Source organism: Phyllobates terribilis, unplaced genomic scaffold (assembly GCF_046119375.1).
Source record: "Phyllobates terribilis strain yellow unplaced genomic scaffold, ASM4611937v1 Scaffold_1__5_contigs__length_1240528914, whole genome shotgun sequence".
NCBI lineage: Eukaryota > Metazoa > Chordata > Amphibia > Anura > Dendrobatidae > Phyllobates > Phyllobates terribilis.
The window spans coordinates 1,069,671,272-1,069,959,629 of record NW_027362761.1 but is presented as its reverse complement, the minus strand read 5'-3'; positions in this window follow the sequence as shown (position 1 = coordinate 1,069,959,629).

Below are 288,358 nucleotides of genomic sequence, written 5' to 3'. Positions count from 1 at the left end.
CAAGATGGCTATCCCCATAATCATATGCAGAAAATATAATAAAAATATTATCACGCAAGGTGAGGGAAAGACTAAGTGCACAACGACGGGAAGAGGGGGAGGAAGCCCAAACACTAGGGAAAGGAGAAGTGGAGACCCCTAGGCAGATCTGACAATCACCCTGCCTCCCCTAATGTCCCTCAATAGGTTCCGCACCTAACGCCGAGCAGGAAACCTAATCCCTGACTGCCCCTAGCGATACCCTGGATAGGGAGGGGACAGGGTGAGCACTAGTCAGCCCCCACTACAACTAAAGACAGACAGGTAAACAAACAAGGGGAAACACTTAGCTTGAGAAGACACCAGAGAGATCACACCAACTATCCTCCAAGGGAACTCCAAGAAGATTGCTAGTGCTTCAAGCCTGGACAGAGGAAAATAGAGCTGTCACCGGCGACTCTCTGGAGAGACTGAGGGTATTCAAACAACCAGCAAAGATGTGTCAATTAGCAGCAGAAGGGAAGGGTAACCGCTAGGTCCTAGAGAGAGAAGGATATCACTACACTACAGAGATGAAAAGATCAAGAAGGTGCCTGCAGAGCCAAGAGCAATGACCTTCTACAATTGGATCCTGAACAACTGTCTGTCACACCTGACACACCCTTGACAAATATATATATAAAAAAAACAGACAAGAAAAAAAGAATATGTTTCAGTATCTTGTTTCAATTAGCAAGGAAAAATAAGTAATACTGTGTAACCAGGCACTTAGATAGGACAATTTTTTTTTTTTTAAATTTGATGTACATTGGCCCTAAGGCTAAGTGCCCATGTAGCGTTTTTCAAGCGTATATGCTGCGGAATTTCCACAGCATAAACGCTTGTTAAACGCTAGGTAATCCGCCCCCATGGTCCCCAAGGGGATTCCGCAAGTTCTATGCCCATGCTGCGGATTTTTCCGCAGCGTTTATGCTGCGCTCAAAAATCCGCAGCATGTCCATTAATTTTGCGGAAGTGCCACTAATTTTGCGGAAGAGCGGCGTAATCGCCGCCAGTGACTTGCATTGAGACACACATAATCCGTGTCAGTACATTTGTACTCACGGATTATATGCGTTTCAATGTGCGGATGGTACCCAGTTCTGGAGGAGAGAAGACTCTCATCCAGACCTGGGTACCATTGTACCTGTAAAAAAAAGAATAAAATAAAAAATAAAGTTTATATTCACCTTCCGATGGCCCCCGGTCTCCTTCCCTTTGCTTGCGGGCAGGACTGAAGGACCTGCGGTGACGTCACAGTCATGTGACTGCAGGCCCTTCAGTGCAGTGTCCCGCGATCAGCTGGCAGACAGGAGCGAGCGCAACTACACACGCTGGGCCATCAGAGGGTAAGTATAGGTTTATTTTTTTATTTTTAAACATTCTTACGGTCACACTATATAAATCCATGCTATTTGCATGGATTTATATAGTGTGACCTAGTTGTCAAGCACTTTCCAAGTGATGCTAAAATCGCCTGGAAAGCGCTTGTCAATCCGCATGCAGAAACGCATGTGAAAACGCTTCAAATCCGCATGTATTTGGCAGGAAAAACGCATGTACAATCTGCATGCGTTTTTTCTGCCAGGGAGATGCAGAAATGATGCAGAAATTTTCTGCTTCATTTCTGCATCGTGGGCTCATAGCCTTACTATGCACATATGCAGCAGAAGGAGCCCAGCGGTAGCAAGTGAAACAAGAGATGTGCTGGGTTAAGCAGAAATTATAATAATTGATGGCCTTTTATATATGAAGGATTTAAACAGTCAAATTCAGCATAGAAGTGTTTCTAATAATAATATGTCACTATAAAAAAATCTAAATCAGTTCAAGAGTAAAACAAGAATAAAAATTAACCCTTAGGTATAAGAAATGAGAATATGAAGCAGCATGCATCCCCTCAGTGACCTTACTTAGCCAGAAAGAGATCAAGTGATGCTCTCTTTGATTTCATACTTCTTTGTACTCTTTGACTTTCTTTTTAGATGTCACTGACTGCATCACATGAGGTTAAATGGATGCAATTCCCCTTGTTATTGAGGATATAATAGGGAGATTTAGAGGACAGGCTTAACACATTGAAAGATTTGCTTTAATTGTTCTTTGGTACGCTGTTTAAAGGGAACGTGTCATCAGATTCATGCAGCTCAAACCACGGGATTCAGAGACAGGTTGTGCGATTGCAGTATGCTTTACTCTGTGTAATGCAGTTGCCGGAATGCAACGCACAGAGACACAAGGCGAGAACAGTAAGAGTTGAATATAAACAGTTTATATATATATTTAACAGGTACGCTGAACAAGGGATTGCAACAAGGGTAATAAACAGTAATTTGAAGTATTAGCAAAATGCGAAGTCTCTCAAGGTAATGTGGTGCCCTAGATCATGTGAGACACCACGTGAGTTCCTTAACTGTGCATATGGCTCTAGCGGGGGTCACCGGTTATTCCCGCTAGGCCGTGAGTCTTTTTCCGGATAAATTCAATTAGGTCACGTTGAGCTTCTTTAGCCCCAACCGTTCCCCTCCCAACCTGAGTACCTAAACTCAATTGTCCCCGGGTACCGTGAGTGAACAGTAGAAGTGACGGCCCTGTTCACGTATGCAGCTCCTCTGCTTTCGCTGGCATGACTTTCCTGGGGCAGCCGTCTCTCAAGTCCTCTCTGCTTGACCGTTGGAGGCAGTCTCTCAAGCCTTGGGTAGGGGGGTCCAGTCCTCGTCTGTCGGCGGGCGTCGTCGGGTTCCGCAAACTCACTCAGCACAGCAAGCAGGTTCCGAGTCTCCACAGCAGGCACAGCACTCGGGTCACATCTGTGAGGGATCCGGAGCTCTTCTACTGGTGCCTGGCTGTGGCACCTCACAGGCCTCTGGCTTAGGCCTGTCACGCGGGGCTTCTCAGCATGCAGGGAGCACGTCTGCTCCTTTCTGCTGCTTGGCGCCAAAGACCCCCTCAGGTTTGGCGCGCTGGCCTCTTATCTCACGGAACTCCTTCCTGGAAGTCACCTGATCGGGTCCAGCGTCTAAATCTGCTCTCCCTTCAACTTCCCTTGCATATCTTGGTTCCGCTTGACTGTGTCTGGCCAGCAGATGGCAGCCTCTCTCCATCTTTGAAACATCATGTAGGAATTCCCTTACAAGCTCTCTCGCCTTTGCTACATTCCTCCCTCCTTTTTGCTCGCCAGTGCTCGGGCGAGTGGACTTCTCACAGAATTGATGCCTCTTTCCAGGCAGTGCAAGTTCAGACAGGAGTTGGGCACACTCCTGCGTTTTCTGTTGGATTTGAGACCAGATAAACTCTTCTTGAGCATACCGGTTAGGAGGAATTCCGGCATTAGCCCGCTCAGTTCTGCGAGGCTCCTCTTGCGGAGGTGACTCTGGGAGATCCGATGAATCAACTACTGGGGATTGCAAGTCATTTCTTGACTCATTCTGGGTTCCACTCGGGGTTGGCCTCAACGGTTCTGACGGGCCCAACTGCATTGTGGCCCATCCTTCTTCATCCCCCAAGGTTCCTGCATGTGGCACTTCAGCATGTGGCACTTCAGCCAATACGTTTGAAGGCCCAACTTCGTTACAGACTTCTGCTTCAGAGGAGCAGGGTTGCAGCATATTGTGGTGCAACACCCTGGGTGTCGCGGCGTCATCCCCTTCGGGCCTAACCTCGTAGACGGGGTTGTTTGGGTAAACCTTCTTCACAACCCGATATGGTATCGCCTCCCAACGATGGTCCAGTTTACTCCCAAATCGTTTGGCCCTTACCAGTATTCGGTCTCCTGGCTGAAGTGACCCGCCTGCGGTTGGGGGACGATCTGCATGCTCTACTTCCTGAAACTTCTGAGCAACCAGTCTTCTCACTGTATGGAGCCGACGCTAGTGTTCTCGAATCCAGATACTTGGGCTACTGCCCGGGCCGGAGTCTTCTGAGTCTAGCTCCAGTTCAGTAATTTCTCGCCCACTTCTTCCAAACAGCAACATGTAAGGGGTGTAGCCGGTAGTTGCATGAACTCGATTATTATACACCCACACCAGCTCGGACACAAATTCGGGCCACTTCATCTTTTTGTCCGCTTCCAGAGTTCGCAACATTTGCAACAGGGTTCGGTTGAAGCGCTCGCATGCACCGTTCCCTTGAGGGTGGTAGGGTGTTGTTCGGGATCGGTCGATCCCATAGATGCGGTATAGCTCATCCATCACTCATCCTTGGAAGCAGGCCCCCTGGTCAGAATGTATTCGCTTCGGGCACCCATAAATCCGGATGAAATCCTGACAGATGGCCTTAGCTGCGGCTTCTGCTGTCTGGTCTTTAGTAAGTGTCACTACTGCGAACTTGGTGAAGTGATCAGTCATGACTAGTGTTGAGCCACCCCCGTAGTGTTCGGGTTCGGTTCGGTTCGTCGAACACCGGGATGTTCGAGGAACTGTTCGTCGAACTGTTCGTCGAACACCTTAGAACACCGTCGAACACCGTTAAAACCAATGGCAGGCAAACAAAAACACATAGAAACACATAGAAAACACCTGCAAAGGTGTCCAAAAGCTGACAAACTGCTCAGAAGACACTCTCTTTAAAAAAGCCGGCCGGCAAATTCAGCAGCGGCATACACCGGTACCCGACAATGTAGACAAGAAGGAATAGAGCATCACACATAGATTAGATAGATAGAAACATGTCAGTCACACATATAAGAAGCACAGTGACAGTGTTGGTTACTGCACTTGTCATTTAGTGTAAAGGATTTATTAAAAAAAATATTAGTGTTTTCATGCACTGTCTCTTTAAAAAAGCCGGCCGGCAATTCAGCAGTGGTACCCGACAATTTAGAACAGAAAGATAGAGCATCACACATAGATTAGATAGATAGAAACATGTCAGTCACATATATATGAAGTACAGTGATAGTGTTGGTTACTGTACTTGTCATTTAGTATTAAAATAAAGGATTTATTATTAAAAAAATTGGCGTGGGGTTCCCCTTAATTTTAGGCTCTAGCGGAGGTAAAGCAGACGGCTGGGGCAGATGTTTGAAGCCTGGGAAGGGGGTAATACCCACGGAGCTTCCCAGGCTACTAATATCAGCCCCCAGCTGAATACATAGCCTTTACTAGCTATTAAAATGGGGGACCCCCCAAAAAAAATGACGTGGGGTCCCCCCTAATTTAATAGCTAGCAAAGGCTAGGCAGACAGCTGGGGGCTGATATTAATAGCCCAGGAAGGGAGCCATGAATATTGGCCCCCTCCCAGGCTAGAAACACCAGCCGTCAGCCGCCCCAGAAATGGCGCATTCATAGGATGCGCCAATTCTGGCACTTAGCCTCGCTCTTCCACGCTGCCCTGGTGCGGTGGCAGGGGGTAATAGGGTTGGGTTGATGTCAGCTTATAATGCCAGCTGACATCAAGCCCAGGTTAGTAATGGAGAGGCGTCTATAAGACACCCCCATTACTAACCCCATAGTCAAAGTTAAAAAAAACACAAACACCCAGAATAAAGTCCTTTAATTGAAATAAAGACACAATCCTTTATTGTTCTAAATTAAACCATACTTACCATCACGCCCATTCCAGCTGAAGCCAACGATCTCCTGCAATAAAAGAAAAATAATAAAGCAACCTCATCCTTACCTTTCCATGGTTCCCACGACAGCTTCAGCTCTGCTACATCGAGATGACAGGCTGGACCGCAGCAGAACGCTGCCATCCAGCCTGTCATCCCGCAGACACTGAGAAGCGCAGGCTTGCTTGCGCTGCTCAGCGTCTCTCTGTGACGACATCCAGATGAGCCGAGTTCATGTCCAATGAACTCGGCTCACCTCATGCACGTCACTGACAGCGTGGGAAAATTCTCACGCTGAAGCGCTGATTGCAGGAGAATTTTCCCACGCTGTCAGTGACGTGCAGGAGGTGAGCTGAGTTCATTGGACATGAGCTCACCTCATGCACATCACTGACAGTGTGGGAGAATTCTCCTGCACTCAGCACTTCAGCGTGAGAATTTTCCCACGCTGTCAGTGACGTGCATGAGGTGAGCCGAGTTCATTGGACATGACCTCGGCTCATCTGGATGCCGTCACAGCGAGACAGTGAGGAGCGCAAGCATGCCTGCGCTTCTCAGTGTCTGCGGGATGACAGACTGGATGGCAGCGTTCTGCTGCGGTCCAGCCAGTCATCTCGATGTAGCAGAGCTGAAGCTGTCGTGGGAACCATGGAAAGGTAAGGATGAGGTTGGTTTATTATTTTTCTTTTATTGCAGGAGATCGTTGGCTTCAGCTGGAATGGGTGTGATGGTAAGTATGGTTTAATTTAGAACAATAAAGAATTGTGTCTTTATTTCAATTAAAGGACTTTATTCTGGGTGTTGTGTTTTTTTTAAATACTTTACTAGAAATTCATGGCGGTCATGTCTAATACTGGCGTGACCCCATGAATTTTGGGCTTGGGGCCAGCTGATAATACCAAGCTGGCCCTAACCCCTTTATTACCCAGTGAGCCACCGCACCAGGGCCCTGGATGAGTTGGGTACAGCGCCAGAAGATGGCGCTTCTATGAACGCGCCATTTTCCGGGGTGGCTGCGGACTGCAATTTGTAGCCGGGGGGGGCCCAGAAAGCTTGGGCCTCCCTGCGCTGCAGATTCCAGCCCCCAGCTGCCTAGTTGTACCTGGCTGGACACAAAAATAGGGCGAAGCCCCACGTACTTTTTTTTTAATTATTTCATGAAATTCATGAAATAATTAAGAAAAAAAGGCCTTCCCTATATTGTTGTGTCCGGCCAGGTACAAATAGGCAGCTGGTGGATGGGGGCAGCCCGTTCCTGCCTGCTGTACCTGGCTGGACACAAATATAGTGCGAAGCCCCACTTCAATTTTTTTAAATTATTTCAGGAAATTCATGAAATAATTTTAAAAAAATTGACGTGGGGCTTCGCACTATATTTGTGTCCAGCCAGGTACAGCAGGCAGGAACGGGCTGCCCCCAACCACCAGCTGCCTATTTGTACCTGGCCGGACACAACAATATAGGGAAGCCCTTTTTTTCTTAATTATTTCATGAAATAATTTAAAGAAAATTGACGTGGGGCTTCGCCCTGTTTTTGTGTCCAGCCAGGTACAACTAGGCAGCTGGGGGCTGGAATCCGCAGCGCAGGGAGGCCCAAGCTTTCTGGGCCACCCCCGCTGCAAATTGCAGTCCGCAGCCACCCCGGAAAATGGCGCGTTCATAGAAGCGCCATCTTCTGGCGCTGTACCCAACTCATCCAGGGCCCTGATGCGGTGGCTCACTGGGTAATAAAGGGGTTAGGGCCAGCTTGGCATTATCAGCTGGCCCTAAGCCCGAAATTCATGGGGTCACGCCAATATTAGACATGACCACCATGAATTTCTAGTAAAGTATTTAAAAAAAACACAACACCCAGAAAAAAGTCCTTTAATTGAAATAAACACACAATTCTTTATTGTTCTAAATTAAACCATACTTACCATCACGCCCATTCCAGCTGAAGCCAACGATCTCCTGAAATAAAAGAAAAATAATAAAGCAACATCATCCTTACCTTTCCATGGTTCCCATGACAGCTTCAGCTCTGCTACATCGAGATGACAGGCTGGACCGCAGCAGAACGCTGCCATCCAGCCTGTCATCCCGCAGACACTGAGAAGCGCAGGCTTGCTTGCGCTCCACAGTGTCTTTCTGTGAGGGCATCCAGATGAGCCGAGTTAATGTCCAATGAACTCGGCTCACCTCATGCACGTCACTGACAGCGTGGGAAAATTCTCCTGCACTCAGCGCTTCAGCGTGGGAGAATTCTCACACTGAAGCGCTGAGTGCAGGAGAATTCTCCCACGCTGTCAGTGACGTGCAGGAGGTGAGCTGAGTTCATTGGACATGAGCTCACCTTATGCACGTCACTGACAGCGTGGGAAAATTCTCCTGCACTCAGCGCTTCAGCGTGGGAGAATTCTCACGCTGAAGCGCTGAGTGCAGGAGAATTCTCCCACGCTGTCAGTGACGTGCAGGAGGTGAGCTGAGTTCATTGGACATGAGCTCACCTTATGCACGTCACTGACAGCGTGGGAGAATTCTCCTGCACTCACCGCTTCAGCGTGAGAATTTTCCCACGCTGTCAGTGACGTGCATGAGGTGAGCCGAGTTCATTGGACATGAACTCGGCTCATCTGGATGTCGTCACAGAGAGACGCTGAGCAGCGCAAGCAAGCCTGCGCTTCTCAGTGTCTGCGGGATGACAGGCTGGATGGCAGCGTTCTGCTGCGGTCCAGCCTGTCATCTCGATGTAGCAGAGCTGAAGCTGTCGTGGGAACCATGGAAAGGTAAGGATGAGGTTGCTTTATTATTTTTCTTTTATTGCAGGAGATCGTTGGCTTCAGCTGGAATGGGCGTGACGGTAAGTATGGTTTAATTTAGAACAATAAAGGATTGTGTCTTTATTTCAATTAAAGGACTTTATTCTGGGTGTTTGTGTTTTTTTTAACTTTGACTATGGGGTTAGTAATGGGGGTGTCTTATAGACGCCTCTCCATTACTAACCTGGGCTTGATGTCAGCTGGCATTATAAGCTGACATCAACCCCAACCCTATTACCCCCTGCCACCGCACCAGGGCAGCGTGGAAGAGCGAGGCTAAGTGCCAGAATTGGCGCATCCTATGAATGCGCCATTTCTGGGGCGGCTGACGGCTGGTGTTTCTAGCCTGGGAGGGGGCCAATATTCATGGCTCCCTTCCTGGGCTATTAATATCAGCCCCCAGCTGTCTGCCTAGCCTTTGCTAGCTATTAAATTAGGGGGGACCCCACGTCATTTTTTTTGGGGGGTCCCCCATTTTAATAGCTAGTAAAGGCTATGTATTCAGCTGGGGGCTGATATTAGTAGCCTGGGAAGCTCCGTGGATATTACCCCCTTCCCAGGCTTCAAACATCTGCCCCAGCCGTCTGCTTAACCTCCGCTAGAGCCTAAAATTAAGGGGAACCCCACGCCAATTTTTTTAATAATAAATCCTTTATTTTAATACTAAATGACAAGTACAGTAACCAACACTATCACTGTACTTCATATATATGTGACTGACATGTTTCTATCTATCTAATCTATGTGTGAAGCTCTATTCTGTCTGTTATAAATTGTCGGGTACCGCTGCTGAATTGCCGGCCGGCTTTTTTAAAGAGACGGTGCATGAAAACACTATTATTTTTTTTGATAAATCCTTTACACTAAATGACAAGTACAGTAAGCAACACTGTCACTGTACTTCGTATATATGTGGCTGACATGTTTCTATCTATCTAATCTATGTGTGAAGCTCTATTCTGTCTGTTATAAATTGTCGGGTACCGCTGCTGAATTGCCGGCCGGCTTTTTTAAAGAGACGGTGCATGAAAACACTATTATTTTTTTTGATAAATCCTTTACGCTAAATGACAAGTACAGTAAGCAACACTGTCACTGTACTTCGTATATATGTGGCTGACATGTTTCTATCTATCTAATCTATGTGTGAAGCTCTATTCTGTCTGTTATAAATTGTCGGGTACAGATGCTGAATTGCCGGCCGGCTTTTTTAAAGAGACGGTGCATGAAAACACTATTATTTTTTTTGATAAATCCTTTACGCTAAATGACAAGTACAGTAAGCAGCACTTTCACTGTACTTCGTATATATGTGGCTGACATGTTTCTATCTATCTAATCTATGTGTGATGCTCTATTCTTTCGGTTCTAAATTGTCGGGTACAGGTGTATGCCGGCTTTTCATGTTTCACTGTTGGCACTGTTCCCATCGATTTGGGCAATCACTGTAATGCCACAACCACCATGGCTGTGGCATTACAGTGAGTGGCAGACAATCCCTGCATGATTGGTGCTCTAAATAGCGCCAGACATGCAGGACACGCTTTTGGTGCACGAACAGTTATCGAACATAACCTCGAACAGCCGAATTTTTTGCAAATCGTTCGGGTTCGTCGAACAACTCGAACACCGCCCAAAACAGCTCGAATTTGAGATTGGCGAACAGTTCTAGTCGAACACCGCTCATCTCTAGTCATGACTAAACAGTGTCCATAACCATTGTATGAAGTTCCTATCATCAGGTAGTCAATCATCAAGACTTCCAAGGGGGCAGAAGTTCGGATGGTCTGAATGGGAGCTCTTTGTTCCGGGGGCTTGTTCAACTCACACTGACGACATGTTCGGCAGACCCCCTCGACTTCTTGCCACAGTTGAGGCCAATACACCAGCCGTTGCAACCACTGAAAGGTCTTTCCTACACCGAAGTGAGCACCTCTTCTATGAGCTTCTTGGGCTAGCTGCGTTACTAGCGCTCCTGGAACTACCACCTGCCAGGTAACATCAAACTCTCGAGGCAGCTGGATTCTTCGGCATAGCAAGCCGTCCTTCAGGAAGAGTCTCTCCCACTGGCCTAGAATTTGTAGGGTAGTTGGAAGTGAAGTGGCTCTGGCTTCCTGGTCGGGTCTTTGCCTAAGGGCGACCCATTCTCTCAGCTTTGCTAACTCTGGGTCGGATTGCTGCAGATGTATCCATTCGTCTCTTGAACGGCCCAGAATTTGAGTGGGCCTCGGCTCCTCTCTGGTTTCCTGGGCGTCGACCACAGCAGCGGCGAACTGGCTGAAATCCGGGATCTCATCGCCTTCGAGCTCCTCATCTCTGTCACTGTTCGGCCCCGCCTGAGTGACCCGGGACAGGGCATCTGCATGAGTGTTCAGGGCCTTGGACCGATAGGCGATTTTATATTGGTATTTGGACATCCTTGCGACCCACCGCTGTTCTAACGCGCCCAGTTTGGCGTTCTCCAAGTGGGCCAAAGGGTTGTTATCTGTCCGCATTTGCACTTTTGACCCTGACAGGTACTCAGCAAATTTCTCAGTCATGGCCCACACCAGTGCCAGTAGCTCCAGCTTAAACGAACTGTAGTTTTCCGGATTCTTCTCCGTGTCTCGGAGTGACCTGCTGCCATACGCGATCACTCGCTCTTTTCCTCCTTGTACTTGAGCCAGCACTGCTCCCAGTCCATGCAAGCTTCCATCAGTGTACAACATAAAAGGCTGCGAAAAGTCAGCGTAGGCAAGAATAGGGGCATCCGTTAGCGCCATTTTCAATGCTCAGAATGCCTCTTCTTGTCGTGGGCCCCACTGAATGGGCTGCCGCTTGGCTCCCCCAGCCATTCCTCTCAGCAATTCATTGAGCGGGATCGCAATCTTAGCGAAGTCTTTAATGAATCTGCGGTAGTATCCAGCAAGCCCCAGGAACGCACTCAGTTCCCTTAGATTGGCGGATGTGGGCCACTTCTGCACGGCAGCTACTTTCTCCGCAGTGGGGTGCACTCCTGCACTGGACACAGTGTGCCCCAGATATTCAATTTCTCGTTTGAAGAGACGACACTTACGAGGCTTAATTTTCAGGCCGTGCCTTTGATGCCGTTCTAACACTTGTTCCAATCGGCGGAGATGATCTTCAAACGTACCGGAATAGATAATTATATTGTCCAGATATATTAAAGTGGCTTCAAAGTTGAGGTCCCCCAAGCATCTCTCCATCAGTCTTTGGAAGGTTCCTGGCGCATTTGTTAGCCCGAACGGCATCCGATTGAACTCAAACAGGCCCATAGGAAGAACAAAAGCTGTCTTCGGACGATCCTTCTCAGCTACTGGGACCTGCCAATAGCCACCGGCCAGGTCGAGGGAAGAGAAGAACTTGGCGCTCCCTAGTGCAGATAGAGACTCTTCAATTCGGGGGAGTGGATAGGAGTCCCGTACTGTACAGGCATTCAGCTTTCGATAGTCTACGCAGAATCTCAGGGTACCATCCTTCTTCCGGACCAGCACGATCGGAGCCGCCCAAGGACTCTGACTTTCACGGATCACACCGTTCCGCAACATGTGGGCCAACAGCTCTTTCACCTCCTGGTACATTTGAGGCGGGATCTGCCGATATCTCTTTCTGATGGGAGCAGTATTTCCGGTGGGTATTTCGTGCTGAATGTCCCGAGCGCACCCGAAATCATCTTCATGCTGTGCAAACACTCCCTGATATCGCTGTAGAAGTTGTTTGATCTGCCTTACTTGTCCAGCAGAAAACTCAGTCAGATTAGCCTCCATTTCCTCCAAGAGGTGGCGCCCAGCCAAAGGTTCTCTTCCATTCTCTTTACTATTGAGGGACAGCTCCAGGGTCCATGGCTTTCCTTCCACAGGTGCCAGCCCTATAGCGTCAGCTCTAGTAAGGGCTTCTGGCATTATACACACTCGTGCCACCTCTTGTCGGGGCAACAACTATGAACTTGTGCCACTTAAATTGATGCAACGCACGGGTACTCGACCGTGTCACACGGTGGCCAGGGTTTGAGCAACCAGGAGTCCAGAGGGTGCTTCCTCTCCCTCCATTGGTTCAATTTGAATGTCCACGCCCTCTAAGGACACATGTGCCAGCACCGGTAGAGTAAGTACAGTCTGTCCCACTGGCAGTGTCATTGTGGATTCGGGTGGTATCGATACCTTACCAAGGTACTGAGAGGTAGCGGACAATTTTTGAATCTGACTGACCCGCACGAGATGCTGGAATACTCTCTTGTTAGCTGGATATCGAGCGGCACGGGTCCAGTTGTTTTTGTTACAGCCCTCAGCCAGGAACTGTCCGACCTCTTTCAGCACATTCATACCCAGGGTTACAATGGGTCCATCGCCTCCGGGCCCTGTGGTCAGTACGATCCCTTTCCGACAGAGGCCCTTTCCACATGCCCGAACGGACATCCATACTACTCCCGCTACTGGGATAGGTAGTTGATTAGCCGCCACCAGTTTGACAGTGGGTTCCCGGCAGGAACGAGCGACTTCAGGATAGTGACTTTGCAAATACGTCTCAGGCATAGTGGTCACTTGAGACCCGGTGTCCATTAAACAGCGGATCCGCTGCCCATTGAATTCAGCCCAGATAATGGGCCTCTCGGAGACAATGTCTTCAGAGCTCCCTCTTCCACTCTCTGAAGCTCGAGACCCCACGGTATGCTCCACAACCGTGGGGCATTTTAGTTTAACGGCTGTCCCCTCCTCCTCCTTTCTCGGTTGGGACAGTCTTTGGAGATATGCCCCCTACCTCCACGGGTCCAGCACTCTGGTCCTCGTTCTACCGATAGGTCGGATACATGCCGTGCTGGGGCCGGGTAGGAATGTCTTTCTCGCTCTGGTCTCCGTCCGCGTTGGGCAGTACGGTCCATCGGCAAGGGGGCAGTAGGGGTCTTTCTAATAGCATTCAACTCACCCCGAATGTCTCTAATTTCCTGACGTATTTCCCGTACCCAATCAGGCTCTTTGTTGGTGAATTCAGGGGCAATTGCCTCATGACTTCTAACTGTGGCTTTGAGAACAGGAACTTCTCTCTCCAGGACTCTAGCTTCAGCCTCTACCTCCAGGAAGCCCAGATCAGGGCTCAATCGCAGCCGCTCCTTCAGGATCTGCCTCAGGGAAGGGTCTTTCAAGCCAGCAATCAGTTGGTCATGCAACACTTCATCCAATGGTCCCAGTCCTCGGTTCCCATCTCGAGCTTTCTTGGTGATATGGGCCGTCACTTCCTGTAATGCATTAACATACTGATTCACTGTCTCATTTTCCCCTTGGACCCGCTGAAACAACCGTAAGCGCAAGTGTCCCAGATCTGTGCATGTCCTCTAGAATTTTTATCACTTTGTCCACGGTGTCACGGTCCCCAGGTGGGCGGTACATCACAGTCTGCCGGGCCTCTTCATCAAGGGTTAGGAGGGCCAGCTCCGCCTGGGCTAGAAGATCGAGGGGATACATACGTAGCATACTTCTCAGTCTTTCTATCCAGTCCCACAGTGACATGCCATCCCCTGTAAACTTGGGTAGGTGGCTGAGCATAGCCCCCAAAGGTATATGGCTCCGGCCGGACCCAGTCACAGGCTGCTCCGCCATCTATGCCGACTACGCCAAATGTAATGCAGGTGCCGGAATGCAACGCACAGAGACACAAGGCGAGAACAGTAAGAGTTGAATATAAACAGTTTATATATATATTTAACAGGTACGCTGAACAAGGGATTGCAACAAGGGTAATAAACAGTAATTTGAAGTATTAGCAAAATGCGAAGTCTCTCAAGGTAATGTGGTGCCCTAGATCATGGGAGACACCACGTGAGTTCCTTAACTGTGCATATGGCTCTATCGGGGGTCACCGGTTATTCCCGCTAGGCCGTGAGTCTTTTTCCGGATAAATTCAATTAGGTCACGTTGAGCTTCTTTAGCCCCAACCGTTCCCCTCCCAACCTGAGTACCTAAACCCAATTGTCCCCGGTACCGTGAGTGAACAATAGAAGTGACGGCCCTGTTACATAGTTACATAGTTTATAAGGCCGAAAAAAGACAAGCGTCCATCCAGTTCAGCCTATTTCTTGTGCACTGCAGCTATTCCGCAGCATTGATCCAGGGAAAGGCAACAAAAAAACATGCGGCATAGGCCAATTTACATCATTGAGGAAAAATTCACTTCCCGACACCAATCTGGCATTCAGATTAAATCCCTGGATTAATTAACTAAGCATAAGATGTAATTTTATTGTTCTCAAGAAAGGCGTCCAGGCCTCTCTTGAACTCTTTAAGTGAGTTGGACATCTGTTCACGTATGCAGCTCCTCTGCTTTCGCTGGCGTGACTTTCCTGGGGCAGCCGTCTCTCAAGTCCTCTCTGCTTGACCGTTGGAGACAGTCTCTCAAGCCTTGGGTAGGGGGGTCCAGTCCTCGTCTGTCGGCGGGCGGCGTCGGGTTCCGCAAACTCACTCAGCACCGCAAGCAGGTTCCGAGTCTCCTCAGCAGGCACGGTCACATCTGTGAGGGATCCGGAGCTCTTCTACTAGTGCCCGGCTGTGGCACCTCACAGGCCTCTGGCTTAGGCCTGTCACGCGGGGCTTCTAAGCATGCAGGGAACACGTCTGCTCCTTTCTGCTGCTTGGCGCCAAAGACCCCTCAGGTTTGGCGCGCTGGCCTCTTATCTCCCGGAACTCCTTCCTGGAAGTCACCTGATCGGGTCCAGCATCTAAATCTGCTCTCCCTTCAACTTCCCTTGCATATCTTGGTTCCGCTTGACTGTGTCTGGCCAGCAGATGGCAGCCTCTCTCCATCTTTGAAACATCATGTAGGAATTCCCTTACAAGCTCTCTCGCCTTTGCTACATCTGCACTGTTGTAAACCACATACATTGTCAGATGGACGCCGTTACACTGATTAAAGTGATACCTTGGTTGATGAAATCCATCCTGTGATTCTTGTGTAATCTTTATTTTCAGTTATGAGATAATGAGATTCTGGGGCTTTGGGGTGGGATTGTGGGCGGGGATTTATGTGGTGCTCTGCTTATATATTCAACTGGATGCCTTCTGACAGGTCACTGTGCCTTCAGCGACTTGCTTCCTATTTTCCATACTGCATATAGTATTGAAGGGTTCTAAAAAAAAAAATTTCATTCATCAAAATGGCGCCAACTCCCGCACATGCGCAATATCATCTATTGCTAGCCAATAGATGCTACTACTCAAGCGCCGCTGTCAGCGCCATTTTGCTGCAGCCATTTTTTTGCCTCAAGCAATATGGTGCCCACGAATGCACAATAGCATATATCGCTTGCCGGTAGATGCTATGGTGCAAACACTGCCGGTGGCGCCATTTTGCTGCAGCCAAGCGATAGATGCTACTACGCATGCGCGGGAACCTGCACCATTTTGATGGATGTATTTTTTTTTAGAAACACACAATACTATATGCCATATGTAAAATAGGAGGCATGTCACTGGAGGCACAGTGACCTGTCAGAAGGCATACAGTTGAATATATAAGCAGAGCACCACATAAAGCCCCGCCCAAAGGCCCGCCTCCAAAGCACGGGCATATCATTATCTCAAAACTGAAAATAAAGATTACACAAGAACCACAGGACAGATTTAATCAACCAAGGTATCATTTTAATCAGTATAATGGCGGCCCTGACAGTGTATGTAGTATACTTTTAAAAATCCTGCTGACAGGGTGCGCTTTGAAAAGTTGCTAAATTTTGTACATCAAGTCTGCCAAAAGCATGTGGGAAAATGTGTTATGTTCTGATGAGACCAAGTTTGAATGTTTTGGACATAAATACAAAGGTATGTTTGGAAAAAAAAGCCAACAGTGCAAATCACCAAAAGAACAGCATACCCCAGTGAAGCATGGTGGAAGTGTGGCGCTCCTGAGGGTTCGACCGCCACAGGGATGCTGCACTTCTCTAATGGAGTGTAGTGTTTCTCCTCTGAGGTAACAACAGTGTGATGGTCAGGACCCAGCCTCCACATCCAACACCACATTTCTCCACCAGAGGGGGCTAGAATGCATTAGGTGCTGCCCTCCTGGTTACAGGAAGACTGGGGAACCAAGAGTTAGGGGAACCATTTAGTGGGCGAGGGTGGAGGACTCACATTTTAGTGACACTTTAAATTTCATATTTAATAAAAAAAACATTTTGGTTTTGGTTCTCTGGCACTGTGATCTCCCACCCTGAACGTGGATCCTGTGTGGACCTGCAGCGGATGGAGACACAGCCCTCATACCTTGGCCTTGGGTCGAGGGGCAGGTTGCAGATAATGGCTGTCTCAACCCGGTCAAGGACCATGACCAAGAAGGCCCGGAGCTTAGGAGTGTAGCTCCACCGCAAATGGATCCCAGGGAGGATGCAGACGGAGCGGTATACGCCACCTGCCCTCGCCAACCTGATATATTCAGAGGGAGTCCAGCTGCAAGAGGGGCACCGGCCCCCGATACCCAACCTTGTTACTCCATGTTCTGGTCGGGAAAGCCCGGTAGGCCCTGAGGATCCCACCGGGTATCGGAAGGAGCAGAACTGCCACCCGTGCCCTTTTTCTGAGAGGAGTTCAGAGGGAGACCCGGCCTATCTACACACACACAGACAGGAAAGGATTCGGTCTGTAGTTCAGGAACACTGGTGTGGGGTCCTGATTGAACGCTGGACTTACTCGGAGGCTGTCGGACCCCCGTCTCTGGTGACCGCAGAACTCCGCGAGGAGCAGGGAGTCGCCTTCCTTCCGCCATCTCTCATATGAGTAAAGTCTTGGAAGTTCACCCCTATGGCCTCCGGACTCTTTATTCTGTGCTATACCACACCACGTAGACTTTCTAGACTACAACCCCCGCCATCCTGTCTCTCTGCCCTGAGGCCCTGCTCCGCCTGTGGGGAGAAGTAACATCGCCTGCTGCCATAACACCAGGCCTCAGCGGACTGCAGCAGCGCTGGTGGCCTTCACCAGGTGCCACAGGTGGCGTAGTCATAACCAGCCACTCAACCCGGATAAGCCCGTACCATCCTTTTAAATTGTGACGGCCCTGGGCACGGAGCGGGTCCGGGCCACGGCTGCACCCCATCTCTCCATCTTAGGACCTGACTCCGAGTCCCCCATCTCCCAGGGTAAACAAAGGGGCTTCCGAGAAGAGGCGTCACAAAACTTGGCGTAGTCGGCAGGATCGCGTGCCCGCAGCAAAGGAACGAATTACCCATTGCTACTGGGTACTGTGTGCCTTACACCTAGAACTGTCGTTTTCCACTTAAAATGGCGCCCGCCCAAGAAGAACAGGCGCCATAGTGCCATGAAAAGACGGTCTTCAAAACACCTCCCATCGTGGGCTGGGCTCCCGCTTGGCGCCAAAAGTGTGGACTGCCCCTTCCATTAGAGACTGTCCGCGGGGTAATGCCCGTCAAACCGGATGGGCTGAACGAAGGCGGGCCTGTCAGCATGGCACCCAGAAACTGCCCCGAAAGAGGAGGAAGAGGAAAAGTAACAAGCTGCGGCGATTGCAGTGGGAGGTTGGCAACTTCGGAGGCAGACATGGACGCTTCTGGAGCGCAACCTACCGAGCCTTCTGAACCCTGTTCAGGCCCTTCACCCGGCGGGGAGCAAGGCGGCAGCGTTCTAACAGCGGGAGATTTGGAGTTTCTCTGACAGGAAGCCCCGGGTCTCATGCATAGACAGAGAGAGGCCCAGGAGGCGGCAACGGCTGCGTGGCGGGAAGAAATGTTGCTGCGCGTCCGGGCCCGCCGCCAAGGAGTTGAAGCCCAAGGAGACACGGTGACAGAGGTCGCTAGCGGCCCATAGGCGGGTGAGTGTGCTACCCCTACCCTGGCTGCTGAGCCTACTGTTCCTATCCTGGACCTCATGGCCGAATATCTCTTGCCGGGCGCGGTCACCTGGGAGCAGGTCTTGGCTCCGGAGCTGCAAGCGGCAGCTATAGGTGGGGACCTGCGGTGCCGCCCTACTCCCGAACCCGAAGTGCCTGAAGCTGCAGAGGTGTCCACCGGCTCCAACCCGGACTGGTCCGCGCTGGCAGAGGACCCGCAGCAGCCCCTAATGACACCGCTAGCCGCACCAACAGTCACCTGGCCGGAGGCTGAGGAGTGGACCTGGGACCACTAGGGGGGGGACCTGATGGGCTTCCCCCGGGAGACCCGGGCTGAAGCGCAGAGGAGGAGTCAGCGGTGTAGTGAGCAGATACTCCAACTCGCTCAGGAGCAACGCCAAAGGGAGCTTCGCTGCGAGCGCCTCGAGGTACGGGCCAAAGCTGCTAAATCCCGGGCCCGACAGGAAGAGGCAACCCGTCCCAGTCCCCGTGTGGAAGGGCAAGTCGTCCGCTTCCACCATGAGGCGGGGTGGGGGTTCATCAGGAGTCCCCAGCACGAGGACGACGTGTTTGTCAGCAGGCAGGACGTCGAGCCGCGGTTAAAGAAGGGACACCCTGACTGGAACCTCTTCCCGGGCGATGTAGTGACGTACTCTCGCCACCAAGGGGTGCGGGGGTGGTACGCCCTGGATGTCCACAAAGTGTCCGGGAGTAACGCCCCCTCGCGCTCAGCCTCAGGGGACCGGTCAGCCTCCGTCGGGAGGAACGAGCCTTTTCCCAGGAGGGAACCCGAGATCTAAGCAGCCCCGACGGTTGTAATTTGTTGATAGTTAATATGTTGACATTTATATTTTGATTTATTACCCTGGTTTCTAGAGACATGTGTCCCTGCGGACTTGCAGCAGACAGACTCCTTTCTTGTATATAGTTTGCATCTCTTTAGGTGCTCCTTATTGGTTTTATGTAAAACCGCAGACATTTCTACTAGTGTTGAGCCACCCCCGTAGTGTTCGAGTTTGGTTCGGTTCGTCGAACACCCGTGTGTTCGCCGAACTGTTCGTCGAACTGTTCGTCGAACACCTTCGAACACCGTTAAAACCAATGGCAGGCAAACAAAAACACATAGAAACACATAGAAAACACCTTCAAAGGTGTCCAAAAGCTGACAAACTGCTCAGAAGACATAACTAACACATGGAAAAGTGACAAGTACATATAGTCATGCGAAAAGAAAAGAGGTGGAGGAGTAAAAGGAGGGGGAGACACAGATATAGGCATGTCATGCCCTTCTAAAATCCAAAAAGTGAGAAGCCGACACGGCCAGTCCGTTCAAGCCCGGGCCACCTCTGTGTCGCCGGGTTTGTGCCAGAGCCGCGGTGGACCCTGACGGCCAGCCCCCCTCTCCCAATACTGGTGCCTGTCCGCTGGTGGGTCGAGCGAGCCCCCCTGTGGTGGAGGCAGCTCTAAGCTTTTTAATTTAAATTGTCTCTCTAATTTGAATGAATACACTTTAAATCCTTTTACAAGGATCTATTGGAGGGCAAGTCTCATGCTAGCAGCCGCGTAATTCCAGCTCCAGTAGCGTCCACTAAAGCTGCTGCAGTTAAAAAGCTTTTATAAGGATCGAGCTCAGCTGTCCACCGCAAGGCGTCCTACCGCCAGTCCCAGCCCCTATGCCTTGGGGTGCCTCCTGATGCTCTTCACTGAGTATCCCATGGTCCCGAAGCATTTCCTTTGAAAAAATTAAGTGTCCAAACTATAGGTGGTGTAGCTTGCTTAACAGCCGGGATAATCCGCTGACTAGCAGACACTGCTACTAGGCACAAAGTATTTCCTGGGCTAGATGCAGTTAAAAATTTGTAATTAGATACTCTCGTTGGATGCTGAGAAAGCATTCCATAGAGTCTCCTGGCACGCCATATATTATTCTCTTAAAAAGCTTGGGGTAGGGGTCTAGGGGACCCTTTTATAGCCAAAATCACGGCCCTGTATCGCAATACGTCACCTAGGCTGAAGATAAATGGAACTGTAGCACCCTGAGGGCTCGGTTGCTACAGAGGTATTGCACTTCACCCAGAGGTGTGATATCTCACTCTCAGGTAAGGATGGAGTGTGGATCAGGACCCGACACCTGCATCCATTACACCACATTGCCGTGGGGCAGGGCGACCAATATGCTCCTGAGATGGGCACAACAGTCCCTGTCCCTGGCTGGAGTGGGGGGAGGGAACACTGAGGAAGGGGAACCCTGTAGTGTAGGAGCAGGGAGGAAGCAGTTCCTGGGTGCATTGAGAAGGGAGTATAAAAGGTGGGCACCATCTTAGTTCAGTGCAGAGAAGTCTGAGCAGAAGTGACAGGGAGCAGGGGCTCTGCATGAGCTCTGCTCCGGAGGCGGGCCTAGTAACAGAGGCCCAAGCCTGGAAGAGGGAGAAGGAAGGAAGAGGAGCGGAGAAGGCTCCAGGAACGAGGAACGAAGGGATCCCAGGGGTGCGGACGGGTGAGTCGCCACCGCACGCCCGAATCCACCTGCGTGGAGGGGTCAGGCCAAAGGGGGAGACCGGTCCCCGAAACTAGTGGAGGCGGGAAACGACCCTCAGCTAGAAACCGGAGGCTGTGACATTTTATGTGGCGCAGCCCCTCGATACACCCGCTAGGAAGGCACCACATAGGGTCAGGGAAACTGGCGCCAAGTTTACCAAGAGGAGGCCCGAGGCAGCCGGACAGAAGAGTTGGTAAGAAAGGCCAGACAAAGGACGCACAAAGGGGGTCCTGTGAAGCGCTCCAAAGTTATCTGGGAGTTGTCTGAGCCCCTCACCTGGTGAGCACAGTACGACGTGGGCAGCCGTTACCTGCAGAAGTGGTCTGGATAATAAGAACTGTGAGTAAAGGCCCTGGACTGCATCACTGACTCCGTGTCGTGACTCGTTACTGCTGCTGCCCTGCACCATCACCCCCATCCTCCGCATACACTGCCCTGAGGCTATACTCCTCCCGTGGGGAGTTATGCTATGCTCTGCTGCACCCACAACACCAGCCTCAGCGGTCTGCCCTGCAGCGGCGGTTCACTCTGACCGCAATCCACGGGTGGCGTAGTCGGACATTTAAACATCAAAACCACATAAATAGTTCCGCCACTGGTTTGACCGCCCTGAGCCACGGAACCAGGTCGCCGCCACGGAGACTACAACCACCAGCATCCACCAAAAAGTTTCCGGCTCCGGGTGTCCCAAGGCCCAGGGGGCGCGTCAGAACATTTTCATCACCTTTCATAATCACCAATGGGACAAGGCACGGATGTCCTCTGTCCCCTCTCTTATACATCCTAGTGACGGAGCACCTGCTCTCATCAATTCGCCATAACCCCAATATTAGGTGGATTGAGGTGGGAGGCACCGAGTACAAGTGCTCTCTATTTGCTGATGATGTCCTAGTATATATCACTCAATCACATATATCCATCCCTGCTGTTATGGCTGAAATAGATCACTTTGTTACATGGTCAAATTTTAAAATCAATGCAGCGAAGTCTGAGGCCCTCGATGTCTCCCTCCCCAAATCCATACAGGATTCCATCCAGTCCAACTTTCCCTTTGCCTGGCCCTCACAGAGTATCAAATACTTAGGAATTCCTATTCATAGAGACCTCTCCCGTCTATGTTATCTTAATTTTGGGCCCTTTATTGAACAACTCCATACAGACCACGGTTGGCAAGTTAGAACTGTAAGATTCACTACGTGAACCACTGGTGTTTTGTGGTGTTTTGTGGAAAAGCACATGTACACTGTGCTCCAAATTATTATGCAAAAAGTGTTTAGGAGTGATAAGGGAAGAATTTGTTTGTTTGTCAGTTAAAGTCATTGATGGTGATGTGTGTCAGGGCTCTTTATATCACTGTAAGCAATTGCAGACACCTGTGCTAATTAGTTTGGCAGGTGTGTCCAATGAAAGGCAAGACTACTTAAGAAGGCTGTCCCACATTATTAAGCAGCCTACATTTTCTGCCAAAATGGGAAAGAAAAAGGATGTGTCGGCTGTTGAGAAGCAACAAATTGTGGAGTGTTTAGGTCAAGGCATGACTACAATCAACATTGTTCGATGATCAGGATGAAGTGTCTTGGCAATCAAGAAGTATGTAGCTGATTCATAGTATACACGTGTGCGTGCTGATAAGGGCAAATTGAGGACTCTTTCCTACAGGCAATTACGTCAGGTTAAAAGAGCAGCGGCAAAAAAGCCTTGTCATAGCAGCAGACAAGTTTTTGAAGCTGCTGGTGCCTCCAACGTCCCCCGAACAACAAGATGCACGGTCCTTCAGAGGTTTGCAGCTGTGCGTACACCATCCTGTCGACCTCCTCTATCCACTGCACACAAGCAGAAACGGCTCCAGTGGGCCAAACATTACATGAAGACTGATTTCAAAACTGTTTTGTTCACGGATGAGTGCCGTGCAACGCTCGATGGTCCAGATGGATGGAGTGGAGGATGGCTGGTTGATGGACACCCCACGCAAACACGGCTACAGTGCCACAAGGAGGAGGTGGAGTAATGTTTTGGGCTGGAATCATGGGGAGAGAGATTGTCGGCCCCTTTAGGATCCCTGAAGGGGTAAAGATGAACTCCATAATGTATGTTGAGTTTCTCAAACAGCACTTCCTGCCATGGTTCAAGAAGAAGAACCGTGTATTCCACAGCAAGATCATTTTCATGCATGATAATCCACCGTCTCATGCTGCACATAACACATCTGCATCTCTGGCTGATATGGGCATAAAAGGGGACAAACTTATGGTGTGACCCCCATGCTCCCCTGACCTCTACCCCATTCAGAACCTCTGGAGCATCATCAAAAGGAGTGTCTATGATGGCGGAAGGCAGTTCACATCTAATCAACAGCTCTGGGAGGGTATTCTGTCCTCATGAAAAACAATTGAAGCAGAAACCATCCAAAACCTGACAAATTCAATGGACGAGAGAGTTCAGAAGCTCCTTTCGAACAAGGGGTCCTATGTGCAAATGTAACATCACCTAGAATAAAGTTTTGAGTTGAAAACTGTTTGATTTCAGTTTCTAATAACCTGCTAATGCTTATAATTTCAAAAATGACCATTTTTTTGGTCTTTATTAAAATGAAAAGGTTGATCGCAGAGTGTGGGGAATCTAAGAGTGTGGCAACCCAGTAGTCAGGATTACTTCGAATTCTGACAATCTGAGGGTCATGTTGCAGGTAGTGCAGCAAGAAGGCACTTATGTGTCTTGCACATCTCGGAACCCCAAAATTATTTTCCGGGCTAGATGCAGCTAAAAATTATTATTAATTTTAAATCTGGTGGAGCTTAGTATAGATGGCCTAATAGAATCAGTACTTCACACTGCTACAAAGCTCAAATTATTTTCCAGCCAAGATACAGATAAACATGATTAGTAATTTTAAATCTGGTGGAGCTTAGTATAGATGGCCTAATAGAATCAGTACTGCACACTGCTACAAAGCCAAATTATTTTCCAGCCAAGATACAGATAAACATGATTAGTAATTTTAAATCTGGTGGAGCTTAGTATAGATGGCCTAATAGAATCAGTACTGCACACTGCTACAAAGCCCAAATTATTTTCCAGCCAAGATACAGATAAACATGATTAGTAATTTGAAAGCTTAAAACGGTTGGTGAGGTGATTTTAACCAATCATCAAGCTTTTACTCTCCCCAGGATGACACAGGGGTAGAAAAGTCGTTTCGGATCCATGATTTGTTCATCTTTATGAACGTGAGTCTGTCTACATTATCAGTGGAGATCCGCGTGCGCTTATCTGTCAGCACACCACCAGCAGCGCTGAACACACGCTCAGACAGAACGCTGGCTGCGGGGCATGACAAGATCTCCAAGGCGTAAGTGGCTAGCTCCGGCCATTTATCCAGATTGGAAGCCCAAAAAGAGCAAGGGTCCAGTGACACTGTCATGGCTTCAATGTTTACTTGGAGATACTCCTGTACCATCGTCTCTAGGCGTTGACTATGTGTCAGACTTCTTGTCTCCTGTGGCCTTGCAAAGGATGGGCTAAAAAAGTGGTGAAATGATACCGCAAAAATTGATGTTACCAGCAGATACTGTGTTTCTGTTACGGTTTGAGTGCTGAACACTCGACGGTCCCATGGTTGGCAAGTTGGAACTGTGAGATTCACTACGTGCACCACTGGTGTTTTGTGGAAAAGTACATATAAGATTCTGCAACAGTCTCTGCTGATACTCATGCATGCGTGCATCCCTTTCTATGGCAGGAATAATTTCTGCAAATTTACTTTTGTACCGGGAATCTAACAGTGTGGCAACCCAGTAGTCAGGATTATTTCTAATTCTCACAATTTGAGGGTCATGTTGCAGGTAGTGCAGCAAGAAGGCACTCATGTGTGTTGCGCATCCAGGAGCACCAAGTCCCTGTTGTGTTGGTGGCGAGGTAAATAATCATGCTTCCTTCCTCTGTCCTCTCGCCCCAACCTAGCACAACAGAAATGTGATCAAGGTCTCCCTCATCTGATGAGTCTTCCATCAGTTCGTCCTCCACTTCTTCCTGGGCTCCTGCACCTTCCTCACTAGTTTGGCTGCTACCATGCGCCCTGGTAAAACCATCTCCCCCACCCTCACATGCCTGCCGCCTTGGTGCTGCCGACCGTCTGGACCTTGCAGATATTAGCCCTTCCGCATACAACACCTCCTCCTCTACTTCCTCCACCTCCTCTTGTGCCACCACCTGACTCCGAATTCTGTTTAACATGTGCTCCAGCATGTAAATCACCGGAATAGTCATGCTGATAATGGCATCGTCAGCACTAAACATCTTCGTCGCCATTTCAAAACTGTGCAGAAGGGTGCATAGGTCCCTGATCTGAGACCACTCCTCCAGCGTTATTTTCCCCACCTCTGGATCTCGTTGGCCCAGGCTATACGTCAGAACGTATTGCACCAGGGCTTGTCGGTGCTGCCACAATCGCTGCAACATGTGCAGAGTTGAATTCCACCGGGTAGGCACATCGCATTTTAGCCGGTGAAGTGGCAGGCCCAACGACTTCTGTAGAGATGTAAGTCGCTGAGCTGCGGGATGCGAACGGCGGAAGTGAGCACACAGCGACCGTGCCCTCTGCAGAAGGCCATCTAGTCCGGGATAGTGGGCTAAAAATTGCTGGACAACCAGGTTCAACACGTGAGCCATACAAGGCACGTGTGTGACATTGCCCCGGCGAAGGGCCGCACCCAGGTTTGCAGCATTGTCGCACATGGCCTTCCCTGGTTTCAGGTCCAGTGGAGACAACCATTCATGAAATTGGTTCTCCAGAGCTGACCACAACTCCTCAGCTGTGTGACTCACATTTCCCAGACATTTCAAAGTAAAAACCGCCTGATGACGTTGAGCCCTACTGCCAGCATAGTAAGGAGGTGTGCAGGATCCCTTCTGCGCATTTAGAAAGCTTGTGGCATGACCAGACAGGCTTTGGGTGCAGGTGGGGGACCGAGAGGAGGTTGAGGAGGCAGAAGCAGTGGAGGAACTTCTAGATAAAGAGGATTGACGCACAACTCGTGGGGACGGCAAGACTTGGACAGCAGCCCCTTGTCCTGCTGTCACCATAGTTACCCAGTGCCCAGTCAGCAACATGTAACGCCCCTGTCCATGCCTACTCGTCCAAGTGTCTGTGGTGAAATGCACCCTGTCACACACAGAGTTTCTCAAAGAAGCGGTGATGTTGTGTGCGACATGCTGGTGGAGCGCAGGCACACCTTTCTTTGAGAAGTAGTGCCGACTGGGCATCTGGTACTGGGGCACTGCGACGGACATAAGGTCTCGAAAATCCTCTGTGTCCACCAGGCGGAAAGGCAGCATTTCTGTAGCCAAGAGCTTGCAGATGGTGAAATTCAACCTCTTAGCTTTCTCATGGCTAGGAGGAAATGGTCTTTTACTTGTCCACATCTGAGGGACCGAGGGCTGGCTGTTGTGCTTAGACGGAGTTGATAAGGGTGTCCCTGGCAAACTGCCGGTCTGTGAGGAAGATGCAGGCGGACATGTTAGGTTGCCTTGATCCAAAGGTGGTGCTATCGATGTCGGACAGCGCTCAACACCAGCTGTTGTTACCACCTCCAAAGAAAATGATGACCTGCCAATCAAGATGGCTGTTGCGGGTAAAGAGGTGACAGGTCTGCATCCCAAAACAGGTGTGACTGCTGTCCCCCCAGTCACAGAGGATGAAGAGGCCGCGGATGCACAAGATGTGGCAGATGGTGGTTGGCCCGTCCGGCTAGGCCGCATTGTAGCACAGTGAGCTTCCCACTGCAACTTATGCTTCATGTCCATGTGCCGGTTCATGCATGAAGTACTCAAACTATGTGTTTTTTGGCCTCTACTTAGCTTTTGCTGACAAATGTTACAGATATTACGAGTTGGGTCATCTTTATCGATCTGAAAAAATGCCCAGGCTATGCAAGGCTTAGCACCCATGCGACCTGAAGAGCCACCACGACTTGTGGTGAGAGGCAGAGTTGTGTTTGAGGATGCAGTTGTTGACGTGCTTCCAGTACTACATCTCTGTCCAGGAAGGCGCAACCTGACCTCGTCGTCACTAGCATTCTCCTCCACCTCCTCTGCTGACCTCATCTCTTGGCTGACTGTGTGTTGACAGTAAGTGGGATCTCCAACCTCATCATCATCACCCTGTGTGTTATCACACCCGTCGTCCTTAGAGCCAACCTGTTCCTGCCCTGGCAAAAAACTAAAGTTGTCGCTCCAATCAGGTATTTGAGTCTCATCATCGTCTTCCTCATTGTCTCCACCAACAGGAGTTACAGTTTGGGAATGAGGGTCTACATTATGGTCAGAACCTTCAGCGTCTGGTCCTGGATCCGACTCATAAAGATTCTGGGCATCAGTGCAGATCATTTCCTCGTCTGGATTCACAGAAGCGCTGGAGCCGACCTCTGATTCCCAGGCTATAGTATGAGTAAACAGCTCTGCAGACTCAACCATCTGTTCTACCTCATACTCAGAAGGGTAGCTGGAGATTTGGGAGCTGTGAGGAAGCAAGTGCGATTGGGGTGACACCTCTGAGGGCTGGAGTATTTGTGATGTTGAAGTTGATGTGGAGGAGAGCCCACTTAAAGGAGCACTTGATATCCGTTGAAACACCTGCTGTTTTTGTGCCTCATCTGGAATTTGCAGCGATTGGCGTGGCTGTAAGAAAGGGATCTTATCACATTGTCCGCTAAAAGAAGTAGACATTTTAGTTTGGCTGGAAGATGGTCTTTCTTCTGCAGATGTTACTGTTGCTTTAACACCTACCTCACGGACACAACCTTTTTTCCCCTTCCCAACACGCCTATTCCCCTTTCCACCAGCAGCAGGCCTTTTTCCACTCATTTTGGTGGTTAACTAATTCACAACTCTGGAGTTGTTTGCACAAAAAAAAAATGGATGGGAACTGAGCAGAGCTGAGTGGCCAAACTGTGGTATTAGGCCAAAACTATTGGCTGGGTTAGATGCAGAAAAAAATTATATTCAATTTGCAACCTGATGGAGGTCAGTATAGATGGACTAATAGACCAAGTCCCACACACTGCTAGAAGCCCAAATATTTTTTCAGAGCTAGATGCAGAAAAAAATTATATTCAATTTGCAACCTGATGGAGGTCAGTATAGATGGACTAATAGAATGATGCTATGCCCAAAAAGTTTTACTTCACTAGGTGCAGTAAAAAAATTGGTATTCTATACACTCTGGAAAATGCTAGCACTTTTATAATTTTATACTTTTGTATTTTTGTACTGTATATTGTGTTTGCAACGTTTAAGAAGATGTGCCTCCCATAAAGGGAAGATAGTTTGCTATATATAAAAGAAACTTTCCTGGGTATTGCTCTTTTGCAGCCCGCGGAAGTGCTGTGTTTCACCAGGGGGGAATGTGGCGCCCCTGAGGGTTTGACCGCCACAGGGATGCTGCACTTCTCTAATGGAGTGTAGTGTTCCTCCTCTGAGGTAACAACAGTGTGATGGTCAGGACCCAACCTCCACATCCAACACCACATTTCTCCACCAGAGGGGGCTAGAATGCATTAGGTGCTGCCCTCCTTGTTACAGGGAGACTGGGGAACCAAGTGTTAGGGGAACCATTTAGTGGGCGAGGGTGGAGGACTCACATTTTAGTGACAGTTTAAATTTCATATATAATAAAAAAACATTTTGGTTTTGGTTCTCTGGCACTGTGATCTCCCACCCTGAACGTGGATCCTGTGTGGACCTGCAGCGGATGGAGACACAGCCCTCGTACCTTGGCCTTGGGTCGAGGGGCAGGTTGCAGATAATGGATGTCTCAACCCGGTCAAGGACCATGACCAAGATACCCCACCTTGTTACTCCACGTCCTGGTCGGGAAAGCCCGGTAGGCCCTGAGGATCCCACCGGGTATCGGAAGGAGCAGAGCTGCCACCCGTGCCCTTTTTCTGAGAGGAGTTCAGAGGGATACCCGGCCTATCTACACACACACAGGCAGGAAAGGATACAGTCTGTAGTTCAGGAACACTCTGGTGCGGGGTCCTGATTGAACGCTGGACTTACTCGGAGGTTGTCGGACCCCCGTCTCTGGTGACCGCAGAACTCCGCGAGGAGCAGGGAGTCGCCTTCCTTCCGCCATCTCTCATGTGAGTAAAGCCTTGGAAGTTCACCCCTATGGCCTCCGGACTCTTTATTCTGCGCTACACCGCACCACGTAGACTTTCTAGACTACAACCCCCGCCATCCTGTCTCTCTGCCCTGAGGCCCTGCTTCGCCTGTGGGGAGTAGTAACATCGCCGGCTGCCATAACACCAGGCCTCAGCGGACTGCAGCAGCGCTGGTGGCCTTCACCAGGTGCCACAGGTGGCGTAGTCGTAACAAGCCACTCAACCTGGATAAGCCCGTACCATCTTTTTAAATTGTGACGGCCCTGGGCACGGAGCGGGTCCGGGCCACGGCTGCACCCCATCTCTCCATCTTAGGACCCGACTCCGAGTCCCCCATCTCCCAGGGTAAACAAAGGGGCTTCCGAGAAGAGGCGTCACAGAAGCAGCTTTATCCTTTGGGGCTGTTGTTCAATAGGTGGGACTGAGGCTTTAGTCTAGATGAAGGGAATTATAAACAGTTTGAAATATTAGAAAAAAATTTGCATCAAAATCTTCAGGTCTTTGCTAAAAAGCTGAAGATGAATTTCACCTTTCAGCATGACAATCACCCTATGCATAACTCAAAGTCAACAAATGAATTGCTTCTCCAGAAGAGGATCAAAGTTTTGGAATGGACCAGCCAGAGCCCTGACCTGAATTCAATTGTAAATCTGTGGGTGACGTGAAGAGGGTGCTGTACACAGGAGATGCCCTTGCAATGTGACAGATTTGGAACTGTACTCCAAGGAAGAGTGGGCAAAGATTGCCAGTTCTAGAAGTGCCATGCTGATAGACTCCTACCCAAAAATACTGAATGCCGTCATAAATTCAAAGTGTACTTCAACAAAGTATAAGTTTAAGGGTGTACCTTTATATGAAACCACATTATTTAAATTTTCCATATGAAAATATTTCAGTTTATTTTTCAATTGAATTGTACAATTTTTGGGTGTCATTCAGGCTGTGTGCCCACTATGCGCTTTTTAAGCATTTCCGCAGGGCCAATTCCGCCACGGAAACGCTTAAAAAATGCTTGGTAGAAGGTCTGCAATGTTCCCCAATGATAATCCGCATGTGCTGTGCACATGCTGCGTAAATTTCCGCTACAGATTATCATTGCGGAAAAATCCGCAGCACTACCATTTATTTTGCGGAATCGCGGCGTTTTAGCCGCCGTTGACTTGCATTGGACCGCATGACATCCGCTTGACTACACGTGCACATGCGGATATCATGCGGTTCAATGCGCGGATGATACCCGGGTCTGGAGAAGAGGAGACTCCTCCAGACCCGGGTACCATATTACCTGTAGTTAAAAAATAATTAAAATAAAAAAAAAACTTATACTCACCTTTCCGGCGCCCCCTGGTCTCCTCTGAGCGGCGCTGCTGTCTCCTTGGCTTCCGGCGGTGGTCTGCAAGGACCATCCATGACGTCATTTAGTCATGTGACGGTCATGCGACTAAATGACATAATGGAAGGTCCTTTTTAGAGCATCGGGAGCCGCCGAAGATACTGGACGCATCGCTAAGGAGACCGGAGGCCATCTGAAGGTGAGTATAATGTTTTTTTTCATTTTTTTACTATTGATGCTGCATTTGCAGCATCGTAACTTGGTAACACACTATAAATCCATGCCGGTTGCATGGATTTATATAGTGTGACCAAGTTGTCAAGCACTTTTCCACTTGGAAAGCGATTGACAACCCGCATGCGAAATCGCATGTTAAAAACGCTTAACTTATGCTTCTACCTGGCAGAAAAAACGTATGTAAAATCCGCATGCGTTTTTTCTGCCAGGGAGATGCAGAAACGCTCAAGAAAAATCCAGAGCATTTCTGCATCGTGGGCACATAGCCTAAAGGTGGAAAAAGTTCTGAAATAATTCTTCTTGGTATGCGTTTTTTACATGACAAAAATGTGGCATTTTCACAGGGGTGACTTTTTATTTCCACTGTATGTATCAAAGGAACATTCTTATGAATGCGATGACCCAAGGTTTCCAGGTGGAAAATAATGCACATTGCTTCAACCAACTGTTTTTTCAACCCTTCCTCGAGTAAGTGACAACACATGCTTCCATGATCCAGTATGGATGTTTATAACACCAATGTAGATGCATTTGGAGATGGAGAGGAGTCAATGTGGGCATTGTTACCAGTCTGCAACTAGACAGCACCAAGCAGCGGTGCACTAGGAGTACTGGCAACTTTCTATCAATTCAGCATTAACTTTACTCCCTCGGTGCATCCAATCATCCATCCTATGATGACCCTGTCGCTGATTCACTAGTTGTCCTTTCTTGGACCATTTTTAATAGCCACTAATCACTGCATACCACAGTCGACTAGCCATTACAATTTGGCCCTTGTCAAAGTTGCTCAAACACTTCTGCTTTCCAATTTTCCTGCTTACCAGCATATCAATCATAAGTACTGACATTTGTCTAATATTTACTGTTTGTGCCAATGTCAAAAGATAATGTATTCAGTTTACCTGTCAGTGTTTTTAATGTTATGGCTGATTAGTATGTATTTATATAAAAATTTAATGCAGATAACATCATCAGATCACAAACAAGTATATGCAGATTCTTTTTTAATAAAGCCAGTACAAAAATAGCCTAGCCGCTAAATAATAGACTGGTTATTATTACTCATTCAAAATGTGCAACTTTAGTCAAGGATTAGACCGATAACATTATGAATATTAATGAATTCATTTGTACATGGACAGATAATTTTCTTACACATTCAGTCTAGACAAAATTGGAAAAGTTTTAATCTTATATGAATAAATTAGGATTCAGAGGAGGAAGTCGAAGATAATTTTTCCACTGCAATCATTGTAAGTATTGGTTTGTCACCAGGGCTAGAATTAAGTCTGAACGGAAAGTGACTACTAATCAACCCTCGCGTTTGTTAGAACATCTCACTTAGTTGGGTAGAGTTTTTCTAATTATTATTTATGATGCATGTCAGTGAGGTCAGAGTAAACTTTTTTATGTATTTTAATCATGCTTAACCATAGATCACTAGTTTTATCTTATTCATACTTAAAAACACTATACATAGAAATGAATGACAGCAATAAACAGAACCCATGCTCAAGATTCAAACAGTGTGAAAAATTTTGCAAAAAACACAGGAGTTGAAGGATCGCCAAACTTTTTCCTAACTAGCTAAAACAGTAAAATAACAAGCAAAGTACTCCTTTTTTTCTTCCATTATCCCTTGACCAATTCCCCACCTTATTTTTTGCTAATAGTGAGGGGTGCCCATAGCAGCTGCAAGATCGGCCTATATATATAGTATGTACAATCACATAGCTAGAAGAAAGTGGTGATCTGTAGTAGGGGACATGCCTCCAAACAATAGTGCAAAATACCACGGCACTCATTTAAGTATGCAATTTAAACATTTATTGTTAAGTCAGCTTGTGGAAATAGAAAGGATGGCCAACATTTTGTTCTAGGACAATAAATCTGTCCTAGATTTTGAGTTATATCAGCTACCGCATCTGCTATGAACCATAGGAAATATGCTTGGATTAAAGTCTGGGACAGACCAAAATGTTAACTGTTCTTTCTATCTCTACATGCACTAAAGAGGTGATGGGGAGACAAGGTGAAAGCATAGCCTATTTGCATGGCTATGCAGGTTGCAAAGAAAACAAGTTTAATTCTTCCTCGTTCTGTGCAGAAATAGCCTCAGAATCGGCCCTTGAAGTGCAGCATCCCGGGCTCTCGGCACAATTTTAAGCAATGGCATTTAGTCAAGAATGATCTTACAGTTGTGACACAAGGACAGCGGAGTGAGTTTGGGGTGTGTTCAGTGCAGATACAGTAGATGAGAGACAATGATCATGAAGGAACCACTACCTAGACACTGGCAATTACAGCTTGAAGAAGTTTTCAACTTCGATTCCTTAGTCATGCATTTTCCATGACCATGTAAATAGGTATGTTTCTGATATATACTTACCTAGCCCTGTTACTAGGATGTCTACCTCCACTGTCAGTTGTTGCAACTCAGTGATTGGCACCGGTTGCAGAAGGGGTGGTGCTGACGTGGTAGCTGGGCAGTGCATTTGCTCCCAGCCTCTCAGCTCCATAGTTATCTCCATCCTCCTGTCGGGCAGTGCGCTAACGGCCCGTCGGGTTATTCAAGGTTAATACTTCCTTAGTCTCCTATTTTAAAATATTACTCAAAAAAAATATTACTACATCATAATAACATAGTATTTTTTAAAATTATAGCCTTATAAAAAGTTGTATAAAGCAAATGCTTAGAAAGGTGGAAAACATTTTTTTGGGCAACTACAATGCTATCTTGTCAGAAAAACTAGATTGCCTATATAGTGTTGCATTAACGCATGTTGCATGGTCCACATGACCAATATTGAAGGACAAGTTACCCACTAACCTGACACCACATGGTGTCTGGCAGTGGGTTATTGCCAGTGTACTGTGGCATGAGACTGTAGCTGTGGGCAGGCCGCATGGTACCGATGACTTTGGTTGACCAGGACCAGATGTTGAACAGTTCAATGAGGGAGACCACCAGTCGAAAATAAACTATTTACTAAACGATACCTTGGTGAGGATTATATACAGTAGATAGTGAGTACACATCTTGACGTTTCCCTCCCAATACATAGCATTTCCACACACAATTTAAATTCCTTCCTCTTTACTTACCTGTCCTCTAGCTTCTTCGTTCCATACTAGTTCACCACAACCTAACTCGGTACAACAGTCCAGCTAGCAAGAATCCTTTACTCAACCCACGGTTTCGCGTCTCCTTTCCTCTTAAGGGAATTATATTGCCAGTATGGCCGGTACTTATCTTCTTTGTCCCTGACACTCTGGAACTTCCACCTGAGGCACTCTCTTCATTTCATGCTCTCTGTCCCGTCTTGGCCCTTTACCTTTCTGAATTTTAAACCCTGGGCCTTACTGCTAGGTGCTCTTCCCCTGGACCAATCTCCAGTAGATCAATCTTTTTTTCAGTCACTTCTCTCCTTTCTTCAACTAGGATCTTGCTATTCTCTGTCATGGTCTCCCCTCACATCAGGTATACCCAAATCATGCAGCACTGCTACTGTCTAGGCGGTCTACTTTCTATGCAAACTGCGCCCTATCTGATGTTCTGTCAGGAAACTACTTCTGTCCCTTCAGCTTAGCCCCTCCCACTCTGGGCTAGTGCCAACCATTAACTTACTTTCCCTACTGTCACACATCATTAACACTATTAAAGCATTGCACAATTCACATTACACAATATAACAATATACTTGTTCTTCAAGGGGGAATGTGAACAATATGTCTGTCTCCTTACACCAGCACTGTGACAGCACATAATTTAATCTTAATTAGGCCAGACGTATTTTTCTTCAGTTGATCAAGTGACATGAGCCATTGTTCACATGAGCCTGAAGCTTGACTCTTAAGTTGATGTTTGTTGTAACTTATTGCCTGCTATCTTTGGGGGGCAGGGACACAGGGTAATTGAACAATTGATGTTTGCTAATATGCTGATCACCCTTTGTATAAGTCCATGCAGCTTGTTGACCTGCAAGCAGGGAAGGACAAACTATGCAGATTGATTAAATACTCAAACAATGAGAGTTGACCACATCCCTCCTTCCCCTGACCTGTGGATGATGGCCTGAACTACAGATGCGGGTATAAAAAGGGGCCTTTATCCTTCTGCAAGGAACAGAACAGCAGCCAGGACATCATGGCTCTATTAAGTGGGACACTGATTTGACATTCTACAGGATGCCAGCCTAAGGGATCACCGCCCTAACATGAAGAATACAGATCTGCTCCATTGACCATCAATAAACCCATGAAGACATTTGGAGAAGTCAGGTTGGGACCTTCCGGTCACCCGGTTCCATGGAGATATTCGGAGAAGCCAGATTGGAACCCTCTGGTAACCGGGCCCCATGGAGACATTTGGAGAAGCCAGGTTGGGGCCCTCCGGTCACCTGCTTATGTACCTCAATGGACTGTCAGCTTCCTAAGCATGTCATTACCTCCTCTATGGGGGTGCCCACCAAAAGTGGGGTGCCATTGATGGGGGTAGTCAGCCCTGGAAGCCCCGAAGTCGCAGCTGCTCTATTCCCGACAAATCAGCTGAAGGGTGAGACTCTGTAATTTTGCACCATGTTGGGTATTTGCTGGGACTGTTCTATATGTTATTGTCTGTTGGTTGATCAATAAAGTATTGCCACACTGTTTCACCCTGTGTTATCTGAGCAGTATTATTAGAAAGGAGAGAGGGCGTTCAGTGGGATGAGCCCTGGTCTATGCTGTCTCCGACCAGAGCACTCACTGACTCCCATGTCTCTACAAGCACCATGTGCTAAACTCCCACACTCAGGTTTTGCCAGTGTCTCATCCAAATATAACACTTATGCAACATTGTGATCAGCCTTAAAGAAACTGCAAGGATGGTGATCAATTTAAATGAACCAGAGGTGTCCCTTTACTTAAATGTATACCAAAATCATCAGTCCTTTGCGAGCTATGATACAATCTGTAATGTTAGTGTAGGGCTGACCTGGTGAGATGCATTCTTTGAGCCATAGATCAGGGTGAGCAACATGGACTGGAGGCGTTAATGCAGCAAAATTGGATAGGCCAGACAGCAAGTGGAATATCAGAGCTATGTTAGGAAATTGACACCTGGAGTGATGTTTGACAATGGAACTGGATTTACTGGACAGCACATGGAACAGCAAGGATCAGTAGCCCTGGATATGTGAAAAAACACCATGGAACTGCAAAGTAATGTAGAAAGATGGGAATTTTGATGCAGTAGAGCTGAATATTAGGATAGTGATGCGCCCAGGGGATGGGGACGACTCGGCGCCCGGGCCTTGTTGCTGCCTGATCTTGGGGGATGTCGCGGTGGCCGGCTCCCGGGCCTGTACCCTGGGGTCACTCTTAAAAGAAGGGGGGAAGTTATATTGGATAGGGAATGTTCGTGACGCCACCTGTGGTGTCTGGTGAAGATCACCAGCGCTGCGACAGTCCTCTGAGGCCGGTGTTCAGGCAGCTTAGTTGGTGCGGCTCCCCACAGGTGGAGCGGGGCCTCAGGGCAGCGTAAGTGTAGGGATGCAGGACAGAGGGGACCCAGTCGGGTCAGAGGAAGAATAGAAGAACACACACGCACGCCAGAGTTCACTTCAGTACCTTTACTGGTGGTGTTTCTGGCATGGTCCAGGGTACTTCAGGGTGAAGAGTGCATATCAGGACTCTCCCCAGTGAGCGGGTGTGGGGCCTCCTGTTCCTTGCCTTTCCTTGATAAGTTTCTGACCTGCCTGGAGCTAGGCCTAACTTGGTCTCTGTCTTGCACCTGCTGACCTGGTGGTAGGGCCTTCTGTTGGAGTTCACACTCCCTGTTCTCTGGGGCCTCCGTGACCTGACCCTGGTACGTAATCAGCTTTTGGTGTTCCTGGGACATTTAGTTCGCCAGGGGTTCTGGTTGTTTCTGCTGGGTGTAAGGAATCCCTGCAGACGCGGACAAGGTGTCCGGTATATGTTCCTGGGGTGAGCGGGTAAAGCTCCTCTGCCCCCTATGTTACTCTCTTTCCACTCGCCTTCAGCCACGCTTGGGGCCCTCACTAGGCTTCACACGGGCAATAGGCCTCGCTACTCTTCGCCTCTCTTTTGGCGTCGGCACGCCCTAGGCTCACTAACTTGAGCTCTCTGAGTCTGGACTGAACTGACTGAGCTCCACTGCAGGCTAGCTTCTGACTGCCTAACTTCACCCTCCAGTATATATATCCCTATCCGGGCTCCCTCTGGAGGTCTGAGGTGGTTGGGTGGAGGTGTGTGAATGCTATGAGGGCCTCGTGTGGAGATGTCTGTCCATGCACCCCTCTGGGATCTGTGGCAGCAATGCGTAGCAGGGCGCCACAATAGCATCTTGGAATAGTGAAGTCGTGAGATAGACAAACTACTAAATGCAGCTGAGCCAAGTGTGCGGATAGCACCTTGGATCAGCAGAGTTGAGTAGATGAACAGATACCTTGATGCACAGTCGATTGTACAAACAGCACCTAGGAGCAAGAGAGCTTAGACAGCAGACAAACACCTTGAAGTTGCAGAGCCAAGTTTGCGGACGGACAGCACCCTGGAACAGCAAAGAAGATGATAACAGCAAGCACATACTGTATCGATACTTAGGTGGTGCAATTGTGCAAGACGGCCTTAAAAGGCCTGAGAGGATGACATCATAAATGCAATATTGCCCTGGTTACCCAACACGCACTAGTGTAAGCAGGTGACTGGATGCAACGCACAGACGAGCACAAGGCAACAAACAAGGAAACAAACAACAAAACTATTTATTGCTTCCGGTTTGGTGGGAATTTGTGGAACTGGGGAAACGGTTTAACAATAGAAAACAGCACAAACAAAAATGGGTTATACAATGCAAAACAATAAATAAGTCTTACAGTTCAATCAGAATAACTGGAGAAGTCTCTTAAAGTATTATACTACTGCTTCTCTGAGAGAGGGGTACACCCGTTCCTGGGAGAGTTGCTACTCTACCTCCTCTTGACACAATGGCCCTAGCGGGGGTCACCGGGTATTCCGCTAGGCCTGAAGTCCTCCTAGCAAAGTCTATTAAGGAACGCTGAACCTCCTTTGCCCCAGCCGACCCCCACCTGCTGTCCTTGCCCAGGCTGACCCCTGTACCGTACATTGGTGTAGGAAGTCTTACTCGTGTCTTGTTTGTATTACCATAGGCATCCTCCCCTGCTCGAAGTCTCCTCTTGGATGTTCAGTGCTTGACTGACGGCGGGTGTCTTCTCGGCCTGAGAGAAAGAGGTCTGGACTCCCGCTCCCGGCTGTTGTCATCTGTCCTCTGGACCTTGACAGCCGCAGATTGTGAATTCGGACCTTGACTGACACAGTCTGGGCTCTGGGTCTTGACTGGCGTAGAACTGGTTCTCAGGTCTTGACCGACGTAGTCAGCTTTTTGGATCTCACTGGATGTCGTCTGGGCTCCGCATGGCACCATCAAGCCAGTAGGTGGCAGCCTTTCTGTGCTAATGACACATTACGCAGGGGCTCTTCAGGGATACCATTGCCTCCTCTTACACTAGTGACGCGCCCCTGGGCCTGTGTCGCGCTGCGTTGCGCACGCGGGAGCTTACCCGGAGCCGGATCTGTTTAGGGTTGTAGTCTCGTGGCGGTGACCCGGTCCGTGCCCAGGGAGTCAAACTGGACGGCAGTCTGTTAGCGGTAGAAAATGGTTGATGACTACGCCACCCGTTGAATGCAGCCAGGGGGCTGCTGCTGCAGGGCAGACCGCTGAGGCCGGTGGAAGGGTGGTGCAGCGTGATAGTATAACCCCCAACGGGAGGGGTATGGCCTCAGGGCAGCCGACGTGGATGATGGGGGTAGCAGGAACCACTCAGAGACGGTATGGTAGCGTTCAGGGTCTTTACTGGTAACAACGATAGACCCTCCCGGAGTACTTGCTAGCGAACGGGGCCTGGTCAGTCCTTGAGCAGATGGGATCTCCCCTGGCCAGGCGTAGTTGTAGGCCTCCCAAGCTGACTGTACTCTTCTGGCTACCTTGCTAGAAGCTGATGTAAGTAGCCCACGTCCCTGAGTGTACCGTGTGGTGCTCACCCGTATGGCCGGTGACTCGGGGCCTTCTAATGGCTTCCGCTCCACGATGGCGGTGCTGGTCCCACGCGTGTGACCGTGCCTTCGGGCTTCTGGGCCAGGGGACCTGAAATCCCCTGCCTGACGGATTCTGCTGCTGGGTAGAAGTTAGTCCCCACAGCCTCGGACTCCGGGTCCGGTAAAGAATCTTCTTAGTCAGGGCGAGCTCTTTAGCTGCCAGCCCCTGACTCCTTGTGACTCTGCTGCTTCCTATGCTGCTCTTGTCTCTACTCTTCCTGGACTCACTAACCCTGCCTCAGCCCCGGGTTTATACAGGGGAAGTTCTTCCCCTCCCAAGGCTGGGCAGGAGGTGTGGCATGCACAGGATCCCTGACCAAAGGACCTCCCACCTGCTCTCAGACGTAATATCTCTATCACTGTGACAACCAGACCCCTGGGGTGTCACACTCCCCCCTAGTGAAATTTAGTACTCCGGGACTAAACACTTTTTAGAAAAATATAACAAGGTATATCAAAGAACAATAAAATACAATAAGGAAACACAATAAGATGGTCACGGATGTCCGCAACTGGGTGCAGTCTTTGAAGAAAAGCAAAGGTGTCCATTTCACCAACACAGGGAGACGTAACCAGGTAGGGGTCTGTCCTACCCCGAGTCCTTAACAGTCTCTAGTCCATCCTGGGTTACGCTCCAACTATATACAAAGGATTCCCGGTAAATCCACCGAAGACTCCTAAAAACAACTAGAAACACAAAATTACACACAAGCAACAATAAACAGGTAAACATTGTAAAACAACTTAAACATTTAGATCCTCCAACGTGCGGGTAACTGGCCTCTAGTGGCCCTAGTGGACCTACGGAGCTGACCGTCTGGCCCTGAACTACAGGGTGTAGGAGCTGTCAAGGGTAAACTGGGCAGCTGTCTACCGGCTCTTTGTCTCACTAGGGGTACGGCAGGCTCACTATAAGCAGAGGGTGGATTCTCCTGTTCCGCTTGGGTGGAGTCTTCTGCCTCCTGGACCGGCTGCTCTTCCAGCTCTACCCGTTGCTCCGTAGGTTCTTGGGATGATGGTTGGAGGAAGGTGAGTACGGGTACCACAACTGCACCATTGACTTGAGTCCAAGACCGAGGGAAGTCCCCGAGCACGGTACTAACCATATCTTCCCTTTCTTCCACGGGTCGATGGTCTTCCTGTTCCTCCTCAGGGTTCCTCAGTTGTTCGGGGCACTTCTTCAGGTGGTCCCGGGATACAATGGCTGTGGTTTCCCCTCCGTCTTTACTGATGGTACAGACCTTCGGGTTCTCGTGGCTTGAGGGCAGTACGGTGTACGGGTCCTTCTCCCACTGGTCGTCCAACTTGTGGAGCCGTCTCTTCCTCTTCAAGACCTGCTCTCCGGGTACCAGGGGAACAGCGGGAGCATACTGGTTGTAAGTCTTCTCTTGTCTTTCCCTAGCCTGACAGAGACTTCGCTCCACGCTCTCCTGTACTTTCCGGTACTGCTGCTGCCTCTCTGTGTCCCAGTCTGTTTCTGGTGAAGTGTCCTCGGGCGTCAGGACTCCCATTTCCAGGTCAACAGGTAACTTACCAGGTCTTGCCCTCATTAGGTAAGCCGGGGTACAGTTGGTGGAACCTACCGGGATGTGGTTGTATAGGTCCACCAGATCGGGCAACTTCTCAGGCCACAGACTGCGTTCTTCCAGGGGCAACGTTTTTAGAAGATCCATTACCACCTGGTTCATTTTCTCACAAAGTCCATTAGTTTGCGGATGGTAGGGTGTCGTCCTTATCTTCCGGCAGCCATACAGATTGCAGAATTCCTGGAAGACCTCCGCTTCAAAGGCAGGTCCCTGGTCCGTCAGCACTTGGTCCGGGTACCCGTGTGGACGGCAAAAGTGCTGCTGGAAGGCTCTAGCTGCTGTTCGAGCCGTTAAGTCCTTGACGGGGACGACAACCAGAAACCGGGAGTAATGATCCACGATGGTTAACGCGTAGACGTAGCCACTTCTGCTGGGGGTCAGTTTTACATGATCCAAGGCTACCAGTTCCAACGGTTGCCGGGTGACGATGGACTGCAGGGGAGTCTTCTGGCTGGCCCGGTCCTTCCTTCTCAGATTGCACGGGCCACAGTCTCTGCACCACTTCTCGATGGTTCCCCTCATGCCTACCCAGTGGAACCGCTCGCGCAGCAGGAACTCCAGCTTTTTCCACCCGAAGTGTCCAGCTCCGTCGTGGTATGCCTCCATCACCATGGCTGCGTCTCTTCGTGGCACCACTACTTGCCAGAGTAGTTCATGCGTCCTGGAGTTAACCATTCTGCGGCACAACTTCCCCTTGTAAAGGAACAGTCGACTCTTCTCTGCCCATAGTTGTTTGGCTTCCTCTGGAGCGTCTGATTCCAGGCTAGCCTCCGGGCGAGTCAGCATCTCCTTCACCAGTCGGACGGCAGGGTCGCTGTCTTGCGTTTCCGCCCAGTTGTAGTGAGGTAAGGGGTTCAACGTAGCAGCCTGCTTACTTCTTACCCGGTGGGAATACTGGATAGTCCCATGACGGTGGAACGCAGGGAGTTCAACTTCTTCCAGTCCCTCCGGATCTTCTCCTCCGTCCGGCAGGTTGGGCATCCTGGACAGGGCGTCCGCGTTGGTATTGGAGCGCCCTGCCCGGTATTTAATTGTGAACTCGTAGTTGGACAGACGGGCCATCCACCTCTGCTCCAGGGCACCGAGTCTTGCCGTGTCCAGGTGTGTCAGCGGGTTGTTATCCGTGTATACGGTGAACCGGGAAGAAGCGAGGTAATGCTTAAAGCGCTCGGTGACTGCCCATACCACGGCCAGGAACTCTAGCTTAAATGAGCTATAATTCTCGGGATTCCTTTCGGTGGGTCGCAGTTTTCGGCTGGCATAGGCGATTACTCGCTCTTTCCCCTGCTGAATCTGGGACAGTACGGCTCCTAGCCCGACGTTACTGGCGTCGGTGTAGAGGATGAAGGGCTGGCTATAGTCCGGATACGCCAAGATTTCATCCCCCGTGAGGGCCATCTTCAGCTGGCGGAAGGACTCTTCCTCTAGCTCTTCCCATTTGAAGGGCGGCTTCTGGTTCTTGGCCTTCCGGGACTGGCCTATCAGGAGGTCCTGCATAGGCGCCGCCTTTTTGGTGAAACCGGGAATAAACCTTCGGTAGTAGCCTACCAACCCTAGGAACTGCCGCACTTCTTTTACGCTGGAAGGGCTTGGCCATCCTTTGATTGCGGTGATCTTATCGGGGTCGGGAGCCACTCCGTCAGCGCTCACCACGTGTCCCAGGTATTGCACCTTTGGTTTCAGGAGGTGACACTTGGAGGGTTTCACCTTTAGGCCGTAACTCGCCAGAGCTTCGAACACCTCCGCCAGGTGTTTCAGGTGGTCCTCATAAGTTTTGGAGTATACGATGACATCGTCCAGGTACAACAGGACCGTCTCGAAGTTTCTGTGGCCCAGACAGCACTCCATTAATCGTTGGAAGGTTCCTGGGGCGTTGCAGAGTCCGAACGGCATGCAGGTGAACTCGCTAAGTCCCATCGGGGTGGTGAATGCGGTCTTCTCCCGGTCCGCCTCTGCTACAGGAACCTGCCAGTACCCGCTAGTGAGATCCAAGGTAGAGAAGAAGTTAGCAGATCTTAAAGCAGCCAATGACTCCTCTATCCTTGGTAAGGGGTACGCATCCTTGTGTGTGATACGGTTGATTTTCCGGTAATCTACACACATCCTCATGGTGTTGTCTTTCTTTTTGACTAAAACTAGTGGGGCTGCCCAGGGGCTACAGCTATCCCGTATTACCCCAGCCTCCTTCATGTCTCTAAGCATCCCCTTGGCGTGTTGGTAATGTGCAGGGGGTACGGGTCGATACCTCTCTTTTATGGGAGGATGATCTCCCGTGGGGATGCGGTGTTCTACCCCCTTGACTCGCCCGAAGTCTAACGGGTGTTTACTAAACACTCTCTCATACTCTTGAACCACCCGATAGACTCCTTGTTTCTGGTGTGAGGGAGTGGAGTCAGTACCCAGATGTAGTTGCTGACACCAGTCCTCCATGTCTTTCTTAGAGCCGTTACTTTCCTCCGGGTGAGATGGAGGCAAGGGTTCCACAGATTGTATAGAATTTTGATTAGTGGTATATAATTTGGCTAGCGTGGCATACCGGGGCAGGTACACTTCCCTCTCCCCGATATTTATTATGCGAACGGGCACCCTCCCATGGCGTACATTGACCACCCCCCGTGCTGTCAAAATGGTGGGCCTACTGTCTGAGTAAACTGGTTCTACCATTGCCTGGTAATCTCTACCTCTCAGACCAATAGCTGCCCGGCACCAAATCATCATTTCACTTTTTGGGGGCATGGCAATAGGAAAAGGGTCACACATTCTTACGCTACCAATCTCACCGCCGGAGAGTTCCACTTGTTGCCGTTGCATCAGTGCCCGGATCTCTTTCTGGAGCACCCGCTGCTCGCCGGAGCTGGCATTCTTGGCAACCTGCTGTAAAAGGAAAATCACCTCTGCAAGACAATTTTCAATTACATTAGTTCCTAGAGTTATTTTTGGGTGACTCTCATGTTTGTCAATATCTACAATGATCAGTCCCTGTGCGGCCAGTTCGACTCTACCAATTTTGATGGTCACCTCTTTAAATCCGATCTGTGGCACGGGCTGACCATTGCTGGCGATGATACTCAAGTCGTCGTCAGGGTAGCGGGTAATATCCGAGTCATTCCAGTACTGCTTGAAGAGCACGTACGGGATGGTGGTGACCTGTGACCCGGTGTCCAGTAGGGCACTCATGGGAATGCCATCCAGTACCACAGGCAAGACTGGACGTCCTCCCACATATCTGTCGCGCCAGTTCGATGGGCCTGGTGATCTTTTTCCTGGGGGTTGGCCCTCTACCCCAGGTTGTGCCCGTTTAAAGAACAGTACCTTTCCATATGTCCGGGTTGATTGCAGCGGCGGCAGATGGGTCGTCCGTCCTCGCTGTATCGGTCACTGGGTCTTCCTCTGGCCGGTGGGGTCCTCCTTGGTCGACGCCACGGGATGTCCTCCGGTCCGGATGCCAGCTGGATCTTCCCTGGAGTGGAAACCTGTAAAGACTGCACAGTTCGGGTTAGCGCAGCAACGCTTTTAGCTAGCTCTTGGACCTGATGGTGTAGGTCTGGAGCCGGGTCATTGTCCAAAGCCTGCGCATCAGCTCCCACAGGCCCTGCTGACAAGGGCGCCGCCTCCTGGTAGTAAGTGGTAGTGGGGCGTCTGTGGGTCACAATGCCACCTGGTGCCGGTTCTCGGAGCACCCGGATGGCTCTGTCCTTGAACTGTGCAAATTCTAGATGAGGGTCCTGTAAGGCCATTGCCCGCAACTGGGTGCGGTGGGCATTGCAATATAAACCCTCTATAAATTGTTCGGTCAACAGCCTGTCCTCGTTTCCCACTCCATTAGGGTCGGTCTGCTTAATGGCCCTCAGGGCCTCTTGTAGGTTGAGTGCATAGTCCCTTATACTCTCATGCGCTCGCTGCTTGCACCCGTAGAATCTAAGTTTAATCTCGGCTGAGGTGCGGGTATCAAAGGTGTCCTTCAGCCGGGTTAGTATCCCTGCGACAGTCTTCCTCCCAGGTGGCCAGGATTTTACTTCCCTTTTGGCTGCCCCAGTTAGTTGGGCCACCAGGATGCTCACTTTTTGCTCTTCTGTGAGGGGGTACACCTGGAAGAGGCTATCCAGCTTTTCTCTAAAGTCATGCAGGGTATGTGACTCCCCTGAGTACTGGGGTAGCCAAGCTGCTCCCGGGATATAGGGCATGGTGAAGGGCATAACTGCAACAGCGGTAGCGCTGGCGGGGGTTGAGGCAGTGGAGCTCTCCTCCGTATCCGACATCTTCCTCCCCCCTAGTGGACCGTGGCCTACCTTGCGATGATCCTGTTCCGTAGGCCGCGGCTCCGCAGTGGATCGTCAGGGTTGAGGACCTTCCGTCGCGCTCCTGTGACGTCGGCGTCTGCTGGGCTCCTTCCAGGACCTTACGCAACGTCCGGACGTGAGGCGGGGCTTCAGTTCTCGCGCGCTTTCGGAGTCCACGCCCCTCTTCTTCCCGCGCGGCGTCCTCAAGATGGCGTCCAATGGCGGGAAAACTCCACGGATGGCGGGAAGAAGGCTGAAGATGGCGCCGGATGGCGGGAAACTTCACCGATGGCGGGAAGAAGGCTGAAGATGGCGCCGGATGGCGGGAATCTTCACCGATGGCGGGAATCTTCACCACTGGTAAGTTTGAACAGTCTTTGCTTTTCAGGCACGCAGTACCCGGTGGTTGCGGGCACGTGATCCTGCCGACTACGCCAAAGTTGACGCGCCCCTGGGCCTGTGTCGCGCTGCGTTGCGCACGCGGGAGCTTACCCGGAGCCGGATCTGTTTAGGGTTGTAGTCTCGTGGCGGTGACCCGGTCCGTGCCCAGGGAGTCAAACTGGACGGCAGTCTGTTAGCGGTAGAAAATGGTTGATGACTACGCCACCCGTTGAATGCAGCCAGGGGGCTGCTGCTGCAGGGCAGACCGCTGAGGCCGGTGGAAGGGTGGTGCAGCGTGATAGTATAACCCCCAACGGGAGGGGTATGGCCTCAGGGCAGCCGACGTGGATGATGGGGGTAGCAGGAACCACTCAGAGACGGTATGGTAGCGTTCAGGGTCTTTACTGGTAACAACGATAGACCCTCCCGGAGTACTTGCTAGCGAACGGGGCCTGGTCAGTCCTTGAGCAGATGGGATCTCCCCTGGCCAGGCGTAGTTGTAGGCCTCCCAAGCTGACTGTACTCTTCTGGCTACCTTGCTAGAAGCTGATGTAAGTAGCCCACGTCCCTGAGTGTACCGTGTGGTGCTCACCCGTATGGCCGGTGACTCGGGGCCTTCTAATGGCTTCCGCTCCACGATGGCGGTGCTGGTCCCACGCGTGTGACCGTGCCTTCGGGCTTCTGGGCCAGGGGACCTGAAATCCCCTGCCTGACGGATTCTGCTGCTGGGTAGAAGTTAGTCCCCACAGCCTCGGACTCCGGGTCCGGTAAAGAATCTTCTTAGTCAGGGCGAGCTCTTTAGCTGCCAGCCCCTGACTCCTTGTGACTCTGCTGCTTCCTATGCTGCTCTTGTCTCTACTCTTCCTGGACTCACTAACCCTGCCTCAGCCCCGGGTTTATACAGGGGAAGTTCTTCCCCTCCCAAGGCTGGGCAGGAGGTGTGGCATGCACAGGATCCCTGACCAAAGGACCTCCCACCTGCTCTCAGACGTAATATCTCTATCACTGTGACAACCAGACCCCTGGGGTGTCACACTAGCACAGAGGGAGCTGGCTACTGTGGAAGGAGGATGCAGCGCCTGACGCTATAGGTGGGACATCAGAGTAACACACAGTCTTCTTCATCAATTTCAAGGCATGGGGTACAATTGTATAAATTAGTAGCAGGGATGTAGGAGTCTTCCTGACTGTACACCTGAGCTTAAAACCTTCATTTAATTGAGATAAAAGATATGCTTCAAGTAAAAATGGCCACCAGATTGCTAGGGGGATATAGTTTCAAGCTGTGATCAAGAGACATTCTTAATATTAACTATCATAGGAATGTTTATCCTGCCCTAAGGGAGCAGAGCTGCCGAACCATATCTCAGTACCTAATAATCCTGAACACATGCCTAGAGGAAGTAATATCTGGGATATAGGCGCTGTGAAGTCATCTACCCTGAATGTTCTGTTTCAATGTGAATTTACTATGTACATGTCACTTGACAGAAATCGTGATTACAACACAAATTGATATTCCCAAACTAATGCAAAATGGCAACACAACTACAAGTCTCAAAGTTATGAAAAAACATTATAATTCACTATATAGTATTTAAAAAATATATAATTTAAAAAATTTATGAGATTTACAGGAGACAGTAGGCAGATAAATTAGAATGACATGTGCATACTGGCCAGACATTTCCATACTGTACTATTATCTGCTGTGCATTTATATCTAGTGCTTATAGGCACCAATCTATACAGTGCGAAACATGCTTTATCTATAACATAAAGTAATAACAGGGGCTTAATTCAACATAACAAATATATACAGATCTGTACAAAGGTTTTAGGCAGGTGCATAAAAAATCCTGAAAAGTAAGAATCCTTTAAAATATAGAACTTTATTTTTATCAATTAACAAAATTCAAGATGAATAAACAAAAGATAAATCTAAATCTAATCAATATTTGGGGTGACTCACATGTACTTTACAAATACCATCAATTCTTCTAGGTATACTTGCACTCGGCAGGGAGGTTGTTCCAAACATCTTGAAGAGCTAACCACAGATTTTCTGTGGATGTAGGCTTGTGCAAATATTTCTGTTTCTTCATGTAGTTCCAGACACTCGATGATGTTGAGATCAGGGCTATGTTGGGGCCATATTATCACTTCCAAGATTCTTTGTTCTTCTTTACACTGAAGATAGTTCTTGATGACATTGGTTGTATGTTTGGGGTCATTGTCCTGCAGAATAAATTTGGAGCAAATTAGATGTCTCCTTAATAGTATTGCATGATGGATAAGTATTAGTTTTATGTCCTTTATATCCATTGATAACAAAGTTCTGGACTGGTTAAAGTGAGTAACATCTAAATTGATTATTTTACCCTTCCACTTGCCTATAGAGGGAACAAACCTATATGCGGGGCACCGTTTAAATAAAACACCCTAGTACTCAGTGATTGGCTTGAAAGGCAATTCCGAATGGTTTAGTTTTCTGTTAGAGCTTTATGGCTCCATTATTGTGTCAGAACATGGGCCTCAAGGTGGATCTTTTATTCTGTTCCCTCAGAAAAACACTGTAAAAATGATGGACAGCATGATGCAATCCCGATGAACCCCAATGTCGTTGGGGACCGTGGACAGTATCAGTTTACAATTTGCATTATAAACAGAAAGCATAACGCTAGTGTGAACAATGATCTAAGAGAAATGAACTATTTCGTATTATTTACAAAGCTTTGCCCAGTTACTCGGTGTGGTGTTAGAAATGGAAACCACAATGAAATGCCAAAACAGTCGAGTGACATATCTACAGTGCCCAATAGCCCGCATTCACTTACTGTAGGCTCCATCATGTTCTGTGATTGTTCCATTATTTACATTTTATTCTTTTTTGTCAAACCTACCAGGGCTGCTGAAGGAAATCCATTCAGAGCCTCTGATGGTTGTGGGAGCACTGTGAAAATATAGCCTAACAATATTAAATTGCTATATTGATGGTAGATGTTGTAATATTGGACCTCGTTTATTAAACACTATGGGGGAGATTTATGCAGTATAACACAGAGGAGTTGTAAAATTTACCGTAGTAAAACAGGCCATTATTTCTTGCAAAAGTTTAATTTAAGTCACCCATGATTTGGTTTATGTAAGAGAAACATGCCTGGCAACTTACACTAAATATATTATACAAAATAGGCCATTTTTATAAATTTGGAGTTGAGATATCAGTATTGAGAATTTTCTTGCTGGTATAATTTTTTTGTACAAAGATTTTGTGAAATCAGAGAAGGAGTGCTGCTCATATGGTGGTGGTGACGTTTAGTACATTAGTTCATAGAATTACATACTTCTGCTTTGGCTTTCTTTAAATAATGCACCTGTTAGAGATCATTCATAGGAATGTTCATCATCTTCCTCATCCTCTATACTTTTACATGGAAGACAATGCAACAGCTGACAGCATCTGATAATCTTTATTCACGTTCTGATCACCGTTTTAGGCCACGGTCCCACTATAATTATTTGGTCAGTATTCGGTCAGTATTTTTTCTCAGGAGTGGGAGCTAAAACCAGGAGTGGGTGATAAATGCAGAATTGGTGACTTGTTTCTATTATACATTTTCTCTGATTGTTCCTCACCTGGTTTTGGCTCCCACTCCTGAGAAAAAATACTGACCGAATACTGACCAAATAATGATAGTGGGGCCGTGGCCTTACTGTTATAATCAGCACCCATAGAAAGAAGAAAAAACACCAAACGTGTAAGAATGTTTAAAATAGAATATGGAGACATTTAATAGAGTACTACTAGTGGCACACATAACAGAAAGAGATTAAAAATACAAATGGGCCCTGCATAAAGTCTCACTCAGAAGTCAGAAGTGATTTTTTATTCCAATACTTTATATTTTCATATTTGTATATAGAAAGATGTCAGTGATATTTCACATATGGAAAACAAAAATGATCAATTTTATTCAGTGTTTTGATTCACATTTTACCATCAGAGTCCATCAGCTTTTTTGTGTACAAGAAGTTTTCTCAAACAAAGATGAAAATCGGACTGAGCACTGTCTGATTTTTTCACAGACCTTTAGACTTGCATTGGCAAGTATGATCTGCCACTCTGTTCAAATTCAGACATGTTTTGATGCAGATCATTTGGTCTGTAAAACTACACAGTCATGTGCACAGCCAAATATAGTCTACAATAGGAAAGAGTTCTAACAGTAAGGCCAAGTTCACATGTTCAGTATTTGGTCAGTATTTTACATCAGCATTTGTAAGCCAAAATCAGGAGAAGAACAACCAGAGGAAAAGTATAATAGAAACACGTCACCACTTCTGAATTATTCACCCATTCCTGATTTTGGCTTACAAATACTGATGTAAAATACCGACCAAATACTGAATGTGTGAACGTAGCCTAGGAAACTTTGATAGAACTTGTTAGTAAAATGCTGATGTGAGAACAAGACCTAAGGGTATGTGCACACGATCAGGAGCTGCTGCGGGTTTGACGCTGCGTGTCTATGCAGCGTCAAACCCGCAGCATCCGGATGTTACAGCATAGAGGTTTAGATTTCTAGAAATCCCATGTCCACTATGCGTCTCTGTACACCTGCGATCACCAGCAGAAACTGACATGCGGCGCGTCTTTCAGGACCACAAGCATGTCAATTTGTCTTGCAGGTCCGCTAGTGGACTTTCCCCATAGATTACCATCTATGAAGAAAGTATGCATGTAAAAAAAAATTGTGTAGCTCATTTGCATAAAATGAGGGCAGAAACCAAGTGGCTATTCCGCAGCGTCGGGGCCGCAGGCGGCTCCTGACTGTGGACACATATCACTAGAGTATGTGCACACTATGTTTTTTTCCAAGTGGAAAAAACCTCCAAGTTTTTCAAGAAGAAGATGCTTCAAGAAACAAGAGTATTTTTTTTCCTGAAGCATCTTTTTTAGCATGTTTTTAATAATTTCCTGAGTGTTTTTTAGACATTTTTTCAAGTATTTTTCAGGCATCTGTTTTGCTGTCATTTTTTCGTATTTTTTTTAACTCCATTCAACAATGAAGAAATCACTAGCATTGTTTATAAGCTAAATGCGCAAAAAAAAATGCCTGGCCATCTTCCGGGGCGGTTTTTGAGCCTTCCTGATGACTTGTGTTCCAAAGTATGGAACATCATCACAGTGTAAAACACCTGATGAAGTATCAGCTCACTTTTTTTTAACAACTCGATGTCTTTGGAAATGGTTAAACGATGCTCAAAATAAATAATGTGCACACATCTTGTTCAGGAGAGTGAACCCACTGTGTTTTTTAATAGGAAGAAACTTCAGGAAACGCCACAAATTTTTTTCTTGAACCATTTTTTGTAGCATTTTTTTTATAGTTTCCTGAGCAGTGTTTAGCTTTTTTTTGACTGCCGGCAGTTTTTTTTTCCCCATTTTCCAGCCTGTTTTATTGTGTCTTTTTTACTGGTGTCTTCTGGTGTTTTTTTAACTCCATTTAACAATAAAGAAACCACTAGTGACTTTTGAAGCAAAAACACTGGCAAAGCACTCAAAAAGATGCCTGGACATATACTGTACATTTATAGCTCCTGAAGAATTAAGAAGGACATACACATTAGAAAGAAGTAATGGTTGAACAACTGTTGAATGAACAATTGCACGTGAGCAATCATTATGCAAACATAGCCATATAAACCATATGTTATATTACGTATACCTATAACTGTATATATATATACTGTATACCTGACGCGCCCCCTGGGCCATGTTGTTAGGGATACCCGGAGCCGGATCAGATGGGGGTTGTAGTCTCCGAGTGGCTGTGACCCGGTCCGTGCCCAGGGTGTCAAACTCAGTGTGAGGCAGTCCTTGCAGATGTTCTTAGTGTCGACTACGCCACCCGTTGATTTGCGGTCAAAAGGCCGCCGCTGCAGGATGGTCCGCTGAGGCTGGTGGTGTGTGTGCAGCTGTGGTAGTATAACCCCCAATGGGAGGGGTATAGCCTCAGGGGGTCAGACGTGGAGGATGGTGGTTATGAAGGTGCAGCAAGGAGACTCAGAGGCATGAAATGCAGTTTCAGGGTTTTTACTCACTGGTGTTGCTCGGGTCACTCTGTACAGCAGTGACCACCCAAGCCGTGCTGCGTCCACCAGGTGCGGGACTCGGTCAACTCCCGGGCAATTCTGGAGCGTGGTCCTGAGCTCCTTTCTGACTCTCCCTTCCTCTGGCCGTTCCCACCAGGGATCCACTTATGTCCGGCTCCCTCGGGTCTCTTGTTGGTCAAGCCTCCTCTGGGCTCCCTGACCCTATGCTCGGTGTGCCTTTCTAGTGGATTTGGTGAGGGTCGTGGCAGATCCTGCCCACAACCTCCGGTTCCTGGCTAAGGTTTGCTTTGGCCTCCGCCAGCTTGGGATCCGGTACCCTTTTGCCGACCCTTCACCCTTTTGTCCTTATTCTGGGATCTTGGGGTCCCCTCTCGTACTGCGCCTCTGGGTCCCTCTTCCTTCTTCTCTCCTGGAGTTACTGCTGACTCCCTCACTGACTGACTGACTGACTCTGTCCTAAGATGGTGCCCACCTTATATACTCCCTCTATGTGTGAGCTCAGGTGACCAGCACCCAATGAGCTCCTACATTTACCCAGACTACTCCCCCTATCTGCCCCTACACTACTGGGATGTTCCACCCCCCTCCCACTCCAGCCAGGGACAGACGCTGTCGTACCTGCACATAAACTGGTGGGAGTACCGTAGTTCTGTCCCCCGGAAATGGGATGTATGTAGTGCATGCAGCCTACTAGCTCAGTTCCACACTCCATCCTTACCCAGGAGTGGAATACCACACCTCTGGCTTAAGGTGCAATACCCCTGTAGCAGCCGAATCCTCAGGGTGCTACATTCCCCCCTGGTAAATCACAGCACGTCCTCGGGCTGTAAAAGAATAAACATCCAAAAAACATACAATTTTTTTCAAAACATCATAAACATATAAAACATTATAAACATTATCCTTCAATCATCCCTTTATGGGAGGTACTTCTTACTTATAATGTTACCAGCATCAAATGTTACGGACACATCATATAATAATATTAACTCTTTCAGCATAATAAAACTTTTCCTATAAAACATTTTTGACCTCTGGCCACTTGTGCAAATTGTGACCAGGGAAGTGCCACAGTCTCTTCAAGAAAAAACAGTTTCCTATAAAACCGGTAGGGGGCACTTTAAGAAGCGCAACTATATACAAGGGGAATATGGCCGCTCTCAGTCCTCGACCAGTGGGGAAAAAGGGATGGCTGTTCACAGTCCTCAGCCTGTGGGGAGATGGGACACTCTGGAACAGTTCACTGGTCCCAACGGGGACTATATTTTAACTAGCAGCAGTACTTATAACAGTTCTCATACCGTACTCTAAAAACGGCGTCCTCCTGATGCTTCCTCCCTGTATTCTTCAGACCCGTCCGGGTCCTCTTGAGTGAACCCGATGAGGTCTCCTCCTGCGGGGTCCCACTCAAACTGCGCCTCCTCTAACGAGAGCGGGGTCATCTTGACGGGCGCCGGAACCGGGATTAGGGGCTCATCCAGGGGTCTTTCTTTCCGGAGTCGGGGATGGTGGTACTCCGGTGGCCACACAAAGGGCTGCCCATCCGGGCATGTGTGCTGGGCAAATAGGTCTTCACCCAGGTGTGGCGCTGTGGACGTTGAGGGCGCTGTTGTGGTGGCGGCGCCCGGGTTCACCAGGCCTTGCGACCAGGCTTGGGGCACCCTGAATGTAAAGGGCACCGTGAAGACGGCGGCGCCCGGGGTTACTTGGCCCAGCGACCAGGCCGGTGGCTCAGTGGAGGTAGAGGGCGCTGTTGGCACTGCGGCGCCCGGGGGCACTCGGCCTTGCGACCAGGCCGGTGGCGTCTCCTGCTTGGCCGCGCTCTGGATCGAGGCGCGTGACGTCACAGGGGGCGTGGTCGCGGCTCCGGCCGCTTGAGGCCTAGCTTGGAGCGATGACGCAGCGGCTACGGGAACGGTGAGTGGGGCTTCGGGCTCTGCGACGGGGAGCTGGGGCAGGTTTACGGCTTCTGGGCACGGGATATTGTCGTCCCCATTACCTGCCTTCATCTCTTCGGCTCCCTCCGCGGCGTCGTCTCGGGCCGTCGTCCCTCCTTCGCCGTCCTCAGAGGTGGACTTGCTCCTCGCTGCGGGTGGCATGCTTCGCTGGCAGGCTCCAGCCTGCAGGGCCATCTCTCGGGTCCACTCCGCCAGTGTTTCTCGCTGCACCCGGGCCATCCTTCGTGCGAGGCCCTCCAGCGCGGTCTGTGCACGCTCCCGATCTCCGGGGAGCTGCGCCAGGATCTCCAGCAGGCCTTCTGGGGTTGTCGCTTGCAACAGGCTCCTGACCACTGGGTCGGTGCTGCCTGCCTCCCCCTCCATCTCCGGGTACAGCTCCTCCAGACTCCTCATCTCCGGGTGCGCTCTCTCCAGACTCCTCCAGGCTGCACCCATCTTCGCTCTTTTGTTCTGTCTCCGCCCCCATAGAGGGTGGTCCTGGGGCAACTTTGTGATTGCCAGTTCCAGGGGCAGTTCCTTCACGCTGATGGACATATCAATCATCACAGTCTCTGCTGGTGGGGGCGGTTTCCACTTTTGGCGCCATTTCCGATCCTGGCCCACGATGGGAGGTGGCCTCTTGCCATCCTCTGGCACGCCCATAATGGCGTCCGTTCTGCCAAGGCGGGAAATCTTCTGAAATGGCGGGAATCTTCTCCCAGTGGCGGGAAACTCTGTGGATAGCGGGAAAAGACTGCAGATGACGGGCAAATGGCGGGAACTGATCCGAGATGGCGTCCGATGGCGGGGACCCTCTGGAATTGGCGGGAGACTTCTTTTTGAGGTAAATGTGAACTTTTCTTCAGGCACGCAGTACCCGATGGTTGCGGGCACGTGATCCTGCCGACTACGCCAAAGTTGACGCGCCCCCTGGGCCATGTTGTTAGGGATACCCGGAGCCGGATCAGATGGGGGTTGTAGTCTCCGAGTGGCTGTGACCCGGTCCGTGCCCAGGGTGTCAAACTCAGTGTGAGGCAGTCCTTGCAGATGTTCTTAGTGTCGACTACGCCACCCGTTGATTTGCGGTCAAAAGGCCGCCGCTGCAGGATGGTCCGCTGAGGCTGGTGGTGTGTGTGCAGCTGTGGTAGTATAACCCCCAACGGGAGGGGTATAGCCTCAGGGGGTCAGACGTGGAGGATGGTGGTTATGAAGGTGCAGCAAGGAGACTCAGAGGCATGAAATGCAGTTTCAGGGTTTTTACTCACTGGTGTTGCTCGGGTCACTCTGTACAGCAGTGACCACCCAAGCCGTGCTGCGTCCACCAGGTGCGGGACTCGGTCAACTCCCGGGCAATTCTGGAGCGTGGTCCTGAGCTCCTTTCTGACTCTCCCTTCCTCTGGCCGTTCCCACCAGGGATCCACTTATGTCCGGCTCCCTCGGGTCTCTTGTTGGTCAAGCCTCCTCTGGGCTCCCTGACCCTATGCTCGGTGTGCCTTTCTAGTGGATTTGGTGAGGGTCGTGGCAGATCCTGCCCACAACCTCCGGTTCCTGGCTAAGGTTTGCTTTGGCCTCCGCCAGCTTGGGATCCGGTACCCTTTTGCCGACCCTTCACCCTTTTGTCCTTATTCTGGGATCTTGGGGTCCCCTCTCGTACTGCGCCTCTGGGTCCCTCTTCCTTCTTCTCTCCTGGAGTTACTGCTGACTCCCTGACTGACTGACTGACTGACTGACTGACTCTGTCCTAAGATGGTGCCCACCTTATATACTCCCTCTATGTGTGAGCTCAGGTGCCCAGCACCCAATGAGCTCCTACATTTACCCAGACTACTCCCCCTATCTGCCCCTACACTACTGGGATGTTCCACCCCCCTCCCACTCCAGCCAGGGACAGACGCTGTCGTACCTGCACATAAACTGGTGGGAGTACCGTAGTTCTGTCCCCCGGAAATGGGATGTATGTAGTGCATGCAGCCTACTAGCTCAGTTCCACACTCCATCCTTACCCGGGAGTGGAATACCACACCTCTGGCTTGAGGTGCAATACCCCTGTAGCAGCCGAATCCTCAGGGTGCTACATACCTATATGTAGTAGTAGTATGTAATAAAATGAAAATCTTTTGCATGAGGTGTAATTGATTATCTGTCATTAGAAACATACATGAAAAAGTTTTTGAAGAGCTAGATATGTAAGTTGTGCACAGAAATTTTAGTTATTTCGGAGTTCAAGTGACGTATATACCACACCTGCCTGCAGCAGTGAAACTAATGCTTATATGAGATGCAGCCATGTCATGATACTGGCATTGCAGCATTGATGTGGGACAGGGGCTGAGGTTATTAGACTGATCTACTGATATTTTAGACCCTTAGATCTCTGAGGTTTGTGGACAAGCCAAAAATTTCAAGTATAGATTTTCTGGCGAGACACAAAAATCCTTAAAAACTTAAAAAAACACCACACACTTGATCATTTTTAAGGTTAAGATGTGTAATGTAAAATTTATCAATACCGAATGCTAAGGAAGATAAATGTGTAAAAACAGATATTGAGATATAACACAAAACTTTCAGGGACTTTTTTTCTACCTACCATAAATAAATCCTGTTACAAAAATACAGCAAAGTACGAGATATAAATTTTGTATGAATACTGACAAACTGTGTGGAATGCAGAATCTGATCGGCCAGGACAGTGTGATAAAGGCAAATGTTGAAGGTATGACCAGAGTGAAGCTTCTAGCAAAGCCAATTGAAATCTAACAGATATTGGTCCTGATTAATCAGGCAAGTTTGGCCAGTTTTCTGGCTTAAAACTGTAATGTTACAAAATGTTTGCGCAACTCATTTCGCAATTTTCAAACTTTTAATTCTTATGCCCTTAAATCAGAGAGATATGTCATACAAAATAGTTACTAAATAACATTTACCACATGTCTACTTTACATCTGCATCATTTTTGAAAGGTAATTTTTTTTTGTTAGGAAGTTAGAAGGGTTAAGAGTGGATCAGCAATTTTTAATTTTTCCAACAAAATTTACAACACCATTTTTTTAGGGACCACATCACATTTGAAGTAACTTTGAGGGCCTTTAAGACAGAAAATACCCAAAGGTTACACCATTCTAAAAACTGCACCCCTCAAAGTCCTCAAAACCACATTCAAGAAGTTTAATAACGATTCAGGTGCTTCACAGGATTTAATGCAATGTAGAAGGAAAAAATGAACATTTAATTTTTTTTCACAAAATTGTTTGGCAGGGCTCAGAAGAGAAGGAGCACCATTTGATTTTTTTAACTCAAAAATGGCTGGAATCAAGAGTGGACACTATGTTGTGTTTGGAGAGCCCCGGATGTGCTTAAACAGTGGAAATCCCCCATAAGTGACCCCATTTTGGAAACTTGACCCCTCAAGCAATGTATCTAGATGTGTGTTGAGCACCTTGAACCCCCAGGTGCTTCACAGAAGTTTATACCATAAAGCTGTGAAAAAAAGAGTCATATTTTTCCCACAAAAATGTTATTTTAGTCCCAAATATTGTATTTTCACAAGGGTTACAGGAGAACATACAATTTGTTGTGCAGTTTATCCTGATTATGCCAATACCCAATATGTAGAGGAAAACTACTGTTTGGGTGCACAGCAGGGCTTGGAAGGGAAGGCGCGCCATTTGACTTTTTGAACGCAAAATTGGCTGGAATTGTTAGTGGATGTCATATCGGGTTTGGAGAGCCCCTGATGTGCCTAAACAGTGGAAACCCCCACAAGTGATGCCATTTTGGAAACTAGACCCCTCAAGGAATTTATATAAATGTGTGGTGAGCACTTTGAACCCAAGGTGCTTCAAAGAAGTTTATAACATTGAACTGTGAAAATGAAAAAATAATTTTTTCCTGCAAAAATGTTGGTTTTGCCCCAATTTTTTCATTTTCACAAAGGTAATAGGAGCAATATGGACCATACAATTTATTGTGCAATTTCTACTGAGTACACAGACACCCTATATGTGGTTGAAAACTACTTTTGAAGCTCAGAAAAGAAGAAGCACCATATTAGAGTTCAGATTTTGCGAGAATGGTTTGAGGGTGCCATGTCACATTGGCAGTGCCCCTGGCATGCCAGAACAGCAGAAACCCTCCATAAGTGACATCATTTTTCAAACTACACCTCCCAATGAATTCATCTCGGCATGCAGTAAACATGTTGACATCACATGTGCCTCACAGAATTTTACATCATTGGGCGGTGAAGAAAGAATAATTGCATTTTTACTGCTAAAATGTTGTTTTTGTCTCAAAATGTTATTTTTATAAGGACTAATAGGAAAAAATGGAACTCTCAGTTTGTGCAATTTCTCCTGAGTAGGTCAATAACCTACATGTAATCAGGAACTACTTTTGAGGCACAGTGCAAAACTCAGAAAGGAAGGAGGGCCATAATTTAGTGCAGATTTTACTGGTATGGTTTGCGGGTGCCATGACCCACTGGGAGAGCCCCTGAGGTGCCAGAACAGCAGAAACTCCCCATAAGTCACATCATTTTACAAACTACACCTTTCAATGAATTCATCTACGGGTGCAATGATCATATTGACACCAAGGGTGTGTCACAGAATTTTATACCTTTGAGCAGTGAAGAAAAAATAATTACATTTTTACAACAAAAATTTTGTTTTAGCCCCAGATGTTACATTTTTACAAGGGGAAATGGGTAAAAATGGCACCAAAATGTATCACACAATTTCTGCTGAACGTGGAAATACCCCATATGTGTCTGTACAGTACTGCTTAGCCAAATGGCGGGACTCGGGGGGGAAGGAGCGTTAATTGCCTCCTGAGGTGCAGATTTTCCTAGAATGGTTTGCAGACTGTGCAAGTGCTAGAAGAGCAGTATACCCCCCATTAAATGAGCCCATTTTGGAAATTATACCCGTTTGTGAATTTATCTACAGGTGTAGTAAGGATTTGACTCCATGGATGTTTTCCAGAAACAAGCAGCAGTGGATGTTGCTGAGTGAAAATTGCACATCTGCTATTGTAGTGCCCGTATATTGTAGTTCCCAGTACGTTGTAGTGACTGATGGCACTTTTATGCATGCCTAAAAAGACAGACATCGCCGAATCATAGGCCAGACGGTGCCCACAGTGCCTCCATCTGCCTCATTATAGGGAATCTTCCTCTGGGGGTTCTGTCTGAATCATGTATTTCAGAGATTTACATGGAAACCCCGGTGTAAGCGCTCAGCGCAGAGCACAGGATAAATGTGAGCAATCTTTGGAAGGCAGAATTAACAAATCAACAGCAGGTCAATAATTGTTTTTATTTATTTATTTTTTATGCCGTTCCTAGTGCGGTATAAGTGATTAGACAACTTTATTCTTCGGGTGCGATTACAGCGATACCAGATTTATATCGTTTTTTATGTTTGGCTGCTGTCACACACTAAAACATGCTTTTTTTTCGCAAATGCTAGTTTTTGAATAGCCATATTTTGAGAGCTATAATTTTTCCATATTTCTGCCCATACAGTCATGTATCTTGTTACAGTTGATGCGCCCCCTGGGCCATGGGGTACTCGGCAGTCGGGCCTCTGGCTGCCGGTATGGGGATATCACGGTAGCTGGCCCGGTCCGTGACCCAGGGCGGTCAGTAAAAGGAGAAATATTTATAAGGGATTTAAAGTGTTCGTGACGCCACCTGTGGAATGCGGCTAATGGGTGCCGCCGCTGCGGAGCAGTCCTCTGGAGCTGGTGTTACGGCAGCAGGGATGGTGTGGCTCTCCACAGGTAGAGCTAGCTCCAGGGCAGCGTGGGGTGTAATGGATGGTGGTGCAGGGGAGATGGGACCCAGCCGTGTCAGAGGAAGAACAGACACACACACCGGGGCTAGTTTCAGTACCTTTACTGATGATGGTAGTCAGGTACAGTCCAGGGTACTTGTAGGTGGTGTGCACTTCTGGTCTTGCTCCCCAGTGAGCGGGTGTAAGGCCTCCTTTCTGTATCTTCCTGTCTCTCTCCCTGGAGCTTCTGACCTGCCTGGAACAGGGTCTAGCTCCCTTGATGTTTCTCTCACCCGTATGCTTGGCGGCGAGGGCTTTCCCACTGGTTACCATGATCCCTGGACGCTGGGGCCTTCGTGGTACCTAGTCCTCTGAATGTGCAGTATTCACAGGTGAACTGAGGGATATGAAATCCTCCTCAGTATGCCGGATTCCCTACTGGGCATAGAGATCCCAATAGGCTCGGGCCCTGTGCCCGGCTTGCATCAGGGGACGAACCCTCTGTGGTTCCTCTGTCCCTCATGGCTCTTCTCTTCTCCTTGCCTTCTAGCCCACTCTAGGCTCTCACTGGCCAGACTAGCCTGCAGCTTGGGCCTAGCCTGGCTTTCAGCCACACAGACTTCAGCTTGTCAAGTGCTGCAGCATCGTGTTACACTCACTGCTTCCCACTGACTGACTTCCTGAACTCCACCCCCCAGTATATATATACCTGACAGGGCTCCATCTAGTGGACTTGGGTGGAGGTGTCTGCATGTATTGATGCCACTGGGGAGAATCCGTCAGTGCAACACCCAGGAGTTCTGTGACAGCCTGCAGCCGTAGGGCGTCACACAGTCATGTAGCTTGTGTTTTGCAGGATGAGTTGACGTTTCTATTGTTACCATTTTCAGGCACGTGACATTTTTTGATCCCTTTCTATTCTGATTTTTTGGAGGCAGAATGAACAAAAACCAGCAATTCAGGAATTGCTTTTTGTTTTTTTTTATGCCGTTTTGTGTGTGGTAAGTCAGTCTTATTCTTTCGGCCAGTACGATTACAGTGATACCACATTTACATAGTTTTTTATGTTTTGGCTCTTTTACACAATAATAACTATTTTAAAGAAAAAATATATATCTTTGCATCGCTGTATTCTGAGAGCTATAAGTTTTTATTTTTCGGCTGATGAAACTGTATGGTAGCTTGTTGTTTTGCAGGACAAGATGACGTTTTCAGCGATACCATTTATATTTACATTCATCTTTTTGATCGCCTTTTATTCCAGTTTTTGTATGGCGGTATGATGAAAAAGCAGAGTTTTCTGCCTCATCTTTTTTAATTTTTTTACGGTGTTCAATGAAGGAGTTAACTAGTGGGACAGTTTTATAGGTCGAGTCGTTCCGGATGTGGCGATACCAACTATGTGTACTTTTTTGGTTAGTTTGCATAGTTTAGGTCCTCTTCTGAGTCACGTGACGGTAATACAACACCAGCGTTAATGAATTGGGACCTTAGGATCTAAAATTGGGTCAAACTCATAATTATTAGTGTTGAGCGAGCACTAAAATGCTCGGGTGCTTGAAGCTCGCGCCGAGCTCACCGTGATACTCATGTGCTCGACCCGAGCAACGAGCCCAATGTTAGTCTATGGGAGACCCGAGCATTTTTGCGGCGGCACCCCTGGCAGTCTGTAGAAAGCCTAAAAAGTGCCCAAAACGATAGTGACAGTGTTCAAATGACATGGGGACAGCATGGGGATTGCCCCAGGAAGCATTTCTGACCCCGAGGTCACTGCTGTCAACAACGTGGTCAGAGGTATTAAGCCACTTTTACGGGCTCACAATAAAACGTTCAAAAACGAAACTGAAACGGTTTTCCTGTGAAATATGTTAAGGAACATCCTTTCCAGGGTAAAGACTTGTGTATAAGGTAAAATAAATAACCAAAAACAAAAATACTCCTCCACACCTTGGGCTATGTTCACAAGTAGCATTTTTTATGCGTTTTTGCACTTTTGTATTACTTTCAACCGTGACAAATGCATTCACCGGGAAATGTCATTTTAACATTTTACAACCTTATCTGGCCATGTGCTGTGTGACACATGCATACAGTGCTGAAAAGACATGGGAACAGCATGGGGAAGACCCCTGGAAGCATCTCTGACACCCAGGTCACTGCCTAAAAGTGTGCCCATCAGAAGTGATCCTTGCCGCATCAGAAGATGCAGACTTGCAACTATCCCCGTGCAAGTCCTTGTCTATCTGGGATGGATATGAGTCCTCAGAAGGACTGTTTGTTTGATTTTGCAGGCTTTAGAGACCCTACACTACCTATTTCGCAGTATAAATCTCTCCCTAGCTCAGCAGCACTCTCCCTACACTGTCTGATCCGGAGCGACTGTGTCCAAGATGGCGGTGCCCGGTTTTAAATACTCGAGGTGGTGCTGTGCGGCCAGCCAATCACTGTAATGCCCACAACCAACATGGCTGCGGCATTCCAGTGATTGGCTGGCAATCCCTGCATGTTCATTGGCTCTGTAAAGAGTGCCAAACTTGCAGGGCGGAGACCCGAGCTCCCGCCCTAGTAACCTGAAAATGCTCGGTGCTCGCCGAACATCCCGAGTAGTGAGATGCTCGGGCGAGTACCGAGCAGTGTCGAGCATGCTCGCTCAACACTAATAGAAACATGTCAGTCACATATATAATAAGTACAGTGACAGTGTTGGTTAGGGTACTTGTCATTTAGTGTTAAAATAAAGGATTTATTAAAAAAAAAATTGGCGTGCGGTTCCCCATAATTTTAGTCTCTAGCAAAGGTTAAGCAGACGGCTGGGGCAGATGTTTGAAGCCTGGGAAGGGGGTAATATCCACGGAGCTTCCAAGGCTACTAATATCAGCCCCAAGCTGAATACCTAGCCTTTACTAACTATTAAAATGGGGGACCCAAAAAAAAAATGACGTGGGGTCCCCCCTATTTTAATAGCTAGCAAAGGCTAGGCAGACAGCTGGGGGCTGATATTAATAGCCCAGGAAGGGTGCCATGAATATTGGCCCCCTCTCAGGCTAGAAACACCAGCCGTCAGCCGCCCCAGAAATGGCGCATCCATAGGATGCGCCAATTCTGGCACTTAGCCTCGCTCTTCCCACTGCCCTGTAGCGGTGGCAGTGGGTTAATAGGGTTGGGGTTGATGTCAGCTTATAATGCCAGCTGACATCAAGCCCGGTTAGTAATGGAGAGGCGTCTATAAGACACCCCCATTACTAACCCCATAGCGAAAGTTAAAAAAAAACACAAACACCCAGAATAAAGTCCTTTAATTTAAATAAAGACACAATTCTTTAATGTTCTAAATTAAACTTTACTTACCGTCACGCCTATTCCAGCTGAAGCCAACGATCTGCAATAAAAGTAAAATAAGAAACCAACCTCATCCTTACCTTTCCATGGTTCACAGGACGGCTTCAGCTCTGCTACATTGACATGACAAGCTGGATCGCAGCAGAACGCTGCCATCCAGCTTGCCATGCCGCAGACACTGAGAAGCTGCTCAGTGAAGCTCCTCAGTGTCTGGCTGTGATGGCATCCAGATTGAGCTGAGTTCATGTCCAATAAACTGAGCTCACCTCATGCACGTCACTGACAGCGTGGGAGAATTCTCCTGCGCATGCGGTGCCGGCAAATGACGTCACCGCTTGAGCAGGAGAATTCTCCCACGCTGGGACGGCATTGAGATGGCAGGCGTTCTGCTACCATCCAGCCTGCCATCTCAATGTCGTCCTAGCGTGGGAGAATTCTTCTGCTCAAGCGGTGACGTCATTTGCCGGCACCACATGCGCAGGAGAATTCTCCCACGCTGTCAGAGACGTGCATGAGGTGAGCTGAGTTTATTGGACATGAACTTGGCTCATCTGGATGCCGTCACAGCCAGACACTGAAGAGCTTCACTGAGGAGCTTCTCAGTGTCTGCGGCATGGCAAGCTGGATGGCAGCATTCTGCTGCAATCCAGCCTGTCATGTCAATGTAGCAGTGCTGGAGCTGTCCTGGGAACCATGGAAAGGTAAGGATGAGGTTGGTTTATTATTTTACTTTTATTGCAGGAGATCGTTGGCTTCAGCTGGAATGGGCGTGACGGTAAGTAGAGTTTAATTTAGAACATTAAAGAATTGTGTCTTTATTTCAATTAAAGGACTTTATTCTGGGTGTTTGTGTTTTTTTTTAACTTTCACTAAGGGGTTAGTAATGGGGGTGTCTTATAGACACCTCTCCATTACTAACCTGGGCTTGATGTCAGCTGGCATTATAAGCTGACATCAACCCCAACCCTATTACCCCACTGCCACCGCTACAGGGCAGTGGCAAGAGCGAGGCTAAGTGCTAGAATTGGCGCATCCTATGGATGCGCCATTTCTGGGGCGGCTGACGGCTGGTGTTTCTAGCCTGGGAGGGGGCCAATATTCATGGCACCCTTCCTGGGCTATTAATATCAGCCCCCAGCTGTCTGCCTAGCCTTTGCCAGCTATTAAAATAAGGGGGACCCCACGTCATTTTTTTTTGGGTCCCCCATTTTAATAGCTAGTAAAGGCTAGGTATTCAGCTGGGGGCTGATATTAGTAGCCTGGGAAGCTCCGTGGGTATTACCCCCTTCCCAGGCTTCAAACATCTGCCCCAGCCGTCTGCTTAACCTCCGCTAGAGACTAAAATTACAGGGAACCCCACGCCAATTTTTTTTTTTTTTTAAATCCTTTATTTTAACACTAAATGACAAGTACAGTAACCAACACTGTCACTGTTCTTATTATATATGTGACTGACATGTTTCTATCTATCTAATCTATGTGTGATGCTCTATTCTTTTTGTTCTAAATTGTCGGGTACCGGTGTATGCCACTGCTGAATTGCCGGCTTTTCATGTTTCACTGTGAGCACTGTTCCCATCAATTTGGGCAATCACTGTAATGCCACAACCACCATGGCTGTGACATTACAGTGAGTGGCAGACAATCCCTGCATGATTGGTGCTCTAAACAGCGCGAAACATGCAGGACGGGGACCCGAGCTCCTGCCCGAGCATCTCAAAAGTACTCGGCGAGCTCCGAGCATCTCGAGTACTGAGATACTCGGGCGAGTACCGAGCAGTGGCGAGCATGCTCGCTCATCACTACGGCATATTAAAAACATTATTCCCATTATTGGGGAGTGGGTCTCCCATAGTCTATGCCTATACCTTCCAAGCAAAAGCTGCCAAACATTAGGACGGAGGAACTTGCAATGCCCCTTACAAGAGCCATGCAGTACAGCATATTAAAAACATTATTCCCATTATTGGGGAGTGGGTCTCCCATAGTCTATGCCTATGCCTTCCAAGCAAAAGCTGCCAAAAATTAGGACGGAGGAACTTGCAATGCTGGCAACACAGACCACGGTCACCCTGGTGGTATAGTGGTGGTGGAGGCTGAGGATAAGGAGAAGAGCAAAAAACAGCCGAAATGAGGAAGCATATACCCATGTGTGGGTTTGAAGCGGTGCATGGGAATACACCTCCCGAAATAACACAGTGGATTTGACTTTATATTACTTTGCTGTCATTTGGTGGTGATGAGAAGTCTGGCCCAATCCAGCCCTTGTTCATTTTGATAAGGGTCAGCTTGTCAGCATTGTCAGTTGACAGGCGAGTGCGCTTATCAGTTATAATTCCCCCAGCGGCACTAAAAACACGCTCCGATAACACGCTAGCGGCAGGGCAAGCCAGGACCTCCAAGGCGAACAGAGTGAGTACATTCCAAGTGTCCAGCTTGGATACCCAATAATAAAAAGGCACAGAGGAATCACGGAGGACGCTGGTATGGTCGGCAAGGTACTCCCTCACCATCTTTTGAAACTTTCCACTCCTTGTGAGAGTACCCAGCGCCTCAGGGCCTGTAAGCTGGGAGGGTCTCAGAAAACTGTCCCAGAATGTTGACAGTGTTCCCCTGCCTCTGCTGGATTGGAGTTGCGTCTCTCTTGCATGTACGCCTTGGTTGGGCAACGAACTGTGACTTCTGCCGCTAGCGTGTTCAGATGGGAATTATTTTAACAGTTCTGCAGCAAGGGCCTTCTGGTACTGCCCCATTTTTGTAGACTTCTTCACCTCAGGAATAAGAGAGTGAAAATTCTCCTTGTAGCGGGGGTCTAAAAGTGTCGCCAACCAGTAATGACTGTCACCCAACATTTTGACAACGCGAGGGTCACGGTTAAGGCAGCATAACATAAAGTCAGCCATGCGTGCCAGACTGGTAACGGGCAAGACTTCCGTGTCCTCACCAAGATGACGACTGACCATGCTCTCCTCCTCCTCCTCTTCCTCCCCCCTGTCCTCAGGCCACCCACGCTGAACCGACGGTATGACAGTTGTACAGGTACTACCATCTACAGCGCATGATACCAGCTCCTGTTCTTCCTCCTCCTCCTCCTCTCCCTCATTGTCCACCAATGCACCTTGGGATGAGATGAGGCTGGGCTGTGTGTAATCACCCGCTACGGCTTCTTGATCCATCTCATCATACTCTGGCTGCAATGCCTCCTCTTTAATTCTCTGCAGAGAGCGTTGCAAAAGACAGACAAGTGGGATGCTGGCGCTAATGATGGCGTCATCGCCACTCACCATCTTGGTGGACTCCTCAAAGTTTGTCAGGATGGTACATAGGTACATATGTCAGACATCCAGGTCCACTCCTGAGGTCTTATGTGTGGAGTCTGAACTGAATACCGATGGCCTTGTTGATGCTGGTACTCCACAACTGCTCTCTTCTGCTCACAAATCCATTGCAACATTTGGAGGGTAGAGTTCCAACGTGTGGGGACATCATACACCAGTCGGTGGGCCGGAAGCTGCAAATGCTGCTGCAACACAGCGAGGGCGGCGGAAGCTGTAGCCGACTTCCGAAAATGAGCTGACAGGCAGCGTATTCTGACAAGCAGATCTGGCAACTCGGGGTACGATTCAAGAAACCGCTGAACCACGAGGTTAAGCACATGAGCCAGGCATGTTACGTGTGTGATTTTGCCTCGCCTCAGAGCCGCCACCAGGTTACGGCCATTGTCACACATGACAATGCCTGGATGTAGGTTCAGCGGTCTCAGCCACAGATCTGCCTGCTCTTTCACAGCTGTCCACAACTCACAAGCAGTGTGAGGTTTATCACCTAAGCTTATGAGTTTCAGCACAGCCTGTTGCCACTTGGCTGAGGCAGTACTGCAGTGCTTCCAGCTTGTAACTGATGTGGTGATATCTGAGATGGCGGCTGAACATGAGGAGGAGGAGGAGGATGATGCGCAGGAGCTGTACACTGTGGGGGCTACGTTGACTGATATGGGGCCCGCAATCCTCAGTGTGGGGAGGATGTGTTCCGTCCCAAGGTCCGACTGGGTCCCGGCTTCCACTATGTTTACCCAGTGTGCCGTCAGGGAGATGTACCGTCCCTGGCCACAAGCACTTGTCCACGTGTCCGTTGTCAGGTGGACTCTCCCAGTAACTGCGTTGTTGAGGGCACGGTAGATGTTTTGGGACACATGCTTGTGCAGTGTTGGGATGGCACACCGGGCAAAATAATGTTGGCTGGGGACCGAGTACCGAGGGACGGCCACCGCCATAAGATTGCGGAAGGATTCCGTCTCCACCAGCCTAAAAGGCAACATTTCCAACGCAAGCAGTCGTGAAATGTGCGAATTTAGGACTGTGGCCTGTGGGGCATTGGCTGCAAATTTGCACTTTCGTTCAAAGGTCTGGGATATGGACAATTGAACACTGCGGTGGGCCGTGGACGTTGATGCTGTTTCTTGAGAAACTGCCAAAACAAGTGAAGACTGAGAGGAGGGGGCATCTTTGCATGCAGTATGGACAGGGGATTGCCTTGCACGCACAACAGGGGGTTCTCTTACACGCACAACAGCGGAAGAAGCAGTGGTGACACCCGCTGACACTGGTCATGGACCCTGTGGTTCGCCCCACAAAGTCGGGTGCTTTGCTGACATGTGCCTGATCATGCTGGTGGTGGTCAGGCTGGTAGTTTTGTCACCCCTGCTGATGCTGGCCTGGCAGGTGGTACAAATGGCCTTTTTGGGGTTATCAGCAGAGTCTTTAAAAAAATTCCAGACTCTGGAAGACCTACTGGTTGTACTGGCAACGTCTCTCGTGTTGGTGTTACGGGGAACGGTTGCCCGCCTTCTGTCTGCGGCCACCACACTGCTTCTTCCTGCCTGTTGGGGTACTCTGCCTCACTCCCCCTGTTTGCTGCTGGTCTCGCTCTGCGTGTCCTCCTGCCATGTTGGGTCAGTTACTAGATCATCCACCACCTCCTCCTCTTCCACTTCCGGACCACGGTCCTCCTCCTCACTGCGTGGCAATTGTGTCTCATCATCATCCACCTCTTGTGAAAAATTGCCAGCGTCGACCTTCCTGTGGCCGTGGCTGTTCAAACATTTGGCCATCGCTACATGGGATCTCCTCTTCCACCACTTCAAGCGGAGCAGGCGAGGGGCCCAAATCTGGAAATGGACCAGTGAACCGCTCTTCAGAGTGTCCAACTGTGGGATCAGTTGCTGTCTGACGACACTCGGCATGGTGGGAGGAAGAAGCATCAGGGTGAGGAGGAGTATGCGGTCGAGACTCACGGCTACTAAAACTTGACCGTGTGGAAGACAGACCGGAGGTGGTGGTGCCCAGGTGACTGGAAGTATTTAGAAGTTCCCTCCTAAATACTATTCAGAATCTGCTCCCTACTGTTCATCTGTCTCTACACCCTCCATGCACACGATAACTGCACTCGGTAATTGAGTATTGCACTTGAACATACAGGCTGATGACCGGATCATACAGCTTTATATGATAATCCTGACTTATTATAATTGCCAGACCTGAAATAACAAGCACTTTCCACCTATTGCCCCCCCCCATTTCCTTGTAAAATGTAAGCTTGCGAGCAGGGACCTCACTCCTGATGTAACTGTTTAAACTGTCTCACCTTGTATTGAATTTATTGTCTGTTCATGTCCCTGTTTAATTGTAAAGTGCTGCGGAATATGTTGGCGCTATATAAATAAAAATTATTATTATTATTATTATTATTAAGTATTATCTGCTATCCAATTAATAACCTGTTCACACTGATCAGTTCGCAATAGTGGTGTTGTTGTGTGCTTCCCTAGTAATTCGGTCAAGAACTGGAAGCGAGAAGATGTGGCTGTTGGTTGTGGCACATTTTCACCTTGGCCACGGCCCCGTCCTCTGCACGCACCATCACCAGAACGTCCAGTACCAAGTCCCTTGCCACGCTCCTTGCCCATTGTAAATGAAGTAAAATAGCTTACACTCGCACTATCAATGGCAAAAGGTTAATAAAAAGGAGATTAGAACCGTGGAAGAGGAAAATCACAGTTCTATTTCTCGGGCCTACACCAAAATCTTTAAAACAGATATATATGTGTCTGAACAGTCAGCGAGACACTCAAACTGTTTTTTTTAAAGTTAAAAAGGCAAAAAGGTGGATTACACCCAGATTTGAACCGTGGAAGAGGAAAACAACAATTCTAGTTCTCTGGCCTACACCAGAATCTTTTAAACAGATATATTTGTGTCTGAACAGTCAGCGAGACACTCAAATTGTTTTTTTTTTATGCAAAAAAGGCAAAAAGGTGGATAACACCCAGATTTGAACCGTGGAAGAGGAAAACACAGTTCTATTTCTCTGGCCTACATCAGAATCTTTTAAACAGATATATTTGTGTCTGAAGAGTCAGCGAGACACTCAAACTGTTTTTTTTCTATGTTAAAAAGGCAAAAAGGTCTGGGATGGATATGAGTCCTCAGAAGGACTGTTTGTTTGATTTTGCAGGCTTTAGAGACCCTACACTCCGTATTTCGCAGTATAAATCTCTCCCTAGATCAGCAGCACTCTCCCTACACTGTCTGATCCGGATCGACTGTGTCCAAGATGGCGGCGCCTGCTTTTAAATACTCGAGGTGAAGCTGTGCGGCCAGCCAATCACTGTAATGCCCACAACCAACATGGCTGCGGCATTCCAGTGACTGGCTGGCAATCCCTGCATGTTCATTGGCTCTGTAAAGAGCGCCAAACATGCAGGGTGGAGACCCGAGCTCCCGCCCGAGTAACCCGAAAATGCTCGGTGCTCGCCGAACATCCCGAGTAGTGAGATACTCGGGCGAGTACCGAGCAGTGTCGAGCATGCTCTCTCAACACTAATAATTATCCCTCTTACAGTTTGACGAGGCTGAAAATGATCATTTCAGGTAACAGATTTAAGATCATTATCATCTCGAAAGTCAGTAATTGATAGTCTCTAGTCCATAAGTCATCTTTTTATGCAAGTACATTCCTAAAAAGACCTTTCATTCTTTGTCACATATCATTTCACACATATGGCCATACACAACCATATATAGTAATTTTGTAGTTAATTATTCTACTTAAAGCAGTTCTGTAGATGAGAATACATTTTTAAATTAATCAAATTGACTCACCTGGTTTATGAATTTTGCAAAAAAAAAATTTTTTTGCCTCTAAATGTTTTTGAGACTTTTAGTGCAAAAAGTTGCACATTTTCTAAAATATGTACAAAATTTAGCAAATTATTTTGGTGTGTATAAAATTTCTCCAGTAATTTTGACTTTTTGAAAAATCACAAATGGTGAATCAGGCGAAAACATATGGAAACCCTAAAATCTGCTCAGAGTGGCAAACGAAAAAAAAAAAACCAGGCAAACACATAAAATAGACTTAAAGAGAACCTGTCAGCACGATTCTGTAAGGTAAGTAAACAGATTGCTCTTATGTAACAGAATAAATTGTTACCTTTGGTGAATAAATCTGCGATGTTGTTCTTTTTTAATCAACAGTTGCAATTTTCTGCTAATTAGATTTCGGTGCACATGGGCCGGACTGTGCACTGGGTCTTCTCCTCATTGTCTGTGATTCCCGGCCCCTCCGCTGCCTCTGGGCTGTGAATGACAGGTCATTGCTGAGATTTCAAACAGAGGAGGCAGGTTTGTTCCTCGACTTCTATCCAATTATGGCCCAGCTCAGACATGAGTATGAAAAATCATTAATTTTTCTTCCAGACAAAAAAACAAGATTTTTCATCCCAGGGCTGTGTTCACACAATGCGTTGCTTGCTATGCCTAAAATAAATATATAATATAAATATATATTATATAATATAAATATGCCTAAATTGTGGTGCACATTTCTAGACAAAGTAAGCCAACTAGCGTGCCCACTATGCGGTTTTCAAGCGTTTTTGCAGCGGAATTTCCGCAGCAAAAACGCTTAAAAAACGCTTGGTAATACGTGCCCCATGGTCCCCAATGATAATCCGCATGTGCTGTGCACATGCTGCGGAAATTTCCGCTGCGGATTATCATTGCGGAAAATACACAGCATGTCCATTAATTTTGCGGACACGCAGCGTAATTGCTGCCATTGACTTGCATTGAAACGCATAATGTCCGCATGAGCACATTTGCACATGCGGATATTATGCGATTCTATGTGCGGATAGTACCCGGGTCTGGAGAAGAGGAGACTCTCCTCCAGACTCGGGTACCATAGAACCTGTTAAAAAAAGAATTTTAAATAAAAAATAATGATTGTACTTACCTTCCGATGGCCCCCGATGTTTTCTCCGCTCCGTCCGGTCTGTTGTACGGCTCGCGATGGTCTAAAGCGAAGAAAACACCGGAAGGTAAGTATAATCTTTATTTTTTATTTTTTACCATTTTTATTGTTTTTTCTTTAACTATTAACTTGGTCACACTATATAAATCCATGCCGGTTGCATGAATTTATATAGTGTTACCAAGTTGTCAAGCACTTTTCCAAGTGATGCTAAAATCATTTGGAAAAGAGCTTTATAACCTGCATGCAGAAATGCATGCAAAAACGCTTGACAAACGCTTCTACCTGGCATGCGTTTTTCCTGCCAGGGAGATGCGGAAAAAATATGCAGCATTTCTGCATCGTGGGCACTTAGCCTAATAGTAGTCTTAAGGTTTGCATATACACGTTAGAGTAATGTCGTCTGAATGCAGTGATATTGACAGGTTAGTACATGTATGTGCGCGTCAGCCGGCTGATGGTCAGGAGAGATGTCAATCCCGCATGTTCTCCCTGAGATAAGTGATAACGTGCCAATTGGACGCTTTCTCATAGAGAACACAGGAGCGCTTGGGCGAACGAGTGCTCCTGTGTATGGGAGAGGTCAGCGAAAGGAATTGTCGAAGCATCGTTCAGCTGACAGACACCTAATCCGTATGGCCGGCCTTAAAATGCAACAGATTTATCAAATATCATGAATCACTGTGATGAATGTGGCCTACGTTTGTGCTATGAATTAGACAGTATTGATAAATCTGCTCTCCTTCTTTTGCGTGTATCAGTGATATGCATTGCTACTTTTTCTACATTACTACACAGTGTTTATTTATGGAAAAGTATGTATTTTGCACAATAAGCCACCAGTGTTCCCCCTTGACAATCAGAATTTTGGAGCCATGGATACACAGATGTTTCACTTGGAGAAATCATCATTTATTGCTGAAGACCAGGAGCACAACTATAGCAGTTATTAGGGTGCAATTGCACCTAATGCCTGGAGACAAGGGAGGCGCAAGAGGTCCCTTTGGCCCATATGTAATAGTTGGTGGTGGGCGGGCTTGTTGGAGATTTTTCATTGAGGCCCATGATCTGCAAGTTATGCCAATGCTGCCAATGGGGGAGTGTTTAATAGACTTGAATGCTGAATGTCTACTATGAGGCAACCTGGCATTTCACTAAAATTAGCCATATTTCTATTTTAGAAGTTTCAGGCGATACATTCCCATCAAGCAATCATCCAACCTCATTAAAGACATGTTCAGTTCCCATTGACTGCAGCGCTTGCCTTCATTACATGTGCAGGTATTTCTTATCTGTGTAAACATCTATTCACAGCCATTTATGTACACATACACACAGCTACACAAAAGACTCCGAAGGCATTTGAGTCTGTGTAAACATTCACTAAGATGTAGGCTTTTAGGGAGTGAGCATGCGACAACTATATACATACAGTACAACATTTTACAGTAAATTTCCAGTCTGCTAGTTAATGTCATAGCTTTAGACTTCATGTAATGTCATGTGTTTGACAACATTTTCACTGCAAAGTAAATTAGAAGAATTACATTTCCTGCCACATTTACCTGACATTTTATATCATCCTGTATCATTTGACAGATCATCTGCTTGTATTTTCAGAATTTTTGTTTTCTGTTCCAAAAAAATATTAATTTCTGTTTTCCTATAAATTATGTGAAAAAGTTAAAGGGGTTGTCCAGGTTTGGCACAAAAGTCTGCAGCCACTTTATGTGACTACAGACTTGTGAATCCTCACATTGCACACTGTCAGGATTTTTAGTTGCCGGTGACCGCAAGTATGCGACTAGACGTGCATGGCCTTGCTTAATACAAGTGAATTGAGCGAGGTTGCGCACATCTAGTTGGAATGTGTCTGGAAGTATGCATATCGCTTGCATTCAAGTCTATGGGTCCGTGAAAAATGATGACATCCGAGTGCAGTCCGATTTTCACGGACTGACATAATGGAGAAGGTGTAGAAACTTTTTTTTTTTCTCTTCACCTCCAAAAAAATCTAAGATAAAACTCTGATCAGTCTGATTAGCATTATCGGACCGATTTTCTTGGATGGAGAGAAACTGGTCGTCTGCACCTGCTCTAACACAGATGAGTTAAATCATCACTCGGCAAGTTATTTGCTAGCTCTGTACTTTGTCACTTGTTCACTGTAATGGGGCATTTCAGAGCTCCGTTCTCAGGCTTTATGGGATAGTTGATAACTTGTCAATTTGGTAGTGAAGCTTCAAATAAAGTGCATTCTATAATGTACAGAAGTCCTGCTCTCCTTGCTTGATGCTATAAGGATGGATAGACTGATGGATGAAGTAGAGAATGGGAGAGATAGTATAGTGGTTGTAGTGTGGGATTGGTGAATACCTGTATTGCAGTGAATACTATCCCATAAAAGTTATATATACTAGTATATTTATTTTACTACAGAACTGCTGTGTATATGATTGACTTCTGTTTGATAACATTAATATTTAACTAAAACATAACACATCTAAGGTTGTCTATCCTCAGATGCATTCATCAGCATCAGCGATCTTCCTGTGTACACACTCGTTAGTAAACTATCATCTTCCTCTATTTTTCTAGATGATCGATCAGGTGAAATTTGAGGCTGGGGATCACAGACGTACAGTAGGGCACACGACACACCCATTATTATTTTTATGCCCTGCTTAAAGGAGGCTGTCTGGTTGTGCGCTCCACGCCCTGGCATGTTTATTATTTGCATTTCTAATTGCTGGGAGGTAGAGATGTCGCAACATAACATCTGCTCAGCGAAATGGAGACATTTATAGAAAAACAGGTGTGTGTGTCTCCCATTCTTGTTCCTCTACCAGTTCAAAGTCTTTGAAGATAACACCTGTTGGCTTTGAGACTGAGACTATTGCTGGTAATCTTGATTGATTGCATTTGACACAGCTGGTTGGTTCTCAAGATTCACAGTTTTGGATTAGCCCATCAGTTCCTGGAGGTTCTCATATGATTTTCAGTACAAGAGTATGTTCATGTGCAGACTTTTGCGGATTTTTTTTTTTGTGAGAAAAAAACGCAGTCACCAGAAAAACACATTGACAGTTCTGCATTAAAACATTCATTTTTTATGTGTTTTCCATATACTTTTTTTTATGCGTTTTTATTTTTTGCTGCTCGGCCTCATTGTTTTTAATAGGGAAAAAAACCTGTAAAAATGCATGAAAGAATTGACATAATGGATTTTAATTTTCAACATAACGCACCACACAGAAAAAAAAAAATCTAATGTATATAATAAGGGATACCCTTCAAAAATGCCACTTATAAGAAATTAGGATAATTCCCACTCCGATGCTTTGATACTTACCCTGTGAAGCTTAGCCCTAATGTCTGATGTAAAGGCAAATTATTGGTGTAATGGTTATTTACTGTGGCATTAAAAGACTTTAGACTTGTGTGAATTACTCAGCTGCCATTTAGTTGTGTGCTCTTGGCTTTTTATGGCACAAAGCCTTATAAATCATCACATCATTGGTTTCAAGTCTGCAAATATTCCAAGGCATGTAGGTTCTGACTACATGCAAAATACCTGGGTGTGACATCCAGGTCAGTGCCTGTCCCCAGCAGTCGCTGAAAGGCGCTGCGCCTTTGTTGCAGGTAAGACGAGGCAGCAGTGCAGTAGTCCTCATGAATTGCTGGGTCTGTTGGTGGAACGAAACATTGGGGTTAATTCCTGGCTTCTTTCTGTGAGTCTGGGCGAGGCTGTTGTCTATTTAAACTCCTGAACCTCTGACACTCACTGCCAGTTAAACTTCTTCTCTGGCTCTATCTGGTGCAATCTACTCCTGTGTTTCTTGTTGAATTCCTGTTGTCTGAACACGGTCTGTTTCCTGACCATTCTTTGTCTGCTGATTTTGTACCTTACCTGCCCTCCTGGTTCTTACCCCGCTACCTTGACTTCTGATATGCTCCTCTGGCCGGCAGCCCTTCCATGGAAGCAATCCAGTGGATCCCACTGTAAGACAAGATTCCTGTACAGGGGTTAAAGGGCAAATTCCAGGATTCCTCTGGAATCTGCCCAATGGAGTGGGTAGCGCCAAGTTTGTCCGAGGTAGCCTTTATCAGCCTATGGCCTAAGACAGGCTTTGCATTGGGGATTATTCACAGTATGTCATCCAAAAGAATACTGTGACTGATCGCAATAATAATCATTCTGCTTTACCTATTTTTATTCTTACCAGTCTCTCTCGATGGAACGTATGAGCTGGTTCAGTGGAGTATTTCTCAGTTAGAGCAAAGGCAGGCTTTTTATATCTTTAAATTAAAATATTAGATGAATGTGCTCAGGCTTGCTTCACTTACTTGATCCCAATTAGCATTTACGTATTGTGCATCGCCAATATACGGAAATTGTAAGCCATGGTCACACCTGTGTTTGAGCCTCTTTTCTTCAAGTGTTCGTTCTGCACCTGAAAGGTAAAATACTATCGCTTTTCATACCTTTTTAAAAAACATAACCTGATATATCCTAATTTAAATCAATGACAATCTTCATTTCCATCATGGATCATCTATACTGCTTTCTAAATTATTATGCAAATGCTATTTTTCTCTGATTTTCCTAAATGTTTGATGCAAATGAGTCCGTATAATGTTCAAATCATCAACTGTTAGAGTATAAATCACATTTTATTGGACAAACCTCCCAATGATAACAGGATTTTTTTTTCAAAACTAAAATAAACTCAAAGTGCACTGTTCTAAATGATTATGCACAAGAGAGTTGCCAAACATTTTACAGGTTGTAAAGAACTGAAAATGGTCATTTCTTCAATTTGTAGCATTAAGAGGTCACATTTACTGAAGTCACAAGCTTTTTAAATCAAAAACATCTTATCAGGCCAAGTTACATGTTAACGTGGTGCCCCTGCGGGTTCAGTCGCCACAGAGGTACTGCATCTCACCCAGAGGAGTGGTGCCCCACTCTCAGGTAAGGTGGGAGTACTACCCGGGACCCACACACCCGCATCCAATACACTCCACTTCAGTAGGGAAGGGTGAGATTGCTCCTAAGGGAGTGCACAGTCCCTGGTCCCTAGCTGGAGGGTGGACCTAGGTAGAGGAGGTGGGTGGAGGAAGAACATCAGTGGAGCACAGAGGGTAGGAGTATAAAAGAGAGGGTGGAAGGTTCTAGAGAGAGTTTAGTCAGAGGGAGAGTTCAGAACAGGAGCTCAGGAGGAGCTCTGCTCAGGAGGAGTGGAGAAAGGAGCAGGGGCCCAGTGAGAGAGGCCCAGGAGAAGGAAAGAGAGGAGAAAAGAGAGGAGTAGGGAGAAGGGTTCCAGGAGGAACAGAGGGGATCCCAGGAGCACGGTGAGTGCGGATGCCACCCGTGCGCCCGAATCCATGCTGATGAAGAAGGATCAGGCCGCAGAGAGGGGACCAGCCCCTAAACTAGTGGAGAACAACCAGTCTCAGCTAGACAACCAGAGGCTGCTGCATTTTCAAGGTGCTGCAGCCAACAGCCACAATTACATCGCCGAAAAGGTGGCCGCATATGGTCCAGGGGATTGCAAGTCGCCCGACAAGGCCCGAGGTCACTGGCTTGGGACACTGTGAGGCGCAGGGCAGGAGGGTGAGAGCCAGCGCAGTGAGACGACCGAGAAAGGTACATAGAACGGGGTCCCGTTTAAGTGCTCCTGAGATATCTGAGAGTTTGCTGGATCACTACCCCGGAGGACACAGAACGACGTGGGTGGTTATAAACCAGAAAGTGTAACCTGAGGAACTTAACAACTGTGAGTAAAACATGAAGACTGCACCTCACTGTGTCTGTGAATAATTGCTGCTCCACCAGCCCTGCACTACACCGCACCAGCATCATCTACCTCATACAAATCATCATTTACTGCCCTGGAGCATAGCTCTACCTGTGGAGAGCTGAACCATCAGCTCCAGTGGATCTGCATCGCAGAGGCGGCCCCATATAGCCGCATACCACAGGTGGCGTCACGAACATTATCTCTAAAAACTCTATTCACCTTTTCCTTTTCCTTTAATTGACCGTCCTGGGTAACGGACTGGGTCACTGCCACCGTGACATTCCCCAGCACCGACCGGCCCGGCTACCGAGTACCCCACGGCCCAGGGGGCGCGTCATTAACATAGAACCACTTCTTTGATATCACCTTCACAATTCTTGCATCCATTGAACTTTAAGAGTTTTTGGATAGTTTTTGCTTGAATTTCTTTGCAGGATGTCCCAATAGCCTCCTGGAGCTGCTGTATTGATGTAAATTGCCTCCTTCTCTCCTAGATCTTTTGCTTGGGGATGCTCCAAAGGTTCTCAATAGGGTTGAGGTCAGGGGACGATGGTGGCCACTCCATCAATTTCTCTCCTTTTATGCCTACATGACTCAGAGGTATTCTTTGCACCATGAGATGGTGCATTATAATGGGTGAAGATGATTTTGCTATGGATGGGACAGTTCTTTTTGTACCATGGAAAAAAGTGGTCAGTCAGAATCTCTATATACTTGCCGAAGTCATTTTCACACCTTGAAGGACTCTAAAGGGGCCTACCAGCTCTCTCCCCATGATTCCAGCTCAAAACATGACTCCGCCAAACCCTTACTGATGTCGTAGCCTTGTTGGGACATGGTAGCCTTCCATCAACCATCCACTACTCCATCCATCTGGACCATCCGGGGTTACACAGCACTCATCAGTAAAGATGAGACTGCAGGAGACTGCAGGTCTCCTGGCCCCATCAGACGCCCGGCGACACAGCAGCACCTTAGGGCCCAGCACCTCCACGTGGGAGCGACACTCCAAGAAGGCCCGAGCTGCCTGACATACGGATGAGGAACAGACGTTTTACTCAGGGACGAGGGCCGCAGCATAGCTACAAGCAGCAGGGCCAAAGAGATTAGCGCAGAGGGAAGGCCTACAACTTTACCTGGCGAGGTGGATCCCCAACTTGCTTCCAGACCACCTGGACCTCTATTACCAGCTAGTACCCGTGCCCTGGTTTGCTTCACAACCGCAAGTAAAGATAAGAGGAAATCGCCATTAAGTTGTGGACTGGTCATTTATCTGCGCCATCACCTGCACTACACCGCACCAACAACATCTACCCTATAGTATCACTATATCCTACCCTGGAGCTAAGCTCTGCCTGTGGAGAGCTGAACCAACTCTGCTGTGTCACCATCAGCTCCAGAGGATCTGCACCGCAGTGGCGGCCCCATATAGCTGCATACCACAGGTGGCGTCACAAACATTATATATGAAAACTTTATTCCCCTTCTACCTTTCCCTTTAATTGACTGCCCTGGGTCACGGACCGGATCACTGCTACTGTGACACCCCCAGCACCGACCGGCCCGGCTACCGAGTACCCCACGGCCCAGGGGGCACGTCACAAGCCTCTGGAGGATCCTACACCTTGAGGTTTGTGTGACTGCAGAGACCTCAGCAGCTTCAAATACCTGTTTGCTGCTTTGTAATGGTATTTTAGCAGCGGCTCTCCCAATCTTATGATTTTGTCTGGCAAAAACCTTACTGATTATTCCTTTATCTGCATGAACCTGTCTGTGCTCTGCTTCAGCCATAAATCTCTTCATAGTACAATGATCACGCTAGTTTTTGTGAACTATCTAATGTTTTTTGATATCTTGTCCAAGGAATTGCATTACATAACACTTTTCGACAGCAGGGAGATCCCTTTTCTTTCCTATATTGCTTGAAACCTGGGGCCTGCTAAATGATGTGGAACATCCTTTTTAAGTAGCTTTCCTTTAATTGGGCTCACCTTGAAAACTAATTTTTTATCACCAGTGTTTGAGATTGATTTCATTGATCCAAAGAGCCCTGAGACACAAGACCATCGATGAGTTTATTTGAAAAACAAAAAAATACATCTTTATGACACTTAAATCCAATTTACATAATAATTTGGAACGCAGTGAATTTTCTCACGCAGCACTGGTGATTACACTCCTGTCAGTGTATAGAGTGCTGTCCTCTAGAACAGTCACACCAGTGATTGCTGATGTGACTGCTCTAGAAGTGACCCAGATCTTCGTGGGACACTGTGGATTATGTCATCATGTCGAACAGGTGAGGGATATGGTTATTTTTTTTATTTTTATTTTTTACAGGTGACAATGGCTTCAGCGGATTAGGCATTAGATGAGTATAATAGTGTGTTTTATTTTTAAATAAATGATTGAAAGCATGTGGAATTTTATTTAAAATAAAATACTTTATTCTTTCCATGTCTTTATTTCCAAACCTTTACTATGGGGTTAGTAATGGGGGCATCTTATAGATGCCCTCCTTTACTAACCTGGGCTTCATGTCAGCTGGCAATACAAGGCTGACATGAACTCCAACCCTATTACCCCACTTTCCACCGCACCAGGGCAAGTGAAGAGCGGAGGCTAAGCGCCAGATTTGGCACATCTTGTGGATGCGCCATTTATGGGGCTGCTGAGAGCTGATATTATTAGCCTCATAGGAGGATAGTATCCATGGCCCCTTCTCTGGCTGTTTATATCAGCCTGCAGCTGTCTGCCTAGCCTTTTCTGGTTAGATTTTATAGGGGGACCCTACATCAATTTTTTTCTAATGGCCCCTTCCCCGGTTAGTAATATCAACCCCCAGTGGTTGGCTTTCCCTCTGCTGGTTATGAAAATTACGCTGGAGCCCACGCCATTTTTTTAATTTTAGGCTATGTGCCCACGATCCTGACGTAGCATGGCTTTGGACTCAGCATATTTTTGCTGCATCCAAAACACTGGATTCTACTACTGAATGCAGGTAAATCCAAATGTTTTCACTGTGTCCACGTTTCTTTTTCAAGAATCTTTATTTAGCTTCAAAAAGCATTCATTGCTATACAAAAACGCATCAAAAACGAATGCAAAAAACGCATCAAAAACACACCAAAACTCGTTTTTTTATGCCAGCATTTTTGCTGCCAAGAGATGTAGAAACCTTGCAGAAATTTCTGCAATCAAATACTGAACATGCGCACATAGCCTAAGGCTGGGGTCACACTAACGTATAGCATCGGATACGAAAGCATTGGATGCGATATGCTAATGACACTGGGCTCAACCTGCTGCATGAGCATGATCTGAATGTCATGCTACTGTGCTCTGATCCTTTTGCATGAGAGAATAGCAGCACAGGTGCGGAGAAGATGGAGAAAGTCATTTCCCTATCTCTCCATTGCCGACATCAGCGAGAATTGCGTGACATTCGAGTGCAGTGCGATGTTTCACTTGCACCCATAGACTTTGAACACCATATACTGGTAGAATAGAGTCCAAGTATGAGACTGTACCAATAAGAAAGAGATTCTAGCTCCATATAAAAAATGTATACTTTATTAATCAAAAATAAAATAAGACAGGAAAAATAAAAAAACAGGACAAAATGACCTCCAGAAAAGGGTGAGGAAAACACTTAAGTAATTATAATACAATCAATAAATAATCAGTGTCAGGTATAAATAACATAGCATGATTAAAAAATAGAACCACAAATGGTCCAAAAGCAAGGGCTATCCATAATTAATGTTAAGAGGTAGGTGAATGCACTAGTACAACTCAAAAAATCTATATCAATAATATTAACACTGTTAGAGATATCAAACAGGAATGTAATCAACAGTTTGTATAGGAGAATCAAATGTTCCCCAATAGTACCTGGATCCAAGAGCTATAATCCATTTGGAGCCACATATGCTAAACTAGACACTGATAAAAGGAGGGTGACTGCCAACTAAACCAAATATATACTGATAAGGTCAGAGTAATGACAAACATCGTAAATAGTGATAATGTATTACAGCCCGGGTAGTGTCCTCACCCACACCCCAACGTCGTTTTGCCTCTGCTTCTTCCGGGGGCATGTGGAACTGCTGTAAGCCATAATCATCTACATTAACAGAAATAAACACTTGAAATAGATCACTCTGTATGTAATGACTCTATATAATATATGAGTTTCAGTTTTTGTATTGAAAAACTGAAATAAATTAACTTTTTGATGATATTCTAATTTAGTGAGAAGCACCAGTATCTTCATTTTTTTCTTCATTTTATGATATATATGTATATATAAATAAAATTACTGGATTTTTCCGCTATATCTTCCCTTATTTTTTACACCCTGAGCGGACGTTTTTATTGATAGAATTTTAGGGAAGATACAATGTTTTGATCGCCTCTTCTTGCATTTTACTGAAATGTTACAGCCGCAAAAAATTTTAATTCTACCATTTTGATTTTGTTTTACTTTGCGCCGTTTATCAATCGGATTAATTTATTTTATATTTTGATAGATCGGACTATTACGAAAGCAGCGATACCAAATATGGGTTTTGTTTTTTGTTTTATTTTTAATGAGGCAAAAGCGGGATGACTTAAACTTTTGTGTTTTTCACATTTTTTAAAACTTTTTTTTTTACTTTTCACTGAATTTACTAGCCCCCTTAGGAGACTTTAAGCTGCGATTATCTGATTGCCTGTGCTATACATAGCAGTGCTTGAGCACTGCTATGTATAGCAGAAATCATTATCTCCTTTGACCGGGAACCAAGAGCCCATGTTCAAAGGAGGACTGTAATGACAGGCACGGGGGTCATCAGCAACCCATCTGCGCCCCACGATTACGTAACAGGGTCGCCAATGGATGAATGACAAGCTTTCGGCTGGCGCATGTTACATCATGTCAGTGATTGACAGTGGGATTTAACAAGTAGCATCCACAGGCAGAGCACCACTCCACTTAGGGCTGTTAAAGGCACATGATGACTGATTAAATCAGTCATCATGTGCGGGGAAAGATATGGGCTCTGTGGGCAAGCCCACATCAAAGGCAGGGACACGACCTTTGATGTCAATATAAGTCAAAGGTCGTACAGGGGTTAAAAAGTGGAAAAGGAGAAGCCTTCATATTCTTTTGACATTAATATGTTGTTTTTGGACAATTTCTGGTTAAGTACAGTGGCGACCAAAAGTTTACGGGTCTGACACCTCTCACCTAGCCAAACCAGAACTCACACTTTGCACTGACGAGGGGCAGTACCCCGAAACACAGTGTCTGCAAATTGAGTTTCTGGTTCTGGCTTATATCCTAAGTAGTGTTGAGCGATACCTTCCGATATCGGCAAATATCGGATCGGATTGGATCCGACCGATACACCAAAAGTATCGGATATCGCCGATACCGGAAACCAATGCAAGTCAATGGGACAGAAATATCGGAATGAAAATAAACCCTTTCTTTCCTTGTAGGTTAATTCTACATGAAGGAAAACAACTAAGAATAATGTAGAATGTATTGGGGGAGGTGGGGGAGACAATAAAGGCATAGAGGTTTAGCCCAATCAAATGGAATAGCAGGAATTAATATTTTTTTAAGACGTTCTGAGTTACGGAAATATTGACTATGTTAAGTATTTTTATATTTTGTCAGATATTTATGTTTCACTACTTCCATGCTCTTCACCTTCTTTTTTACTTCTCCCACACTTTCTCCTTCATCATCCTCAGCATCAGCATCTTTTTCATCCACTTCTTCTTCACCTTCTTCATCTTCTTCTTCTTCACCTTCTTCGTATTATTCTTTTTTTTACATTCTTCATATTCTTCTTATTGAACTATTATACTTCTTCATCTTCTTCATATTCTTCTTCTTCATCATATTCTTATTTGTGACAGGCATTCCTGTAGTTGTTATCTATAAAAGTTTGAACATTACACCTTTCGTTCTGCCCATCACAAAAGATTTACAACAGGATTTGTCCGCGTTCAGTTTGGCCTGCAGCAGCAGGTCTTTTCCAGGGGCACCACGAGGAGGAACGGACTCACCCCCATACACTGCTTAGTCATCTTCTGCTTATAATTTAGATATTATCTTTTGCTCTGATTTTTAGTCTTATGCTTAATGTTCTTCCGCTTTTCGTTCTGCAGCTTCTTGTACTTCTGCTTCTTGGTTTTCTGTCTCTTGTTCTTCTGTATCTTGGTGGTTGTCTTCTCTTCTTTGTCCTCTTGGTCAACTTCTTCAGGGTCATCTTCTTGGTCTTCTTCGGGGTGGTCTTCAGGGTCGTCGTCTTCGGGGTCCTCATCTTCAGGGTCGTCGTCTTCGGGGTCCTCATCTTCGGGGTCCTCGTCTTCTTCGGGTTGGTCTTCAGGGTCCTCGTCTTCAGGGTCCTCGTCTTCTTCGGGGTGGTCTTCAGGGTCCTCGTCTTCTTCGGGGTGGTCTTCAGGGTCCTCGTCTTCAGGGTCGTCGTCTTCGGGGTCCTCGTCTTCTTCGGGTTGGTCTTCAGGGTCCTCGCCTTCAGGGTCCTCGTCAGAGAGATCCAGAGTGATTACCAAGAACCATTTCAAAAAGCTTGAACTTTGAAATGTAGCAGAAGGTACAAGAACGCTGAGGAACTACCGAGGACCAGCTGACGCTACTGGAACCCGGATGGGTAGCAGAAGGTACAAGAGCCAATGGAACTACTGAGGACCAGCTGACGGTACTGGAACTCGGTTACTAAGCAGGAGGTACCTGTGCCAGAAAGCACTACCAAGGACCAGCAGACTTTGGTGGAACTTGGATACCGAGAAGGAGGCACCTAATCCAAAGGCACTGCCGAGAACCAGCTGACGGTACTGGAACCCGGATGGGTAGCAGAAGGTACCCATGTAAAAAAAAGTTTCAAGGCCGCGAGCCGGCCACAGTTACCAAAACCCACAGTCCTACAGGGGGTGCTTGTCCTATTGGCACTATGGAACCAGTCTTCATTGCCAGATCCCGCAGCCCACATAGGAGTCACCTAAACTGCAGGCACCATAGAGTCGGATAACCCGACCGCAATACGACAGGACAACGCATTGGAGGCAAAGTGACGTTGACACTACCCGGAAACAGCTGGCGTGCTGGAACCAGGCTGGGCAGGAGGGAGTACCTGTGCCAAAGACACTGTCGAGAAGAAGCTGACAGTACTGGAACCCGGATGGGTAGTAGAAGGTACAAGAGCCAATGGAACTACCGAAGACCAGCTGACGGTACTGGAACTCGGTTACTAAGCAGGAGGTACCTGTGCCAGAAAGCACTACCAAGGACCAGCAGACGTTGGTGAAACTTGGATACCGAGAAGGAGGCACCTAATCCAAAGGCACTGCCGAGAACCAGCTGACGGTACTGGAACCCGGATGGCTAGCAGAAGGTACCCATGTAAAAAAAAGTTTCAAGGCCGCGAGCCGGCCGCAGTTACCAAAACCCACAGCCCTACAGGGGGTGCTTGTCCTATTGGCACTATGGAACCAGCCTTCATTGCCAGATCCCGCAGCCCACATAGGAGTCACCTAAACTACAGGCACCATAGAGTCGGCTAACCCGACCGCAACACGACAGGACAACGCATTGGAGACAAAGTGACGTTGACACTACCCGGAAACAGCTGGCATGCTGGAACCAGGCTGGGCAGGAGGGAGTACCCGTGCCAAAGACACTGCCGAGAAGCAGCTGACGGTACTGGAACCCGGATGGGTAGTAGAAGGTACAAGAGCAAATGGAACTACAGAGGACCAGCTGAAGGTACTGGAACCCGGATGGGTAGCAGAAGGTACAAGAGCCAATGGAACTACCGAAGACCAGCTGACGGTACTGTAACTCGGTTACTAAGCAGGAGGTACCTGTGCCAGAAAGCACTACCAAGGACCAGCAGACGTTGGTGGAACTTGGAAACCGAGAAGGAGGCACCTAATCCAAAGGCACTGCCGAGAACCAGCTGACGGTACTGGAACCCGGATGGGTAGCAGAAGGTACAAATGTAAAAAAAGTTTCAAGGCCGCGAGCCAGCCACAGTTACCAAAACCCACAGTCCTACAGGGGGTGCTTGTCCTATTGGCACTATGGAACCAGCCTTCATTGCCAGATCCCGCAGCCCACATAGGAGTCACCTAAACTGCAGGCACCATAGAGTCGGTTAACCTGACCGCAACACGACAGGACAACGCATTGGAGGCAAAGTGACGTTGACACTACCCGGAAACAGCTGGTGTGCTGGAACCCGGCTGGGCAGGAGGGAGTACCCGTGCCAAAGACACTGCTGGGAAACAGCTGGCGGTGCTGGAACCCAGGGTAAATACTAAAAACAGAGTGGAGCCGGAGGCATAATTGGAGCAACTTTAAAATCTGTAGTAGTGTGAATGTGGACAGAGCAGGAGAATTTGCCGGACACACAGCTGGGGATCAGCTGACGTTACTGAACCCCAATAACACTGGAGCAAGCGTTGACTGTGCAGATGGCACTTCTGAGCAGCAACTAGCGGTATTGGAGCCCAGGGTAAATAATAAAAACAGAGGAGCCAGAGGTATAATTGGAGCAAGTTTTAAATCAGTAGTACAGTGGATGTGGACAAAGCAGGAGAATTTGCCGGACACACAGCAGGGGAACAGCTGATGTTACTGAACCCCAATAACACGTCAGCAAGTGACGACTGTGCAAACGGCACTTCCGAACGCCAACTAGCGGTATTGGAGCCCAGGGTAAATACTAAAAACAGAGGAGCCAGAGGTGTAATTGGAGCAAGTTTTAAATCAGTAGTACAGTGGATGTGGACAGAGCAGGAGAAATTGCCGTCCGCACAGCAGGGGAACAGCTGACGTTACTGAACCCCAATAACACGGCAGCAAGTGTTGACTGTGCAAACGGCACTTCCGAGCAGCAACTAGCGGTATTGGAGCCCAGGGTAAATACTAAAAACAGAGGAGCCAGAGGTGTAATTGGAGCAAGTTTTAAATCAGTAGTACAGTGGATGTGGACAAAGCAGGAGAATTTGCGGGACACACAGCGGTATTGGAGCCCAGGGTAAATACTAAAAACAGAGGAGCCAGAGGTGTAATTGGATCAACTTTAAAATCTGTAGTAGTGAGAATGTGGACAGAGCAGGAGAAATTGCCGTCTGCACAGCAGGGGAACAGCTGATGTTACTGAACCCCAATAACACGGCAGCAAGTGTTGACTGGGCAAACGGCACTTCCGAGCAGCAACTAGCGGTATTGGAGCCCAGGGTAAATACTAAAAACAGAGGAGCTAGAGGTGTAATTGGAGCAAGTTTTAAATCAGTAGTGCAGTGGATGTGGACAAAGCAGGAGAATTTGCCGGACACACAGCAGGGGAACAGCTGACGTTACTGAACCCCAATAACACGGCAGCAAGTGTTGACTGTGCAGACGGCACTTCCGAGCGCCAACTGGCGGTGTTGGAGCTCAGGGATAATACTGAAAACAGAGGAGCCAGAGGTGTAATTGGAGCAACTTTAAAATCTGTAGTAGTGAGAATGTGGACAGAGCAGGAGAAATTGCCGTCCGCACAGCAGGGGAACAGCTGACGTTACTGAACCCCAATAACACGGCAGCAAGTGTTGACTGTGCAGACGGCACTTCCGAACGCCAACTGGCGGTGTTGGACCTCAGGGATAATACTGAAAACAGAGGATCCAGAGGTGTAACTGGAGCAACTTTAAAATCTGTAGTAGTGAGAATGTGGACAGAGCAGGAGAAACTGCCATCCACACAGCAGGGGAACAGCTGACGTTACTGAACCCCAATAACACGGCAGCAAGTGTTGACTGTGCAGACGGCACTTCCGAACGCCAACTGGCGGTGTTGGACCTCAGGGATAATACTGAAAACAGAGGATCCAGAGGTGTAACTGGAGCAACTTTAAAATCTGTAGTAGTGAGAATGTGGACAGAGCAGGAGAAACTGCCATCCACACAGCAGGGGAACAACTGACGTTACTGAACCCCAATAACACGGCAGCAAGTGTTGACTGTGCAGACGGCACTTCCGAGCGCCAACTGGCGGTGTTGGAGCTCAGGGATAATACTGAAAACAGAGGAGCCAGAGGTGTAATTGGAGCAACTTTAAAATCTGTAGTAGTGAGAATGTGGACAGAGCAGGAGAAATTGCCGTCCGCACAGCAGGGGAACAGCTGACGTTACTGAACCCCAACAACACGGCAGCAAGTGTTGACTGTGCAGACGGCAATTCCGAACGCCAACTGGCGGTGTTGGACCTCAGGGATAATACTGAAAACAGAGGATCCAGAGGTGTAACTGGAGCAACTTTAAAATCTGTAGTAGTGAGAATGTGGACAGAGCAGGAGAAACTGCCATCCACACAGCAGGGGAACAGCTGACGTTACTGAACCCCAATAACACGCCAGCAAGTGTTGACTGTGCAAACGACACTTCCGAGCAGCAACTAGCGGTATTGGAGCCCAGGGTAAATACTAAAAACAGAGGAGCCAGAGGTGTAATTGGAGCAACTTTAAAATCTGTAGTAGTGAGTAGTGTTGAGCCACCCCCGTAGTGTTCGAGTTCGGTTCGGTTCGTCGAACACCCGTGTGTTCGCCGAACTGTTCGTCGAACTGTTCGTCGAACACCTTCGAACACCGTTAAAACCAATGGCAGGCAAACAAAAACACATAGATACACATAGAAAACACCTTCAAAGGTGTCCAAAAGCTGACAAACTGCTCAGAAGACATAACTAACACATGGAAAAGTGACAAGTACATATAGTCATGCGAAAATAAAAGAGGTGGAGGAGTAAAAGGAGGGGGAGACACAGATATAGGCATGTCATGCCCTTCTAAAATCCAAAAAGTGAGAAGCCGACACGGCCAGTCCGCTCCTGCCCGTGCCACCTCCGTGTCGCCGGGTTTGTGCCAGAGCCGCGGTGAACCCTGACGGCCAGCCCCCCTCTCCCAATACTGGTGCCTGTCCGCTGGTGGGTCGAGCGAGCCCCCCTGTGGTGGAGGCAGCTCTAAGCTTTTTAATTTAAATTGTCTCTCTAATTTGAATGAATACACTTTAAATCCATTTACAAGGATCTATTGGAGGGCAAGTCTCATGCCAGCAGCCGCGGTAATTCCAGCTCCAGTAGCGTCCACTAAAGCTGCTGCAGTTAAAAAGCTTTTATAAGGATCGAGCTCGGCTGTCCACCGCAAGGCATCCTACTGCCAGTCCCAGCCCCTATGCCTTGGGGTGCCTCCTGATGCTCTTCACTAAGTATCCCATGGTCCCGAAGCATTTCCTTTGAAAAAATTAAGTGTCTAAACTACAGGTGGTGCAGCTTGCTTAACAGCCGGGATAATCCGCTCACTAGCAGACACTGCTACTAGGCACAAAGTATTTCCTGGGCTAGATGCAGTTAAAAATTTGTAATTAGATACTCTCGTTGGATGCTGAGAAAGCATTCCATAGAGTCTCCTGGCACGCCATATATGATTCTCTTAAAAAGCTTGGGGTAGGGGTCTAGGGGACCCTTTTATAGCCAAAATCACAGCCCTGTATCGCAATACGTCACCTAGGCTGAAGATAAATGGAACTGTAGCACCCTGAGGGCTCGGTTGCTACAGACGTATTGCACCTCACCCAGAGGTGTGATATCTCACTCTCAGGTAAGGATGGAGTGTGGATCAGGACCCGACACCTGCATGCATTACACCACATTGCCGTGGGGCAGGGCGACCAATATGCCCCTGAGATGGGCACGACAGTCCCTGTCCCTGGCTGGAGTGGGGGGAGGGAACACTGAGGAAGGGGAACCCTGTAGTGCAGGAGCAGGGAGGAAGCAGTTCCTGGGTGCATTGAGAAGGGAGTATAAAAGGTGGGCACCATCTTAGTTCAGTGCAGAGAAGTCTGAGCAGAAGTGGCAGGGAGCAGGGGCTCTGCATGAGCTCTGCTCCGGAGGCGGGCCTAGTAACAGAGGCCCAGGCCTGGAAAAGGGAGAAGGAAGGAAGAGGAGCGGAGAAGGCTCCAGGAACGAGGAATGAAGGAATCCCAGGGGTGCGGACGGGCGAGTCGCCACCGCACGCCCGAATCCACCTGCGTGGAGGGGTCAGGCCAAAGGGGGAGACCGGTCCCCGAACTAGTGGAGGCAGGAAACGACCCTCAGCTAGAAACCGGAGGCTCTGACATTTTATGTGGCGCAGCCCCTCGCTACACCCACTAGGAAGGCACCACATAGGGTCAGGGAAACTGGCGCCAAGTTTACCAAGAGGAGGCCCGAGGCAGCCGGACAGAAGTGTTAGTAAGAAAGGCCAGACAAAGGACACACAAAGGGGGTCCTGTGAAGTGCTCCAAAGTAATCTGGGAGTTGTCTGAGCCCCTCACCTGGTGAGCACAGTACGACGTGGGCAGCCGTTACCTGCAGACGTGGTCTGGATAATAAGAACTGTGAGTAAAGGCCCTGAACTGCATCACTGACTCCGTGTCGTTACTGCTGCTGCCCTGCACCATCACCCCCATCCTCTGCATACATTGCCCTGAGGCTATACTCCTCCCGTGGGGAGTTATGCTACGCTCTGCTGCACCCACAACACCAGCCTCAGTGGTCTGCCCTGTAGCGGCGGTTCACTCTGACCGCAATCCACGGGTGGCGTAGTCGGACATTTAAACATGAAAACCACATAAATAGTTCCGCCACTGGTTTGACCGCCCTGAGCCACGGAACTGGGTCGCCGTCACGAAGACTACAACCACCAGCATCCACCAAAAAGGGTCCGGCTCCGGGTGTCCCAAGGCCCAGGGGGTGCGTCAGAACATTTTCATCACCTTTCACAATCACCAATGGGACAAGGCAGTGATGTCCTCTGTCCCCTCTCTTATACATCCTAGTGACGGAGCACCTGCTCTCATCAATTCGCCATAACCCCAATATTAGGTGGATTGAGGTGGGAGGCACCGAGTACAAGTGCTCTCTATTTGCTGATGATGTCCTAGTATATATCACTCAATCACATATATCCATCCATGCTGTTATGGCTGAAATAGATCACTTTGTTACATGGTAAAATTTTAAAATCAATGCAGCGAAGTCTGAGGCCCTCGATGTCTCCCTCCCCAAATCCATATAGGATTCCATCCAGTCCAACTTTCCCTTTGCCTGGCCCTCACAGGGTATCAAATACTTAGGAATTCCTATTCATAGAGACCTCTCCCATCTATGTTATCTTAATTTTGGGCCCTTTATTGAACAACTCCATACAGACCACGGTTGGCAAGTTAGAACTGTAAGATTCACTACGTGAACCACTGGTGTTTTGTGGAAAAGCACATGTACACTGCGTTCCAAATTATTATACAAAAAGTGTTTAGGAGTGATAAGGGAAGAATTTGTTTGTTTGTCAGTTAAACTCATTGATGGTGATGTGTGTCAGGGCTCTTTATATCACTGTAAGCAATTGCAGACACCTGTGCTAATTAGTTTGGCAGGTGTGTCCAATGAAAGGCAAGACTACTTAAGAAGGCTCTCTCACATTATTAAGCAGCCTACATTTTCTGCCAAAATGGGAAAGAAAAAGGATGTGTCGGCTGCTGAGAAGCAACAAATTGTGGAGTGTTTAGGTCAAGGCATGACTACAATCAACATTGTGCGATGATCAGGATGAAGTGTCTTGGCAATCAAGAAGTATGTAGCTGATTCACAGTACACACGTGTGCGTGCTGATAAGGGCAAATTGAGGACTCTTTCCTACAGGCAATTACGTCAGGTTGAAAGAGCAGCGGCAAAAAAGCCTTGTCATAGCAGCAGACACGTTTTTGAAGCTGCTTGTGCCTCCAACGTCCCCCGAACAACAAGATGCAGGGTCCTTCAGAGGTTTGCAGCTGTGCATGCGCCATCCTGTCGACCTCCTCTATCCACTTCACACAAGCAGAAACGGCTCCAGTGGGCCAAACATTACATGAAGACTGATTTCAAAACTGTTTTGTTCACGGATGAGTGCCGTGCAGCGCTCGATGGTCCAGATGGATGGAGTGGAGGATGGCTGGTTGATGGACACCCCACGCAAACACGGCTACAGCGCCAACAAGGAGGAGGTGGAGTAATGTTTTGGGCTGGAATCATGGGGAGAGAGATTGTCGGCCCCTTTAGGATCCCTGAAGGCGCTAAAGATGAACTCCATAATGTATGTGGATTTTCTCAAACAGCACTTCCTGCCATGGTTCAAGAAGAAGAACCGTGTATTTCACAGCAAGATCATTTTTCTGCATGATAATGCACCATCTCATGCTGCACATAAAACATCTGCATCTCTGGCTGATATGGGCATAAAAGGGGACAAACTTATGGTGTGACCCCCATGCTCCCCTGACCTCTACCCCATTCAGAACCTTTGGAGCATCATTAAAAGGAGTGTCTATGATGGCGGGAGGCAGTTCACATCTAAGCAACAGCTCTGGGAGGGTATTCTGTCCTCATGCAAAACAATTGAAGCAGAAACCATCAAAAACCTGACAAATTCAATGGACGAGAGAGTTCAGAAGCTCCTTTCGAACAAGGGGTCCTATGTGAAAATGTAACATCACCTAGAATAAAGTTTTGAGTTGAAAACTGTTTGATTTCAGTTTCTAACAACCTGCTAATGCTTATAATTTCAAAAATGACCATTTTTTTGGTCTTTATTAAAATGAAAAGGTTGATCGAAAAGTTTGGGGGATCTAAGAGTGTGGCAACCCAGTAGTCATGATTACTTCGAATTCTGACAATATGAGGGTCATGCTGCAGGTAGTGCAGCAAGAAGGCACTTATGTGCCTTGCGCATCTCGGAGCCCGAAAATTATTTTCCGGGCTAGATGCAGCTAAAAATTATTTTTAATTTTAAATCTGGTGAAGCTTTAGTATAGATGGCCTAATAGGATCAGTGCTGCACACTGCTACAAAGCCCAAATTATTTTCCAGTCAAGATACAGATAAACATGATTAGTAATTTGAAAGCTTAAAATGGTTGGTAGGGTGATTTTAACCAATCATCAAGCTTTTACTCTCCCCAGGATGACACAGGGGTAGAAAAGTCGTTTCGGATCCATGATTTGTTCATCTTTATGAACGTGAGTCTGTCTACATTATCAGTGGAGAGCCGCGTGCGCTTATCTGTCAGCACACCACCAGCAGCGCTGAACACACGTTCAGACAGAACGCTGGCTGCGGGGCATGACAAGATCTCCAAGGCGTAAGTGGCTAGCTCCGGCCATTTATCCAGATTGGAAGCCCAAAAAGAGCAAGGGTCCAGTGACACAGTCGTGGCTTCAATGTTTACTTGGAGATACTCCTGTACCATCGTCTCTAGGCGTTGACTATGTGTCAGACTTCTTGTCTCCTGTGGCCTTGCAAAGGATGGGCTAAAAAAGTGGTGAAATGATTCCGCAAAATTGATGTTACCAGCAGATACTGTGGTTCTGTTACGGTTTGAGTGCTGAACACTTGACGGTCCCACGGTTGGCAAGTTGGAACTGTGAGATTCACTACGTGCACCACTGGTATTTTGTGGAAAAGCACATGTAAGATTCTGCAACAGTCTCTGCTGATACTCCTGCATGCGTGCATCCCTTTCTATGGCAGGAATAATTTCTGCAAATTTACTTTTGTACCGGGGATCTAACAGTGTGGCAACCCAGTAGTCAGGATTATTTCTAATTCTCACAATTCGAGGGTCATGTTGCAGGTAGTGCAGCAAGAAGGCACTCATGTGTGTTGCGCATCCAGGAGCACCAAGTCCCTGTTGTGTTGGTGGCGAGGTAACTGACGCGCCCCCTGGGCCAGTGTTGTTTGGGGGATACCCGGAGCCGGATCAGATGGGGGTTGTAGTCTCCGAGTGGCGGTGACCCGGTCCGTGCCCAGGGTGTCAAGCTCAGTGTGTGGCAGTCCTTACAGATGTTATTAGTGTTCTTTGTGTCGACTACGCCACCCGTTGATTTGCGGTCAATACGGCCGCCGCTGCAGCAGGGTCCGCTGAGGCTGGTGGTGCTTGTGCAGCTCTGGTAGTATAACCCCCAACGGGAGGGGTATAGCCTCAGGGGGTCAGGTGTAGAGGATGGTGGTAGTGGTGGTGCAGTGTGGATGTTAAGAAGACTCCGAGCCGGGCTGTGCAGTTCAGGGTTTTTACTTACTGCTGTTCTTGTGGTCACTCTGGCCTTAAGTGACCGCCCGAGCCGTGCTGCGTCCACCAGGTCTTGGACTCGGCCAACCCCCAGGTGATTCTGGAGCGTGGTCCTGAGCTCCCTTTCTGACTTGTCCTTCTCTCTGGCCTTCCCCACCAGGGATCCACCTAAGTCCGGCTCCCTCGGGTCTCTTGTTGGTCAAGCCTCCTCTGGGCTCCCTGACCCTATGCTTGGTATGCCTTTCTAGTGGATTTGGTGAGGGTCGTGGCAGATCCTGCCCACGAACTCCGGTTCCTGGCTAAGGTGTGCTTTTCTCTCTGCCAGCTTGGGATCCGGTACCCTGTTGCCAACTCTTCACCCTCTGATCTAATTTTGGGTTCTTGGAGTTCCCTCTTCTCCCCCTTCTGGGTCCTTCTTTCTCCTCTCTCTCTGCTTCTCAGGCTCTCTCAGACTGACCAAACCTCTACAAAAGACTGACGTCTCACAGACTGACCCTGATCTAAGATGGTTCCCACCTTATATACTCCCTCTATGTGTGAGCTCAGGTGACCAGCACCCAATGAGCTCCTAGCTTTACCCAGGCTGCTCCCCCTATCTGCCCCTACACTACTGGGATGTTCCACCCCCCTCCCACTCCAGCCAGGGACAGACGCTGTCGTACCTGCACATTTCTCTAGTGGGAGTACCATCGGTCTGTCCCTCGGAAATGGGATGTGTGTAGTGCATGCAGCTAACTGAGCTCAGTTCCACACTCCATCCTTACCCGGGAGTGGAATATCACACCTCTGGGTTGAGGTGCAATACCCCTGTAGTAGCCGAATCCTCAGGGTGCTACATTCCCCCCTGGTAAACCACAGCACGTCCTCGGACTGTAAGATAACAAAACATCAAAACATACAATTTTTTTTTTTTCATAAACATCAACATATAAAACATCATATATATTATCAGCTATCAAACTTTTCATATAAAACTTTTCATAAATAACATTCTTGTTCCTCCGGCCACGGTGCAACTTGTGACCGGGTAAAGTGCGACAGTCTCTTTTGGAAGAAAACAGTTTCCTATAAAACCGGTAGGGGGCGCTTTAGGAAGCGCAACTATATACAAGGGAAATATGGCCGCTCTCAGTCCTCGGTCAGTGGGAATAGGGACACACGGGATTCAGTTCAATTGGCTGGTCCCAACGGGGACTATATTTTAACTAGAACAGTTCTTATACCCTGACGGGTAACTATGTACAGTCTCTCTCTACCGTACTTCAACGACGGCGTCCTCCTGCTCCTTCTTTAGATTCTTCAGACCCGTCCGGGTCCTCTTGCTCCTCTTCACACCGTAGCTCCTCCTCCGTCAGCCGGTGTACATGGAGGGCGTAGGGTCCTTTGGCACACTTGTGCCGGGTGAACGTGACCTCGTCCCCTACATATAGGTCACGACCTCTGTGTCCCTCCGGCAGATGGCTTTCTACGTCTCTGCGGGTTACAAAGACGTCGCCGGGGGTGTGATGATCTCTAATAAAGCCCCATCCGTGCTGCATATTGAATTTTATCACAGTCCCGGTGGCACGGGGACCATGAGCTGCACGGGGTTTCCTCCTGGTCCGGCTCTTCTGCTCCGCGCTCCTTATCTGCATTTGCTGTTCCCGGACCCGCCTCTCTCTCCGCTCCCTCTCGAAGACCTCGAGCTGCTGCCGGCAGCACTCTGCACGCTCCGCTGCGGCCGCCCGAGTCTCCTGAGTGAACCCCATGAGGTCTTCTCCGGTGGGGTCCCACTCGAACTGGATCTCCTCCAGTGGGGGCGAGGTCCTCCTTACGGGCTTCGGAGCCGGAATCAGGGGCTCGCACATGGGCCTTGCTCTCTGGAGTTCCAGCTGAATATACTCCTGGGGCCATACAAAGGGCTGCCCATCCGGGCACGTATGCTGGGCGAACAGGTCTTCACCCAGGTGCGGCACTCTAGATGTTGAGGGCGCGTTGATGGTAGCTGCGCCCGGGTCGACCAGGCCTTGCGACCAGGCTTGGGGCATCCTAAAGGCAAAGGGCACCGTAAGAACGGCGGCGCCGTGGGTTATTCGGCCCTGCGACCAGGCCGGTGGCTCCGCGGAGGTAGGGGGCGCTGTTGGTATTGCGGCGCCCGGAGGTACTAGGCCTTGCGACCAGGCCGATGGTATTTCCTGCTTTCCCGCGCTCAGGGTCGAGACGCGTGACGTCACAGGGGTCGCGGCCACGGTTACTGCTTGAGGCCTAGTCTGCGGCGGTGACGATGCAGCGACGGGCACGGCAGGGGGAACTTCGGGCTCTGCGACGGGGAGCTGGGGCAGGCGCGCGGTTTCCCGGCTCGGGGTAGAGACGTCCCCTTTACCTGCCTCCGTCCGTTCAGCTCCCTTCTCGGCGCCGTCTCCTGCCTTCATTCCTCCTGCGCCATCCTCAGAGGCGGTCTGTCTCCTCGTCTCGGGCGGCGTGCTCCGCTGACGGGTTCCGGTCTGCTGGGCCATCTCTCGGCTCCACTCCGCCAACGTCTCCCGCTGCACCCGGGCCATCCTCCGTGCGAGGCCCTCCAGCGCGGTCTGTGCACACTCCCGGTCTCGGGGGAGCTGTGCCAGGATCTCCACTAAGCCTAGTGGGGTTGTTGCTTGCAGCAGGCTCCTGACCACTGGGTCGGTGCTGCCTGTCTCTCCCTCCATCTCCGGGTACGCTCTCTCTGGACTCTCCTCCAGACGTCTTGTCTCCGGGTGCGCTCTCTCCAGACTCCTCCAGGCTGCACCCATCTTCGTTCTCTTGTTCTGTCTCCGCCCCCATTGAGGGTGGTCCCGGGGCAACTTAGTGATTGTCAGTTCCAGGGGCAGTTCTCTCACGCTGATGGACACTTCCAGCATCACAGTCTCTGTTGGTGGGCGCGGTTTCCGCTTTTGGCGCCATTCTTCGACCTGGCCCACGATGGGAGGTGGCCTTTTGCCACCCTCTGGCACGCCCATAATGGCGTCCGCTCCCCCAAGGCGGGAAATCCTTGGAAATGGCGGGAATCGTCTCCCAGTGGCGGGAAACTCCATGGATGGCGGGAAAAAGCTGCAAATGGCGGACAACCGGCGGGAAATGACCTGTGATGGGGTCCGTTGGCGGGGACCCTCCGGAACCGGCGGGAGACTTCTTTTTGAGGTAACGGTGAACTTCTCTTCAGGCACGCAGTACCCGGTTGTTGCGGGCACGTGATCCTGCCGACTACGCCAAAGTTGACGCGCCCCCTGGGCCAGTGTTGTTTGGGGGATACCCGGAGCCGGATCAGATGGGGGTTGTAGTCTCCGAGTGGCGGTGACCCGGTCCGTGCCCAGGGTGTCAAGTTCAGTGTGTGGCAGTCCTTACAGATGTTATTAGTGTTCTTTGTGTCGACTACGCCACCCGTTGATTTGCGGTCAATACGGCCGCCACTGCAGCAGGGTCCGCTGAGGCTGGTGGTGCTTGTGCAGCTCTGGTAGTATAACCCCCAACGGGAGGGGTATAGCCTCAGGGGGTCAGGTGTAGAGGATGGTGGTAGTGGTGGTGCAGTGTGGATGTTAAGAAGACTCCGAGCCGGGCTGTGCAGTTCAGGGTTTTTACTTACTGCTGTTCTTGTGGTCACTCTGGCCTTAAGTGACCGCCCGAGCCGTGCTGCGTCCACCAGGTCTTGGACTCGGCCAACCCCCAGGTGATTCTGGAGCGTGGTCCTGAGCTCCCTTTCTGACTTGTCCTTCTCTCTGGCCTTCCCCACCAGGGATCCACCTAAGTCCGGCTCCCTCGGGTCTCTTGTTGGTCAAGCCTCCTCTGGGCTCCCTGACCCTATGCTTGGTATGCCTTTCTAGTGGATTTGGTGAGGGTCGTGGCAGATCCTGCCCACGAACTCCGGTTCCTGGCTAAGGTGTGCTTTTCTCTCTGCCAGCTTGGGATCCGGTACCCTGTTGCCAACTCTTCACCCTATGATCTAATTTTGGGTTCTTGGAGTTCCCTCTTCTCCCCCTTCTGGGTCCTTCTTTCTCCTCTCTCTCTGCTTCTCAGGCTCTCTCAGACTGACCAAACCTCTACAAAAGACTGACGTCTCACAGACTGACCCTGATCTAAGATGGTTCCCACCTTATATACTCCCTCTATGTGTGAGCTCAGGTGACCAGCACCCAATGAGCTCCTAGCTTTACCCAGGCTGCTCCCCCTATCTGCCCCTACACTACTGGGATGTTCCACCCCCCTCCCACTCCAGCCAGGAACAGACACTGTCGTACCTGCACATTTCTCTAGTGGGAGTACCATCGGTCTGTCCCTCGGAAATGGGATGTGTGTAGTGCATGCAGCTAACTGAGCTCAGTTCCACACTCCATCCTTACCCGGGAGTGGAATATCACACCTCTGGGTTGAGGTGCAATACCCCTGTAGCAGCCGAATCCTCAGGGTGCTACATAACAATCATGCTTCCTTCCTCTGTCCTCTCGCCCCAACCTCGCACAACAGAAATGTGATCAAGGTCTCCCTCATCTGATGAGTCTTCCATCAGTTCGTCCTCCACTTCTTCCTGGGCTCCTGCACCTTCCTCACTAGTTTGGCTGCTACCATGCGCCCTGGTAAAACCATCTCCCCCACCCTCACATGCCTGCCGCCTTGGTGCTGCCGACCGTCTGGACCTTGCAGATGTTAGCCCTTCCGCATACAACTCCTCCTCCTCTACTTCCTCCACCTCCTCTTGTGCCACCACCTGACTCCGAATTCTGTTTAACATGTGCTCCAGCATGTAAATCACCGGAATAGTCATGCTGATAATGGCATCGTCAGCACTAAACATCTTCGTCGCCATTTCAAAACTGTGCAGAAGGGTGCATAGGTCCCTGATCTGAGACCACTCCTCCAGCGTGATTTGCCCCACCTCTGAATCTCGTTGGCCCAGGCTATACGTCAGAACGTATTGCACCAGGGCTTGTCGGTGCTGCCACAGTCGCTGCAACATGTGCAGAGTTGAATTCCACCGGGTAGGCACATCGCATTTTAGCCGGTGAAGTGGCAGGCCCAACGACTTCTGTAGAGATGTAAGTCGCTGAGCTGCGGGATGCGAACGGCGGAAGTGAGCACACAGCGACCGTGCCCTCTGCAGAAGGCCATCTAGTCTGGGATAGTGGGCTAAAAATTGCTGGACAACCAGGTTCAACACGTGAGCCATACAAGGCACGTGTGTGACATTGCCCCGGCGAAGGGCCGCACCCAGGTTTGCAGCATTGTCGCACACGGCCTTCCCTGGTTTCAGGTCCAGTGGAGACAACCATTCATGAAATTGGTTCTCCAGAGCTGACCACAACTCCTCAGCTGTGTGACTCACATTTCCCAGACATTTCAATGTAAAAACCGCCTGATGACGTTGAGCCCTACTGCCAGCATAGTAAGGAGGTGTGCAGGATCCCTTCTGCGCAGTTAGAAAGCTTGTGGCATGACCAGACAGGCTTTGGGTGCAGGTGGAAGACCGAGAGGAGGTTGAGGAGGCAGAAGCAGTGGAGGAACTTTGACATAAAGAGGATTGACGCACAACTCGTGGGGACGGCAAGACTTGGACAGCAGCCCCTTGTCCTGCTGTCACCGTAGTTACCCAGTGCCCAGTCAGCGACATGTAACGCCCCTGTCCATGCCTACTCGTCCAAGTGTCTGTGGTGAAATGCACCCTGTCACACACAGAGTTTCTCAAAGAAGCGGTGATGTTGTGTGCGACATGCTGGTGGAGCGCAGGCACACCTTTCTTTGAGAAGTAGTGCCGACTGGGCATCTGGTACTGGGGCACTGCGACGGACATAAGGTCTCGAAAATCCTCTGTGTCCACCAGGCGGAAAGGCAGCATTTCTGTAGCCAAGAGCTTGCAGATGGTGAAATTCAACCTCTTAGCTTTCTCATGGCTAGGAGGAAATGGTCTTTTACTTGTCCACATCTGAGGGACCGAGGGCTGGCTATTGTGCTTAGACGGGGTTGATAAGGGTGTCCCCGGCAAACTGCCGGTCTGTGAGGAAGATGCAGGCGGACATGTTAGGTTGCCTTGATCCAAAGGTGGTGCTATCGATGTCGGACAGCGCTCAACACCAGCTGGTGTTACCACCTCCAAAGAAAATGATGACCTGCCAATCACGCTGGCTGTTGCGGGTAAAGAGGTGGCAGGTCTGCGCCCCAAAACAGGTGTGACTGCTGTCCCCCCAGTCACAGAGGATGAAGAGGCCGCGGATGCACAAGATATGGCAGACGGTGATTGGCCCGGCCGGCTAGGCCGCATTGTAGCATACTGAGCTTCCCACTGCAACTTATGCTTCATGTCCATGTGCCGGTTCATGCATGAAGTACTCAAACTATGTATTTTTTGGCCTCTACTTAGCTTTTGCTGACAAATGTTACAGATAACACGAGTTGGGTCATCTTTATCGATCTGAAAAAATGCCCAGGCTATGCAAGGCTTAGCACCCATGCGACCTGAAGAGCCACCACGACTTGTGGTGAGAGGCAGAGTTGTGTTTGAGGATGCAGTTGTTGACGTGCTTCCAGTACTACGTCTCTGTCCAGGAAGGCGCAACCTGACCTCGTCGTCACTAGCATCTTCCTCCACCTCCTCTGCTGACCTCATCTCTTGGCTGACTGTGGGTTGACAGTAAGTGGGATCTCCGACCTCATCATCATCACCCTGTGCGTTATCACACCCGTCGTCCTCAGAGCCAACCTGTTCCTGCCCTGACAAAAAACTAAAGTTGTCGCTCCAATCAGGTATTTGAGTCTTATCATCGTCTTACTCATTGTCTCCACCAACAGGAGTTACAGTTTGGGAATGAGGGTCTACATTATGGTCAGAACCTTCTGCGTCTGGTCCTGGATCCGACTCATAAAGATTCTGGGCATCAGTGCAGATCATTTCCTCGTCTGGATTCACAGAAGCGCTGGAGTCGACCTCTGATTCCCAGGCTATAGTATGAGTAAACAGCTCTGCAGACTCAACCATCTGTTCTACCTCATACTCAGACGGGCAGCTGGAGATTTGGGAGCTGTGAGGAAGCAAGTGCGATTTGGGTGACACCTTTGAGGACTGGAGTATTTGTGATGTTGAAGTTGATGTGGAGGAGAGCCCACTTAAAGGAGCACTTGATATCCGTTGAAGCACCTGCTGTTTTTGTGCCTCATCTGGAATTTGTAGCGATTGGCGTGGCCGTAAGAAAGGGATCTTATCACATTGTCCGCTAAAAGAAGTAGACATTTTAGTTTGGCTGGAAGATGGTCTTTCTTCTGCAGATGTTACTGTTGCTTTAACACCTACCCCACGGACACAACCTTTTTTCCCCTTCCCAACACGCCTATTCCCCTTTCCACCAGCAGCAGGCCTTTTTCCACTCATTTTGGTGGTTAACTAATTCACAACTCTGGAGTTGTTTGCACAAAAAAACAATGGATGGTAACCGAGCAGAGCTGAGTGGCCAAACTGTGGTATTAGGCCAAAACTATTGGCTGGGTTAGATGCAGAAAAAAATTATTTTGAATTTGCAACCTGATGGAGGTCAGTATAGATGGACTAATACAAATAGTCCCACACACTGCTAGAAGCCCAAATATTTTTTCAGAGGTACTGTAGATGCAGATAAAAATTATTTTTAATTTGCAACCTGATGGAGGTCAGTATAGATGGACTAATAGACCAAGTCCCACACACTGCTAGAAGCCCAAATATTTTTTCAGAGCTAGATGCAGAAAAAAATTATTTTTAATTTGCAACCTGATGGAGGTCAGTATAGATGGACTAATAGACCAAGTCCCACACACCGCTAGAAGCCCAAATATTTTTTCAGAGCTAGATGCAGAAAAAAATTATTTTTAATTTGCAACCTGATGGAGGTCAGTATAGATGGACTAATAGACCAAGTCCCACACACTGCTAGAAGCCCAAATATTTTTTCAGAGCTAGATGCAGAAAAAAATTATTTTTAATTTGCAACCTGATGGAGGTCAGTATAGATGGACTAATAGACCAAGTCCCACACACCGCTAGAAGCCCAACTATTTTTTCAGAGCTAGATGCAGAAAAAAATTATATTCAATTTGCAACCTGCTGGAGGTCAGTATAGAAGGACTAATAGAACAAGTCCCACACACTGCTAGAAGCCCAAATATTTTTTCAGAGCTAAATGAAGAAAAAAATTATTTTTAATTTGCAACCTGATGGAGGTCAGTATAGATGGACTAATAGACCAAGTCCCACACACTGCTAGAAGCCCAAATATTTTTTCAGAGCTAGATGCAGAAAAAAATTATTTTTAATTTGCAACCTGATGGAGGTCAGTATAGATGGACTAATAGACCAAGTCCCACACACTGCTAGAAGCCCAAATATTTTTTCAGAGCTAGATGCAGAAAAAAATTATTTTTAATTTGCAACCTGATGGAGGTCAGTATAGATGGACTAATAGACCAAGTCCCACACACCGCTAGAAGCCCAACTATTTTTTCAGAGCTAGATGCAGAAAAAAATTATATTCAATTTGCAACCTGCTGGAGGTCAGTATAGAAGGACTAATAGAACAAGTCCCACACACTGCTAGAAGCCCAAATATTTTTTCAGAGCTAAATGAAGAAAAAAATTATTTTTAATTTGCAACCTGATGGAGGTCAGTATAGATGGACTAATAGACCAAGTCCCACACACTGCTAGAAGCCCAAATATTTTTTCAGAGCTAGATGCAGAAAAAAATTATTTTTAATTTGCAACCTGATGGAGGTCAGTATAGATGGACTAATAGACCAAGTCCCACACACTGCTAGAAGCCCAAATATTTTTTCAGAGCTAGATGCAGAAAAAAATTATTTTTAATTTGCAACCTGATGGAGGTCAGTATAGATGGACTAATAGACCAAGTCCCACACACTGCTAGAAGCCCAAATATTTTTTCAGAGCTAGATGCAGAAAAAAATTATTTTTAATTTGCAACCTGATGGAGGTCAGTATAGATGGACTAATAGACCAAGTCCCACACACCGCTAGAAGCCCAAATATTTTTTCAGAGCTAGATGCAGAAAAAAATTATTTTTAATTTGCAACCTGATGGAGGTCAGTATAGATGGACTAATAGACCAAGTCCCACACACTGCTAGAAGCCCAAATATTTTTTCAGAGCTAGATGCAGAAAAAAATTATTTTTAATTTGCAACCTGATGGAGGTCAGTATAGATGGACTAATAGACCAAGTCCCACACACCGCTAGAAGCCCAACTATTTTTTCAGAGCTAGATGCAGAAAAAAATTATATTCAATTTGCAACCTGCTGGAGGTCAGTATAGAAGGACTAATAGAACAAGTCCCACACACTGCTAGAAGCCCAAATATTTTTTCAGAGCTAGATGCAGAAAAAAATTATTTTTAATTTGCAACCTGATGGAGGTCAGTATAGATGGACTAATAGACCAAGTCCCACACACTGCTAGAAGCCCAAATATTTTTTCAGAGCTAGATGCAGAAAAAAATTATATTCAGTTTGCAACCTGTTGGAGGTCAGTATAGATGGACTAATAGAATGATGCTATGCCCAAAAGATTTTACTTCACTAGGTGCAGTAAAAAAATTGGTATTCTATACACAGGTGTTATATCTTGCAACACAGATAGGCTACTCCACTGACTAACACACTCTGCAATAGGCCAAAAAGGATTAGCTTTGCTAGATTCAGCCAAATGCTGTGAAAAAAACTTGCACAGCACTGGCACAGACCTGCCTGGCAAAAACTGATAGGAACTCATGTAACCTAGTCCTGAAAAGGACTCCAATTACAATTAGTCTTTACTCCCACAACCTATCTATTTAAGAGCACAGACCTCCCTGATAAAAGTCATAGGAAATGCTGTAACCTAGTCCTTAAAGGACTGCAATCACAACTATTCCCTACTCCCAAGCTATCTGTATATTTGTGCGAAAATTGGCTTGAAATTAACAAGGTATAGCGCACACAGCAACAGTGGTGCCGTCTAACACGCAGCTGCAGCAGTGAGAAAATGGTGGCGACGGGGAAAATGGCTTGGTCTTATAGGGCAAGGACATGTGACATACACTGCCAATGACACATGCCCTTGCTTGTGTGAAAAAAAGCACTTCGCTCCGTGTGTGCGCTGCTGATAGGCTGACAGATTGCACCTCCCCACTGCAAATGCGGGAAAGAGAAAAAAAAATGGAGATCTTCATTGTTCCTGCAGAGATCCATCCCCTGCCCCTCCCCCCACCCCGCTGTACACTCAAACTGCGTATTAACATTAATTTTCATCATTACTGAGAAAAAATCCAGTTATGATTTTGGTGCACGAACAGTTATCGAACATAACCTCGAACAGCCGAATTTTTTTCAAATTGTTCGTGTTCGCCGAACGGCTCGAACACCGCCCAAAACAGCTCGAATTTGAGATTGGCGAACAGTTCGAGTAGAACAACGCTCATCTCTAGTAGTGAGAATGTGGACAGAGCAGGAGAAATTGCCGTCCCCACAGCAGGGGAACAGCTGACGTTACTGAACCCCAATAACACGGCAGCAAGTGTTGACTGTGCAAACGGCACTTCCAAGCAGCAACTAGCGGTATTGGAGCCCAGGGTAAATACTAAAAACAGAGGAGCCAGAGGTGTAATTGGAGCAAGTTTTAAATCAGTAGTACAGTGGATGTGGACAAAGCGGGAGAATTTCCCGGACACACAGCAGGGGAACAGCTGACGTTACTGAACCCCAATAACACGGCAGCAAGTGTTGACTGTGCAGACGGCACTTCCAAGCGCCAACTATCGGTGTTGGAGCTCAGGGATAATACTGAAAACAGAGGAGCCAGAGGTGTAATTGGAGCAACTTTAAAATCTGTAGTAGTGAGAATGTGGACAGAGCAGGAGAAATTGCCGTCCGCACAGCAGGGGAACAGCTGACGTTACTAAACCCCAATAACACGGCAGCAAGTGTTGACTGTGCAGACGGCACTTCCGAGCGCCAACTGGCGGTGTTGGAGCTCAGGGATAATACTGAAAACAGAGGAGCCAGAGGTGTAATTGGAACAACTTTAAAATCTGCAGTAGTGAGAATGTGGACAGAGCAGGAGAAATTGCCGTCCGCACAGCAGGGGAACAGCTGACGTTACTGAACCCCAATAACACGGCAGCAAGTGTTGACTGTGCAGACGGCTCATCCGAGCGCCAACTGGCGGTGTTGGAGCTCAGGGATAATACTGAAAACAGAGCAGCCAGAGGTGTAATTGGAGCAACTTAAAATCTGTAGTAGTGAGAATGTGGACAGAGCAGGAGAAATTGCCGTCCGCACAGCAGGGGAACAGCTGAAGTTACTGAACACCAATAACACGGCAGCAAGTGTTGACTGTGCAGACGGCACTTCCGAGCGCCAACTGGCGGTGTTGGAGCTCAGGGATAATACTGAAAACAGAGGAGCCAGAGGTGTAATTGGAGCAACTTCAAAATCTGTAGTAGTGAGAATGTGGACAGAGCAGGAGAAATTGCCATCCGCAGAGCAGGGGAACAGCTGACGTTACTGAACCCCAATAACACGGCAGCAAGTGTTGACTGTGCAGATGGCACTTCCGAGCGCCAACTGGCGGTGTTGGACCTCAGGGATAATACTGAAAACAGAGGAGCCAGAGGTGTAATTGGAGCAACTTTAAAATCTGTAGTAGTGAGAATGTGGACAGAGCAGGAGAAATTGCCGTCCGCACAGCAGGGGAACAGCTGACGTTACTGAACCCCAATAACACGGCAGCAAGTGTTGACTGTGCAGACGGCCCTTCCGAGCGCCAACTGGCGGTCTTGGAGCTCAGGGATAATACTGAAAACAGAGGAGCCAGAGGTGTAATTGGAGCAACTTTAAAATCTGTAGTAGTGAGAATGTGGACAGAGCAGGAGAAATTGCCGTCCGCACAGCAGGGGAACAGCTGACGTTACTGAACCCCAATAACACGGCAGCAAGTGTTGACTGTGCAGACGGCACTTCCGAGCGCCAACTGGCGGTGTTGGAGCTCAGGGATAATACTGAAAACAGAGAAGCCAGAGGTGTAATTGGAGCAACTTTAAAATCTGTAGTAGTGAGAATGTGGACAGAGCAGGAGAAATTGCCATCCGCACAGCAGGGGAACAGCTGACGTTACTGAACCCCAATAACACGGCAGCAAGTGTTGACTGTGCAAACGGGTTTTCCGAGCAGCAACTAGCGGTATTGGAGCCCAGGGCAAATACTAAAAACAGAGGAGCCAGAGGTGTAATTGGAGCAAGTTTTAAATCTGTAGTACAGTGGATGTGGACAAAGCAGGAGAATTTGCTGGACACACAGCAGGGGAACAGCTGACGTTACTGAACCCCAATAACACGGCAGCAAGTGTTGACTGTGCAGACGGCACTTCCGAGCGCCAACTGGCGGTGTTGGAGCTCAGGGATAATACTGAAAACAGAGGAGCCAGAGGTGTAATTGGAGCAACTTTAAAATCTGTAGTAGTGAGAATGTGGACAGAGCAGGAGAAATTGCCGTCCGCACAGCAGGGGAACAGCTGACGTTACTGAACCCCAATAACACGGCAGCAAGTGTTGACTGTGCAGAAGGCACTTCCGAGCGCCAACTGGCGGTGTTGGAGCTCAGGGATAATACTGAAAACAGAGGAGCCAGAGGTGTAATTGGATCAACTTTAAAATCTGTAGTAGTGAGAATGTGGACAGAGCAGGAGAAATTGCCGTCCGCACAGCAGGGGAACAGCTGACATTACTGAACCCCAATAACACGGCAGCAAGTGTTGACTGTGCAGACGGCACTTCCGAGCGCCAACTGGCGGTGTTGGAGCTCAGGGATAATACTGAAAACAGAGGAGCCAGAGGTCTAATTGGAGCAACTTTAAAATCTTTAATAGTGAGAATGTGGACAGAGCAGGAGAAATTGCCGTCCGCACAGCAGGGGAACAGCTGACGTTACTGAACCCCAATAACACGGCAGCAAGTGTTGACTGTGCAGACGGCACTTCCGAGCGCCAACTGGCGGTGTTGGAGCTCAGGGATAATACTGAAAACAGAGGAGCCAGAGGTGTAATTGGAGCAACTTTAAAATCTGTAGTAGTGAGAATGTGGACAGAGCAGGAGAAATTGCCGTCTACACAGCAGGGGAACAGCTGACGTTACTGAACCCCAATAACACGGCAGCAAGTGTGGACTGTGCAAACGGCACTTCCGAGCAGCAAATACCATTATTGGAGCCCAGGGTAAATACTAAAAACAGAGGAGCCAGAGGTGTAATTGGAGCAAGTTTTAAATCAGTAGTACAGTGGATGTGGACAAAGCAGGAGAATTTGCCGGACACACAGCAGGGGAACAGCTGACGTTACTGAACCCCAATAACACGGCAGCAAGTGTTGACTGTGCAGACGGCACTTCCGAGCGCCAACTGGCGGTCTTGGAGCTCAGGGATAATACTGAAAACAGAGGAGCCAGAGGTGTAATTGGAGCAACTTTAAAATCTGTAGTAGTGAGAATGTGGACAGAGCAGGATTAATTGCCGTCCGCAGAGCAGGGGAACAGCTGACGTTACTGAACCCCAATAACACGGCAGCAAGTGTTGACTGTGCAGACGGCACTTCCGAGCGCCAACTGGCGGTCTTGGAGCTCAGGGATAATACTGAAAACAGAGGAGTCAGAGGTGTAATTGGATCAACTTTAAAATCTGTAGTAGTGAGAATGTGGACAGAGCAGGAGAAATTGCCGTCCGCACAGCAGGGGAACAGCTGACGTTACTGAACCCCAATAACACGGCAGCAAGTGCTGACTGTGCAGACGGCACTTCCGAGCGCCAACTGGCGGTGTTGGAGCTCAGGGATAATACTGAAAACAGAGGAGCCAGAGGTCTAATTGGAGCAACTTTAAAATCTGTAGTAGTGAGAATGTGGACAGAGCAGGAGAAATTGCCGTCCGCACAGCAGGGGAACAGCTGACGTTACTGAACCCCAATAACACGGCAGCAAGTGTTGACTGTGCAGACGGCACTTCCGAGCACCAACTGGCGGTGTTGGAGCTCAGGGATAATACTGAAAACAGAGGAGCCAGAGGTGTAATTGGAGCAACTTTAAAATCTGTAGTAGTGAGAATGTGGACAGAGCAGGAGAAATTGCCGTCTACACAGCAGGGGAACAGCTGACGTTACTGAACCCCAATAACACGGCAGCAAGTGTGGACTGTGCAAACGGCACTTCCGAGCAGCAACTACCATTATTGGAGCCCAGGGTAAATACTAAAAACAGAGGAGCCAGAGGTGTAATTGGAGCAAGTTTTAAATCAGTAGTACAGTGGATGTGGACAAAGCAGGAGAATTTGCCGGACACACAGCAGGGGAACAGCTGACGTTACTGAACCCCAATAACACGGCAGCAAGTGTTGACTGTGCAGACGGCACTTCCGAGCGCCAACTGGCGGTCTTGGAGCTCAGGGATAATACTGAAAACAGAGGAGCCAGAGGTGTAATTGGAGCAACTTTAAAATCTGTAGTAGTGAGAATGTGGACAGAGCAGGAGAAATTGCCGTCCGCACAGCAGGGGAACAGCTGACGTTACTGAACCCCAATAACACGGCAGCAAGTGTTGACTGTGCAGACGGCACATCCGAGCGCCAACTGGCGGTGTTGGAGCTCAGGGATAATACTGAAAACAGAGCAGCCAGAGGTGTAATTGGAGCAACTTAAAATCTGTAGTAGTGAGAATGTGGACAGAGCAGGAGAAATTGCCATCCGCACAGCAGGGGAACAGCTGAAGTTACTGAACACCAATAACACGGCAGCAAGTGTTGACTGTGCAGACGGCACTTCCGAGCGCCAACTGGCGGTGTTGGAGCTCAGGGATAATACTGAAAACAGAGGAGCCAGAGGTGTAATTGGAGCAACTTCAAAATCTGTAGTAGTGAGAATGTGGACAGAGCAGGAGAAATTGCCGTCCGCAGAGCAGGGGAACAGCTGACGTTACTGAACCCCAATAACACGGCAGCAAGTGTTGACTGTGCAGATGGCACTTCCGAGCGCCAACTGGCGGTGTTGGACCTCAGGGATAATACTGAAAACAGAGGAGCCAGAGGTGTAATTGGAGCAACTTAAAAATCTGTAGTAGTGAGAATGTGGACAGAGCAGGAGAAATTGCCGTCCGCACAGCAGGGGAACAGCTGACGTTACTGAACCCCAATAACACGGCAGCAAGTGTTGACTGTGCAGAAGGCACTTCCGAGCGCCAACTGGTGGTGTTGGAGCTCAGGGATAATACTGAAAACAGAGGAGCCAGAGGTGTAATTGGATCAACTTTAAAATCTGTAGTAGTGAGAATGTGGACAGAGCAGGAGAAATTGCCGTCCGCACAGCAGGGGAACAGCTGACGTTACTGAACCCCAATAACACGGCAGCAAGTGTTGACTGTGCAAACGGCTTTTCCGAGCAGCAACTAGCGGTATTGGAGCCCAGGGCAAATACTAAAAACAGAGGAGCCAGAGGTGTAATTGGAGCAAGTTTTACATCTGTAGTACAGTGGATGTGGACAAAGCAGGAGAATTTGCTGGACACACAGCAGGGGAACAGCTGACGTTACTGAACCCCAATAACACGGCAGCAAGTGTTGACTGTGCAGACGGCACTTCCGAGCGCCAACTGGCGGTGTTGGAGCTCAGGGATAATACTGAAAACAGAGGAGCCAGAGGTGTAATTGGAGCAACTTTAAAATCTGTAGTAGTGAGAATGTGGACAGAGCAGGAGAAATTGCCGTCCGCACAGCAGGGGAACAGCTGACGTTACTGAACCCCAATAACACGGCAGCAAGTGTTGACTGTGCAGAAGGCACTTCCGAGCGCCAACTGGTGGTGTTGGAGCTCAGGGATAATACTGAAAACAGAGGAGCCAGAGGTGTAATTGGAGCAACTTTAAAATCTGTAGTAGTGAGAATGTGGACAGAGCAGGAGAAATTGCCGTCCGCACAGCAGGGGAACAGCTGACGTTACTGAACCCCAATAACACGGCAGCAAGTGTTGACTGTGCAGACGGCACTTCCGAGCGCCAACTGGCGGTGTTGGAGCTCATGGATAATACTGAAAACAGAGGAGCCAGAGGTGTAATTGGAGCAACTTTAAAATCTGTAGTAGTGAGAATGTGGACAGAACAGGAGAAATTGCCGTCTACACAGCAGGGGAACAGCTGACGTTACTGAACCCCAATAACACGGCAGCAAGTGTGGACTCTGCAAACGGCACTTCCGAGCAGCAACTACCATTATTGGAGCCCAGGGTAAATACTAAAAACAGAGGAGCCAGAGGTGTAATTGGAGCAAGTTTTAAATCAGTAGTACAGTGGATGTGGACAAAGCAGGAGAATTTGCCGGACACACAGAAGGGGAACAGCTGACGTTACTGAACCCCAATAACACGGCAGCAAGTGTTGACTGTGCAGACGGCACTTCCGAGCGCCAACTGGCGGTCTTGGAGCTCAGGGATAATACTGAAAACAGAGGAGCCAGAGGTGTAATTGGAGCAACTTTAAAATCTGTAGTAGTGAGAATGTGGACAGAGCAGGATTAATTGCCGTCCGCAGAGCAGGGGAACAGCTGACGTTACTGAACCCCAATAACACGGCAGCAAGTGTTGACTGTGCAGACGGCACTTCCGAGCGCCAACTGGCGGTCTTGGAGCTCAGGGATAATACTGAAAACAGAGGAGTCAGAGGTGTAATTGGATCAACTTTAAAATCTGTAGTAGTGAGAATGTGGACAGAGCAGGAGAAATTGCCGTCCGCACAGCAGGGGAACAGCTGACGTTACTGAACCCCAATAACACGGCAGCAAGTGTTGATTGTGCAGACGGCACTTCCGAGCGCCAACTGGCGGTGTTGGAGCTCAGGGATAATACTGAAAACAGAGGAGCCAGAGGTCTAATTGGAGCAACTTTAAAATCTGTAGTAGTGAGAATGTGGACAGAGCAGGAGAAATTGCCGTCCGCACAGCAGGGGAACAGCTGACGTTACTGAACCCCAATAACACGGCAGCAAGTGTTGACTGTGCAGACGGCACTTCCGAGCACCAACTGGCGGTGTGGGAGCTCAGGGATAATACTGAAAACAGAGGAGCCAGAGGTGTAATTGGAGCAACTTTAAAATCTGTAGTAGTGAGAATGTGGACAGAGCAGGAGAAATTGCCGTCTACACAGCAGGGGAACAGCTGACGTTACTGAACCCCAATAACACGGCAGCAAGTGTGGACTGTGCAAACGGCACTTCCGAGCTGCAACTACCATTATTGGAGCCCAGGGTAAATACTAAAAACAGAGGAGCCAGAGGTGTAATTGGAGCAAGTTTTAAATCAGTAGTACAGTGGATGTGGACAAAGCAGGAGAATTTGCCGGACACACAGCAGGGGAACAGCTGACGTTACTGAACCCCAATAACACGGCAGCAAGTGTTGACTGTGCCTACGGCACTTCCGAGCGCCAACTGGCGGTCTTGGAGCTCAGGGATAATACTGAAAACAGAGGAGCCAGAGGTGTAATTGGAGCAACTTTAAAATCTGTAGTAGTGAGAATGTGGACAGAGCAGGAGAAATTGCCGTCCACACAGCAGGGGAACAGCTGACGTTACTGAACCCCAATAACACGGCAGCAAGTGTTGACTGTGCAGACGGCACTTCCGAGCGCCAACTGGCGGTCTTGGAGCTCAGGGATAATACTGAAAACAGAGGAGCCAGAGGTGTAATTGGAGCAACTTTAAAATCTGTAGTAGTGAGAATGTGGACAGAGCAGGAGAAATTGCCGTCCGCACAGCAGGGGAACAGCTGACGTTACTGAACCCCAATAACACGGCAGCAAGTGTTGACTGTGCAGACGGCACTTCCGAGCGCCAACTGGCGGTGTTGGAGCTCAGGGATAATACTGAAAACAGAGGAGCCAGAGGTGTAATTGGAGCAACTTTAAAATCTGTAGTAGTGAGAATGTGGACAGAGCAGGAGAAATTGCCGTCTGCACAGCAGGGGAACAGCTGACGTTACTGAACCCCAATAACACGGCAGCAAGTGTGGACTGTGCAAACAGCACTTCCGAGCAGCAACTACCATTATTGGAGCCCAGGGTAAATACTAAAAACAGAGGAGCCAGAGGTGTAATTGGAGCAAGTTTTAAATCAGTAGTACAGTGGATGTGGACAAAGCAGGAGAATTTGCTGGACACACAGCAGGGGAACAGCTGACGTTACTGAACCCCAATAACACGGCAGCAAGTGTTGACTGTGCAGACGGCACTTCCGAGCGCCAACTGGCGGTGTTGGAGCTCAGGGATAATACTGAAAACAGAGGAGCCAGAGGTGTAATTGGAGCAACTTTAAAATCTGTAGTAGTGAGAATGTGGACAGAGCAGGAGAAATTGCCGTCTACACAGCAGGGGAACAGCTGACGTTACTGAACCCCAATAACACGGCAGCAAGTGTGGACTGTGCAAACGGCACTTCCGAGCAGCAACTACCATTATTGGAGCCCAGGGTAAATACTAAAAACAGAGGAGCCAGAGGTGTAATTGGAGCAAGTTTTGAATCAGTAGTACAGTGGATGTGGGCAAAGCAGGAGAATTTGCCGGACACACAGCAGGGGAACAGCTGACGTTACTGAACCCCAATAACAGGCAGCAAGTGTTGACTGTGCAGATGGCACTTCCTAGCGCCAACTGGCGGTGTTGGAGCTCAGGGATAATACTGAAAACAGAGGAGCCAGAGGTGTAATTGGAGCAACTTTAAAATCTGTAGTAGTGAGAATGTGGACAGAGCAGGAGAAATTGCCGTCCGCACAGCAGGGGAACAGCTGACGTTACTGAACCCCAATAACACGGCAGCAAGTGTTGACTGTGCAGACGGCACTTCCGAGCGCCAACTGGCGGTGTTGGAGCTCAGGGATTACAGTTCAGGTGGTAGAAACATGAACACAACAGGAGACCGGGATAATGTTGCCAACCAATTATTTATTCTGAAAGAGGACTGGCAAATACATGAGAGATCCAGGCCTTGTTCATTTTGAGAAAAGTAAGCCGGTCAACGTTATCGGAGGATAGTCGCATGCGACGGTCTGTTAGTACACCATCTGCGGCACTAAAGACGCGTTCAGATAATACACTAGCAGCAGGGCAAGCTAGCACCTCCAATGCATACTGACTAAGCTCTGGCCATGTATCCAGCTTACAGACCCAAAACTTGAAGGGAGAAGAGAAGTCTGGGAGTACATGTAGTCTGTCACCATCTGACGGAAACGTTGCCTCCTGCTGACTGGAGCCATCTGTGATGGTGTAGACATTTGTGGCGGCGGGGACACAAAACTTTGCCACATTTCGGCCATACTGGTCTTGCCTTGTGCTGAGGCGCTGCTTCTGCTCCCTCTTTGTGCAGAGCTTCCTCCACTGCCTCGACGCACTGAGCTGCTTTGTAAAGCAATAACTGCACTGCTCTCGGTCGGAATGGAGAACATGATGGAATGCACCAGTGCGTCTTGGTACTCCCGCATTTTACGCTCCCGGTTCAACAGTGTTATGAGGCTTTGTAAGTTGTCCCAGTAGCGAGGATCTAGGAGGGTGGACACCCAATAATCAGCCGTGTTGAGAATGTGGGCAATGCGGCGGTCGTTTCTCAGGCACTACAGCATGAAATCAACCATGTGCTGCAGACTGCCAACTGGCCAAGAAACGCTGTCCCCTGCTTGAGGCGTGATCTCTGCCTGCTCTGCATCACCCCACCCTCGCTCTGAGATACTGACTACTAGAGCATTGTGTACCTCCCTCCTCTGGACAGATGTCTTCCTCATCCATTGACTCCTCCTCATCCTCCTCACAAAGTGTCCCCTGCCTAGGCCTTTGTGAGGAACCACGTTGCGCAGACTGTAGAGAAGCAGATGGCATTTGTGACTCCTCATCCTCCACCTCTTCCAAAACCTCGTCCCTTAGTGCTTGCAATGTTTTTTCAAGCAGGCAGATAAGGGGGATAGTCATGCTGACTAGTGCATCATCTGCACTCGCCATCCGCGTGGAATAATCGAAGTCACGCAAAACGTGGCAAATGTCCTTCATAGAGGCCCAATCAGTGGTGGTGAAGTGTGAACGGCGCACTGCGACTTGCTTGCGCCTGCTGCAGCTGGTACTCCATTACTGCTGCCTGCTGCTCACACAACCTCTCCAACATATGTAAAGTTGAATTCCACCTGGTGGGTAGGTCACATATGATGCGATGTTCCCGAAGACGTAATCGGCGCTGTAGAGCTGCAATGCGTGATCTTGCGTTGCTGGAAAGCCGCAAGTGAGCGCACTCTATGTGGACCTTGTGAAGCAGTGCATCAAGATCCGGATAGTCCCTCAAAAAACTCTGCACGACCAAGTTGAGCACATGTGCCAGACATGGGATGTGAGTGAGGTTGCCTAGGCCCAGAGCTGCCACCAGATTTCGGCCATTGTCACACACTACCATGCCTGGCTGGAGATTCGCTGGCACAAACCACACGTCGCTCTGCTGCTTGATGGCATTCCAGAGCTCCTGCGCTGTGTGGCTTCGATTCCCCAAAAAAATTAATTTTAATACGGCCTGTTGACGTTTGGCCACGGCTGTGCTCATATCGGTCATCATAACAGGTAACCGTTCACGGGTCGATGTGGAGGCAGACCGTGACGGCTTCTGCAGCGCTGATTCAGAGGAACTGGAGTATGAGGAGTCAATGTGTACAGACTGGATTCCTGCAATCCTTGGAGTTGGCAGAACACGTACAGCGCCACTCTCAAGATCTGTACCCGGCTCCACAACATTTACCCAATGGGCAGTGAGGGAAAGGTATCGTCCCTGTCCATGCTTACTGGTCCACGCATCGGTGGTCAGGTGGACCTTGCTACTGACGGTGTTTTGTAGTGCATGTTTAATTTTCCCCTCTACATGATGTTGCAGGGCAGGGACGGCTTGCCTGCTGAAATAAAAGCGGCTGGGCACGTTGTATTGTGGGACTGCCAATGCCATAAAGTTACGGAAGGTGTCAGTCTCCACCAGCCTGAATGATAGCATTTCAAGGGCCAGTAGTTTAGCAATGCCAGCATTCAAAGCCTGTGCTCAGGGGTGGTTTGACGAGTGTGGGCGCCTTTTCTCCCATGCCTGTGCTAACGATGGCTGTAGACTGGCCTGGGAGTGTGAGGATGACTGGGAAAGTGGTGCTGTGGGTGGAATTACACTGTGTCTCTGTAAAACAGTGCCAGAGATTCTTCCATGGCGATCCTGTGAGGAAGCCGAACCAGCTGTGTGTGAGCTGGAGGAAGAGGCTACAACACGAGCTGAAGAGGTGGTAGGTGGCACTGTAGGTTGGCCTAGGTCTTCAGTGTGTTTTTGTAACTCCACCACGTGCTTGGTCCGCACATGTTTCCACATATTTGTGGTATTGAGGTTGCTGACACTTTTCCCTCTTTTCACCTTCTGATTAAACAGCTTGCATTTGACAAAGCAAATGTCATCTGCAACTGTGTCAAAAAAGGACCAGGCACTGCAAGTCTTGGGAGCGCCCGCTTTGGATTTTGGAAGAGCCATGCTCCTAATGGGTGCCGAAGTCGAGGCTACAGGCAACCAAGTCTGCCCCCTCCCTCTCACTCCTTTTTGGGCTGTTAGGGGAATCTCTTCCTCAGAGCTGCTCCCACCACCTTCCTGTCCCTCACGCCATGATGGGTCAAGGACCTCATCATCTACACCACCCTCTTCAAACAACTGCTTCTCCTGGGTAGTCTCGACAGCACAGTATGCACCAGAAAGTGGCACCTGAGTCTCATCATCAGATGCGTACTGAGGTGTGTTGCTGACCATAGGCACTGGCCCACCCGCCTCTTCAGATTCAGAGAGACAAAACGGTTGCGCATCACTGCATACTACTGTGTCACCCTGGCCTGGATGCCACAAGTGTAATAAAGCTGTGTCTGAGAGCAAGGGGGAGGTTCTCTAGTCAGGGGAACATTAGCATGCAGTACCTCCTGTCTCAGGCCAGTAGGGGGAGCAGGCTGCCCCTATAAAAGCTGGTACTGGGGGCAGGGTTAGAGAGAACCGGATGACCTGTCTCAGGACTGAGACTTGTCCCAGAGCAGAGCAGGGACAGAAAGTTGTATTGCACCTAAGAGGAAGTGTGGCAGGAGGAGAGCCACAAGCCAGAGACAAGAGGCGAAGTGAGCCTGTCTTGGCAGATAAAGGACTTAATTTACCAGACTTTGGTGTCTGAGGCTGGGAGGATTTCACATTCTCCAGCAGATAACCAGTCCGCAGGGGACTGTATATTCCTTGGCCTAAGAAGCCTGAAGGCCCTGCCACAACAGAAGGGACCAGGAAAGCCGTACCAGGCCGGGAGCAGAAAGGAACCCACGTTGCAGGCCATACAGGCGAGAGTACACGGAGAGCTCGGAAACGTCGGCTGTTATCCTATAAGGAGGAGATAGCCAGAAGGAGCGCAGAAAGCACGGTAGGCCTACACCCTCACCCTGACCAGGGCCAATCTCCCAATTGCTCTCAGACATCCAGGTCCCCTCCTAGCCGGGACTGTTTGTGGATCAGTTTACCTGTTCAAGTAAAGACCCTAGACTGCAACCTGTTGTATGTGTGCTCCTTCGCGCCTCCAGCACTACCGGTACTGGGACTCTCATGACCATCACTCCCACCATCCATTATACTGCCCTGGGGCCGCACTCTTCCCGTGGGGAGTCACACTACCCTAGCTGCACACCTCATCAGCCCCAGCGGTCTGCATGCAGCGACGGTTCCTAATAACCGTAATCCACGGGTGGCATAGTCGGACATAATCATCAGCACATAACGGACTACCACTGGCCTGACCACCCTGAGCCACGGAACCGGGTTGCCACTACTACCCCCATCGTCTCCCTATTGCCCGGTTCCGAGTGCCCCACGGCCCAGGGGGCGAGTCACTACCTCTTCTTCAAATTCTCGAATTCTGCTAGACTGGCCCCCTCTTTCCAAGCCAAGAGATTCAGAGAACAGAAGTAGAGATGGCTCCTGTCCAGGGCTCTCTGACTGCCTGGGCAATTTGGCAGGTGGTGAAGAGACAGATGGGTGCTCTTCAGTGCTCAGGACCTGAGAGGAACTGGAACTAATTGAAGTCGATGCATTAGCTGCCATCCATCCGACAACGGCTTCAATTTGGTCCTCCCGCAGCAGTGGGGTACGACTAGCTCCTACAAAGCTGCGCATAAAGGACTGTTCCCTGGTAAAACTGGGGGATGCTGAGTCACTGGTGCCCGCAGCAGGCACAGAATCCCCACGTCCTCTCCCTTCAGGCACAGAATCCTCACGTCCTCTCCCTGCAGAAACTCCACGCCCACGACCATGACCACGACCACATGCCTTACTCCCTGCCTTCTTCATCTTGGTAGACTGATAAAGATAGGCAGAAAAGTACTAAGGGCTTAGTGTGCTTATTCCTGAACAGGTGCTAACAGGTATAAGAAACACTAATTTTATAAAGTGTGGACTAGACTTTAATATGAGCTAATGTGGCCTACACAACTGGAAAGTGGAGTGTTTGGTGAACTTTATTTAGGTTTTTTTGTCACAAAAAGACACTGGATGTGCCCAAAGATGTAATACCGATAGTATCACAAACTTTTTGTAGCTATTACAATGTAGGAAGGTAACCTACAATGCAATAGATGAGGCTACAAAAAATAGGCTAATACTAATCTGGCTGGGGCTGCAGGGCACAATGATGCAGAAAGGCTCCTCTAACTACTCCTATATAGTGTGTTTGGAACCAATGTAGCTGAATACGGATGGAACCACTACACTAATAGGAGAAATCAGGAAAAATTATGAATTGGCAAAAAAGGACAATGTATGAGGCAGTGACACACACTGAGTGCACTACAACCAGACGTGGCTGAAGCACACACTACAGGGTGAGCTGCACTCACACACACAGACCTTGCAGACAGCGGTAAACAGTGCAGATGCAAAGCACTGTGCACTAGCGCTGCAAGACAAAAAAAAAATTCTCTATCTATTCCTATATAGTGTGTTTGGAACCAATTTAGCTGAATACGGATGGAACCACCACACTAATAGGAGATATCAGGAAAAATTATGAATTGGCAAAAAAGGACAATGTATGAGGCAGTGACACACACTGAGTGCACTACAACCAGACGTGGCTGAAGTACACACTACAGGGTGAGCTGCACTCACACACACAGACCTTGCAGACAGCGGTGAACAGTACAGATGCAGAGCACTGTGCACTAGCGCTGCAAGACAAAAAAAATGTCTCTATCTACTCCTATATAGTGTGTTTGGAACCAATTTAGCTGAATACGGATGGAACCACCACACTAATAGGAGATATCAGGAAAAATTATGAATTGGCAAAAAAGGACAATGTATGAGGCAGTGACACACACTGAGTGCACTACAACCAGATGTGGCTGAAGCACACACTACAGGGTGAGCTGCACTCACACACACAGACCTTGCAGACAGCGGTGAACAGCACAGAGAACTGTGCACTAGCGCTGCAAGGCACAGCGATTTATAAAGTAGCTTGGGTAAAGCAGAATAGACCAAATAGGTAGCTAAAACTGTCCCTCAGAACAACAGCGTCCTATCCCTAACTGAATTCACAGCAGAGTGAGCTCAAAATGGCGGCGGCGGCTTTTATAGTGCATCAAGACATCATTTCAGCAGCCAATCACAGCCATGCCATGAGTTAAGATGCCTACATGCCTAACAGGATGTGCCCACACTTCTTAGGATCCTCATTGGCTGAATAAAATGAAACTGGCTCATTGCATTATGGGAACTTCCGATTCCGGTATACGATATTGCAAAAGTATCGGAATTAAGTATCGGAATTCCGATACCGCGAATATCGGCCGATACCCGATATTTCAGTATCGGAATGCTCAACACTAATCCTAAGTCATGTGATAAGGCTCGTTAAAGGGTCACTATTGACTTTTAGGATTGCTACTTCCTGTAGGTGGCACTAGAGTTCTAGTCCTCTTCCTCTCTGAAGAGACAATTCACTTTTTTTTTTGAAGTGTGACTCCTTCTGTCTGGTTGTTGTGATGCCATTTTCCTGGTGTTGAACTGAAAGTGCATGAAGCTGTCATCATGCAAGACCATAATTTTAACCAAAATGCTTTTGAATATAGGTATGGTCCTTTAATTAAAGAGAACTGACTGCCAAAAGTTTTGCATATACTATTTATTGATCACAACATAGAGAGTAATTCATTGCTTACAATGCCATAACTTAGTATTTTATAGTATAACCTTTTGCTGTAATTACTGTACCACACCGACGGGGCATTGAAGCCACTAGGGTACTCAAGACATCTTGAGGGATCTTGCTCCATTCCATTTGCAAATCTGCAAACATTTCATCTTTATTGCTATGGGTACGGGCCCCAACTCGTCGCCCTATCTCATTCCAAAGGTGCTCTATAGGGTTAATGTGGCACCCCAGGGGTCTGGTTGCCACAGTGATAGAAATATCACATCTGTGAGCAAGTGGGAGGTTCCCTGGTCAGGAGCCCTTGAACATGCAACACCTCCTGTCCCAGACCAGATAGAGGAGGAACCTGCCCTATATAAACTGGATCTGGGGCGGGGGTAGAGTAGAGAAAGGAGAGAAAGTGAAGCAGAGAGTAGAGAGAGAGTGAAGTTCCAGACACAGGGAAAGCAACAGCTAGGAGCTCTGTAGGAGCAGGAGCTGAGTGCCAGGGACTGGAAGCAGATATTGCTCGTCCTGGCTGAAGACACTACGACTGGACAATGGAGTCCGAGGCTGTGAGGACTTATATATCCAGCAACAGAAACCAGCCGGCAGGGGATTCCCGGTCCTCTGGCCATAGAAGCCCGGAGGCTCAGTCACACACAAGGGACCGGTACCGCCATCGAGGAGAGGAAGCTACCAGAGGGTCCAAGTCACCAGCCATATGGGTGAGCACCACACGGTATACTCAGGGACGTGGGCTACTTCCACTCGCTTACAGCAAGGTAGCCAGGAAGAGTGCAGACAGATGGGGAGGCCTACAACTCCACCTGGCCAGGGGAGCTCCTGTTTGTTCACAGACTGACCAGGCCTCTTATGCTAGCCAGTACTCCCGGGAGGGTCTGCCTTATCATCATCAGTAAAGACCCTGAACTGCACTACAAAGACTCTGAGCCGTTCCTGCTTCACCCGTGCACCATCACTCCCAGCATCCACACTCACTGCCCTGAGGCTATACTCCTCCGGTGGGGAGTTGTCCCATCCTCTGCTGCGCACACAACACCAGCCTCAGCGGTCTGCCTCGCAGCGGCAGTACACCCTGACCGCAATCCATGGGTGGCGTAGTCGGACATTAACCTAAAAATATATAAAAGACTGCCACTGGTTTGACCACCCTGAGCCAAGGGACCGGGTCGCCGCCACGGAGACTACAACCCCCAGAGACCCGGCTCCGGGTAACCCACACGCGTGCACACACGGCCCAGGGGGCGCGTCAGCTTTTGGCGTAGTCGGCAGGATTGTGACCAACCCGCCACAAACGGGTATTGCGCGCCTGAAAAAGACTTTACACGTACCTCAAAAGTCGTTTCCCGCTATCTTCAGTCATTTCCCGCCACCTTCAGTCGCTTCCCGCCGTCTTCAGCCATTTTCCCACCATCGGACGCCATCTTCGGGACTTACAAACCGCATGAGACCTGAAGCACTGACTTACGCACGAACGCTGCACAAGGTTCTGAAAGGAGCGGACGCCGACGTCACCAGGACGCGACGCAAGGTGCTCCACCCCGACGATCGCCTGCGGAGCCACGGCCTACAGAGAAGAAGAAACAGAAGGTAGGCCACGGTCGACTGGGGGGGAGGAGGATTTTGGAAGCGGAGGGGACTGCCACCACCAGCGCGGCCGCTGCCGCAGTAATGCCATTCACAATGCCTTACATCCCCAGAGCGGCCTGGCTGCCCCAATACTCAGGGGAGTTGCATACCCTAAGCGACTTTAAAGAGAAACTGTACAGCCTATTTAAAGTGTACCCCCTGACGGAGGGACAAAAAGTGAGCATATTGATAGGCCAGCTAACCGGCGTGACCCAACGTGAAGTAAAGTCCTGGTAAGTCAGGGACAAGGAGACCGTGAAGGAGATCTTAGCCCGTCTGAAGGACACTTTTGATACCCGTACCTCAGCAGAGATCAAAATGAGATTTTATGGGTGCAAGCAGCGGGCCCAAGACAGTATAAGAGACTATGCTTTCAGTTTGCAAGAGGCCCTGGGAGCCATTAAACAGGCAGACCCTGACAGTGTATGGAATGCAGATGAACTGTTGACTGAGCAATTCATTGAGGGTCTGCTGTCCAACGCCCACCCACCGAACCCAGTTACGTGCAATGGCCTTGCAAAACCCTGGGTTAGACTTGCAAAGTTCAAAGACAGGGCCATCCGGGTGCTCCGAGAACCGGCACCGGGTAGCGCTGTAACCCACCGGTGCCCTGCTATTACCTATCACCAGGAGGTGGCGCCCTTGTCTGCAGAGCCTGTGGGAGCTGGTGCGCAGGCTTTGGATAAAGACCCGGCTGCAGACCTGCACCATCAGGTCCAAGAACTGACCAAAAGCGTTGCCGCATTAACCAGGACTGTGCAGTCGTTACAGGTATCCTCTCCAGGAAGGATCAAGCTGGCTACCAGTCCGGAGGACGTCCCGTGGCGCCGACAGAGGAGGATCCCATCGTCCAGAGGAAGACCCAGCAACCGCTACAACGAGGACGGACAGCCCATCTGCCGCCGCTGCAACCAACCAGGACATATGGCAAGGTACTGCAATATAAACGAGTCCAACCTGGGGCAAAGGGCCAACCCCAGACGTAAGATTATCAGGCCCATCAAAATGGCGTGACAAGTATGTGGGGGGACGACCGGTCTTGCCTGTGGTACTGGATGGCATTCCCATGAGTGCACTGTTGGACACCGGGTTGCAGGTAACCACCATCCCCTATGTACTTTTCAAGCAATACTGGGATAACACGGATATTACCCGTTACCCAGATAATGACTTGAGCATCATCGCCAGTAATGGTCAGCCCGTACCGCAGATCGGGTTCAAGGAGGTGACCATCAAAATTGGTAAAGTTGAACTGCCGGCGCAGGGACTGATTATTGTGGACATTGACCGTCGTGAAAGTCACCCTAAAATAACCTTGGGTACTAACGTTATTGAGAATTGCCTTTCAGAAGTAATTGCCATTTTACTGAAGGTTGCGTTGAACACCAGCTCCGGCCAGCAGCGTGTCCTACAAAAGGAGATCCGGGCATTGATGAAGCGGCAACAGGTAGAACTGTTGAGTGGTGAGATTGGTAGCGTTAGGATGAGTGACCCGTTCCCTATCGCCATGCCCCAAAAGAGTGAGATGATGATCTGGTGTCGGGCAACTATTGGTCTGAGGGGTAGAGACTACCAAGCTATGGTAGAACCCGTTTACTCAGACAGTAGGCCCACCATTTTGACGGCAAGGGGCGTGGTTGATGTCCGCCATGGGAGGGTACCTGTCCGTATCCTAAACATTAACCAGGACTCTGTAAAGGCCGTGGAACCCTTGCCTCCATCTCCCCCAGAGGAAGGTAACGGCTCCAAGAAACAAATGGAGGACTGGTGCCAGAAGCTGCACGTGGGCACTGGCTTCACTCCCCCACACCAGAAACAGGGAGTCTACCGGGTGGTTCAGGAGTACGAAAGGGTCTTTAGCAAACACCCGCTAGACTTTGGGCAAGTAAAGGGGGTAGAACATCAAATCCCCACAGGAGACCATCCACCCATAAAAGAGAGATACTGGCCCGTACCCCCTGCACACTATCAGAATGCCAAGGGAATGTTGCGAGAAATGAAGGAGGCTGGGGTAATCAGGGATAGCTGTAGCCCCTGGGCAGCTCCACTAGTTCTTGTGAAAAAGAAAGATGGCACTATGAGGATGTGTGTAGATTACAGAAAGATCAACCGTATCACACACAAACATGCGTACCCGTTACCTAGGATAGAAGAATCTTTAGCTGCATTAAAATCTGCTAACTTCTTCTCCACTTTGGATCTTACTAGCTGGTACTGGCAGGTTCCTGTAGCAGAGGCAGACAAGGAGAAGACTGCGTTTACCACCCCGATGGGTCTCAGTGAATTCAACTGTATGCCGTTCGGACTCTGCAACGCACCAGGGACCTTCCAGAGGCTGATGAAGTGCTGTCTGGGGCACAGAAATTTCGAGACGGTCCTGCTATACCTGGACGATGTCATCGTGTATTCCAAGACCTATGAGGACCACCTAAAGCACCTGGCAGAAGTGTTCGATGCCCTGGCAGGCTTCGGCCTAAAGGTGAAACCCTCCAAGTGTCATCTACTGAAACCAAGGGTGCAGTATCTGGGACACGTGGTGAGTGCTGATGGAGTAGCTCCTGACCCTGATAAGATCACAGTGATTAAGGACTGGCCAAGACCCTCCAACATAAAGGAAGTGAGGCAGTTCCTCAGGTTGGTAGGCTACTACCGAAGATTCATTCCTGGTTTCACCAAAATGGCCGCTCCTATGCAGGACCTCCTAATAGGCCAGTCCAGAAAGGCCAAAAACCAGAAGCCACCCTTCAGGTGGGACAAGCTGGAAGAGGAGTCCTTCCGCCAGCTGAAGATGGCCCTCATGGGGGATGAAATCCTGGCGTACCCTGATTACGGCCAGCCCTTTATTCTCCACACGGACGCGAGCAACATCGGACTAGGAGCGGTGCTGTCCCAGATCCAGCGGGGGAGAGAATGGGTAATTGCCTATGCCAGACGAAAACTACGGCCCACAGAGAGAAACCCTGAGAATTATAGCTCCTTCAAGCTAGAGTTCCTGGCAGTGGTGTGGGCAGTGACGGAACGATTCAAATATTACCTTGCCTCTTCCAAGTTCACCGTGTACACGGACAACAACCCGTTGACACATCTGGACACTGCGAAACTTGGTGCCCTGGAGCAGAAATTGATGGCCCGCCTGTCCAACTATGACTTCACCATCATATACCGGGCAGGACGCTCAAATGCCAACGCAGACGCCCTGTCCAGGATGCCGAACTTACCGGACGGAGGGGAAGATCCAGAGGAACTGGAAGAGATTAAGCTCCCCGCGTTTCACCGTCATGGGATTACCCAGTATTCCCACCGGGTAAGAGACAGGCACTCCGCCACGTTCAATCCCTTACCCCACTACAGCTGGGCGGAGACGCAAGACAGTGACCCAGCAGTCCGCCTCGTAAAAGAGATGCTGACGCGGGCTTATGCCCGCCTTGACAAAGACGCCCCGGAGGAGACCAAACAGCTGTGGAAGGAGAAGAGTAAACTGTTTCTCTACAAGGAGAAGCTGTGCCGGAGAACTGTCAACTCCCGGACACATGAGCTGACCTGGCAGGTAGTGGTCCCGAGACGGGACGCGGCTATGGTCCTGGAGGCATACCACGACGGAGCAGGGCACTTCGGATGGAAGAAGCTGGAGTTCCTGTTGCATGGCCGGTTCTTCTGGGTAGACATGAGAGGGGCCATTGAGAGATGGTGCAGAGACTGCGGCCCGTGCAACCTGAGGAGGAAGGATCGTGCCAGCCAGAAGGCCCCCCTGCAGCCCATCATCACGAAGCAACCACTAGAACTGGTAGCCCTAGACCATGTGAAGCTGGCTCCAAGTAGGTCCGGGTACGTCTACGCCCTCACCATCGTAGACCACTACTCCCGGTTCCTGGTGGTGGTCCCTGTCAAGGACTTAACGGCTCAAACAGCAGCTAGAGCCTTCCAGCAGCACTTCTGCCGTCCACACGGGTATTCGGAGCAAGTGTTGACTGACCAAGGTCCAGCCTTCGAAGCGGAGGTCTTCCAGGAGTTTTGCAACTTGTATGGTTGCAAGAAGATAAGGACAACGCCTTACCACCCCCAAACCAATGGGATGTGTGAGAAAATGAATCAGGTTGTGATAGACCTGCTCAAGACGTTGCCTCTGGAGGAACGCAGCCTGTGGCCTGAGAAACTGCCTGATCTGGTGGACTTGTATAACCATATCCCAGTAAATTCCACCAACTGCACCCCCGCTTACCTAATGAGAGCAAGGCCTGGTAAGCTGCCAATTGACCTGGAGATGGGAGTCCTGACACCCGAGGACACCTCACCAGAAGCAGACTGGGACACGGAACGGCAGCAGCAGTACCGGAAAGTACAGGAGACTGTGGAGCGAAGTCTGTCTCAAGCAAGAGGAAGGCAAGAGAGGACTTATAACCAACATGCTCCCGCTGTTCCCCTGGCACCTGGAGAGCAGGTCTTGAAGAGGAAGAGACGGCTCCACAAGTTGGATGACCAGTGGGAGAAGGACCCGTACACCGTACTGCCCTCAAGCCATGAGAACCCAAAAGTATGTGTCATCAGTAAGGATGGAGGAGAGACCACAGCCACTCTCTCCAGAGACCACCTGAAGAAGTATCCCGAGCAGCTACAAGGTGCAGAAGAAGACCAGGATATCCTTCAACCCGCAGAGGAAAAGGAAGAAATGATCAGTACCGTACTCGGAGACTTTCCCCGGTCCTGGACTCAAATCAACAACGCAGTCGTGGTACCCGTCCTCACCTTTCTCCAGCCAGCCCCTCAAGGGCCTACAGAAGAACAGGGAGTGTCGGGAGAGCAGCCAACCCAGGAGGCAGAAGGATCCATACAAGCAGCCCAGGAGAATCAACCCTCTGCTAGTAGTGAGCCTGTCGTACCCCTAGTAAGCCAAAGAGTACGCAGGAAGCTGCCAGGCCTACCCGCAACACCTCCTACACCCTGTAGTGCAGAGCCAGATAGTGGGTTACGAAGGTCCACCAGGGGTACTAGAGGACAGATGCCCGCTCACTGGAGAACCTAGAATATAATGTGGATTAACCTGTAAATTGCAAATGCTGAAAATGGTTTATGTTTTTGTTGCCTGTTTATTAATTATGTTCCTCTAGTTACCCTGCAGGTTTATTTGGACTGTCAGGTTATGGACGCTGAATAACCGGAACTACATTGTAAATAGTTGCACTTGGTGCCTCTTGCGAAGATGGCCACGGAAGAAAAACCTGTCTGGCGTGGCCCCGTGTGGTACAAAGTAGTTCGCTTCGCCTTGCAACCACGCCCAGGGCCAACGTTTGGGGTTTGCTTTGGACAGGTCCCCACACCGTTCAAGACTTCACCTCGTTGGGTGACATGGACACCCGGTCACGGACGCGCCGTGACCTCTAAAGACTAAACTTCTTGTACATGTGTTGTTGTATTATTGTTTATACCCTGTTATGTATGTTTCAAAAATGTGTTTAGTCCCGGAGTACTAAAATTCACTAGTTGGGAATGTGGCACCCCAGGGGTCTGGTTGCCACAGTGATAGAAATATCATGTCTGAGAGCAAGTGGGAGGTTCCCTGGTCAGGAGCCCTTGAACATGCAATACCTCCTGTCCCAGACCAGATAGGGGAGGAACCTGCCCTATATAAACTGGATCTGGGGCAGGGGTAGAGTAGAGAAAGGAGAGAAAGTGAAGCAGAGAGTAGAGAGAGAGTGAAGTTCCAGGCACAGGTAAAGCAACAGCTAGGAGCTCTGTAGGAGCAGGAGCTGAGTGCCAGGGACTGGAAGCAGATATTGCTCGTCCTGGCTGAAGACACTACGACCGGACAACGGAGTCCAAGGCTATGAGGACTTATATATCCAGCAGCAGAAACCAGCCGGCAGGGGATTCCTGGTCCTCTGGCCATAGAAGCCCGGAGGCTCAGTCACACACAAGGGACCGGTACCATCGAGGAGCGGAAGCTACCAGAGGGTCCAAGTCACCAGCCATACGGGTGAGCACCACACGGTATACTCAGGGATGTGGGCTACTTCCACTCGCTTAAAGCAAGGTAGCCAGGAAGAGTGCAGACAGACGGGGAGGCCTATGTAGCACCCCGAGGACTCGGCTGCTACAGGGGTATTGCACCTCGAACCAGAGGTGTGATATTCCACTCCCGGGTAAGGATGGAGTGTGGACCGGGGCTCAGTAGGCTGCATGCACCACACACACCCCATTTCCGAGGAACAGACCAACGGTGCTCCCACTAGACAGAGTGCAGGCACGACAGCTTCTGTTCCTGGCTGGAGTGGGGAGGGGGAGGAAAACCCAGTGGTGTAGGAGCAGATAGGGGTGGGTTTCTGGGCATAGGTAGGAGCCCATTGGTTGCTAGTCACCTGGGCTCACACATAGAGGGAGGTATATAAGGTGGGCACCATCTTAGATCAGGGTTCAGTTCAGAGAGGAGGAGAAGAAGAGAGGAGTTCAGCCAGAGAGGGCTGACAGGGAACTGTGGCTCAGTCTGGGCCCAGCTCCAGAGGCAAGCCTGGAGCGGAGGCCTGAGACAGCAGAAAGAGAAAGGAGAAGAAACAGGAAGGAAAGTAAGAAAGGAACTGAAACGGAGGAGAAAGGAGGCAAGGAACACAAAGAAAGGCCCAGAGACACGAAGGCAGAAGGAACCCCATATTCCCAGAGGAGATACTGGGTGAAGGGTTGGCAGAGCAGGGTACCGGAACCCGAATTGGTGGAGGCGACTAATCCTCAGCCAAAACCGGAGGTCGTGACCACATCTTGGTTCGACCCCTCACTACATCCACCAGAAAGGCATACCGCATAGGGTCAGGGAGACCGGAGAGAGGTTTCACCAACAGAAGGCCCGAGGAAGCTGGACAAAGGTGGGTCACTGGTGGGGTCGGCCAGTAGAAAGGAAGAGAGGGGAGCTTTCAGCCACACTCTGGAATTGCTTGGGAGTTGACCGAGTCCCTCACCTGGTGGACGCAGCACGGCTCGGGCGGTCACTGCTGGCCGAAGTGACCGGAGCAACAACTGTGAGTAAAGCTTTGGAAACTGCACCACACGTCTCTGTGATTCCTTGCCGCTCCAGCACAACTAGCACTGGGACCCTCACACCATCACTACCACCATCATCCACATTAGCTGCCCTGAGGCAATACTTCTCCCGTGGGGAGTCATCCCATACTCAGCTGCGCAAACAACATCAGCCTCAGCGGTCTGCAGCGCAGCGGCGGTCCCCACTGACCGCAATCCACGGGTGGCGTAGTCGGACACTTATTACCATACAAATAGACTGCCACTGGTTTGACTGCCCTGGGCATGGACCGGGTCACTGCCACGGAGAACTACAACCCCCAGCGATCCGGCTCCGGGTATTCCCCCTGCACAGCAGCAGCAGCACAGGCCCAGGGGACGCGTCAACTTTGGCGTAGTCGGCAGGATCGTTACCAACCCGCCACAAGCGGGTATTGCGTGCCTGAAGAAAACTACACATGTACCTTAAAAAGAAGTCTCCCGCCATTTCCAGTCGTTTCCCGCCATCCGGAGCCGATTCCCGCCATCAGACGCCATCTTGGACCGTTTCCCGCCATCTTCATCAGTTTTTCCCGCCCTGGCAGAGCGGACGCCATTATGTGCGCACCAAAGGACAGCAGGAAGCCACCTCCCATCGTGGGCCAGGTCCCAGAGTGGCGCCAAAGAAGGAGCCCGCCCCCACCAGCCATGAATGCAGCAGTGGAGATGTCCATCAGCGTGGGAGGGCTGCCCTTGAAACTGACTGTCACCAAGTTGCCCCAGGACCACCCCCAATGGGGGCGGGAAGTGAAGAAAACTGTGGGGCAGGGCGCGCTCTGGATCAGTCTGGACAGACCGCACCCGGGAATGGAGGAAGCGTCCAGCAGTGCCAACACCTTGGTCCGGAGCCTGCTGCAGGCCGCACCGCCAGACAGCCTAGTGGAGATCCTGGCACAGCTTCCCAGAGATCCGGAGCGTGCACAGACTGCGCTGGAGGACTTGGACCGGAGGATGGCCCGGGCACAGCAGGATGCGCTGGCCGAGTGGAGAAGGGAGATGGCCTGGCAGGCTGGAACCCGCCGGCAGGAGGCGCCACCCGCAACATGGAGCACGTCTGCCTCTGAGGATGGTGCAGGAGGGACGAAGGCCGGAGACGATGCCGCGGAGGGAGCTGCAAGGATTGAGGCAGGTAATGGGGACGTCATCACCCCGAGCCCAGCAGCCGCAAGCCTGCCCCAGCCTCCCGTCGCAGAGCCTGAAGCCCCACTCACCACACCCGTTGCCGCGCCGCCACTGCTACCAACTAGGCCTCAAGCGGCAGGAGCCACGGTCACGCCCCGTTCCGCGCCACGCCCCTCGACCCCAGGCGCGGCAAAAGAGGAAGTACCACCGGCCTGGTCGCAAGGCCTGGTGAACCCGGGCGCCGCTGCCCCTCCAGCGCCCTCTTCCTCAACAGTGCCACCCCCAGACCCAACCGGAAGTTCCCCGGCCTGGTCGCAAGGCCAAGCAACCCGGGGCGCTGCTCCCCGATCGGGGCCCGTGGTGCCACCCTTGGGCGCAGATCTCTATGCGCAACATACCAGCCCGGACGGGCTGCCCTTCGTGTGGCCAAAGGGAGGACGTCAACCCCCGTTTCCGGAGGGAACGGCCCCTGTGTGAGCCTCTGATCCCGGCTCCGGAGCCCGCCAAAATCGCTCCGCTTCCGCTGGAGCATGCCCAGTTTGCATGGGACCCCACCGGTGAGAATCTCATAGGGTTCACCCAGGAGACCCGGGCGGACGCAGCCCGGCTTGAAGAGTGCTGCCGTCAACAGCTGGAGGTATTTGAAAGGGAACGGCGGGAGAGGCGAATCCGAGAAGAACAGCTGCAGGCCCGGAGCGCGGAGCAGAAGCGCAGGACTCGACAAGATCCCCGAGCCGCCCGCGGTCCCCGAGTCAACGGGACCGTAATAAAGTTCCAGCTGGAGCATGGCTGGGGCTTTATCCGAGACCATCGAACCCCCGGCGACGTCTTTGTCACCCGCAGGGATGTCGAGAGCCACCTGCCGGAGGGACACCGCGGACGTGATCTCTACCCGGGTGATGTGGTCACCTTCACCCGGCACAAGGGTGCCAAGGGACCGTACGCCCTCCACGTTCACAGGCTCACGGAGGAGGAACTACAGTACCGCCCAGAAACAGAGCACACCGAGGGTCCGGACGGACCTGAAGACTACCCGGAAGAACAAGGAGGACACCATTATTAGAGAATGGTAAAGTGGAACTGTATATAGTTACCCGTCGGGGTACAAGAACTGTTGTGAAATTGTTGATTGTGTGAACTGTTACCTGTGTGCCCCTAATCCCTAACCAGGCTGAGGACTGTGAGCAGCCACTCCCTTATCCCCACTGGCCGAGGACTGAGAGCGGCCATCCCTTGTACATAGTTGCGCTTCTTAAAGCGCCCCCTACTGGTTTTATACAAGAACCGCAACGTCTACCTCAAAATTAAAATGGACTGTTGCACCTTTACCTGGTCGCAAGTTGCACAGTGGCCAGAGCTCAAGAATATGTTTTGAAAATGTTTATTTGAAAATGTCTTATAATGGAAAGTTTAATATGCTGCTAAAATAGTAATGCCAAAAGTTTTATATGGTGTTTTGCAAAAAGAGTTCCAGTGGCATTAGTAGAATGTTTTATAAAAATGTTTTATACCAGTAACGTTAAAAAGAGAAGAGTACCTCCCATAAAGGGATGAGTGAAAAGTTAATGTCTTATATATGAGTGCACTTTAAAAATTTGTATGTTTTAAATTGTCTTTGCTCTTTTCCAGCCCGAGGACGTGCTGTGATTTACCAGGGGGGAATGTAGCACCCCGAGGACTCGGCTGCTACAGGGGTATTGCACCTCGAACCAGAGGTGTGATATTCCACTCCCGGGTAAGGATGGAGTGTGGACCGGGGCTCAGTAGGCTGCATGCACCACACACACCCCATTTCCGAGGAACAGACCAACGGTGCTCCCACTAGACAGAGTGCAGGCACGACAGCTTCTGTTCCTGGCTGGAGTGGGGAGGGGGAGGAAAACCCAGTGGTGTAGGAGCAGATAGGGGTGGGTTTCTGGGCATAGGTAGGAGCCCATTGGTTGCTAGTCACCTGGGCTCACACATAGAGGGAGGTATATAAGGTGGGCACCATCTTAGATCAGGGTTCAGTTCAGAGAGGAGGAGAAGAAGAGAGGAGCTCAGCCAGAGAGGGCTGACAGGGAGCTGTGGCTCAGTCTGGGCCCAGCTCCAGAGGCAAGCCTGGAGCGGAGGCCTGAGACAGCAGAAAGAGAAAGGAGAAGGAACAGGAAGGAAAGTAAGAAAGGAACTGAAACGGAGGAGAAAGGAGGCAAGGAACACAAAGAAAGGCCCAGAGACACGAAGGCAGAAGGAACCCCATATTCCCAGAGGAGATACTGGGTGAAGGGTTGGCAGAGCAGGGTACCGGAACCCGAATTGGTGGAGGCGACTAATCCTCAGCCAAAACCGGAGGTCGTGACCACATCTTGGTGCGACCCCTCACTACATCCACCAGAAAGGCATACCGCATAGGGTCAGGGAGACCGGAGAGAGGTTTCACCAACAGAAGGCCCGAGGAAGCTGGACAAAGGTGGGTCACTGGTGGGGTCGGCCAGTAGAAAGGAAGAGAGGGGAGCTTTCAGCCACACTCTGGAATTGCTTGGGAGTTGACCGAGTCCCTCACCTGGTGGACGCAGCACAGCTCGGGCGGTCACTGCTGGCCGAAGTGACCGGAGCAACAACTGTGAGTAAAGCTTTGGAAACTGCACCACACGTCTCTGTGATTCCTTGCCGCTCCAGCACCACTAGCACTGGGACCCTCACACCATCACTACCACCATCATCCACATTAGCTGCCCTGAGGCAATACTTCTCCCGTGGGGAGTCATCCCATACTCAGCTGCGCAAACAACATCAGCCTCAGCGGTCTGCAGCGCAGCGGCGGTCCCCACTGACCGCAATCCACGGGTGGCGTAGTCGGACACTTATTACCATACAAATAGACTGCCACTGGTTTGACCGCCCTGGGTACGGACCGGGTCACCGCCACGGAGAACTACAACCCCCAGCGATCCGGCTCTGGGTATTCCCCCTGCACAGCAGCAGCAGCACAGGCCCAGGGGGCGCGTCACCTACAACTCCACCTCGCCAGGGGAACTCCTGTTTGTTCACAGACTGACCAGGCCTCTTATGCTAGCCAGTACTCCCGGGAGGGTCTGCCTTATCATCATCAGTAAAGACCCTGAACTGCACTGCAAAGACTCTGAGTCGTTCCTGCTTCACCCGTGCACCATCACTCCCAGCATCCACACTCACTGCCCTGAAGCTATACTCCTCCCGTGGGGAGTTGTCCCATCCTCTGCTGCTCACACAACACCAGCCTCAGCGGTCTGCCTCGCAGCAGCGGTACACCCTGACCGCAATCCACGGGTGGCGCAGTCGGACATTAACCTAAAAACATATAAAAGACTGCCACTGGTTTGACCACCCTGAGCCACGGGACCGGGTCACCGCCACGGAGACTACAACCCCCAGAGACCCGGCTCCGGGTAACCCACACGCATGCACACACGGCCCAGGGGGCGCGTCATTTACATCAGGTGATTGGCTTGGCCATTGCAATAGGAGAACATTTTTCTTTGCTAACCAATTTTTGAGTAAATTGGATGTGTGCTTAGGATCATAATCTTGCTGGAAATTCAATCCCCTGCCTACTTTGGTTTTACCATGTGGCCGCATTACATTCTCCAGTATATCCATGTACATTCATATTTCCATCAATTCTATGCGGAGGGCCAATGGCAGATGCAGAAAAGCAGCCCCAAACCATGACACTGCCACAACCATGTTTCACTATAGGTGTTTGGTACCTTACATCATTATGTTTTCCAATTGGGCGGTATATATAGTGTTTGCTATCACTACCAAACAGATTGAACTTGGATTCATCCGACCACAACACCTTAGACCAATCTGTCTCTTTCCATTGGCTGTGTTCTTTGCAAACTCAAGTCGGACCTTCCGGTTCTTTGCAGAGATGAAAGTCTTCTTGACTGGAACTTGTGCATTCAACCCCACTGCTCTTAGCCATCGCACCACAGTTTGGCGACTCACTTTGAGCCCATATTCTTCATTCATTTAGTGCAAAATCTGTACAGCACTTTTATGGATATCAGATAGTGACTTTTTCTTAATAATGTGATAAACTCTGGAGGAAGTTTTCTGTGGTCGTCCTCTTCTAGGTTTGTCAGCTGTTCCATAACCTTCTTTTTCTTTCTTTAATATTCGTGACACTTGACTCTGAGAACAGTTGAATTCCATAGCTACTTTTTTTTGGCTTTTCCCTGACTTACCTCTCAGAATAATAAGCTTCCTCACTAGTGTTGAGCGAGCACTAAAATGCTCGGGTGCTCGAAGCTCGGGCCGAGCTCGCCGTGATACTCGGGTGCTCGACCCGAGCAACGAGCCCAATGTTAGTCTATGGGAGACTCGAGCATTTTTGCGGTGGCACCCCCGGCAGTCTTTTAAAAGCCTAACAAGTGCCCAAAACGATAGTGACAGTGCTCAAATGACATGGGGACAGCATGGGGATCGCCCCAGGAAGCATTTCTGACCCCCAGGTCACTGCTGTCAACAACGTGGTCAGAGGTATTAAGCCACTTTTACAGGCTCACAATAAAACGTTCAAAAACTAAAGTGAAACTTTTTTCCTGTGAAATATGTTAAGGAACATCCTTTCCAGGGTAAAGACTTGTGTATAAGTTAAAATAAATGACCAAAAACAAAAATACTCCTCCACACCTTCGGCTATGTTCACAAGTAGCATTTTTTATGCGTTTTTGCACTTTTGTATTGCTTTCAACTATGACAAATGCATTCACCGTGAAATGTCATTTTAACATTTTACAACCTTATCTGGCCATGTGCTGTGTGACACATGCATAAAGTGCTGAAAAGACAAGTGAACAGCATGGGGAAGACCCCTGGAAGCATCTCTGACTCCCAGGTCACTGTCTAAAAGTGTGCCCATCATAAGTGATCCTTACCGCATCAGAAGATGCAGACTTGCAACTATCCCCATGCAAGTTCTAGTCCCAGGGCAGTGTTCAATTGTACCTCCTCCATTCCTTGCAATACAAGCTCAAGTATGTAGCCTGCCACCCACCCACCCCCAGGCTGCAATACCATACTGCTTGCTTGCTTGAACTTGAAATTGGGCCTTTTAGGCATGTGGAGGCGGAATCTGGCCACCACGCCATGGCTGTGTCGGCGGCCTGGTATCCATACTCAGTCCCCAGCCGCCTGGTGGCCGGTTGTCCCCGCTTGCTCCCCAGCCTCCAGGGGGTGGCCGGGTGTCCATACTCGGTCCCCAGCCACCCCTATTTGTCCCGGTAACCTTTCCCACACTTTTCTTAGCCTGGCCTGCTTTAGGGCAGCATTGTCCGAGCCCACCGGACTATCAGACTCCTCCAGTGGGCCCTGGCTTCTCCATCAGGGGAGTTGAGAGTGCCAAGGTGAGGAGCATGATGAGGATGATAGAAGTTAGCATCTGCTTTGTTTTGTTGTAATGCAAGCGCATGTATGTAGAAGCGGCTAGGCCTGAGGTGGTCAGCGTTTTGGCGCATATCCTACCTCCTCCGAGGATTGCTGGATGTTTTCCTGCTACTATCCAAGTTCTATGACTCCCGTTAAAACAAAGCTTCAGGTGATAAATGATGGATGAGGTAGTAGCAAAGGAGAAAGAGCAAGAGGAACAGGGACCATTCACATCAATATCAGGCCAGTCAACCAGATATGTCTTGTAGGATATGTTTCTGTAACAAAAGGAGCGGTTCGGCTACACAGTTATAGGGCATACAGTGAGTGCAATGCCTACCAAAAATTTCGAGCCACTCCAATGCCCCTTGGAAATGACATGGAGGTCAGAGGGCGTTAACTAAACCTTTTTTTCCATTTATAGCAACTGGGTCTCCCGTGCACTGTTGGCCTAAGCAGTGAATGGAAGGCTTTCCAAAATTATGAGGAACTGCAATGCCCCTTACAAGAGCCATGTGTGGCACCCCAGGGGTCTGGTCACCACAGTAATAGAGATATTACGTCGGAGAGCAAGTGGGAGGTTTCCTGGTCAGGATCCCTTAAACATGCAACATCCTCCTGCCCCAATCCTGGGAGGGGAGAATTCTGCCCTTATAAACTGGATCTGGGGTGGGGTTGAGTGAGTCAGAGAACAGTCAGAGTCAGAGTGAGAGCAAGGGAAAGTAACAGCAAGGAGCTCTGTAGGAGCTAGGAGCTAAAGACCAGGGGCTGGAAGCTGAGCAGAGCTCGCCCTGGCAGAAGACAATAGGAACCGGACACAGGAGTCCGAAGCTGTGAGGACTTATATATCCAGCAGCAGAAACCAGCCGGCAGGGGATTTCAGGTCCTCTGGCCATAGAAGCCCGGAGGCTCAGTCACAAGCAAGGGACCAGCACCGCCGTCGTGGAGCGGAGGCTAACAGAAGGCCCCAAGTCGCCAGCCATACGGGTGAGCACTACACGGTACACTCAGGGACGTGGGCTACTTCTACCCGCTTACAGCAAGGTAGCCAGGAAGAGTGCAGACAGACGGGGAGGTCTACAACTCCACCTGGCCAGGGGAACTCCTGCTTGCTCACAGACTGACCAGGCCTCTTATGCTAGCCAGTACTCCCGGGAGGGTCTACCTTATAATCATCAGTAAAGACCCTGAACTGCACTGCAAAGACTCTGAGTCATTCCTGCTGCGCTCGTGCACCATCACCCCCATCATCCACACTCACTGCCCTGAGGCTATACTCCTCCCGAAGGGAGTTATCCCATTCTATGCTGCGCACACAACACCAGCCTCAGCGGTCTGCCTCGCAGCGGTGGTACTCCCTGACCGCAATCCACGGGTGGCGCAGTCGGACAATTAACCTCAAAACCTAAGAAAGACTGCCACTGGTTTGACCAGCCTGAGCCACGGGACCGGGTCACCGCCACGGAGACTACAGACCCCAGAGACCCGGCACCGGGTATCCCACACACGTGTACACACGGCCCAGGGGGCGCGTCACATGCAGTACAGCATATTACAAACATAAGTCCCATTATTGGGGAGTGGGTGTCCCATGGTATTTGCTTATGCTTTCCAAGCAAAAGCTGCCAAAAATTAGGACGGAGCAACTTGCAATGCCCCTTACAAGAGCCATGCAGTACAGCATATTATAAACATAAGTCCCATTATTGGGGAGTGGGTGTCCCATAGTATTTGCTTATGCTTTCCCAGCAAAAGCTGCCAAAAATTAGGACGGAGCAACTTGCAATGCCCCCTACAAGAGCCATGCAGTACAGCATATTACAAACATAAGTCCCATTATTGGGGAGTGGGTGTCCCATAGTATTTGCTTATGCTTTCCCAGCAAAAGCTGCCAAAAATTAGGACGGAGCAACTTGCAATGCCCCTTACAAGAGCCATGCAGTACAGCATATTACAAACATAAGTCCCATTATTGGGGAGTGGGTGTCCCATAGTATTTGCTTATGCTTTCCAAGCAAAAGCTGCCAAAAATTAGGACGGAGCAACTTGCAATGCCACTTACAAGAGCCATGCAGTACAGCATATTACAAACATAAGTCCCATTATTGGGGAGTGGGTCTCCCATAGTATTTGCTTATGCTTTCCCAGCAAAAGCTGCCAAAAATTAGGACGGAGCAACTTGCAATGCCCCTTACAAGAGCCATGCAGTACAGCATATTACAAACATAAGTCCCATTATTGGGGAGTGGGTGTCCCATAGCATTTGCTTATGCTTTCCCAGCAAAAGCTGCCAAAAATTAGGACGGAGCAACTTGCAATGCCCCTTACAAGAGCCATGCAGTACAGCATATTACAAACATAAGTCCCATTATTGGGGAGTGGGTGTCCCATAGTATTTGCTTATGCTTTCCAAGCAAAAGCTGCCAAAAATTAGGACGGAGCAACTTGCAATGCCACTTACAAGAGCCATGCAGTACAGCATATTACAAACATAAGTCCCATTATTGGGGAGTGGGTGTCCCATAGTATTTGCTTATGCTTTCCCAGCAAAAGCTGCCAAAAATTAGGACGGAGCAACTTGCAATGCCCCTTACAAGAGCCATGCAGTACAGCATATTACAAACATAAGTCCCATTATTGGGGAGTGGGTGTCCCATAGTATTTGCTTATGCTTTCCCAGCAAAAGCTGCCAAAAATTAGGACGGAGCAGCTTGCAATGCCCCTTACAAGAGCCATGCAGTACAGCATATTACAAACATAAGTCCCATTATCGGGGAGTGGGTGTCCCATAGTATTTGCTTATGCTTTCCAAGCAAAAGCTGCCAAAAATTAGGACGGAGCAACTTGCAATGCCCCTTACAAGAGCCATGCAGTACAGCATATTACAAACATAAGACCCATTATTTGGGAGTGGGTGTCCCATAGTATTGGCTTATGCCTTGCAAGCAAAAGCTGCCAAAAATAAGGACGGAGGAACTTGCAATGCTGGCACCCTGGTGGTATAGTGGTGGTGGAGGCTGAGGATAAGGAGAAGAAGATTAAACAGCCGAAACGAGGAAGCGTATACCCATGTGTGGGTGTGAAGCGGTGCATGTGAATACACCTCCCGAAATAACACAGTGGATTTGACTTTATGTTACTCTGCTGTCATTTGGTGGTGATGAGAAGTCTGGCCCAATCCAGCCCTTGTTCATTTTGATAAGGGTCAGCTTGTCAGCATTGTCAGTTGACAGGCGAGTGCGCTTATCAGTTATAATTCCCCCAGCGGCACTAAAAACACGCTCCGATAACACGCTAGCGGCAGGGCAGGCCAGGACCTCCAAGGCGTACAGAGTGAGTTCATTCCAAGTGTCCAGCTTGGATACCCAATAATTAAAAGGCACAGAGGAATCACGGAGGACGCTGGTACGATCGGCAAGGTACTCCCTCACCAGCTTTTGAAACTTTCCACTCCTTGTGAGAGTACCCCGCACCTCAGGGCCTGTAAGCTGGGCGGGTGTCAGAAAACTGTCCCAGAACGTTGACAGTGTTCCCCTGCCTCTGCTGGATTGGAGTTGCATCTCTCTCGCCTGTACGCCTTGGTTGGGCAACGAACTGTGACCTCTGCCGCTAGCGTGTTCAGATGGGAATTTTTTTAAGAGTTCTGCAGCAAGGGCCTTCTGGTATTGCCCCATTTTTGTAGACCTCTCCACCTCAGGAATAAGAGAGTGAAAGTTCTCCTTGTAGCGGGGGTCTACAAGTGTCACCAACCAGTAATGACTGTCACCCAACATTTTCACAACGCGAGGGTCACGGTTAAGGCAGCGTAACATAAAGTCAGCCATGTGTGCCAGACTGGTAACGGGCAAGATTTCCGTGTCCTCACCAAGATGACGACTGACCATGCTCTCCTCCTCCTCCTCCTCCTCTTCCTCCTCCCCTCTGTCCTCAGGCCACCCACGCTGAACCGACGGTATGACACTTGTACAGGTACTACCGTCTACAACGCATGATAGCAGCTCCTGTTCTTCCTCCTCCTCCTCCTCCTCCTCTCCCTCATTGTCCCCCAATGCACATTGGGATGAGAAGAGGCTGGGCTGTGTGTAATCGCCCGCTACGGCTTCTTGATCCATCTCATCATACTCTGGCTGCAATGCCTCCTCTTTAATTCTCTGCAGAGAGCGTTGCAAAAGACAGACAAGTGGGATGCTGACGCTAATGATGGCGTCATCGCCACTCACCATCTTGGTGGCCTCCTCAAAGTTTGTCAGGATGGTACATATGTCAGACATCCAGGTCCACTCCTGAGGTCTTATGTGTGGAGTCTGACCTGAATATCGACGGCCTTGTTGCAGCTGGTACTCCACAACTGCTCTCTTCTGCTCACAAATCCTTTGCAACATGTGGAGGGTAGAGTTCCAACGTGTGGGGACATCACACACCAGTCGGTGTGCCGGAAGCTGCAAACGCTGCTGCAACACAGCAAGGGCGGCGGAAGCTGCAGCCGACTTGCGAAAATGAGCTGACAGGCGGCGTACTTTCACGAGCAGATCTGGCAACTCGGGGTACGATTTAAGAAACCGCTGAACCACGAGGTTAAGCACATGAGCCAGGCATGGTACGTGTGTGATTTCACCTTGCCTCTGAGCCGCCACCAGGTTACGGCCATTGTCACACACGACGATGCCGGGATGTAGGTTCAGCGGTCTCAGCCACAGATCTGACTGCTCTTTCACAGCTGTCCACAACTCACAAGCAGTGTGAGGTTTATCACCTAAGCTTATGAGTTTCAGCATAGCCTGTTGCCGCTTGGCGGAGGCAGTACTGCAATGCTTCCAGCTTGTAAGTGATGTGGTGATATCTGAGATGGAGGCTGAACATGAGGAGGAGGAGGAGGAGGATGCGCAGGAGCTGTACACAGTGGGGGCAACTCTGATTGACATAGGGCCCGCAATCCTCGGTGTGGGGAGGATGTGTTCCGTCCCAAGGTCCGACTGGGTCCCGGCTTCCACTATGTTTACCCAGTGTGCCGTCAGAGAGATGTACCGTCCCTGGCCACAAGCACTTGTCCACGTGTCCGTTGTCAGGTGGACTCTCCCAGTAACTGCGTTGTTGAGGGCACGGCAGATGCTTTGGGACACGTGCTTGTGTAGTGCGGGGATGGCACACCGGGCAAAATAGTGTCGGCTGGGGACCGAGTACCGAGGGACGACCACCGCCCTAAGATTGTGGAAGGATTCCGTCTCCACCAGCCTAAAAGGCAGCATTTCCAATGCAAGCAGTCGTGAAATGTGCGAATTTAGGACTGTGGCCTGTGGGGCGTTAGCTGCGAATTTCCGCTTTCGTTCAAAGGTCTGGGATATGGACAATTGAACGCTGCGGTGGGACGTGGACGTGGACGTTGATGCTGTTTCTTGAGAAACTGCCATAACAAGTGAAGACTGAGAGGAGGGGGCATCTTTACATGCAGTATGGACAGGGGATTGCCTTGCACACACAACAGGGGGTTCTATTGCACGCACAACAGTGGAAGAAGCAGTGGTGACACCCGCTGACACTGGTCGTGGACCCTGGGTTTCGCCCCACAAAGTCGGGTGCTTTGCTGCCATGTGCCTGATCATGCTGGTGGTGGTCAGGCTGGTAGTTTTGTCACCCCTGCTGATGCTGGCATGGCAGGTGGAACATATGGCCTTTTTGGGGTTATCAGCAGAGTCTTTAAAAAAATTCCAGACTCTGGAAGACCTACCGCTTGTACTGGCAAAGTCCCTCATGTTGGTGTTACGGGGAATGGTTGCCTGCCTTCTGTCAGCGGCCACCACACTGCTTCATCCTGCCTGTTGGGGTACTCTGCCTCCCTCCCCCTGTGTGCTACTGGCCTCACTCTGCATGTCCTCCTTCCACGTTGGGTCAGTTACTAGATCATCCACCACCTCCTCCTCTTCCACTTGCGCACCACGATCCTCCTCCTCACTTCCTGGCAATTGTGTCTCGTCATCGTCCACCTCTTGTGACAGATTGCCAACGTCGACTTCCTGTGGCCGTGGCTGTTCAAATATTTGGGCATCGCAACATGGGATCTCCTCTTCCACCACTTCAAGCGTATCAGGCGAGGGGCCCAAATATGGAAATGGACCAGTGAACAGCTCTTCAGAGTGTCCAAGTGTGGGATCACTTGCTGTCTGACGACACTCGGCATGGTGGGAGGAAGGAGCATCAGGGTGAGGAGGAGTATGCGATCGAGACTCACGGCTACTAAGAGTTGACCATGTGGAAGACAGACCAGAGGTGGTGGTGCCCAGGTAACTGGAAGTATTGTCTGCTATCCAATTAATAACCTGTTCACACTGATCAGTTCTCAATACTGGTGTTGTTCTGTGCTTCCCTAGTAATTTGGTCAAGAAGTGGGAGCGAGAAGATGTGGCTGTTGGTTGTGGCACATTTTCACCTTGGCCACGGCCCCGTCCTCTGCACGAACCATCACCAGAACGTCCACTTCCACGTCCCTTGCCACGCGCCTTGCCCATTGTAAATGAAGTAAAATAGCTTACACTTGCACTATCAATGGAAAAAGGGTAATAAAGAGTAGATTAGAACCGTGGAAGAGGAAAACCACAGTTATTGTTTACTGGGGTATACCACACTTTTTTAAATAGAGATATTTGCGGCTGAACAGTGAGCGACACACTCAAACTGCTTTTTTTTTAGATACCAAAGGCCCAAAACTGGATAGTACAGCGATTTGACCCGTGGAACTGCAAAACCACACTGGGATGTCGGGCCTACACAAGACTATTTTCAACAGATATATTTTTGTGTCACAACAGTTAGGAAACACTACTGTTTTTCTTTACGGAAAAAACTACCAAAAGCTGAATAATAGAGATTTTTTACCGTGGGATGGCAAAACCACAGTTATTGTTTACTGGGGTATACCACACTTTTTTAAATAGAGATATTTGCGGCTGAACAGTGAGCGACACACTCAAACTGCTTTTTTTTTAGATACCAAAGGCCCAAAACTGGATAGTACAGCAATTTGACCCGTGGAACTGCGAAACCACACTGGGATGTCGGGCCTACACAAGACTATTTTCAACAGAAATATTTTTGTGTCACAACAGTCAGGAGACACTACTGTTTTTCTTTACGGAAAAAACTACCAAAAGCTGAATAATAGAGATTTTTTACCGTGGGATGGCAAAACCACAGTTATTGTTTACTGGGGTATACCACACTTTTTTAAATAGAGATATTTGTGGCTGAACAGTGAGCGACACACTCAAACTGCTTTTTTTTTAGATACCAAAGGCCCAAAACTGGATAGTACAGCGATTTGACCCGAGGAACTGCAAAACCACACTGGGATGTCGGGCCTACACAAGACTATTTTCAACAGATATATTTTTGTGTCACAACAGTCAGGAGACACTACTGTTTTTCTTTATGGAAAAAACTACCAAAAGCTGAATAGTAGAGATTTTTTACCGTGGGATGGCAAAACCACAGTTATTGTTTACTGGGGTATACCACACTTTTTTAAACAGAGATATTTGCGGCTGAACAGTGAGCGACACACTCAAACTGCTTTATTTTTAGATACCAAAGGCCCAAAACTGGATAGTACAGCGATTTGACACGTGGAACTGCGAAACCACACTGGGATGTCGGGCCTACACAAGACTATTTTCAACAGATATATTTTTGTGTCACAACAGTCAGGAGACACTATTGTTTTTCTTTACGGAAAAAACTACCAAAAGCTGAATAATAGAGATTTTTTACCGTGGGATGGCAAAACCACAGTTATTGTTTACTGGGGTATACCACACTTTTTTAAATAGAGATATTTGCGGCTGAACAGTGAGCGACACACTCAAACTGTTTTTTTTTTAGATACAAATGGCCCAAAATGGATAATACAGAGGTTTGAACCGTGGAAGTGCAAAACAACACTTCTGTTTCTCTAGCCTACACCAGACTATTTTCAACAGTTATATTTGTGTCTGAAAAATCAGAGACACACTTTTTTTTTGGGGGGGGGGGGTCACACCAAAATGTTAATAAGACAGGTATTTGTACAGTGTGAAGGAGGAAAAAAAAAGGAGGATTTAGATGGAAAAAAAAGGATTTTTCCTGGCCCCCGACACCTGGTGCTAAGTCCAGCAATTTCAGCAACAGGAGCACACAGGACTGTAATGCAGCGTTTGCTGGTATAACCACTGTGTCTCCTATACAGCCTGCCTGCCTGGTATCTGGGATGGATATTAGTCCTGAAAAGGACTGTTTGTTTGTTCTGGCAGCCTTTACAGACCCTACACTAACTATTTCGCAGTTTATATCTCTCCCTAAATCAGCAGCGCTGTCCCTACACTGTCTAATCCGGAGCGACTGTGTCCAAGATGGCGGCGCCCCGTTTTAAATACTCGAGGTGACGCTGTGCGGCCAGCCAATCACTGTAATGCCCACAACCAACATGGCTGCAGCATTACAGTGACTGGCTGGCAATCCCTGCATGTTCATTGGCTCTGTAAAGAGCGCCAAACATGCAGGGCGGAGACCGAGCTCCCGCCCGAGTAACCTGGAAATGCTCGGTGCTCGCCGAACATCCCGAGTAGTGAGATGCTCGGGCGAGTACCGAGCAGTGTCGAGCATGTTCGCTCAACACTATTCCTGACATCTCATGATAAATTTGGCTTTATCTTTGCCATGCTTTAACCTAAAACACACACACAAAAAAAAAATGATTAGTCAAAATTCGACTACCCATGACAAAATATGCAAAACATCTGGCGCAGCAAGTGTTGAAAACTTACACATAAAGGGATAACACAATGTCAAACACAATTTTCGTCCTTATAGCTGACAACCATTTGCTTCTGGTTTACTAAAATTACCTGGAAAATTGCATCACAACAACCAGACAGAAGTAATCACACTTTTCAAAATAATGCAAAACTTTTGGTCGCCGCTGCAGTGTGGCACTAGTTTAAAGGGGTTTTACCATGTTGATAAATCCATTCTGCATAAAAGATTTTGTAAAAGCTCTGGTCAACAATGCGCAAATGCTTTCTGTAATAAATGTGAAGACTAGGGGGCACATACAAACTATTTAGAGTTCACATAACACAGCTCAAAAGGTAAATCGTGCCTACACGTTCATATTCAGGAGACAGACATCGCTGATAAATGCAGCACTGTGCACTATGGCCGAGAATGCAGTGAGCTCTTCTTCAGTCTGGCTGTGCGGTACAGGCCATCAGTCACTCACAGTCATGGAAGAAGTGCTCACTGTGTGTTCTGGCTACAGTGTACACAAACACTGCAAATAATAATGCTGTCACACACATAACCCACTTACTACAGAAAACATGCGCATGCTCGATCAGAACAGGAGAAGCCTGCTACTGGGAAAGCTATACCATTTGCAGCAATAAGTAGAGGAGTGATCAAGCTACATAAGTAAGTCCGGAACAAAAAAAATTATCTATTTTTGAAAATGTATTTGAAAAGTTTATTGTTTTTCCAAAATCTTTTACACAGAATTTTTTCAAAGGCTCATAGACTTGCACTGGCGAGTTTAATCCGAAACTCAATCAGATCAGTATCAGTATGTTTTAAGTAGAACTTTATACAGCTGTTAAGGGTACATTCACACGTCCTTTTTCCCAAACAAGTTCTATCCATGTTTTTCATGGATCAAACCCGTATCTCCTACAGTTTATGAGGCTGTTCACATGTCCGACTTTTTTGCGGTCGGTGCAAAATCCTAGAGACATGTCCGATATTGATCTGAGTCTTGGATCAAACTCGTCAGTACAAGTCTATGGGCCTCTGAAAAAATCGGACAGCACTCAGATGCCATCTGAGTGCTGTCTGGTTTTCATAGACTGCTAAATAGAAGGAGCTTTGTTTGTTTCTAATCCCAGAAAAACTGATTAAACTCAGACCGAACTCAAATGACACTGACGGAAACATGAACAAAATCACTGATTCTCGTACATGATAAAAATGGATGTCTAAACAGTACCTAATATATATATATTTTTAAAAATGTCCTGCATACAGAACTTTTCTTTCGTTCTAAAAAATGGAACAGACCACATAATAATCAATGGGGCCCCTTTGCTTCTGTTTAAACTACTGATGCCAAACTTATTTTGTTTGTTCGTTTCTAAAACAAATGGACATGTGAACAGAGCCTAATTCCAAGAAGTAAAAATGTATTTGAATATGTTAAAAAATTTACTCAGAAGCCCTGCTGACTTTTTAAAAAATTGTCAGAGTTTCCAAAATATAATATTGGGCTCATATGTCATGTTTTTAAATACATTGCAAATACATGCATGAATATATAAATCTACATAAAAATATAGCATAGGCTCCTGAAAATGCTGCCATTCTATTAAATATTTTAGCATTTAGATTGTATGCTTGTGGTAGAAGTGTTGCTCAGGTACTGAATACAGAAATGTCTGGTGTACAGTACGGTTCATGCTGGCACAGCATTTTAACATGGGTGGAGGCCTCGCTGATGCTCTGTCTCAGCTGTTGTGCACATCTTGCTGGAAAAAAAAACAATTAGTAAATGAGTTCTCAATCATTTTACATTCCCTAGAAAGGACTAAGAAGGATTACGCTACTAAGGACTGGAGATTCCACCCTGAAAGGTTCCCAGCAAAGTCTACAGGATGTCCATAGGAAATTCAATTGTAAAATATCGTTTACAGTCTGCTTGACTTGAAAATAAATGGGCTGCTTCATATTTGGTGAGCCTACTATCATGTATTTGGTCAATTTTGTATCGCCTTAAATAGAACCTGTCACCAGTTGTTTGCCATTTAATCTGAGAGCATCGTGATATAAGGTCAGAGACCCTGATTCCAATGATGTATCACTTATTGGTCGGCATGCTGTCATCGTGATAAAATTACAGTTTTCTGAATGCTGAGCACTATGTAACCCTGCTCACATCAATAATTGGCAGCTTTTATGTACACTATAAATCGACAGAAAGCTGCTAATCAGTGGTGGGGGCGGAGTTACACAGAGCAGGAGGACTACATGGCACGAGACACTTAGTCCCCCAGTGATAATCTCCTGCTGATAAAATGCTGATTTTATTGAAACTGCAACAAGCAGTCTGGTAAATAATATATCGCTGGAATCATCTTTCCCCCATCTCGCTTATCTTCCCCACCTGATCTTTCTATCACAATAAATGACATCACACTTTTCCCTGTACCAACAGTCCACTGCATCTGAGTAACCCTTGACTCTGCCCTGTCCTTCAAACCCCACATCCAAGCTCTCGCCACCTCCTGTCGCCTCCAGATGAAAAATATTTCCAGAATCCGTCCTTACCTCAACTCTCAATCTACTAAACTGCTTGTGCATTCCCTCATCATCTTCCGCCTCGACTGCTGCAACACTCTCCTCAGTGGCCTACCTGCTAATACTCTCGCACCCCACAGTCCATCCTTAACTCTGCTGTGCGACTAGTTCGTCTCTCACCTCGCTACTCCTCTGCTACCCCCCTTTGCAAATCCCTTCACTGGCTCCCAATTGCCCAGCATATCCAGTTCAAACTACTAACACTGACCTACAAAGCCATCCATAACTTCTCTCCTCCGTACATCGCTGAACTAATCTCCAGATATATTCCCTTATGTAATCTCCGGTCCTCGCAAGACCTCCTTCTCTCCTCCACACTTATTCGTTCCTCACCCAATCGCCTTCAAGATTTCTCCCGAATATCCCCCATCCTATGGAATTCTGTGCCTCAACACGTTCGATTAGCCACCACATTCGGATCCTTCAGACGGAACCTGAAAACCCATCTCTTCAAACAAGCTTACAGCCTGCCATGACCTTGCTTGGTGCCATCTCAACAACACCGGAGCTGCTGCAACCCCCCAACCTACTGTCTCCTTCCCCATCATCCTGTAGAATGTAAGCCCGCAAGGGCACGGTTCTCTTCCCTCTGTACCAGTCTATCATTGCTAGTTCGTTTACTGTAAGTGATATCTGTATTTGGTATGTAACCCTTTCCTATGTACAGCACCATGGAATCAATGGCGCTATATAAATAAATAAATACATAATAATAATAATAATCAGAGTGTCCTGCATCATGCTGCTCTCAAATTACATAGCAACCTGCTGACAGATTCCATTTATAAGGCTTTTCCAGTCTAAAAGGAACATTATACAGTCATGCTATGGGACTGAAGACAGCCAAATCATAACAGTGTGTGATGCACACACTGTCATGACTCCCCTGTATTCCTGGGCGAGAGCATGGCCACATGGCTACATGTATGTGACGCGCCCCCTGGGCCATGTTGTTAGGGATACCCGGAGCCGGATCAGATGGGGGTTGTAGTCTCCGAGTGGCTGTGATCCGGTCCGTGCCCAGGGTGTCAAGCTCAGTGTGTGGCAGTCCTTATGATGTTTCTAGATGTTCTTTTGTGTCGACTACGCCACCCGTTGAATTGCGGTCACTACGGCCGCCGCTGCAGCAGGGTCCGCTGAGGCTGATGGTGTTTGTGCAGCTTAGGTAGTATAACCCCCAACGGGAGGGGTATAGCCTCAGGGGGTCAGGTGCAGAGGATGGTGGTTGTGGAAGTGCAGGGATGATGGTAATGAGAGTCAGAGTCGGGTTGTGCAGTTCAGGGTTCTTTACTTACTGCAGATGTTCCGGTCACTCCGGCCTTGAGTGACCACCCGAGCCGTGCTGCGTCCACCAGGTCCTGGACTCGGCCAACCCCCAAGTAGTTCTGGAGCGTGGTTCTGAGCTCCCTTTCTGTCCTGTCCTCGTCTCTGGCCTTCCCCACCAGGGATCCACCTATGTCCGGCTCCCTCGGGCCTCTTGTTGGCGAACCCTTGCCTCTGGGTTCCCTGACCCTATGCGTGGTCTGCCTTCCGGGTGGATTTGGTGGGTGGCCGTGGCAGATGCTGCCCACGGCCTCCGGTCTCTGGCTGAGGTATGCTGTAGCCCCCACCAGTTTGGGATCCGGTACCCTGTTGCCAACTCTTCACCCTGTGTTTGTATTTGGGTTCTCAGAGTTCCTTCTTTCTCCCCCTCTGGGTCTTTCAAACTCCTCTCTCTCTCTGGGCCTTGGAGCTGCTCTTCTCCTCTGCTCTCTTCCTCTGCTCTGCAAAGTCTGATGTCTCTCTGACTTCTCACAGACTGACTGTGGCTGACTGACTGTGGCTGACTGACTGACCCTGATCTTAGATGGTGCCCACCTTAAATACTCCCTCTATGTGTGAGCTCAGGTGACCAGCACCCAATGAGCTCCTAACTTTACCCAGGCTGCTCCCCCTATCTGCCCCTACACTACTGGGATGTACCACCCCCCTCCCACTCCAGCCAGGAACAGACTCGGTTGTACCTGCACATTTCTAAGTGGGAGTACCGTTGGTCTGCTCCTCGGAAATGGGATGTGTGTAGTGCATGCAGCTGACTGAGCTCAGTTCCACACTCCATCCTTACCCGGGAGTGGAATATCACACCTCTGGGTTGAGGTGCAATACCCCTGTAGCAGCCGAATCCTCAGGGTGCTACATTCCCCCCTGGTAAATCACAGCACGTCCTCGGGCTGTAAGATATAAACAACACCAAAACATACAATTTTTTTTCATAAACAACATAATAAAACATCATATAAAACTTTTCATATAAAACTTTTCATAAATAACACTCTTGTCTCTGGTACCTCCGGTCACGGTGCAACTTGTGACCGGGTAAAGTGCGACTGTCTCTTGAAGAAACACGGTTTCCCATAAAACCGGTAGGGGGCGCTTTAGGAAGCGCAACTATATACAAGGGGATATGGCCGCTCTCAGTCCTCGGCCAGGTATTAGGGAGGATTGACCGCTCTCAGTCCTCGGTCAGTGGAAATAGGGACACACGGGATTAACAGTTCAGTTCTCTGGTCCCAACGGGGGACTATATTAACAGCAACAGTTCACTGTGCCCCGACGGGCAACTATATACAGCTGTACTCAACGACGACGTCCTCCTGCTCTTTCTTTGTGATTAACTTTAGCTTCAGACCCGTCCGGGTCCTCTTGCTCCTCTTCACACCGCAGCTCCTCCTCCGTCAGGCGATGCACATGGAGGGCGTAGGGTCCTTTGGCACACTTGTGCCGGGTGAAGGTGACCTCGTCCCCAATATAAAGGTCACGACCTCTGTGTCCCTCCGGTAGGTGGGACTCAACGTCTCTCCTGGTCACGAAGACGTCGCCTGGGGTGCGGTGATCTCGGATGAAGCCCCACCCGTGCTGCATATTAAACTTGATCACAGTCCCGGTGGAAGGGGGACCATGAGCTGCACGGGGGCTCCTCCTGGCCCGGCTCTTCTGCTCCGCGCTCTTTATTTGGGCTTGTTGTTCCCGGACCCGCCTCTCTCTCCGCTCCCTCTCAAAGACCTCGAGCTGCTGCCGGCAGCACTCTGCACGCTCCGCTGCAGCTGCCCGGGTCTCCTGAGTGAACCCCATGAGATCTTCTCCGGTGGGGTCCCACTCAAACTGTGCCTCCTCTAGCGGGGGCGAGATCCTCTTTATGGGCTTTGGAACCGGAATCAGGGGTTCGTCTAGGGGTCTCTCTTTCCGGAGTCGAGGATGGTGAAACGCCGGTGGCCATATGAAGGGCTGCCCATCCGGGCACGTATGTTGGGCGAACAGATCTTCTCCCAGATGCGGCACTCTTGGTTTTATGGGCGCGGTGGTGGTGGCGCCCGGGTTGCCCAGGCCTTGCGGCCAGGCCTGGGGCACCTGGAAAGTGAAGGGCACCGTAAGGACGGCGGCGCCCTGGGCTACTTGGCCCTGCGACCAGGCCGGTGGCTCCGCGGAGGTAGGGGGCGCTGTTGGTATTGCGGCGCCCGGGGGTACTAGGCCTTGCGACCAGGCTGGTGGTACTTCCTGCTTGGTCACGCTCGGGGTCGAGGCGTGTGACGTCACAGGGGTCGCGGCTGCGGCTTCCGGTTGAGGCCTAGTCTGTGGTGGTGACGTTGCGGTTACGGGCACGGCAGGGGGTACTTCGGGCTCTGCGACGGGGAGCTGGGGCAGGTGCGCGGTTTCCCGGTTTGGGGTAGAGACGTCCCCTTTACCTGCCTCCTTTCGTTCGGCTCCCTTCTCGGCGCCGTCTCCGGCCTTCAGTCCTCCTGCGCCATCCTCAGAGGCGGTCTGTCTCCTCGTCTCGGGTGGCGTGCTCCGCTGACGGGTTCTTGTCTGATGGGCCATCTCTCGGCTCCACTCCGCTAACGTCTCTCGCTGCACCCGGGCCATCCTCCGTGCGAGGCCCTCCAGCGCGGTCTGTGCACACTCCCGATCTCGGGGGAGCTGTGCCAGGACCTCCACTAAGCCTAGTGGGGTCGTTGCTTCTAGCAGGCTCCTGACCAACGGGTCGGTGCTGCTCTGCTCTCCTCTCGTTGTCTCCAGCAGGCCTTCTGGAGTGGCGACCAGCAACAGGCTCCTGACCACTGGGTCGGTGCTGCCTGGAGTGGCGGCCCGCATCAGGCTCCTGACCACTGGGTCGGTGCTGCCTGGCTCTCCCTCCATCTCCGGGTAGGCTCTTTCTGGACTCTGCTCCAGGCTTCTTGTCTCCGGGTGCGCTCTCTCCAGACTGCTCCAAGCGACACCCATCTTTGCTCTCTTGTTCTCAGTCCTCCCCCTTCGAGGGCGGTCCTGGGGCCACTTGGTGATTGTCAGCTCCAGGGGCAGTTCTTTTACGCTGATGGACACTTCCAGCATCACAGTCTCTGTTGGTGGGCGCGGTTTCCGCTTTTGGCGCCATTCTTCGACCTGGCCCACGATGGGAGGTGGCCTCTTGCCACCCTCTGGCACGCCCATAATGGCGTCCGCTCCGCCAAGGCGGGAAATCTTCGGAAATGGCGGGAATCGTCTCCCAGTGGCGGGAAACTCCATGGATGGCGGGAAAAAGCTGCAAATGGCGGACAACCGGTGGGAAACGACCTGTGATGGGGCCCGTTGGCGGGGACCCTCCGGAACCAGCAGGAGACTTCTTTTTAAGGTAACGGTGAACTTTTCTTCAGGCACGCAGTACCCGGTTGTTGCGGGCACGTGATCCTGCCGACTACGCCAAAGTTGACGCGCCCCCTGGGCCATGTTGTTAGGGATACCCGGAGCCGGATCAGATGGGGGTTGTAGTCTCCGAGTGGCTGTGATCCGGTCCGTGCCCAGGGTGTCAAGCTCAGTGTGTGGCAGTCCTTATGATGTTTCTAGATGTTCTTTTGTGTCGACTACGCCACCCGTTGAATTGCGGTCACTACGGCCGCCGCTGCAGCAGGGTCCGCTGAGGCTGATGGTGTTTGTGCAGCTTAGGTAGTATAACCCCCAACGGGAGGGGTATAGCCTCAGGGGGTCAGGTGCAGAGGATGGTGGTTGTGGAAGTGCAGGGATGATGGTAATGAGAGTCAGAGTCGGGTTGTGCAGTTCAGGGTTCTTTACTTACTGCAGATGTTCCGGTCACTCCGGCCTTGAGTGACCACCCGAGCCGTGCTGCGTCCACCAGGTCCTGGACTCGGCCAACCCCCAAGTAGTTCTGGAGCGTGGTTCTGAGCTCCCTTTCTGTCCTGTCCTCGTCTCTGGCCTTCCCCACCAGGGATCCACCTATGTCCGGCTCCCTCGGGCCTCTTGTTGGCGAACCCTTGCCTCTGGGTTCCCTGACCCTATGCGTGGTCTGCCTTCCGGGTGGATTTGGTGGGTGGCCGTGGCAGATGCTGCCCACGGCCTCCGGTCTCTGGCTGAGGTATGCTGTAGCCCCCACCAGTTTGGGATCCGGTACCCTGTTGCCAACTCTTCACCCTGTGTTTGTATTTGGGTTCTCAGAGTTCCTTCTTTCTCCCCCTCTGGGTCTTTCAAACTCCTCTCTCTCTCTGGGCCTTGGAGCTGCTCTTCTCCTCTGCTCTCTTCCTCTGCTCTGCAAAGTCTGATGTCTCTCTGACTTCTCACAGACTGACTGTGGCTGACTGACTGTGGCTGACTGACTGACCCTGATCTTAGATGGTGCCCACCTTAAATACTCCCTCTATGTGTGAGCTCAGGTGACCAGCACCCAATGAGCTCCTAACTTTACCCAGGCTGCTCCCCCTATCTGCCCCTACACTACTGGGATGTACCACCCCCCTCCCACTCCAGCCAGGAACAGACTCGGTCGTACCTGCACATTTCTAAGTGGGAGTACCGTTGGTCTGCTCCTCGGAAATGGGATGTGTGTAGTGCATGCAGCTGACTGAGCTCAGTTCCACACTCCATCCTTACCCGGGAGTGGAATATCACACCTCTGGGTTGAGGTGCAATACCCCTGTAGCTGCCGAATCCTCAGGGTGCTACATATGCGATTCGCACACCTGCAAATCATCACGTATGGACTGTACTATGCTTCTTTCAATGTTATAGCAGAGGATAGTCTAGTGCAGGGTTCCCCAATTACGTTCCTCAAGAGCCACCAACAGGTCATGTTTTCAGGATTTCCTTAGTATTGCACAGGCAAGAATTCCATCACCTGGGCAATACTAAAGAAAATCTGAAAAAATGACCTGTTGGTGGCTCTTGAGGGCCGGAGTTGGGGAACACTGGTCTAGTGGCACGTGGCTGCAAGTATGCTGTCATGTTTGTCAGACACCACAGGCTCAAAAAGGCTACTTTGGCACAAGCCACTACAGCAAGTAGATTCCAGAGGAACCCCGACCTTCACCCTTTAACCCCTGTGCAAGGATCTAGTATTACAACGGGGCCACTGAATTGCTTCCACGGAAGGGCTGTTAGCCAAAGGAACAAACCAGAGGCAAGAAGAGTAGTCACACAGCTTCAATGCCAATTGGTCACATCAGGGACAAAATCGGAAAGTAAGCGGATGGTCGAAATTCAAGCCGAGGTCAGAAATCATGACAAATCAGGAAGACAACACAAGAGCAAGGACTAGAGCTACAAGCCAGATAAGCAAAACTCATTGACTGGCAGTAGAAGTCAGAGACCCAGGGGTTAAGAAGCAGACAGCCCCACCAAGCGCTCTCAGAAAGAAGCAATGAAAAGCAAACAACTAACACTATAGCTTCCTGATCTAGAGGCACCAAAAGTTTCAGGAATCAAACAGGACTGATGTTGTCATGCCTCATCCACAATAAAGGTGTGTCACCGCTGAGGTTGAAACAGATGGGACAGGAACCGGCACAGATGTTACATACGCAAATAGCATGCATGTGGTCATGTGACCGCCTACTCCTGAGTTTTGTGCAGGTCTATGATCTTGTCCCTGACAGCCTTAGAAAGCTCTTTGATCTTGCCCATGTTGTAGAGGTTAGAGTCTGACTGATTAGTTGAGTCTGTGGACAGGAGTCTTTTATACAGGTGACTATGTAAGACAGCTGTCTTTAATGCAAGTAATGAGTTGATTAAGAGCGTCTAACTGGTCTGTTGGAGCCAGAACTCATAATGGTTTGTAGGGGATCAAATACTTACCGTATTTTTCGGACTATAAGACGCACTTTTTTCCTCCAAAATTTTGGAGGAAAATGGGGGGTGCGGCTTATAGTCCGAATGTTGGGGAGGTGTATATATATATGGCGTGTGGGTGGAGTGGTAGCGGTGGAGGAGCGGGGCACAGGAGGCAGCAGCCGCCCGCTGCAGCCTACACAGTCCCCGCTGCTAAAGAAAATGAATATTCACTGCTCCCCACGCCCATGGGGCGTGGGGAGCACTGAATATTCATGCTCCTTAATAGCAGCAAACAGTATAGCAGCGCTGCGGCTCCTGCTGCCGGAATTGCCTGTGCCCGCTGTTAAAGGGTATGAATATTTAACCTCTCTCCATGCCCATGGGCATGGGGAGGGGGTGAATATTCATGCCCTTTAATGAGCGGGCACACGCGATAGCCGGCAGCAGCAGGAGCCGCAGCGCGGCTCCGCTGTGTGCCGGCTATGAAGGAGAGTGAAGTCACTGCTACCCGCGCACACAGTCCCGGCGTGGGGAGCAGTGACTTCCGGCAGCTGATCTCTCCTTGTGAGCCACGCATGGCAGTGACGCCATGCGCGACTCACATGGAGAGATCAGTGCGAGCAGACAGGACGCAGCGCTGGAGGAGAGAAGAGAGGTGAGTAGGAGTGTTTATTTTTTTTTAAGTGCATCATGATGGGGATTAGGGGGACTATGCATACTAGGATTAGGATAAGGATGAGGGGGCCATACATAACAAGATAAAGATGAGGGGGCCATACATACAGTGGTGGCCAAAAGTATTGGCACCCCTGCAATTCTGTCAGATAATACTCAGTTTCTTCCTGAAAATGATTGCAATCACAAATTCTTTGGTATTATTATCTTCATTTAATTTGCTTGCAAGGAAAAAACACAAAAGAGAATGAAGCAAAAATAAAATCATTGATCATTTCACACAAAACTTCAAAAATGGGCCAGACAAAAGTATTGGCACCCTCAGCCTAATACTTGGTTGCACAACCTTTAGCCAAAATAACTGCGAACAACCGCTTCCGGTAACCATCAATGAGTTTCTTACAATGCTCTGCTGGAATTGTAGACCATTCTTCTTTGGCAAACTGCTCCAGGTCCCTGATATTTGAAGGATGCCTTCTCCAAACTACCGTTTTGAGATCTCTCCACAGGTGTTCTATGGGATTCAGGTCTGGACTCATTGCTGGCCACCTTAGAAGTCTCCAGTGCTTTCTCTCAAACCATTTTATAGTGCTTTTGGAAGTGTGTTTTGGGGCATTGTCCTGCTGGAAGACCCATGACCTCTGAGGGAGACCCAGCTTTCTCACACTGGGCCCTACATTATGCTGCAAAATTTGTTGGTAGTCTTCAGACTTCATAATGCCATGCACACGGTCAAGCAGTCCAGTGCCAGAGGCAGCAAAGCAACCCCAAAACATCAGGGAACCTCCGCCATGTTTGACTGTAGGGACCGTGTTCTTTTCTTTGAATGCCTCTTTTTTTTCCTGTACACTCTATGTTGATGCTTTTTGCCAAAAAGCTCTACTTTTGTCTCATCTGACCAGAGAACATTCTTCCAAAACGTTTTAGGCTTTCTCAGGTAAGTTTTGGCAAACTCCAGCCTGGCTTTTTTATGTCTCGGGGTAAGAAGTGGGGTCTTCCTGGGTATCCTACCATACAGTCCCTTTTTATTCAGACGCCGACGGATAGTATGGGTTGACACTGTTGTACCCTCGGACTGCAGGGCAGCTTGAACTTGTTTGGATGTTAGTCGAGGTTCTTTATCCACCATCCGCACAATCTTGCGTTGAAATCTCTCGTCAATTTTTCTTTTCCGTCCACTTCTAGGGAGGTTAGCCACAGTGCCATGGGCTTTAAACTTCTTGATGACACTGCGCACAGAAGACACAGGAACATTCAGGTCTTTGGAGATGGACTTGTAGCCTTGAGATTGCTCATGCTTCCTCACAATTTGGTTTCTCAAGTCCTCAGACAGTTCTTTGGTCTTCCTTCTTTTCTCCATGCTCAATGTGGTACACACAAGGACACAGGACAGAGGTTGAGTCAACTTTAATCCATGTTAACTGGCTGCAAGTGTGATTTAGTTATTGCCAACACCTGTTAGGTGCCACAGGTAAGTTACAGGTGCTGTTAATTACACGAATTAGAGAAGCATCACATGATTTTTCAAACAGTGCCAATACTTTTGTCCACCCCCTTTTTAAGGTTTGGTGTGGAATTGTATCCAATTTGGCTTTAGGACAAATTTTTTTTGTGTTTTTTCATTGAAGACAAATTAAATGGATATAATAATACCAAAGAATTTGTGATTGCAATCAATTATAGGAGGAAACTGAGTATTATCTGACAGAATTGCAGGGGTGCCACCACTGTACCAGGATAGGGATTAGGGGTGCCATGCATACCAGGATAGGGATTAGGGGTGCCATGCATACCAGGATAGGGATGAGGGGTGCCATGCATACCAGGATAGGGATGAGGGGTGTCATGCATACCAGGATAGGGATTAGGGGTGCCATGCATACCAGGATAGGTATTAGTGGTGCCATGCATACCAGGATAGGGATTTGGGGTGCCATGCATACCATAATAGGGACTAGGGGTTCCATGCATACCAGGATAGGGATGAGGGGTGCCATGCATACCAGAATGGAGGGATGCCAGGCATACCAGGATGGGGATGGGGACCGCGTATAAAAGGAAGGGGGGGGCATATATACCAGGATGGGGAATATTGTCAGAGTTGGGGGACATTACCCCTATACCAGTGTTCATGTCTTTGTCAGTGGACAAACTTACAAAAACAGCAAGGGATCAAATACGTATTTCCTTCACTGTAAATTACATTTTATTGGACAAACCCTCAATAATAACAGTATTTTTGGCAAAACTAAAAAAAAACTCAAAATGCACTGTTGAAAATTATTATGCACAACAAAGTTTCCAAACATATTATAGGTTGTAAAGAACTGAAATTGATCATTTGTTAAATTTACAGAATGAAGAGGTCACATTTACTGAAATCAAAAACACCTCAACAGGCCAAGTTACATGTTAGCATAGGTCCCCTTCTTTAATACCACCTTCGCAATTCTTGCATCCATTCAACATGTGAGTTTTTGAATAGTTTCTGGTTGAACTTCATTGCTGGATGAAGCGGCTGTTTTGATGTGAACTGCCTTCTACCCTCATAGATCTTTTGCTTGAGGATACTCCAAAGGTTCTCAATAGGGTTGAGGTCAAGGGAGTGTGGTGGCCACTCCATGGGTTTCTCCCCCTTTATGCCCATGGCAGCCAGTGGCTTAGAGGTATTCTTTGCAGCATGAGATGGTGCATTGTCATGCATGAAATTGATTTTGCTATGGAAAACGGTTCCTCTTTTTGTACCATGAAAGAAATTGATCATTCAGAAACTCTGTATTCTTTATTGGGGTCATTTTCACACCTTCAGGGACTCTAAAGGGGCCTACAAGCTCTCTCCCCATGATACTGGCCCAAAATATGACTCTGCCACATCCTTGCTGACATTGCACCTTTGTTTGTACATGGGTGCCATCCACCAACTATCCAATACTCCATCCATCTGGACCATCCAGGGTTACACGGCACTCATCAATAAACAAGACTGTTTTAAAATAAATCTTCATGTATGTCTGGGCCCACTGGAACCGTTTCTGCTTGTGAGCACTGTGTAGGGAAGGCCAAACAGTAGGTTTATGCACAACTGCAAGCCTCTGAAATACACTTTTCGGCAGCAGAGAGACCATATTACATGAAACCTGTGGCCTGCTTAATAATGTGGAAAATGTATTTTCCTTTAATTGGGCTCACCTGGCAAACAAAAATCACCTCTGTTTGAGATTGATTTAAGTGATCCAAAGACCCCTGAGCCACAATACCATCCATGAGTTTAAAGGAGAGGGTCCGGTCCTTGCGAACTTACATTCTACAGTATTTTACCCTTGTGTGAATATTTTAAATGCATTTCTAATAATTACATGTATTTTTTGTGGAGTTATTCATGTGCTATGCAGTTACTTGTACTATTGGCTCTTTATTATGATTTTGAGTTTGCTTTTTGCATTTTGCAGTAGTCATAGAAGCCCATGAATTTTTGTTTGAAAAAAAAATCAAAAGTAAAAAATTTAAAAAATTCTAATTTTTGCTAAAAAGTATGATAATGGTAAAAAGAAAATATTTTCATGGAAGCCCATGAGTTTTTGTGGGAATTTATTTTTGCCTTTTATGCCCAGCCCCGTGCAGGGGCCCAATCTTGTGCACAGATCTACAGATCTACAGAGGTAATTCCACCCAGTTGAAATTAAAAAAAAAAAATCCTAATTTTTGAAGGAAATTATGATGTGGGTAAATAAAATTCTAGTTAAGAAGGTCCATGAAGTTGTGTTTGAAAAAAATGTCTGCTTTTTGTGGCCATGCCCAACCCCGAATAGGTGTTTCCTGGGCACCTATATGGCTAACTGGCGATGCAATGGAGGAAGAGTACGAAAAGCACAAAATAAGTATGATTATCATGATGATGATAACAATCATGCATTACATAATTATGCAGCCTGGCTAGTAGAGAGACAATTGCAAGGAGGAGGATGGCTTGAGCCTTGATCATATTGCTGGTCAGTTAGCTTTTCTCATGTAAGCAGGTGATGCCACTTTATGTGCTGACAAAGAGCCATAGTTCCTAGTTAATTTGAGCCAGGATGTCCACGATTTATTTTCCATTTTACAATAGATTTTTCCCCTGGTAATGTGGAAAAGAATTCTCACACCCAAAATACTCTCATGTAAAACTCGCAACCACTACGACCACTGCCAAAGCTTTCAGACACTTTTGAGCCTACCCTAGCAACAGCAATTGTGGCAAAACCTACTCAGCTGACCACACAAGAAGCAAATCCGCCCCTGGAGGATCTTTTGGCCAAACATCGACTATGCTCTTTATTGACAATGCCACAATTCTCCTCTTCTGATGACATTTCCTCCATGGCACCCTGATCTGGTTCTCTGGTCTTGTCCACCACACAATCATCATCATCCCTGACTTGGATGACAGTTGTCTCAGTGTGGGAAAAGTCCTAAAATCTTTACCCCCTCCCTGTCACCTGCTTCCCACCTCTGGATTTACCCTGATTCTGACTTTTGCCAGAGCCCCTACCACAATTACCGACAGAACCACCAACATAGCTGAAATTTTGAATTGTGTACTCCATTTCTTCTGGGCCCATGTCACTCGAGTAGAAATGCTGACTGTTCATCTCATCCAATAAATCTCCTGGAGTGCTGTGGCTTAAAGGCAGTATGGGGCAGAACAGAAGGTGTCATTGATAGAATTGAAAGTCTGCAAAGCTTAAGATTAATGGTGATGGAGGAGGACTCTGCTGAACAGTGTCAGGCTATATGCCCACGATGCAGAAATGCTCCGGAGTTTTCCTGAGCGTTTCTGCATCTCCCTGGCAGAAAAAACGCATGCGGATTTTACATGCGTTTTTCCTGCCAGGGACAAGCGGAAGTGAAGCGCTCTTCACATGCATTTCCGCATACGGGTTGTCAAGCACTTTCCAAGAGATTTTAGCATCACTTGGAAGATGCATGACAACTTGGTCACACTATATAAATCCATGCAAACGGCATGGATTTATATAGTGTGACCGTAAAAGAATGGTAAAAAATAAAAAATAAATATTATACTTACCTTCTGATGGTCCCCGGTCTCCTTATCCAATCCGTCCTGGCTTGCCGGCAGCTCGCAGTGGTCTAAAAGGACCTGCCATGACGTCATTTAGTCATGTGATGGGTCACGCGACCGCCGACGTCAGCGGTCGCGTGACCCATCACATGACTAAATGACGTCATGGCAGGTCCTTTTTAGACCATTGCAAGCTGCCGGCAAGCCAGTACGCATCGCTATGGAGACCGGGGGCCATCAGAAGGTAAGTATAATGTATATTTTTTATTTTATTCTTTTTTTTACAGGTACTATGGTACCCGGGTCCGGAGGAGAGTCTCCTCTTCTCCAAACCCAGGTATCATCCGCACATTAAACCGCATGATATCCGCATGTGCAGATGCAGTGATGCGGATGTCATGCGGTCCAATGCAAGTCAATGGCGGCGAAAACACCACGATTCCGCAAGTTAATTGGAAGTGCTGTGCAATGATAATCCGCAGCGGAAATTTCCGCAGCATGTGCACAGCACATGCGGATTATCATTGGGGAACATGGCAAACCTTCTACCAAGCGTTTTTTAAGCGTTTCTGCAGCAGAATTGCCGCTGTGGAAACGCTTAAAAAACGCATAGTGGGCACACAGCCTCACTGTTACGGGTACCATTATCCTGCTATGACTGAGACGAGTGATGTGCCATATATTCAATAACGTCCCCTGGCTCCTCACAATAATACTCCTGCCAGTTGTAAAGAAGGCCAATTGGGACCTGCATTTAGTAGTACTACTGACCGGGCTGCTGGTGCCAGAGGAGGAGGTGATGCTGCTACTTCTGGATCACACATTTTTAATCATGTTTTTTTTACATTATCCCATCCATTGCCATTTTTTTTACCACAGATTTTTTCTAACACTGTCATTACCTTTTTTAAATCTTTTCAACCTCTATTATTACCGCCTTGATAAAGTAAGGCAGTTGTGCAAAAACAGACATGCACAGTTAAATACGTGGATTTTTATTTTTTTTTCTTTGCTATGTCTTAAAACAATTCTCCCTCCCTTGCCAAAATGATGTAACAAGAAAATAGGTGAGTACATGTCCAAAATGCAAGTAATTGCTACAGGCCACTGTATTTATTGATGTGTCATATTGGGATGTGAAATTTGACTAGTAAAACATGCATCCCACTTTTTGAGGTAGGCAATCGCATTTAAAAGTTTGGTTTTTTTGTTCATTTTTTTTTGTATTTTCATAATCCAATTACTCCCCGTTAACAAAAAGATTTGAATAAGAAATGCAAAAACTCAGTACAATCTCTTGATTGTGACAAGCACACGTTCTGTGACTGACATTAAGTTCAGTTGTTTTTTTTCAGATAATTGTGTTGGCTTGCTGCTTCCTAGTGCATGAAGAATTAAAGAGTAACCGTCATTTTAATTTTTGTTTCATAAATCAATAGTACACATGAAAATTAGAAACTTTGAAATAGGAGATGGCAGTTGCTATGGATTCAATTCTATGTAGATGAGTGGGGGAGGAGCTAGAGACAGAGCTCCTCCCTCCTCTTTCCCTTTCTATCTAGATAGAATCTCATCAGTACCAGCTGCCTTCTCCTATCTCAGTAATGGGAAAGTCGGCCTTCACTGAATACAGATTTTACCTTAGAATTGAGAATTTTGATAATGACTGATCAATTCTGTCAGAGAAAGAAGCAGATTTCTCTGATAAAATATATCACAAAGTTGATTATTTTCATGTGCACTATTGATTTATGTAATAATTAAAACAACAATTACTGTAAAAGAAAAACTGTGTAATTCAAATGCAGCAGAACAATCTGCCACTTTTTTACTGATGAATCATTCTAGCACTGCTGCTCTCACCTCTTCTATCTCTCTCCCCTTATTAATTAATCTCTGTATTATGTGTATCTTTAGTACTACACTTGTACATCATACACTGTCTGGTGGATTTATTCATTGTTTTAAGGCTTTCTAACCCTATCTCTATAGTGGAGCCATGAGCTCTGATGTTCTTTCATTATCCTAAATTAAGATAATTAAACTAACTTAAAATGACTTCTACATTCCCTACCTCAGTGTTTATACAGGCTATGATAGTCTCTCCTGAGGGGCTGTGCTATACCATGTAATATGATGAAGGGGCGTACACTGACAGCTTGGGCTACTGGGCAAGAAATGTGTCTGGGCCCCCTCCTTTTATGGCGACAAAGCTACATACAGTATATATTATGGTTTTTGCGAATGACCATTGTGAAGAGTGGGACGTCATTCACCATATCTCCACCTCAGGGTGTGGTCTGGGGTTTAAATAAAAGGCTTGCTCAGGCATTAGTTGTTCAGTGTATCTGGAGAGGCTGATGTAAGGGGGTGACCGGAACGGTCATGCGCCTCGTCTCCCTGTGTGCATAAAGTGATGTACTCTTTTTATTATATATACAGTATATATGAACATGCATGTGACTACTGTCAGACGTGTTAGCTACAGGGTCAGTTTAGCTCTAGGTAGATAAGATTGGGGTAGTGCAGAGGCGGGCACTTTAGGATAGGAGATAGTAAGTCAGGAAACAGTTAAAGGGTTAGGAGCTGCTCAGTATAGGAGCAGCAGATAGTGAAGAGAAGGGAAGTTCCTGTTTGTTAGATAGTTGAAGACACAAGTGACATGGCCTGTCCAGCAGCAGAGTAACGTTGGTCTGTAAATCTGACTCAGATTTTCCCGCAGCGTTCGGGACCTACGGTCCATAAGAGGCAGCAGTGAAGCTTTCCTCAAACCCTCCCCAGGCTGGGGGAATAGTCGGATGGGGATTAGTCCAGAGAAGACTGTGTGGGACTCTTAAAGCTGCAAGCGTCTCAAGCATCTCAAGGGCCAAAGCGGCCGACTATGGAAGGGATAGCTCACTACGGACGGACAGTGACTAACAACCTGTGCTGTACAAAGGATTGTAACCCTGGAAAAGTAACTATCTATTATTGTATGTTCTACTATGTTGAATTGGAGACTTCAAATAAAGTTTGTTTTTACAAAATGGAGTGGAAGTGCCTTAGTGTGTCTGAGGTGGTCCCTGAAGTGACAGAAACAATGATGGCAGAGACCTGCAACCAAAACGTGAGTGACATGCAGCATCCACACAACACAGAAGGATTGGAACACTTTTCTTTGTCTGGGAGCTGGGGTGAAGGTACACAGCATTCCCTCACTATCACAGCCACCCTAGGCCCCTTACAATATTGGCGCTGCTAGTAGGGTTGAATCATACATCATGAGACAGATGCGGGGAATATTTTTGTGAAAACTAAGATGGAGAATGATGGCGCAGAGACTGGCAATAGCTCCGCCCATCGTGGATGTCCTGGGCGAAAAAACGGCGCAAAACAGCGTGAAAGACGACATGGTATGGACGTCAAGTTGGGCTGAAGTTGCGGCTCCCTGTGAATGCTGCCCGCCTTCGGTGGGCGTGGCGAAGAAAGAAGAAATCCCGCCCGCTAACGAAGATCCCAGGGACAGAGGCTGACTGGGAGGAGTCTGGAGAGAGGATCTCTCATGGCAAGCAGTGCAGTACCTTGCCAAAGGAGATAGTGAAGCTGCAGCTATACCGCAACATGTCTTACCATGGAGGCCTCGGGCGGATGGAATGAGATCGGCGCAGGCAGCATCAGGAAGCAGAGAGATGACCCGGCGGTCGCTGGGCAGTATTTGACCTGGAAGAGTACCCCATGGAGAGCGGCTGGCCCTTTGTACCCGGCTGGTTCCCGTTTGAACACCTGCGGGGGGGACACCGTATCTTTGGAGGTCCCAAAATGAAAAGAAAAGCCAGAATGTGAAATTACTCTAACCAGTGTCCCTAAAACTTATGGTTAGGTTCCAAAGGTCGCGCGTTTCGCCAGATTTACCGGCTTTTATTAAGGGCCCTTAGAAAAAGCCGCCACCCCCGGCGAAACACGCGTCAGAGACGTTTGTCCCATTACTGTTATAAACAGCCTAACATCTAATATGCCACCCGTATCCCAGTGTGTAATGCCTTTCACTACCATATCGTTCTGTCTTGTGCTTGGCAATATATGAACTTGGGCTTCCACAGAGCAAACTAGCTGACATCCTGCACTACTCAGGAGACTGTGTGATACCAGCACATGGTCCCCTGTAAGCCGCATATAACACGTGCAGGCGGCGTGGGAAAGTGTTGGCAGCCACACATCTGAGCTGCAGGAAATTGTGCATACCAGAACATGGTCCCCCGCTAGCTCACATAATACGTGCAGGCGGCATGGGAGAGTGCCGGCAGCCATACATCTGAGCTGCACGACACTGTACATTGTGGCATACTGGTATTTGTTCCCGTATTGGTTACGCACCTTAGTGTACGAACCATATCGGGGACTACCGGCAGTTCTAATTAGGAAATTCATAGCATTGTGATTGACATGTAATTCTATTTGTCTCAAATATCATTTAACTACATTGCGGCTACAGACCTCACTGTCCGTATACTATTTGACAGTGACATAATTGAAACTACAGTCTATATACAGGGTGGACCATTTATATGGATACACCTAAATTAAATGGGAATGGATGGTGATATCAACTTCCTGTTTGTGGCACCTTAGTATATGGGAGGGAGAAAACTTTTCCAAATGGGTGGTGACCATGTCGGCCATTTTTAAGTCGGCCATTTTGTATCCAACTTTATTTTTTTCAATGGGAAGAGGGTCATGTGACACATCAAACTTATTGAGAATTTCATAAGAAAAACAATGGTGTGCTTGGTTTTAACATAACTTTATTCTTTCATGAGTTTTTTACAAGTTTATGACCACTTATAAAATGTGTTCAAAGTGCTGCCCATTGTGTTGGATTGTCAATGCAACCCTCTTCTCCCACTCTTGACACACTGATAGCAACACCACAGAAGAAATGCTAGCACAGGCTTCCAGTATCCGTTGTTTCAGATGCTGCACATCTCGTATCTTGATGGTATGGTGTGGTATATGGGGTACAAAGATAGTGGGGCCATTCTTCATCAATGGAAACCTCAATGCCACTGGATATCAGAAATTGCTACATGATGATGTGTTGCCCTCTTTATGCATTGAAGATGGCACCTTCCCTGAGTTTTTCCAACAAGATGGTGCACCACCACATTATGGGTGTCAGGTCCCAGCATTCCTACATGAACAGTCTCCTGGAAAGTGGATTGGCCGTCGTGGGCCAGTTGAATGGCCACCAAGGTCTCCCGATCTGACCCCCTTAGACTTTTATCTTTGGGGGTCATCTGAAGGCAATTCTCTATGCTGTGAAGATACGAGATGTGCAGCATCTGAAACCACGTATACTAGAAGCCTGTGCTAGCATTTCTTCTGTGGTGTTGCTATCAGTGTGTCAAGAGTGGGAGAAAAGGGTTGCACTGACAATCCAACACAATGGGCAGCACTTTGAACACATTTTATAAGTGGTCATAAACTTGTAAAAAACTCAAAAAAGAATAAAGTTACGTTAAAACCAAGCTCACCATTGTATTTCTTATGAAATTCTCAATAAGTTTGATGTGTCACATGACCCTCTTCCCATTGAAAAAAATAAAGTTGGATCCAAAATATCCGACTTAAAAATGGCTGCCATGGTCACCACCCATCTGGAAAAGTTTTCCCCCTCCCATATACTAATGTGCCACAAACAGGAAGTTGATATCACCAACCATTCCCATTTAATTTAGGTGTATCCATATAAATGGCCCACCCTGTATAATTATTTGAGACTATATACCGCTATTTACAAATAAGTGGGGTATTCTTGTGGGAATATGATGCGGACCTATGTAACCCAACCATACATTTTAGGCACACTGGTTAGGGTACATTCAAATTATGGCTGTTCTTTTCATTTTGGGACCCTAGTGAGCCACAGTTATATAATTTCACTGTGACTCAATACACTGTACATCCGATTTGGATGTATGTAACAACTATTAATTTCAATATTTATTAATTAATTATTTAATAAAAGTTATTTTTTATTCACACCTTACCCCCTTTTCCCTCCCTTTTTCCTTTCTACATTTTTTTGGCAATTAGCACAAATTGAACTGTAAAAAATTCAAATTTGCCAGGACAAGTGATTTTCCAAAAATTCTACACAAATTCCGTTTGCATGGAGATTGTGAGGAAGAAAGCTTTCTGATCTTGATCAGAGGCCATGCACATGATGGACCACTTAAAAAGAAGACTGTTTCCCACCCTTAGGGATAGTGTTGGTGGGAAAGGTGTTAAAAATTCAATAAAACAATTCAACATGATTCACAATGAAAACAGATAAAGTTCTACTTTACCACATGAACTTTAACCCCTTAGTGCTGAACTTTCTCCACACGTGCTCTACTGGCTCTTATCAAGCCCCCACTGAAGGGTCTTGTCACTGCCATCTTGGTAAACTGTGAAGCTCAGCAATACTATAGTGGGGTAGTGGAGATCATATGATGCGTATCACGGGTAAAAATCGTGTTTGTAGATGATTATTTTTTAATACATGGTGATTATACATTGACATTATGGTTTCGATATCATATTCGATCATGTAATATTTGTATTGAGTCACTAGCTCTTTTTTTTCACTTGCGCTTTGTACATCATTATACATTATTATTTTAGAGAAAAAGTGATATTTGAACCATATTTCCAACTTGCAGTTCTCTACTCATATTGATTCTCTGCTATTTGTTCAGATTCTCCCTCAAACACCTCCATATTACTATATGAATTTTTGTGCTCTTTTAATGTTCTATAATAAAGATATAATTTTATGATATGATCATGATGTGGCTCTATTCTTCTGTGGTTTTGTAGTGTATTATTACAGAACACTTATTAGGGTTATCCATTATATCATTAATGGGAGTATATTTTATACTTGCTATGCATTTATTCCCCATGCACAAATGGTGACTTATGAACATAATAATACTGTAGTATTTCAGTATATAAAAAAGACAAAATATTTTAACTGTGTTACCTGGAAATTTCCAGTGTCCCAAGTGAATAAGCTACTTCTATCCTGTGAAGCCTGCACGTCCTCTTCATTACCCTCATCCCTTTTTTTAAGTTTTTTTGTTTAATTATTTTGCCTTTTTGTTACATTGATATTAACAATCAATGTATTTGGCACCTATTGACTTAATTTACTTTAAGTCCAAGAGGGCGTTTTCAGAGAGTTTTCACTGTGGGCATGAAATTATTCCCTCTGTAGGATTTTGCCCAATCATAGACAGGCAACAACATACAGGATCAAAAGAACACACCCCGACCATAGCTTAGTAGCTTAGAGCAGTTTTCTCAGTTTTTAAAATATTATGACATACCGCCTGATCTCCTGGTCTAACCTCTTGCATAATTAGAAAGTGCTGAGAGTAGAGTACAGATGACTACTACAGATAAGGTACAGTAGTTAGTGTGGAGAAGGAGACAGCACAGCTGAGTTTAGATGTGCCACATTATAAACCCTTCTGTCAGTTCTCCTTTTATAGCAAGGTCAACTGTTCTGTATTGCTCCTCGCTACACACTCACTCCCTCTCCAAACATGAGCTCAAAGTTGTCAGTAATCATTCTTATTTCTGTTGTGCTCACAGCAACTTTTAATCACTCTACAATAAGTGCAAAGTTAGCTGTCATAGCCTCTCGCACAGGGGTAGCCTGTTCTGAGCTATTCTAGTGTATGTTATTTTTCTCCTTTGTTGCTGACTGCTTATGATTTGGCAACATCATACACAGGAAAGAAGTACGCATCCCCATTGAAAACTCTCTGATAACGTCCATTTGGACTTAATGTAAATTAACTGATGAGGTGCCAAATACTTTAAAGGGGTTGTGCGGTACTTTAGATTACCCCCCCATGTATACCCCCCAGGTCCCTAAGACTTTTTGTAAATACCTTCTGCTGTTGATAATGCCCGTGAGCGGCGCTATCGGTGGCCGCTCACAGGCATCACGTGACCCCAGCGCCGACGTCACGACAAGTGAGGCGTGACGCAGCGCTGGGGTCCCCGCGGTGGCTGCTGTGTTGTGGGCGGAGTTACCACCCGCGTCACACCCGGCATCCACCGTGCGCTTTCACAATGAATGGGGAGAGGCAGAGCGCGCGGTGGATGCCGGGTGTGACGCGTGGGGATAACCCCGCCCACAGCCTGGCATCCACCTGGAACCAGGAAGATCGTGACCCCCAGCTGCTGCCAGCATTTGTCGTGACATCAGCGGATGTCAGAGCCGGCTGCAGCCGGGGGTCACGTGATACCTGTGAACGGTCACCAATAGCGCCGCTCACAGGCATTATCAACAGCAGAAAGTATTTACAAAAAGTCTTAGGGACCTGGAGGGGATACAAGGGCGGTAATCTAAAGTACCAAAATACCCTTTTAATAAAACTCCGCAATCTTATTCTGCTCAGCAGCCACCATTACATTTTGTGTTCAGTTGAACAATAAAGAGTTTGATGAAAGCTCTTCTTTAAAGACACTCTATGGCTGCTTTTTTTACTGTGGACTGGCTCCAGCAATCTATAAGATTGCAATCTATGACCCCTTCACTGGCTCCCGATGGGCCCGAGACTTCAGTTCAAAATCGTAACCATGATTAGCAAAGCCATCCACAATCGGTCTGCTCCATATAACTGTGACCTAGTTTCCCGGTACATACCTGCACACAACCTCCGATCCTCACAAGATCTCCTTCTCTACTCCCGTCTTCTCTCCTCTTCCCACAATCACATACAATATTTTTCCCTTATAGACTGTTTGTGCGTCCTCATGGGCAGGGTCCTCTCTGCTCTTGTACCAGTAAGTGACTTCTTTTCACATGTAAAGCGCAATGGAATAAATGTCGCTATAATAATAAATAATAATAATTATACTACTTGTACTCTGGGTCAACTGATGGCACTTTTCTGGTGACTGCCCCTAAATTGATGTGTTTTGGCAGCTTTTGGTCCCGTTTTAAGGTGTTGTATATACGTTCGGTTTTGGCACCCATTGAATCCAATGGCGTTTGGCAATGTTCAGCAAATATTCGACAATTACATTGGCGAGTATTGCAAAAACGGCGATTGTAATCCGAAACGAATATTGAAATGTTTGCTCGTCTCTAATCAGAAACACCCTTAAAAAAATTATGTGGGTTTTGCATCATGGACTCCCTGGTGATATGGTGGTGGAGGATGAGGAGAAGGAGGAGGGCGACATAAAATAGAACAATTCCTGAAGGGTATACCCATGTCTGGGTGTGAAGGGGTGCGTGGGAATAGACCTCCCAAAAAATAACCACTGGATTTGAGTTTATTTTGATGCTATCATCTGGTGGTGTTGAGAAGTCTGGCCAAATTCAGCCTTTTCTCATTTTTATAAGAGTCAGCCTGTCAGCATTTTCAGTTGACAGGCGGATACGCCTATCAGTTTTATCAGTTATAATGCCCCTGGCGGCACTAAAAACTATCTCTGACAAAATGCTAGCAGCCAGGACCTCCAAGGCGAAGAAAGACAGTTCATGCCACGTGTACAGCTTGCATCTTCCAAAACTTTTCCCTCCTTGTCAGAGTATCTCGTCTGAGAAAATTGTCCCAGACCTTTGATAGCGTTCTCCTGCCTTTGCCGCATCTGGTTTGTGTCTTCCTCGCTTATACTCCTTGGTTGTCCAATGAACTGTCTGACTGTGACCTCTGCCGGCAGCATTGTCAGACGGGAATTTTTTGTTATAATTCTTCAACAAGAGCCTGAACTTAATATCTACAAAAATGAACTCCTTTGGTTTCCTCCCTCTACTAGCCTACCTATACCTGACTTTGCAATTTCCTTTAGGTGCTGCCACCATAACTGCTACTTGGCACACCTGCTATTTTGGAGTCATATTTGACACACAACTTTCCTTTATTCAATGTGGTAAATCACTCACTCGCTCATATCACCTGCACCTTAAAAACTTCTCCAGAAGTTGACCTTTTCTCACCTTTGATACTGCAAAAACTCTTAGTGTCACTCTTATTCACTAGTGCAACTCTCTTCTAATCGGTCTCCCTCTAAACAAACTGTCTCCTCTCCAATCCCTTCTGAATGCAGCAGCCAGGGTCGTATTTCTATCAAGCCACTTCACCCACGCCTCTACCCTGTGCCAGTCATTGCACGGGTTAGGTTAAACAATCACTACAGAATACAATACAAACTCATCTCTCTCACCCACCAAGCTGTCCACAGTTCTGCACTGGCCTATATCTCTTCCCTCATTTCTGTGTATCACCCCTTCTGTGCCCTCTGTTCTGTTTGCTTAGCCTTTACTGGCTAGATTACAGGGGGACCCCAGAAAAAAATTGATGTAGGGTCCCCCTATAAAATCTAACCAGCAAAGGCTAAACAGACAGCTGTGAGATGATATTAATAGCCAGGGATGGGGCCATGGATCCTGGCCGCCACCGAGGCTAATAATATCAGTCCTCAGCCGCCCCCGAAATGGCGCATCCATAAGATACGCCAATTTTGGCTATTAGCCTCTGTTCTTCCCACTGCCGTGTAGCGGTGGTGAGTGCGGTAATAAGCTGGGGTTCATGTCAGTCTTGTATTGGCAGCTGACATGAAGCCCAGGGTAGTAATGGAGAGGCGTCTATAAGGCGCCCCCATTACTAACCCCGTAGTAAGGTTTTTGATGTTTTTTCAATAAAGACACGGTCAGAATAAAGTATTTTATTTAAATAAAATTCCACACGGTTTTAATAATTTATTTAAAAATAAAAAACACCATATATTCACCTTATGCCCAGTCCCCGGAGCCCTCGTCTCCAGTAAGACACCAAAAATAAAAGCAACCATATCCCTCACCTGTCCGTCGTCACTTGTACAGCAGCCACATCAGCAATCATTGGTGTGACTGCTGTAGAAGACACCACTGTATATGTGGCACCCCAGGTCTGGTCGCCACAGTGGCAACAATGTCATGTCTGAGAGCAGGTGGGAGGTTCCCTGGTTGGGGACAATTAGCATGCAGCACCTCCTGCCTCAGTCCAGGGAGGGGAGAAACCTGCCCTTTATAAACTGGATCTGGGGCGGGGTTAGAGAGAGAAGTGCCAGACAAGGTTCCAGTAAAGTTGCAGATAGGGACAGGTCAGCAGCAGGCTGAGGAGTCCCTGTAGGCAGAGGAGGAACACGAGGCCAGGAGGGGAGCTAGCAGAGCTCATCCTGGCTAGAGACTTACAAAGCCGGACACTGGAGTCCGAGGCTGTGAGGGTTATAAGCCCAGCAGCATAAAACCACCAAGCAGGGGACTTCAAGTCCTCTGGCCCAAGGAAGCCCGGAGGCTCAGCCACACGAGAGGGAACACTACTACCCCGGAGGGGTGAGAGGTACGGAAGGCCCGAGTCGCCAGTCATACGGGCGAGAACAACACGGTACACTCAGAGACATGGGCTACCATTACACTACAGCAGGATAGCCAAGAAAGAGTGAAGTCAGCACGGTAGGCCTACAAACTCCCCCTGACCAGCGGGATTTCCCAGTTGTTCTCAGACTGACCAGGCCTCCATTGTTAACCTGTATTCCGGACGGGTCCCTTAATACCACCAACAGTAAAGACCCTGAATTGCATGACAGACTCCGTGTGGTTACTGCTGCTCCTGCGCACCATCACCACCAACATCCCTATTTTCTGCCCTGAGGCTATACTCCTCCCGTGGGGAGTTATACTACCCTCAGCTGCACCCACAACACCAGCCTCAGCTGTCTGCCCTGCAGCAGCGGTTCACTCTGACCGCAATCCACGGGTGTCATAGTCGGATATTTAATCACAAAACCCTATAAATAGACCGCCATTTAGGTTGACCACCCTGAGCCACGGGAACGGGTCCCCGCCACGCAAGGACTACAACCCCCAGCATCCACAAAAGGTTCGGTTCCGGGTATCCCCACACACACGGCCCAGGGGGCGCATCATATACACTGACAGGAGTGTAATCACTCCTGTCAGTGTATAGTGCTGTTTTGCACGACTGAGGTCACCGGAGTTCAAACAGCTGAGATTAGCTGAGAGCTCCAGGACCTCACTTACGGCATCAGTGTTGCATGGGAAAATTCTCATGCAGCACTGATGCCTTAAGTGAGGTCCTGGAGCTCTCAGCTAATCTTCGGCTGTTTGAACTCCGGTGACCTCAGTGCCGGCAGCTCTGTGTTATACACTGCCAGGAGTGATCGTGCACCTGTCAGTGTATCGCTGGTTGCCGGATAGCACAGTCACATCTCTGGATGTGCTTGTGCTATCAGTGACATCGACGTAGGTCACTCGCTATATGGACTGCGGCGGACAGGTGAGGATTATGGGGGTTTATAATTTTACCTTTTATTACAAGTAACATGGGCTACGGGAATTAGGTGTAAGGGTGAATATATGGTGTTTTTTTATTTTTTATAGGGGATGAGAACATTGGGGACAAGGTGTAGGTGAGTATAATGTGTTTATTATTTTTATTTACATAATTATTTATTTATTTGAACTTTTTTTTACTTTCACTGCGCAACCGCCGCTGATGAGAAATTACTCCTCCCATCAGCGGCACTTGCGCTGCTTGTGTATGGTGACAGCAGGCGCCGCATGATGGGGGTAGTAGTTCCATCAGCCGGCGCCTATGACCCGCGGTAAGATTTTTACTGTGGGTCACTGTCACAGCTGCAGGATCATGCTGACCGTTTCCCGCAGTAGTGATCTTACCACAGATCACAGCCCCTGAAACCAGATACGTGCGTGTTCGAGGCCGACTTTTGGCGATTTTTGAGCAAAAAGCTTGGTAACTAGAACACGAATTCGAATGTGCCATGTTCGTGCTGAATTTGAAATTGGCGATCGTTTTTCAAATATATTCGCTCATCTCTACCCTTTAACCCCTTCACCCATGGGCCATTTTCCATTATTTTCATTTTTCCTCCTCTTCTTCCAAGAGCCATAACTTTTTTATATTTCCGTCAATAAAGCCATATGAGGGCTTGTTTTTTTGAGGGATGAGTTGTACTTTTGAATGACACCATTGATTTTACAATATAGTGTACTGGAAAAAGGGTAAAAAATTCCAACTGAGATGAAATAGAAGAAAAAGTGCAATTCCACAATGTTTTTTTTTTTTATTTTTATTTACGGTACCATGTTCACTACATGGAAAACTGACCTGGCAATATAACCCCCCTGGTCAGTACGAGTACGCAGATAAAAAACATGCATAGATTAATTTTTATTCAAGTGGTGAAAAAAAATTAAAAAATTTGTATGATAAAAAGTTTTTGATTTTGTCGCTATTTTCCGAGACCTGCAGTGTTTCTATTTTTCGGGATCTGGAGTTGGATGATGGCTTATTTTTTGCGCCCTGAGCTGATGTTTTTATTGATACCATTTTGGGGTAGATACAATGTTTTGATCGCCTCTAATTGCCTTTTATTGCAATGTTGCAGCAAGCAAAAAAATATTATTCTGGAGTTTCAATTTTTTCCTCGTTACGCTGTTTATCTGATTAATTTACTTTATATTTTGAAAGATCGGACATTTCTGAACATAGGAATACCAAATATGTGTATTTTGTTTATTGTTTTATTATTAATGGGGCGAAAGGGGGTGACTTGAACTCTTGTATTTATTTATTTATTTTCATATTTTTAAAACCTTTTTTTTTCACTTTTTACTGATTTCAATAGTAAAAAATTAGGAGATTTGAAGTTGCAATCTTCCGATCGACTGTGCTGTACATAGCAGTGCTTCAGCACTACTACGTATGACAGAAATCATTATCTTCTATGAACGCCAGCCACAAGCTGATGTTCACAGGAGTATCGTAAAGAAAGGCACGGGGGTCTTCTGCAGACCCTCAGCTGTCATGACAACCCATCAGCACCCCACGATCACAGCACGGGCATGCCGATGGGAACGTGGAATTATGCGCACTCCACCGGTGAGTAGAGATGAGCGGTGTTCGACTAGAACTGTTCGCCAATCTCAAATTCGAGCTGTTTTGGGCGGTGTTCGAGTTGTTCGACGAACCCGAACGATTTGCAAAAAATTCGGCTGTTCGAGGTTATGTTTGATAACTGTTCGTGCACCAAAAGCGTGTCCTGCATGTCTGGCGCTATTTAGAGCACCAATCATGCAGGGATTGTCTGCCACTCACTGTAATGCCACAGCCATGGTGGTTGTGGCATTACAGTGATTGCCCAAATCGATGGGAACTGTGCTCACAGTGAAACACGAAAAGCCGGCAATTCAGCAGCGGCATACACCGGTACCCGACAATTTAGAACCGAAAGAATAGAGCTTCACACATAGATTAGATAGATATAAACATGTCAGCCACATATATACGAAGTACAGTGAAAGTGCTGCTTACTGTACTTGTCATTTAGCGTAAAGGATTTATCAAAAAAAATAATAGTGTTTTCATGCACCGTCTCTTTAAAAAAGCCGGCCGGCAATTCAGCAGTGGTACCCGACAATTTAGAATAGAAGGAATAGAGAATCACACATAGATTAGATAGATAGAAACATGTCAGTCACATATATATGAAGTACAGTGACAGTGTTGATTACTGTACTTGTCATTTAGTGTAAAGGATTTATCAAAAAAAATAATAGTGTTTTCATGCACCGTCTCTTTAAAAAAGCCGGCCGGCAATTCAGCATCTGTACCCAACAATTTAGAATAGAAGGAATAGAGAATCACACATAGATTAGATAGATAGAAACATGTCAGTCACATATATATGAAGTACAGTGACAGTGTTGATTACTGTACTTGTCATTTAGTGTAAAGGATTTATCAAAAAAAATAATAGTGTTTTCATGCACCGTCTCTTTAAAAAAGCCGGCCGGCAATTCAGCATCTGTACCCAACAATTTAGAATAGAAGGAATAGAGAATCACACATAGATTAGATAGATAGAAACATGTCAGTCACATATATATGAAGTACAGTGACAGTGTTGCTTACTGTACTTGTCATTTAGTGTAAAGGATTTATTTAAAAAAATAATAGTGTTTTCATGCACCGTCTCTTTAAGAAAGCCGGCCGGCAATTCAGCATCTGTACCCGACAATTTATAACAGACAGAATAGAGCTTCACACATAGATTAGATAGATAGAAACATGTCAGTCACATATATATGAAGTACAGTGATAGTGTTGGTTACTGTACTTGTCATTTAGTATTAAAATAAAGGATTTATTATTAAAAAAATAGGCGTGGGGTTCCCCTTAATTTTAGGCTCTAGCGGAGGTTAAGCAGACAGCTGGGGCAGATGTTTGAAGCCTGGGAAGGGGGTAATACCCACGGAGCTTCCCAGGCTACTAATATCAGCCCCCAGCTGAATACATAGCCTTTACTAGCTATTAAAATGGGGGACCCCCCCAAAAAAATGACGTGGGGTCCCCCCTAATTTAATAGCTAGCAAAGGCTAGGCAGACAGCTGGGGGCTGATATTAATAGCCCAGGAAGGGAGCCATGAATATTGGCCCCCTCCCAGGCTAGAAACACCAGCCGTCAGCCGCCCCAGAAATGGCGCATTCATAGGATGCGCCAATTCTGGCACTTAGCCTCGCTCTTCCACGCTGCCCTGGTGCGGTGGCAGGGGGTAATAGGGCTGGGGTTGATGTCAGCTTATAATGCCAGCTGACATCAAGCCCAGGTTAGTAATGGAGAGGCGTCTATAAGACACCCCCATTACTAACCCCATAGTCAAAGTTAAAAAAAACACAAACACCCAGAATAAAGTCCTTTAATTGAAATAAAGACACAATCCTTTATTGTTCTAAATTAAACCATACTTACCATCACGCCCATTCCAGCTGAAGCCAACGATCTCCTGTAATAAAAATAAAATAATAAAGCAACCTCATCCTTACCTTTCCATGGTTCCCACGACAGCTTCAGCTCTGCTACATCGAGATGACAGGCTGGACCGCAGCAGAACGCCGCCATCCAGCCTGTCATCCCGCAGACACTGAGAAGAGCAGGCTTGCTTGCGCTCCACATTGTCTCTCTGTGACGGCATAAAGATGAGCCGAGGTCATGTCCAATGAACTCGGCTCACCTCATGCACGTCACTTACAGCGTGGGAGAATTCTCACGCTGAAGCGCTGAGTGCAGGAGAATTTTCCCACGCTGTCAGTGAGGTGCATGAGGTGAGCTGAGTTCATTGGACATGAGCTCACCTCATGCACGTCACTGACAGCGTGGGAGAATTCTCCTGCACTCAGCACTTCAGCGTGAGAATTTTCCCACGCTGTCAGTGACGTGCATGAGGTGAGCCGAGTTCATTGGACATGACCTCAGCTCATCTGGATGCCGTCACAGCGAGACACTGAGGAGCGCAAGCATGCCTGCTCTTCTCAGTGTCTGCGGCATGACAGGCTGGATGGCAGCGTTCTGCTGCGGTCCAGCCTGTCATCTCGATGTAGCAGAGCTGAAGCTGTCGTGGGAACCATGGAAAGGTAAGGATGAGGTTGGTTTATTATTTTTCTTTTATTGCAGGAGATCGTTGGCTTCAGCTGGAATGGGCGTGATGGTAAGTATAGTTTAATTTAGAACAATAAAGAATTGTGTGTTTATTTCAATTAAAGGACTTTATTCTGGGTGCTGTGTTTTTTTTAAATACTTTACTAGAAATTCATGGCGGTCATGTCTAATACTGGCGTGACCCCATGAATTTTGGGCTTGGGGCCAGCTGATAATACCAAGCTGGCCCTAACCCCTTTATTACCCAGTGAGCCACCGCACCAGGGCCCTGGATGAGTTGGGTACAGCGCCAGAAGATGGCGCTTCTATGAACGCGCCATTTTCCGGGGTGGCTGCGGACTGCAATTTGCAGCGGGGGGGGGCCCAGAAAGCTTGGGCCTCCCTGCGCTGCAGATTCCAGCCCCCAGCTGCCTAGTTGTACCTGGCTGGACACAAAAATAGGGCGAAGCCCCACGTATTTTTTTTTTAATTATTTCATGAAATTCATGAAATAATTAAGAAAAAAAGGCCTTCCCTATATTGTTGTGTCCGGCCAGGTACAAATAGTCAGCTGGTGGTTGGGGGCAGCCCGTTCCTGCCTGCTGTACCTGGCTGGACACAAATATAGTGCGAAGCCCCACTTCAATTTTTTTTAATTATTTCAGGAAATTCATGAAATAATTAAAAAAAAATTGACGTGGGGCTTCGCACTATATTTGTGTCCAGTCAGGTGCAGCAGGCAGGAACGGGCTGCCCCCAACCACCAGCTGCCTATTTGTACCTGGCCGGACACAACAATGTAGGGAAGCCCTTTTTTTCTTAATTATTTCATGAAATAATTTAAAGAAAATTGACGTGGGGCTTCGCCCTGTTTTTGTGTCCAGCCAGGTACAACTATGCAGCTGGGGGCTGGAATCCGCAGCGCAGGGAGGCCCAAGCTTTCTGGGCCACCCCCGCTGCAAATTGCAGTCCGCAGCCACCCCGGAAAATGGCGCGTTCATAGAAGCGCCATCTTCTGGCGCTGTACCCAACTCATCCAGGGCCCTGAGGCGGTGGCTCACTGGGTAATAAAGGGGTTAGGGCCAGCTTGGCATTATCAGCTGGCCCTAAGCCCAAAATTCATGGGGTCACGCCAATATTAGACATGACCACCATGAATTTCTAGTAAAGTATTTAAAAAAAACACAACACCCAGAAAAAAGTCCTTTAATTGAAATAAACACACAATTCTTTATTGTTCTAAATTAAACCATACTTACCGTCACGCCCATTCCAGCTGAAGCCAACGATCTCCTGAAATAAAAGAAAAATAATAAAGCAACATCATCCTTACCTTTCCATGGTTCCCATGACAGCTTCAGCTCTGCTACATCGAGATGACAGGCTGGACCGCAGCAGAACGCTGCCATCCAGCCTGTCATGCCGCAGACACTGAGAAGCGCAGGCTTGCTTGCGCTCCACAGTGTCTCTCTGTGAGGGCATCCAGATGAGCCGAGTTAATGTCCAATGAACTCGGCTCACCTCATGCACGTCACTGACAGCGTGGGAAAATTCTCCTGCACTCAGCGCTTCAGCGTGGGAGAATTCTCACACTGAAGCGCTGAGTGCAGGAGAATTCTCCCACGCTGTCAGTGGCGTGCAGGAGGTGAGCTGAGTTCATTGGACATGAGCTCACCTTATGCACGTCACTGACAGCGTGGGAAAATTCTCCTGCACTCAGCGCTTCAGCGTGGGAGAATTCTCACGCTGAAGCGCTGAGTGCAGGAGAATTTTCCCACGCTGTCAGTGACGTGCAGGAGGTGAGCTGAGTTCATTGGACATGAGCTCACCTTATGCACGTCACTGACAGCGTGGGAGAATTCTCCTGCACTCAGCGCTTCAGCGTGAGAATTTTCCCACGCTGTCAGTGACGTGCATGAGGTGCGCCGAGTTCATTGGACATGAACTCGTCTCATCTTTATGCCGTCACAGCCAGACACTGCAGAGCGCAAGCATGCCTGCGCTTCTCAGTGTCTGCGGGATGACAGGCTGGATGGCAGCGTTCTGCTGCGGTCCAGCCTGTCATCTCGATGTAGCAGAGCTGAAGCTGTCGTGGGAACCATGGAAAGGTAAGGATGATGTTGCTTTATTATTTTTCTTTTATTGCAGGAGATCGTTGGCTTCAGCTGGAATGGGCGTGATGGTAAGTATGGTTTAATTTAGAACAATAAAGGATTGTGTCTTTATTTCAATTAAAGGACTTTATTCTGGGTGTTTGTGTTTTCTTTTAACTTTGACTATGGGGTTAGTAATGGGGGTGTCTTATAGACGCCTCTCCATTACTAACCTGGGCTTGATGTCAGCTGGCATTATAAGCTGACATCAACCCCAGCCCTATTACCCCCTGCCACCGCTACAGGGCAGCGTGGAAGAGCGAGGCTAAGTGCCAGAATTGGCGCATCCTATGAATGCGCCATTTCTGGGGCGGCTGACGGCTGGTGTTTCTAGCCTGGGAGGGGGCCAATATTCATGGCTCCCTTCCGGGGCTATTAATATCAGCCCCCAGCTGTCTGCCTAGCCTTTGCTAGCTATTAAATTAGGGGGGACCCCACGTCATTTTTTTTGGGGGGTCCCCCATTTTAATAGCTAGTAAAGGCTATGTATTCAGCTGGGGGCTCATATTAGTAGCCTGGGAAGCTCCGTGGGTATTACCCCCTTCCCAGGCTTCAAACATCTGCCCCAGCTGTCTGCTTAACCTCCGCTAGAGACTAAAATTAAGGGGAACCCCACGCCAATTTTTTTTAATAATAAATCCTTTATTTTAATACTAAATGACAAGTACAGTAACCAACACTATCACTGTACATCATATATATGTGACTGACATGTTTCTATCTATCTAATCTATGTGTGAAGCTCTATTCTGTCTGTTATAATTTGTCGGGTACAGATGCTGAATTGCCGGCCGGCTTTTTTAAAGAGACGGTGCATGAAAACACTATTATTTTTTTTAATAAATCCTTTACACTAAATGACAAGTACAGTAAGCAACATTGTCACTGTACTTCATATATATGTGACTGACATGTTTCTATCTATCTAATCTATGTGTGAGGCTCTATTCCTTCTTGTCTAAATTGTCGGGTACCGGTGTATGCCGCTGCTGAATTGCCGGCCGGCTTTTTTAAAGAAAAGCGTCTTCTGAGCAGTTTGTCAGCTTTTGGACACCTTTGAAGGTGTTTTCTATGTGTTTCTATGTGTTTTTGTTTGCCTGCCATTGGTTTTAACGGTGTTCGACGGTGTTCTAAGGTGTTCGACGAACAGTTCCTCGAACATCCCGGTGTTCGACGAACCGAACCGAACCCGAACACTATGGGGGTGGCTCAACACTACCGGTGAGTGTAAAATCCCACTGTCAGACACTGACATAACAAGTTGATAGCTGCAGGCGGAGCTCCACTCCACCTATGGCTGTGAAAGGCACATGACAGCTAATTAAATCAGATTTCATGTGCGGGAAAAGATGTGGGCTCAGCATCGGAGCCCGCATCAAAGTCAGGTGGTGTGAAAAAGTGTTTGCCTCCTTCCTGATTTCTTATTCTTTTGCATGTTTGTCACACTTAAAGCACACCTGTCAGCAAGATTGTGCTCAGTAAACTACAAGCGGTGTCTATCTGGTGCTCTTCATGCTATATGCTCTTATGACAGGTAACTGTGCCTTTATTGACCTGCATCCTATTTTACATAATGCATCTAGTAGTTCGAGGCTAAGTGAAATAGGAGGCACATCAGTGAAGGCACAGTAAGCTGTTGACTCGCCCCCTGGGTCGTGGGGCACGCGGAACCGGGCAATAGGGAGACGCTGGGAGTAGTAGTGGCGGCCCGGTCCCGCGGCTCAGGGTGGTCAGACCAATGGTAGTCTGTTACGCGCTTCAGATAATGTCCGACTACGCCACCCGTGGATTGCGGTTATTAGGAACCGCCGCTGCAAGGCAGTCCGCTGGGGCCGATGATGAATGCAGCTGGGATGGTGTGACTCCCTACGGGAAGAGTGCTGCCCCAGGGCAGTGTAGTGGATGGTGGAAGTGATGGTGGTGAGAGTCCCCGTGCTGATAGTGCTGGAGGAGCGAAAGAGCACACAGACAACGTACTGCAGTCCAATGTCTTTTACTCACAGTTGAGGTACTCCGGGTCACTTCTGTACACGTAGTGACCGCCCGAGCCGTGCTGCGTCCACCAGGTGTGGGGCTCGGTCAACTCCCAGGCAGTTCAGGAGCATGGCACAGGACCCCCTTTAATCCTTTCTCTGGCCTGCCTCACCAGTGACCCACTTTTGTCCAGCTGCCGCGGACTTGTGCGGTTAAACGTGGGCCCTGTCCTCCGCTGTCCTATATGGTGCCTTCCTAGCAGGTTTGATGAGGTGTCGCACCAATAGATGATCACGACGACCAGTCTTTGGCTGAGGGTTGTTTCTCCTCCACCAACTTGGGATCCGGTACCCTTAATCTGCCTGACCCTTCACCCTGGATTCTCGTGGGTTCTTAGGGTCCCTTCCACCTTCTTGTTCCTGAGCCCTTCTGTTTCTCTCTCTCTTCTCCTTCTTTCCTGTTCTGTCTTCTCCTTCTTCCCTTGGCCTCTTCTCCAGGCCCACTTCTCCTTCTCCTCTCAGGCTCCGGCCTCTTCTCTAGGCCTGCCTCTGGAGCAGCACTCAGCCTGAGCTGCTGCTCCCTGTCAGCTCTCCTCTCCTCACAGACTGAACACTGTTCTAAGATGGTGCCCACCTTTTATACCTCCCTCTGACCATGAGCCCAGGTGACCAGCAACCAATGGGCTCCTTCCTATGCTCAGGAACCAACCCCTATCTGCCCCTACAGCACTGGGTGTTCCACCCCCCTCCCCACTCCAGGCAGGGACATAGTCGGTCGTGCCTGCACTTCTGTCTAGTGGGAGCACCGTTGAGCTGTCCCTCGGAAATGGGGTGTGTGTGCTGTATGCAGCTAACTGAGCCCTGGTCCATACTCCATCCTTACCTGGGAGTGGAATATCACACCTCTGGTCTGAGGTGCAATACCCCTGTAGCGGCCGAACCCTCGGGGCGCTACACTGTCATAAGAGCATACAGATGAATATGTAAGCAGAGCACCAGACAGAGCCCATCCTACAGGCCCACCCCAAAGCACAATCATATCATTATCTCCAAACTGAAAGTAAAGATTACACAAGAACCACAGGACAGATTTCATCAACCAAGGTATCATTTTAATCAGTGTAATGTTGCCCACTTGACAGTGTATGTAGTTTACTGAGCATAATCCTGCTGACAGTTGCGCTTTAAGGTCATGCCACAGCTTCTCAGCCGCATTAAGGTCAGGACTTTGACTAGGCCACTCCAAAGTTTTAATTTTGTTTTTCTTAAGCCATTCAGAGGTGGACTTGCTGGTGTGTTTTGGATCATTGTCCTGCTGCATAACGCATTCAGCTTAAGGTCACAAACAGATGGCCAGACATTCTCCTTCAGGATTTTTTGGTAGACAACAGAATTATTGGTTCCATTTACCACAGCGAGTCTTCCAGGTCCCGAAGCAGCAAAACAGCCCGAGACCATCACACTACCACCACATTTTACTGTAGGTATGATGTTCCTTTTCTGAAATGTTGTGTTACTGCTACGCCAGATGTAATGCGACATACACCTTCCAATAAGTTCAAATTTTGTCTCGTCAGTCCACAGAGTATTTTCCCAAAAGTCTTGGCGATCATCAATATTTTTTTTGCAAAACTGAGACAAGCCTGTATGATCTTTTTGCTCAACAGTGGTTTTCGTCTTAGGCCTCTGCCATGCATGTCATTTTTGTCTAGTCTCTTTCTTATGGTGGAGTCATGAACACTGACCTTAACTGAGGCAAGTGAGACCTGCAGTTCTTTGGACGCTGTTGTAGGGTCTTTTGTGACCTCTTGGATGAGTCGTCGCTGCGATTTTGGGGTAATTTTGGTAGTCCAGCCACTCCTGGGAAGGTTCACCACTGTTCCATGTTTATGCCATTTGTGTGTAATGGCTCTCGCTGTGGTTCGCTGCAGTCCCAAAGCTTTAGAAATGGCTTTATAACCTTGTTAGCTGTCACTGTACCTTACAGATACAATAATTCATACGGTGTATTAATACTTCAGTCATCAATTTAGAAGAGAAAGTTCTGGAAAAAAATAGTACTATGGAAAACTAGTATTATGAAAAATTGAAGCACTGCAAAGATAACAGAGGATATTACAAAAGAAATCTAAAGGCCCAGACAGTCTGGTGGAAAATTAGCCTAGAAAGATAATAGATTCTGAATGGCACAAAGTAAATATGACAAATCTAAAATAAACAATATGTAGTAGGTAACCTGGAAAAGTCCACAAAAAAACAAGACAATGCACATTTTAGAACTAGTAAAACATAGAAGAATCAATATTGGCGCCATACAAAAAGCATCAAAACCTGTCTAATTTTTAGACAGAAAAATCTTAGACTAGACTTAAAATGTGTGAAATTGTTTAAATATCTAGGGGTAATATTTCTCCTTGCGGAGAGTGACGTGTTAAGCACGTCAGGTGAGGAGACTTTTTAAGCCACAATGCTCCTCTGGGAAATAGCAAATTGTCTCTTCAGAAAGGAAGAGGACTAGAACTTTGCACTGATGAGGGGCAGTACCCCGAAACACAGTGTCTGCAAATTGAGTTTCTGGTATTGGCTGTTTATCCTAAGTCATGTGATAAGGCTCGTTAAAGGGTCACTATTGACTTTTAGGATTGCTATTTCCTGTAGGTGGCACTAGAGTTCTAGTCCTCTTCCTCTCTGAAGAGACATTTTGCAAATTGTTTAAAGCTACGCATGTCTGATAATTTTGATGCATTTGTAATGCAGATAATGGGATGCAACTCAGAGGACACAAGGCAAAAACAGCTAATGAATGATATAATTCTGTTTAAATACAATAGTAATGTACAGTATTTATGAACAATTGGTAATATCTAGTGTTGATCGAGTATGTATTGTGGTAGATCAGCTCACTCGGCTATGCATTGAGGTATAAATGGAACACTGTCTCTTTAAATTTTCAGTTGGTTTATTTGAGCAGCATAAACCAATGTAAAGTTCATGAAAATAAACACAGCCCATCGGGTCTAACGGCAAACAAAATAAGAAAAGGTCCGGCCACTCCGGGTTAGCAAAAACCACTCAGTTCAGGCTTAGCATGAACAAATACACGCTCCTCTCGCTGGAGCTGGCCTCCAGATACTGACCACCTCCTGAGATAAAAGGCTGGCTTTTTATAGCCCCTAAACCACGCCCTGGAGTGGAGATAGGGTGGATAGCTTCCCTCCCAGCACTTAGCTATCCACCTGTAAAGCATACCCTTGTAACTCTGGCTATTAACCCTCTCTGCACCTAATGTGCAGGAGAAATCTCCATGTTTTACATCACTGAAGCAAAAAGTCTCAGAGACACGTATCTCCCCTCCAGTATTCTGCCAGTGACTTTGTCACAGTATCATTAACCCTTTCCGGGTTAATCTCTGCATATGTCACAGCTGTCTAACAGCCATGACACTTGCAGGCGCGGCGACAGTGAATGAAACGCCAAGCATGCTAAAATACTCGGTGAGCACCCGAGTGTGCTCACCGGAAAGGGTTAATGATACATACTCGGTCAACACTAGTAATAACAATACAGATCAACAATGAATCAAAGAACGTTAAGGCAAAATTAGCAATGGAAGTTATTCTCTATACAATACTAATGTCCCTTCTAATGTCCCAGTTCAGGTGGAACTGGGAGAAAATGGCATGAAATGCAAAACATCGCAAAATTCTGTTACTTTTTAAAGCTTTTATGCCAGAATTCGGCGTGAAAGCTTTGATAAATCAGGCCCAATGTTTCTAGAAAAAAATACCTGTTATGCTTTCTGATAAAGCTTGCTAGTACTTTTTTAATTTTGATAAAGAAACGCTCAGTATTCCTACAACAACGGGTACTTTATTCTTGCTCTATGAAACGCATAGGCATAATACTGCTATGTGAATGGGACCTATGAAGTCTTTTTAACAACTTTAAATTAATTCTGTTGGTATATGAACAGACTTGTAGAAGTGTTAAAGGGACTCTGTCAGCAGATAATGACTGTTCAAACCAAGTACAGGTGCTGTGTGTGCAAAAAAACACGTAAGTGCACCATCCACCTACTTGTTTTCCTTTTATCTTCACCCTCCTCTTGTTTGACAGCTCTGGCTTTACATGAGCTAGAGAAGGGAGGAGATAGATGGAAAACAAGTAGGTGGGAAGATGCACTTAAATGTTTAGCGAGTTGAACAATCATTCTGTGCTGACTGACTCTCTTTAAACTTTGGATAGGGTTTTAGCTTCAACTTTAATTTGAAAGAAATCTTTAATCCAGTGTTCTCTGCTTTGGCAAGTTCTATGTGGGCATATGCTAAAGCTTATGTGCGATCAATAGCCCTTCGCCTCTGTCCTTGAGTGATGGCTGTGTAGTGAGCTGGCCGGCTCTGGCTGTTCTGTGATAATTGATATAGAGCCTGTTACAGAAGTGATTACACAGGATGATGTTGCCACCTTGTGGCCAGAGGTTGCACCTGCGCAGGGTGTGATGACAGAGAAAAAGACTGAGCCTCCTGTGTCCCGCCCTAGAGAGTCACGTGACCAAAGTGGGAAGCAGAAAAAAAAGCGCGCGAAGAGTCTGCTGTGGTCTGTGAAAAAAGCCAGGACGGTGTGCAGGCCCTCGTGTGTGGCGCAGGAGAGACTCTCAATGTGATTTCTTCTATCTAACACCATATCCTCGGAGCCTTCCCCAGCTTCTGCACTGCTGAAGGATTCAGCTGTTACACTCCCTGCTACTGGAGTGTGGACTACATAAGGGGACCCACCAGAGCTTCTATCCGGATCAGAGAGACTGTAAGCGGGACCTCTGGCGAGAGGCCGAAGTATCCCTTCCTTTCTTTCCGCGAATTCTGCTGTTCCTGTTTTTTTTTTCCGGCTGGGACGCCCTCCTGCAAAGACAGACAGGCCTGCGACGGGGGACACATCCTTCTGGAGTAAAGGACTGGTAACGTGTGAGTAGGGACAGTGAGGGTCAGCTTATCAGTACACGTTATTACTGTGCATATTTACGGTTGTCATTTATTGTTTTTCTTTGCTGTGTTAAAAATGTATACGAGTAAAGATACGGTTAACAAGATAGAGTCTGTGTGTGGGGATCTTGCTGGGCCAGATCATAGATATCAATGCGCGGCCTTGCCCGCGGTCACTTCATCTGGCGTAGTCGGCAGGATCTGTGACCAACAGGATTCCCACCCAGGCCATGTGTACAGTCAGAAAGCCCCGCCGGTGTCTATTGTGAATCAGGTCAGGAAATTTGGCGGACGAAACTACCCTGTACCAGAGTGGGTGGAACAAGTCCGGATACTGGGGGAAATGTATAATATTGACCCCAAGACCTTGGCAGAAATGGCGGTACTGACGCTAGAGGGGGAGGCATGGACGACAGTCAGACTGGAGACGGTCAGGGGCCAGCGTACAGTAGATGATTTGGTGCGGGTGCTGGAGAACACCTATGGGCCGACCACATACCAGGGAACACTGCGACACATGTTCTTTAGACGGACGCAGCTTGAATGGGAGGATATTCCCCAATATGCGAATGCCCTTCAGGTACTCCTTGAACAAACCTGTGGAAAAGGGGAGCAACTAGCTGGTATGGCTTCTCGTGACCTGGTACTGAGAGACCAATTTGTAATAGGACTGAGAGACCAGTATCTTAACCGCACGTTACAGGACTTGATCCAGATGATGCCGGCTCTTACTTTTGCTGAAGTCAAACAGGAAGCCATAGAACGTTCAAGGGGACCCGTCATGGATGTGGGGATTCAAGGTGCTGCGTGCAGATCCATATCTGACATTAAAAATCCGAACAGTGACACGGAAGACCTGAAACAGATGGTAGCAGACTTACAGAGACAGATATTACAGTTAACATTAGACCGACAGGGAGACCAGCGAAGACAGCCTAGTCGTCCCGTGGGACAGTGTTGGTCATGTGGTGATCCTCGCCATAGGGCAAATCGTTGTCCTCAACACTTGCCTCCGCAAAAACCTCCGTCGCACCAACGACCAAACCCTCAGTCACCCCAGCGAAGGGAATTTCGATCAGACCAGCGAATGGAACCCCAGCCATATCCACAAGCAGAGCTACCACGCCGGGCCTCACCACAATGGCCGCCGTTAAACTAGACACCCCTGCAGCTGAGGCTCGCGCAGCAGGGGAGGCCAAGGAGAGGGGTGTGGAAAAACAGAGCCGATGGCGGAGTGCTCTTGCCGCGAATAGCCCGACCCTTGAAGTTGTCCTGGAAGGAATTGCCGTACAGGGACTGATGGACACCGGGTCACAAGTGACCACGATCTCTGAACAGTTTTACGAAAATTACCTCAAACCAAGAACTGCTCGTGACCCAGACACCGCTATTAAGATTATTGCGGCTAATAATCTACCCATTCCAGTGACCGGAGTTGCTTGGATGGACACAAAGGCCTGCGGACAGGACTTATGGAAACGAGGGATCGTCATCGCAAGGAAGGCTTCGGCTCCGAAACCCCAGTGATAGTTGGAATGAACATCTTGAAAGACCTAGATCTTATGCTGTTGACAAGAAAAGGACCCAAATACTGGCAGAAAGTCACCAAACATAAGCCGACTCGTCTGGCGTTCCAGCGCGTAATCCGGACCGTTGGACTTCAACAGATGGCAGAGGAACAACTACCCCTAGCTGCCATTACGGTGCCACGCCGTACCCGGATTACTTTGCCCGCTGAAAAAGAGACAGTCATTTCCTTACCCCTTAACACCCACCGACAACTTGAGGGGGTTGAAGTGTTGATCGAGCCGAGGACCCCAAGTGGGGGTAAGCTAAACCCACTAGTTGCTCGCACTCTAGCCGTCGTGAGGAACGGGAGAGTCCCTGTCAGGCTAAACAACACCGCAGACGTAGGCCTAGCCCTTGAAGCTGGCACTCAACTTGCCCGGGTATATGCTCTACCCACGGAAGTGAATCCCAGTGGGCCCCTAGAATTCACCCCGTCTACAGAAGGAGACTGGACGGTAACCGTCTCAGCCATAAACACTCAAGTAGACGATGAAGACATTGGGCGAAAACTACGGGAAAAAGTGCAGCTAGACACGTCTCAGTACACCAAACAAGAAGTGTCTCAAGTGGAGGAACTCCTACGGGAACACCAAGACTCCTTTGCAAAGCATGACACAGACTTTGGGTGTACCACCAGTATCCAGCACGAGATACCCACGGGCGATACCCCCCCTATCCGCGAGAGGTACCGGCAGATACCACCTCAACAATACCAGGAAGTGAAAAGCCTATTAGAATCCATGCTACACGCCGGAGTGGTACGTGAAAGCCAGAGCCCGTGGGCTGCACCCGTGGTGATAGTCAAATAGAAAGATGGTTCCCTAAGGTTTTGCGTGGACTACCGTAGGCTGAACGCTTGCACTATCCGGGACTCATATCCACTTCCTCGGATCGAAGAGTCACTGACCGCCCTGAATATGCCAAATATTTTTCGTCCCTATACCTGGCCAGTGGATATTGGCAGGTTCCAATGAGTGAGAAGGACAGGGAAAAGATCGCCTTCATCCTTCCCATGGGCCTGTATGAGTTCGACCGGATGCCGTTCGGCTTGAATAACGCACCGGGGACCTTTCAGAGACTAATGGAACGCTGTCTGGGGGACTTCAACTTTGAGTTTACGCTGATATACCTTGACAACATCGTGGTATACTCCACCACCTTTGAAGATCATCTTCACAAGCTTGGCCAAGTGTTCCAGCGCTTGAGGCGACACGGCTTGAAGTTGAAGCCCAGCAAGTGCCGTCTGTTCCAGCAGGAAATCGACTACTTGGGTCACCGGATCTCGGCCGAAGGCGTCCAGCCCTCTCCGGAGAAGATAGCAGCCGTTCAAGAGTGGCCGCAGCCAACTACCGTCAAAGAAGTCCGGGCCTTTCTGGGGCTAGCAGGCTACTACCGTCGGTTTGTCAAGGACTTTGCTCGGCTTGCTGAACCACTGCATGAGGTTCTCCGAGGGACCGCGAACAGCCCCAGAGGACGACGCATCAGTTGGGGGCTTGACCGAGAAAAATCCTTTCAGGCACTTAAGGCTGCTCTAACATCACCCCCTGTTCTGGCATATGCAGACTACACATTACCGTTTCAGTTGCACACCGACGCCAGCCTTCAAGGTCTAGGGGCGGTCCTCTCTCAAGTTCAAGATAATAAAGAACACGTGATAGCCTATGCCAGTAGGTCTCTCCGCGACACCGAAAAGAATCCCGTCAACTACAGCTCCTTCCGCTTGGAACTCTTGGCTCTGACTTGGGCTATGACGGAGAAATTTGCCGGCTATCTGACAGGAGCGGAGGTGCTGGTCATGACGGACAACAATCCTCTTGCCCACCTAGAGAATGCCAAACTAGGCGCAATGGAACAGCGCTGGATGGCCAGGCTCTCTAGATTCCAGTACAAAATTAAATACAGAGCGGGGAACGAGAATCAGAATGCTGACAGCCTGTCTAGAGTGACATCATCCCCGCCAGTGGGGGACCGGGATGAAGCGTTGGAAGAAGATGAGATGCCTGACTTTGCCCGGCTCGCAAAGCAAATAGAAGATAGCCGCCAGTATGCGGTAGGAGGGATTGAAGCCATAGTGGGATCTCCCCTGTCCCAGCAAGAATGGGCCAAGCTTCAAGATCGAGATCCCGAGCACGTCTTACTGAAGCAGTATGTGAATAAACAAGAGAAACCGCCCTCCGAAGTGAGAGCCCGACTATCGACCGGAGCCTTGGCTCTGCTTGCCCAGTGGGATCGGCTGATCGTGAAAGATGGAGTCCTGTGTCGCAGGGCCCTTTTATCCCATATGCTGGAGGAGTGTTTGCAGATTGTCGTCCCGGTGCAGTTGGCCCATGAGATGGTGGGCGAAGCTCACAGGAGGAACGGCCACTTCGGCATAGACAAGACCCTCCGGTGGACCCAGCAGTTCATTTTTTGTCCGGGGCTCCGTAAGTTGGTTGAAAACGTCTGTCAAGCATGCCGTACCTGTGAATTCCACAAGTCCGCGGAGCAGCGTGCCCCCGTCCAGACTATTAAGACGTCAAGGCCCCTCGAGCTGTTGATGGTGGACTATCTGTTGATCGGAACGGCGAAAAGTGCCTACCAGTACTGTCTGGTGATGGTGGACCACTTCACGAAATTCGCTGTCGCTGTTGCTACCAAGGATCAGACTGCTGAATCAGCTGCACAGGCCATCTGTCAGCAATTCGTTCGGGTCTACGGGTGTCCGGAGCGGCTACACTCTGATCAGGGGGCTTGCTTCGAAGGGCGAGTCATTGAAGAACTCCAACGGATGTATGGAATCAAGAAGTCCAGGACCACCCCTTACCATCCACAAGGGAATGGCGCGTGTGAACGCTTTAACCGGACCCTCTTACAACTGATCCGGACTTTGGCTGAAGACAAAAAGCCCGACTGGCCTCGATTCCTCCCGGAACTGCTGTGGGCCTATAATAATCAGGTCCATTCCGTCACCGGATACACCCCATACACCTTTCTCTTTGGCCGTCCAGGCAAAGACATCCATGAGTTGCAACTGTCTAGCTCCGAAGAAGATACCTGTGGTACCTATCCTTCCTGGCTACAAACACACCGCCAGAGAATGGAGACTGTCTACCGGCTAGTAGGCCGACAAATTCAGGATCAAGTGCACGCTGACCCACTTCCGGTACAAGAAGACCCACTGAATGTAGGTCAACTGGTCCTAGTCCGAATAAAGAAGCCACAAGGGAAACTCCGGCCCAAGTGGGAGACCGAAGTCTATCGAGTAATTGGACAGCCATACCCCGGTGGCCCCGTCTATCGAGTGCAGGGCGAAGACAGCGGCAGCATCCGAACTTTGCACCGTAATATGTTGCGCCCCTGCCGTTCCCAGCCTGACTCCCCTACTGTGATACCTAGAGAGATGGATATCACTAATACTGTCATAGACACTGACCCCGGGGATGTAGAGACTGAATGCATGCCTACCCCTGTCCGTCCGACTGACGCACTTGAACCAATTACCTCCTCTACTGACATGTCGACTGGGAAAGAGAGTGGGGTGACTGATAGGAGAGAGGGAATCCAACCCGTTAGGCGGACAACGAGGACCACTGCAGGGGTACCTCCAGGACAGTCCTACAGAGACCAATATGTGTGGCCCTCTTCCCAGCCGCCCCCTGTAACATCCACAGCCATCGCTGCCCTGGAGCCGGTCGTTGACAGGGACTGCCAACCTTTGAGTGGGGGGGCGTGTAGTGAGCTGGCCGGCTCTGGCTGTTCTGTGATAATTGATATAGAGCCTGTTACAGAAGTGATTACACAGGATGATGTTGCCACCTTGTGGCCAGAGGTTGCACCTGCGCAGGGTGTGATGACAGATAAAAAGACTGAGCCTCCTGTGTCCCGCCCTAGAGAGTCACGTGACCAAAGTGGGAAGCAGAAAAAAAAGCACGCGAAGAGTCTGCTGTGGTCTGTGAAAAGAGCCAGGACGGTGTGCAGGCCCTCGTGTGTGGCGCAGGAGAGACTCTCAACGTGATTTCTTCTATCTAACACCATATCCTCGGAGCCTTCCCCAGCTTCTGCACTGCTGAAGGATTCAGCTGTTACACTCCCTGCTACTGGAGTGTGGACTACATAAGGGGACCCACCAGAGCTTCTATCCGGATCAGAGAGACTGTAAGCGGGACCTCTGGCGAGAGGCCGAAGTATCCCTTCCTTTTTTTCCGCGAATTCTGCTGTTCCTGTTTTTTTTTTCCGGCTGGGACGCCCTCCTGCAAAGACAGACAGGCCTGCGACGGGGGACACATCCTTCTGGAGTAAAGGACTGGTAACGTGTGAGTAGGGACAGTGAGGGTCAGCTTATCAGTACACGTTATTACTGTGCATATTTACGGTTGTCATTTATTGTTTTTCTTTGCTGTGTTAAAAATGTATACGAGTAAAGATACGGTTATCAAGATAGAGTCTGTGTGTGGGGATCTTGCTGGGCCAGATCATAGATACCAATGCGCGGCCTTGCCCGCGGTCACTTCAGCTGTATGGTTGTAACAACCATCCAAGACCTTGCTACAGCTATCAGTGAAGAGCAGAGAAGGGTAGTAGATCACTTACTGCAGATATTTGAGAGCACCTCAGGATTAAGGGCTGACAAGAAAATACTTTCCAATGTGGCATGCAATAAAGTTTAACTTTCTCATTAATGTTGCTGCTAAAACTATATCCAAAAAGTATGTTTTAACACTTCTACAAGTCTATGTAGGGCTGTCCGCAGTTTCCTAAGGGTAAGCAGTGTAAATTCACCATCAGTGTTCCATAGTCCCTGATGAAAATATAAAATCCCATAGCATGGACTCTGACTTCCATAACATTATATTTGCTATTGCACTTTTCTCTTTAGAAAGGGCCTACTTAATCATAGTATTTAACTGTAGCACCTGCATTCATCAGTGTAAATTGAGTTTTCATTGACAGTGTCTGTAGTCACAATATTATCATTATACTGGCATATGATTAATCTTCAACCCTCTGAAATGCGACCAGGCACCTCTAAGTCTATGTACTTATTGTGTGATAGGAATGGTCGAAATTTACATTTAAAGCCTGAAAATGATTTTAAAAACTTCTCAATAGTCAAAAGCGATTTTGACTCATGAATTAATTAGTGAAAACATTTTACACCCTGCAATTAATTGCTGACCATCAAAGTCAAGTCAAACTGCTCTGTAAATAATAAATGGACTAGATCATGAATACATTGATGATCATTTGACCTGACCAAATCTTTACTAGGGTACAGCACAGTCAGAAATGTTTGTACTAGATAATTCATAAGTCAAAATCATTTTTAACTATTGAGAATTTTTCTTAAATATATATTTACACAATATTTAAATTAATCAGAATATATTATTTCTTGTATTTACTTTGTGCCACCCACTCATACCAATAACTGCGAATCGTTAGCACATGTAAATTAATGTTAGAGCTTGGAAGCTCATGCTTGTTGACATAAGGAACAGGCCGTTTGACGAAACCAGACAAACAGAGGTAACTGGTTTAATGAAACACCTTTATTTTCTTAATCCCTAACTATACAGCTAAATCCATTCTGCGTTTCTCAGTAATACCACATGCATTCATTGGACCTGTAATCTTATTGTTCGTCTGTATTTACTTGTCATTTTTGGTCATGGTCTGGATCAAGCTTGAGCCGCTGTTACTGTTTTATATTTTGACCTGTTGAGTCACTGTGTATGACATTAAGGACTTATTCACATAGGAGTCTTGCACCTGCAAAAAGTACATTCCTGCACTTTTACATGAGATTCTCACACAATGTGCCAGGAAAAGGAACTAGGGATCATTGACAGCTACAGGGTATTGAATGCCTAGATGGACATGTAAATGACAGCCAATTATTGAAATACAGAATGTCAAAATATTTCACATGGACAAAAATGCACACCTGCCACTGAACACAACTTATTTGTACGTATCTTCTTACAGAGATGAATATCTAATACTTATCACTTTTTAAAACTGCATTTAAATCTTATAACACTAGAGATCTGTACACTTAAGCCCTGATTCATCATTGCCTTTGCGACATTCTATTTGTGCATTTTTTAAAGTCTATTTTATACGAGCTTGTTTGTTTTTGTTTTGTTTTTCCACTTTGTGGCTGAGATTTAGCGATTCCAGATGTTTTCACCTGATTCATTGATTTCTCATTTTGCCCTTCTACACAGCTACCATATATACTCGAGTATAAGCCGAGTTTTACAGCACATTTTTGGTGCTGAAAAAGCCCCCCTCGGCTTATACTCGGGTATATACCCAAGTATATAGAAATTCCGTTGGTGGATAGTGGGGAGGGGGGGTTGCGGTGGCGGAGGAGCAGGTCCACACGCAGTAGCCGGCTGCTGCAGCTACCACGTGTGCCCGTTGCTAAAGGGTAATGAATATTCACCTCTCTCCACTCCCATGGGCGTGAAGAAGAATGAATATTCATTCTCTTTAGTAGCGGGCACGGAGGAGCGCTGAACCACGGCTCCTGCTGACAGTGCCCGCTACTAAAGAGATTGGATATTCACTCCTCTCCACGCACATATTCCGGCGTGGTGAGGAGTGAATATGCTGGCAGCAGTAGCTCATATCTGCATCTGAGCGCGCATGTCTGTGACGCCATGAGCTCTCAGATGCTGACATGAGCTGCTGCAGGAGAAAAGGACGCAGCGCTGGAGCAGAGGTGAGGAAGGAAGGTGAGTATAAGTGTTCATTTTTTTATGTGTGCGGTGATGGGGCCATACATACTAGGATTGGGGGATGAGGGGGCCATATACATCAGGATTGGGGTTAGAGGGGACCATACATACCAGGATTGGGGGATGAGGAGGCCATATATACCAGGATTGGGGGATGAGGAGGCTATGCATACTTGGATTGGGGGATGAGGGGGCCATACATATGAGGATTGGGGGATGAGGAGGCCATACATGCCAGGATTGAGGGATGAGGAGGCCATGCATACCAGGATTTGGGGATGAGGAGGCCATGCATACCAGGATTGGGGGATGAGGAGGCCATGCATACCAGGACTGGGGGATGAGGAGGCCATGCATACCAGGATTGGGGGATGAGGAGGCCATGCATACCAGGATTGGGGGGTGAGGAGGCCATGCATACCAGGATTGGGGGATGAGGAGGCCATACATACCAGGATTGGGGGATGAGGAGGCTATGCATACTTGGATTGGAGGATGAGGGGGCCATACATATGAGGATTGGGGGATGAGGAGGCCGTACATACCAGGACTGGGGGATGAGGAGGCCATGCATACCAGGATTGGGGGGTGAGGAGGCCATGCATACCAGGATTGGGGGATGAGGAGGCCATACATACCAGGATTGGGGGATGAGGAGGCTATGCATACTTGGATTGGAGGACGAGGGGGCCATACATATGAGGATTGGGGGATGAGGAGGCCATACATACCAGAATTGGGGGATGAGGAGGCCATGCATACCAGGATTGGGATGAGGGGTGCCATGCATACCAGGATTGGGAATGAGGTGGCCATAAATACCAGCATTGGGGGATGAGGAGGCCATGTATACCAGGATTGGGGGATGAGGAGGCTATGCATACCAGGATTGGGGGATGAGGAGGCCATACATATCAGGATTGGGGGATGAGGAGGCCATGCATACCAGGATTTTGGGATGAGGAGGCCATGCATACCAGGATTGGGGGATGAGGAGGCCATACATACCAGGACTGGGGGATGAGGAGGCCATGCATACCAGGATTGGGGGATGAGGAGGCCATGCATACCAGGATTGGGGGGTGAGGAGGCCATGCATACCAGGATTGGGGGATGAGGAGGCCATACATACCAGGATTGGGGGATGAGGAGGCTATGCATACTTGGATTGGGGGATGAGGGGGCCATACATATAAGGATTGGGGGATGAGGAGGCCATACATACCAGGATTGGGGGATGAGGAGGCCATGCATACCAGGATTGGGATGAGGGGTGCCATGCATACCAGGATTGGGAATAAGGTGGCCATACATACCAGCATTGGGGGATGAGGAGGCCATGTATACCAGGATTGGGGGGTGAGGAGGCCATGCATACCAGGATTGGGGGATGAGGCCATACATACCAGGATTGGGGGATGAGGAGGCCATGCATACCAGGATTGGGGGATGATGAGGCTGTGCATACTTAGTTTGGGGGATGAGGGGGCCATACATATGAGGATTGGGGGATGAGGAGGCCATACAAACCAGGATTGGGGGATGAGGAGGCCATGCATACCAGGATTGGGATGAGGGGTGCCATGCATACCAGCATTGGGGGATGAGGAGGCCATACATATCAGGATTGGGGGATGAGCATACCAGGATTGGGGGATGAGGAGGCCATACATACCACGATTGGGGGATGAAGAGGCCATGCATACTAGGATTGGGGGATGAGGGGGCCATACATATCAGGATTGGGGGATGAGGAGGCCATGCATACCAGGATTGGGGGATGAGGAGGCCATGCATACCAGGATTGGGGGATGAGGAGGCCATGCATACCAGGATTGGGGGGTGAGGAGGCCATGCATACCAGGATTGGGGGATAAGGAGGCCATACATACCAGGATTGGGGGATGAGGAGGCTATGCATACTTGGATTGGGGGATGAGGGGGACATACATATGAGGATTGGGGGATGAGGAGGCCATGCATACTAGGATTGGGGGATGAGGAGGCCATGCATACCAGGATTGGGATAAGGGGTGCCATGCATACCAGGATTGGGAATGAGGTGGCCATACATACCAGCATTGGGGGATGAGGAGGCCATACATATCAGGATTGGGGGATGAGGAGGCCATGCATACTAGGATTGGGGGATGAGCATACCAGGATTGGGGGATGAGGAGGCCATACATACCACGATTGGGGGATGAGGAGGCCATGCATACTAGGATTGGGGGATGAGGGGGCCATACATATCAGGATTGGGGGATGAGGAGGCCATGCATAGCAGGATTGGGGGATGAGTAGGCCATGCATACCAGGATTGGGGGATGAGGGGGCCATACATACCAGGATTGGGGGATGAGGGGGCCATACATACCAGGATTGGGGGATAAGGGAGCCATGCATACCAGGATTGGGGATGAGGGGGCCATGCATACCAGGATTGGGGATGAGGGAGCAATGCATACCAGGATGGAGAAATTTAACTGTAGCTGCTGCATTTCCCACCCTAGGCTTATACTCGAGTCAATAAGTTTTCCCAGGTTTTTTTTGTAAAATTAGGTACCTTGGCTTATACTCGGGTCGGCTTATACTCGAGTACATTCGGTAATTCTTCTCTTTTCCATTAGGTCTATGACATCACGTGATTAAAAACTGACTAGCTGAGTCCTTCTAAGCTCTACGTAGAAACAGTAGGTCAATTTTTCCTGTATGAGCCACGAGTCACTGCAAATGTCTCTGGCAGGGAAGAGGAGGGAGCAGCTGGGTGATGAGTTGAAGAGGGGAATGATTTATGCAGGTAAAATAGACTTTCTGTTTTTACATAGAGCAAAGAGAAGAGAAGAATTAGCTGGGTAGAAGGGCAAAATGAGCAATTGTAAATACACAGTGCTGTATGATATGATAATTGCAATATATTAGGAGGATAAAAACTTTGCTGGGAGTGCTTCTTTAAGAAGGCAGAAAATTTGATGCAACTCCACCTTTGTCCCTCTGGAGTATTTTTGAGTACAACAGTATTTTTTTGCAATTTTTGTGCCAAACGTGCGACTTTTGTTGCCAAAAGGTTGCAAAAAAACAGTTCAAAACAGAAAAAAATACCACTTTTGACTTTGCACCAAATTAATGAATCACGTACACCATTGTCAAGAATTTGGCAGCAAAATCAGCAACTAATATCACAAAACAAATAAAGTTAAGTGACTAAGAAAAAACGCAAATGATGAATTTGGGTCATATTATGCTTATGACTGCATAACTCTACCCATTGCTGCCTGCCCCCAATGGCTGCTTGTTATTTTTGTGGAACTCAATAAAAAAAAACATTATCACATCTCAACTATAGAAAACTCAGTGGAATATTCTTCTATTCCCTTAGTGCATTCTTTTGGCCCTGTTACACTGTGCAGTATACAATAACTCACTTTTTGGCTGCGTGTAGATTATCTTCTCATTAAGGATTTTTTTGGCCCTAACATTCATTCCGTCATGCACTTGTGAAGCCCAGGATGGAGGATTTGCCTCCTGGACTGTAAAGGACCCAGAAATAATTGTGGTGACCTTGCATATTATAATATGTATTTTAGTATAATTTGTGGACGGTATGATAGTGATAGAAAAAAAGGAGACGGTAGGACTACCTCAAGAGCCAGTTTGATTGCTTTAAAGGGAATCTATTTAAAGGGAGATCAAGGTATCATTTTATTCAGCTTCCTATGACCTGAATGTCCATGTAGACGGCTTAGGGGGCTTGATCCTACTGGCAGATTACGTACAGTAGTTACATAGTTACATAAGTTGAATAGAGACCTAGGTCCATCAAGTTCAACCTTCCTCCCCCGATTCCCTTTAAATAATTGAATAATAATATTGTGCTGTCACAAAGTTGTAGTGAACATGGCATGAGCCGTTATTAGGATATCAAATGGATTTCAGAATTTAAAAGAAAGTCTGGTGACTTTTTCAAATACACGAGGAGGTTCAGTTGATATCAAATACTTTATGTATCATTTTGACAGATCATTCCTATTATCTCTCACTTTCTTCCGTTGTCATCTTCACAACATAATACTATATCTGTCACATGTGGTCCTACTTCAGTAACATAATCATGTAAGTGATCGGTTTTCTGCCTAAATGTAATGTTCCCTTCTGTACAACATTTTGCTTGTCAATCTAAGGAGGTTCAAAACTTAGGAAGATCAATTTCGCTTTAATATACAGTACAGACCAAAAGTTTGGACACACCTTCTCATTTAAAGATTTTTCTGTATTTTCATGACTTTGAAAATTGTACATTCACACTGAAGGCATCAAAACTATGAATTAACACATGTGGAATTATATACTTAACAAACAAGTGTGAAACAACTGAAAATATGTCTGATATTCTAGGTTCTTCAAAGTAGCCACCTTTTGCTTTGATGACTGCTTTGCACACTCTTGGCATTCTCTTGATGAGCTTCAAGAGGTAGTCACCGGAAATGGTTTTCACTTCACAGGTGTGCCCTGTCTGGTTTAATAAGTGGGATTTCTTGCCTTATAAATGGGGTTGGGACCATCAGTTGTGTTGTGCAGATGTCTGGTGGATGCACAGCTGATAGTCCTACTGAATAGACTGTTAAAATTTGTATTATGGCAAGAAAAAAGCACCTAAGTAAAGAAAAAAAAGTGGCCATCATTACTTTAAGAAATGAAGGTCAGTAAGTCCGAAAAATTGGGAAAACTTTAAAAGTGTCCCCAAGTGCAGTTGCAAAAACCATCAAGCGCTATAAAGAAACTGGCTCACATGAGGACCGCCCCAGGAAAGGAAGACCAAGAGTCACCTCTGCTTCTGAGGATAAGTTTATCCGAGTCACCAGCCTCAGAAATCGCAGGTTAACAGCAGCTCAGATTAGAGACCAGGTCAATGCCACACAGAGTTCTAGCAGCAGACACATCTCTTCAACAACTGTTTATAGGAGACTTTGTGCAGCAGGCCTTCAAGGTAAAATAGCTGCTAGGAAGCCACTGCTAAGGACAGGCAACAAGCATAAGAGACTTGTTTGGGCTAAAGAACACAAGGAATGGATATTAGACCAGTTGAAATCTGTGCTTTGGTCTGATGAGTCCAAATTTGAGATCTTTGGTTCCAACTACCGTGTCTTTGTGCGATGCAGAAAAGGTGAACGGATGGATTCTACATGCCTGGTTCCCACCGTGAAGCATGGAGGAGGAGGTGTGATGGTGTGGGGGTGCTTTGCTGGTGACACTGTTGGGGATTTATTCAAAATTGAAGGCATACTGAACCAGCATGGCTACCACAGCATCTTGCAGCGACATGCTATTCCATCCAGTTTGCGCTTAGTTGGACCATTATTTATTTTTCAACAGGACAATGACCCCAAACACACCTCCAGGCTGTGTAAGGGCTATTTGACCAAGTAGGAGAGGGATGGGGTGCTACGCCAGATGACCTGGCCTCCACAGTCACCAGACCTGAACCCAATCGAGATGGTTTGGAGTGAGCTGGACTGCAGAGTGAAGGCAAAAGGGCCAACAAGTGCTAAGCATCTCTGGGAACTCCTTCAAGATTGTTGGAAGACCATTTCCGGTGACTACCTCTTGAAGCTCATCAAGAGAATGCCAAGAGTGTGCAAAGCAGTCATCAAAGCAAAAGGTGGCTACTTTGAATAACCTAGAATATAAGACATATTTTCAGTTGTTTCACACTTTTTTGTTAAGCATATAATTTCACATGTGTTAATTCATAGTTTTGATGCCTTCAGTGTGAATGTACAATTTTCAAAGTCATGAAATCTTTAAATGAGAAGGTGTGTCCAAACTTTTGGTCTGTACTGTATCTCCCTGGGAGATTATTATTGATGCAGAGCTCCAAATCCGCTACATTGATAGAAGAGATTAGAATTATACTTCGTACATTTAGACGTTGCTCTCATAAATAAACAGTATGCAGTGAGTTCTCTCAGTCAGTGGCTACAGACAACCAGAATTTTGTCATTTAAATGATTTCGCCCACCAAATCTAGTTATCACCTATACACAATATATCGTAGGCAAAAAGTTAATGATTGCTGGGGATTAGAGATGAGAGAATCTCTCGGCAAAGGATTGAGTTTGAGTCAAATTTCCTGAAATCCACGACTTCAGTTGAATTCAAGCATTTTGAGATCTGATTCAAAGTTCACAGAAAAAGCTTGCCCAACACCATTTCCCACAACACTGATGCATCAGAGCGTGCTAGCGTCATTTTGCGCTGCAGCACGGGCCTCCCCATAATGCCGTGCAGCTATGACATCTGATACCTCGTACAGTGGTTGTCAGTACCTGGGCTATCACAGATCAGCTATTCCCAGTGGAGCACAGATTGTACAGCATCTCCAAAGTTACTGGGTAAGTCTCTTTCTTCTGTAGAAAGAGCGTAAAGTGTAAGCTCTAATAGCCAGAGGGGTCCTCTCTCTCTCTTTCCTGTAAAGTGTCAGCTGTTATGGTCAGCGGGGTACTCTCTCTCTCTCCTGTAGAGTGTAAGCTCTTAAAGGAGTTGTCCACTACTAAGACAACCCCTTCTTGAACTAAATGTTTGGCCCCGATAAAATAAAAAAACCTATACTCACCTCCCATGCTGGCGCTCTTCCGACGGTGTTGGCACTCGCGGTCCCGGGGCTGTCCCCGCCTTCGGACGTTTTGAACATGAAGAGGAAGTCCGGGCTGCAGCTGATCTCTCACTTCCTCTTCATGTTCAATTTTGTATGAAGGCAGGGAAAGTGACACCAGCGCTGGTTGTGCGGGCACCACGTCATTCAACCGCATCACAGCCCCGGGACCGCTAGTGCCGACACCGCTGGAACGGCGCCAGCAAGAGAGGGGAGTATAGGTTTATTTATTTTATCGGGGCCAAACATTTAGTTCAAGAAGTAGTTGTCCTAATATTGGACAACCCCTTTAAGGTCAGCATGCTCTCTCCTCTCCCACATGTGTAATTACAAGCTTTACAATATTGTAATTTTGAGAAAAGTTGTCGAAGGCTGCGAATTTCAATAAGTCCACTTATTTCTAGTGGGTATCCAACTGCTTGAACGGAGAAATGAAGCTGATGAACTATTTGTAGATTGGAACCCTCTGTCACTCTAGATCTATTACCTGCCTAGCACCAAGTCCTTGCCTATGTTTCTACACCACATAGGTTGGTAAGTGACAGGTAGCTGTGTTTGCTCATATACACAGTCGCATGTCCGTCATTGCAGAGAGAGGTTGGGGGAGCACTCATCTAATGAATATTCTAGATTCAAAAACTTTGGCATAAAACTTTTTGAAATGTAGCAAAATTTGAATGTTGAGCAAAAATTTGTACAACTTTTGTCATTTATACACCAGTCCTGGCCAGCTACACCAATTTCTTGAAGAGTGGGTAGAGCTTTGAAAGGATTGGTGAGGCCTAGCATGGCCAGCAAAGTCATCATAATGTACATAAATTAGGACTGAAAGCTATGCAAGTCCCTGCCTGGAGTAACATTTCTGGTGGAGGCATATGGAAGTTTTAAGATGCGCATAATTCATTAAGTGGCATGGCGAGTTACTCCCTTCATTAAATGAGTTGTCCAGCCACCTTAGGCTACAAGTCTGCAGCTACTTTATGTGACTGCAGACTTGTGCATCCTCACATCGCACTATGACGATTCTCTGGTGCTGGCGTAGGGAGCAGCAGGTGCGTTACTGCAAATATGTGATTTGCGTACATGTGGTCACGTGTCAACTAGAGGGGTGCGATCTCGCTCAACGTAAGTGTATTAAGTGAGGATGGACACCGTCTAGTCGGAATGTGGCCAGAAGTATTCAAACTGCATAAGCTCCCATCGGCAGCACCAGAGAATCATCACAGCATAGTGCTCGTGATGTGAGGATTCACAAGTTTGAGGTCACACAGAGTGACTGCAGACTTGTAGCCTAAAGCCAGACAACTCCTTTAATGAAGGAATCGCTGGAATAAGCCGCCGTGCCACTTAATAAATTATTTGCATCTTAAAACTTCCATGGGCCTCCACCAAAAATGTTTCTCCCGACAGGGACTGGAATAAATTTCTGGAATAATTTACATCACTAAAGTGGGCTAAATTTTTGATGAATTTGCTGCGTTGGCTTCACTGTGCACTATCCCACCCCAGCCTCACCCACTTTTGTGAAACTGGCTGGGACTGGTGTAAAAATTCAGCAAAGTTGGGGGTGCACCCGGACATTTTTTTTAAATATTGGAAGCAACAATTGGAGGATGTGGAAATTCCCGTTAAGATCAGGTTGGGTTGGAGTGTATTTGGAAACACATTATAAATGAAGCATGGAGAGAAACTCAGTATAAAATTATGCATGGGGCCAGCTACGCCTTTAACATACCGAAAAAATAACCGCTATCAAATAGGCTAACTGTGTGCCCTAAGTGACACCATCCTCATTCCGACCTCATACATGGCCTCTGATCCTGCCCTGAGTCAACTTCATATTGGGGACAGGGATTAGATATGATACACACTATTTGAGGCTCAGGATATACCCTCTCTCCATATGTAGCCTTGTTACACTTCTGGAGTAACAGAGATCCTTGATAGGGAGACGGGAGGCCCTCCTAAATTGCTCCACACCCTGCTCATATTGGCAAAAAACAGTTACTTAAATATTGGCTAGACCCCAACACTCCCCCCATTGCAGAGTTGACAGCTCAAATGAAACATTTTATGGGAGTAGAGCAACAAGACGCCCTACCAACTACCCTACCAACTCTACCATTCTATGATTCTATGGTGAGTTCCCCTTCAATGGACGTCTTCAAACAGAGGCTGGACAGACATCTGTCTGAGATGATCTAGTGAATCCTGCTTTGAGCAGGGGGTTGGACCAGATGACCCAGGAGGTCCCTTCCAACTCTACCATTCTATGATTCTATTCTATTCTATGATTCTAGTAATAAGGAAACGCAAGCTGGCAAATTTCTCTTAAAGTGGAAACAGTTTATTGTAACCTGATGCTCACTAAATAAAAAAAAAATGGTTGAACCATTTACTTCTACAGCGTGGTATATTTTAGAGGATCTCAAAAATAACCTGGGACTTCTACGCCTAAATTAAAAAAGGGGAGAAAGAATAGGGTAGAGAAATTACTTGACTAGAGTGATTACCCTTCCGTGATGGCTATAATAAGTTATAATATCAGCTAGATCTTATATTAGTCTAGACGATGAAGATTATATGTTGTTAATGTTAATTTTGTTTTATGTGTTTGCCAGCTAATCTTATGAATAATGCTGTTACTATATGCCCAGTCTGCGTACGGGTACCTGATTATCTTCTCAAGTCTGGTTTGTTTATATGTTTTATGAAAATCCCAATTAAAATGATGTATTAAAAAAAAAATTCAGCAAAAATATGCCCCATCAAAATGCACCAAATACGCATCGTGTTAACTTAGCCTAAAACTTATTTTTACAGGTATGTATTGGATGGTAAACCTTCCTGTGCATTTTCTCACAAATAATCGCAATAGGTGTTGATATGGTTGCAAAGTTATCAAACACCTCAGCAATTTTCACTGTGTGCATGATATGATTACAATTCCCAAAAAGTCACGATTATTTTTCTCATAGATTACATATTTGGTACTTTCTTCCCCTTTTCAGTTCTGAGAATACCCCTGTTCTTTTGCCAAACACCAAGACTACAACTGTTTTTACATATCTGGGATCTAAAAGGAACTGCTTTGCATACTTATGCACGCGCTGATCTTTAAAAGTAAACAGCAGAGTGCCAGCAAACAAGACAAGGCTGGCAATATGCTTTATGAAAACACAACGCGCACAATTTATTACTTTCCATTACTGCTCTGCACAAATGTTCATTGTTTTAATGTGTTATTTACATTGTGTAAATGAACTGACAAAAGAACTATTTAATGTGACAACAGGAGAAAGTAGAAAAAAATGACTAATGTTTATATTTTAAGTTAGTACTTTTACTGGCATTGACTTTTTAGCTGAAAATACTGTGTTTTCTGAAAATGCTTATTAATAGTGTAAGACATCCAGTAATAGGTATAGTGTGTACAGTAAAATAATTAAAACCCAACTCCACCCAAAACCAAAAATTGGTTTCAGTTATTGAAGTTTAGTGAATATACCCAGATGATAAAATATTGCCCACTTCCTCTCCCTTGTTTCTCTGTTCTCTTGGTGGTAACCTTAACGGACCTTTAAGAATGAGTGACATTTACAGAACTGTTTGGCTGAGGTTAACTCTAAAACTACATAATGTATTAAGGCACAGTAGTATCAATGTGTTACATCCGTAAACCCATTGTACAGTCCAGATTATCATGCAAATTTTTTTGCTAAAATGTTTTATCACGTCTTATCCACAGCCCAAAAACATAACTGTTGCCTTGCAGCACCACAGTCCCAGGTTAGAGTTCATCCGAGGACAATATCTGCATGAAGTTTTTATGTCCAGTGTCTCTTTAGGTTTCCTCAGTGTTTTCCTGTTTCTTTCTACATCTCAAAACTATAATGAAAAGTAATTACCGTAGTTTTCCTTGAAAGTTTCCCCAGTGCGTGTGTTTCCCAGTCTAATTGTTGTCCCATTGGGACAGGACTGATGAGTAATTGTAAACTCTGTACCATGCTGTAGAATATGTCGGCATTGTATAATACATAAAATAACTAATCTGATAATCATATAGTATCAGTCATCAGTACATATGACTCTTTGTTAAAAACAGTCTTGAGTTTTCTATATAGCAGAAGGCAGAAAGGGGGGCATCTTGTTATAATGTTGGGATTGGCCGTCAGTCCAATGTGTTATGAATAAATCTGGGTATTACTGTTTGGGGGGTGTTTCTGTCCCTAGCCTCTGACATTGGCTGGTCAATGCTGACACCCCCAAACTGTAAAGGCCACTATGCCGAACCCATCGATATCAGAAGGATCAGCTGACAGTGTGTATGGGGGCTCCCAGCTCTCCCCCAATAGATAATATAGTGGGAGAAAAGAATCGGGCATGTCTGATTTTGGACAGCCGATCCTTTTGTTCACCCAGAGATAAATCACCACCAGAAGAATCGGGCAGTGGCTCTCTCATAGAGAAAACAGGAAAACTTGGCTCAGCTGAGAGCTCCTGTTTCTGGGCAAGTAAGGAGAGATAGCTCTCATTCGGCTAAGAGCTATCTGTTTTGTAAAAGGGAATTCAATTTAGATCATTACTTGGTTTAGTTTGTGCCAAACCATGTTATTTTCGACTAAGCTACACCTGTAGCTTGGACAATATGCAGTAAGTGACTAAAATGCATGATAAATATGGTGCAAGTCATGAAAGACACTTTTTTGCTCAAATTACCTGAATTATTGTGCATTTAGCTTGGTAAATCTCCCCCATTATCTTCAATCTCTTCTTCATTATTGGGCAGGCCATCACTGCTCTTACTATAACTGAAAAAAAACAAACCCCCAAAATTGGAAACCAAGAATATAAACAAGCTCATGATGGTATTAAAAAAGCAATACTTCTAAAATTAAAATGTAAATTATGCTCATCACCAGCCCGTAAAAGAAAAGAGTATTGCATATAAATGGACTTTGTACCTCTTATTACATTTATGCCAATCTTAACTGGACTTTCTTAGTTTTCATCATTACTATTCGGTCAGTTGTGTTATGCCTTAGCCAGACACAACTCATCCCACAGTTATGCACTTTGGACAAGGAACTGGACCACAGTCACATCAGAAAAAAGCTACATGTATCAGTTTGGGCTCCGGCAGCAGTCTATCTCAACAACTGATGTTCTCAAAAAATGTGAAAGATCCTATAGGAAAGTTCTCTTACTACTACTGTGGCACCGCAGGGGTCTGGTTACCACAGTAATAGAAATATTACGTCTGAGAGCAAGTGGGAGGTTTCCTGGTCAGCAGCCCTTAAACATGCAACACCTCCTGTCCCAGACCAGATAGGGGAGGATCCTGCCCTATATAAACTGGATCTGGGGCGGGTTTAGTTCATTTAGAGCCTGGAGTGAAGTTCCAGACACAGGGAAAGCAACAGCTAGGAGCTCTGTAGGAGCAGGAGCTGAGTGCCAGGGACTGGAAGCAGATATTGCTCGTCCTGGCTGAAGACACTACGACCGTACACAGGAGTCCGAGGCTGTGAGGACTTATATATCCAGCAGCAGAAACCAGCTGGCAGGGGATTTCAGGTCCTCTGGCCATAGGAAGCCCGGAGGCTCAGTCACACACAAGGGACCGGTACCGCCATCGAGGAGCGGAAGCTACGAGAGGGTCCAAGTCACCAGCCATATGGGTGAGCACCACACGGTATACTCAGGGACGTGGGCTACTTCCACTCGCTTACAGCAAGGTAGCCAGGAAGAGTGCAGACAGACGGGGAGGCCTACAACTCCACCTGGCCAGGGGAACTCCTGTTTGTTCACAGACTGACCAGGCCTCTTATGCTAGCCAGTACTCCCGGGAGGGTCTGCCTTATCATCATCAGTAAAGACCCTGAAATGCACTGCAAAGACTCTGAGTCGTTCCTGCTTCACCCGTGCACCATCACTCCCATCATCCACACTCCCTGCCCTGAGGCTATACTCCTCCCGTGGGGAGTTGTCCCATTTTCTGCTGCGCACACTACACCAGCCTCAGCGGTCTACCTCGCAGCGGCGGTACACCCTGACCGCAATCCACGGGTGGCGTAGTCGGACATTAAATTATAAAAACCCTATAAAAGACGGCCACTGGTCTGACCACCCTGAGCCACGGACCGGGTCACCGCCACAGAGACTACAACCCCCAGAGACCCGGCTCCGGGTAACCCACACAAGTGCACACACGGCCCAGGGGGCGCGTCAACTTTTTGGCGTAGTCGGCAGGATTGTGACCAACCCGCCACTAACGGGTATTGCGTGCCTGAAAAAGACTTTGCACTTACCTTAGTGAAGTTTCCCGCCATTTGGAGCCATTTCCCGCCATCTTCAGTCGTCTCCCGCCATCTTCAGTCGTTTCCCGCCGTCTTCAGCCGTTTTCCCGCCATCGGACGCCATCTTCAGGACACCGCGCGGGAAGAAGGGGGGCGTGGACGTCCAAACCGCGCGAGACCTGAAGCCCCGCCCTATGCACCTGACGCGCCCCCTGGGCCAGTGTTGTTTGGGGGATACCCGGAGCCGGATCAGATGGGGGTTGTAGTCTCCGAGTGGCGGTGACCCGGTCCGTGCCCAGGGTGTCAAGCTCAGTGTGTGGCAGTCCTACAGATGTTACTGGATGTTCTTTAGTGTCGACTACGCCACCCGTTGATTTGCGGTCACTACGGCCGCCGCTGCAGCAGGGTCCGCTGAGGGTGGTGGTGTGTGTGCAGCTCAGGTAGTATAACCCCCAACGGGAGGGGTATAGCCTCAGGGGGTCAGATGTAGAGGATGGTGGTTGTGAAGGTGCAGGATGAATCAGCAAGAAGACTCAGAGTCGGGCTGTGCAGTTCAGGGGTTTTTACTTACGGGTGTTCTTATGGTCACTCTGGCCTGAAGCGACCACCCGAGCCGTGCTGCGTCCACCAGGTCCTGGACTCGGCTAACCCCCAGGCAGTTCTGGAGCGTGGTCCTGAGCTCCTGTCTGACTTTCCCTCTCTTCTGGCCGTTCTCACCAGGGATCCACCTATGTCCGGCTCCCTCGGGTCTCTTGGTGGGTACACCTCCTCTGGGTTCCCTGACCCTATGCTTGGTCTGCCTTCCTGGTCGATTTGGTGAGGGTCGTGGCAGATCCTGCCCACGACCTCCGGTCTCTGGCTAAGGTGTGCCAGCTTGGGATCCGGTACCCTAGGTGCCAACTCTTCACCCTCTGATCTAATTTTGGGTTCTTGGAGTTCCCTCTTGTTTTCTCTGGGTCCTTCAGACTCCTCTCTCTCTCTTGGCCTTGGAGCTGGGCCCAGCCGGAACCACAACTCCCTGTCAGCCCTTCTGGCTGAGCTTCTCTGCTCTGCTCTTCTGACTATACTCTGACAGACTGACCCTGATCTAAGATGGTGCCCACCTTATATACTCCCTCTATGTGTGAGCTCAGGTGACCAGCACCCAATGAGCTCCTAGCTTTACCCAGGCTGCTCCCCCTATCTGCCCCTACACTACTGGGATGTTCCACCCCCCCTCCCACTCCAGCCAGGAACAGACACTGTCGTACCTGCACATTTCTCTAGTGGGAGTACCATCGGTCTGTTCCTCGGAAATGGGATGTGTGTAGTGCATGCAGCTAACTGAGCTCAGTTCCACACTCCATCCTTACCCGGGAGTGGAATATCACACCTCTGGGTTGAGGTGCAATACCCCTGTAGCAGCCGAATCCTCAGGGTGCTACACACCGACGCTGCGCAAGGTCCTGGAAGGAGAGAGAGCGGCGCTGACGTCACCAGGACGCGACGCAAGGTCCTCGCCCGGAGCAGCACCAGCGGAGCCCCAGCCTACGGAGGAAGAGCTACAAAAGGTAGGCCACGGTTAACTAGGGGGGCGGAAGATACCAGGAATGGAGGGAGCTCCCACCGCCAGTGCGGCCGCTGCCGCAGTAATGCCATTTACAATGTCTTACATCCCTGGAGCGGCCTGGCTGCCCCAATACTCAGGGTAGTCGCATACCCTAAGCGACTTTAAAGAGAAACTGTACAGCCTATTTAAAGTGTACCCCCTGACGGAGGGAAAAAAAGTGAGCATATTGGTAGGCCAGCTAACCGGCGCAGCCCAACGTGAAGTAAAGTCCTGGTCAGTCAGGGACAACGAGACTGTGAAGGAGATCTTTGCCCATCTGAAGGACACTTTTGATACCCGTACCTCAGCAGAGATCAAAATGAGATTTTATGGGTGCAAGCAGCGGGCCCAAGACAGTATAAGAGACTATGCTTTGAATTTGCAGGAGGCCCTGGGGGCCATTAAACAGGCAGACCCTGACAGTGTGCGGAATGCAGATGAACTGTTGACTGAGCAATTCATTGAGGGTCTGCTGTCCAACGCCCACCGAACCCAGTTACGTGCAATGGCCTTGCAGAACCCTGGGTTAGACTTTGCAAAGTTCAAAGACAGGGCCATCCGGGTGCTCCGAGTACCGGCACCGGGTAGCGCTGTAACCCACCGGTGCCCTGCTATTACCTATCACCAGGAAGCGGCGCCCTTGTCTGCAGAGCCTGTGGGAGCTGGTGCGCAGGCTTTGGATAAAGACCCGGCTGCAGACCTGCACCATCAGGTCCAAGAACTGACCAAAAGCGTTGCCGCATTAACCAGGACTGTGCAGTCGTTACAGGTATCCTCTCCAGGAAGGATCAAGCTGGCCACCAGTCCGGAGGATGTCCCGTGGCGCCGACAGAGGAGGATCCCATCGTCCAGAGGAAGACCCAGCGACAGATACAATGAGGACGGACAACCCATCTGCCGCCGCTGCAATCAACCCGGACATATGGCAAGGTACTGTCATTTAAACGGGCACAACCTGGGGCAGAGGGCCAATCCCCAGGCATAAGATCATCAGGCCCATCGAACTGGCGTGATAAATACGTAGGGGGACGTCCAATCTTGCCTGTGGTACTGGATCGCATTCCTGTGAGTGCCCTACTAGACACCGGGTCACAGGTAACTATCATCCCTTATGTGCTCTTTAAGCGGTACTGGAATGACTCGGACACAACCCGCTACCCAGATGACGACCTGAGTATCATCGCCAGCAATGGTCAGCCCGTGCCGCAGGTAGGATTCAAAGAGGTGACCATTAAGATCGGTAAGGTCGAACTAGCGGCACAAGGACTGATTATTGTGGACATTGATCGTCGTGAAAGTTACCCTAAAATAACCTTGGGTACTAACGTTATTGAAAATTGCCTTTCAGAAGTAATTGCCATTTTACAGCAGGTTGCGTTGAACGCCAGCTCCAGCCAGCAACGGGTCCTACAAAAGGAGATCCGGGCACTGATGAAACGGCAACAGGTAGAACTGTCGGGTGGGGAGATTGGTAGCGTTAGGATGAGTGACCCGTTCCCTATCGCCATGCCCCCAAAGAGTGAGATGATGATCTGGTGCCGGGCAGCTATTGGTCTAAGAGGTAGAGACTACCAAGCAATGGTAGAACCCGTATACTCAGACAGTAGGCCCACCATTTTGACAGCACGGGGGGTGGTTGATGTCCGCCATGGGAGGGTACCTGTCCGCATCCTAAACATTGGGGAAAGAGAAGTATACTTGCCCCGGTATGCCACGCTAGCCAAATTGTTCACCATAAACCAAAATTCTGTAAAGGCCGTAGAACCCTTGCCTCCGTCTCAACCAGAGGAAGGTAACGGCTCTAAGAAACTAATGGAAGACTGGTGTCAGCAGCTGTATTTGGGTACTGACTCCACTCCCTCACACCAAAAACAAGGAGTCTACCGGGTGGTTCAGGAGTACGAAAGAGTCTTTAGTAAACACCCGCTAGACTTCGGGCGAGTAAAGGGGGTAGAACATCACATCCCCACAGGAGACCATCCACCCATAAAGGAAAGATACCGACCTGTAACCCCTGCACACTATCAGCATGCAAAGGGGATGTTGCGAGACATGAAGGAGGCTGGGGTAATCAGGGACAGCTGTAGCCCCTGGGCAGCTCCACTAGTTCTAGAGAAAAAAAAGAACAACACAATGAGAATGTGCGTAGACTACAGAAAGGTCAACCGTATCACACACAAAGATGCGAACCCGGTTACCTAGGATAGAAGAATCTTTAGCTGCATTCAAATCGGCTAACTTCTTCTCCACTTTGGATCTTACTAGCGGGTACTGGCAGGTTCCTGTAGCAGAGGCGGACAAGGAGAAGACTGCGTTCACCACCCCGATGGGTCTCAGCGAATTCAACTGTATGCCGTTCGGGCTCTGCAACGCACCAGGAACCTTCCAGCGGTTGATGGAATGCTGTCTGGGACACTGGAATTTCGAGACGGTCCTGTTATACCTGGACGATATCATCGTTTATTCCAAAACCTACGAGGACCATCTGAAACACCTGGCAGAGGTGTTTGACGCCCTGGCAAGCTACGGCCTAAAGGTGAAACCCTCCAAGTGTCACCTGCTGAAACCAAAGGTACAGTACCTGGGACACGTGGTGAGTGCCGACGGAGTGGCTCCCGACCCCGATAAGATCACCGTGATTAAGGACTGGCCAAGACCCTCCAACATAAAGGAAGTGCGGCAGTTTCTCGGGTTGGTAGGCTACTACCGAAGATTCATTCCTGGTTTCACCAAAATGGCAGCTCCTATGCAGGACCTCCTGATAGGTCAATCCAGAGGAGTCCTTCCGCCAGCTGAAGATGGCCCTCACGGGAGATGAAATCCTGGCGTACCCTGACTACAGCCAGCCCTTTATCCTCCAGACGGACGCGAGCAACATCAGGCTAGGAGCCGTACTGTCCCAGATGCAGCAGGGGAGAGAATGGGTAATCGCTTATGCCAGCCGAAAACTACGGCCCACAGAGAGAAACCCTGAGAATTATAGCTCATTCAAGCTAGAGTTCCTGGCAGTGTTGTGGGCAGTGACGGAACGTTTCAAGCATTACCTTGCCTCCTCCAAGTTCACCGTGTACACGGACAACAACCTGTTGACACATCTGGACACTGCAAAACTTGGTGCCCTGGAGCAGAGATGGATGGCCCGCCTGTCCAACTATGAATTCACCATCAAATACCAGGCGGGACGCTCAAATGCCAACGCAGACGCCCTGTCCAGGAAGCCGAACTTACCGGACGGAGGGGAGAATCCAGAGGAACTGGGAGAGATCGAACTCCCTGCGTTCCACCGTCATGGGATTACCCAGTATTCCCACCATGTAAGGGACAGGCACTCTGCTATGTTCAATCCCTTACCCCACTACAGCTGGGCAGAGACTCAAAACAGTGACTCTGCAGTCCGTCTGGTGAAGGAAATGCTAACACAGGCTGATGCCCGCCTTGACCCAGACGCCCCGGAGGAGACCAAACAGCTGTGGAAGGAGAAGAGTAAACTGTTACTCTACAAGGGGAAGCTGTGCCGGAGAACTGTCAACTCCCGGACACATGAGCTGACCTGGCAGATAGTGGTCCCGAGACGGGACGCGGCTATGGTCCTGGAGGCATACCACGACGGAGCAGGGCACTTCAGATGGAAGAAGCTGGAGTTCCTGTTGCGTGACCGGTTCTTCTGGGTAGACATGAGAGGGGCCATTGAGAGATGGTGCAGAGACTGCGGCCCGTGCAACCTGAGGAGGAAGGACCGTGCCAGCCAGAAGACCCCCCTGCAGCCCATCATCACGAAGCAACCACTAGAACTGGTAGCCCTGGACCATGTGAAGCTGGCTCCAAGTAGGTCCGGTTATGTCTACGCCCTCACCATCGTAGACCACTACTCCCAGTTCCTGGTGGTGGTCCCTGTCAAGGACTTAACGGCTCAAACAGCAGCTAGAGCCTTCCAGCAGCACTTCTGCCATCCACACGGGTATCCGGAGCAAGTGTTGACTGACCAGGGTCCAGCCTTCGAAGCGGAGGTCTTCCAGGAGTTCTGCAACTCGTATGGTTGCAGGAAGATAAGGACAACGCCTTACCACCCCCAAACCAACGGGCTGTGTGAGAAAATGAACAATATCGTCATTGATCTCCTCAAGACGTTGCCCCTGGAAGAACGCAGCCTGTGGCCGGAGAAGCTGCCTGACCTGATTGACTTGTACAACCATATCCCGGTGAATGCTACAAACTGCACCCCGGCTTACCTAATGAGAGCAAGGCCTGGTAAGCTGCCAATTGACCTGGAGATGGGAGTCCTGACACCTGAGGACACCTCGCCAGAAGCAGACTGGGACATGGAACAGCAGCAGCAGTACCAGAAAGTACAGGAGACCGTGGAGCGAAGTCTGTCTCAAGCAAGAGGAAGGCAAGAGAGGACTTATAACCAACATGCTCCCACTGTTCCCCTGGCACCTGGAGAGCAGGTCTTGAAGAGGAAGAGACGGCTCCACAAGTTGGATGTCCCGTACACCGTACTGCCCTCAAGCCATGAGAACCCAAAAGTATGTGTCATCAGTAAGGATGGAGGAGAGACCACAGCCACTGTCTCCAGAGACCACCTGAAGAAGTGTCCCGAGCAGCTACAAGGTGCTGAAGAAGACCAGGATATCCTTCAACCCGCAGAGGAAAAGGAAGAAATGATCAGTACCGTACTCGGAGACTTTCCCCGGTCCTGGACTCAAATCAACAACGCGGTCGTGGTACCCATCCTCACCTTTCTCCAGCCAGCCCCTCAAGGGCCTACAGAAGAGCAGAGAGTGTCGGGAGAGCAGCCAGCCCAGGAGGCAGAAGGATCCATACAAGCAGCCCAGGAGAACCAACCCTCTGCTAGTAGTGAGCCTGTCGTGCCCCTAGTAAGCCAAAGAGTACGCAGGAAGCTGCCAGGCCTACCCGCAACACCTCCTACACCCTGTAGTGCAGAGCCAGATAGTGGGTTACGTAGGTCCACCAGGAGCACTAGAGGACAGATGCCCGCTCGCTGGAGAATCTAAAACGTAATGTGAAGTTGCCTGTAAATTGCAAATGCTGAAAATGGTTTGTGTTTTTGTTGCCTGTTTATTGATTATGTTTCTCTAGTTACCCTGCAGGTTTATTTGGACTGACAGGTTATGGACGCTGAATAACGGGAACTACATTGTAAATAGTTGCACTTGGTGCCTCTTGCGAAGACGGCCACGGAAGAAAAACCTGTCTGGCGTGGTCCCGTGTGGTCCAAAGTAGTTCGCTTCGCCTTGCAGGCACGCCCAGGGCCAACGTTTGGGGTTTGCTTTGGACAGGTCCCCTACTCTGTTCTAAGGCTATGTGCCCACGATGCAGAAATGAAGCAGAAAATTTCTGCAGCATTTCTGCATCTCCCTGGCAGAATAAACGCATGCAGATTGTGCATGCGTTTTTCCTGCAGAATACATGCGGATTCACATGCATTTCCGCATGCAGATTGACAAGCGCTTTCCAGGCGAAAGCATCACTTGGAAAGTGCTTGACAACTAGGTCACACTGTATAAATCCATGCAAACGGCATGGATTTATACAGTGTGACCGTAAAAATTAAAACAAATAAAGCTATACTCACCCCCGATGTCCCGGCGTGTGCAGCAGCGTTCGTTCCTGTCTGGTTCCCGGCTGCCGGCATATCGCGAGACAGAGCGGTGAAGGGCCTGCGGTCACATGACTGTGACGTCACCGCAGGTCCTCAAACGATGCCGGCATTCAGAGAGAAGCCGCCGGACAGGTGAATATAACTTTATTTGTTATTTTATTCTTTTTTTTACAGGTACAATGGTACCCAGGTCTGGATGAGAGTCTCCTCTCCTCCAGAACTGGGTACTATCTGCACATAGAGACGCATAGAAGCCGCTTGTACAAATGTACAGTCGCGGTTTCTATGCGTTTCAATGCAAGTCAATGGCGGGAGTTCCGCTGCACTTCCGCAAAATTAAATGACATGCTGCGGATTTTTGTACGCAGCATAAACGCTGCGGAAAAATCTGCAGCATGTGCATAGAACATGCGGAATCCCATTGGGGACCATGGGGTGCGGATTACCTAGCGTTTAACAAGCGTTTCCACAGCATAAACGCTTGAAAAACGCTACGTGGGCACCCAGCCTAAGACTTCACCTTGGGTGATATGGACACCCAGTTACGGAAATGCCGTGACCATCAAGACAAAATGTACTTTTTCCTGTTATTGTTTATACCCTTGTATTTGTGTTTTTATTAAAAATGTGTTTAGTCCCGGAGTACTAAATTTCACTAGGGGGGAATGTGGCACCCCAGGGGTCTGGAAACCACAGTAATAGAAATATTACGTCTGAGAGCAAGTGGGTGGTTTCCTGGTCAGGAGCCCTTAAACATGCAACACCTCCTGTCCCAGACCAGATAGGGGAGGATCCTGCCCTATATAAACTGGATCTGGGGCGGGGTTAGTTCAGTTAGAGCCTGGAGTGAAGTTCCAGACAAAGGGAAAGCAACAGCTAGGAGCTCTGTAGGAGCAGGAGCTGAGTGCCAGGGACTGGAAGCAGATATTGCTCGTCCTGGCTGAAGACACTACGACCGGACACAGGAGTCCGAGGCTGTGAGGACTTATATATCCAGCAGCAGAAACCAGCCGGCAGGGGATTTCAGGTCCTCTGGCCATAGGAAGCCCGGAGGCTCAGTCACACACAAGGGACCGGTACCGCCATCGAGGAGCGGAAGCTACCAGAGGGTCCAAGTCACCAGCCATACGGGTGAGCACCACACGGTATACTCAGGGACGTGGGCTACTTCCACTCGCTTATAGCAAGGTAGCCAGGAAGAGTGCAGACAGACGGGGAGGCCTACAACTCCACCTGGCCAGGGGAACTCCTGTTTGTTCACAGACTGACCAGGCCTCTTATGCTAGCCAGTACTCCCGGGAGGGTCTGCCTTATCATCATCAGTAAAGACCCTGAACTGCACTGCAAAGACTCTGAGTCGTTCCTGCTTCACCCGTGCACCATCACTCCCATCATCCACACTCCCTCCCCTGAGGCTATACTCCTCCCGTGGGGAGTTGTCCCAATCTCTGCTGCGCACACAACACCAGCCTCAGCGGTCTGCCTCGCAGCAGCGGTACACCCTGACCGCAATCCACGGGTGGCGTAGTCGGACATTAAATCATAAAAACCCTATAAAAGACGGCCACTGGTCTGACCACCCTGAGCCACGGACCGGGTCACCGCCACAGAGACTACAACCCCCAGAGACCCGGCTCCGGGTAACCCACACACGTGCACACACGGCCCAGGGGGCGCGTCACTACCTTATTAAGGTGGCAATACACATTGTGGCCCATTTACTCTGAAAGCAATGTAAGGCCAGTAATGAGCGCTAATCGACTATATTCAAGTTGTACGGTGCTCATTTACTGACCTGCATACACACGAGCAAGGATGGAGACAGAATGATCTTTAATATGATCAGTCTGACCCCATACACTTACACAGATTTATGTGCAGTTAATAATGATGATTTTTATGTATTGTGGTAAATCGGCTCATTCGGCTGCACATGGGGGTAGACACAGGAACGCTTTCTCTTTAAATTTCTTGTTGGCTTATTAGAATGAAGCATAAACCAACACAGTGTTCATCAAAGTAAACACGGTCCTGGAGCAAAACAGGAAAATAAAAAAAGTGGTAAAACAAAGCACAGTCCTTGTGGTAGCGGGGATCAGCTCAGAGTTTAGCAAACAAATGGTTCAGGTTAGCACAACACCACCTCTCTGGAGTTGCCTCTCCAGACATATTGAACACTGGATGCCTCAGCAGGCCGTATATTTAAATCCAAGACCACACCCTGGGGTGGAGATATGGAGAACAACCTCCCGCCTGCTTTATGGTTGTTCTCAAAAACCCAGCCCTTAAAATGGCTGCTTAACCCTCACAACACTTAGTGTGCTGGAGCAAAACTTCTGGGTTTCTGGGTTGCTAATAGCCTCAGTGAAACATACCTCCCCTCCAGCACTTTCCCAGTGACTTTGCCACAGTATGCATAAAAATCATCTTGACAAACATGCATTTTGCTTGTTCTTTTGGTGATTGGTGATTGCTGGCATGTTTATACACACGGATATTTGGGAACGAGCGTTCCTACAAATGCTCGTATAAAATCAGCTCGTATAAAAGGGTCATAGATCTAAAACAGGGGTCACCAATCTGAGGTTCAGATGCAGATCTGATTGTATAGCTTTACATTGTCAGGTGAAAAACAGACAAGATGCACAGCCCAAAAAGGGGAGCGATGCCCCTGTATGTACAAAAAATTAAAGTGAAACCAAAGAAATGAGCTGTAACATATGTTAATATAAGTGCAATGTGTAAGTGCACTTTGGCCATTTAACAGAAAAAACCTAGGATAAAGACATAATAAGAAAATACCATGCACCCTGAAAACACCATCCCCACCGTCAAACATGGTGGCAGCATTATGCTGTGTGAATGCTTTTCTTCAGCAAAGACAGGGAAAATGGTCAGAGTTGATGGGAAGATGGGTGAAGCTAAATACAGGGCAATCCTGGAGGAAAACCTTATAAAGGCTTCAAAAGACTTGAGACTGGGGTGTAGATTCACCTTCCAGCAGAACAACGGCCCTAAACATACTGTCAGAAGTACAATGGAATGGTTAAGATGAAAGCATATTCATGTGTTTGAATGGCCCAGTCACAGTCTGTCACACAAGGTGTGGGAAAGACTAAGTTCAACACGAAGGGATGAGGGGAAGGGAGCCTAGACACTAGAGAAAGTGGGAGTGGAGACCTCCTAGGCGGATCTGATAGCACCCTGTCTCCCCTATCATCCCTATATTGGTTCCTCACCAATTGCTGCACAGGAACCTAAAACCCTGTATTTCCCTAAAGCTAGGCCCTGGCTACGGAAGGGGGGGGTGAACACTAGTCAGTACCCACTAACAACTAAAGACAACAAGGTAGAAAGACACGGGGGAAAGTAACTTAGCTTGAGCCGACTTCATAGAGATTACACACACGTCCTCTTAGCACCGAGAGGAAGTAAGCAGACTGCACTAGCTCCAAGCTTTCAAAAGGAAACATGTGAATTTCACCGGCACCTCCCTATTGCAAATTGAAAGTATTTAAACACCCGAGCCAGGGTGTTAATCAACAAGAGGGAGGTAGCCGTTGGGTCCTAGAGTGAGACAGATCTAAAAATAAGTCTGTAATGCCAAACAAAGAGATCTCTTGCAACCAACTCCAGGGTGACTGTCTGTCACATCTGACACACCCGTGACAGTACCCCCTCCCCTACGAGTGGCCTCCGGACACTCAGGACCAGGTTTCTTAGGATAAGAGATGTGAAATGAACGAACCAACCTGAGAGCGTTCACCTCTGATGCTGAAACCCACATCCTCTCTTCTGGACCATAACCCTTCCAGTGCACCAAGTATTGTAGGGAACGACATTGGAGATGAGAATCTACAATCCTCAAAATCTGAAACTCCAGATTACCATCAACCATTATTGGGGGCGGTGGTAGGGGTGAGGGCTCAAGAGGTTCTACATATTTCTTGAGTAAGGGCCTGAGGAAGCTCAAGACGAAATGCTGCTGGGTTAATGACAGCGGTTATTTTATAGGGACCAATAAACCTCCCTATTGCAAACTGAAAGTATTTAAACATCCATGCCAGGGTGTTAAGGAGCAAGAGAGAGGTAGCCGCCCTGTCCTAGAGTGAGACAGGAGTCTGTAATGCCAAACGAAGTGATCTCCTGCAACCAACTGTCTGTCATATCTGTCATATTGAGAAACTGGTAAGACTGGAAAATTGCTGTTAAACACAAGCTCGCCATCCAATCTCACTGAGCTACAGCTAGTTTGCTAAGAAGAATGGGCAAAAATTTCAGCTTTAATTGCAATAATTGCAGCAAAAGGTGGTCTTGCAAAGCATTGACTCAAAGGGGCTGAATACAAATGTACATCACAATTTTTAGATTTATATTTTTAAAATATTTAGAAAACGAAGTATCATTTCCTTTACAATTCTAAAATTCTTTCTACTTTGTATTGGTACGTCACATAAAATCCCAATAAAATACATTTAAGTTTGTGGATGTAATGTGAAAAAAATTTGAAAAAGGTCAAGGAGTATGAATACTTTTCCAAGGCACTGTAGCGTGGTGAACTACAAGAGTTAGGGTCCATTCTAATTGGGTACTCCTTGTCATGGTGAGATGGCTTTTACGCTTTTCTGATCAAAATTGTGTCAACTAAGTACCCTATGTTATTTATTTGTACTATTACTATTTATTTACTTACTGCAGGGTATTTGCTCATTGTATTTTCATCCAGGTTGTGTCTGATAAAAGGCCACCGTGTGAACATGCACCCTCACATTGCACTTATACTAACATGTGTTCTAGCTCATTTCTTTAGTTTTGCTTTATTTTTTTGTACTTTGTACATAAAGGGGCGTGGGTCCCCCTATTTGGGCTCTGCATTTTATCTATGTAGCTTCCCACGAGCAGGTGCAAAACAGTTAGTTCTGGGTCCTGATCTGCACCAGTCTATTTTGAGGTCTGCTGACACATAGTGTGGTTAACTACAAGAGGTGGATCCACCCTGATTGAGTTGACCTTGTTGTGATGGGATGGCTTTTATACTCTTCTGATCAAAATACTATCAACTATGTTATTTACATGTACTACTACTATTTATTTACTTACTGCAGGGTATTTGCTTATTGAGTTTTATGCTAGGTTTTGTCAGTTAAATTTTTAGTACTAATGTCATTATTCCACAAACAAGCTTTCTGTGATAGAATGTTCCCAAATCATTCACAGAACTTTCCCAGAAACATTGTTCGCCCTTTGCCCGATATTATTGAACAAGCATGGCCATTCTGAATGACTAACAACATCATTTGGCCAATCGTTCGCCTGACAGCTATCTCTCCTGACTCCCATGTGCATGCACAGAAGAGAGTGGTGTAGCCGAGAATTCATGTTTTCTCTATGAGAGAGCTGCGGTGGCTTATCTCCGGGAAAACAGAAGTTTTGTCAGTACAAAATCGGACATGCTGGAACTTTATACACCCTGACATCATCTGTTGGGGACAGTTGCTGTGTTCCCATATACATTAGATTGTCTGATGGTCCATGTCGATATCGGTGGGTACAGCCAACATTAGTCTAATGTGTATGGAGGAACACACACCCAATTGTCAATTAATTCATAACACCACAATGTACATTCTAAGAAAAGATGCTGCAGAATTGTTATTTCATGCGGAAAATAATCATTTACATAAACAAACATGTCAAAAGTGGTGACAGGTATTCTTTAAAGAAAATTATTGAATCAACACATTGCTCTTCTGCTGTCAGTAATGATAAATGAACAGGAAGTTGTCTCTAATTTTCAATGTCACATTCATGTAACTTGACTTTATTGTTGGCTTGAAAATATCTAAGGTGACAGAAAACAACAAGTAATTAGACGTTTCCCAATGAACATCCCAGAACAGATTTGGGAAAAAGTTTTTTTTATTTCAAAGACTTAATCTGACCTCTAACTTACGTTAGACGGGAGAGCAGATCTTATAATCCTATACCAGACCACTAAATTAATTCAAAGCCCACGCCAGCCCCCTAAATTAACAGGATCCCGTACCGGACCCCTAAATTAAATATAAAGTAAGCCGTTATATACAGGTGCTTCTCACTAAATTAGAATAATATTAAAAAAGTTAATTTATTTCAGTTCTTCAATATAAAAAGTGAAACTCATATATTATATAGAGTCATTACAAACAGAGTGATCTATTTCAAGTGTTTTATTTCTGTCAATGTTGATGACTATGGCTTACAGCCAATGAAAACACAAAAGTCATTTTCTCAGTAAATTAGAATAATTAACAAAAAAACACCTGCAAAGGCTTCCTAAGCGTTTTAAAAGGTCCCTTGGTCTGTTTCAGTAGGCTCCACAATCATGGGGAAGACTGCTGACTTGACAGATGTCCAGAAGGCAGTCATTGACACACTCCACAAGGAAGGTAAGCCACAAAAGGTCATTGCTAAAGAAGCTAGCTATTCACAGAATGCTGTATTCAAGCATATTAATGGAAAGTTGAGTGAAAGGAAAAAGTGTGGTAGGAAAAGGTGCACAAGCAACTGGGATAACCGCAGCCTTGAAAGGATTAAGAAAAGGCCATTCAAAAATTTGGGGGAGATTCACAAGGAGTGGACTGCTGCTTGAGTCATTGCTTCAAGAGCCACCACACACAGACATATCCAGGACATGGGCTATAAGTGTCGCATTCCTTGTGTCAAGCCACTCATGACCAATAGACAACGCCAGAAGCGTCTTACCTGGGCCAAAGAGAAAAAGACCTGGACTGTTGCTCAGTGGTCCAAGGGGTTTTCAGATGAAAGTAAATTTTGCATTTCATTTGGAAATCAACATCCCAGAGTCTGGAGGAAGAGTGGAGAGGCCACAATCCAAGCTGCTTGAGGTCTAGTGTGAAGTTTCCACAATCAATGATGGTTTGGGGAGCCATGCCATCTGCTGGTGTAGGTCCACTGTGTTTTATCAAAATCAAAGTCAGCACAGCCATCTACCAGGAAATTTTAGAGCACTTCATGCTTCCCTCTGCCGACAAGCTTTTTGGAGATGGAAGTTTCATTCTCCATCATGACTTGGCACCTGTCCACACTGCCAAAAGTACCAATACCTGGTTTAAAAACACCAGTATCACTGTGCTCGTCTGACCTTAACCCCATAGAGAATCTATGGGGTATTGTCAAGAGGAAGATGAGAGACACCAGACCCAACAATGCAGACGAGCTGAAGGCTGCTATCAAAGCAACCGGGCTTCCATAACACCTCAGCAGTGCCACAGGCTGATCGCCTCCATGCCACGCCGCATTGATGCAGTAATTGATGCAAAAGGAGCCTCGACCAAGTATTGAGTGCATTTACTGAACATACATTTCGGATTTCAAAAACATTTTTCAAGCTGTTGTTATAAAGTATTCTAATTTACTGAGATAATGACTTTTGTGTTTTCATTGGCTGTAAGCCATAATCATCAACATTAACAGAAATAAACACTTGAAATAGATCACTCTGTTTGTAGTGACTCTATATAATATATGAGTTTCACATTTTGTATTGAAGAACTGAAATAAATTAACTTTTTGATGATATTCTAATTTAGTGAGAAGCACTTGTATATACAGGGTCCATAAGGACAACAAAAAAACAATAGAAAGAAGGACCCTACACAAAGGTGTATAAAGGTAAAAGAACAACTTTATTTAAACAAACAATACATAAAGTAAAACTGGGAAAAATTGCCATGATAAAAGGAAAAAAAGATAGTCTGATGTCAAATGGTCTGGGATGATGACAATAAGTAATTCTTGGTAAATGGTAAGCTTACCTGTTGGGTAACTACTATAACAAGAGGTAAATAATTAAAGCAGTAAGGAACCAGATGTCCCCTCAATAAATCAAGTTGCATTGGATGGCATAAAATCTATTATGCCAGAAGTCTGTGGTACCATGAGCACTATACATTCTTATGAACCAAGACAAAGTAAACTTTAACAGAACATAATGAGTGTGGAGTAACCACAAGTAATGTTGATTATTGGGGGGAACAAACGTCTCGATCATTAGATAAGGTGCACTTGCAAAAAATCTTCTAATGAAAAATAGAAACCTCTATGTATATTAATCTTCTGGGTGGTCAATATGTAAAGAGCCCCATATGGATACTCTATAACCAGGTAAACAAACATACCGTACCTCCATTGTGGCTAGATACCACATAGAATCATATACAGGTGCAGCTCACTAAATTAGAATATCATCGAAAAGTTAATTTATTTCAGTTCTTCAATACAAAAAGTGAAACTCATATATTATATAGAGTCATTACAAACAGAGTGATCTATTTCAAGTGATTATTTCTATTAAAGAAGTTGTCCAGTACTTTATATTACCACCCAATGTATCCCCCCAGGTCCCCTAAGGATTTTTGTAAATACCATACATTGCTGTTTCGGCCTGTGAGCGGCACTATCCTTGGCCGCTCACAGGCATCACGTGATCCCGCGCTGATGTCACGACAAGTAAGGTGTGACTCAGCGCTGGGGTCCCCGTGGTGGCTGCTGGGTTGTGGGCGGGGTTACCCACCGCTTCACACCGAGCATCCACCATGGGCTTTCCCAATGAATGGGGAGAGGCAGAGTGCCCGGTGGTTGCCAGGTGTGATGCGGGGGATAACCCCGCCCACAGCCTGGCATACACCGTGGAACGCAGAAGACGGAGATCCCCAGCTGCTGCCAGCACTTGTTATGACGTCAGCGGATGTCAGAGCCGGTTCCAGCCGGGGTTCATGTAATGCCTATGAGCTGCCAGTGATAGCGCCGCTCACAGGCAGTATCTGCAACGTAAGGTAATTACAAAAATCCTTAGGGGCCCCGGGGGAATACATTGGGGGGGGTAATATAAAGTACTGGACAACCCATTTAATGTTGATGATTATGGCTTACAGCCAATGAAAACACAACAGTCATTATTTCAGTAAATTAAAATATACAACAAAAAACAACTACAAAGGCTTCCTAAGCATTTAAAAAGGTCCCTTAGTCTGTTTCAGTAGGCTCCACAATCATGGGGAAGATTGCTGACTTGACAGATGTCCAGAAGGCAGTCATTGACACAATCCACAAAGTCCCAGAGTTCAAATTTTTATTTGGAAATCAAGGTCCCGGAGTCTGGAGGAAGAGTGGAGAGGCACACAATCCAAGCTGCTTGAGGTCTAGTGTGAAGTTTCCACAATCAGTGATGGTTTTGGAGCCATGTCATCTGCTGGTGTAGGTCCACTGTGTTTTATCAAGACCAAAGTCAGCACAGCCATCTACCAGGAAATTTTAGAGCACTTCATGCTTTCCTCTGCCAACAAGCTTTTTGGAGATGGAAATTTCATTCTCCAGCAGGACTGGGCACTTGACCACACTGACAAATGTACCAATAACTTGTTTAAAAACACCAGTATCACTGTGCTTGATTGGCCAGCAAACTCGCCTGACCTTAACCCCATAGAGAATCTATGGGGTATTGTCAAGAGGAAGATGAGAAACACCAGACCCAACAATGCAGACGAGCTGAAAGCTGCTATCAAAGCAACTTGGGCTTCCATAACACCTCAGCAGTGACAGAGGCTGATAGCCTCCATGCCACACCACATTGATGCAGTAATGGATGCAAAAGGAGCCCCGACCAAGTATTGAGAGCATTTACTGAACATACATTTCAGTAGGCTAACATTTCGGATTTTAAAATAATTTTTCAAGCTGGTGTTAAATTCTAACTTACTGAGATAATGACTTTTGTGTTTTCATTGGCTGTAAGCCATAATCATCAACATTAACAGAAATAAACACTTGAAATAGATCACTCTGTTTGTAATGACTCTATATAATATATCAGTTTCACTTTTTGTATTGAAGAACTGAAATAACTTAAACTTTTAGATGATATTCTAATTTTGTGAGATGCACCTATAGTTGTTAAATACTGTACATATATACAAATATTTAAGTATAGCTACGAATAATTAAATAAAGTGCACCACGCAAAAAGATTCCTCACATGAAAGACAAAAACCTTAGCACATATAAATATTGTGTGATTATTGTATAGAGAGCCACATGTAAATATTATGAACAAATATACAAATATAGTTCAATTAAAGCAAGTCACCAAAAAGTGGTTAGTGCTAATCCTCATATGAACGAGAACATTCACCCCAGCACATAAAAGCATATTGTGATGCTGAGTCACTTCTCACGGACAAGCTGTGAGTCGGGATAGTCAAAGAGTCCGAGGTCAAAAGCCCGGAGGGTACATCATAAACAGAAGGAAGAGACAAGCCACAGGGAGACAAACCACACAAATGCTGAATGAACGCCAGGCAGAGGTCTAGGACTAACAGCCCAGTTAAGTATGCGGCAATCAATCACCTGGGACAATTAACACTTGGAGACAGCTAGCACCTCCCAGTCTTAGACTGGACAGCAAAACTGTCAATCAAAGCACTGACAGCTCAGCACGGCCCTGCACCAGACTGGACACTATGCTGTCAACCAAAGTACTGAGAGCTTCACCACGTCCCTGTAACAGATTGGAGGCTGAGCCATCAGTAACTGCATTCCAGACACACTGAGGGGTGGAATTGTGACAGTATCCCCTCTTTTAGGGGGGACCACCGGACCTTCCAGGCTTCCCATTACATTTTAGATGGAAAGCTCTGACTAGCCGCTCGGCGTTCACATCTTGAGCTGGGACCCAGGATCTCTCCCCTGGTCCATATCCCCTCCAGTGGATGAGGTATTTGAGGGAATTTCAGACCTTAAGAAAATCCACAACCCTCTGAACCTCATACTCCAAGCCACCGTCCACAGAAACCGGAGGAAACACTGCCGAAGGGACAAACTCCTTTAATAGGGCTTTATGGAACACATTAGGAATGCAAAGGGATGGAGGAAGCTTTAATCTGAATACCAAAGGATTGACCACCTCTATAATCTCATATGGACCAATAAACTTTGAACCCAACTTTGCCGACAGTACCTTAAGTTTAATGTTCCTAGATGACAAGCAAACCTTATCCCCAATCTTAAAAACAGCACCCACCCCTGGAAATCTTGTATTGGCCTTCTGACTCGCCCCCTGGGCCGTGGGGCACTCAGATCCGGGCAATAGGGGAACGATGGGGGTAGTAGTGGCTACCCGGTTCCGTGGCTCAGGGTGGTCAGACCAATGGTAGTCTGCGACGCGCTGTTGGTGTGTACGACTACGCCACCCGTGGATTGCGGTCAGTGCGGACCGCCACTGCCAGGTAGACCGCTGGGGCTGATGATGTATGCAGCTGGGTTAGTGTGACTCCCCACGGGAAGAGTGCGGCCCCAGGGCAGTATAATGGAAGATGGGGGTGATCGTGTAGGGCGTCCCAGTACCGTTAGTGCTGGAGGAGCAAGGAGCACACAGACAACAGGTTGCAGTCCAGGGTCTTTACTAGAACAGGTGAACTGACCCACAAACAGTCCCGGCTAGGAGGGGACCTGGATGTCTGAGAGCAATTGGGAAATTGGCCCTGGTCAGGGTGAGGGTGTAGGCCTACCGTGCTCTCTGCGCTCCTTCTGGCTATCTCCTCCTGGTAGGGTAACAGCCCACGGTCCCGAGCTCACCGTGTCCTCTCACCCGTATGGTTTGCAACGTGGGTTCCTTTCTACTCCCGGCCTGGTACGGCTTTGCTGGTCCCTTCTGGTGTGGCGGAACCTCCGGGCTTCTTAGGCCAAGGAACGTACAGTCCCCTGCGGACTGGTTATCTGCTGTAGGACGTGGAATCCTCACAGCCTCAGACACCAAAGTCTGGTAAATTTGGTTCTTTATCAACCAGGACAGGCGTACTTCACCTCTTGTCCCTGGCTTGTGGCTCTCCTACTGCCACACGTCCTCTTAGGGTGCAATACAACTGTCCCTCACTGCTCTGGGACACCTCTCAATCCAGAGACAGGTCGTCCAGTTCTCTCTAACCCTGCCCCCAGTTCCAGATTTTATAGGGGCAGCCTGCTCCTCCTACTGGCCTGAGACAGGAGGTATTGCATGCTAATGTTCCCCTGACCAGAGAACCTCGCCCTTGCTCTCAGACACAGCTTTATTATATTTGTAGCATCCAGGCCAGGGTGACACATTCCCCCCTAGTAGAATTTAGTACTCCGGGACTAAACAGTAAACAAAGATAATATACACGACTATAAAACATTAGTAGACAAACAACGCACAGATTGAGTTCTTAAGGTCACAGTGTGGTCTATGACCGGGTGTCCATATCACCAACACAACGGGGAGCCTTAACCAGGTGGGGGTCTGTCCTACCCCAAGTCCTTCACAGTCTTAGTTCATTCCTTGGTCAGGCTCCGAATGCAGTCCATACAAAGCCCCGGTTATTAAAAGTCCATAACCTTTGAGTCCGTACGGTAACTGCATGAAACTGAAACACAGAATTACCAATCATGCATGTAACTTTGCAAACATTTCAACACTTGGCAACAGGGTTATTTACAATTTTAGTGCACCCTATATTCTCCAGCGAGCGGGTATCTGCCCCTTTGTGCTCCTGGTTGACCTCCTTAATCCACTGTCCGGTGGTGGACCGACCTGGCTTCCCCCACTAGCGTTAGGGGTACAGCTACCAGCTGGACTTACAGGCAGGGCAGGCAGCTGTCTGCGGGTCCTTTGGCTTACCGCAGGCATGGCAGGCTCACTGTAAGCAGAGGGTTGACTCTCCTGGGCTGCTGGTACAGGCTCTTCTGCCTCTGGAACTGCTTGCTCTTCTTTACCTTCCGGCTCTGGTGTAGGTTGTTGCTGAGCCGGTTGCAGGAAATGCAGGACGGGTACCACTATGGCATCGTTTATTCGAGTCCAGGACTGAGGGAACTCTCCGAGAACGGTGCTGATCATTTCTTCCTTGTCCTCTGCGGGTTCAAGGTCACTTTGATCCTCTTCTGCACTACGGAGTTGCTCGGGGCACCTTTTTAGGTGGTCTCTGGAGATGGTACTAGTGGTTTCTCCTCCATCCTTGGTGATCACGCACACCTTCGAGTTGTCGTGATCAGACTGCAGTACGGTGTAGGGTTCCCTTTCCCACTGGTCGTCCAACTTATGTAGCCTTCTCTTTCGCTTCAGGACCTGCTCACCGGGTTCTAGGTGACCAGCAGGAGCGTGTTGGTTGAAGAGTCTTTCTTGCCTTTCTCTCACCTGGGCCAAGCTCTTCTCCACACTCTCCTGTACCTTCTTGTACTGCAGTCGCCTTTCCGTATCCCAGTCCTCATCCGGGGAGGTGTCCTCAGGTGTTAGGACTCCCATTTCCAAGTCTACGGGCTGCTTACCTGGTCTAGCTCGCATCAGGTAAGCCGGGGTGCAGTTTGTAGCATTCACCGGGATATGGTTGTATAAGTCTATTAGATCCGGCAGTTTTTCTGGCCACAGGCTGCGTTCCTCCAGGGGCAACGTCTTCCGGAGATCAATGACTATATTGTTCATTTTCTCACACATCCCGTTGGTTTGTGGGTGGTAAGGCGTTGTCCGAATCTTCTTACAGCCATAGAGGTTGCAGAATTCTTGGAAGATTTCAGCTTCGAACGCTGTACCCTGGTCCGTCAGGACCTGTTCCGGATACCCGTGTGGACGGAAGAAGCATTGCTGGAAGGCTCTGGCCGCCGTTTGGGCTGTCAAGCCTTTCACCGGGACCACCACTAGAAAAAGGGAATAGTGGTCCACGATTGTCAGGGCGTAGATGTATCCTGACCGGCTTGGAGCCAATTTGACGTGGTCCAGAGCTACCAGCTCAAGAGGTTGCTGGGTGACGATGGGCTTCAAGGGTGTCTTCTGGCTGGTGCGGTCTTTTCTCCTTAAGTTACAAGGGCCACGGTCCCTGCACCACTTCTCTACAGCCCCTCTCATGTTGACCCAAAAGAACCATCCTCTTAGCAGGAACTCCAGTTTCTTCCAACCGAAGTGCCCCGCTCTGTCATGGTAAGCCCCCAGGACCATAGCTGCATCCCACCTTGGGACCACGACTTGCCAGGTCAGCTCGTGTGTCCGGTGGTTGACAAGTCGTCTGCACAGCTTGCCTTCATAAAGGAACAGCTTGCTCTTCTCTTTCCATAGCTGCTTGGCTTCCTCTGGAGCATCCGGACCTAAGCGGGCGTCTTCCTGGGTCAGCAGATCTTTCACCAGGCGGATTGCAGGGTCACTATCTTGGGTCTCGGCCCAGCTGTGGTGAGGTAGGGGATTGATCATAACGGTTGTTAAATCCTCCTCCTTCACACGGTGGGAGTATTGAGCGGCTCCATACCGGTGAAACGCGGGGAGTTCTACCTCCTCCAGCTCTTCTGGGTCTTCGTCACCTTCAGGTAAGTGAGGCATTCTCGATAGGGCGTCAGCGTTGGCATTGGTTTTGCCTGCCCGGTACTTCATCACGAAGTCATAATTGGAGAGACGGGCCATCCACCGCTGTTCCAGGGCACCAAGTCTTGCACTGTCTAGGTGTGTTAACAGGTTGTTATCCGTATACACAGTGAACTTTGCGGAGGCCAGGTAATGCTTGAAGCGTTCCGTTACGGCCCACACCACCGCCAAGAATTCTAGCTTGAAGGAGCTGTAATTCTCCGGGTTCCTCTCGGTGGGCCTCAGCTTCCGGCTGGAATACGCGATCACTCTTTCTCTGCCCTGTTGGTTTTGTGACAGTACGGCTCCCAGTCCCACATTACTGGCGTCTGTGTGGAGAATAAAAGGCTGGCCATAATCAGGGTAGGCCAGGATCTCATCCCCTGTGAGGGCCATCTTCAACTGATGGAAGGACTCCTCTTCCGGCTTGTCCCACTTGAAGGGTGGCTTTTGGCTTCTGGACTTAGACTGTCCTATCAGGAGGTCCTGCATAGGAGCTGCCATCTTAGTGAACCCGGGGATGAACCTTCGGTAGTAGCCTACCAACCCGAGGAATTGCCTCACTTCCTTGATGTTCGAAGGGCTTGGCCAGCTCTTGATTGCCGTGACCTTGTCAGGGTCGGGGGCTACTCCTTCCGCACTTACCACGTGCCATAGGTACTGGACCTTCGGTTTCAACAGGTGACACTTTGAAGGCTTCACCTTCAGGCCGTAGCCTGACAGGGCTTCGAACACCTCGGCCAGGTGCTTTAGATGGTCCTCGTACGTCTTCGAATAGACGATCACGTCGTCCAGGTAAAGGAGGACCATCTCGAAGTTTCGGTGCCCTTGACAGCATTCCATCAGCCTCTGGAAGGTCCCTGGTGCGTTGCAGAGCCCGAAGGGCATACAGTTGAACTCGCTCAGTCCCATCGGGGAGGTGAAGGCGGTCTTCTCCTTGTCAGCCTCTGCCACAGGAACCTGCCAGTACCCGCTAGTAAGGTCCAAAGTAGAAAAGAAGTTAGCTGATTTTAGTGCGGCTAAAGACTCCTCTATTCTAGGCAGCGGATATGCGTCTTTGTGGGTGATACGGTTGATTTGTCTATAGTCCACGCACATTCTCATGGTGCCGTCTTTCTTTTTTTACCAGAACCAGGGGGCTGCCCAGGTGCTACAGCTATCTCTAATGACCCCAGCTTCTTTCATTTCCCGCAGCATACCCTTGGCGTTCTGATAATGTGCAGGGGGTACAGGCCTGTGTCTCTCTTTTATTGGTGGGTGGCTCCCTGTGGGGATGTGGTGTTCTATCCCTTTTACTCTGCCGAAGTCCAGCGGGTGCTTACTAAAAATTCTCTCGTACTCCTGGACCACCCAGTAGACTCCTTGTTTTTGGTGCAGGGGAGTGGAGTCAGCACCCACATGGAGTTTCTGGCACCAGTCCTCCTTTTGTTTCTGGTAGCCATTACCCTCCGCCTGTGGAGATGGAGGCAAAGGCTCCACGGCCCTGATAGCTTTGTGTTCGACAGCAAACAGTTTGGCAAGTGTAGTGTACCTGGGTAAGTGTACCTCCCTCTCCCCAATGTTGAGAATGCGAACAGGCACCCTCCCATGACGGACATCAACCACACCCCCGGGCTGTCAAAATGGTGGGCCTGCTGTCTGAGTACACGGGTTCTACCATGGCTTGGTAGTCTCTACCTCTCAACCCGATTGCAGTCCGACACCAGATCATCATTTCACTTTTGGGAGGCATGGAAATGGGGAATAGGTCACTCATTCTTACGCTACCGATCTCACCACCAGACAGTTCTACCTGCTGCCGTCTCATCAGGGCTTTTATCTCCTTGTTGAGGATTCTCTGTTGGCTGGAACTAGCATTCACCGCCACCTGTTGTAGAATTACAATTACCTCTGAAAGACAATTTTCAATCACGTTAGTACCCACAGTTATTTTAGGGTGACTTTCACGACGGTCAATGTCCACAATAATCATTCCCTGTGCCGGAAGTTCAACTTTACCAATCTTAATGGTCATCTCTTTGAACCCCATCTGCGGCACGGGCAAGCCATTACTGGCGATGATGCTCAAGTCACTGTCTGGATACCGCGTTATATCAGCATCAGTCCAATACTGCTTAAAAAGTACATAAGGGATAGTGGTTACTTGCGACCCAGTATCCAGCAAGGCGCTCATGGGGATTCTGTCCAGCACCACGGGTAAAACCGGGCGCCCCCCAACGTACTTATTATGCCAATTGTAAGGGCCTGGTGATCTTATGCCTGGGGGTTGGCCCTCTGCCCCAGGTTGGACCCGTTTAAATTACAGTACCTGGAAATGTGTCCGGGCTGGTTGCATCGACGGCAAATGGGCTGTCCATCCTCTGCGTAGCGGTCTGTGGGCCTCCCTCGGAACGACGGGATCCTCCTCTGTCGACGCCACGGGACATCCTCCGGACTTGAAGCCAACTCTATGGGTCTTGACGGGTCCACTTGTAACGCCTGGACGGTCCTGGTCAATGCCGCGACGCTCCTGGTCAGCTCATGGACTTGGTGATGCAGATCTTTCGACGTGGCTTGGTTCAGGGCCTGTGCATCAGCCCCCACGGAGTCCATAGAGGAGGGTGCCGCCTCCTGGTGGTAGGTGAGAGCAGGGCGCCGGGTGTTTATAGCGCCACTTGTTGCGGGTTCACGGAGCACCCTTATGGCCCTGTCCTTGAATTGGGCAAAGGTCAGATCAGGGTTCTGAAAGAACATGAGGCGCAGTTGGGCCCTGTGGGCGCTAGACAGCAGGCTTGTCTGTTTCCTGCACGCTGCCAGGGTCAGTTTGTTTGATGGCCCTCAAGGCTTCCTGCAAATTTATGGCATAGTCTCTGATGCTGTCCTGGGCCCGCTGCTTACATCCATAGAACCGCATTTTCATTTCTGCTGAGGTACGGGTATCAAAGGTACCTCGCAGCCGGGCCAGAATGTCCTTCACAGTCCTTTTCTCCTCAGCGGGCCACGACTTTACCTCCCGCTGGGCTGCGCCAGTTAACTGCCCCGTCAGTATGCTGACCTTCTGTTCCTCTGTCAGGGGGTAAACTTGGAACAAACGGTACAGCCTTTCCTTAAAATCAGTCAGGGCATGGGGCTCCCCTGAGTACTTAGGCAGCCAGGCCGCTCCAGGGATGTAGGGCAGGGAAAATGGCATCACCGCTGCTGCAGCTGCGCTGGTGGTAGTGGGCGCCTCTGTGTCTGACATCTTCCTCCCCCCTAGTTAAGCTTCCGATGATCCTCTTCTGTAGGCCGCGGCTCCGCTGATGCTGCTCCGGACGAGGACCTTGCGTCGCGTCCTGGTGTCGTCAGCGTCGCTCTCTCTCCCTTCCAGGACCTTGCGCAGCGTCGTTGCGTGGGGCGGAGCTTCGGGTCTCGCGCGGTTTGGACGTCCACGCCCCTCTTCTTCCCGCGCAGCGTCCTGAAGATGGCGTCCGATGGCGGGAAAACGGCTGAAGATGGCGGGAACCGACGGAAGATGGCGGGAGCCGGCTGGAAATGGCGGGAAACGGCTCCGGATGGCGGGAAACCTCTTTTCAGGTGCGTGTATAGTCTTTTTCAGGCACGCAATACCAGTTTGTGGCGGGTTGGTTACTATCCTGCCGACTACGCCAAAGCTGACTCATCCCCTGGGCCGTGGGGCTCTCAGATCCGGGCAATAGGGGAACGATGGGGGGTAGTAGTGGCTACCCGGTTCCGTGGCTCAGGGTGGTCAGACCAATGGTAGTCTGCGACGTGCTGTTGGTGTGTCCGACTACGCCACCAGTGGATTGCGGTCAGTGCGGACCGCCGCTGCCAGGTAGACCGCTGGGGCTGATGATGTATGCAGCTGGGATAGTGTGACTCCCCCTGGAAGAGTGCGGCCCCAGGGCAGTATAATGGAAGATGGGGGTGATGGTGTAGGGCATCCCAGTACCGTTAGTGCTGGAGGAGCAAGGAGCACACAGACAACAGATTGCAGTCCAGGGTCTTTACTAGAACAGGTGAACTGACCCACAAACAGTCCCGGCTAGGAGGGGACCTGGATGTCTGAAAGCAATTGGGAAATTGGCCCTGGTCAGGGTGAGGGTGTAGGCCTACCATGCTCTCTGCGCTCCTTCTGGCTATCTCCTCCTGGTAGGGTAACAGCCCACGGTCCCGAGCTCACCGTGTCCTCTCACCCGTATGGTTTGCAACGTGGGTTCCTTTCTACTCCCGGCCTGGTACGGCTTTGCTGGTCCCTTCTGGTGTGGCGGAACTTCCGGGCTTCTTAGGCCAAGGAATGTACAGTCCCCTGCGGACTGGTTATCTGCTGTAGGACGTGGAATCCTCACAGCCTCAGACACCAAAGTCTGGTAAATTTGGTTCTTTATCTGCCAGGACAGGCGTACTTCACCTCTTGTCCCTGGCTTGTGGCTCTCCTACTGCCACACGTCCTCTTAGGGTGCAATACAACTGTCCCTCACTGCTCTGGGACACCTCTCAATCCAGAGACAGGTCGTTCAGTTCTCTCTAACCCTGCCCCCAGTTCCAGCTTTTATAGGGGCAGCCTGCTCCCCCTACTGGCCTGAGACAGGAGGTATTGCATGCTAATGTTCCCCTGACCAGAGAACCTCCCCCTTGCTCTCAGACACAGCTTTGTTATATTTGTGGCATCCAGGCCAGGGTGACACACTTCCGTTTTTGGCAAGTCTGAGTGATCTCAATATTTTTTTGAATCTCCCTCCAGACATGCCCAAGTCTCTGCATGGTGACCTCCACCCCAAGACATTCAGAATTAATCCTAGAAAATTCACCAAAATGGGGATGAAAACCATAATTACAGAAAAACGGTGAGGTTCCAGTAGACTGATTTACTTGTGAGAGGTAAAAACGAAGACCAGTCCTCCTGTCAAGCTGCCCCAAAGCACCTTAAAATTTGTTCCATAGATTGTTTTGTCCTCTCAGTTTCACTGTTGGTTTCAGGGTGGTAAGCAGATGAAAATGACAAGTCAATCCCGAGTTTACCACAAAAAGCTCTCCATAATTTAGATACAAATTGCACTCCCCTATCAGACACAATGCTAAGAGGGATCCAATGTAACCTTACAATATGAGAAATAAACAACCTGGAGAGTGTCTCTGCATTAGGTAATCCTGACAAAGGAACAAAATGAGTTTGTTTGCTGAATCAATCAGCTACCACCCAGATAGCAGTTTTCCCACCAAACAGAGGCAAATCCGGGATGAAATCCATAGACAAATGAGTCCATGGTCTTTCTGGAATTGGCAATGAAGCCAATCCCCTGGCCGGCCAGCCAGTTATGACAGACTTTAGTGAGTGTGTAGACTTTACGAGTAGATACAAAATCTTTAATATCATTATGCATAGACGGCCACCAAAAAAATCTAGCAATGGCTTTCCGTGTAGCAGTAACCCCAGGATGACCACTCAAGATGGAATCATGAAATTCCTGTAACACACGCAATCTTAGTACACAGGCACAAATAATTTGGACCCTGGAGAAGTGGAAGGAGCCAACACTTTCCGGATTTCTTTACGGATCTCATCTTCCAACTCCGAGGTTACCACAGAAACCACAATACCCTGAGGAATAGTGGAGGGTGGAGGTTCTGAAGGAGAAACTGAATTGAGACTACGAGATAATGCATCAGCTTTCCCATTTTTAGACCCCGGCCTAAATGTAATGGAAAAATTAAACATAGAGAAAAACAAGGACCATCCGGCCTGTCTAGTAGTTAACCGTTTAGCTGATTGCATGTAAGCTAGATTCTTGTGATCAGTGACCACAGTAACTGGATGAACCGCACCTCCAAAAAATGCCTCCATTCCTCAAAGGTCAGTTTAACAGTAAGTAACTCACGATTCCCAACAACTTAATTTCTTTCCGCCGATGAAAATTTTTTAGAAAAAAAAGCAAATGGACGCAGGTTAGTCAAAGTTTTGGGCCCCAGCGATAAAACTGCCCCTACTCCGACCTCTGAAGCATCCACCTCCACAATGAACGGTTCTTGGAGATCGGGTTCGATTAGAATGGGAGCAGACATGAAATACTCTTTTAATTTTTCAAAAGCCCTGATACCACCCGGCGACCAAACCTTGAGATTCGCCCCCTTAAAGGAAGGTCAGTAAGAGGTTTAGCAATATGAGAAAAACCCTTGATGAATCTTCTATAATAGATGGCAAATCCCGAAAACGCTGCAAAGCCTTAAGATCACTAGGTTGAAACCAATCAATTATGGCCTACACCTTCCCAGGGTCCATCTTAAACCCTTCTGCTGACAATATAAACCCCAAGAATGAAATTTCCTGTACAGAAAAAACACATTTCTTTAATTTAGCAAACAAAGAGTTCTCCCTCAACCTTTGTAATTCAACACAGACACAGAGTCCAAATCGGGTGAAAAAATTAGAATATCATCCAGATGAATCACAACATATCTTCCAATGCAATTAGAGAAAATATCATTCATACAATTTTGAGACACAGCAGGTGTATTAGATAACCCAAATGGCATGACAAGATTTTCAAATAGACCCTCAAACTTTAAGAACACTGTTTTCCACTCATCACTAGTGTTGAGCATTCCGATACTGAAATATCGGGTATCGGCCGATATTCGCGGTATCGGAATTCCGATACTTAATTCCGATACTTTTACAATATCGAATACCGGAATCGGAAGTTCCCATAATGCCTGCGCTCTGCAGTGTCTCTGAAGGATGACAAGCTGGATGGCAGCGCTCAGCTGCGATCCAGCCTGTCATCAGAATGCCATCCCAGCGTGGGAGAATTCTCCTGATTGTTTAAAAGCCGGCGGGCGGTAAAAAGCCGCCGGCTTTTAAACAATCACACAGCCCCATACTGCTTCCCCGCAGCCTCCCACCCCGATCCTCCGCTCCCCTCGCCACCTCCCATCCCAATCGTAAGTTAGGACCGGGCGGGGAGCGCAGCACCAAGGAGCGGGGAGCGAAGGACCCGGGCGGGGAAGCCGGCAGTGAAAAGACTTCACCGCCGGCTTTCCCGTTCTGTGCTGCGCTTTCCCGCCGGTTATTTCAAATGAACAGCTGAGGTATCAGGTGATGCCGATCAGCTGTTCATTTGAAGTCGCCGCAGTGCCCTCGGAGGGTTCATGTGAGTTCATGCTTCACTGCATTGCATGAACTCACATGAACTTTCCCACGGTCGCACAGGTCAGCCTCACCTCCCAGACCGGTCATGATTGGTGTGTGTCGGTGTCTGTGCGGGTGTGCGCGGTGTGTGGGGTGTCTGTGCGGTGTCTGTGGGTGTGTGCGGTGTCTGTGCGGTGTCTGCGGGTGTGTGCGGTGTCTGTGCGGTGTCTGCGGGTGTGTGCGGTGTCTGTGCGATGTCTGCGAGTGTGTGCGGTGTCTGTGCGATGTCTGCGCGATGTCTGCGGGTGTGTGCGGTGTCTGTGCGATGTCTGCGGGTGTGTGCGTGCAGGCAGACATAGGCCGATGTGACACTACTACTCCCATTGCCTATGTCTGTCCCCCGTCCACTCGTGCCAGCAGGATCAGCTCGATGGGAGCAGTAGTTCCCATCAGCCTGATCCTGCTATTTAAATTGCCCTACTGTGTCCCCAATGAATTTTAAATACATGTCATTGGTGGCCAGTGGTTACCTACAATAAATTAGTTCATACATTACCTGTCCCCGCCGATCGCCACCTAAAATAAAGTAAAAAATAATAAACTACACCTATACTCACCTAGACACCTAATTCCCCGAAGCCATCGATCTCCTGTAATAAAATATAAAATAATAAACCACAACCTTATCCTTACCCCTCTGTAGTAGTCCACGAGTGTCCCACGATGATCTCCAGTTTAGAGCAGCCACATAGAATGTGACCGCTCTGAACCGCTGCCGCCGCTAGAATGATGGGGCCGTAAAGCAGCCCCGTCATTGCATAAGTGGGTTCGCCGGAGTTCAGGCAGCGCTGCTCCGGTCAGCTCCTTTACGGCCCTGCTGTATCGTGAGAAATTCCCACGGTACAGCAGTGCCGTAAAGGAGGTCTCCGGAGCTGCGCTGCCTGAATGCACTCCGGTGACCTCAGTCAGTGGCTCCCGCTGCCGGGAGCGGACGTGTTCCCGGCAGTGTGAGCTTACAGCAGCCATGCACAGCTGTCACCATCTCCAGATGTGACAGCTGTGCATGGGAGATCAGCGCAGGAACGTGGACAGGTAACTATTTTTTTTTAGTAAACTAAGAATTAAATAAAATGATGTGTTTTATTTCAAATAAATTATTTTTTTCTGGGTGTAGTGTGTTTTTTATTTTTAACACTTTGTAGGTTAGTAATGGGGGTGTCTTATAGACGCCCATCATTACTAACCTGGGCTTCATGGCAGCTGGCGCTGACATGAACCCCAGCCCCATTACCCCCTGCCACCGCACCAGGGCAGCGTGGAAGAGCGAGGCTAAGTGCCAGAATTGGCACATCCTATGGATGCGCCATTTCTGGGGCGGCTGACGGCTGGTGCTTCTAGCCTGGGAGGGGGCCAATATTCATGGCACCCTTCCTGGGCTATTAATATCAGCCCCCAGCTGTCTGCCTAGCCTTTGCTAGCTATTAAAATAGGGGGGACCCCACGTCATTTTTTTGGGGGGGTCCCCCATTTTAATAGCTAGTAAAGGCTAGGTATTCAGCTGGGGGCTGATATTAGTAGTCTGGGAAGCTCCGTGGGTATTACCCCCTTCCCAGGCTTCAAACATCTGCCCCAGCCGTCTGCTTAACCTCCGCTAGAGACTAAAATTATGGGGCATCCCACGCCAATTTTTTTTTTAAATAAATCCTTTATTTTAACACTAAATGACATTTGAGGAGTTAATAAAGATGCAGTCCCTAAATTATTATTTATTTTTTAATTAATTTTTCCCAAAAATTTTGACGTGGGCTTTGCCATATTTTTGTATGCCAGCCAGGAACAGCATCCAGCTTCTATGAACGCGCCATTTTCTGGGGTGGCTGCGGACTGCAATTTGCAGTGGGGGGAGGCCCAGAAAGCTTGGGTCTCCCTGCGCTGCAGATTCCATCCCCCAGCTGCCTAGTTGTACCTGGCTGGACACAAAAATAGGGAGAAGCCCCACGTATTTTTTTTTTAAATTATTTCATGAAATAAAAAAGGGCTTCCCGATATTGTTGTGTCCGGCCAGGTACAAATAGGCAGCTGGTGGTTGGGGGCAGCCCGTTCCTGCCTGCTGTACCTGGCTGGACACAAATATAGTGCGAAGCCCCACGTCAATTTTTTTTTAATTATTCAGGAAAAAAAAATACGTGGAGCTTCGCCCTATTTTGTGTCCAGCCAGGTACAACTAGGCAGCTGGGGGCTGGAATCTGCAGCGCAGGGAGGCCCAAGCTTTCTGGGCCCCACCCGCTGCAAATTGCAGTCCGCAGCCGCCCCGGAAAATGGCGCGTTCATAGAAGCGCCATCTTCTGGCGCTGTACCCAACTCATCCAGGGCCCTGGTGCGGTGGCTCACTGGGTAATAAAGGGGTTAAGGCCAGCTTGGCATTATCAGCTGGCCCTAAGCCCGAAATTCATGGGGTCACGCCAATATTAGACATGACCACCATGAATTTCTAGTAAAGTATTTAAAAAAAACACAACACCCAGAATAAAGTCCTTTAATTGAAATAAAGACACAATTCTTTATTGTTCTAAATTAAACTATACTTACCATCACGCCCATTCCAGCTGAAGCCAACGATCTCCTGCAATAAAAGAAAAATAATAAACCAACCTCATCCTTACCTTCCCATGGATCCCACGACAGCTTCAGCTCTGCTACATCGAGATGACAGGCTGGACCGCAGCAGAACGCTGCCATCCAGCCTGTCATCCCGCAGACACTGAGAAGCGCAGGCATGCTTGCGCTACTCAGTGTCTCTCTGTGACGTCATCCAGATGAGCCGAGTTCATGTCCAATGAACTCAGCTCACCTCATGCACGTCACTGACAGCGTGGGAAAATTCTCCTGCACTCAGCGCTTCAGCGTGAGAATTCTCCCACGCTGTCAGTGACGTGCATGAGGTGAGCTGAGTTCATTGGACATGACCTCACCTCATGCACGTCACTGACAGCGTGGGAAAATTCTCACGCTGAAGCGCTGAGTGCAGGAGAATTCTCCCACGCTGTCAGTGACGTGCATGAGGTGAGCTGAGTTCATTGTCGGCTCATCTGGATGCCGTCACAGAGAGACACTGAGGAGCGCAAGCATGCCTGCTCTTCTCAGTGTCTGCGGGATGACAGGCTGGATGGCAGCGTTCTGCTGCGGTCCAGCCTGTCATCTCGATGTAGCAGAGCTGAAGCTGTCCTGGGAACCATGGAAAGGTAAGGATGAGGTTGCTTTATTATTTTTCTTTTATTGCAGGAGATCGTTGGCTTCAGCTGGAATGGGCATGACGGTAAGTATGGTTTAATTTAGAACAATAAAGAATTGTGTGTTTATTTCAATTAAAGGACTTTATTCTGGGTGTTTGTGTTTTTTTTTTTAACTTTGACTATGGGGTTAGTAATGGGGGTGTCTTATAGACGCCTCTCCATTACTAACCTGGGCTTGATGTCAGCTGGTATTATAAGCTGACATCAACCCCAACCCTATTACCCCACTGCCACCGCTACAGGGCAGTGGGAAGAGCGAGGCTAAGTGCCAGAATTGGCACATCCTATTGATGCGCCATTTCTGGGGCGGCTGACGGCTGGTGTTTCTAGCCTGGGAGGGGGCCAATATTCATGGCTCCCTTCCTGGGCTATTAATATCAGCTCCCAGCTGTCTGCCTAGCCTTTGCTAGCTATTAAATTAGGGGGGACCCCACGTCATTTTTTGGGGGGGGTCCCCCATTTTAATAGCTAGTAAAGGCTAAGTATTCCGCTGGGGGCTGATATTAGCAGCCTGGGAAGCTCCGTGGGTATTACCCCCTTCCCAGGCTTCAAACATCTGCCCCAGCTGTCTGCTTAACCTCCGCTAGAGACTAAAATTAAGGGGAACTGTGGCACCCCAGGTGTCTGGTTTCCACAGTAACGGCAATGTTATGTCTGAGAGCAGGTGGGAGGTCTCTTGGTCAGGGATCCTATGCATGCCACACCTCCTGCCCAGTCCTGGGAGGGGAAGAACTTCCCCTATATAAAAACCTAGGGCTGAGGCAGAGTTAGTGAGTAGAGAAGAAGTAGAGACAGAGAAGCAGATATAGGAAAAGAACATCAGGAGCTCTGTGGGAGCAGTGCTACAAGGAGTCAGGGGCTGGCAGCTGCAGAGCTCGCCCTGACTGAAAAGTTATCACCGGACCCGGAGTCCGAGGCTGTGGGGACTAACTCCTATCCAGCAGCAGAAACCGACCAGCAGGGGATTGCAGGTCCTCTGGCCCAGAAACCCGAAGGCACGGTCACACGCGTGGGACCAGCACCGCCGTCGTGGAGCGGAAGCTACTAGAAGGCCCCGAGTCACCGGCCATACGGGTGAGCACCACACGGTACACTCAGGGACGTGGGCTACTTATACCCGCTTCTAGCAAGGTAGCCAGAAGAGTATCGTTAGTTTGGGAGGCCTACAACTCCGCCTGGCCAGGGGAGATCCCATCTGCTCAAGGACTGACCAGGCCCCAATCGCTAGCCAGTACTCCGGGAGGGTCTATCGTCACCAGTAAAGACCCTGAACTACACCGTACCGTCTCCGAGTGGTTCCTGCTACCCCCATCATCCACGTCGGCTGCCCTGAGGCCATACCCCTCCCGTTGGGGGCTATACTATCACGCTGCACAATCCTACCACTGGCCTCAGCGGTCTGCCCTGCAGCAGCAGCTCCTTAGCTGTACTCAACGGGTGGCGTAGTCGTCCAACATCTACCGCTAATACAGCGCCACTTAGTCTGACTCCCTGGGCACGGACCGGATCACCGCCACGAGACTACAACCCTCAAGAGATCCGGCTCCGGGTAAGCTCCCGCGTGCGCAACGCAGCGCGACACAGGCCCAGGGGCGCGTCAACTTTTGGCGTAGTCGGCAGGATTCCGTGCCCGCAACCACCAGGTACTGCGTGCCTGAAAAAAGAGACTTTTAAACTTACCATCGGTGAAGATTCCCGCCATCCGGCGCCATCTTCAGCCTTCTTCCCGCCATCGGTGAAGATTCCCGCCATCCGGCGCCATTTTCAGCCTTCTTCCCGCCTTCCGTGGAGTTTTCCCGCCGTTGGACGCCATCTTGAAGACGCCGCGCGGGAAGAAGAGGGGCGTGGACTCCGAAAGCGCGCGAGAACTGAAGCCCCGCCTCACGTCCGGACGTTGCGTAAGGTCCTGGAAGGAGCCCAGCAGACGCCGACGTCACAGGAGCGCGACGGAAGGTCCTCAACCCTGACGATCCACTGCGGAGCCGCGGCCTACGGAAGAGGATCATCGCAAGGTAGGCCACGGTCCACTAGGGGGGAGAAGGATGTCGGATACGGAGGAGAGCTTCACCGCTTCAACCCCCGCCAGCGCCACCGCTGTTGCGGTCATGCCTTTCACCATGCCCTATATCCTGGGGGCAGCCTGGCTACCCCAGTACTCAGGGGAGTCACATACCCTGCAAGACTTTAGAGAAAAGCTGGATAGCCTCTTCCAGGTGTACCCCCTCACAGAGGAGCAAAAAGTGAGCATCCTGGTGGCCCAATTAACCGGGGCAGCCCAAAGGGAGGTAAAGTCCTGGCCACCTGGGGGGAGGACTGTCGCAGGGATACTAACCCGGCTGAGGGACACCTTTGATACCCGCACCTCAGCCGAGATCAAGCTTAGATTCTACGGGTGCAAACAGCGGGCACATGAGAGTATAAGGGACTATGCCCTGAACCTACAAGAGGCCCTGAGAGCCATTAAGAAGACCGACCCTGACGGCGTGGGAGACGAGGACAGGCTGTTGACTGAACAATTTATAGAGGGTTTATATTGCAATGCCCACCGAACCCAGTTGCGGGCAATGGCCTTACAGGACCCTCATCTGGGATTTGCACAGTTCAAGGACAGAGCCATCCGGGTGCTTCGAGAACCGGCACCAGGTGGCATTGTGACCCCCAGACGCCCCACTGCCACTTACCACCAGGAGGCGGCGCCCTTGTCGGCAGGGCCTGTGGGGGCTGATGCGCAGGCTTTGAACAATGACCCGGCTCCAGACCTGCAAAATCAGGTCCAAGAGCTAGCTAAAAGCGTTGCTGCGCTAACCCGAACTGTGCAGTCTTTACAGGTTTCCACTCCAGGGAAGATCCAGCTGGCATCCGGACCGGAGGACATCCCGTGGCGTCGACCAAGGAGGACCCCACCGGCCAGAGGAAGACCCAGCGACCGATACAACGAGGACGGACGACCCATCTGCCGCCGCTGCAATCAACCCGGACATATGGCAAGGTACTGTCCTTTAAACTGGCACAACCTGGGGTAGAGGGCCAACCCCCGGGAAAAAGATCACCAGGCCCATCGAACTGGCGCGACAAATATGTGGGAGAACGTCCAGTCTTACCCGTGGTACTGGATGGCATTCCTATGAGTGCCCTACTGGACACCGGGTCACAGGTCACCACCATCCCGTACGTGCTCTTCAAGCAGTACTGGAATGACTCGGATATCACCCGCTACCCTGACGACGACTTGAGTATCATCGCCAGCAATGGTCAGCCCGTGCTACAGATTGGATTTAAAGAGGTGACCATTAAAATCGGTAGAGTCGAACTGGCAGCACAGGGACTGATCATTGTAGACATTGACAAACACGAGAGTCACCCAAAGATAACTCTAGGAACTAATGTAATTGAAAATTGTCTTGCAGAGGTGATTTTCCTTTTACAGCAGGTTGCCAAGAACGCCAGCTCCGGCCAGCAGCGAGTGCTCCAGAAAGAGATCCGGGCACTGATGCGACGGCAACAGCTAGAACTCTCCGGTGGTGAGATTGGTAGCGTGCGAATGTGTGACCCTTTCCCTATTGCCATGCCCCCGAAAAGTGAAATGATGATTTGGTGCCGGGCAGCTATTGGTCTGAGAGGTAGAGATTACCAGGCAATGGTAGAACCAGTTTACTCAGACAGTAGGCCCACCATTTTGACAGCACGGGGGGTGGTCAATGTACGCCATGGGAGGGTGCCCGTTCGCATAATAAATATCGGGAAGAGGGAAGTGTACCTGCCCCGGTATGCCACGCTAGCCAAATTGTATACCATCAATCAAGATTCCATACAGTCCGTAGAACCCTTGCCTCCATCTTCCCCGGAGGAAGGTAACGGCTCTCAGAAAACAATGGAGGACTGGTGTCAGCAACTACATTTGGGTACTGACTCCACTCCCTCACACCAGAAACAGGGAGTCTATCGGGTGGTTCAAGAGTACGAGAGAGTGTTTAGTAAACACCCGTTAGACTTCGGGCGAGTCAAGGGGGTAGAACACCACATCCCCACGGGAGACCATCCTCCCATAAAAGAGAGGTATCGACCCGTACCCCCTGCACACTACCAACACGCCAAGGGGATGCTTAGAGACATGAAGGAGGCTGGGGTGATCAGGGATAGCTGTAGCCCCTGGGCAGCTCCACTAGTCTTAGTCAAAAAGAAAGACAACACCATGAGGATGTGTGTAGATCAGTGGTCCCCAACCTTTTTTGCACCAGGGACCGGCTTGAAGCAAGATCATTTTTCCATGGCCCAGCAAGGAGGGGGTGGGGTGGGCGGGGCTTTGGTCATATGGGGGCGGGGTAATGGAGGGATTTGGAGTTTAGTGCATACTTATCATATAGTGTAGACCAGGTCCCCGCCAGGAGCTATGCCAGGAGCCCCACATAATGTGCTGTGCCAGGAGCCGCATCACTGAGGCCCCATCATGCCCTGCAGCAGGACAGGGCAGCTGTCCTGACAGCTGCTGTTCAGCTGCATTTACTTCATCCCAGGGGCGGACACAGACTGTAGTGGGCCCCTGTGCAAGAAATTTTTGGGGGCCCCCCCCGCCCTTCATAAGGCAACAAAGTTATGTAAACATAACCCCCCCATGTGCATCTCTCACCCCCCCATGTGCAGTTCACCCCCGTGCATCTCTCATCCCCCTCCGTGCATCTCTCATCCCCCTCCGTGCATCTCTCATCCCCCTCCGTGCATCTCTCATCCCCCCCCGTGCATCTCTCACCCCCCCGTGCATCTCTCATCTCTCCCCTCCCTCCCATGTGCATCTCTCATCTCTCCCCTCCCCCCATGTGCATCTCTCATCTCTCCCCTCCCCCCATGTGCATCTCTCATCTCTCCCCTCCCCCCCATGTGGATCTCTCATCTCTCCCCTCCCCCATGTGCATCTCTCATCTCTCCTCTCCCCCCCATGTGCATCTCTCATCTCTCCCCTCCCCCCATGTGCATCTCTCATCTCTCCCCTCCCCCCCATGTGGATCTCTCATCTCTCCCCTCCCCCATGTGCATCTCTCATCTCTCCCCTCCCCCCATGTGCATCTCCCATTCCCCCCACTCCTAGTTAATTGTATTTAAAAAAAAATAAAACTTGTTATACTTACCCCCATGCGATCCCTGCAGAATCCTGGCGCTCGTCCAAATCGCTGACACCAGGTTCTCCTGACTTCCGGCCATGTGACGGCGCCGTCACATGACCGGAAGTCAGGGGAATCATGAAGGTGCTGCCGCAGCAGCGCAGCGCTAAGATGTTCCGGACCCGGCGCTTAGCATGCGGCCGGGGGCCCCATGAGGAGAGAGACGCACAAGAGGGGGGCTCCGAGGGGGCTCCTACCGGCCGGGCCCCATACTGGAGTCAGGGCAGTCATGCCCTGATGGCGGCCCTGCTGGAGGCTGGAGGGGCCCCGTCTACCCGCGGACCGGCTGAAAAACCCCAACGGCCCGGTCCTGGTCCGCGGACCGGCGGTTGGGGACCTCTGGTGTAGATTACCGGAAAATCAACCGTATCACACACAAGGATGCGTACCCCTTACCAAGGATAGAGGAGTCTTTGGCTGCTTTAAGATCTGCTAACTTCTTCTCTACCTTGGATCTCACTAGTGGGTACTGGCAGGTTCCTGTAGCAGAGGCGGACCGGGAGAAGACCGCATTCACCACCCCGATGGGACTTAGCGAGTTTACCTGCATGCCGTTCGGACTCTGCAACGCACCAGAAACCTTCCAACGATTAATGGAGTGCTGTCTGGGCCACAGAAACTTCGAGACGGTCCTGCTGTACCTGGACGATGTCATCGTATATTCCAAGACGTATGAGGACCACCTGAAACACCTGGCGGAAGTGTTCGAAGCTCTGGCAAGCTACGGCCTAAAGGTGAAACCCTCCAAGTGTCACCTCCTGAAACCAAAGGTGCAGTACCTGGGACACGTGGTGAGCGCTGATGGAGTGGCTCCAGACCCTGATAAGATCACCGCAATTAAGGAATGGCCAAGTCCCTCCAGTGTAAAGGAAGTGCGGCAGTTCCTCGGGTTGGTAGGCTATTACCGCAGATTCATCCCCGGTTTCACCAAAAAGGCAGCTCCTATGCAGGACCTCCTGATAGGCCAGTCCCGGAAGGCCAAGAACCAGAAGCCGCCCTTCAAATGGGAGAAGTTAGAAGAAGAGTCCTTCCGCCAGCTGAAGATGGCCCTCACGGGGGATGAAATCCTGGCGTACCCTGATTACAGCCAGCCCTTTATCCTCTACACCGACGCAAGTAACATCGGGCTAGGAGCCGTACTGTCCCAGATCCAGCAGGGGAAAGAACGAGTAATCGCTTACGCTAGCCGAAAACTGCGACCCACCGAAAGAAACCCTGAGAATTACAGCTCATTTAAGCTAGAGTTCCTGGCAGTGGTGTGGGCAGTCACCGAACGCTTTAAGCACTACCTCGCTTCTTCCCGGTTCACCGTGTACACGGATAACAACCCGTTGACACACCTGGACACGGCAAGACTCGGTGCCCTAGAGCAGAGATGGATGGCCCGTCTGTCCAACTACGAGTTCACAATCAAATACCGGGCAGGACGCTCCAATACCAACGCGGACGCCCTGTCCAGGATGCCAAACCTACCGGACGTAGGAGAAGATCCAGAGGGACTGGAAGAAGTCGAACTCCCCGCGTTCCACCGTCATGGGACTATCCAGTATTCCCATCGGGTAAGGAGTAAGCAAGCCGCTACGTTTAACCCCTTGCCTCACTACGACTGGGAGGAAACGCAAGACAGTGACCCTGCCGTCCGGCTGGTAAAAGAGATGCTGACTCGGCCAGAGGCTCGCCTTGACCCAGACGCTCCGGAGGAAGCCAAGCAACTGTGGGCTGAGAAGAGTCGACTGTTCCTTTACAAGGGGAAGTTGTGCCGCAGAATGGTTAACTCCCGGACGCATGAACTAATCTGGCAAGTAGTGGTGCCACGGAGAGACGCAGCCATGGTGATGGAGGCATACCACGACGGGGCTGGACACTTCGGATGGAAGAAGCTGGAGTTCCTGCTGCGTGGGCGGTTCCACTGGGTAGGCATGAGGGGAACCATCGAGAGGTGGTGCAGAGACTGTGGCCCGTGCAACCTAAGAAGGAAGGACCGTGCCAGCCAGAAGACTCCCCTGCAGTCCATCGTCACCCGGCAGCCGTTGGAACTGGTAGCCTTGGATCATGTAAAACTGACCCCAAGCAGAAGTGGCTACGTCTACGCGTTAACCATTGTGGATCATTACTCCCGGTTCTTGGTTGTCGTCCCCGTCAAGGACTTAACGGCTCAAACAGCAGCTAGAGCCTTCCAGCAGCACTTCTGCCGTCCACACGGGTACCCGGACCAAGTGCTGACGGACCAGGGACCTGCCTTTGAAGCGGAGGTCTTCCAGGAATTCTGCAATCTGTATGGCTGCCGGAAGATAAGGACGACACCCTATCATCCGCAAACTAATGGACTTTGTGAGAAAATGAACCAGGTGGTAATGGATCTCCTGAAAACGTTGCCCCTGGAAGAACGCAGTCTGTGGCCTGAGAAGCTGCCCGATCTGGTGGACCTATACAACCACATCCCGGTAGGTTCCACCAACTGTACCCCGGCTTACCTAATGAGGGCGAGACCTGGTAAGTTACCTGTTGACCTGGAAATGGGAGTCCTGACACCCGAGGACACTTCACCAGAAGCAGACTGGGACACAGAGAGGCAGCAGCAGTACCGGAAAGTACAGGAGAGCGTGGAGCGAAGTCTCTGTCAGGCTAGGGAAAGACAAGAGAAAACTTACAACCAGTATGCTCCCGCTGTTCCCCTGGTACCCGGAGAGCAGGTCTTGAAGAGGAAAAGACGGCTCCACAAGTTGGACGACCAGTGGGAGAAGGACCCGTACACCGTACTGCCCTCAAGCCACGAGAACCCGAAAGTCTGTACCATCAGTAAAGACGGAGGGGAGACCATAGCCATTGTATCCCGGGATCACCTGAAGAAGTGTCCTGAACAGCTACGGAACCCTGAAGAGGAACAAGAAGACCATCGACCCGTAGAGGAAAGGGAGGATATGGTTAGTACTGTGCTCGGAGACTTCCCTCGGTCCTGGACTCAAGTCAATGGTGCAGTTGTGGTACCCGTCCTCACGTTCCTCCAACCAGCATCCCAAGTGCCTACGGAGCAACAGGTAGAGCTGGAAGAGCAGCTGGTCCAGGAGGCAGAAGACTCCACACAAGCAGAACAGGAGGATCAACCCTCTGCTTATAGTGAGCCTGCCGTACCCCTAGTGAGCCAAAGAGCCGGTAGACAGCTGCCCAGTTTACCCTTGACAGCTCCTACACCCTGTAGTTCAGGGCTAGACAGTCAGCTCCGTAGGTCCACTAGGGCCACTAGAGGCCAGTTACCCGCACGTTGGAGGATTTGAAGTGTATAAATTGTTTTATTTGTGGTTACCTGTTTTTCTTGTTGCTTGTGTATAATTATGTGTTTCTAGTTATTTATAGGAGTCCTTGGTGGATTTACCGGGAATCCTTTGTGTATAGTTGGAGCGTAACCCAGGACGGACTAAAGACTGTTAAGGACTCGGGGCAGGACAGACCCCTACCTGGTTACGTCTCCCTGTTTTGGTGAAATGGACACCTTGCTTTTCTTCAAAGACTGCACCCGGTTGCGGACACGCCGTAACCATCTTTATGTGTTTTTCTTATTGTATTATTATTGTTTATACCTTGTTATGTTTTTCTAAAAATATGTTTAGTCCCGGAGTACTAAATTTCACTAGGGGGGAATGTGGCACCCCAGGTGTCTGGTTTCCACAGTAACGGCAATGTTATGTCTGAGAGCAGGTGGGAGGTCTCTTGGTCAGGGATCCTATGCATGCCACACCTCCTGCCCAGTCCTGGGAGGGGAAGAACTTCCCCTATATAAAAACCTAGGGCTGAGGCAGGGTTAGTGAGTAGAGAAGAAGTAGAGACAGAGAAGCAGATATAGGAAAAGAACATCAGGAGCTCTGTGGGAGCAGTGCTACAAGGAGTCAGGGGCTGGCAGCTGCAGAGCTCGCCCTGACTGAAAAGTTATCACCGGACCCGGAGTCCGAGGCTGTGGGGACTAACTCCTATCCAGCAGCAGAAACCGACCGGCAGGGGATTGCAGGTCCTCTGGCCCAGAAACCCGAAGGCACGGTCACACGCGTGGGACCAGCACCGCCGTCGTGGAGCGGAAGCTACTAGAAGGCCCCGAGTCACCGGCCATACGGGTGAGCACCACACGGTACACTCAGGGACGTGGGCTACTTATACCCGCTTCTAGCAAGGTAGCCAGAAGAGTATCGTTAGTTTGGGAGGCCTACAACTCCGCCTGGCCAGGGGAGATCCCATCTGCTCAAGGACTGACCAGGCCCCAATCGCTAGCCAGTACTCCGGGAGGGTCTATCGTTGTCACCAGTAAAGACCCTGAACTACACCGTACCGTCTCCGAGTGGTTCCTGCTACCCCCATCATCCACGTCGGCTGCCCTGAGGCCATACCCCTCCCGTTGGGGGTTATACTATCACGCTGCACAATCCTACCACCGGCCTCAGCGGTCTGCCCTGCAGCAGCAGCTCCTTAGCTGTACTCAACGGGTGGCGTAGTCGTCCAACATCTACCGCTAATACAGCGCCACTTAGTCTGACTCCCTGGGCACGGACCGGATCACCGCCACGAGACTACAACCCTCAAGAGATCCGGCTCCGGGTAAGCTCCCGCGTGCGCAACGCAGCGCGACACAGGCCCAGGGGCGCGTCAGAACCACACGCCAATTTTTTTTTTAATAAATCTTTTATTTTAACACTAAATGACAAGTACAGTAAGCAACACTGTCACTGTACTTCATATATATGTGACTGACATGTTTCTATCTATCTAATCTATGTATGATTCTCTATTCCTTCTATTCTAAATTGTCGGGTACAGATGCTGAATTGCCGGCCGGCTTTCTTAAAGAGACGGTGCATTAAAACACTATTATTTTTTTAAATAAATCCTTTACACTAAATGACAAGTACAGTAAGCAACACTGTCACTGTACTTCATATATATGTGACTGACATGTTTCTATCTATCTAATCTATGTGTGAAGCTCTATTCTGTCTGTTATAAATTGTCGGGTACCGCTGCTGAATTGCCGGCCGGCTTTTTTAAAGAGACGGTGTATGAAAACACTAATATTTTTTTTAATAAATCCTTTGCACTAAATGACAAGTACATTAAGCAACACTGTCACTGTACTTCATATATATGTGACTGACATGTTTCTATCTATCTAATCTATGTGTGAAGCTCTATTCTTTCTGTTGTAAATTGTCGGGTACCGGTGTATGCGCTGATGAATTGCCGGCATTTCGCATAATACATTCTACATTATTCTTAGTTGTTTTACTTCATGTAGAATTAACCTACAAGGAAAGAAAGGGTTTATTTTCATTCTTTTATTTCTGTCCCATTGACTTGCATTGGCTTCCGGTATCGGAGTCGGCGATATCCGATACTTTTTGAGTATCGGTCCGATCCAATCCGATACGATATTTCCTGATATCGGAAGGTATCGCTCAACACTACTCATCACCCTTCAGGATGCGTATCAAATTGTAAGCTTCTCTAAGATCAAGTTTAGAAAACAACCCTCACCCCCAGAACCTGATTATATAGGTCAGGGATGAGTGGCAGTGGGTAGGTATTTTTAACCGTGATCTTGTTTAGTTCTCCGAAATCGAGGCAAGGACAGAGACCCCCATCTTTCTTTTTTACAAAGAAATATCCGGCAGCTACAGGGGAGGAGGAAGGATAACCCTTCCATATACTTTCGTTCACCGATTCTTTCCTGGCGGTCTGTTAAGGGCCCAGACTGTCACGGGTGTATGAGAGGTGATAGACAGTCGCCCTGCAGTTGGTTGCAGGAGATCTCTACGTTTGGCATTACAGACATGTTCTTAAATGAGAGGCTGTCTCTAGGACCTAGCGGCTACCTCCCTCTGGTAATTAGCTTCCTGGCCTCGGTGTACAAATACCTGGTGTGTATGAGAGGCAGATGCCGGCTTTATTCATTTCTACTTGTGAAGGCTTAGCAAGAGCAGTTTTTCGTCCTCTCTGGAGTTTGAGGCCGAGATCGCATTTGTCTGGAGTCGTCTAAAGCTAAGCATTCTCCCCCTGTTTGTCTACCCTTGTTGTCTATAGAGTTTAGTGGAGATCGACTAGTGCTCATGATGCGCCCCCTGGGCCGTGGGGTACTCGGTAGCCGGGCCGGTCGATGCTGGGGGACGTCACGGTAGCAGTGACCCGGTCCATGACCCAGGGCGGTCAATTAAAGGGCAAAATAAAAGGGGAATAAAGTTTTTAGAGATAATGTTCGTGACGCCACCTGTGGTATGTGGCTATATGGGGCCGCCGCTGCGTTGCAAATCCTCCGGAGCTGATGGTAAAACAGCAGAGTTGGTTCAGCTCTCCACAGGCAGACCTTAGCTCCAGGGCAGGATATAGTGATGCTATGAGGAAGATGTTGCTATGCTGTGTAGTGCAGGGCTGGTGATGGCGCAGCAATAATTCTAGGACACAGTGGGGTGCAGTCTTCAAGGTTTTACTCACAGTTATCACGCTCCTCCTGGTTACAACTGCCATATTATAACCATCCACGTCGTCCTGCATTAACCAAGGAAGGGGTTCAGCAATCTCTCAAGTATCTCAGGAGTACTTAACCCCTTAAGCCCCGCGGGTGGTTTGCACGTTAATGACCGGGCCAATTTTTACAATTCTGACCACTGTCACTTTATGAGGTAATTACTCTGGAACGCTTCAACGGATCCCCCTGATTCTGAGAATGTTTTTTCGTGACATATTGTACTTCATGATTGTGGAAAAATTTCTTCGATATCACTTGCATTTATTTGTGAAAAAAATGGAAATTTGGCGAAAATTTAGAAAATTTTGCAATTTTCAAAATTTGAATTTTTAAGCCCTGAAATGAGAGCGATATGTCACACAAAAGAGTTAATAAATAAAATTTCCCACATGTCTACTTTACATCAGCACAATTTTGGAACCAAAATTTTTTTTTGTTAGGGAGCTATAAGGGTTAAAAGTTGACCAGCGATTTCTCATTTTTCCAACAAAATTTACAAAACCATTTTTTTAGGGACCACATCACATTTGAAGTCACTTTGAGAGGTCTTTATGACAGAAAATACCCAAAAGTGACACCATTCTAAAAACTGCACCCCTCAAGGTGCTCAAAACCACATTCAAGAACTTTATTAACCCTTCAGGTGCTTCACAGGAATTTTTTGAATGTGGAAGAAAAAAATGAACATTTAACTTTTTTCACAAAAATGTTACTTTAGACCCAATTTTTTTTATTTTCACAGGGGTAACAAGAAAAAATGGACCGCAAAATTTGTTGTGCAATTTCCCCTGGGCACGCAGATACCCAATATTTGGGGAAAAAACACTGTTTGGGCGCACTGTAGGGCTCGGAAGGGAAGGAGCGCCATTTGACTTTTTGACTGTAAAATTTGCTTGAATAATTAGCGGACACCATGTTGCGTTTAGAGAGCCCCTGTGTGCCCAAACATTGGAGCTCCCCCACAAGTGACCCCATTTTTGAAACTAGACCCCCAAAGGCACCTATCTAGATGCATAGTGAGCAGTTGCAACCCACAGGTGCTTCACAAATTGATTCGTAAAAATGAAAAAGTGAAAAAAAAAACACTTTTTCATTGTTACGAATCAATTTGTGAAGCACCTAGGGGTTCCAAGTGCTCACTATGCATCTAGATAGGTGCCTTGGGGGGTCTAGTTTCCAAAATGGGGTCACTTGTTGGGGAGCTCCAATGTTTGGGCACACAGGGACTCTCTAAACGCAACATGGTATCCGCTAACAAATTGAATGGAAAATCGGCTCAAATTGTTAGCGGACACCACATTGCGTTTGGAGAGCCCCTCTGTGCCCAAACTTTGGAGCTCCCCCACAAGTGACCCCATTTTGGAAACTAGACCCCCCAAGGCACCTTTCTAGATGCATAGTGAGCACTTGGAACCCCCAGGTGCTTCACAAATTGATTCGTAATAATGAAAAAGTGAAAAAAAAAAACACTTTTTCATTTTTACGAATCAATTTGTGAAGCACCTAGGGGTTCCAAGTGCTCACTATGCATCTAGATAGGTGCCTTGGGGGGGGTCTAGTTTCCAAAATGGGGTCACTTGTGGGGGAGCTCCAATGTTTGGGCACACAGGGACTCTCTAAATGCAACATGGTATCCGCTAACAAATTGAATGGAAAATCGGCTCAAATTGTTAGCGGACACCACATTGCGTTTGGAGAGCCCCTCTGTGCCCAAACTTTGGAGCTCCCCCACAAGTGACCCCATTTTGGAAACTAGACCCCCCAAGGCACCTTTCTAGATGCATAGTGAGCACTTGGAACCCCCAGGTGCTTCACAAATTGATTCGTAATAATGAAAAAGTGAAAAAAAAAACACTTTTTCATTTTTACGAATCAATTTGTGAAGCACCTAGGGGTTCCAAGTGCTCACTATGAATCTAGATAGGTGCCTTGGGGGGTCTAGTTTCCAAAATGGGGTCACTTGTGGGGGAGTTCCAATGTTTGGGCACACAGGGACTCTCTAAATGCAACATGGTATCCGCTAACAAATTGAATGGAAAATCGGCTCAAATTGTTAGCGGACACCACATTGCGTTTGGAGAGCCCCTCTGTGCCCAAACTTTGGAGCTCCCCCACAAGTGACCCCATTTTGGAAACTAGACCCCCCAAGGCACCTTTCTAGATGCATAGTGAGCACTTGGAACCCCCAGGTGCTTAACAAATTGATTCGTAATAATGAAAAAGTGAAAAAAAAAACACTTTTTCATTTTTACGAATCAATTTGTGAAGCACCTAGGGGTTCCAAGTGCTCACTATGCATCTAGATAGGTGCCTTGGGGGGTCTAGTTTCCAAAATGGGGTCACTTGTGGGGGAGCTCCAATGTTTGGGCACACAGGGACTCTCTAAATGCAACATGGTATCCGCTAACAAATTGAATGGAAAATCGGCTCAAATTGTTAGCGGACACCACATTGCGTTTGGAGAGCCCCTCTGTGCCCAAACTTTGGAGCTCCCCCACAAGTGACCCCATTTTGGAAACTAGACCCGCCAAGGCACCTTTCTAGATGCATAGTGAGCACTTGGAACCCCCAGGTGCTTCACAAATTGATTCGTAATAATGAAAAAGTGAAAAAAAAAAACACTTTTTCATTTTTATGAATCAATTTGTGAAGCACCTGGGGTTCCAAGTGCTCACTATTCATCTAGATAGGTGCCTTGGGGGGTCTAGTTTCCAAAATGGGGTCACTTGTGGGGGAGCTCCAATGTTTGGGCACACAGGGACTCTCCAAATGCAACATGATATCCGCTAACAATTTGAGCCGACAATTTGTTAGCGGATATCATGTTGCATTTGGAGAGTCCCTGTGTGCCCAAACATTGGAGCTCCCCCACAAGTGACCCCATTTTGGAAACTAGACCCCCCAAGGCACCTATCTAGATTCATAGTGAGCACTTGGAACCCCAGGTGCTTCACAAATTGATTCATAAAAATGAAAAATTGTTTTTTTTTTTTCACTTTTTCATTTTTACGAATCAATTTGTGAAGCACCTGGGGATTCCAAGTGCTCACTATGCATCTAGATAGGTGCCTTGGGGGGTCTAGTTTCCAAAATGGGGTCACTTGTGGGGGAGCTCCAAAGTTTGGGCACAGAGGGGCTCTCCAAACGCAATGTGGTGTCCGCTAACAATTTGAGCCGATTTTCCATTCAATTTGTTAGCGGATACCATGTTGCATTTAGAGAGTCCCTGCGTGCCCAAACATTGGAGCTCCCCCACAAGTGACCCCATTTTGGAAACTAGACCCCCCAAGGCACCTATCTAGATTCATAGTGAGCACTTGGAACCCCAGGTGCTTCACAAATTGATTCATAAAAATGAAAAAGTGTTTTTTTTTTCACTTTTTCATTTTTACGAATCAATTTGTGAAGCACCTGGGGATTCCAAGTGCTCACTATGCATCTAGATAGGTGCCTTGGGGGGTCTAGTTTCCAAAATGGGGTCACTTGTGGGGGAGCTCCAATGTTTGGGCACACAGGGGCTCTCCAAAAGCAACATGGCGTCCGCTAACAATTTGAGCCGATTTTCCATTCAATTTGTTAGCGGACACCATGTCGCGTTTGGAGAGCCCGTGATGTGCCTAAACAGTGGAGCTCCCCCACAAGTGTCCCCATTTTGGAAACTATACCCCTCAAGGATTTTATTAAGGTGTATAGTGAACATTTTGAACCCAGAGGTACGGCACAGAATTTGTTTACATTAGGTCATCATATTGAATAAGTTGTCATTATTCTTGAGCGCAAGTGCTCGCTACTTGAGTTTGCATCGGGTACTCAGGTATGCACCATGTACAGCGTGTGCTCGAGTGACATGCTCGAGTCCCTGCTCCGCATGTTTCACGGTTATTAGACACCCAAAAAAAAACATGCGAGGATTGCTCGTGCATGGCAGGCAATCCCCGTAAAGTTTTTTGGCTGCGAAGCATATGGGGCAGAGACTCGAGCATGTCACTCAAATACCCACGATACTCAATGCATACCAGAGCACCCGATGCAAACTCAAGTAGCGAGCACTTGCTCTCAACACTAGTCGCCATATCGTCATCTTTTTTTCTTACTTTTGAAAAAAATCCCAACCCCAGCCCTAACCCTAGCACAACCCTAGGCCCAGCACAACCCTAGGCCCAGCACAACCCTAGCCCCAGCACAACCCTAGCCCCAAACCCAGCCCTAACCCTAGCCCAATCCTAACCCAAGAGTTTATTTTTGACGCCGTTCCTTGTGCGGTATAAGTGATTAGACGACTTTATTCTTCGGGTCGGTGTGATTACAGCAATGCCAGAATCATATGGGGTTTTTATGACTGACAGCTGTCACACACTAAAAGACGCATTTTTTGTAAAATCTAGTTTTTGCATCGCCATATTTTGAGAGCTATAATTTTCCAGATTTTGGCAGACAGTCATGTGACGGCTCGTTTTTTGCGGGATGACTTGACGTTGTTATTGGTGCCATTTTCAGGCACGTGACATTTTTTGATCGCTTTCTATTCCGATTTTTGGGAGGCAGAATAAACAAAAACCAACAATTCAGGAATTGTTTTTTTTTTTTATTCTGTTCCGCGTGTGGTAAAATTGATGAGGTAGCTTTATTCTTCGGGTCAGTACGTTTACAGCGGTACCACATTTGTATCATTTTTCTATGTTTTGGCGCTTGTACACAATAAAAGCTATTTTATAGAAAAAAATATTTTTTTGTATCGCTTTATTCTGAGAGCTATAACTTTTTTATTTTTCGGCTGATGGAGCTGTATGGTGGCTTGTTTTTTGCGGGACGAGATGACGTTTTCAGCGGTATCATTTATTTATATGCGTCTTTTTAATCGCGTGTTATTACACTTTTTGTTTGGCGGTATGGTGATAAAGCATTGTTTTTTGCTTCGTTTTTTTTTTTTTTTTTTTTACCGTGTTCACTGAAGGGGTTAACTAGTGGGACAGTTTTATAGGTCAGGTTGTTCCGGACGCGGCGATACCAAATATGTGTACTTTTATTGTTTTTTTTTTATTTTTTTTATAATAATATTTATTGATGGGTACATTATATTTTTATTTTTGGTGTATTATTTTTTTTATTTTTTTATAATATTTTTACACATTTTTTTTTTCTTTTTTTCCACTGTCACACAGTTTATACACTTTATTACTTTGTCCCACTCTGGGACTTTCACTTTTTTTTTTCTGATCGCCTGCATGGCACAGGAATGGAGCACCATCACTATGCCATGAAGGCTGTCAGAAGTGCACAGTGTGAAGATTGCTTGGAGATGCACTGCGCATGTCCAAGCAATCTTCCTGCTCTCTGGTGACCCGGATGTTGTCATGACGACATCGGGTCGTCATGGCAACACCCGGGAAGCCTTTGCAGACTGCGCTGGAAGCCGGAAGAGGAGGTGAGTATCGCCGATCACCTCCCCTTGCCCCCGCAATGCCGCGATCGACTTCGATCGCAGCATCGCGGGGGTTAATGTGCTGGGAACGGTGCAGGACCGCTCCCTGCACATAGTACTGGGTGTCAGCTGTGACAATCAGCTGACACCCGGCGGCGATCGCGCCCGCACAGCCTGTGTGCGCGCGCGATCGCGATGACGTACTAATACGGGTCTGGCTCTTAAGTCCCAGGGCACAGACGCGTATTAGTACGTCAGATGTTATTAAGGGGTTAAGCGGGACCCCGTTCTATGTTCCTTCCTCGGTCGTCTTCCTGCACTGGCTCTCACCCTCCTGCCCTACGCCTCACAATCAGTGTCCCAAGCCGGTAACCTCGGGTCTTGTCGGGCGACTTGCAATCCCCTGGACCCTATGCGGCCACCTTTTTGGCGATGTAATTGTGGTGGTTGGCAGCTGCACCTTGCAAGTACAGCAGCCTCCGGTTATCTAGCTGAGTCTGGTTGTTCGCCACTAGTTTAGGGGCCGATTCCCTCTGCGGCCTGATCCCTCCACGTCCTTGTAGATTCGGGCACACGGGTGGCTTCCTGCACTCACCGTGCCCCTGGGATCCCCTCTGTCTCTCCTTGAGCCCTCCTCACTGCTCCTCTCTTCTTTCCTTCCTTCTCCTGGGCCTCTCTAACTGGGCCCCTGCTCCTTTCTCCACTCCTCCTGAGCAGAGCTCCTCCTGAGCAGAGCTCCCAGCTCTCTCTTCTCTGTACTGTCTCCTCACCCTGACTGAACTCCTTCTAGATGGTTCCCTTTCTTATACTCTTTCTGACGTTGCTCCCCTGAACTACTTCCTCCACCCACACCCACTACATGGTTCCCCCTCTCTTGGTTCCCCCCCTTCCAACCAGGGACAGAGCTCAGCAGCGGATTCATGCATCTTGCCCCTCCTGCTGGTCTGGAATGGTGTAGTGTTGGATGCAGTTGGGTGGGTCCCAGGCAGTACTCCCTCCTTACCTGAGAGTGGGGTACCACATCTCTGGGTGAGATGCAGTACCTCTGTGGCAACTGAACCCGCAGGGGCTCCACACTCATCTCCTCCCATCCCTAGCTTTAGCCATACGCCAGAGAAAGACAGGGCGAGGCACGCGTGCAGCGACTGCTTAAGAGGCAATATAGGGACGGTAGTTGAGACAGGGTGACACTAGACCAGACTAGGAGGTCTCCACTTCCCCCATACCCTAGTGTCTGGGGTCTCTTTCCCTCTTCCCTCTGTGTTACACTAAGTCTTTCCCACACCTAGCGTGACACAGACAAATTGTAAAGGCAAGCTTTAGGTAATTTGGCATTAGAGACAAGATTATTAGCACAATCATAAGAACGATGGGGAGGTAGTATCTGCTCCTCTTTTTCCAAGAACACTTCTCAGAAGTCCTTTAGGTACCCTGGCAGACCCTTCAGACTAGCGGAGCATATTTGTACAGATTTTAGATATTTCTTCCAACAATTGGGGCTCCATTTAACAATCTCCTGACACCAATCAATAACAGGATTGTGAATATGCAACCAAGAAAGCCTCAGTACCAACCAGCAGGTAAATTATTCAAAACAAAACAGGATTTAGAGTGGAGTGCTCTCACTTGAAGCGTGAAATCCACCGTTACCCTCTTGACCAAATTCTGGGCTAACGGTGTCTTGTCAAGGGCGAAGATTTGAATGGGTCTTTCTATATTAACTGTCCCTAACTCTAACCTCAGAACCAGTCCTGAATCAATAAAATTAACAGCCGACCCACAGTCAATGAACGCCGTATTTATCAGTACTTTATCAGAGGAAGAAAAAGGTACTTGGAAGTCTAGGTGACCTCCTCGACCGTCACTCAGACTCAGACGTTCTCCCGACAATTTGCTAGCCTGAGGACGAGTTGGGAAATTCTTGAGAAAATGTCCAGAGAGACCATAATACAAACAGAGTCCAAAATCTCGTCTATGCCTTTTCTCCACAACATGAACACTGGTATAATGGGCAGTATGCTGTTCACCACGTCTCTCATAGATTCTGTGGTCCATTCGTATGGCCTTAGAACAAAGGGCATCATGAAGGACCACAACATCCTTAAGAGTTTCGGAAAGACCTATGTGGAACTGGCACCTGAGAGCTTCATCGCTCCATAGAACTTCAGTGGACCACTGCTGGAACTCAGTACAGTAGTCCTCAGCTATACGACCCCCCTCTGCAAGGTTCATGATCTTAGCCTCAGCGACCTGGATCCTGTCGGGTTCGTCATAGATCAGACCTGAACTGTCAAACAAGGCGTCAACAAGAGACCGTTCTGGGGCTTGTGGGGACAAGGAAAATGCCCAAGTCTGAGAACATCCTCACAGTAGGGACATGATTATTCCCACTCGCTCAACTCATCCCCTGATGACCGGGGTAGCTGGGTAAAAAATAACCTACAGCTCTCCCTGAATACCATAAACTGGTCTTTCTCTCCCAAAAATTTATCAGGAAGGGCCATTACTGGTTCGGGAGAGGCCAACTGTACATCAGAGGGTACTGACGTCACAGCCACTGCCGGCAGTGGAGGGCTATAGGGGGTATTCCTAAAATTAATTATCTGACCTTGCAACTGATATTGTGATGACTCCTGACTCTCGCATTCCTTAGCCAGATCTTGAGTCATCTGCGTCAAGTTCGCCACCTGGTCACTAAGTGTGAGTCACTTCTCACGCACAAGCCATGAGTTGGGATAGTCAAGGAATCAGAGGTCAAAAGCAAGGAGGGTACATCATAAACGGAAGGAAAAAGGCGTAGTCAGGTAACGGTCCGAGGTCAAAATACCAGGAAACTAGCGGATCAGAACAAATGGCTTAAACAGACAATCAGAACAAGGTCCAATATCAGGCAATGAAAGATCAGTTCACAGAACACAAGACACAGAGACAAACCACACAAAAGCTGAATGTATGTCTGGCAGAGGTCGGGGACTAACAGCCCAGTTAAGTAGCCAGGCAATCACCTGGGACAATGAAAATTTATCAGGCAATGTGCATCACTAAAAAGCTGTTTTCATGAAAATTGGTGGTATTATAATGCTTTTCTAACGTTTTATATACTTTGTCCTACCTGCTCCTATTCAGTCATAGGGGTGTGATTCTCAGATGCAGTCATGGGCGGGCGCAGCATTCAGTAAGTGCTGGCGCCGCCCATGACATTTAAATACTGCTCCTGGCAAGTGCTATGTTTGTGGGGCGCATGCACATTTGCACACGTCGGGCCGCTGGTCCGGTGTGTGCGCACTGAGGCTGTGTGATTACCAGCTTCAGTGCGCACGTGCTGTGACCTGTGGCTCAATGCACATTCACACATATATAAAAGAATAAAAATAACATATACTCACCTCACTCCCGTTCCTCCAGCACGCTGCTATGCTTTGGTGTTTGCTGTGTGCATGGACGCTCCGCACTTTAGAAACTATAGAGTGACATCATTGCATCTGCTGTCTCAGTGGTGGAAGAAGGAGCCATTGACTCCTTCCTCCACCATTATATTTACCTCTATCTGCAACCTGAGGATACAGATAGTGGTGAACTGTGGGAGGGCGGTCGCATGATGCCATGATTTCAGGCTATGCCAATGATTTTTTTTTTATTACCGCTGGCCCTGTGCTTTGAAAGCTTTGGAAATATAATTTTTTTAGCCAATAAAGGTAGCACTCCGAGAGTACTTTTGTCTTTTTTGGGCATAAAAGTATTTACATCCAGTGCACATTGCAACTCATGCTGAGTAATGTGACGCGCCCCCTGGGCCATATTCTTTAGTGGGAATATCCGGAGCCGGATCAGATGGGGGTTGTAGTCTTCCGAGTGGCTGTGACCCGGTCCGTGCCCAGGGTGTCAAGCTCAGTTGTATGTGGCAGTCCTACAGATGTTATAAGTTCTTTATTGTCGACTACGCCACCCGTTGTATTGCGGTCACTATGGCCGCCGCTGCAGCAGGGTCCGCTGAGGCTGATGGTGTAGGTGCAGCTTTTGGTGGTATAACCCCCAACGGGTGGGGTATAGCCTCAGGGGGTCAGGTGCAGAGGATGGGGGTTGTGGTGGTGCAGCGTAGATGTAAAATGAAGACAGAGTCGGGTTGTGCAGTTTAGGGTATTTACTCACTGCTGATGTTCCGGTCACTCCAGCTTCAAGTGACCTCCCGAGCCGTGCTGCGTCCACCAGGTCCTGGATCCAGCCAACCCCCAAGCGAGTCCGGAGCGTGACCCTGAGCTCTCCTTCTGTCCTTTCTCTGGCCGTCCCCACTATTGATCCACCCAGGTCCAGCTCCCTCGGGCCTTCTGTTGGGTGACCCTTGGCCTTGGGTTCCCTGACCCTCCACGTGGTATGCCTTCGTGGTGGATGTGGTGGGTGGCCGTGGCAGACGCTGCCCACGGCCTCCGGTCTCTGGCTGGGGTGTGTTTTTGCCCCCACCAGCTTGGGTTCCGGTACCCTGATGCCGACTCTTCACCCGTAGCTTGAATTTGGGGTCTTAGAGTCCTCTCTTCTGCTTCCCCCTCTGGGTCTTTCCTTCTTTCTCCTCTCTCTCTGGATCTGCTCTGCTCCTCTTCCTCTGACTCCTCTCTGCAAAAGGCTGACAGACTGACTGACCCTGATCTCTGATGGTGCCCACCTTATATACACCCTCTATGTGTGAGCTCAGGTGACCAGCACCCAATGAGCTCCTATCTTTACCCAGGCTGCTCCCCCTATCTGCCCCTACACTACTTGGGATGTACCACCCCCCTCCCACTCCAGCCAGGAACAGACTCGGTCGTACCTGCACATTTCTAAGTGGGAGTACCGTCGGTCTGCTCCTCGGAAATGGGATGTGTGTAGTGCATGCAGCCTACCGAGCTCAGTTCCACACTCCATCCTTACCCGGGAGTGGAATATCACACCTCTGGATTGTGGTGCAATACCCCTGTAGCAGCCGAATCCTCAGGGTGCTACATTCCCCCCTGGTAAATCACAGCACGTCCTCGGGCTGTAAGATAAAAACAACACCAAACATACATTTTTTTTTCCATAAACATATAAAACATATTAAACAACATATCCTAGCAGATAAAACATTCTCGTCGCCTCTGGCTCCTCCTCCGGTCACTGTGCAACGTGTGTCCGGGAAAAGTGCGACAGTCTCTCTGGAAAACTGGTTTTCCTATAAAACCGGTAGGGGGCGCTTTAGGACGCGCAACTATATACAGGGGTAGTGGCCGCTCTCAGTCCTCGGCCAGGTATTGGGGAGGAATGACCGCTCTCAGTCCTCGGTCAGTGGGATTTAGGGAAATACGGGTAACAGTTTACACTTGCTGGTCCCAACGGGGACTATATTTAGCAACAGTTACAGTTTCAGTTTCAGTTTATGGTGCCCCGACGGGCAACTATATACAGCTCCTGCTTCGCTGTACTTAGCGACGGCGTCCTCCTGCTCTTTCTTTATTGTTACCTTTGGCTCTAGTTTCAGACCCGTCCGGGTCCTCTTGTTCTTCCTCCTCACACCGCAGCTCTTCCTCCGTCAGACGATGCACATGGAGGGCGTAGGGTCCTTTGGCACACTTGTGCCGGGTGAAGGTGACCTCATCCCCGATGTAAAGGTCACGACCTCTGTGTCCCTCCGGTAGGTGGGACTCAACGTCTCTCCTGGTCACGAAGACGTCGCCTAGGGTGCGGTGGTCTCGGATGAAGCCCCACCCATGCTGCATATTAAACTTTATCACAGTCCCGGTGGTGCGGGGACTATGCGCTGCACGGGGGTCTCTCCTGGCCCGGCTCTTCTGCTCCGCGCTCCTTACTTGAGCTTGCTGTTCCCGGACCCGCCTCTCTCTCCGCTCCCTCTCAAAGTCCTCGAGCTGTTGGCGGCAGCACTCAGCACGCTCCGCTGCAGCTGCCCGAGTCTCTTGAGTGAACCCCATGAGATCTTCTCCGGTGGGGTCCCACTCGAACTGCGCTTCTGCTAGCGGGGGCGAGATCCTCTTTACGGGCTTTGGAGCCGGGATCAGGGGTTCATCCAGGGGTCTCTCTCTCCGGAGTCGGGGATGGTGAAACTCCGGTGGCCATATAAATGGCTGCCCATCCGGGCACGTATGCTGGGCGTACAGGTCCTCTCCCAGATGCGGCACTCTTGGTCTTATGGGCGCGGTGGTGTTAGCGCCCGGGTTGCCCGGGCCTTGCGGCCAGGCCTGGGGTATCTGGAAGGTGAAGGGCACCGTAAGGACGGCGGCGCCCTGGGCTACTTGGCCCTGCGACCAGGCCGGGGGCTCCGCGGAGGTAGGGGGCGCTGTTGGTATTGCGGCGCCCGGGGGTACTAGGCCTTGCGACCAGGCTGGTGGTACTTCCTGCTTGGTCACGCTCGGGGTCGAGGCGTGTGACGTCACAGGGGTTGCGGCTCCCGTTTGAGGCCTAGTCTGCGGCGGTGACGTTGCAGCGACGGGCACGGCAGGATAGACTTCGGGCTCTGCGACGGGGAGCTGGGGCAGGTACGCGGTTTCCCGGTTTGGGGTATAGACGTCCCCTTTACCTGCCTCCACTCGTTCGGCTCCCTTCTCGGCGCCGTCTCCGGCCTTCATTCCTCCTGCGCCATCCTCAGAGGCGGTCTGTTTCCTCGTCTTGGGTGGCGTGCTCCGCTGACAGGTCTTGGTCTGCTGGGCCATCTCACGGCTCCACTCCGCCAACGTCTCTCGCTGCACCCGGGCCATCCTCCTTGCGAGGCCCTCCAGAGCGGTCTGTGCACACTCCCGGTCTCGGGGGAGCTGTGCTAGGACCTCCACTAGTCCTAGTGGGGTCGTTGTTTCCAGCAGGCTCCTGACCAGCGGGTCGGTGCTGCTCTGCTCTCCTACAGTTGCTTCCAGCAGGCTCCTGGCCAGCGGGCCGGTGCTGCTCTGCTCTCCCTCTTCTGTTTCTAGCAGGCTCCTGGCCAGCGGGCCGGTGCTGCTCTGCTTTCTCGCCATCTCCGGGTAAGCTCCTCCGATATTCTTCTCCCGGCTTCTTGCCTCCGGGTGCGCTCGCTCTAGACTGCTCCAGGCGGCACCCATCTTTGTTCTCTCCTTTCGTCTCCTCCCCCTTCGAGGGCGGTCCCGGGGCCACTTGGTGACTGTCAGCTCCAGGGGCTGTTCTTTCACGCTGACAGACACCTCTAGCATCACAGTCTCTGTTGGTGGGGGCGGTTTCCACTTTTGGCGCCATTTTCGGTCCTGGCCCACGATGGGAGGCGGCCTCTCACCACCCTCTGGCACGCCCATAATGGCGTCCGCTCTTCCAAGGCGGGAAACCTTTGGAAATGGCGGGAATCGCTTCCCAGTGGCGGGAAACTCTGCAGATGGCGGGAAAAAGCTGTTAATGGCGGACAACCGGCGGGAATCGACTGGTGATGGGGTCCGATGGCGGGGACCCTCCGGAACCGGCAGGAGACTTCTTTTTGAGGTAAACTCGCACTTTTCTTCAGGCACGCAGTACCCGGGTGTTGCGGGCACGTAATCCTGCCGACTACGCCAAAGTTGACGCGCCCCCTGGGCCATATTCTTTAGTGGGAATATCCGGAGCCGGATCAGATGGGGGTTGTAGTCTTCCGAGTGGCTGTGACCCGGTCCGTGCCCAGGGTGTCAAGCTCAGTTGTATGTGGCAGTCCTACAGATGTTATAAGTTCTTTATTGTCGACTACGCCACCCGTTGTATTGCGGTCACTATGGCCGCCGCTGCAGCAGGGTCCGCTGAGGCTGATGGTGTAGGTGCAGCTTTTGGTGGTATAACCCCCAACGGGTGGGGTATAGCCTCAGGGGGTCAGGTGCAGAGGATGGGGGTTGTGGTGGTGCAGCGTAGATGTAAAATGAAGACAGAGTCGGGTTGTGCAGTTTAGGGTATTTACTCACTGCTGATGTTCCGGTCACTCCAGCTTCAAGTGACCTCCCGAGCCGTGCTGCGTCCACCAGGTCCTGGATCCAGCCAACCCCCAAGCGAGTCCGGAGCGTGACCCTGAGCTCTCCTTCTGTCCTTTCTCTGGCCGTCCCCACTATTGATCCACCCAGGTCCAGCTCCCTCGGGCCTTCTGTTGGGTGACCCTTGGCCTTGGGTTCCCTGACCCTCCACGTGGTATGCCTTCGTGGTGGATGTGGTGGGTGGCCGTGGCAGACGCTGCCCACGGCCTCCGGTCTCTGGCTGGGGTGTGTTTTTGCCCCCACCAGCTTGGGTTCCGGTACCCTGATGCCGACTCTTCACCCGTAGCTTGAATTTGGGGTCTTAGAGTCCTCTCTTCTGCTTCCCCCTCTGGGTCTTTCCTTCTTTCTCCTCTCTCTCTGGATCTGCTCTGCTCCTCTTCCTCTGACTCCTCTCTGCAAAAGGCTGACAGACTGACTGACCCTGATCTCTGATGGTGCCCACCTTATATACACCCTCTATGTGTGAGCTCAGGTGACCAGCACCCAATGAGCTCCTATCTTTACCCAGGCTGCTCCCCCTATCTGCCCCTACACTACTTGGGATGTACCACCCCCCTCCCACTCCAGCCAGGAACAGACTCGGTCGTACCTGCACATTTCTAAGTGGGAGTACCGTCGGTCTGCTCCTCGGAAATGGGATGTGTGTAGTGCATGCAGCCTACCGAGCTCAGTTCCACACTCCATCCTTACCCGGGAGTGGAATATCACACCTCTGGATTGTGGTGCAATACCCCTGTAGCAGCCGAATCCTCAGGGTGCTACATAATGCAATTTGTATGACCTGGTAGGAAAAGTTGAGAAGGGTAATTGACAACTGCTCTGTGCATACTTCTGGCTCAGAAAAGTGTTTGCCATTATTCAAATTCACTGAAGTACATATTTGATTTCACTAGAAATTATAATTTTGCATTTTTAGTAGCCCTCCTTAAACAAAGGAAACTTTCACCCTTGGTCCTGAAGCTACTTAGAACATACTAGGCAATTGCTCAAATGGTAATTCACTAATAGATTATTATAATGAGCTTGCTATTTGTTGGGAAAGTATCCAATTCTCAGATTACAGACTCATGTCAGGTTACAGGCTCCTAAGAAATTGTAATGGAAACTCTGTATCTCTCTGCTACAGTGTAAAATGTATTGAACATGGTGCTAATACCCTAACAAACAATAGTAAGAAAGGGAGGCTGTCCCAAAAATGCTATCCAATCCACTTGCATAGGTATGTAGGGGCCTTAGCCCCTATAATAATTATACCTGCAGTATTGCTGTTAGTGGTTAAGATGGCATATAACAAAAAAAGATTTAATGTGTATGCAAATAATAGGGCTCCCTTGCATGGCCAGTGCACAGTTGCGCCCCCTCAGTTTGCACACTGAGCACTCCTATATCTCGATTGACAGCGCTGCCTGAACTCTGCTTTGGTCACATAATGATATTATTGGCTCCTGTCTGCAGTTCAGTACCGCAGAAAAGAGCCAGCGATGAGAGCTGGGAATGTCACTATGTGAGTGCAGCTGCAGTGTCCTTGTGAAGGTGCAGAGCCTCTGAGAACAGTGCTGTCAACAGAAATCAGCAGCTCTGTACCTCTGCATGGACACTACAGCTGTGCTCAGGTAGTGTCATTGCCTTCTCTAATTCCAGGCTCCTGTCTGCAGCAAAACAACCACCGGCTGCCGCAGACAGGAGCCAGCAATAACAGCCGGCAAAGACAGTGCATGAGCGCGGTTGCCTTGTCCATATGCAGGTACAGAGCCGCAGATTGCCATATCTTGATTGACATCTCTGATGACAATCTGCAGCTCTGTACCTCCGTATCTACACTGCAGCAGCGCTCACATAGTGTCAATGCCGGCTCTCATTGCTGGCTCCTGTCTGTGGCGGCCGCTTGGTACTGTATTGCAGGAGCCAGCAATAACATTTTGTGAGCAAGGCTGCAAAGTGAAGGCAGCGCTTACATAAGTGCTGTCAATCAAGGTACGCAAACTGAGGAGCCATAAAGGTGTACTGAGCTCTTTGCCATGCCAAGGGTGCACCAAAGCCCATCATTTGCATACAACATAAATAGGCCGACTAAACCATTAAAAACAAGTATACCCTCTACTGAAAGTGGTTTAGTTAGCATTTTGAGAGTGACGGATAGATTTCTGATGGGCAATCAGATATGTTGAGAGGGATGACGTGGTCAATACTTCCACTAGCATAGATTCATTTATATTTAGTGACAAATGTTATATTTCTGAGTTTAAGAACAAATGGCAACAATATTTATAGTTCTTCTCATAACTCATATTAAAGGGAATCTGTCAACAGGTTTTTGCTGCCCAATCTGAGAGCAGCATAATGTAGGGACAGAAACTCTGATTCCAACAATGTATCACTTACTGGGCTGCTTGCTGCAGTTTTGATAAAATCACTGCTTCTCTGCTGCAGATCTAGCAGTGATCTGAATGCTGAACTCTATATAACCCTGCCCACACCACTGATTGGCAACTTTCTATGCACACTGTATACTGATAGAAAGCTGCCACTCGGTGGTGAGGTTACACAGAGCAGGAGGGCTACACAAGACACCTAGTCCCCAACTGATAATTTCCTGCTGATAAAACACTGATTTTATTGAAACAACACAAAACCTAGTTAGTGATACATCATTGAAATCAGGGTCTCTGCCCCTACATCATGCTACTCTCAGATCACATAGTAAAACCTGCTGACAGATTACTTTTAAAGGAAGTCTGTCAGCTCAAACCAACAGTGTAAATTACACACAACGCCTTGTAGAGGATATACTCCTTTAAATAAATCACACCTTTAGTGGTCTAATTGCTGCCTCCCTTCTGCAGACACTGAAGTTTAACCAAGCATGCTAATTACGGCGCTCAGCACACCCTTGGTGGGTCCGTGGGACCCAGTGGACCATTATTCCCACTGATCTAGCACCCCCACCTCCTGCCCTCACTAGTGATTAATGTCACTGAGTGCTGACTTGCCTGAGTTCAGCCTTGAAGTTATTCAAGGTGGAGCATTCGTGAGAATGGCATTTAAATTAATTTCCAGGTTCTTAGCTTCCCAGGAACATTGAAATGTAATGTACCCAAGTAGTGATGTGTTGGTTCATATTAAAGTTCTGAAAAGACAGTGATATAAAGTGTCTGTAGATTGTCACAGGTATACAGTTTGTTAGCACAAACAGGTTCATGCCCATGATTGTATTACACATCTGCATGGATATAGTAGTAACATGGTACCCATAGTTCTGGGGGTTATTAATTAAGGAGGCAAATGGGAGTGGTTGTTAATAAAAGGAGGAACAACTGGGGTCAGCAAGAATGTCCCTGGCGAGTCTCTGATCTCTATCATTATATGGTCATTGTATGGTGTTGATATCAGTCAGTACGTTAGTTTTTATTAATGATCAGTATAGCGGTATCACTACCGTACACGGTGGAAATATGTAATTATGGACTAGCAATGATATTTATCTTGTATGGCAGTATTGATGGTAATATTAGTCTTGGTACAGGTTTGTTTGGTAATGACCAGTATAGTGGCATTCTGTCATTATGTTGTGGCATTATGTGATCATAGCACTGCAGTATTGTTTCATCTTACATAGCAGTATTCTTTGTACTATTGTTATTGTAGTAAATCTTGATTATTTTCCAGTATCAGGCAGGGTCATATTTGTAATAGAGACCCTCATGTGGGGAGTGGGGGAGCTGCATAGGCTTGTGAGCCTTCATATGACGGAATTGAATTTAAGTCGAAGTTCGACCCTGGATCTGCTCCTGTTTTCTTCCAATTTTTTTGGAGAGAATAGGGTGTCTAACGGAGGCAGTGTAAAGAACCCTATGTAGTGGCATGTGGTGTCCCTATATACAGCTGCTTGATGTCTACATTGCTTACTATATTTTCCCTTAGAAGTAGTGCACTGCCTTTATAATATTAAAATACCGTTGGCCACAGTTGGTTATCTGAGCAATTATTCCAGATATGCTCAAATGCTAAATCTTTAAGATGAATTTTGAAAGAACTGTTTGGGAACTATGAAAAGCCTTGGATAAAAATGAGTTCTATGTCACACAGTCCCCTTGCATATGTTTATAGTTCTTTCCACCACTTCTTTGGGGATGATTTGAAAGGACATGGACGGGTTGGTTTCTACATATAAATATACATATTTTGATACTTGCGTTTTTTTTTTTTTTTATAAATCTAAATTAATAAAGACTAAAAAAAACATAAAAAGAAAAATTCTCTTATATGGCATGGCTTACAATCACATTATGTAAAAACAATGCAACTGCAGGGAGCATATTTGGGGAAAATTTTTGTTTTCTAAATCGGATGTTTAGTTATGAGTATAAAAATAACAGCTATGGGTGGCATTTACCTTCTAGTTTCTTCTGAGTTTTCCATTTAGCTGCTTTTGAGCTGACCTCCATTGACGTAGAGCTGTTATGTGACTACAGATAAGCTACAGTGTTTACAGGGAGTATAAGGTATTCTGAGACACGCCCCCTGCCTCACTATTGGTTTAGGCTGCTGCTCTCGACCCGCCCCTGCAGCTCTGACTCTTCTTATTGGCTGCTGTATCACAGGCTCTAGCACGACTCGGTGCATATAAAGCTGATTTTCATTAAAATACAGATTACTAAAAAAAAAAATTTTACACAGTAATTGTTACAAATAAATGGAGAACAATTAGCATTTCTATGGTGAAGCCTGGATAGTCACACCGTTTAGAAATGATTAACTATTTTGAAGAAAATTTCTATTAAATGATTTGTGGGAGGGAATGGAGACACATTTTATTAGGAAAAATTCTGACAATTCTGCAAAGAAAACAAAAAATAAATTGGCAGTTTGGCAGCTGTTTTGTGCCCTTTGCATAAATTATCTGGTTTGACATAAAGTTTAAGTCAATACAAGTAATAGAGTTATAATGAACTCACCATTTTCGAAACAGAAAAAAAGGTAATTCAATATGTATTTCTGGGATGATATTTTAATGGCCCTGAAGCAATGTAAAGGTTACCTTCTCCAATTTCCAGCATGAACTATCCATTAAAAGAAATGTGTTGTTTAATTACTTACAGGTTAATGCATCGCTGATATAAATATATCATTTTTTTATAGATTACTACTACAGTTACATTTTATATTTTGCAGTTTTTGCTTTAATGAAAGCCAATGAATAAATAAGATTTGTTCCTCCAACTAAAGTAAATAAAATAATAAATAACAATAATAATAACTATTCAAAAATATTTATAAATAATATATGGTAAAAAAACATTAGTCAGCATAGTCAATCAAAGCTTTTCTAAGGCAACAGATCACAGAGATTTATTCAGCACAATGACAAAAATCGCTTATAATAACATTTATTAACTGCTTTGCATACTACGATTTAACTGTACATTATTGTTTAAACTGTCTTTGCGTATGTACCTTGATGCACTTACGTTGTGGGGAAGAAGAACGCTCAGGGTGTCTGCTGATCCATTTGAAGCATGAGTCAAGTGCTAACACTTTGGAGAAATGTTCTTGCCACTGGTTTCATGACCAAATCAATGAAATATCGAACTGTTAGTGCACCTGGATTGAAGACTAGAGTGGTCTGGGTACCAGACATTATGCCAGCCCACACCACATTCCACATTCCCGGGGGTATGACTGGTGTGACGTTTCCTCGTGAAGGCCTCTTCATGGCATTGACCATGTGGTCACATAAGATTCGAAGAATGGTGTGTGGTGATCCCTTCTGTACTGCAAGTGAAACTAGACATCACATACCAAGGCTAGTGTTTAGGTAAAACATCAGAAAGCGTTTGCATGACATTGGGCTAATAGCCAGATGCTCAGCTACAGGTGTTGCACTGACCTCACGCCTCTGCTCTCAAAGGCTATCATGGTGCAAAACAAGACAGCAATGGAGGCTGGATTAGGGGTCTATCCTCTTAAGCGATGAGTCCTGCTTTTGTCTTGGACACAATTATAGCTGGAGATTCATTTGAACACCACATTTGTAACACCATGAAGAAACCTTCACAAGGTAATGTTGCACTGGTCCTTCTCCCAGGATTATGGTATGGCATAATGTATAGTAGCCGGAACTTTCTAGTTTTCATTCCAGATACATAACATGACTGTATATTGCTAGGCTACCTTGAGTAGTCTGTGTGGCCTAAATATACTGCCATGGCCTGCAGCGCCTCCGGACTTGGCTTCTATAGAACACATCCGAGATGTCATTGCTCTACAGTTGCGAAGGCAGCTGCCAGCAGTAGATCTTGACGATTTGTGTGCCCAGGTGCATTCAGTGTGGCACAATATTCCTCAGACAACCATTAATAACCTCATTGATAGCATGCCAAGGCGTATAAGTCTGTGTATTTCTGAAAATATGTATTTTTGAAAATTTTGTTTCCATTTTTTTCAGCATTTGCATATCATTAACATGTCTATTGGTCCTGTGATTCTCATAATTCCATGACTTTTCCTTCTTGCTGTAGCAATTTCAATGTTGAGGAGTATATATTGTATGTATGTATTGGAGGGGTTCTCTCAAGTTCATAAATCGGTAAAATATCAAGGTGCTTGTAAAAAGAAGCAACTTTGTAATTTACCAATTATTAAAAATCCTCTCCGTTCTCAAGAACAGTGAGGTTATTAATTATATAATCCTATTAATTCACTATATCTCATTGCCTATGTTACCAGCCATTCTACAGTCCCAGCCTGGCCATTAAAGAGGCAAGCGGCAAGTGGTGCAAGCAAGCCGTATGCTTTGCAGCCTGCTTGTGCTGCTTAGTACCCTGAGCTTCTGCCATGGTGCAGAGTGCTAGCATTCTTGGAGAAAGCACAGATTGGGCCAGCAGTTCTACCATGCCACTGGTCCAAACTGTTAATCTTCAGGAGCACACCACCCTGGAAAAAAAACAGGAAATAAAAAGCTGACAATAAAGCTGTGCATTAAATTCTGAAAATGTGGATGTGCTGTGACCCTTTTTACCTTTATGAAACTGCGCTGGTTGACATCAACAGGATTGGTCGAACGTGGTGTACTCAGCCTAGAGTATGAATGGGGCGGAGGTGCACACACATGACCTTCATCTCATCCAGATGGGGCTAAGGGATAATTTCTATACTTAGTACAAACTCTTTAAGCTCCAATATTGGCCAGTACCAAAGGGGTTAAACAAGACAATGAAGTAATAATTTTAATAATAATATTAAATAATAACTTAAGAATGTTACCAAAAATACTTCTTGGATCCCAGGACTACATGGACAATTTGTTTGTTTACATACAGTACATTAATATGTATATTTCATCCTGGACGCCCTGTAAACAAACAATACTAACCTGAAAATCTGCTTACGCGAGTCTTACATCTCGCTCTCAAGTTTATGCTCCAAATGCAGCTTATAAATTAAAGTTGAGCACTGACTGATTGCTCTGGATGACAAGAATACGATTTTTTTAGAGACTGTTTTAATATGAGGCTCACTGTACATTATAAACTAGCAAATTATGTGCAGATGTTATATAAAGCCACAGAAACTAAGCTTTAGGGAAGATTTTTCAAATGCAAGGCTCTATTCACGCGTCCATGTTTCCTGTACATGTATCATCTGTCTTTTTTGAGGATCTATCACGTACCTGCTATAGTTTATGAGCATGTTTAGCGGCTTGCTTTTTTTCTTTGCTGACCGACTGTTGGCAAAAAAAATGAGACAAATTAATTTTTTTATGAGATTTGCGGATCTAACTCCACTTGAATGGATCTGTATAAAAATGGATACCACTGAGTGCTGTCAATTTTTACTGTTTAAGGCTATGTGCACACAAAGCGTTTTTACTGCGTTTCCGCTGTGGTTTTTCCGCCGCGGAAACGCTGCGAAATTGCTTGTCTCTGCCAGCTATAGCAATGATAATCCTGATGTGCTGTACACATGATGCGGAAATTTCCTCTCAGGATTACCATTGAGGTAAAAACCGCAGCATGACCATTGTGCGGGCGTTTCCGCCACAGATACGCACTCATTGACTTGAATTGAACCGCAGCAAATCCGCAGGTATAATATTTATACCTGTGGATTTCCTGCGTTTCTATTTAAGCCAATAGGCGCAAATTCGCGGGGGAAACGCAGTGCGGGTGGTACCCGAGTCGGGAGAGGAGGACTACTACTCCTCTCATCCAACGGCCGCTCCCTCTGATAACAGCTAGAGCAGCGCTGCTGGGGGAGCATTAGTCTGCTCTGCCGAGTCAGCGTGCCCGAGGTAAAAAAAAAGAAATATAAATAATAAAAAAAAAACACTATACTCACCTGTCCGGTGCCCCCCGGTGTCCTCCTGGTCCCCAGCGATGCTATCCTCCCGGCGGTCGGCGGTACACTGTGGGAAGTGTTATCGCTCCCAGCAGTGTACTGCGCTGCCAGGACCTGCAGTCACGTGAGCAATCAGCTGTTCGCTCACGTGACCTCACAGTGGGAACATTCTGAAGAATGTTCCCATGGTTGTGAGCTCACCGGGGCTGATCAGCTGATCTTCAGCTGATGAACCCCAGTGACCTCCTGCAGCAGCAATGTATACTGACAGGAGTGATTTTACACCCCTGTCAGTGTACATTGCTGTCTTCTACAGCAGTGACATCAGTGATTGCTGATGTCACTGCTGTAGAAGTGACCCGGATTGCCGAGGGACAATCGTTGGCGCAATCATGGACGGCGTCGTTGACGGCAGACAGTTGAGGGGTATGGTTGTTTGTTTTTTTACTTTTTTTCAGAAGATCGATGGCTTTGCGGACAGAGTGCAGTAAAACATTTTTTTAAAACCATGTGTTTTTTATTTCATTAAAATACTTTATTCTGGTCGTGTCTTTTATTGAAAAGGCGGCGATAACTTTACTACGCAGTTAGTAATGGGGGTGTCTTATAGATGCCCTTAATTACTAACCTGGGCTTCACGTCAGCTGCCAATACAAGGCTGACGTGAACCCCAATCCCATTACCCCACTCTCCACCGCTACAGGGCAGTGGGAAGAGCAGAGGCTAAGCACCAGATTTGGCGCATCTTATGTATGCGCCATTTCTGGGACTGCTGAGGGGTGATATTAATAGCCGCGGAGGGGGCTAGTATTCACGGCCCCTTCCCTGTCTGTTTAGCCTTTTCTGGTTAGATTTTATAGGGGGACCCTACGTCAATTTTTTTCTGGGGTCCCCCTGTAATCAAGCCAGTAAAGGCTAAACAAACAGCTGTGGGCTGATATTAATAGCCAGGGAACATTTTTGGCTAATGGCCCCTTCCCCGGCTACTAGTATCAGCCCTCAGCGGTCGGCTTTCCCTCTGCTGGTTATAAAAATGACGCGGGAGCCCATGCCATTTTTTTTTTAAATTTTAGGCTCAGGGCCCACGATCCGGACGTAGCAGCACTTTGGACGCATATTGTTTGCTGCGTCCAAAACGTTACATTCTATTGAAAGCAGATAAATCCACATGTGTTCACTGAACCATGCATATTTACCGCATTCAATACATTGTAGTGGTCAAATTTATGTTGCGGAGACTAGCGACTCCGCAAGAGTATTTGACATGCTACGGTCCTGAAAGACACACTGCATGTCAATGTCCGCAGGTGATTCGCAGCCTCAGATGCTATAACATCTGGACACTGCATGTTTGACACTGTAAAAACCTATATAAACGCGTCAAACCTGCAGCGGCTTCTGATCGTGCCGACGTACCCAAACTCACCCGCAGCATGTCAATTTCTGTATTGGACACGCTAGTCTCCGCTGCAGATTTTGACGGATTAAAGTGTCATTATATGCGGTGGATTCACATGTACCGACAACAAAAGTGCGGCATTAGAACACCATGTTTTGGACGCTGAAAAGCGGCTAACCAAACAGCTGTGAGCTCTTAATAATGGCCAGGATCATGTTTGCAAATGGCACCTTCCAAGGCTAAAAATAGCAGCTCACAGCTCCCGCATAAATTACATGAATGGAAATACTAATGAGATTGGGCGAATGGGATTAGCTGACACCTAGCTCTTTTGTTTGGTAATGACAAGGTGTCAATCAGACCCTTTCATCGCCAAACCTAATTAAAGTAAATAGTTAAATAAACACAGACACAGAGCAAACACTTTATTTGAAATACAACAGACACATTCTTTAATCATTTAAATTAACCAATATACTCACCCCAGTTCTGATGGTAATCCAAGGGTTTAAGCAATAAACAAATAACTTTATTTAGCTCCAAAAAGCATTCACTGATGTACAAAAATGCTTCAAAAAACGCTTCAAAAACCGCATAAAAAAATGATCGGTTTTTCGCAGCGTTTTTTCTGTCAAGGAGATGCAGAAACGCTCAGGACATTTCTGCTTCAAATCCTGAACGTGCGCACATAGCCTAATAGATTGGAGAAACTTTGAATTTTTTTTCTGTTGCATATTAGAAAAATGGATGGTAAAAACAGAAACATGGACTAAAAATGGATGCAAATCTGATCCAGAACACTAATGTAAAATAGGTTAAATAAGGCTGTAATGGAAAAGTGAAGAAGTTCTCCAGAATAACCCATTAGGTTCTATCCTTCATTTTCCAGAGGCCCTTTGGAAAATGAAAACTGAAATATAGAATCATAGAAGTTAGAGTTGGAAGGGTCATCATGTCCAACCCCCTGCCCAATGCAGGATTCACTAAACCATCTCAGACAGATGTCTGTCCAGCCTCTGTTTGAAGACTTCCATTGAAGGAGAACTCATCACTTCTCGGGGAAGCAGTCTCAGACTGGGGCACCGGAGAATTCTCCGGTGGGCCCAGGTCCTCGGCGGGCCCCTGAGCAGGATTCATGGGGCCCGCTGGTTAACATGGCCACCGGGGGAGATATAGCAATGATGATGATGAAGGAAGTGGGGGGGGGGGGATATGGCGATGATGATGGAGGAGGTGAGGGGAGATATGGCAATGATGATGATGGAGGTGTTAGAACCTTGCTGTTAGGTTTTTTTTCCTTTGCTGGTCACATGACCTTGTTGGCCTATTTAATCCTGCTCCACCCTTCTGGCTTTGCTGGACTTCATTGTATATCTACTTTCTAGCTAGCCTGTGCTCTGTATCTAGCTCTGTTAGTTTGCTTGGTCTACGGACCTCTATGTTCTATCTATTTTGTTTGTTCGTCTGTCTGCTACTATTTCTGTTAGGAGGTGTCCCATATTCCTCCCAGTCCTTAGTACTTGTAGGGATTCCCTCCCCACATCTATAGGTCTCCGTACAGACTAGATTAGGACTTTAGCAGGTCTGATCGCAGGATCAGGTTCCCTGTTACATCGTAGGGATTCAGCTGAGTCCTATAGTAGGGACAGATCTCCTCTCTTTCCTTAGCTTTGGTAGCAGAACATAACAGTAAGTCCAGCCTGCAAATTCTCTAAGGAAAGATTTTTTTTTTTTTTGTTCCATCATGGTGTCGGTTCAGGATTTGGCTAAACACCTGCAGGGACTCTCTCTGGAAGTGGCCGAGCTCCGTCAGCACGTGAGTAACTGTCCTGGAGCATATTTCTTGGAGCCTAAGGTATGTTTGCCGGATTTATTTTTTGGTGAACATCGAGAATTTTTTTCATTTAAAAATGCTTGCTTATTGTATTTTCGTTTGAGACCCAAGTCCTCTGGGGATGAATCCCAGCGCGTAGGGTTCATAATGTCACTTTTGCGCAAAGAGCCTCAGGAGTGGGCCTTTTCTTTGCAACCTAGTGATTCATGCTTCAGATCAGTGGATAGTTTTTTTTCTGCTTTGGGACTATTATATGATGATCCTGACCGTGTCGCATCAGCTGAGACTGAGTTGAGACGTTTAAAACAAGGATCAGGTAATGTGGAAAAATATTGTACACATTTTCGTCGTTGGTCCACTCAAACAGGGTGGAACGATTCTGCTCTGAAAAGTCTATTTCTTGCTGGGCTCAGTGAAAGGGTTAAAGACCTGCTAATTGCTTATCCTACACCTGAAGATTTGCAACAGGCTATGCAATTAGCTATACGGGTGGATAGAAGACTGCGTGCTAGGGTTAATGAGAGCAAATCCTCTGCTATGTCAGTTTCTGGTTATGATAATGTGTGTACTAACAGTGGTGAACCGATGGAGATTGGATCGGTGGCACCTCGCTCTCAAGAAAAAGACCGTCGTTTTTCGGAAGGCTTGTGTTTCTATTGCGGAAAATCTGGTCATTTGATTAAAGACTGTGAGCTTCGTATGAAGAAAGAAAAAAAAATGGTCAGTCACGCCCGTATTGCCTGTTTAAATTCCAAGGGTATATTTTTAGCTGCTTCCACGATTGCTCAGGAAAAATTAATGGAATTTCGGGTGTTTGTTGATTGCGGGTCTACACTGAATGTAATTGATGGGGGATTCGTGGAAAAACTCAATTTAAAACCTGAACCTTTATCATCCCCCATTGCTGTGGTTTCTGTGGATGGCTCCCCTTTGAAGAATATTACTCTCAAGGTCAGTGAATTTCCTCTCACTATTAATGGTGTTCACCATGAGAAATTGGATTTGGTAGTGTTGAATAACTTGCCTTCTCCAGTAATATTGGGTTTGCCCTGGTTAAAATTTCACAATCCTGTACTGGATTGGTCTACCAGTGAAATTAAATCCTGGAGCCATAAATGTTATGACAAGTGTTGTAACGGGCGTATTGCAGCTTTGGATAGGGGAGAATTGCCTGTTCCTATTCAGGATTTTTGGAGAGTTTTTTCTGAGAAAGAATCGCAGGTTTTGCCTCCCCATAGAGACTATGATTGTTCTATTGAATTTGTCCCTGGAGCGACTCTTCCTAAGAGTCGTTTATTTAACCTTACTATTCCTGAGAGGAAGGCTTTGGAGGAATACATACAGACAAGCTTGGCCGCCGGTCACATTAGGCCCTCTAAGTCTCCTGTGGCGGTTGGATTTTTTTTTGTAAAAAAAAAGGACGGCGGTTTACGTCCTTGTCTGGATTTTCGTGAGATTAACAAAATTACGGTACGCAATCCTTACCCACTGCCATTGATTCCTGATCTGTTTAACCAGTTATTGGGGGCCAAGTGGTTCTCTAAAATTGACCTTAAGGGGGCATACAATCTGTTGCGCATGAAGGAGGGTGATGAATGGAAGACTGCTTTTAACACTCCTGTGGGTCATTTTGAGAATCTGGTTATGCCTTTTGGTCTTCCTAATGCTCCTGCATTTTTTCAGAATCTGATTAATGACATCCTTAGACCTTTGATCGGTAAAAATGTGGTTGTGTATTTGGATGACATTTTGATTTATTCGCCAGATCTGGAGTCTCATTGGCGGAGCGTGCGTGAGGTATTACAGTTATTAATGGACAATTCGCTTTTTGCTAAGCTGGAGAAATGTGAGTTCGCTGTACAGAGAATTAGTTTTTTGGGCTACATTATCTCCAGCAAAGGTTTTGAGATGGATCCGGTTAAGGTTCAGGCTGTGCAGGAATGGCCTAGGCCTATTGGTTTGAAATCGATACAGAGGTTTTTGGGTTTCGCCAATTACTATAGAAAATTCATAAAAAAAATTTCTAGTATTGTCAAACCTCTGACTGATCTCACCAGGAAAGGTGCTGATGCGGTTCAGTGGTCTTCTGAGGCCATTGAAGCTTTTGTGTATCTCAAGGAGAGGTTCACCTCTGCTCCCATCCTTATGCAGCCTGATGTTACTAGGCCGTTTTTGGTTGAGGTTGATGCTTCCTCTGTGGGGGTTGGCGCAGTATTGTCTCAGGATAACGGGGATGGATTACATCCCTGTGCCTTTTTTTCAAAAAAATTTTCGGAGACTGAATTGAATTACGATATTGGTAATCGGGAATTATTGGCTATTAAACTCGCATTTGAACACTGGCGCCACTTCTTGGAAGGTGCGGAATTTCCCGTTCAGGTTCTTACGGATCATAAAAATCTGATATATCTTGATGCTGCCAAGCGCCTGAATGCCCGTCAGGCTAGGTGGGCACTGTTTTTCTCGCGGTTTAATTTCTCCGTTACTTACATCCCTGGTACTAAGAATGTTAAGGCGGATGCCTTGTCTCGCAGTTTTTCTCCCATAGTCGGTGCTGAGAAAGAGGAAAACATTTTACAAGAAGGTGTTGTGATAGCTGCTTTAGACTCCGTTTTGGAAGATGAGATTCTTAAAGCTCAGGAGAATGCCCCTTCTAACACTCCTCATGGGAGGTTGTTTGTGCCTGGGACCTTTAGGAGAGATTTGTTTGTTGAGTGTCACGAATCTCGGTTGGCAGGTCATCCCGGAATCTCTGAGACCAAGAGACTGGTGGGTCGCAGTTTTTGGTGGCCTGGATGGCAGAAGGAAGTCATTAAGTGGGTGCGCCAATGTACTATATGTGCTAGATCTAAGTCCTCACATACTCCTGCTGCGGGGTTGCTTTGTCCTTTGGAGGTCCCCAGTGCTCCTTGGACACATTTGGCTATGGACTTTATAACTGACCTTCCCCCCTCTGAGGGTTTTACTGTCATCTGGGTGGTCGTGGACCGTTTTAGCAAGATGTGTCACTTGGTTCCCTTCGTCAAACTGCCCTGCGCTAAAACTCTCGCTAAGGCCTTTGTCAAGGAAATTGTCAGACTTCATGGCGTTCCTACTGACATTGTTTCTGATAGGGGTCCTCAGTTCGTGGCTCGTTTTTGGCGTGCCTTTTGTGACAGGTTGGGAATTCATTTGTCGTTTTCGTCCGGATATCATCCTGAATCTAATGGCCAGACAGAAAGGAAAAACCAGGATGTTGAGCAGTTCTTGCGTTGTTTTGTGGCAGACAATCAAGAGGGGTGGTCTGAGTTTCTGCCACTTGCCGAATTTGCTCTGAACAATCATACATCTTCTTCTGCTGGTTGTTCGCCTTTTTTTTGTTGTTCTGGGAGACATCCGTCGTTTGGGTCGTTCTCCAAGTTGGGATCTGCCGTGCCTGAGGAGGAGAATTTTTCCGGTGATTTGGAAAGAGTTTGGACGGATGTGCGTGGTAATCTTCAGGAGGCCAACAGAAAATCTAAAGACTACTTTGATAGGAAACGACAGGAGGTTTTGTTCGCTGTTGGTGACATGGTTTGGTTGTCCTCTAGGAATCTGCGGTTGAGGATTCCTTCTAAGAAATTGGGTCCCAAGTTTGTAGGGCCCTTTAAGGTGCTTCAGGTTGTCAACCAATCTGCTGTTAGGTTGGAGGTTCCTACCTCCTGGAGAATTAATCCGGTCTTTCATGTCTCTCTGTTAAAAAAAGCTGTTGTGTCGGATGGTGACGCCTCTGCCTCTGTTCCTCCGGTGGTGGAGGACGGGGAATATGAAATTTCTCGCATCCTTGACTCTAGACGGTATAGAGGTAGTTTGCAGTATCTTGTGGCCTGGAAAGGTTTCGGACCCGAGGATAACTCTTGGGTGAGGTCAGATGATGTTTCCGCGTCCAGACTTATCAGAGCGTTTCACAGGAGATTTCCTGATAAGCCTGGTCCTAGGGGATCCGGAGGATCCTCTTAGAAGGGGGGGTACTGTTAGAACCTTGCTGTTAGTTTTTTTTTCCTTTGCTGGTCACATGACCTTGTTGGCCTATTTAATCCTGCTCCGCCCTTCTGGCTTTGCTGGACTTCATTGTATATCTACTTTCTAGCTAGCCTGTGCTCTGTATCTAGCTCTGTTAGTTTGCTTGGTCTACGGACCTCTATGTTCTATCTATTTTGTTTGTTCGTCTGTCTGCTACTATTTCTGTTAGGAGGTGTCCCATATTCCTCCCAGTCCTTAGTACTTGTAGGGATTCCCTCCCCACATCTATAGGTCTCCGTACAGACTAGATTAGGACTTTAGCAGGTCTGATCGCAGGATCAGGTTCCCTGTTACATCGTAGGGATTCAGCTGAGTCCTATAGTAGGGACAGATCTCCTCTCTTTCCTTAGCTTTGGTAGCAGAACATAACAGGAGGAGGTGGTGGGAGATATGGCAATGATGATGATGGAGGAGGTGGGGGGGAGATATGGCAAATATGATGATGGAGGGGGTGGGAGGATATGGCAATGATGATGATGGAGGAGGTGGGGGGTAAATATGGCAATGATGATGGTGGAGGAGATGGGGGAGATACGGCAATGATGATGGTGGGGGGAGATATGGCAATGATGATGGTGGGGGAGATATGACAATGATGATGGTGGGGTGGAGATATGGCAATGATGATGATGGAGGAGATGGGGAGATATGGCAATGATGATGGTGGGGGAGATATGGCAATGATGATGATGGAGGAGGTGGGGGGGATATGGCAATGATGATGATGGAGGAGGTGGGGGGGATATGGCAATGATGATGATGGAGGAGGTGGGGGAGAGATATCGCAATGATGATGGTGGAGGAGATATGGCAATGATGATGGAGGAGGTGGGGGGAGATATGGCAATTATGATGATAGAGGGGTTGGGGGGATGTGGCAATGATGATGATGATGGAGGTGGGGGGGATATGGCAATGATGATGATGGAGGAAGTGGGGAGAGAGAAATGATGGAGAAGGTGGGGGAGATCAATGATGGAGAAAGTGGGGGAGAGCAATGATGGAGAAGGTGGGAGAGAGCAATGATGGGGATGGGGGATAGCAATGATGGAGAAGGTGGGGGGAGAGCAATAATGGGGATGGGGAGAGCAATGATGGAGGAGGGGAAGAGCAATGATGGAGAATTATTTGGACGCTATATGCTGTTAATATCTGGTCTGGTCACGGCGTGGTGGTATTTCTCTCTTGTACAGTATGTGGTATTATTCAGTCACTATGTGGTGGTAATATGTGGTCTGGTCATAGTGTGGAGGTATTTGTCCCTAGTATGTGGTATTATTTGGTCGCTATATGCTGGAAATATGTAGTTCAGTCATGGTGTGGTCTTATTTCTTCCTTTTATGTGGTACTATTGGTGTTGGTATAGTGGATTGTGTTGTGTATGGCGGTCATTTGTTCTCTCTGATATTAGTTAGAACATTCTTTATTTCCATTAGTGATTAAATACTTGGAAAAGAGCGGCAGAGATGCACTTACAGTGGTTCTACGGGGAAAACAAGTAATCACCTCTCCACAAGATAAGTTATAAATTATTGATTAGTGGGGGTCTGAATTCTGGGACCTGCACCGATTGGTAGAATGTGCAGTTTTTATCTCCATTAGACTGGAGCTTATGTGCGACTTGACCACTGATCCATTCATTCCCTCAGTGACTGCTCTTGTTTTTTTTCTGGAAGCCCCAAAGAGAATGAATGGAGCTGCGGTCAGACGCCCCATCTGCCTCTGCATTTTAAAATGGGGATAGGTGTCCTGTCAGGAATAAAACTTCCACATTCTTCCGATATGTGCGTTTTCCATTGTTCAGACCCAAATGATCAATAAGTTATCAGCTATCCTGTGGAGCCCATGGATCGGTGATAACTTGTTTTAACCAAAGAACCACTTTAATGCAAACTACCGGAATTGTACATCCCAGTTATAGTATGTGAACAGTAGATGTGCAGGAGCCACCTGTAATTTACAGTCGGTACTCCACTATAACAGGGATAACGGTTAACAGGTATTTGCATATAGCTATAGGGTGGGCCCCGAGGATCAATTCCTTCTGTGGGCCCCAGAAACCACAGTCCGACACTGAATGGAAGCCTGTTCCACTCATTGATCGCTCTCACTGTCAAAAAGTTTTCTTTTAATATCTAACCTGTATCTTCTCCCTTTCAGTTTCATTCCATTGCTTCTCATGTTTTCATGTGCAAAAGGGAATAAGGATGATCCCTCTACACTTTGACATCCCTTCAGATATTTGTAGTCACCTATTAAGTCTAATCTTAGCCTTCTTTTTTGCAAGCTAAACATTCCCAGATCGTTTAACCGTTCATAGGACATAGTTTGCAGTCCACTCACCATCCTGGTAGCTCTTCTCTGAACTTGCTCCAGCTTTTCAATGTCTTTTTTAAAATGTACTGCCCAGAACTGGACATAGTATTCCAGATGAGGTCTGACTAAGGAGGAGTAGAGGGGGATATTTACTTCACGTGATCTAGACTCTGTGCTTCTCTTAATATATGATTGGTTGTTATGAGCAACTTTTGCACTTTTTCATCCAGCTTGGAAACATATACCTGTTGGACTTTAGCTGAGCAATATCAGACAGTGGCGGAAGAGCAAAGGGTCAAAACCAAAGTTGGACAGCTTCTTGGCATGATTTATACTCTAATGGAAGTGTGTGTGACGCTCGAAAGCCCTACCCTGGGAGATGGGGACTCGGAGCCGGGTCCTAGTGTTGTAGATGGGGTGCAGCCGTGGCCCGGACCCGCTCCGTGCCCAGGGCCGTCGCACTAAAAAGGATGGTATGGGCTTATCCGGGTTGAGTGGCTGATCTCGACTACGCCACCTGTGGCACCTGGTGAAGGCCACCAGCGCCGCTGCAGTCCGCTGAGACATGGTGTTATTGCAGCCGTCGTTGTTACTACTCCCCACAGGCGGAGCAGGGCCTCAGGGCAGAGGGACAGGATGTAAGGGGTTGTACTCTAGGATGTCTGGTGCTGCGTAATGCAGAATAAAGAGTCCGGAGGCCATAGGGGTTAACTTCCAGGATGTTTACTAACGATGGAGATGGCAGTAGGAAGGCGTCTCCCTGCTCCTCGCGGAGTTCTGTGGTCACCAGAGACGAGGGGAGTCCGACAACCTCCCAGCAAGTCCAGTGTTCAATCAGGACCCCGCACCAGAGTGTTCCTAGACTTCAGACCGGGTCCTTTCCTGTCTGTGTGTGTGTAGATAGGCCGGGTCTCCCTCTGAACTTCTCTCAGAAAAAGGGTACGGGTGGCAGCTCCGCTCCTTCCCTTACCCGGTGGGATCCTCAGGGCCTACCGGACTTCCCTGACCAGGACGTAAAGTAGCAAGGTCAGGTGTCGGGGGCCGGTACCCCTCTTGCAGCCGGAATCCCTCTGAATAGATCAGGTAGGTGAGGACAGGTGGCGTATACCGCTCCGTCTGCATCCTCCCGGGATCCATTTGCGGTGGAGCTACACTCCTGAGCTCCGGGCCTTCTTGGTCATGGTCCTTGACCGGGTTGAGACATTCCTTATCTGCAACCTGCCTCTCGACCCAAGGCCAGGGTCCGAGGGCCGTGCCTCCATCCTTTGCAGGTCCACACAGGATCCACGCTCAGGGAGGGAGGTCACGATGAAATAACGATCAAAGAACCAATAACCAAAATGGCTGTGAATTAAATATGGAATTTAAGGTGTCACTAAAATGTGAATCCTCCACCCTCACCCACTAATTGGTTCCCCTATCTCTTGGTTCCCCAGTCTCCCAACTTCCAGTAGGGGCAGCACTTGGTGCCTTCTAGCCCCCTCTGGTGGGAGAAGTGTGGTGTAGGATATGGAGGTAGGGTCCTGACCATCGCACTGTTCTTACCTCAAAGGAGGAACACTACACCCCATTAAAGAGATGCAGCATCCCTGTGGCGGTCGAACCCTCAGGGGCACCGCAAGTGGATATTACATAATAGTAGTCACCTTAGTGTATGTCTGACAACTGTAACCTTCTATATTCTTAAGAAGAGGGGTGCTTGGTGCGTTTTCCTTGCAAAAACTGGTTAGTATAGTCTCAGGAAAATATAGAAATATCATGTGAAGCTGCTGCTTATGCATCACCTATCTGCCAGTAATGAATATTGGACACATCTGCACTCTCAATTGTCACAGTGGTTGGACACCCTTATCAGACTTAAGCCAGGGTCAGACGAGCATTTGAAAAACAATTTACATCCTGAAAACTCCGGCGATTTACATCCAGAAGACTCAGACCATTTACATCCAGAAGACTCAGGCGATTTATATCCGTATTGTCATCTGTTTATCATCATTGTGTCTGTATTTACATCCATGTGACATCTGTATTTAACCCTTTTACCCCCCAAGGCTGTTTCCAAGTTAATGACCAGGCCAATTTTTACAATTCTGATCAGTGTCACTTTATGAGGTAATAAATCTGGAATGCTTCAACAGATCCCACTGATTCTGAGACTGCTTTTTCGTGACATATTGTACTTCATGATAGTGGTAAAATTTCTTCAATATGACTTGCATTTGTGAAAAAAATCTGAAATTTGGCAAAATTTCACAATTTTCAAACTTTGAATTTTCATGTCCTTAAATCAGAGAGATATGTCACACAAAATAGTTATTAATTAACGTCTCCCACATGTCTACTTAACATCATAACAATTTTGGAACCAACATTTTTTTTTGTTAGGAAGTTATAAGGGTCAAAAGTTGCCCAGCGATTTCACATCACATTTAACCCCTTTAAATCACTCCAGGTTCAGTAAGGGCTCCGAGGGGTGAGCCCGCAGTGAACCGAGCACATGTCAACTGATTATTACAACTGACATGTGCCCGCAACAGCCGCGGATGGAATCGGGATCCACCCGTGGCTGTTAACCAGTTAAATGATCGCGGGTCACTGATGGGTGGGCATGACAACCCTGGGTCTGCAGCAGACCCCAGTGGTTGTCATGAAATGATCGCTATGAGCACCACCTAGTGGTCGGCGCTCATAGCACAGGAGCATTTCTGCTCATCACCTCTATGTAGCAGAGGCAATCGGACAGTGGCTGCTTCTAGTCTATAGAAGCAAGCAAAAAGTGTAAAAAAAAAATGTTTTTAAAAATATTAAAAAATTAAAAAAATAAAAAAGTTTCAATCACCCCCCTTTCGCCCCATTCAAAAAATGAATAATAATAAAAAAATAATAAAAAAACAACCACATACACATATTTGGTACCGCCGCGTTCAGAATCGCCCGATTTTATTTTCACCACTTAAATAAAAAAGAACATATACATGTTTGGTATCTAAGAACTCATAATGACCTGGAGAATAAGAATGGCAGGTCAGTTTTAGCATCCAGTGAACGTGGTGTAAAAAAAAAAACATCTGTGGTATTTCACTTTTTTTGCAATTTCATAGCACTTGGAATTTTTTTCCCGTTTTCTCATACAGGATATGGTAAAACCAATAATGTCGTTCAAAAGTACAACTCGTCCCGCAAAATATAAGCCCTCACACTGCCATATTAACCAAAAAATAAAAAAGCTATGGCTCTGGGAACAAGGGGAGCAAAAAAAGAAAATGCATAAATGGAAAATCCCAGGGTCCTTAAGGGGTTAAAGTGACTTTGAGGAGCCTTTATGATAGAAAATACCCAAAAGTGACACCATTCTAAAAACTGCACCCGTCAAGGTGCTCAAAACCATATTCAAGAAGTTTATTAACCCTTCAGATGCTTCACAGGAATTTTTGGAATGTGGAAAAAACAATGAACACAACTTTTTTTTCACAAAAATGTTACTTTAGACCCAAATTTTTTTCTTTTTGCAAGTGTAACAGGAAAAAATGGACCCAAAAATTTGTTTTGCAATTTCTCCTGAGCACGCCGATACCCCATATGTAGGGGAAAACCACTGTTTGGGCACATGGCATGGCTCAGAAGGCAAGGAGTGTCATTTGACTTTTTGAATGTAAAATTTGCTTGAATAATTAGCGGATGCCATGTCGTGTTTGGAGAGCTCCTGATGTGCCTAAATAGTGGAAACCCCCCACAAGTGACCCCAATTTGGAAACTATACCCCTCAGAGAACATATCTAGATGTGTGGTGAGCACCTTGAACCCCCAGGTGTTTCACAGAAGTTTATTACGTAGAGCCGTGAAAATAAAAAAAATCCCTTTTTTTTCACAAATATGAACTTTTAGCCCCAATTTTTTTATTTTCACAAGGGTAACAGGAGAAAATGGACCCCAACAGTTTCTGTGCAATTTCTCCTGAGTTCACTGATACTCCATATGTGGGGGAAAATCACTGTTTGAGTGCACGGCAGTGTTTGGAAGGGAAGGAGAGCCATTTCACTTTTTGAATGTAAAATTTGCTTGACTAATAAGCGAATGCCATGTAGTGTTTGGAGAGCCCCCGATGAGCCTAAACAGTGGAAACCTCACACAAGTGACACCATTTTGGAAACTAGACCCCTCAGGGAACTTATCTAGATGTGTGGTGAGCACCTTGAACCCACAGGTGTTTCACAGAATTTTACAACGTGGATCTATAAAAATGAAAAAAATATATTTTTCCCACAAAAATGTAGCTCTAGTCCTATTTTTTCATTTTTACAAGGATAGCAGGAGAAAATGGACCCCAAAATTTGTTGTGCAATTTTTCCTATGTACGCTGATACCCCATATGTGGTTGAAAACTTTTACTTTTGATGCATAGTGCAGAGCTCAGAAGGGAAGAAACACTATATTGGAGTTCAGATTTTGCTGGACTGGTTTGAGGGTGCCATGTCACATTGGCAGATCCCCTGAGGTGCCAGAACACCAGACCCCATTTTGAAAATTATACCCCTTTGGGAATTTATCTACAGGTGTAGTGACAATTTTGACTCCATAGGTCTTTTCCAGAAACAAGGAGCAGCGGATGTTGCTGAGTGAAAATTGCAAACTGCTGTTGTAGTGACCAGTAAGTTGTAGTGACCAGTACATTGTGCCCAGCTCATACTTCTGGAGACATGTGTGACGCCCAGCTGCGCTTGGTATCACAGATCCTAGAAGGGTGTATTGAAGGATTCCTCCACAAGAGGCCCCCATAACCATTCACACATCTCCACCTTCCGCCTCAGACCACCAGAGGGAGCCCGTTAGGGATATATAAGGGAAGGTGGAGCCAGGCAGCAGTTAGTTGCAGTCAGAGTCTAGTTCAGTCTGGTTTAGCAGTGAGTCCAGTGCAGTCTGAGAAGAGTTACCTCAGAGGACAAAAGCCTGTTCCAGCTCCTGCAATTGCTATCCTGCAGTGGAGCTTCCAGATCAAGACTCGGTGTAGCTCATAGAGGTGAGCTTTAGGCGTGCCGGCGCCATAAGATCGGTGAAGTTCAGCAAGCTGCCGTTAGTGTGAGTAGCCTAGTGAGGGCTCGAGGAGGCCGAAGGCGAGTGGAGAGTTAGTACATAGGGGGCAGAGGAGCTTAACTGGCTCACCCCGAAGCAGTCACCGGACACCGGGTCCGAAGCTTACCGGGATCTCCACGACCCAGTAAGATATAACCGGAATCCCTGGAGAACTACAAGTCCCAGGATCGCTAAAGTGCTGATACGTATCAGAGCCAGGAGACACATAGGCCCTGTAAGTCGGGAGCGTGTATTCCAAGAAAAGGCTCTACCACAAGGTCAGCCAGCACAGGACAGAGACAAAGTTAGGCCTAGCTCCAGGCAGGTCAGAAACTTACTACGCAGAAGCAAGAAACAGGAGGCCCAAAACCTGCTCATTGGGGAGGATCCAGACATGCACCCTTCACCCTACAGTGCTCCGGGACGTGCCTGAATTACCATCAGTAAAAGGTACTGAAGTGACTATCGTGTCTGTCCCTGTTCTTGCTCTGACCCCGCTGGGTCTCGCCTGTCCTGCATTCCCCATTTATACCCTGCCCTGAGGCCTAGCTCCACCTGTGGGGAGCCATACCATCTAGCTGCCTTATCATCGGCCTCAGTGGACTGGGCAGCGCTGGTGATCCTCACCAGAAGCCACAGGTGGCGTCACGAACTCTTTAATAAAACTTAACATCTATCAACGCCTTCTTTAAGAGGGACCCCAGGGTACGGGCCCGGGAGCCGACCACCGCCACCTCCTTAAGGCTAAAGGCCCGGGTAACCGAGTAATTCCCATTTCCCCTGGGCGAGTCACATGCACCCATAAATTAGGTGGGCTCTCATCGCTAGAGAACTGCCAAACATGTTGACGCTAACTGCGGTTTATGCACACTGGAGCTCAGAATGGAGGTGGGCATATGGATTTGGGAGTGCAGAATTTGCTCAATTTCTTTTTGAGGGTGATGAGCCATGGCACTTTTCCAGAGCCTTTGTGTTACCAGTAATGTGGAAGCCCACTATATCTTCATTGACAGATGATGGACCTTAGTGGGGACTTGCTTTTTTTGTGGATTGAGTTGAAGCTTTTGTTGGGAACATTTGACATAACATTTTGGATTACATTTATCCTGCGCTTTATGCTGAGAACTTATATCGGAGTTTCCATCTAAATCTCCGAGTGACGTGATTCAGATGAAACCTCCGAGGGATCCATTCACTATAATGAGGCAGCAGCATTATTCTGGACTCCGTCTGGCCTCTGTTCAGCGTTGTCCTTTTCAGAAGTGCACAAAACTGTGGGCAATGGCACTTTTATGCACGCCTAATAAAAAGACGGACGCCGACAGATCATAGGCCAGACGGCATCCACAGTGTCTCCATCTGCCTCATTATAGGGAATCTTCAGACGGGAGTTCTGTCTGAATCACGTATTTCAGAGATTTACACGGAAACCCCGATGTAAGTGCTCAGCGCAGGATGAATGTGAGCCGAGCGATACTGTGATCTTTGGGTAGCAGAACGAACAAATCAACAGCAGGTGAAGAATTGGTTTTATTTATTTTTTACATGGTTCCTTGTGCGGTATAATTGATTAGACGACTTTATTCTTCGGGTCGGTGCGATTACACTGATACCAGATTTATGGTGGGTTTTTATGTTTGGCTGCTGTCACACACTAAAAGACACTTTTTATTGCAAAAACTAGTTTTTGCATCGCCATATTTTGAGAGCTCTAATTTTTCCATATTTTGGCCGACAGCCATGTGAGGGCTTATTTTTTGAGGGACTACTTGATATTTCTATTGGTACCATTTTCGGGCATGTGAAATTCACTGAAGGGGTTAACTAGTGGGACAGTTTTATAGGTCAGGTCGTTCCAGACCTGGCGATGCCAAATATGTGTACTTTTTTGTTTATTTTTTTTTTCAGAAAAAATTTATTTATGGGTACAATATATATATATATATATATATATATATATATATATATATATTTTTAAGTATTTTGTGATTTTTTAAAAAATATTTTTACAATTTCTCTTTCACTGTTACAATTTGTTCCACTGTGGGACTTTCACTAATTGCAGGCTGATCGCTTGTATAGCATAGGGATGCAGCAGCATTCCTATAGTACACAAACTGTCAGTCCTGAACTGACAGAAAGTTGCCAGATCATGCACTGCGCATGATCTGCCAACTTTCCTAGCTCTGGAGACAGGGATGTCGTCATGAATTGTTCACCATGGCAACGATTGGGACCCCGCAATGACGTCGCGGGGTCTCCGATCCAAAGGCAGAGGGGCTTTCTTCCTTCTGTCTCCACACTAAATCCTGTGATCGCAGCATTTAGTGGGTTAAAGTGCCAGAAGCACTGCGGCGGCCATCGCGTGCTCACAGTATCAGTGCATGCAAAATCGCCAAGACGTATCCATATGTCCATGGTCAATAAGTACCAGGCCACAGGGACGTATGGCTATGTCTCATGTCAGAAAGGGGTTAAACATATCCATTTTAAAATCTACATGATCAAATGTAGTTTCCAATGTTAATAATGGCAATATATCTGTAAAAATTGCACCCAATATGGATGTTCCTTATGTGATACAATTTTTTTGCACGCCCACAGACTTGAATGGGCGTGTCTCATCCGATATACGAATGAGAATATGGCAGGCTGTGATTTTTTCACATGGACAAAACAACTGAATAGCCCTAATCAATACCATTGGTCAGTGTGCTGTCCAATATTTAATAGAACAACACACGTCTGCATGAGCCCTAAGGTTAACTTCAAGCAAGTGTGGCGCCCCTGAGGGTTCAGTTGCCACAGGGGTACTGCACCTCAGCTTGAGGTGTGGTATCTCCTCTTCCAGGTAAGGAAGGAGCATTTCTCAGGACCCCACTTCACCACTCAACACTACACTACTCCTTTCCCGGCCCGGGATAGAGGAGATGGGGGGAACCAAAGATAGGGGGAACCATGTAGTGGGTGAGGGTGGAGGACACACTTTTAATCTACGGCCATCTTAAGTTCAAGGTCTTTGATTGTGGTCTTCTGCCAGGGTCCAGCTGACTGAAGATACACGGTCCTCGTTCTCTGGCCTTGAGAGGGGAGCAGAGGAGATAGGCTCCACAGGCAAAAGGATCCCAGGGGGATACGGACAGAGCGGAGTCGCCACCTGTGTTCTTTACTCTGGCCTTGTCAGAGGGATTCCTGCTGCAAGAGGGGTGACTGGCCCCCGATATCTGACTTTGTTACTTCATGTCTCAGTCAGAAAAGCCCGGAGGCTTAGTGGATCCCAGGGGGGATACGGACGGAGCGGAGTCGCCACCTGTACTTCTCACACTGCGTTTATCCAGTGGGACCAAGCCTTACACCACGTTCTAGCCACACACAGTAGGAGAAGACTTAGTGGGAGAACTTACCAAGGAGAGGAACACACACCAGAGGGGTCTCGACAGGTGCTCCTGATCTATCTGGGAAGTGCTGGACCCCCTTCCCGGTGGCCGCAGTATGCCGTGTGTAGCAGAGAGAAGCTTTGCGGCTGAAAGTTCATCTGAAAGTGAGTAAAGACCCGGATGACTTCACACACCGCCTCAGCCTGTTATTTCCTGCGCGGCACTGCACCCACCATTCCTTCTCACACTGCCCTGAGGCCTGCTCCGCCTGTGGGGAGCCGTCCCATCTTAGCTGCCCATAACACCAGCCTCAGTGGACTGTTGCAGCGCTGGTCTTCATCACCGGAAACCACAGGTGGCGTAGTCGAAATACCACTCATCCTTAAAAGCCCAATTTTTAATGAGGCAGCCCTGGGCACGGAACGGGTCCAGGCCACGACTGTATCCCCCGCGACACCGACCCGGCTCCGAGTAACCCCACCGCTCAGGGAGGGCGTCTCACAAGCACTAAACTTTGTGGACCCGCTATGTTTTAAATTGCAGATGTCACGTCACTGGCTCCATGTACTTTGATCAGACTTGTTATGATTTTTTTTCCACGCGGATCTGGGTTTCATGTGGAAAATAGCCCATGTGCACTAACATAGGCTAACAGTGCTTCTTAAAGGCTAAGTTCACATGGGCATTCTCCTGGTCACTGTATTGTCAGTGTGCACAGCAGACCTTATACAGACAGCACAGTGACCAATGATAAGGCCCCCCCCCCATACACTTTAGACTAATATCGGTTGAATCTATGTATGGGGGTCCTGCAGAGCTAATCGTTAGAAGAGATGTCGATTGGGCTTGTCCAATTTCGGACTGCCGACTGCATTGTTCTCTCACAGAAAATCCAGGAACATACAATAAAGCTGATAAACGCTTTCACATAGAGAACACATGACGTTGGTATCGTCAATTCCAGGTGGGTTGTGGAATCATTCCCTCCCCTAAAAACGACAGACACTATGGCTTGGGTGTAATTGGACGCAGTGGCCTTTATTACAGTAATAATAACGTGATATATATATATACAGTTATATGAAAAAGTTTGGGCACCCCTATTAATCTTAAGCTTAATGTTTTATAAAAATTGGTGTTTTTGCAACAGCTATTTCAGTTTGATATATGTAATAACTGTTGGACACAGTAATGTTTCTGCCTTGAA